This window comes from Oreochromis aureus, linkage group 4 (genome assembly GCF_013358895.1).
Source record: "Oreochromis aureus strain Israel breed Guangdong linkage group 4, ZZ_aureus, whole genome shotgun sequence".
Classification (NCBI taxonomy): domain Eukaryota; kingdom Metazoa; phylum Chordata; class Actinopteri; order Cichliformes; family Cichlidae; genus Oreochromis; species Oreochromis aureus.
Window position 1 is genome coordinate 37,101,840 of NC_052945.1, and position 202,984 is coordinate 37,304,823.

Here is a 202,984-nt window from a genome sequence, read left to right on the forward strand (position 1 = left end):
GGTGTGATGGACCGTCTATAACCTCAAACATTGAGTTTCCTTGGCTGTGTTTGGGATCGCTGACTTGATGACACGTTCACTGTCATTTCGCCTTCATCGTCCTGGTCGATGGCAGCAGGTGTTTATCAAGAATGTCTCGTAGCATCTTTCCTTCAGTTATATGAAGCACAGCATGGCTGAATGCTAAAACCCAGCTCCATACCGTGCTGTTCCTACCCCCAAACTGCACTGTTGGCATGGTGTTTTGCTGTGCCTTTGACCTCCACACAGTCTGCAGCATCCAAAGAGTTTGGTTATGTTGTCATGTGATCAGGCTCCCAGTATTTCACAGGCTGGTCAGCAAACTGTAAGTGTGCTCCATCAGTTATGGAGTGTTGTGTGGTGAGCTCGTCTCTCTGCAGCTGGGGAGTGGCTGATGGTGGTCAGTTCATGGTGAAACAACACTGCCAAAGGTCTGTGGTCATTCATGTTTACCCATCAGCAGAGGCTTCTTGTATGACACCCTTTAGTTGGGACTGAACCAGCTGATAAACAATGCTGACACTGATTTTATGCGACACCTTTCTATCCTACCTGAGCACTCAAAGCGCTTTATACAACCTGCCTCATTCACACAAACACTTCTCAATGCTTTTCCTACACAAGTCATGCACATACATACTGAGGCATCAGGGACTAACTCAGGCATCAAGCATGTGGGTGAGGACGAGTGTTTATTATACTCGAGTATTAAAGTAGATATTCTCTGACAGCATTTTAACACATGACTCACCATATGCACATCTGAGCTCTGAGCAGTCCCCCCAGAGCCGCTCCTGTATGCACCACATATGTAAGAACAAAGTGTGGGCCGAAATGTTTCATTTCCCATATACAGAGTTTGTCGTCTGAATGCAGACCAGAACGTGGCATCGATCCGAATGAGCTGCACGTGTTTTCACTGGGAACCTTATAATCAACACTACTTTGAACTTTTAAACAGAGAATGGTTAAACATGCCGTGTTTGTATGTAATGAGAATCCAGAGTGCTGTAAAATGTAAAGGACTATGTTTGGGCGGTAAACACCTGAACATGGAAGCAAAACTGAATTGTGTGGTGAGATTGTCTACAAAGATGCTGGGAGAGCGCCACAACTCGGAGAAGTTAAATGTACAGTTTATGAATTTTATTTTAAAAAAAGAAAAAGAGTGGCAGCCAGAAACAATACAAAAGAAAACTCAAAATGTGATAAATCAGAACGGTCTCTGCAGAGAGCCAACACAGCTGTTACCATCGACAGACACACTGTTCTGAAGCTGAGGAAGGTGGAACGTTCCACTGAAGGGGTGTGGCCTAAAAGTCCAGTAAGAATCAGTCCAGCAACCGTCTACAAACTTATGCTCATCTTACTGAGCGAGTGCTGAATTACAAACAGCGTCCTTTCCAACGCCATGGTTACCGTTCGAATGAAGGGACAGGCTGAGTTTGCGTCTGTATTAACTTCTCCCATGCAAAATAAACAGAACCCCAAAGAAGAACCCAACAAGGTGTTGGGACAAACTTCCGTATGCTAACATACATTTTGTTGAGTGTATATGACACAATGAAGCACCACGCCAATGCACTTTGAACTGAAAGCCACAAAAACAATTTAAATACTGTTAATGTTTGAACAAGAAATGTCTTTAAAATGTTGCTGCGGGGGAGCGTCAGACTATCGCTCAGACTCCCAAACTGTATATCTGTCCTCTACTAATGACAAAAACTGGAACGGAGGGAAAGGCTTCTAACGCATCCTGTACTCCAACGTCTTTGACATCTCACATAGCTGGCCCCTGAAGTCCACGTCTATGGTGAAGTCCAGGTCCCTCTGCAGAGACAGCAGGTCAGGTTACACAAAGACAACGTGCACAGAAAGGACTTCAAATGGAATCAAAGCAAAGAGCGGCTGAACTGTGCTTACATTGTTCTTGACATTTGGCTTCATGCTGACGGTGCCAATGATTTCCTCTCCAGTCTTCACAGTCAGGTAATCATCCAGGTAGAAGACTGTCTGCTTCCAGTGGGTGTAAGGAGACTCTGGGCCTGGGGGAGACAGAGTGTTGGTAATCTACAGAAGCCTTTATTTTAACCTGCCCCCGTGTGTCAGAGTTCAGATGACTGGCTCCAATCAGCTGACCACCTCTTGCCTGTTCACCTGTAGACATGTGTCACATTCTGTAAAGCTAATGCATTTGCTTGGTTCTTTATTCTGGCTGCAGGCTGAGGTGCGAGGTTCTCATTTCTCCTCCTGGTGATTCGTCGCTGTATAAATAAAACTGAATTTGTCAAAGCAGACACTGGTGTCAGCTCACAGTGGTGAACAATCTGTACAATAGCAACAACACGTAAGTCGTGTCTCGGCCTCTGGCTGACGTAACATGAATTGGGATGTTGTTCAGTACATGGTTCAAGTACATGAATCCTAAGAACACCCACAGCATGAATCCTGCCCTAACAACACTAAATTCATTCAGGTATGAAAACTGCTTTTATCCAGGGCTGTAGAAAGCATTCATATTGGGACACCTATAGTGTAAAGACAGCAGGGAGGGACACTGACTGGTAGAGAAGCCGATCCTCTTATGGCAGCGGGTGAACTCGATGTTGAAGTAGGTAACCAACGCGTGGATGTAGTCATTCCTCTTCACCTGGAGGCAGAATGGGGACGTGAACGTCAAGTCTTCGGCCTTCACTGTGTAGATGTCCACCTCCTAGACAAAAAAGACAAGATGCCTTCAGACCAAATGTTTCAGACCAGCTTCAGCCACCCCCTCTGCCTGTGTCCCACATCCATTCAAGGAGCAGAGAATGATCCACCTACCCTGACGAGACAGGAGTTGCTGACCAGCTGCTTGGGGTCCACCACATCGACCAGGGGCTCCTTGATTGCCACCTCCTTGATGCAGGACATATCAAAACCGTACACGTTCTCCCACCCTGACAGAGACAAAACCAGGTACAGCTACAATGATCCAAAGTGTCCTTTCTGACAGACTCGTTACCGCTCAGAGGTGTCCCCTCCTGACGTGCTCAAACATCTCACCGTCTGTCATAAAACATGTACAGCGTTGTGTGAAAGTCTCGGCTCACCTCGTCGTGTTGACATTTTGCTAATGACGAGCAGAGAAAATAACCATGCTGACACTGAATGCTTACAAACACTTCAGCACACGCTGAACTCGTCACCATTAGAAGCTTTTATTACAGAGTGGATCAAAACTGATGGTGATTTTCATAATTACATCATATGTGACCAGTGAAGCATAAAAGGAGCCTGTGCAGTGTTTTACAGATGGTTACACTCTCACTGTTGTATCTCTGACTTGCTCTATACATGCTGATGACAGTTTGAACCAAAAATGTCAAACTAGGCTCTGTCAGTCCATGAAACCTGTTCTTGCTGTGACCGTTCATGATGGCAGGCTGACGAGGGCGCAGCGCTCTGTTGGGCGTTAACGAGTAATAACTTCATGAGTTTCTTCAGATTTAACCATTAGACAAAGTTACTTCCAACCATCTCACAGACATGATATTCAGCTACTTTCATTCACCGTTTAGTCCCACTCAGTCCACAGCAGTCTGACTCCTTGGAATGGCTGGTGTGGTCGTCTCTTGACACGATCGGCCGAGTTCAGTTTGTGTGGCAAACATGTCTGCTTTGTGTTCATATGGGTGTGTGTGTGTCCTCATTGGGATGTGTGTTGGTGTGTGTGACTCAAGCCTTACGTTTGTATTGTTGACAGTGTGTTTCACCCATTTTAGTGCTCAGATTAATCAAAATCATGGAAAGTACAGTAGAATTGGTAAAAAAGTAATCCATTACTTGTGAGTAACAGACCCAACAGTTATCACACCAGAGAGGGGAAACGCCTCCACCACAAACAAACATTTGACCTCACAGCAGGTCATGACTGCAGCACATCAAAGCCAATCAGAACCCACAGAGTGAATCACTGAGTGAGCGCAATGATGGACAGTTCCCATCCCTAATAAGGACACATGCTGTGACAGGGTTGGTTCCCTTTGGATCCAGTTTGATTTGGTAAACACAAATCCAGATACGTCCAACCGGACTTTGTGTGATGACACAAAAACACACTCGTTTCCTTCACAACGATGTAACCTTACATGTTGGTCACAACTGTTTGAGACATTTTACTATACCCACTTACCGAATTATCAGAGCTTCCTCACCAGAATCGATGACACCAACTATAAACATTTGTCGACTTAGAATACGACGCATCCACAGTAAAATTCTAAAACCACCTAAATGTATTTTCTAAAACTACAGGAAGCTATGGGGATGGAATCACCTGACCTGGACTCAATACCAACGAAGAAGAACATGGGGCGAACGGCAGGATGGAAGAAAATGGGAACGTAGATTAGAATAAATGTGAAAGCATTTCCCAGAAACAGACTGTGCAGAGTGGAGCTTCTCTCCAACACATAGTAAACCTCCAACCCAACGCACACGTTTTCTGGATCTTTGTTCCAATTTGCTCTGGGACAACCGGGTGATATTGACAATGACCTGCATACAGGAAACACTCAGATTTCCATTCAGTCACTCGGACCACTCACAGTGTATTTTGTAGTCCTTATACTGTCGGTCTTCGATGGCGGTGACGTAAAGGGTTGCTCTGTCTGGAAAAATGAGGCCATCTGGTTTCTGTTATTGTATAAAGAGGGACAAATACACAGTTTTCAGAGAAAAGATCAACAAAGTCAGTATGTTCACGCCAAGTGGAGCAATAAATGAGTAGCTTAAAAACTCACAACAACAACTATTAAAGTGCATTTATAGACATTTATGTGGGGAGAAAAAGGATCCATCGTATTACTGAGACTAATTTAACCAAGTTTGAGTGGGGAAAAAAAAAAAAAAAAACACCTGATAGATGCAGCAACATCCTGACTGAGTGTGACACTGAAGAACTGACAACGCATTTATTACCTCTGGACGACTGTAATTCATCATTATTATTATTCACCTCCATAGAGCACTTTGCGCTCAGACTGTTGGAATATTAGTGGTTCCTAGGGGGCTTCCCATGATGCATTTCTTCACTCCTTTTCATTTGCCATGTGTTCTTTGCATTTATAAAGTTACTACTGAGCTCTCTTGTCCCGTTTCCACGCCAATATTGCACCATTTCATAATGTTAACATACACTGGGCCATGAAAGGCTGTGGGAACGGTTTACGTCTCTCATTTAAAAAGTTTACAAAGTTAAAGTAATCGTCACGCTCCCTCACACATCTCCAACAAAACTAAGGCTGACACATCCCCACAGCTTAGCCTGGCCCGACTCAAATCCATGTATCTACAGATTTAAGGAGCATCCCAGCGGTGCGATAGGAACAAAGGTTTGAGTGCACACATAGATGTAATGCAAAGCAGCGAGACATTACCACAGCCAACACTGACTGCACGGTTTACACAAACAGGGACATGCTGTCGCAGCCATCATAGAAAAACCCAACTCACAAGCACACTCACCCTCATATAAGGTGGTACATTAGAACGTATCAAATTTACGTTTTATAGTACAAACGCCCACAGGACTGAAACAGGATTCACGTGTTTGACAGGAGCTCTACTGCTCAAATAAACAGAAGAGCATATGCATACTCACCAGCCATTTGTCCCTGGCATAAATAACTGTATTAAGCATGGACTCATAGAAGAGACAGTAGCCCATCCACTCTGATATGATGATGTCTACTCCATCCACAGGCAGCTCCACCTCTTCCACCTTTCCTTTAATGATGGTCACAACTGGAGACACAAGTAGAGCTCAGTATGCATTTTTAAATATGATCACATGACTGAAATCATGTTGGCTTCTATTTACTCACCATCATCAAGGTTGTTGGCCTTGACAATTTTCACAGCATAGTCAGAGATGCTGCTGCACTCGATCTATGGAGATCAAATACAACAAACAGACACATCAACTATATCAAGGGACCATCGCTAGCTGTGAGTGATGTCATTACCATTGATTGGTGAATAAAACACCTACCCCTATAACCTTCTTGGCTCCAGCTTTGGCGGCAAACATGCAAAGGATACCCGTCCCACTGCCCACATCAAGCACCACCTTGTCCTTAAAAAGGTGCTTGTTGTGGAACATGGAATTGCGGTACGTGAGAGTGCGAACTTCATCCTTCAGCATCTCCTACAGCACAAAAGCAGGATTCATGAATACACACACAAGTTTCCTTGAGTTACTGCTCTAAACACACAGATTACAAACCAGAAAAATACCTCATGAATTCCAAAGTGGGCGTATGAGTCAAAGTAGTAGTCCTTAGATGTCATGTCCTCAGCTGCAGGCTTGGCTGAGCTCTCCCCCTGGGAAACCTCACAGAAGACCAAGATCGTCTCAATTAAACATCATCTTTGCTAAACTCAGACAACCAGCAGCTTTGTTGGCTTCAAACAATTAAATGTATTAATATAGCAACTCTGTTCCAGCCTTACAGGCCACACCGTCTTTCCACACACACCTGTATCATGTGTTTAACCTCTTTGAATTTTCCAGGGAAACTGCTGAGTTCACTGAACAGCTGATAAGCAGCCAGTGTAAGAGTTTCTTGTTCGTTTCCCATCTTTTAACTGTAAGTAAATGAGGACTGCAGAGGAGGAGGAGGGTCTCCCCACCAGGCCGAAGTCCAGGCTGTGTCCCTCTGTTTTCCCTCCCTAGTTCCCACAACAGTATTTTAGGGCACATTAAGATGTGATGTAACCCACAGTTATACTGGGGCCGACCACTTCTTTTCCCCAAACACACCCTACCAGTTAGAACAGGTATAGGCATCATACCACAACCGTAAGCATCAATCATCTCTTGCAGGGGGGAAACCCATAACAGGGCTGAAGGCGGCAACAGCCGAATCAGTGATGTCCTATTGTGTACTCCGACAAGATGGCGCTCCACGTGCTTTAGACACGGGAACTGAAAAGACTTTGGTTCCCAGTCCGGCTTCACGGACAGAGTTAGACGGGTTAGAGTTTTTAAAACAGGCTCCACGCTGGGCCGATACACGTGGCCCACTTTAACGTGAACTCCGGCCGCACAAAATATGGTGGCACATGGCTGAGAAGTCGCGCGCTCCTGGCCTTCCTCGATAACACTGGGTTTCCACGTGCACACCAACTACCTCATCTGTAGTTATCGGCTCGGGCTCAGTACAGCTAGCACGTTTGTTCACCTCTATGAGAGGCAGAACACCTAAAGCTGCCTACAACGTAGTTCTTTATCACCCTGAGGATGCGCTACTAACGCGGCTAGTTCAGCGCTGCTGCTGTCGCCTGTAAACTACATTAAAGGGAAAAGATTATCGCAGAAATCACGTGACATCTGTTAAAGAACAAGTTTATGAATAAACTGTAAGAAAATACCACGAAAGAGTTCAACTCTGTAGCACAATTAGCTAACGAGTTCAGAAGCTAACACGGTAGCACCCATGCGGTCCACGACAGGTTCGCTCCATCGCCAACAGCCGGCTGACGCATTAGCTAAAAGGACGACTCTGTTCTTTAACCTTCCAGCATCAAACAGCCGTGGGGATCAGCCGCAGTACGTGCTTGGTGAAGTGTCGGAGTGGCCTTTCTCGGTCACATATATGTTAGATGAATGAGCGCCAACGGTGCTAAGGCTCTATTAGCCTTAGCCAAGTTAAAATGGATGCATCACTAGCTGGTAGGCATGTGCTAAGTAAAGCTAAAAACATAACCGTGTACGCAATGTCGCACGACTTCATAAAATGACCGCGTGTCGTTGCCAAAGATAAATATAAGTGAGGCTTATTTTCACACTATAAGACCTTACCTCCATCCCTTCTGCTGGCGCCGCCATTTCGATCATCTACCCAGAGTAGCTGCTTGGGTCTGTAAGCGTCTCCCTTTGTCCCGCCCACGACGGCCAACGTTTATCTCTGATTGGTGCAGACGACAGGCCCTGCCTCCAAATTAATCCGGTTGTTAAGTGATGACGTAAAACCCTGCTTCCGGGTCCACACTGAACCGCCGTCCATTAAGACTGTTGTGTTTTTAACGTGTTTGAATACTTCCGATCTTTTTATGTCCCTAAAAATAGTCCGTGATCACTTGGTAACCTTCACTGAGGCATGTGGCATGACACTTAACATGAATAAATGTGAACTGATGCCAGTGAATGAATGGAAACAATCCTGTATGTGTGGCATCCTTGTTGGAGGATTTCACCCATCATGGTAAAGCACCGCGGTCAAGCCAGCCGCTTCTTATCCGCCGCATAAATTTTCTTGCGCTTCTACACCAGCCTTTACGGCAGCGCCTTTTCTCGTTATTTCCCGATCAAAAGCATAGGCCCACGCACACGTGCGCACGCGCGCACACAAATTGCAATGGGACAGCCCAATACAGCCATCGGGACAGTCTGGTTGTATATTCAAAAATTCATTAAAAATCATTCTTGACAGTTGATGTCCAACTTTCAACACAGTCCTCCTCTGGGACACCTACTGCCCCTCTGGGCTAGGTTTCATCCAGATTTACTGTAATATTCCTCAGAAATTAAATGACATTTATGTTCAATACAATACACTCAATACACTACAATTATGTAATGTTTAAAAAATTAATTACAAATCATCCTTAATAGTTGATGTCCAATTTTCAACACAATCCTCCTCTAGGCCACCTACTGTACCTCTGGACCACGTTACATCTCAATCCGCTGTAATATTTATCAAAAATTGAAAGAACAATTATATGTCAAGGCTTTCTATGTGCCTTTCAAAGTGACACTAAATAACAGAACTCAGGCACATCAGGGAATAATCCAAAAGATGGTTTTATTAAACTAAAACAACATACAAAATATCCCTAACCCATACTACATAACCTAAAAAGAAACATAGTGGAAACAAAGGGACACTTAGAAGCACAAGAAAACAATAATATACTGAAAGGGCAAGAGACACAGCCCAGACATAATCCACAACTAAAACGCCAAAAGAACAAGTCATCCCACATAGCAGACGGGTCAAGCCCTGTTTATGTGATGGCATGCCACATCTGGCCCGATTGTGGTTTGGTTGATGTGGCCCTGGCTCATAGAAAACAGGTCTGGCCCAGATCTGGCATCAAGCTGGCACTTCTGACTGACTGGTGTCATGGCAGGGTGTATGTCAACCAGATGTGGGCCAGGTCTGGCAATGATGGCACTATTTATGTTCCTATTTTCCTGTTTTAGTTAGAAGACCCAAATGCCATGTTGCAATACTATACTGCTATGGTAGCCAACGTTTCAAATGCAGGTTTGACAGGTTTGTGAGTGTACACTTTATCCAAAACCTAGTGAGGGTTTACTCATCTTTGCCAGTGGCTGGCTGTAGCTCAGGAGGTAGAGCAGGTTGCCTATTGGTCGGAAGGTTCGATCCCTGGCTCCTCCAGTCTGCATGTCAAGTGTATGAATGTAGTTAGGAAGCACTCAGTTTATACAAAGTGTGTGATTGGGTGAATGTGGCATGTTGTATAGAGCACTTTGAGTAATCTGGGAGAGTAGAAAAGCGCTGTGTAAGAATCAGTCCGTTCACTGTCTGAACAGTTTCTTCATGTTACTTTTGCACTATTATGTTCCGGCACGTGTTGTTATTACATGGCTTGATTAAGGTACACATTAGGCTGACATCTGGGGCCAGAGCTGAAACTGTTCTGGGCCAGCACAGGGCCAGCAGGGTGTCTGCAACTGGCCTTGTGCTGGCCCATGTGTGGGCCACCTCTGGTAAACCAGATCTGGGCCACCAAAAGGCCGTCATTCTTTGCAGTATGTGGGCCATGTGTAAGCACATTGTGTGGGACAGATCCAGGCCATACCAATTTTGCTATGTGGGATGAATTATGTAAAAATGGAAACATCATAAAACTGAAAATGAACATTAAGTAAAATGTACTGAAATGAACATCAGTATGGCCATCATTATTTAATTGGAAAGTCTAAAGTTCTATGGCTTTGAACAGCCAGAGAACGCAATGCCCAGCTTAGTGCGACTAAAGGTAACTTCTTTTAACATTCTGTCATTCTGCTTCTATATCAAAAATCCACTAAAACTAGTGTAAGAGTAGTCATTTGAAAAAAAATGACTAGTTTTAGGGGGCTCTATCCGCCTTGGTGCAGCTGCCGTACCATACCATGATGCAGTAGGTTAGCAGGCTCTCAATGGACGAGCGGTAGAAGGTCAGCAGCAGGTTGGAGTTCAGCTTGTACTTCCTGAGGACTCTCAGGAAGTGCAGTCGCTGTTGGGCCTTCTTGACGTCTGCTGAGATGTTGTCTGTCCAGGAGATGTCAGCAGAGATGAGGATGAGATCTTACAGTCTGGGGCCGGTTTGTGAGAAAGTCCTTTATCCAGGCACATGTGAGAGGAGGGAGGCCAAGAGTGTCCAGCTTGGTGATGAGGATGTCCGGGATGATTGAAGGCTGAGCTGTAGTCCACGAAGGGCATTCGGACGTAGCTCTGCCGCTGCTCTAGCTGAGCAGCGTGGAGGGCTGTGGCGAGGGCGTCTTCTGTAGATCTGTTTGCGTGGTATGCAAACTGGTGGGGGTCAAATTCTGGGGGGAGGTAATCCTTGATGTGCTGAAGGACTAGTCTCTCAAAGCATTTCATGATTACCGGTGTGAGGGCCACAGGGCGGTAATCATTCAGGCTGGAGATGGGAGACTTCTTCGGCACTGGGATGATTGTGGCTGATTTTAGACAGGATGGGATGGCTGCCTGATCCAGTGAGAGGTTGAAGATGAGGGTGAAGATGAGGGTGAGCTGGTGGGCATACGCTCTTAGCACCTTGCCAGGTACTCCGTCTGGACCGGCCGCCTTCCTGGGGTTCACTGCTAGGAGCACATGTCTGACATCGTGCTCCGTTACAGTGAGTGGAGCGGTGCAGGAACCAGGTGAGGATGAGGATGGGAGCAGGGCTGAGGCAGATGAATGCTGCTGTTGTGGTGTTTCAAAGCGGGCGAAGAAGCTGTTTATTTCCTCTGCCAGCTGCACACTCAGGTTTTCTGTTTTTCGCAGTGCTGCCTCTGTGGTTTATGATGTCTTGTATTCCTGGCACACACCTCTCGTGTGTTGTTGCTGGACAGGTGGGACTCGATGCTTCCTTTATGGTCTGTGTTGGCTTTTTAATCCCCTTTTCAGGTCAGCTCGAGCAGCCCTGTACAGAGCTCTGTCACCTGACCTGAAGGCGGCGTCACGGGCTTTGAGGAGTGAGCGGACCTCGCTGGTCATCCAGGGTTTTTGGTTTGGGAAAACCCGAATGCTTTTGTCCACAGTCACATTTGCAATACAGAACTTGATGTAGTCCAGAACTGATCCTGTGAAAGTTTCTAATGCAATATATTATACTTTACCAATGTAACACACAATGCAGGTATCTCTCAGAATTTATTTTTATGTTATCAAAAATGTATTAAAAGTACAAGCATGAAAAAGTACAAGAATGCAATAAAAAATATAACCAAACAAGCTTAATTTACAGTTTGAAATACAGAACATAATGAAAAGATAGAATTAACTACCTATTAATCCCCATATCCAAGTATCAAAAAGAGTAAAAACAAATTACATTCTTTCCTCGGTTTCTATTAATAAGACTTAAATTTACATGAAATTATTGAACATTATATACATTATTCATAAGGAGACAAAGAATTCAGAAACAAGTGAGAGAGTGCAGTGAGTCATGTTTATTCCTGTTCAATACGTGTCTGACACAAGTGGATGAGTTAAAAAGTCTGACAGCAGCAGGAAGGAAAAACCTAGTGTGTCATTCCCTCAGAGAGCAGGGTTGAAGGAATTTGTTGCTGAAAATGCTCTTCGCTTTGTCTAGTGTGTTATGGAGGGGATGAGAGTTGTTGTCCTTGATTGCTAACAGTCTGTCACTGACTACCTCCTCCAGGCTGACAAGCATAACATAAACAACAGACTATACATTCCTGATGACCTTCAGTCTGTTTACATCTTTTTCTATTATGCCTGTATCCCAGCTTGAAGAGTCCTGGACCCTTTTTCTAGTCAGTGGGTGTGTGGGCAGACAACTCTGGCTTGTCACCCAGTTGGATTTCCTGGTATTTGTAAGATGGCACTATCTACAAATCAGGAAACATCAACTGTGATATTAAAAAATGACATGATGACATAGTCCTTGGTCAGTTTACCGAGCATTTCTCAGTTTTGTTCTTTATAGTTCTGACCATCATATCATTGTTTGTGAGTCCTGGATTATTTGATGATATGTTTACATTATGTATTCTTTTGTTTTCAGTTCCATATTACTTTTTAGTGTAGTTCTTCTTCAGTTTCCACAAGTGGATGGAACACTTGTGAAAATACTCTAGTGTTAAAGCCAGTCTTGTCTTCATGTCTGTTTATGGTTTTGTCTGTGTCAAGCTCGTGTGTCTTAATCTGTGTTTTAGTTTGCTGGCCTCTTGTCTCTTTCTTGTGTTGAGTCTCACTTCCACTGTCTTCTTATTCCCAATGTATCCCTGCTAGAATAATGTACTTCTCCCGGTCTGAAGTACATTATTCTATTCTATTCTATTCTATTCTATTCTATTCTATTCTATTCTATTCTATTTATACAGCGCCAAATCAAAACAACAGTCACCTCAAGGCACTTTATATTGTAAGGTAGCTCTTACAATAATAAATACAGAGAAAAACCCAACAATCATATGACCCCCTATGAGCAAGCACTTTGGCGACAGTGGGAAGGAAAAACTCCCTTTTAACAGGGTAAGAGAAAGAAGACAGGATAAAGACATGCTGTGGAAGAGAGACAGAGATTACTAACAAGTATGATTCAATGCAGAGAGGTCTGTTAACACATAGTGAGTGAGAAAGGTGACTGAAGAAGAAACACCCAGTGCATCATGGGAATCCCTCAGCAGCCTACGTCTATTACAGCAAAACTAAGGGAGGATTCAGGGTCACCTGATCCAGCCCTAACCCTGTGGAACTCCATAATTGACCTTAGTGTGTGAAGAGGACTCTCCATTTACATGTACAAATTGGAGTCTATTAGATAGATATGATACAAACCACTGCAGTGCAGTACCTGTAATACCTACAGCATGTTCTAATCGCTCTAATAGGATATTATGGTCAACAGTATCGAACGCAGCACTGAGGTCTAGCAGGACAAGCACAGAGATGAGTCCACTGTCAGAGGCCATAAGAAGATCATTTGTAACCTCCACTAAAGCTGTTTCTGTGCTGTGATGAGCTCTGAAACCTGACTGAAACTCTTCAAATAAGCCATTCCTCTGCAGATGATCTGTTAGCTGTTTGACAACTACTCTTTCAAGGATGTTTGATATGAAAGGAAGGTTGGAGATTGGCCTGTAATTAGCTAAGACAGCTGGGTCTAGAGATGGCTTTTTAAGTAAAGGTTTAACTACAGCCAGCTTGAAGGCCTGTGGTACATAGCCGATTATTAGAGATAGGTTGATCATATTTAAGATCGAAGCATTAATTAATGGCAGGACTTCTTTGAGCAGTTTTGTAGGAATGGGGTCTAAAAGACACGTTGATGGTTTGGAGGAAGTAATTATTGAAGTTAACTCAGAAAGATCAATTGGAGAAAAAGAGTCTAACTTAACATCAATGGTACTAAAAGTAGCTGTAGATAATATTACATCTGTGGGATGATAATTGGTAATTTTTTCTCTAATGATAAAAATTTTATTTGTGAAGAAGTTCATGAAGTCATTACTAGTTAACGTTAAAGGGATGGTTGGCTCAGTAGAGCTCTGACTGTTTGTCAGCCTGGCTACAGTGCTGAAGAGAAACCTGGGGTTGTTCTTATTTTCTTCAATCAGTGACGAATAGTAAGATGTTCTGGCTTTATGGAGGGCTTTCTTATAAAGCAGCAAACTATTTCTCCAGGCTAAATGATGATCCTCTAAATTTGTGACACGCCATTTCCTCTCCAGCTTACGAGTTATCTGCTTTAGGCTACGTGTTTGAGAATTATACCACGGAGTCAGGTACTTCGGATTTGAGGCCTTAGTTTTCACCGGAGCTACAGTATCCAGAGTCATATGTGGTAAAGAGGCAAAATCAATTCACCTATATATTGTGTATTGTGCCTTAATCAAGTGTTCCCTGGTGTCTCCCAGTTGCAGTGTGTGTTACTGTCAATAGAAAATTGTACTTAGTAGTCAGTATAATCTTTTAATGATATACGTTTGCATATGGTAGAATAGTGCATGTTGACCTTTTGATGACTTAGGCTGTTGGGTGGTGATGATGGGTTTAGATTTTATTATTGTCATTTGTATTAAGAAATATTTAACCATATATGCTTAGAGGTGTATAATCAATTGTGTAGTGATAGGATGTGTGATCTTTAATAGTCTGCAAAGACTTCGTGTGCATTCCAGAGTGTTCTGGCTTTCACACCCACATCCTGGGAGCATGGGAGAGGTCGTACCTTCTCTTATTGTTTTATGATAGGATAAACGTATCTATGTCTGTTTTAGGCTAAGTGCCTTTGGTTTAGATGAACTGTTGGACTTCCAGACCAGCAGGTTTAGGGAAGTCTTTATGGGATCACTCTGACCCCCCCCCCTCCACACACACACACACTGTGTGATCTTTAATAGTCTGTATATAAATAAAGACCAGGGCAGTGGCAGGGTGCGAGTCCCTGAGTCCCAGGTGCTCTGTGGCTGCCCTTGCTGCAAGTGAAACTGTGTGTTTCTCCTCTCTGATTCGAAGCTCAAGAAGTGTCTTAGAATACATCTCTTGACAGTTACTACCAGGAAGTTTGGTAGTTCATGAAATAGAAGAGCTTCTGTTCCTGTAATATTGAATGCTGTTTTAAAAGGTGTCCAAAAACAGAAAATAAAGTATTTCAAAAGACAAGGAGTATATCATAACGAATATATAATTTGAATTTATACAATTTAATTCATTCTGGTGTTAGCAAATAAATGTTATGTATCTAGCATCAAATCACAACGGCAGTCGCCTAAAGACACTTTATGTTGCTGAGTAAAAACACAACAATAATACAAAGAAAACAACAACAATTTAATTACCCAATATAAGCTAACATTTAGTGAGAGTGGGAAGGAAAAACTCCATTTGAAGAGGTAGAAACATCTGGCAGAAACAGGCTCAAGGAGAGACAGCTATCTACTATGACTGGCTGAGGTTGGTGAAAAGGAGACAGGACAACATATACACTGTGCAAGAGATACATACTAACTAATGATTAAATGCAGAGAGGTGTATAAACACAGAATGAGTGAAGAAGGAAAAAATTCATACATCATGGGAAGCCCGCAAGAGCCTAGGCTTATTGCAGCACAAATAAGGGAAGATTCAGGGTCACCTGATCCACTCTAACTGTATTATTTGTCAAAACTGAAGGTTTTAATGCTAATCTCAAAAGCTGGGACGGGTGTTTGTCAACTGAATTAATACTGGGAGCTGCATCCACGGAAGAGAGGCCTGAAGACTCTTATTTCCGTTCAACCTTATAATTCTATAGGAACCACAAGTACACCTGATATTCCAAAATTAAAATCTGGATTTCAAAGCGAGGCAGTGAAGACAAGCAAATATGGCTGAAATATGCTGTCTCTTTATAGTCCCTGTCATGACTCTCTCAGCAGCACTTTTGATCCATCAATATTAAACAATTATTGATGCAGCGGATTGAGATGAAACTTGGCCCAGAGGTACAGTAGGTGTCCCAGAGCAAGTCTCTGTTGAAAGTTGAACATTAACTATTAAGGATGATTTTTTAATGAATTTTTGATTATAATGCAACCAGACTGTCCAATGCAATCGCGCACGTGTACGTGTGCGCAGGTCAATGCCTGCGATCGGTAAGGAAGGAGAAAAGGCGCTGCCGTAAAGGCTGGTGTAGAAGCGCAAGAAAATGTATGTGGTGGATAAGAAGCGGCTGGCTTGACTGCGGCTCACAAATGACGGCTCACTTGACCGCGGTTGAAAAGCCAAAAAAGCTTTGAGCAGCTGGTTACAGAGGGATCTGTCTGAGAGGTAAAGCTGTGTTCACCAGGTCAGAATTGTCCCGTCTTGCCTATGCTGCCCAGTCTTCATATGTTGAGTCATTAATCTGAGGACAGAATGATACTTGACTTCTTATGGAAACAAAACACATGAGCTGCAAAAGCCTGTTGTTTCCTTAGCTTGACTCTCTCTTCTTGGAAGGCTTTCTGACCTTAATATGAGTCAGTGTTTCTGCTGCTGAAAACAGATGTGATGATGGTGTAGATGTTAATAATTAATATTAATAATAATTCAGCGTCCAACCTAACAACCCTCAGCTTAGTGGTTCAGAGTGGGCCCATGTGCATTTCTACTGGCTTTTATTTCTATATTTGAAAGAATAATACAATATCTGATATTATTGTCACGAAAGCCTTGAAATAAATATGGTCTAGTATACCCAACGCCCCCTTTAGACATGGAAACAAAGAAATTGTGTCGAGAATGTTTTAGAGTGATTTGAAGTACTTGATGAATCATTTTTGTATTTAATTCAAGAGAAGCTTCTTCAACATAAATCCCAGCCAAAGATGATGAAGGGCAGAAGAACATGGAGCAGGCGATTGGTGGTCTTCTTCTCTGACATGAGGTGAATGTGCTCTCATCTGTGAAGACGGCGGGATGCCGGTGGCAGACAAGCCAGTTCAGTATTCTTTGGGCAATGTCAGATAATCTGCATGGTTCTGTACTGTGAGAAGAAGTAGTTCCACTAAAGGACTGCCAATGTTTGTTCTGTTCCTACTTGCACAGAGACACTGAGGCCCAGCTGATGCCTTTCTACAGCCCTGTCTTGTCCTACTTTCTTCTGTAACAGCCTATCCCCTGGTATTTCTACCACAGTATTGAAGCTGTGCTTGGAGACACACACTTCTTCCAGCTGCACCTATGGACATGCCATGGACTGTGGGCTGCTTCTGCACTGTTTCACAGTAACCCTAAACTGTACCTAGACTGAAACATTGCTGTCGACATGTGTCCAAATATCTTTAGGTGTCTGCAGGAACAGGGAAACTTCCTATCTTCAGTGTAACTCGGTGGTTTCATTGACAGGTTTTTAAACTTTGAATTCTGTTGGGTTTTATGGCTCATTAAAAGCCGTTTGAACAGAGCACTGTTTCTTTTTCATAACACATTGTTAAAGGTTTTCTGTTGTGGTCTGTTTGTCAACAGAATGAAATTTTGAGGTACAGGAAGTAAGTGTGTCCTGACTGTTTAAGAGTTGTCATTGTCAATCAAATGACTCTGATCAAATTTCTGCACGAGAGCACATGTGGGGTTGATGAAAACTAGGGAAGTGCGTGACTAGTCGAATAATCAAGGTCGCTGTCACTAAGTGGTTTAGAGCACTTCGCTCTCGCACTGCAGGCCTACTTGTTGTTCCTAGAGTATTTAAAAGTAGAATGGGAGGCAGAGCCTTCAGTTTTCAGGCCCCTCTTCTGTGGAACCAGCTTCCAGTTTGGATTCGGGAGACAGACACTATCTCTACTTTTAAGATTAGGCTTAAACTTTCCTTTTTGCTAAAGCATATAGTTAGGGCTGGACCAGGTGACCCTGAATCCTCCCTTAGTTATGCTGCAATGAGGCTGCAATAAAAAAAATCCTGTTTTCCTTCTCTCACCCCAACCAATCACAGCAGATGGCCCCGCCCCTCCCTGAGCCTGGTTCTGCCGGAGGTTTCTTCCTGTCAAAAGGGAGTTTTTCCTTCCCACTGTCACCAAAGTGCTTGCTCATAGGGGGTCATATGATTGTTGGATTTTTCTCTGTATGTATCATTGTAGGGTCTACCTTACAATGTAAAGCGCCTTGAGGCGACTGTTGTTGTGATTTTTAGCTGTATAAATAAAATTGAATTGAATTGGTATAGAATAGAACAGCCTTTATTGTCATTGTACAGGGTACAACGAAATTGGAGTGCAACTCCCTTGGTGCAAAAATACAATAATAACTAGAAAGTGCATTTTCTGAAGAAACTGCAGTGTGAATGCTTGATTCTGAATGTATGCACTGAAATGAATTAATTGCTGAATTTAAGTTAAAAATTTTGAATGAGATGAAAAAAAAACTGAATTTTTAACCTGAAAACAAAAGTGCTGAACTGGGAAAAGCTGACGTTCGCGCAGAAGAAGTTGGGAAATAGCTGAAAATGTTTTAAATGTAAAATAGAAAAACCTACAAAATGAGAAAAGATTATTTAGAGTCAGAAAACATCTGAATGAATATTAAAAGTTCATATTCTTTGAATCACTGAATGACTAAAATGTGATCCCTCCACTTGAATCCACACAGTTTAAAAAGTTTAAATGTCTGAGCTTTGAAAGACACGGTGTTGGAATGAGAAGAACGGTGGTGACATTTTGAGGGTAAAATGATGGCTGTAGAGCAAACACTGTGGACACAGCAGCAGTTGAAAGAGAAGTGTTTAAGATGAATCTTGGCACAGTGAGAGACAGAACTCGTTAGGCAGGCAGGTGTGAGCCTGGTTGCTATAGTGACTGCACCCAGTTGGTCCATACACACGCACACAGACGTGCACCTCACTTTTGCTCCTTAAAATGAACAGAAAAGTCAGTCCGAAACAAATCGTTCCCAAAAGAAAACGATAACTTGTATTGACAAAATTCTTTCACCGTGAGCGTCAGCAATGTCCAGTCTACCAAATTCTCAGTTTTCATGCCTATGAACTTTATTATATGGACGTGGTGACAATGTAAAGACAGCCTGCTCTTCTGATTTTCAAAGGAACTTTCTGAGCCATTTTAACATTGGAGTCTATGGAGGAGTTGGAGGGAGGAGGCTGTGCATTGGTGACATTTATGAAAGAACCATAACACCTAGTACAATAGTAAACACATTGGATGAAAGAGGACAGCGATGGCTACGTTTTGAGGTAAAATAAGACCGGTAGAGCAAACGCCGCGGACACAGCAGCAGTTTTAAAAAGATTTTAAGATTAATTTTTTTGCTCCTCTCACTCTAGCAGTTGAGCTGTCTCACTCTAGCCCCAACATTCCGTCCCATACACACCCATTATAAACTCTGAAACGGCTGAAAAAAACATCATGAAACTTAAACTGGAACTGAAGAAAAGTATAATAGATATTGAAAAGATAAATACAAGTTGAATAGTTGAATGTCTTGTCTTCGTTTTAAAGTTTGAATGGTGGCTCTACGTCAATGTATGTGGAAGTAGATACAGTTTAAAAATGAGTAAGTTGAATGAGGATTTGAAGGGTCTCCCCATTGAAATACATGGGAAATTTTTGTTGAAAAAAGTTGAATAATTTTAAAAATACTAGAAAGTGCATTTTCTGAAGAAACTGCAGTGTGAATGCTTGAATCTGAATGTATGCACTGAAATGAATTAATTGCTGAATTTTAAGTTAAAAATGTTGAATGAGATGAAAAATGCAGAAATCTGCACCTGAAAACAAAAAAGCTGAACTGCTAAAAGCTGACAAGCACAGAGAAGAAGTTGGAAAATAGCTGAAAATGTTTTAAATGTAAATTAGAAAAACCTAAGTAATGAGAAAAGAAAATTTAGAGTCAGAAAACATCTGAATGAATATTAAAAGTTCATATTCTTTGAATCACTGAATGACTCAAATCTGATCCTTCCACTTGGATCCACACAGTTTAAAACCTTTACATCTCTGAGCTTTGAAAGATGCAGTGTTGGAAAGAGAACAACGATGGCGACGTTTTGAGGGTAAAATGATGGCTGTAGAGCAAACACTATGGACACAGCAGTAGTTGAAAGAGAAGTGTTTAAGATGAATCTTGGCACAGTGAGAGACAGAACTCGTTAGGCAGGCAGGTGTGAGCCTGGTTGCTATAGTGACTGCACCCAGTGGCTCCATACACACGCACACAGACATGCACCTCACTTTTGCTGCTTAAAATGAACAGAAAAGTCAGGCCCAAACAAATCCTTCCCAAATGAAAAGTATAGGTCGTATTGACAAAATTCTTTCACCGTGAGCGACAGCAATGTCTAGTCTACTGAATTCTCAGTTTTCATGCTTGTAGAGTTTAATATATGGACGTGGTGACAGTGGAAAGACAGCCTGTACTTCTGATTTTCAAACGAACCTTCTGAGCCATTTTAACATTGGAGTCTATGGAGGAGTTGGAGGGAGGAGGCTGTGCTTTGGTGACATTTATGAAAGAACCATAACACTTAGTACAATAGTAAACACACTGGATGAAAGAGGACAGCGATGGCTACGTTTTGAGGGTAAAATCAGACTAGTGGAGCAAACGCTGCGGACACAGCAGCAGTTTTAAAAAATATTTTAAGATTAATTTTTTTGCTCCTCTCACTCTAGCAGTTGAGCTGTCTCACTCTAGCCCCAACATTCCGTCCCATACACACCCATTATAAACTCTGAAACGGCTGAAAAACATCATGAAACTTAAACTGGAACTGAAGAAAAAGTATAACAGATATTGAAAAGATAAATACAAGTTGAATAGTTGAATGTCTTGTCTTCGTTTTAAAGTTTGAATGGTGGCTCTATGTCAACGTATGTTGAAGTAGATACAGTTTGAAAATGAGTAAGTTGAATGAGGATTTGAAGGGTCTCCCCATTGAAATACATGGGAAATTTTGTTGAAAAAGTTAAATAAAATTAAAAATATACATGTTAAAAATGAGAAAAATAGAAGCAGTCATGTCCTAAAGAAGAGGAATCTAACAGTGTTTGAATGGTTTTTCTAAGTTGAACGGTTTTGAAGGAGTAGGAGTACAAAAAACGTACGGAATCTATAATAATAATAAAATAGAATAAAGATTACAACAACAATACTGTGAATGCTTTTACAAGCATTCACACTAATAAATGTTATAAATGAGAAAAGTAGAAGCAGTCATGTCCAAAAGAAGAGGAATCTAACGGTGTTTGAATGGTTTTTCTAAGTTGAGCGGTTTTGAAGGAGTTAGATGCCAAAAAACGTACGGAATGTTGTTAAGATAATAATAATAAAGATTTGAAGAACAATACTGTGAATGCTTTTACAAGCATTCACACTAAATATAAATGTAAAATATAAAAGGTGCAATAAAACAAACAATAGTAAGTACAATATATACAGGATAGCAGCATTAATATAATGACAGTATGAATAGCAGCATAATACAATGACAGTGACAGTATGGAGTAGCTAAGCAGTTTCAATTGTTTTTGTGCTTATTTACTACGGTGACAGCTCTGGGAAAGAAGCTATCCCTGAATCTGTTTGTCCTGGTTTTATGTGACCTGTACCGTCGGCCTGACGGTAATAGTTCAAACAGTTGATTGCTGGGGTGAGAATGGTCCTTGATGATATTGCCAGCTCTGCTGAGGTACCGAGAGTTTGCAATGACCTCCAGGCTGGGCAGAGAGCAGCCAGTGATCTTCTGGGCTGTGTTGATGACCCTCTGCAGTACTTTCCTGTCTGCAGCTGAGCACCCTGCATACCATGTTGTTATGCCGCACGTTAGGATGCTCTCTATGGTGGCTCTGTAGAATGTCACCAGCAGCCTCTCCTCCAGGTTGTTCCTCCTGAGCACTCTCAGAAAGTGGAGACGCTGCTGGGCCTTTTTACCACCGCAGTGGTATTTGCAGTCCAGGAGAGATCATCAGAGATCTGCGCCCAGAAACCTCATGGAGTGTACCCTCTCCACACAGCTCCCGTGAATGTACAGTGGGGCCGGGTCTGCTCTGCCCTTCCTGAAGTCCAAGATAAGTTCTTTAGTTTTCGTGGTGTTCAGTTGGAGGTTATTAACTGAACACCACTCAGTCAGTCTGTTGACCTCATCTCTGTAGTCCGACTCATCCCCCCTTGAGATGAGTCCAACCACGGTGGTGTCATCCGCAAACTTTATGATGGTGTTTGAGAGATGGGTAGGGGAGCAGTCGGATGTGTAGAGTGTAAACAGGAGGGGACTCAGAACACATCCTTGTGGAGACCCGGTGCTGAGTGTGATGGTGCTGGACAGGTGTGGGCCGAGTCTGACAGACTGTGGTCTATTTGTCAGGAAGTCCTTGATCCAGAGGCAGATGGGGGTGGAGAGTCCCAGGTGAGACAGTTTCTGGACCAGGATCTCTGGGATGATATGATTGAATGCTGAGCTGAAGTCCAGAAAGAGCATTCTCACATAGCTTCCTCGGTGCTCCAGATGACTCAGCGCAGTGTGGAGCGCTATGGTGATAGCGTCCTCGGTGGATCGATTGGTCCTGTAGGCAAATTGGTGGGGGTCCAAAGTGGGAGGCAGACTGGCCCTGATGTGCTGACAGACCAGTCTCTCAAAGCACTTCATCACTACAGGCATAAGTGCAACAGGCCTGTAATCATTTGGGCTGACCACAGCTGTCTTTTTGGCGATGGGGATGATGGTGGAGGTTTTGAGGCAGGGTGGGACGGTGTTTAATGACAAGGAAAGGTTGAAGATTTTAGTGAAGACTCCGGTCAGTTCGTCAGCACATGCTCTGAGAACCTTTCCATGTATTCCATCAGGACCTGCCGCCTTCCTGGGATTCACTGACCTTAGAGCACACCTCACTTGATGCTCCCTAAGTGTTAGTGTGCCGGTGCTGGGGGCGGGTGGAAGTGGTGTGACAGCTGAGGGCCTGGTCGTCTCAAAGCGGGCGAAGAAACGATTTAGATCCTCAGCCAGCGAGGCATCAATCCTAGATGTCGCCTGGTTATTGCTTCTGTAGTTGGTAATGTGATTGATCCCCTGCCACATTTTTCTGGGGTCGTTGTCAGCAAAGTGATCTTCAATCCTCCTCCTATAGGCAGCCTTAGCTTTCCTGATGCCTCTACTCAGGTCTGCCCTGGCCGCCCTGTACGCAGCCCTACAGTATCAGACATACTAGTGGTTTAATCTAATGATTAACATTTTAATTGATGCTCAGTGCTGCATGTTGCATCTCCAAAAGTTGAATCTGTTCATCTGGATGTAGCGTTTGGTGGGAGAAACGTTTCGTCACTCATGCATGTTGCATCCTAAATGTTATGGAGCCATCTGCTGCCAGCTGCCACAGAACTACACCATCGTTGTAGATCAGTGTCCTAATGCTGTTAATCTAAGACCTGATCTTTTTGGTAGGCATGTTATTGGTTTCAAATGCCTTTGTTTAGACACTTTTTGACCCTGTCCATTAAACGGTCCTAAGATGGATTATCTGAGTGCCCCAAATAACTGAACATGCGGGTAAACAGACACATTGCACGCGGACCAATGAATACCTGCGCAGGTGAAATTGCATGTCATTTGCATTTGATGTTTTCAGTTCTTACATAATTATTTAAAACAATAACGTCTGTTATTGTTAAATCCTCACTGCACAGTCTTGCACAAACTGTAAATACCAAAAATGATTCTCTTAATATTTAATACTTTAGTATTTTATTATTTTTTTTATTTTATTATATGTTCTTTCTTAATATACCTGTACACATGTACATGTTCATGTAAAGCTGAGGAACACGAGCATTACAGGTAAATGTTGCTACACTGTTTATCTGTATATGACAATAAAACTATTGTCGACTGGACACTACAGCTTAGCACTGTTAACACGAAAGCCAACTTTTAGCATACTTTCATCGGGCCGGCTTCCCTGCCGCTCAGTCGTAGCCTGTTTTCCATACAAATGGCTTCATGGCAGAGGTGCACTGTGTTGGTGCAGCGGCAGCCACATATCGCCGCAAGTTGTCCAATCAGCAATAGGGTCCACTCGAACGACGAAAAGGAGCGTAGGCGTTCACGGGTGTGCTGCGCGGTCACGTTATTCTGCTGTCACGAGCCTGATCCGAGCCGTACAGTGGAGGCTAAAGAATTGGAGCGGACATCAGTTATACAGGACGTAATATTTTTAACCAAATTTAGTGCGCGAATAGAGAGCTCAAAGAAGTCTTACCGCTGGTTGGTATTTGAGACGCTCTACTGAGTTATTCCGATCAACCGGTGATGTACTCCAGTATTTGAATGATATTGCTAGTCAGCTAGCTAGCTAGCTAGCTGTTAAGCTAGCTTTACGTTGCGTGACTCGAAGTAATTGAAGAATATACTCTCGGACAGCATTCTTACTAACACGTCTGAGTGCATTTATCTTTAAGACATTTATCAGTAGCCGTTTTTATCTTTAGCACATTTTTGTGGTATGAGTTATACGTAATTTCTAATCCAAGGTAGATGAGGATTGAATGAAATAACGTTAGCTTGCCATAGCCAAGGAAACAAGCCAGCTAACAGGGATAACGTTAACTTATCCCGCTGCTTGCTGATAGACTGCCATCCAGCGGATCTAGTAAATGCTACCTGAGTTACCCACCTAAAAGCATCGACCGAACTTGGTAGGCAGCAGTCAGTCACAAAGTTGCAGAGAGGCAAACGGCTACTACCAAACGTCAAGTTTGCCATCGTCGACTCCAGTCCGCTGTGAAACGGTGACCGGCGTCAGTGTTTTTCGGAGAAGGCCAGAGTGAGGACAGAAACCTGCAGACATGCCGGCTGTGTCGAAAGGAGATGGAATGCGCGGATTGGCCGTTTTCATTTCGGACATTAGAAACTGTGAGTTACCTTTCTTTATGCTACTTCATCATATGTGTTATTATTTCATTGTGTCATCAAAGTTGACATGGCTAATCTCATACATCATGCAGTGTTGTCATGTGGTATCCTCGACGCAGAAAGCTCTATCTACTTTTTTAAAAATCAGTTTCGTAACGTTTAGTGGAACAATCAATATGATTTCTCACGTATTGACAGTAATGTGACTGTGGTGAAGTCACCTGCAGGAACAGAATAAAGGATGTTAGGCTTGGAGTAGCAGCTCTGATCAAACGTTTCCTGTTGTATAGTTGTACATGTTGGAAAGCTCGGCGACGAAAGTTCAATTCGCATTTGAAAATTTAGTGTCGTGTCAGGACGCTCCACATGTCTGACAGGCAAGGAAGACTGAAGCTTAAACGAAAACCAGTGGTTGGTATTTAAAACAACAACAGTAGTATCAGTGATTACAAGTATAAATAAATAATAATAAATAATACTATTACGTGTAACAAAATGCTACATATTTCCAGCAATTCACTGCAAAGGTTTGTATAAATGTCTTTTTTTTTTGTCAGTTTCCCAGTAATATTTATTCCAGTGATGACGAGAATGCCAGTTTTCACTGTTACTGAGTAGTAACAAGAATTTAGGAAGTAGTTTCCATCTCCTCTTTCCTTTTTGCCGTGATTACACATTTCAGTGTTTGTCACTGCAAACCTAACAGCTACTCCGGGCTTACATTGACAGGCAGTAATGGCTACTTCATGGTGGAATATTTGATACCTCCAGCTTTCATCAGAATCTGAAGTACACTGTATTTTTCTGCCTTTGGGCACGTTTGAAGAAAAATTCAGCAGAAAATAAAAATGTGTGACCTACAACTAGTGTAAATGTTCAAGGTGACGAATATTGCAAACATTTGCAGTGTCGTCTAGATGACTTGTTTTCAAACGTGCTGTGTCAGTAGGGCACCAAAGGGCAGGCAGACCTCTCCAAACACATGTGATTTGTAGCCTTGGGAAATAGACTTGATTACATGTTATCAAATACTCATTTGAAATAAATAGTAATAACATGACAGGTTGTATTGGAATGTTATTGACAAAAGCTTGTGAGAATGAATTTGAGTCTTGTTATGTCGGCAACAAACTTATGTAAATCAGACAGTGAACTGGTTGATTTGAGTCTTTTTATTTCATTTTAAGCACTTTGAGGTATTGCATGAGGTGTATCTGTGCTAACGGAAGCCTGTTAGAAACAGTTGTCTGCTGCCTGTCCAGTTGGGGAGTGTACCACTTTTTGGACAGATGGTAGTTAGAAAGCTTTAACTCATCAGCCATGCTGGTTGGTAGCTGTCTATCACTGTTTGAGCAGGAAGGCGGGCTGCAGGGTGACAGCCCATGATTAAATCCCATTCATTTATCATGATCATCATTGCTTTTCATGGTAAAAATGTTTTTTAGTGACAAGCTCTTTGCCTTCTGCTGTTCCAGTGTTGCTTATCATTATACCTGTTTAAGCAGAAAGTAGATCTGTCTTTAATTGTAATGTTACTTGTTCAGACTAAACACAAATTAGGTCAATAATTGGCAAATGCAGGCACGTGGTCAGGCAGTGGTTTAGGGAGAGCTTGTTGTGGCAGAACATGCATTTTCAGTATCGTGTGATCATGTTCGATTAATTATGGCCAGCCAAAATCATGATCAAGACCCTATTGTGACTGTTCTGTTTAATGAGGCCTAAGCACTTAAAGTTCAGTTCAATTTTATGAACATGACATCAATTGAAAACAATAGTTGCTTCATATTGTAAAGTAAAGGTGGCATGGAGATTTTGCCATGAAACAGGAAGTTGTGAAATCTGGTAGTGTAATGTCCCGAGATGGGCCATAGCCTGAACCCAGCTGAAGTCAGCTATTTGGCAACATTTTGAGGCTTTGTATTTGAGGAAACTCCTCGTAGGGATCTTACTGAATCAATTCCTTGGTCAGTCTAAAGTGCGATTTTAAAATGGTATATTTTTTTCTGCAGGAACATCCTAAAGCCTTCCAGTTCATTTATTTAAGCTCACAGTAGAGCGGGACTAAATATTGATACATAAATGTGTCATCTTCCTTTTGTGATACTTTATCAACACACCATTGTCAAATATCAGTGGTGACCAAGCCTGAATGTTCATCCAATATGCAGGCTCTCTAATTTACCTCACTCATTCCCAACCTGTTTGACTTCATGGGGACACTCGTCCAAACAGTCGAATGTCAACAAGCGTTCATTCATTTGCTGGGGTGCAGAAAATTGAATAAATGATGGATAGTGAGAGCAAGTCAGAGTATTATTCTGTTGAATCGACACTAACAAACACACTCCAGTATTTATTTCAGTTTTTTAATGTATTTATTTAAAAACATGCTAGCAGGTGCACAGCGGTGCTGTTGGTAGCACTGAGTCCTTGGTTCCAATCCAGTCTGCGCTCTTTCAGGGTGGATACATCCCAAAGCACAACAACAGTCGCCTCGGGGCGCTTAATATTGTAAGGTAGACCCAACAATAATACAACCATGTTGTTGGTGTGTCTGCATGGGTTTGCTGTGTGCAGGCGCAGGGCTTCCTCCCACAGTCCACAAGCATGCATGGAGAGACTGATTGGTCGTTTGTCTCTCTGAGCCTTGGGACAGATTGGCAGCCATGCCCAAGGTATACCCCGCTTCTCACTCCATGACAGCTGGGACAGATTCCTGATGTATACATAGAACAGCAACAATGGGAATAATGACACAGTTAATTTAACAGTGTGTTTCTCTATCATACAGATTGAATGGAGTAAAATAATTTTTGCTTTCCGTCTTCCCCTTCAAATATGTAACATTGATTTTGATGCACTGACTGTCTTGCAGTTAGAGCTGAGCGATAAAATGATAAAAATCTTGCAGAAACATAGTTGCTCCACAGTTTCTCCATAGTGGCTCCACAGTTGTAAAAAACATGGTCATTATAAAGTCGGTAGAGCTCATTCCATCTGTGTTTTGACAGAAAACATGAAAGGCCAATAACAGTTGCACAGGTCGCAGGTCTGATTCATACAGACGGCTAACTGCCAACTCCATTTAGGCAGTACTGCCCGTCGTGGACCCTCTGTTGCCCTTGGAGAATAAGTGGTTGTCAGTTTTACTCTTGTTCTGCTTTGTATACATTGTAAAGTTTCTTGAATTTATGGTGAAGATGTACACAAAGGCTTTCACACTTTCGATTTTTGGGTTTGTTTCCCAACAATTGGAAATTGTTTGTTTTTATACCAAAAAATAGTTTGCGGCGCTCAGCTGTGAAAGGCTGGATATTGTGGACACCCACCTTTGAGGGGACATTTTAGTGTCAAGGTCAGGAGTCAAGTTTTCTTCAAATCTTCTGAGCATAATAAGATGAGAACAGTGTTGCCTAAGAGTTACATCTGCTGGGAGGTGGAGGGCTTTTTTGTTTGTTTTTTCCCCTTCAGGCTGCAGTGGCTTGAACACAGACCACATAGGTTTTGTGGAAGTTGGACAATAGAAAAGTTGGAGCTATCGGACAACCAAACTTTGGTCTTTATAGAGGATTACATTGGTTCCCATGTTGTGGGGATAACCTAGACTTGGTCACAAACATTGACAGAGTCCTTGCAAGGCTTCATAAATCCATGTCCACCCTCACCAGATCACCAAAGCTGTTGCAGTTCACCAAAATCAGATGGACCCTACACTCCCTACACTAATGCATGATGAACCACCTGTTGGAATTCCTTATATGAGGAATTTCTTAAGCAGACCGTGTGTATAGTCCTAGCAGGGGACATGTGGCAGCTGACGGCAGCTACAGAGATACAATCTAAGAAACAGAATTGTTTTCCAGATGCACTCCGTGCTGAGAAGCACACAACTCTCTCCTCCGTCTTACCATTGATGTCAGAAATACAAGTACAAATACAAGTCCTGCACAGATTTAGGGTTCAGTCAAAGAATATGAAACAGGAGTGCAGCTCCTGTGTAACACTGCATATACATAGAGTTGGCAGTTCGTCTTGAAGGTTGCCGGTTCGAGCCCCGGCTTTGACAGTCTTGGTCGTCGTGTCTTTGGGCAAGACACTTCACCCGTTGCCTACCGGTGGTGGTCAGAGGGCCCGGTGGCGCCACTGTCCGGCAGCCTCGCCTCTGTCAGTGCGCCCCAGGGTGGCTGTGGCTACAATGTAGCTTGCCATCACCAGTGTGTGAATGTGTGTGTGAATGGGTGAATGACTGAATGTAGTGTAAATCGCTTTGGGGTCCTTATACAAATGCAGGCCATTTAGATTAAAGGCATAACAAGAGTTTGGTTGCATTGGCTGATGTCCTGGAGTAAGCATGGCATAGTTGACGATGATGATGATGATGGAGGTGTATGACCTGCCAATAGGGACAGATGCTTAAGCCAAGTTAGGCCATCAACAATGTCAAAGACTGATTTGAAGCATAAAGCGTAATGTGACTGCACATTTGTAGAGATGCTAGTTTATCTCTTCCTGGTATTTTTCCCTGGTTTTTTTTTTTTTTTTTTTTTTTTTTTTTTTTTTTTTTTTTTGGTCAGTGAAATGCAATTCATTTTCACAAGGGGCCACATGACACACTGTGAATGTTGTGGGGACTTTGTGGTGTCCACACCTGCCTGCTTGAACATCTACAACAGACTGTAATGCTGGGCCCTAGGAAGCACAGCCTGTGAGGCTGGAGGAGTTATCATCACTGACTGTAATGACATGGTTATCAAGCAGAATGTTGAAAGAGAACTGGGACGTTTATATTGCTGTGGATAAAAATGTAAAGTTTATGTAGTTGAAGCTAACGTGGATCTAAATGAGCTGAGAGAGAATTTTTCATTTTATAGCTAAAGCTGTAAAGAAGCTGGAGTTTGTAGCTGCTGTTGTTCCTCATAAATCTGTGGAGCTCTCTTTTTCTGCTAGTGTGAATAAAATGTAAAAACGGGTGGACTTGTTGGTGAATTCAAGTATGTGGTCACCATCAATTTCACTCAGTCCCTCATTGCTGATGCATGTGCTCATAGATTTGTCATTCTCATCTCTCACTGATTAAAACTGGAACTATATTTCTGAGAAATTACAGGAATTGTACTGTTATCCAAACATTTTGTCAAATAGTTTCAGTCAAAGAAAAATGAAAACGGTCTCACGATTAGCTGCTGTTGGTTTTCTCGATCTTAAAGTTGCCTTCAGTAGCCAGATCTGTCCAAATCTGAATGCTGATGCTATATGAGTGTTTTTGTTTTTTTAACCCTATCAGGTAAGAGCAAGGAGGCTGAGATCAAACGGATTAATAAAGAGCTGGCCAACATCCGCTCCAAGTTCAAAGGGGACAAAGCTTTGGATGGCTACAGCAAGAAGAAGTATGTCTGCAAGCTGCTCTTTATCTTTCTGCTTGGCCATGACATTGACTTTGGACACATGGAGGCTGTCAACCTGCTGAGCTCCAACAAGTACACAGAGAAACAGATTGTAAGTCTTTCACAGCATTGCAGCATTACGTTTTATAGTCTTATTCTTTAAATGCATGTCATTCCAAGTTGACAGTGTGTGAGATGCATGCAAGTGTTGCACTACTAGCATTTGTATGAAGCTGTGTGTGCGTGCGCTATAAAAGCCCTTTGAGTGCTACGTAGCAGTATAAAAGTGCTACATAAACATGGACTGCATTTCCACTTTGCACATGTCCACTAAACACTGTGACCAAGTGTTCACAGCCGGCTTACTTTTGGTTCAGTGTACAGGAGTGATTCCAACACTCGATCCCTGACCTGTTGAGGCACACCAGATATAAGACGTGAGAGTGTTGACAGAGCACCATTTCCCTGTTTTGTTGAATAAAAACTGAATGAGATTATTTTGGGACGTAGCTAACTCCTTTAGTTCACGTTGCTACCGGCTGTGTTTCGTCGTTCCACACTGCCACACGCTTTTCCATATTTATACTTAGGGCTGTTCGATATAACGATATATATCGGATGACGATATAAAAACGTCTATCGTTTCATTTTACGCTATCGTTTGTTTCGTGGTGTCGCAAAATAAACTGTTTACGGCAATATTTTTTCATCGTTTTGATGGTCACTGTAGTGGCTATATTAATTTCCTAAAGTTCTCTCTTTCACTTATATTTTATATAACCAGACTACGGACGGACAAGCGCCTGTTTTTATGCGTTGTGGTTAGCAACAACGATGGTAACAGCATCGCGGGTCCGCTTGTTTATGTTCCACGTAAACCTTTCACAATAAAGCTCAAGATCCTGTTGAGACTTTTCAAAATAAACTGAATCACGTGAAAGAGCAGATTATTTACGGATGAGAAGCAAAAAAGAGCCGCCAGGTGCTAAAAAATAAACCTTAGCCTCAAACGTTAGAACAGGCTTTTCCCCGCAGCACGCCGTGTAATAAATACAAAGAAAACGGCGGCCGTTACAACTTATGTCTAAAAATGTATCGTTTCATGCATTGGTTAAAACACTGGACTCCAGCTACATGACGCGCAGCTGGAAACACTTCACGCAAGACGAGCTGCCTGAGATTCACAGAATTTACAGAAAATGTTACATTTTTGTGATTTATATCGTTATCGGATGATAGATGTCTTAATATCGGGATATGAGATTTTGGTCATATCGCACAGCCCTATTTATACTTACATTTTAGGAAAAAACATGAAGCCCTGTGTGGATTCATGTATTCTTTGAAATGCTATTTGAAAAAACTGAAGTAAATGTTTGCAGAACAAATCCTTCTGCTGCTGAGACCTTTTCATTTCCTGACTGTGGGGTGTGGAGAGTTTCCTCAGGAACAGGAAATGTTTAGTTAGCAGAATAAGGATGAATCAGGATCCATATGGTTTGAGACGTGACGGCTGCTACTGACTCAACATGACCACTAATAAGCTCCAGATCTTCAGTACACCCTGAAAATGGGGGACTATGTTTAAAAATGGTCCTCAGGAGTGAATGCAACATTTGGGTTAAAATTCCTGGATGTTAACAGTGAAAGTCATTTTGCTTTTTTTTTAATGGTAAAATCCACTGTGGAGGTGTGCAGTGGGAAAAGTCTAAAAACGGTCAGTGTTGCTGACTGTGAAGCCCTCCCTTTGAATGTTATCTACTTTGATATTTCTATGGCAGTATTTTGTGTCCGAGCTGGGAACTTTGATTTCTACCAAGTTTACAAGCAAGTCTGTAAACTTGTAGCATTTCCTGTGGTTTGGTTTGTTTCACACAGAGAAAGTCCAGTCTTGTAGCGTACACCTGGGGTTGGTTCACACAATAAACAAACAAACGGCTCTGGGGTTCCTTTGGAACCGTACTGAGACCACCTTCTTCAAAGGGTCTTGGTGCAGTTGTTAAACAGACACTGCAGGTGTGAGAACACACGCAGCACACGTGCAGTGACTGCTGTTGCTGAGTGGGTAGCTTTCCTAATGAATTTTAAGGTGAACCGTTTCTTTACATGGTTTAAAGATTTGATCAATGAAGCCTGAATCCAGATGTTTCTATTAAAAGAGAGACCTCTGTAGACACAATACAGCAGCTACTGAGTGTGTAACAGGTGTCAGCTGGTTAGTTTTGTCACAGCTCGTTAGTTTCACATGACACCTGATACTCTGTTAACCTGTGAGTGTGCTAGCATCATAACACAACGGGGGTGACACAGCAGCTAGTGTAAAGTGCTGACAAATACAGAGCACACCGCTGTGGGACGCTGTGTTTAAATGCCACTCATTGTTACTATCGATGTTTATTTGTCCAGGGCTACCTGTTCATCTCAGTACTGGTGAATAGCAATAGCGAGCTAATCCGTCTGATCAACAATGCCATCAAGAATGACCTGTCCAGCCGCAACCCCACCTTCATGTGCCTGGCGCTTCACTGTATTGCGAACGTGGGAAGCCGTGAGATGGCTGAAGCCTTTGCTAGCGAGATCCCTCGGATACTGGTTGCAGGGTAAGTGTCTTTGATGTTTCACTGTTGCTGGGTTGTTTTTTGTAATCGTTTTAGATGAACTGCTGTTAACTGTGGATACTGTGAATGTGATGCAACGCAGTGATACGATGGACAGTGTGAAACAGTCAGCCGCCCTTTGTCTGCTGCGGCTCTATAAGACTTCTCCTGACTTGGTGCTGATGGGTGAATGGACGTCCCGTGTGGTGCACTTACTCAACGACCAACACATGGTAAGAGCACAACCCCAGATACAAGGAGTATACAGATGTGTGAGAATCTGAACCACTGACCAACCTCATTCAGCAACAGGACCCTTCATGCTGTGGAGGACTTAGCATTTAGCACCCTAGGTTATGTAAATCCTAATCTTACAGCCCAGCTGAGCACCTGTGGACATGTCATTGGTTAGGTTCATTTCACTTTTACATTGTGCTTAATCTCAAAAACAGCACTTTATAACGTGAGTCCCTACAGTAATGTAGAGAAACCCCTCCAACAATCAGACATCCCCCCTATGGGAAAGCACTTGGTGACAGCGGGAAGGAAAAACTCCCTTTGAACAGGAAGAAAGGTCCGGCTTAACCAGGCTCAGGGAGTGACAGCCATCTGCTGTGGTAACATGAGGAGGATAGGACAAAGACACGCTGTGGAAGAGAGCCAGAGATGAATAAGAACTAAAATAAAGCCCAATACAGTCAGAGCATGGGCTGTCTTTGTTTTGGTTCCAGAGCTTAAAGGCTTTAAAACATGTTTAGTGCCATCTTGTGCCAGTACAGAGCGTGACTTCATCAGGTTGGTTGATGCTAATATAGACTTAGATTTGTTTGTTAGCTAACTAGTGACAGAACCATAACTCAGTGGGATATAAGGAGACTAAAACCAAAATCAGTCTAAGCGATCACTTTTATAGTAACCCAAGCACACCCAAACAGTTGGTGTTTTGGGAGGTCTTACTCCATCACCCCATCACACACATAAACCTACTTTCCCTGCAGATGTGCTGATGGCATTCGCTAAGAATCATAGTTGTGTTTGTGATGTGATGTGCTTGGGAAAAGAAAGATTGTTTTGTTGCATAAGATAGAGCTGATCGCAGCAGCCGATTATGCCGCTCCGTACATCTGGCCACACCAGAAAAATCTGTTTCTGACTCCATCCTCTCGGTCCGGTGAAGCACCTGTCACCTGACTCAAACAGGCTCTCCTCCACACTCTTCTCATTCATAAAGAGCTTCACAAAAATGAACATCACAGCTGTTTCAGTGCCACTAGCCAAACAACACAAAAAGGCTCCTTAAGAAACAGAGTGGACGGTACATCCTTGCTAACATAAAACTGATTGTTTCATCCAGGAGCAGCCCAAAAGTGATCCTCTCAGACTGGTTTTTACTTTTAGTCTTCCACTGAGTTATGGTCCTGTCACTAACCCGTATCTGTTAAATGCAGCTTCACAGACAGAGTGACATCTGTGAGAGCAGGGCTCCACTTTAAGTCTTTCCTCTTTGATAAAGCTTATAGTTCCAGCTGGATCCTGAGTCCTCCCTTAGTTATGTTGCAGGAGGCCTGAGGTGATGGGTTGCATGTTTCGAGCATTTCTTCTTCACTCTCTGTCGTTATACACACTCATTGTTAAACTCCCCTGTAGTTTTCCTTCTGGCCAGTTTCTTTCCCCTCACCCCCGACCGTCAGGGTGGATGGCTGTCCCTCACGGAGCCTGGCTCTGTTGGAGGGTTCTGTCTGTTAAAAGGGAGTTTGTCCTTCCCACTCTCGCCAAGTGCTTTTTCACAGGGGGCTGTGTGATTGTTGGCGTTTCCTTCTGATATTGTAGCTTTTTTATCTTCTTATATGAACTTTGTTGAGGCAACTGTTGTTGAAACTTGCCACAATATAAATTGAACTGAATTAGTGATAGGCACCAAAGTAGCGGTGGCATTTGTTTTTACCTGGACGTTTTAACTGTAAAATAATGAGAACAATGTCTAAATTAACCCTGTAACAGTCCTGCACATTGTTTTCACATGATTAAATGTTCTGCCTGCATTTGCCTGTTTTTCAAACGAGCCCCTCAAACATGTTTTGATGTACTATTTGTCTCCGCTGTGATGAATCAGTACGGTTGCTAATTTTCTTGTTGTGGGTGGGGTTAGGGTGTAGTGACAGCAGCCATCTCCCTCATCACCTGCCTGAGCCAGAAGAATCCAGACGAGTTTAAGACGTGCGTTTCCCTCGCCGTCTCCCGCCTCAGCAGGGTGAGTGTCAGAAACAACTGCATGTAAAATGTTCATGTTTGTAACTATCACTGTTGATGCTGCTCATTCGTAGCGTCTCAGTGTTAGCTCAGGATTCCCAGATGTACCGAGTCAGTCACGTGTTGAAGCTGAATAGATCCTGCAGGGTTGGACCCGCTGGCTGGCCATTACATTTAAGCACTGGGGTGTGCCGCTTTTTCTTTCTACTATGTGCAAAGAAAAAGGGAGCCTCCTAGATAAATACACAGACAGACGGGCAGGTCCATCTATGGCCTCCTCCAGAGTAAATCCACATGGATATCTGGGATATTTAATACTGATGAACACCGGCCACAGCGTTTGGTGAATAAGGGGGGTAAAAAACACACACTGTTTTTTTTTATTCCTCATTTATTCCTGTTTGTTATTCAAATATGCCGTGTACACTTAGCAGAAAGGCACCATCCATCTGCAGAGGTGAGTGAACCAGCAGCTTCTCAATGGTGTTGCACAGCAGATCAAAATCAGACAGTGCTGCATTCATAAATCCCTCAGATCCCAACTCGTGGTTAGTTTGTCACGCGTTAACACAGAGAGGCAGACAACCACTCACACCGGACATTGGCACAAATTTACAATCAACACTTAACCAAACATCCTTGTGTTTGGACTGTGGGGGGAGCCAGAGTGCTTGGAGGGAACCTGCACACTCCACACAGACAGGCCAGCCAGTGAGGGTTCTGCTGTTACAGGGCACGACGTTTTACTGTAAGGTTGAGAGCAGGCTTCCACACAGATGCTCTGCAGACAGTTTCACCTCAATGATAAATACTGTTTATTCTCCAGATCGTTTCGTCAGCCTCCACCGATCTGCAGGATTACACGTACTATTTTGTGCCGGCACCCTGGCTTTCGTGCAAGCTGTTGCGCTTGCTGCAGTGTTACCCTCCACCAGAAGATGGCGCTGTCAAGGGCCGTCTGGTAGAGTGTCTGGAGACCATTCTTAATAAGGCCCAGGAGCCACCAAAGTCAAAGAAGGTGCAGCACTCAAATGCTAAAAATGCCATCCTGTTTGAGGCTATTTCACTTATCATCCACTACGACAGGTGAGTATCCTCTGTAGCATCCTGTAGCATCACTCTGGTTTAAAGAACGCACGCTAACTCATGCCACACATTTAATCTAAGTGCAGTCGGCTGTCTGCCTGTGCTGTTCATGCTGTAATCACACTGTAAATAAGTGTGTAATTACTGATGTGTGTGCGCGTGCAGTCTACCTGTGTGTGTTTGTAAACATGTTCTGGTGTAAGTGACTCGAGTTCTGACAGGTGAGTCAGCAAAGCTCATCATTGATAACAGTTTCCTGTGGCACCGATCAGTGTTGCCTCTTAAACACCCAGCACAGAATGTGAGCTGTAACACTAATGTAACACTCCACACTTGACTTGGACCAAAGATTTTTTTAATGTGGGAAAAACGGCCGTCATTCTGTTGTAACAATTTTATTCTTATGAAATGAAAGAGCTAGTTTTGCACGAGGAATGAGGAGTCTACATAGTTAATCTCACCTAAACACAGAACATCTCCTCAGCACATTTACAGCCTGCGAAAACCATCTGCAAACTCCAAAACAGGAGAAAAAGAATCCTCTAAATTTGACTTGCATGGATGAACTCTGAAATTGTTCTGTGCATATCTCACTGATCACACTTTGGGCCATGTGGCTCTCAAGTAGAGTTATTATTTATGTATTGTTCATTAAGGGGAGTACTTTTACTAATAGATCTATAGTGATATTTTTAGTAAGAATAATAGTATGACTACTTTATGAATTCAAAGAGAATCCATACCATTAAAGAACATGATAAAGGTAATATATACACAGCCTGAAAGCCAGTGAACAGTGAGGAAATGGCATGGCATACTAGTCCTTTTTTACATGTTACATGGTAATGTGTTTGGCCCCATGTGCTTACATGCATGCCTAGCAACGATGGGGCATGCTCCTAACGAGACAACAGGTGGTGACCTGGGGGATCTCCTCCCAGGTGGGTGTGCACAGGGTCTGCTAGAACAGGGGTGTGAGATGTAAGCCCGGGGGTCCGACTCAGCCCACAGACTCCAGCCCAGACTGCTGGACTGCTCTGGGCAGAAACGTGAGACTTTAAAATGTGTTTTTCTTAACCTTTCCTACTCCAGTAACCAAACTACACCAAAGTAATTCATTAATAGATAAACACTTAAATGACAGTTTTCAGTGTATTATAGAAAAGCCCCAGAATGTTTCAGTTCTCATCCAAGCAGCTTCTTCACTTCAGAAAACAAAACATTTAATCGACAGTGAACAAATGTTAACATTTGATTTCTTCTCATTTAAACCCTGCTGACAGATTTCTTTCATTTACTACAGAAGAATGGCATACTCTTAGACTGCCCTTCTTCTTCTCACAGTAAGATCGCTGGGATTAAACATGTACATGAACCTCTGTACAGTAATGGTCTGGTCCTCTGTATGTGTGATGTGAAACAGGTTTAAAGCCCCACGTTCTGATTAAAAGTCTTCCTTTATGGTATATTCATAGATGTTTTATTTTATTCTGCGCAGTCATTTAACAACGTTACCATACATAGAAGTTAAAGATGATGCCTGTGCTGAGTGAAAACCATCAGTTCTCTATAGTCTACAGCAGTGGTCTTTAATGCACCACGCACCCGTTTATTTCCACGGACCGGCCTTTAAGGTGGATAAATACAACAAAATAAAATGATACGACCAAGATAAAAACTGTGGGATTTTGTAAATAATAAACTAATTATCTGAGTAATTGTGTAACTTTATTAGCAGCTTCCTCCTGAAATACGCCAACAACACTGAGAGTAACATCCTCCTCTCTGCTCCTCAGTGCTCTCTGGTTGCTATGGTAATGCGTAAATATTTGTTTCAAAATAAGACGCACAACTACAACATGTGAAAGACCGAGGGAAACCGAGTTAACGATAAAAACCCTGAAAACCATGAATTTCACACCCGAGCCTCGACTCTTGCGGCCCGGTACCAAACAACTCACGGACCGGTCCACGGCCCAGGGGTTGGGCACCGCTGGTCTATAGTACATTAGAAGCAGCAGCGTGGTCGTCGAGTCGTCACCTTAAAAACAAAACAGACACAAACCATGACTCTGTGCTAACTGGCTGCTCATAACTGTACCGGGCTGTCAGTGAAGGGAGTTTTTCTGTCTCTTACTCAGTGAGCCAAACCTCCTGGTACGAGCCTGCAACCAGCTGGGTCAGTTCTTGCAGCACAGAGAGACTAACCTGCGCTACCTGGCTTTGGAGAGCATGTGTACTCTGGCCAGCTCTGAGTTTTCCCACGAAGCTGTCAAGACACACATCGAGACCGTTATCAATGCCCTCAAGGTGACGCCTCACATTTAAGAATGAATGCTTACCTTCACAAAGACGCACACCATAACCCCTGCACTGGTCCGTTGGCGCTCAGTGTTCCTCTTCTTACTGTTTGTCCGTGCTTCTGCAGACTGAGAGGGACGTGAGTGTGCGACAGCGAGCGGCTGATCTGTTGTATGCCATGTGTGATCGCAGCAACGCCAAACAGATCGTAGCTGAGATGCTCAGCTACTTGGAAACAGCAGATTACTCCATCAGAGAGGAAATGGTAGGTGTGAGTCACTGTGCAAGCAAATGTTGTTTATGCTAGGCCTGGGGTAACACTTAGCGCCATTAAAGAAAACGCGTGTTGAGTGGTGATTCCTGATCAACTCTGTCAGCTTTGTACAGATGAACCGTTTTGATTGTGCCGTTTCATTCAGGTGCTTAAAGTGGCCATACTGGCAGAGAAATATGCCGTGGACTACTCCTGGTATGTAGACACTATCCTCAACCTCATTCGCATTGCTGGGGACTACGTCAGCGAGGAGGTGTGGTATCGCGTCATTCAGATTGTCATCAACCGAGACGATGTGCAAGGCTACGCTGCCAAAACGGTCTTTGAGGTACTGCTTCATGAACTCTCGAAATGTTGTGGAGGTGAATAGAGATGGCTTGTAATTGTAAGATGGTTAGGAAGTGTGTTTTATTGGGACGGGTCTTCTGCAGCCCGATGTTTCAAAAAAGTGTGCAAAGTGTTTCACTAAGAAGATTGTTTTCCTTCTTTACATTCAAACATATTGTTTTTGGACATTAGTCTCACACTGTGGTTTGGCTGTGATACTTCAATATATGACTAATATAGCTGCTCGGGAGCACACACACCATGGTTTGAGTGTGTTTACCTTTGGTTAATTGATTCATATATGTGATAGTAGTGTTTTTTAACCTGTCTGCAACAGCAGTGGTGTTCCCCAAGAGTCTGAATGCCAACAGAGATGTGAGCAAAAACAAACGTGGCCTAAAACAGAAAAATACTTTCATCCTGAAGATGGTCGTTTCAGGAAAACCACTAAACGGAGTCCTTGTGTGTTCCAGGCTTTGCAAGCCCCTGCCTGTCATGAGAACATGGTGAAAGTAGGAGGCTACATTCTTGGAGAGTTTGGGAACCTGATTGCTGGTGACCCACGCTCCAGGTAAGATGGTTTTAGTCTGATAAGGTAACAAGTCGACAGTCGAAATGATGAATAATAAGCCCGTCTTCCTGTCATCTAGCCCCCTGGTCCAGTTCAACCTTCTTCATTCCAAGTTCCACCTGTGCTCTGTGCCCACTCGTGCACTGCTGCTGTCAGCCTACATCAAGTTTATCAACCTGTTCCCAGAGACCAAGGCCACCATCCAAGAGGTGCTGCGCTGTGACAGCCAAATCCGCAACTCTGATGTGGAACTGCAACAGCGTGCTGTCGAATATCTCAAGCTTTCTTCGATTGCTAGCACCGATGTCTTGGTTAGTTCTCACCAATGATAAAACAAGATTATGTTAATGGTCAGGGCTGTTTTGTTAAGGTAACCCACAACATGCTTTTCTCCTTTCCTTCAGGCCACCGTCTTAGAGGAGATGCCTCCCTTTCCAGAGAGAGAGTCTTCCATTCTGGCTAAGCTGAAGAAGAAGAAGGGCCCAGGAGCCGTCTCTGTGACAGAGCTGGATGATGGCAAACGAGAGGCTGGGGAGTTGAATGGAGGGGGCGACCGGGGCCCAGACACAGCAGCCATGGCTGCATCCAATGCTGTAAGCACACTTTCTCTACTCTTTATTTGCAAAACTCTCAGCTTTTCTTATGTTTTCCATTTAATACAATTTTCCTGGTTTCCAGTCCACCCCGTCACCATCAGCAGACCTGCTGGGAATTCGCTCTGCAGCTCCTGTCGGTGCTGCTCAGACCAATGCTGGCAGCCTACTCGTGGACGTGTTCTCTGATTCAGGGCCTGCTGCACCTTCTGCTGCTGTGAATGATGACGGCTTTCTGAGGTGAAAGTTCATGTCTTGATGAACTCTTGAACTAAGTTTTTAGTCAAGTCCAGTATGGGTGGCTGTACAGAAACAGTGAGCCTGCAGAGCTGTGTGAAAAAGAAATGAGACTAAAACCAGCTGCTCAAAGTCAGCACCCTGTGAACTAAGAATAATCATCAGCTTTGGTCGTTAGGACTAACATTACAAACACTCATGTGTGGTGATTTGATTGTGGGACGTCACAATAACAGCTCAAAGTAACATCTGTTTTCATACAATTTCATTTGTGTGTAGTAGTTAACAAGACATAAGATAGAAACAGCTGAGACTGCACTGATCAGACAAAGATGCATGTTTGCATGCATCGTAGTGCAGGGCTGAGGATCAGCGCGGAACAAAGTTAGCTGCAGCTAGAAAGCAGGTTGGTTCTGTGCATGACATGAATGTACCTGGAAGTTAAAAATGAGAGTTGACTAAAGTGCAGCAGAGCTGAAAGGAATCGATCCAAACAGTAACAACACTGTAAGACTGACTCATACTGGACTGGTCTCAAACATCACTGGCAGACTTTGCCGCGTGCTGTTCTCTTTCTTTACTGTGGTGAATGTAAGATGGTTGTGGAGCTGTGTTTGTGCTTTTCAACTACTATGCAGGTAGTTCCAGTCTGTTCATGTTGTCACTGATCACTGTCTTACTTTGCTCTATCTTTGTCTTACATGGACCTGCCAACCTGAAGTCATTCGTAGTGGGATGTTGTATCTGATGGTGCAGTCCTGATTTTTCTTTGAGAGCCACTGTTGATGTTAATGATTGGTATAGCATGCGATAAAAGCACATGCACTAAAGGTAAAGAGGCCTGGAGGAGTTGGCGGGCAGGTTTCCTCAAAGAGTACAGAGTAAATATGTACTGTTTCAGGTTTGACTCTCAAAGAAAAGTTCTTTATTTGAATTTGACTGCTCAGGCCATAACATGTATTGTGCTGTGAAATACTATGATTACTTGTTGTGTTGCTAACTGTTAAACACACCAGCAGTGTCAGCAGGTATATTGGTGTCATAAGGCTGAACTGTAGCGTGCGACTAAGGCAGTGGGTTTTTATTTTGAATGTATAGCAAACAAACTATAGGAGATAAAAGAAAGTCATACCCTTAACAAATGCAAAGACCTGAAAGATGCATTTAGACCTTTAGCTGGTCCACGTTGACGAAGTCTTGTCAGAAACGGTTTCAGTGAGAGGGTGGCTGGACCTTTGAGGATTCACAAAGAAGTCATCCCACTCAATTATTAGCAGTGTGTACTCAGCCACCTACAACATTTCCAAGCACCTCACCACCATCCCAGCTCCCATGGTGAGGAACACATCCCATTACATCAAAAACTTTACTGACTTCACCAATAAGGTCCAAAAACTGGGGCTCCATCAAATCAAAGAAGATGGATAAGAAACAAGGTCCGACATCACCGAGGGAGAAATGGAAGGACAACAGAACAACATTGTCATGTAGCAGGTTTAGCAGCATCCCAGTACACTTCAAACTCAGCCACACCCTCAGACAACACAAACACCTCGCAAACACAAGCTACGCAACATGGTGCAGCGCACGAGGAGTACCACAAACGCATGGCACACCATAGAAGAGCCACCTGGACAGGACGAGGCTCAGCTGTACATCGGCATCTAAGGGTCAAAGGTCACTCTTCCAAGGGTGCCAGGGTTCACATTCTGAGAAAGCAGATGGTTTAAAAGAGGCCATGCATGTCCACTGTGAACGCCCGTCTTTGAACAGAGGGCGGGGCTTACGACACCAGCCGTCTGCCATCTATAATCCAGTTCTGAGATCCCTTCCAGGCGCCTCAACTCCCACACACCATCTTGCGTCACGTGATCTCAATAGGGCACATGATAGTGTGAGCCAGGGTCTCATAATGGTTTCACCTGAAACCTCTGGTGATAATAAGCCATGCCTTTGTTCTTTGGCTCATGTGAATGCAGCACGTGATCGATAGTGGGTCGACCCACTATCTTTAAGAAACTTAGAGAAGTCCAGTCACTGCTTGGATCACAGCGTTTCTGTCCTTCCAAGCAGTCTGAACACTGATCTGTGGAAAACGGAGATGATAGACTTGGTATGAGCTTCAAGGTTGGCAGGTCTGCTTTTTTTAATCTTGCTATGTATGTGACTGTCTTTCGTCTTTTTCTCTTTCCCTTCTCTCCATTCCCCTGTGTTTGTGTGTGTGTCTGTGTATGTTTGTGCGGTTACACATCTGTGTGTTTTGATATGGATGCGTGTCTTTCTCCTGTCCTTCACCATGATTGACACTGACAGAGATCTGGAACAGCCCACTGAGACCTCCGATTCCCTATTGGTGGAGGGTTCTGGTGACTCGGAGTAAGGGACCAGTAGTAACCTACAAAATTAGAACTGGCTAAAAAGATGCAACTCAGGGTTTTGTTTTTTCATTGAAAATGTCTTTAACATGTATATTACTGAGTAGGTGACTTGTTACACGTAAGTCAAGAAGTAGCTTAGTCAAACTTTCTGTTTTGAGTCCAAGGTTTTCTGCTCTCAGCCACATCGTCTCAGTTTGTAGCAGCAGCAGGGAGCTGTTTACAGGAGAGGTACTCTGTAAACCCTCTGTACTGCTTCATAGAGGGTACTTTAAACAGTGCCAAAGGGCGCATTTAATTAGGTAGTGGCTCATGTAAAAATGTGGGTGATCAATATAACACTGTCCACACAGAAGGAGTAGTGAGAGCGTCACGTTCACAGTTCTGTAGCTCGTACAACAAACTGCCCTTTTTTTCTGGGCTTTCTTCCTTTATTATATCCTTTTGTAATAAACAAGACAGCAAAAACACTCGTTCATTTATCAGTTTGTCCAGATAAAGTGCTTCTTGCTGGTGTCTGGCTACTGCTCGTGCCATCAAGCTTTACTTTACCTGAGTTATTGCTCTGCTTCTCCTGTCAGTTGCATCACAGTAATATAACAGAGTGCTACAGATAAATGAAGTCTGTTAATCTATAAAAGATGATTTTGTTATTATATTTATTATTAATATTATTTTCAACCTGTAGGTTGAAAATATCTAATAGCCCTTTTCTGTACTCGGCTCAACTCAACTTGGTTTTTAGGGTTTTCCGTTAGGTGGTGGTACCAGGGATTACCAGCCCCTTTTCCATTAGTACCTACTCGGATCGACTCAGCACGGTTTGCAGGGTTTTCAATTAGGTCACCGTACCTGGTACCAGGTACTACTTTAGTACCTGGTCGATGAGTCATAAGAGCGTTGCTTTCAGAAAAAATCAAAACGGCTACAAAAACAACACCGTGTTCCCTGAGTGTGACGAAAAGCTGCAGACTGAGCAGCAGGTATGTATTCGCTTTGACGTCCACCTTTGTTGCATATTATGTTGTGGGACGCGCAGACACGTTATAAGCACGCAGACAAGGTACTACTGGGTTGTAATGGAAAACCAGTTGAGTTGTGTTGATCCAACTGGCCACTAAGTGGCATTGCACAACGAGTCATAAGAGAGAGAGAGACTATGAAAAACAAAACTGCCATTTTTTTAACCCAACAATGACACAAAACGGTGCTCCCTGAGCATACACCAACAGCAGGTACACCATCGCTTTGCGTCCTCCATTGTTAGTTGGTACTAACCTAAGTTAGTTGGTACTCGATTGTAATGGAAAATGACTGAAGCCGAGTAGATTAGAGTTGCATCGCGCCGAGCCCAGTAGGTACCAGTGGAAAAGAGCTATAAATATATTTGACATTAGTTTGTTTCGATGGGTTTGAGCGCATTCATTCTTTCAGACACCAGTTTGTTTTTCAGTGGAGCAGAAGCTTCACTGATGTCTTAGTCAAATGCATTGTGTCTCCATTGATCCACAGTATCTCATACTTTGCTTTTGTTGATGCACCTTATTGGTAATAACCTTTAACACCCCCCCCCCCCAGAATTTTTGTGCACATAAAATGGGTGAATGGAAACGGCTCTCCTGGCTGGTAGTAGTTCCTAATGCTTGTAGAACATTGAACAGACTGTGTAGATGATAATTACATGGAAAAATACAACTGTAAAAACATGGAAACACTGTCTAGCAACAAATATTGTGCGCACATTAAAACTATATTTTATGTGCACAACATGCATGTGTTTAGTGCTGATGTTGACCTAGTTTGCTTTAAAGTTACTTACTTCTTTAGCGTTAGCAGTGGGACCGTGTGTTAAGCAGTCAGTATAAAGCTATTAGATTTCTTTCACCCTGTGTGAGTGTTGTACCACAGATACACATACAGAGTGCATGGCCAACTTTGCACAGAGTAAGTAGCTGACGTCTTTCACTGTGTATATCATTCACCTGTAAAGTGCTTGTACTAACCAGCTCTGCATTTTACTTTTTATCTTGTTACCAATTTTCATCACACCGTTCCTGTTTACTGTGTTGAATGAGTTGCTGTCATTTCCCATTTCCATTCTTACCCATTCATTCCTTATTTGTCCTGTTGCCTATCTGCTTCCATCCCTGCTTTGTTCTGTGGGCTGTCCCTGCATCCTTGCCCTGTCCTGTGGCCTCCCAGCTCTGCTCCTCCCTCTGAGGATCCTGCTCCTCCTCTGTCTGAGGCAGATGAACTTCTTAACAAGTAAGCTTCTTCTGTGTCTAAACATTGTCATGTTTTCACTAAGCTGTAGCTCGGCATAAAATTGGTTGATTCCTTGTCAAAAAAAAGAGTCCTCACACTTAATTAAATATCAGCTCTACATAGTTCTGCTGTTTTTAAAAAAGCATGTATATTAGAGGCCTTATTCATACCACTTTCCAATGTGGATTCTGTACTTTTAAATACAGAGTGTTAAGGAAACTGATTATGTCATTCATACAGCCCCATTTGTGTAGTGATCCAGTTCCAATATTTAAAATAACAGTTTAATTTTATTCCCCTTTGTGTGTCAGGGAAACCTGTAAAAGATCTTTTGGTTATTTATGTAATTTTTTGAACATTTTTAGCCAGCTGTGGCCCAACACATAACTATCAGACACTGGCGGTTGGTAACTGTTTGGTTAATATATATGTGGTTCCCTGTCAGGCGATTCACTTGGCACAGTGCATATAGTATGGGATATCCTCTAATGCCTGTAATGACGTATGTGTGGCTCTGCCTGCACGTATATCACTATCAGAGTCGTCGGTTCTTAGGCTGTTCTCACTGAGGAGCAGAACCCCTCTGCTGAGCTAGCTAGCTACTGTTAGTCATCTCTGCTGTCGTCTCACACAGTTGGTGTGCACGAATACTAGAGATATTCCTGGTGACTCATTTCTTTGTTGACTAAACGAAGGAAAAAAGTTTGACCGACTCGTCTAAAACTAAGAACAGTCCAATATTACGTTGAATTTGAGAACCGTTTAATGGACAATGTCAAAAACTTTGAAACCATTAATCACATTCTTCAGTAACTGGTAATACGCTCAGCTGTGTGCAGGGGCAGCAGCCTAAGAAAGGTAGCTCAGACCTCCCTCTCTCCAGCCACCTCCTCTGGGTTAACATGAATCGTTTCCCAGAGCAGCCCATAGATGTCATTTCTCCAGTGTGTACTGGGTCTACACTGGGACCTCCTCGCGGTAGGACATCCCCGGCCAGGAGGTGACAGCCTTAGCTGGTGCCTTTCAGTGTGAAGGAGTAACGGCTCTTCTCTGAAGCCTTCTCAAACAACTGAAATCCCCCCTTATCACTAAGGGAGAGACGGTCCTCCCTTTGGAGAAAGTTGTGAGCTCATTCTAGTAGTGTTAACATAAAGATCAGACCCATATAAACAGATTTATGGGGTTTCTCTACAACGCTGCTCCATCTGGTGCCAGGTGGCTGCATAACATTACAATTAGAAGACTGGTACTGACTAGTTACAGCAGCGAAGATTAGTTGACTAGTGCGTACATCCCTAATGACTACCAAGCCGGAGTGAGCAGAGCAGAAATCTTCTGTTCGCCCCTGTCCTCAGAGGTGGGGTTTCTCTTTGGATGGCGTGCCCCTTCTGCCTGGTGGTTGTCTACGCTAGGAGACAGTGGACTGGGCCTTAAGCCTTAATCACAAGCTCCGGCGCTCGACCCTAGAAAGATGTTTGTGGAGACAGTGCTGGGAAAGACTGCTGTCGCACAGCATGACCCTCTCCTCTCCCAGTGTAAACCAAACTAAACTAAGCAGGTGATGCATTTCCTGCAGACACACTGGGTTCTGCAGGTCAGCCGGCTGGTTGCTCACCTGCCTCAGCTTGTGCCTCCTCTCTGTGGGTGGTGTGAACTGTTAGTACAGGTTACCGATTGCAGTTCTAGGCCAGCGTCGCTTTGCTGTCGCAGAATTGTAAACATTGCTGGAAGCAGCACCATTTCTTCCACATGATATTGAGGAAGGAACTAACCACTGGCTCAGAAAAAGCAGTATGGGTAATCCCCGCTTTGGAGAGTTTTGAATGTGTATCTGCTGATGTACAGCATGTTGACACTCTAATGCAGTTTTACCGGGGCATTGCTTTACAACAACCAGTCTTACAGAGACTTCCACCGGCACTTTCTGAGGTTTGAGTTTGCCTATGAATATCTGTTGTGGTTCAGGCTGTTCCTCCCACCTTTACAAATGTCCCAAGGCAGTGTTAGCTCCCCTCAGAGAGGGGTGTCCTTATCGTAGCCTATCCAGACAATTGAGCTCTGACAGCGGGCTCCAGAGAGAAGGCGGCAATGCAACTATTGGGGGTTCAGTCACACATTCAGGTACTGGGTTTCTCAGAGCCAACTTTAAAAGAACTCGCTAACCGTGATTCAGTAGATCTGTTTCCTTGGTTTGGAAATATGCTTGCTTTCCAGGCGTGCAAGTCTGAGCACGGAGTGCTGCATTTCATCGTCGCCTCACTCAGTTAAGCTGAGGTGCTGACTGCGTTTGCAAACGATGTTATGATTGTTGGGCCGCTTTCACTGTTAAAGATGAGAATTTGAGGGCCCAGCATGTCTTAGACAGGGTGGGAAATTCAACAGTGGTCTCTTAGAGGCAGGGTGGGACATGTTCCCTTCTCCTGTGTTGAAGGGGTCTCACTCTCTGCTGCTATAGTGCAGTGTTCATCTTCTTTGTCCAACAGCCACCCATGCTTCCTGGTGAGGGAATGGAGGGCACACCCTTTGGTAGTGGCCCAAATGTGGGATCTGCTGTCCATCAGGGGAACATTCACTGTCTGATGTTGCTTGTGACTCCCTTTTGAAACCAGTGGATCAAGTTTCTTAGAGGAGTCGAGGTATCATCAGCCCTAACACAGGCCATGATCTCCCACAGTATATGTGCTGTACTTGTGTTCACTGAAGGAGAGGAACGAAGTTAGAACTGATCATTGCGCCAACAGCACCTGTCTGTTCTGCTTATCTATTTGACTTGTACATTAAAGCATGAACAGTGGCTAACAGATCAGTGCAGCCACAGAGGTGATTCATTTACTTGCTAAATATCTAAATTAGGATACAGTACTGTGCAAAAGTCTTGAACCAACCCCAGTTCTTTATAGTGTTTGTTTGTTTGGGTTTTTTTTCACTAATAGTGTTTCCGGACTTTCTAAAGGCCTGTGTAAGTTTGTCTTTGGACATTCGCAGCATTCCTTTCCACTCCTTGCATCTAACATTTTCACAGGAAAATATCGTTTTTGCTTCTTTAACATTAACTCATGATTGATGTCGTGTACACGTAACTTAAGTTTTATCTTGTTGCAGTATGTTGCCTATGAAAAATGCCAAAGATAGCAGTTTGGCAGGCATAAAATAGTATTTTTACACCAACAAGTTACACAAGTACTGGACTGAATGTCAGTAGCAGCAGGAAGTTTTTGGTTCAAATCGTCCTCAGTATATACGGAGGTTCTCGGGAGAGACATGGAAAAGAGTGTCTACTTTAAAATAGTGGAGGCTCCAACGGTTTGGGGCTGCAGGGCTGTTGGGCGTGTTGTTGCTGAAAAGTACCATCAGTAGATCTCTTTCCTCGGTCTGGAAATATGTTTGCTTTGCAGTAAATTGTTGCACCTATTTACAATTTTAAATAAGAAAGTTGGAGGCTTTTGCACAATACTGTATAACTGATGATGTAACTAGGAACAGTTTTGTCAATTAGCTGCAGTGATGATTTGTTCTTGTCATTTCACTGTTTGTCTTCTCCCTCTCAGGTTTGTGTGCAAAAACAATGGAGTTTTGTTTGAGAATCAGCTGCTGCAGATCGGCATCAAGTCAGAGTATCGTCAGAATCTGGGTGAGTATTACATTGGGTTTTTCTGCTTACTTCATATACCTTTTCCTAACAATACATTTGTGATTAAGCAAGTAACTCATTATATTTTAATGGCTATATTGCGGTGTAGTTCTCACCCCTCAGCTGTGTCATCACCCTGCTGGGGAGGCAGGCCGGCGGCTGGCCTGGAAACCCAAATTTGTGAATGCAGTAACTCTGGAACAAAGCGATGTAGCATTGCCAAATAGATACCATACGTACGTTTGCTAAAACCTTGGGACGAGTGTGAATCTCACTGATCTCAACCTCAAACTCAAAGGCAGAGATTTTCAAATGTATACCACAGGTGCCTCTGCTGTAGGAGGCTGCCAGTATTTTACAGTTTGAGATTGGAGATTATATACTGCACGGACAAAAGTGCTGGGCCACACCTCTTCATTCACGAAGGGTTTCAGTCTCAGTGCCACACATGTATGAGATCAATTCAGTCTGCCTTTACCAACATCTATGAATTTGAATTACTGCTGCAGCGAGCTAGATTGGGAGTAGGAGTTTTTCCTTCCTAGATCTTGCACGATCAGGAGCCACAGGATCTCATCCACAAAGTGGAAGACCAGGGTCACAGGGTGCAGAGCTGTGTTGTGCACAAATGTTTTCAACCTTCTGCAGAAATCCAAACCTCCTCTGGCATTAAGATGGCACAAACATGGCATTGTTTGCTGAATGTCCCAGGAGAAGAAGGTGTTTGAGAGTCTGAAGCTGTGGCGTCTAAATGACCAGGGGCACCGTCTGGAAGGCAGCAGTCAAACAGGTGGTGGTGGGATGCAAGGGGTCTCCTGTGATGACGCTGGTTTTCCTGAGACAGGAGGAGCTAGCAATGGCCTCCAGGGGTGGCAGATGGAGGCCAATGACGTGGCCTTCCTGTTCTCAGTAGTGGCCCCTGCATACCAAACACCCAGGCAGTAGGAGAGCATGTTCTCTACTGAGGACTGGTAGAAGGCCAGCAGCAGCTTCTGGTCCAGGTTGTTCTTCCTTAGGACAGGGAGGAAGTGCAGCCACTGCTGGGCCCTGTTTACTAGGGTGTTGGTGTTGTGGGTCCAGCTGTGAGTTTAGCAGAAACCTGAAGGTGGAGACAGACTGCAGCAGACTCATTTATCATGAGAGGGGAGAAACTTGTCTGTGCCTCCTTGAAGTCCACGATAAGTTTTTATTTTTTCTTCAGTTTCAGGTGATTTGCTGAGCGCAGGCTGTATGCTGTCTTATCTCCATCAGAGATGAGCCTGACCACAGTGGTGTCCTCTGGGCTCAACCTTCTTTATTTGCCGTTTGTGCATTAACCCTTTAAAGCCGGTCGGCGCGGGCACGCTCCGTTTTGCGTAACTATTTTTAAATCCCCGTAGAACCGGAACCACGTAAGCTAGCGCAATAATTTTTTTTGCATATGAAACCGGAGGAGTTGTACTTGCATCTCATGCCATCAGCTTGTCCTAGGTCACGGTTTCCTTCCACATATAGCTTTGCAAAAATTGCATAAAAACCACTTGCAGCAACAAAAACATAATATTCCAGAAACACACTTTGCCGATCCAATCAGCTGTTCATAACACTTCCTACATTGAAATAGACGTCAGCGCGAACTATCGCATGTCCGCCACTGCCTGCCCAAAACCGGAAGTGACGTCATTTTCGCGGAAAATGTAGTTTTTACTTGTAGGCCTTATAAGCCTGTACTGGTGTTTTTAAAAGTCATGTTTTACTTTATGCTTTTCTGAATACTTTCTGGGATGCTTAGAACTCAAATTGCACTGCTTTAAATAGTTTTTGATGCACATGCTGTTTTCTCTGCAAAAGTAGAAATAAATGTAAAAAACCCAAAAACAATTTTCAATTTTTTTTTTTGTAGTTTATTGCAATTTTTTGCAATTGATGTAGTTACTATGGACTTAATGCATACATATTATTAAAATTTGGGCTATAACAGTTGTATTGATGTATAGCAACTTGAAATGCTCCCAAAAATGGCACTACAGCATGTAAACATATAAAGTAAGCTCTGGCGGACTTGGTTCTATGGTAGGTCTTAAAGGGCTTTAAACCAGCAGCGGCATTGGAAGTGCAGAGCTCTCTCGGTCATAGGAAGCATGCTTGACAATGATGGTTGGGTGGGTTGGTGTACAGCAGGGGGCTGAGTACGCAACCCTGTAGGGATTCAGTGGTGAGGTGATCTGAGGGTGGTTCAGTTCTCTGGGGTTATGGTGTTCAATGCTGGCTCAGCGCTCTGTAAAGGCTGATGCTAATGTGAATTCCACACCAGTAGATGTTATGATGAAGATGCATGTACTGATTTATATACTGCATGCGAGGTTACCTTTTTGACATCGAAAAGAAGACATCCCGTCTTATTGATCAAGTTTCCCACCTTTGCTGCTCCATGAAAACCAGTTTCCCACCTTGTTGAGGGCAGTAAGAGTTATTCATTTCAGTTATTGCCCATCGAGTGGGCCTGGCCTGCTGTATTTGATACTATATTTATTTTGCGTAGGCCACAACCCAAGTCAATAATTGAAACCACCTTAAAACAATGTGTGTATCTTTCTCAGGGAGAATGTACCTCTTCTATGGTAACAAGACCTCAGTGCAGTTTGCCAGCTTCACCACCACAGTCAGCTGTCCTGGGGAACTGCAGTCTCATATCCTTTGAACAGTTACGCAGTCGTAGTTGTAGAAACATCCAAAGCTCCCAGGCTCGATGTATCATTCAGTCACTGTTGATGAATCTGTGTATTACCTCTGTGTGACCGTCCTGTTTGCAGTAGTAGTGAAAAATCACTGAAACTGAACACACTTGTCTCTGTTTACTTTGCTATAGTAATGGAAGTTGATAACATAGCATGAGGCTACAGCGACTCTGTACACCAGTGTGTGCACTGCACAGAGTTGCAGGTCTGTTTGTATGGTTCTTGACAACTAAACACAGCTGAATGTTCAGAGCAAACCAGTGGAACCACTGGTAGAGGGAGGAGCCCAGATCCAACAAGTCCTCAACATCGAGTGTATAACTGACTTCTCTGATGCCCCACTGCTCAACATCAAGTTCAGGTAGGTTTGTGTATCAGTCCCAACCAGTGAGGAGCTGGATCACATCCCTCCTCCTACGTCGATGTTCTGTTTCCTGTGGTCAGTCACAGGGTGTTTGTACACATTTCGTTAAAGTGAATAATAACAACCAACACTTGTGGCGGTTTTGTTAACAACACTGAAATAGTTGTGACCATCTAGTTTCCCAAAAATCTCCAGTAATAAATCGTACCCACTGAAGCTGGAGCCTGTGGGTGTGTGTGTGTGGGTGTGGGTGTGGTTAGCAGATATGGAGGAGCTCTGCAGAACCTGACTCTCAAGCTGCCTGTCACCATCAACAAGTTCTTCCAGCCTACTGAAATGTCCTCTAGTGACTTCTTCCAGCGCTGGAAACAGCTGAGCCAGTAAGTGTGTTTGGGCAGAGCAGAGCCAGCACGTGATGTTCGCACACTTGTGTGTACACGTTCTACATGCCTTTGTATTTGACTGTGTGGCTCCCAGTTTCCTGTTTCTTCCATCAGCCTTATTGTACCTGTGACTGGTGGGTACTACACCCTGAGATCCTGTTGCTGCGTCACCTTTCCACTGGTGATGCTTTTGTTTGTAATGCAACAACAGGAAATACAGTTTGTCACCTCAACGTGGAGTTGCTCGCTGGTGCTGTTAATCAGTTGGCACAGCTGGGGTCATGTGACTGTAGACATATGGGAACCAGCTTTAAGCCCGTGTGTCATAAGGGAATTTTCCCCCTGAAAATTTCATGAGAAGCTAAGCACTGGAGTGTTTGGTGGTTCAGGCTTTAAAGGGTTAAAGGAGTGAGGGAATTTCTAAAGAGTAACCGCTACACTGACGCTCCCCTGGGGCTGCACCTCTCCCATCACGTGTAACTGTAGAGACGTCTCTCCTTAGGCCTCAGCAAGAAGCACAAAAGATTTTCAAGGCAAACCACAGCATGGACACTGAAGTACTTAAGGCCAAGGTAGGACCATATTTGATGTGTTTGTCAAGGAAAATACTAAAACTGCTCTTGTCTCATGATTGCTCCCCACTTTCCAGTTATTTATTTGTAATAAATGTTTGGAATCATGTATGATTTTCGTTCCACTTCTCACGTGTACACCACTTTGTATTGGTCTTTCACCTGGAATTCCAATAAAATTGATTCATGTTTGTGGCTGTAAAGTGACAAAATGTGGAAAAGTTCAAGGGGCCGAATACTTTTGCAAGCCACTGTAGCTATTCTTACTTTTCGGGTGTGAAACAGGCCTTTATGATGGTCTCGGTTGATGACCAAGGCTTCATAGACTTTTGCTAGTGCCATATTGTCTTGTTCCTTTCTGTGATTCTTTGTGTGTGCTAATGTTTGTGTGTAGCTTCTGGGACTGGGAACAGCCCTGCTGGACAACATTGATCCCAACCCAGAGAATTATGTGTGTGCTGGAGTGATCCAGACCAAGAGCCAGCAAATTGGCTGCCTGCTGAGACTGGAACCGAACGCACAGGCACAGGTACAGGAGGGTCCCCGAGTCTTGTCTAAGTGTAAAGCACTGATGGCTACGACTCTTGGGTCCGTCACTTGTTTCCCTGTTGTTTGCTCACTCTGTCTCTTCCTGTGTGCAGATGTACCGTCTGACTCTGCGCTGCAGCAAAGACACTGTGTCAAAGCGTCTCTGTGAGCTGCTGGCCCAACAGTTCTAGAGTCCACGCCTCCATGTGACCAGTACTCCTACCATCCCCACCAGCGACCTCTCCCTCAGACCCTCCTACTGCACCTGTCCTCCTTCCTCCAACAGAGAATCAGAGTAAAAAAACCAAGAGTGTAACCTACATAAGGGAAAAGCAGCTGCTGCTAGCAGCAGCAATATTAATGTCATTCTTCCTGTTCCACATTCTGATTCTAGTTCATCTTCTACTTGTTTATTAACATAATGCTACATTATTGTTTTTGTTGGTTTACCTGTGTAGCTGGAGTGTGTGTGTGTGTGTGTGTGTGTGTGTGTGTGTGTGTGTGTGTGTGAGAGACCAGGAGAGAGAGTGCATGTGTCCCATGGTTGTGCCTGGGGTCTCATTCTGCTCCATACAGACTGTGTGAAGTAGTAATGCTGTGTATTCTGTGTGTGAGACAGTGATTCATTTATAGGACATTCCTTTAAGACCCTGCTAAATGCTCACCTGCCAACCTCTGCTTGAGTTTTTGGGATTGGACCTGGCAGTGAGCTGGTCTAGCATTCCCACTGAAGAAGCACTTGAAGTATTGGGGATGGTCTTTGAGGCACAGGCTCCTCCCCTCTGATTCCCCCTCTGACACCACCAGCCATTTGTTTCATACACATAATGCTCTCATTGAACTTATGTGTAGGTAAATGAATTTAATGCTTTCCAGACATTCCCATCAGCTTGTTTAGACTGGTACTGATCATTTCATCCAACGTGAACAAGTACTACGATAGCACAGAGTGAAGACTGTGCAGATAATCGGTGAAGAGACCAGCAGCGACCCCATCCATCTCCTTGAACGTGGTTCAGGTGCTTCTGATTGAAAGCTTGGGGAGGCCACCAACCTGCCAGGCATACAGTTTTCATTTGACTCCTGTACGATTGGAAGCTTGTTTTTTAAAATCACGCCCCCACAGATGAGACGAATTCTTTTTCACAAGGTATTTGAACACCACGCTTTAGTTTTCCAAGACAGAGAACTGGCTAACTGTTTCCCCACTGCTGAAGAAGCGCAGTGCAAAGGTGGGCTTGTGGATAAGACCAGTCCAAACAAGGACTATGGTTTGGGCTGCTGCACCCGTGTCGCTTTGGCTTTCTTTTGTTTTGTTCTCCAAAGATATGCACAGCCTTAATTGGGATTAAAGTAAAGCATAAATGGATGCATCATATTTACGTCATGGATCCCAAAGTTTGTGCTGGGACAGAGAAGCTCTCTACACATGTAGCAACATCCCAACTGGGACACAGATTTCAGTCTGGTCAGCTTAACCTTATAGAATAAATCTGGTGTTTACATAAACAGCTGATATTTAGAAGTTGCTCATATCCAGCTTCGGAATTCCGAAATTTATCCACAACTCGTCCCGGCTATCGTGTCATAATCAAGCACTGATGTTCCCGGAGTACAGAATGTTAGACACCCAGATGTCCAACACAACTGCTGTGTGTGTGTGTGTGTGTGTGTGTGTGTGTGTGTGTGTGTGTGTGTGTGTGTGTGTGTGTGTGTGTGTGTGTGTGTGTGTGTGTGTGTGTGTGTGTGTGTGTGTGTGTGTGTGTGTGTGTGTGTGTGTGTGTGTGTGTGTGTGTGTGTGTGTGTGTGTGTGTGTGTGTGTGTGTGTGTGTGTGTGTAACCAGTTAAGAATAAGGAGCCTAAAGACATTTCTAATACATGGTCACATAATCTTCTGTGGCTGCACAGCAATCACAGGACATAGAACTTTGTAGTGGAAAATGTAGTGATTTTGTCATTCTGTGAGTGTGTGTACATGAGTTTGTGTGCGTGTCTATGCAGTATCCACTAGCTAATGCAGCCTCATATATTGGTGTTAAGAACCTGTCCAATACCTGTGTTAGATTACAAGATTTACTCTGTAATGAAAAAATGTGAAGTAAAATTATGCCATATATATCCAAACTGATGCTTCCTGTCTCCTCACACTGATACATTCTTCCTATATGAATGGCACTCAGCATATTTAGACATTATTGAAAGGAACCCAGGCACAGGGAGCCACAAGCCAGTGCACTGCTAGTGTCAGCACATGCCCGGATAAATGGGGAGGGTCCTAACGTAACATGCAGATCAGCGCTGGTGGTGCTTCTGTTTCTTTAAAACGCCTGAATGCTCTCTAACATTCACACTCTGCGTCAGAAAGCAACCTGGGCTTCAGAATGGAGTGGGATTAAAGTGATTATGAGATAACCTGCCTGACCTACAGCCAATCAACAGTCACCTGTGGTGCTGCTGGCCAACCGAGTGCACAGACATGCAGAGATGGGACAAAGAGTGTTTGCAAAGGAAAATACTGACAGTTGTATGTGAGACTGGACACTGAGGCGGGAGAAAAGAGCGGATCTTTATACACTAATTGTAGACATGATGGAAATGTGTGTTAAGAAAATGGAAGGATTACTTCATCTTAATGCATGCTCCTTCATCCAGGTAAGTAAATTCCCAACAGTTGATTCTGGCTGGGAGCTCAGTTCCTTGATCTTTAACATGCAGAGGAACTGAGCTCACATTGTTCCTTCAGTGCTGCTGGTTTCAGTCATTGTGCAAATGTCCTGTGTATAAGGTTGGAAACCTGCAGTCAGCTGAGACCGAAGAAGTCACCTGGATGATGACGTGATCTCCCGCTGAAAACGTCCAGAAGAACAGAATCAACTTTTGGGGATTACTTCCATCGTCTTCCTCCATTCATGAGGAGCAGCTCATGACTGGAAGTCCAGAGGATAAGTAAGGAAGAAGTCAGGGTGGAAAGGCAACTGGTCCAAATCCATATGGAGGTAAAGGGATTTGAGCGAGAAGGCAGTGGGCTTTGTAGCCAGACTGGTCATCCCTGAGACTGAAACGATGCCCAAGCGATGGAGAAGGAACCAAGGCCATGGCATTTGTGTCATTGTCTCATTAGTCCTCGGAATGTTTTCCCCAAATTCTTGGGGATCAAGATATTTATTCATTTTATTTTTTGGCAAATGTGAGAGAAGCTTTTGCATCCTTTTTGGTCAGCAGTGATTTTCACCTTGGACCTCTCCCGTCGATGGTAGACAGTTCCACAAGTCACCAGTAAGTGAAGAATGTACGCCACTGCTATTCTGCATAGGTGTCAATCCCCTCATCACAGAATCACAGTCACGTTTATTGGCCAGGTATATGTGCAAACACAAGGAATTTGGTACCGGTCGATGGTGTTTCTCAAGCACAACAATATAAAACGCAACAATATGTAAATACTGTAAATACACACACATAAATACAGGATTACAATGAAATGAATATCACAAAGTGTGCATAAGGTGCAGTTGCAGTCTAGCAGTGTGACAGTTCAACTGTTTAGGAGGGAGATGGCGAGGGGAAAGAAACTGTTCTGTGTCGGGTGGTCCTGGTCTGCAGGCTTTACACTGTCTGTCAGAGGTCAGCAGGTCAAAGAGTCTGTGTACAGGGTGTGAGGGGTCTGTGATTTTCCCTGCCCGTTTCCTGGTTACTGAGAGGTCCCCACAAAGAGCTGATATACCTACAGATGTAGGAGTGGAAAAATCACCAGCCACTCTGTACATGTTTGACATCAAGCTCATTAACACCAGTAACTTACTGATCTACCTACCCAGGGTCTATGTGTAGAAATCCTTCAGACCGGACATGTTCGGCAAAGCAAGGAAATGGGATCCAGGCTGGAGGATTAGAGTTGCCAGAAGGAAAAGTAGGTGGATATACAGGACAGCTACAAGTACTCGAGTATCTCGCAGGGCAACGGTTATCACGATGAAGATGATGTACCACTGACAGACGGAGGAAGTGCCTGACATCAAGAAATCTTATCAGTAGCTAGAAAAGGTAGACCTACAGGACAGCACGGGCACATCAGCAGGATCTAAGTTTCAGGCTGGTTGTGCAAAGGATGCTCCAGAGACGGTTCATTGTAGTAATAGGATGCAAGCTGGGATACCTTTCACAACTTGAGGAGATCTTAAGTCTTAGTAGTAATTGGAGCCTCAAACTGGAGATATTCAGGGCACAGAGTACAGACCAGGAACGGCTAAGATGCTGTGCAGAACCATCAAATGCTGCTAATCAATCCGCATGGTTTAAATTAGCATAGAAAGGCCTGTAAACGTAGAAAAAGGCAGGTTAACACCAGAGGGAGAAAAGCAGTTAACCAGCCGAGGCTTGCCTGTTCACATGCTGCTATCAGCCATCAAAACCTTTCAGTCTCACATGTGCAGTAAGATGTGTTGCACTGTCAGGTATCAGAATACTTTATCCATCCCCAGGGGAATTATGTGGGTTTGGGTTGCTCCAGTACAGTAACATGAACAAAAACAGGTAGGAGGTTAAAGCAGCTACTGCAGTAAATAAACAGGCCAGATGTGACTGGAGTGACTGGCATATGGCTGCAGCTCTCACACTGGGGTCTGTGCTGTTGATCAGGAGCATAACTGCTGCTGAGACGGCCCCACGGCCAGCTGCGTCTGCGCGTGTGAAAGTGCGGCGGCGCAGTGATTGGCTGAAAATGACATCATCCAGTCCAGATCTATTGTTGGAAAGTTGATGAGCTCATCGTTGAGAATCCAGTGTGAGAAACACCGTGAAGAGGAAGGACCACCTCGCTGCAGCGCTGGACAGTGTTGTTGTCTGTCTCAGAGTTCCTGCAGCTGACACAAGAAGCGGACTCAGTAAGTACAGCTCGGATGCACCGTCGAGCAAAAGAGGAAACGCACACCGTGTTTGAATGTTTGTCTTCTAAGAACTTGTCACAGGACGTTTCACCCAGAGTATTTCTTTTCTACGTGTGCCGCCTGTGGTGCTGCAGGTATGGTCTTGTCTCGGGATAGAGAGGTGGAGCGGCCCCCGCTGTCCGTCATCCTACCGCAGCTCTACCTCGGAGCAGAGAGCGACGTGACGCAGGTAGGAAGAGGACCAGTGATGTCGCTATCAAAGACATGATAATAACAGTTCCGGCTCCTGTCTCACACAACACAGCAGCACATGCATGGCTTATGTGGACGAGCTAAACGACTACAAATGTGAACATTAAATAACATGAAACACTTACAGCTGCACATGCTTACGTAAATCTGTTGCCTTTACTGAGCAACATATGCAATGTTATTATATTACCTTATTTTTAAACAACTCAAATATTTCACAAATTATGTGTGAAATATTTCTCTTAAGCACTTTGAGTGATTCTTTAATTTGTAACAAATTAAAAAAAAAATTGTGAAGTATAAAGTTAAAAGTGCTCTAAACAATTACCAACATAATTATTCAATGTTATTGGTGCATTAATATGTACACAGAGACTGATCACAGTTTATATGTGAAGCAGAGCACAGACAGGCAAGTGCATTTCCCTCTGAACTGTGTGTGCGTGTGTGTGCACGTGTGTGTAGGACCAGCTGGCCTCGCTGGGTATCTCCTACGTGCTGAGTGTGAGCCGCTGTAGCCCCCAGCCCTCCTTCCTGCCTGGTTCCAGGTATCTTCGCATTCCTATTGATGACTCTTTGTGGGATAACCTGCTGCCCTGGATCCCACAGGCTCTGCATTTCATTGGTAAGGCCTCGCTCTCACATTACAGCAATAGAACATATCAGATCAATGACTTTTTACCAAGTTTTTTACCTCAGATTTCTAATGCACATAATCATTAAACACCTACCATCTTGTCATCATTGTGTCTGAACAATGCTTTACTTCTGTGACAGTGCAAGAAGTTTGCATTCAAGTCTCTATGCAGTCGATTGAGTTAGCAGTGGCAATATGATAGAAGCTGCAGGCTATGCCAAGTAATTGGATCAAACAGGACATTAATTCAGAACCCTGAGGCACAAGTCATGCTGTTGTTTTTTAGATTTATTTTCAATTTTTAAATATTTATTATTGAATTTTTGTAAAAGCTTTTAAAAATGTAATTCGCAGTGTGGCTAGCCTTAGCCAATACAACACTTGCTCTGTCTGTGTACAGCTCGGCTGACTGTCACTATGCACTGTGTGTTCAGATGTAGCCATGTCGTCGGGGGCTTCGGTGCTGGTGCACTGTGCAGCAGGAATTTCCCGCTCCCCAGCCCTGGCTGTTGCTTATGTCATGTACAGTCTGGAAATGGATCTTGACCATGCTTACAGGTATAGCTAGCAGCACAAATTCATCCTGCAGATGGAACTGAGCTCGGCTTTGTCAAATAACATAAAAACACTGAAGAAGCCTATTGATTTCTTTTTTTAAAGCTGAGCATGAGTTATTTAACTTGGAGCTATCAGAGGTTTTCTTGGACTTTCACCACTCCAGTGAAATGCAGTTAACTCTGCTTATGAGTTCAAGTATTTGTGGTCTTGACAGTTGGAGACTTCGACCCATTAAAAAGTTTTCATTTCTCTAAACAGTCCACAGCACATAGCACTACAACAGTCAATAACTCCAAAGAACAATGGATGCACACCTTTCTAAAGGAACCAGCATACATAAATCATGTTTTAGTACTTCTCCTATTAAAGACCCATATTTCGATATACATAAGAGGATCCAGATATTCCTGCCTTAACAAAGTATTTATAGGTAATTGTTGGAAATGTTTATCTTGCAATCTGCAGTTGTTTAGAGACCTTCCCAGGTGTGTAAATCTGCACTTTTCTTGCTTTAATCTTGACAGATCTCCTTGGACTTTATCCCATTGCTCTGAGTATCAATCCATTTAGGCTTGTCAGAGGAAACTAGCAGATGTAGTCAGTCCTGATCAATAACAAGAAGGCTTTGTGAAGTTACAAGACATTATAGCACCTTGAACACTTGCTAAACATTTAAGTTAGCGTATGTATACCTTTGACTCTATATAAGCATTACCGAGACATACATTCAGTACACTCAAATGAGCATCTATTTAACTGTTATTCCTGTTTATTGTCATACAATCTATAATACTGAGGTAACTGTCACTGTAGCTCATTGCAGAATACTACCTAGACTCAGTGTGACGTGTGAAATACTAGCAACAATAACCCACATCCTTTCTGTCCCCTTATAAGGTTTGTGAAAGAGCGCCGGCCCTCCATTTCCCCAAACTTCAACTTCCTGGGTCAGCTGCAGCACTTGCAGGGTGCTCTGAGCCAAAAGTCACATGGCCACGACCTCCTCATCTCGCAGCTGGCCAGTTGTCTGCCATCTGTTAACGACAGTGTGAACCTGTCTCACAGCAGTCAGAACAGTAACTGTCAAGCTAAGAGCGTCACTGCAGACTCAGCTCACCACAAAGACAAAGCACAGCAGAGACGCTCGCTGTCAGAGAGCACTGAAAACAAGCAGCAGCAACTGCCGACTCTTCATTTGCCTTCCCATTGTAACCAGCAGCCTGTCCAGAAACCATCGGAAGTTTCAGCTTCCAGTCCCTGTGAGCCCATCAACCCAACGCTAAAGGCCACCCAACTACAACTCCCATCAGGCTCTGCTTCTCTCTTAGAGAAACGTAAAAGCCTTACCCTCTCTTTGACCCCTTTGGGAATATGCCCTTCCTCCACAGCAAACGAGAGCCAACAAGAAAAAATGGTCGAGAGCAGGAAGATTGCCGAGAGCGCCGAGGTAAAGAGTTACCCTGGCTCCTACAGGCAGGCAGAGGCTATCCATAGGAAGCAGCGTCTCCCTCTCAGCCAGCACAGCAGAGCTGAGGTCAAGGAAAAGGGCCTGCTCTCACCTTTCAGCGTCACTCTCAACAAGCTGCTGGATTGGGGGGAAAGGATACTGCTGGGAGGTGTTTTTGTCCACCCTGTGCAGATGGGACAGCCCGCGCTACCTTACAGGTGCTGAGGGTACAAGGAAGCAGGTGGTAGGTGGCGTCTGTGCATGTTTGTCAGAAGAACGTGTAATGAAAGAACCTTCTTTGTCTTCTATTTATTTATTTGTTGCAGAGTTGAATCTATGAAAATGGCCTGAAAAGACAAAGCACCCCGTTTATCACATTATGTTTATCATTATGACAGCGATCCCCGTTTCTGTCATTTTTAAATGTAGTTGTTTAAAAAGCTTTTGCCACAATGGTTTGTAATGTATTTACTGATGAATAAAGATGACATTTTAACCATATGTGACTGTTTGTTTCTCAGTGTCAAGGGACTTGCGAGCCTCTTCACCTCAGTATACAACACAAGCATGCAGTGCCTCGAGTGCTACAGTGAGCCAAGACTTTGTCTCACTGACTGTGAAAAGGAGATGTAGCGTTTGTTAAATAAGTATTTGGACACATTCTTGTCAAAGCAGATCCTACCACAGTGGATTTAAAAACAATTATATGAATAAAGGGCAGATGTTCAGCTTGCATTTAAGGGCTTTAACAAAAGTATAGTGTGAACAGGAACTGCATCCATTTAAGTTCCCATTTTGAGAGGCTCACAAATAACTGGGCAAACTAACATAATGGAAATCCGTTTCCTGCCAGGCCTTTACCTCGTGTGCATCTCACTTCTTAAATGTTGTCTTGGCCGTATGCCCTGTTGGGCTGACACAACATATCCTATTTAGTTGTCTTGCTGCTTTGCGGTATGCTTTAGGCCGTTTTCATTGCGAAGCTGTGCAGCAGTATTAGTACACTTCACTGCGTGTTTACTTTGCCTTAGCAAACGTCGGGATTTCTGAAGCTTAAGTATTCCATACTGGAATTTCAGATGTGTTTAACTGTGTTATTAAACCAGTTTGGTTCCGTTTCAAAGAGCGAATAACATCTTGTAAAAAGTTTCACATCCGTTTAATCAATGCCGTAAGTTCTCACGGTGTACGGGCACATCCGTTAGGTAGAAATGATGATGTCACGGATGCTCCGGTGACCGAATAAGGAAGCTGACACCCGAAAGATTAGTTTCAGATTAGTTTTTAATTTGAAGCAGACGAAGGCTGCCGTGTGTTTGCAGAGTCCTCGCAGCGTGGGGAAAGTCACCACCGCCTATGACATCAGTGTGATGTAGTTGCTGCTGTAGTTTCTTGAGGAAAGAGAAAAGAGGAAGCAGTTCCGCCCAGAAGCTGACTGGAGGCCGACGAGAAAAGAGCCGAAAGAAGAAAAGAAAAGGAGACGGCGATTGCTACAGTCCCGCTTTAAGGCCGAACTCAAAGCAAAACCCCGTCGGTGCGTGTTATTTTGGTGCGTGGACAGTGGAACTCCGTCAGGACTTTGGTTTACAGGTGTGGCCCTGAGTCCGTCGTTCGCACACCAAAGTTTTGAAAACCGTCCATGTTGGTGTCTCATTACAGTTAGCAGGCTTACTGCGAGACCTGGATCTAGCGCGCCTGTGAGGTCCTGTGGCTGCTGTGCGCTCGGAGAGTCTTTGGTCCGGACTAAAGAGCTGAAAATGAGTGGAGAAGAGGAAAGATTCAAACTGGTGGTTGTGGGGGGAGGAGGAGTGGGAAAGAGCGCCCTTACCATCCAGTTCATCCAGGTACTGACTCTACAACACGTGTAGAACATACTGTGGACCTGTCTGTAGGTTAATGCGTCGATCCACTGGTGGTCGATCCACTGGTGGGTCGTTATTGAGCGGTTATTTCCACAAACTCAACCTTGTCAAGGTTCAACAAGTGACCTGCATTTGGAACAGATGACCTGTTAGTGGTTAATGGTTTACCACTAATGTCTTATTCAGCTATTGAGCAGCAGTTAAACAACTAAAGCAAACCAAAAACACTAGTAGTCATAGACTTCTCCCCTCGAGCTAAAGTCATTCATTCTCATTGTAAGTTAGAATCACAACAAAAGCAATCAAAACTTTAATTATGCATCTCAAACCACCTTGGCCCAGCTGGTCATATAATATTGAACTTGTATATCTATACTTGATCGTGCTTGACTTTGCTACAACAGTGTTTAGCCTCGTGTTGGTAAACTGTTATACAGAGGGAGGTAACTAAAGGATGTAGATAGTATGTTGTTAGACATGTGTAACTTTCCTGGATATAAATGACACGTTACTATTAGATGACGGCTGGGGAACATCGTGATGTCAGAACCTCCAGGGACGAAGTTGAGCCTGAGGGCCAAGTTTAGGTTGCTCAGCTCCTGATCATATAGGAGGAGTTGGTGGACAAAGAAACAGGGATTTTGTGCATTACAGTAAAATAGGGATTCTCTATGAAAACACAGTATAATATGACGAGATTTCTATTTGAAATATTTTTAAATAGAAATACTTAAACTCTAAACATGTTAAAAGTGCACTTCAGTAAATTAGTTATCTTCCACCCCTGGTTCTGTTAATGTGTTGCTGGGAATTGTTCAGTTCTCTGCTGCATGCACTGGAACCAGTGCTGAGAGGGTTATAGAGAACTGAGTTGGTGCTTCTGCTTCCACACTATATGGTAAGAGTTTCTTCATTACCTTGGGCCAGCTTTTGTTGCATTATATTCTGTTTAACACAAAAAGGTCTTCATTAAACTGGCTGCCTAATGAACGGTTCAGGCTGTAGTACAGTAGTACAGTCATTACTGTAGCAGAACTGTAGCAGTAAATAGTGGATTATAGAGTACACTGAAGGAGAAGTACTAAAGTTGTTACATATTCATTCTAAACTTAATAATTCTCTAGGCACTTTTCATCATTTTTGCTGCATCACTTTTGTTCTCACCATTTGTAAATAATATTAATAAATGCCTATCAGGCACTGGCCTTGGTTATGAGAGGTGTAAAACAAGCCACTCTGCTAAGCTGCTAAGCACAGTCTAGTATTGATGTTACTAACTTGGAGCGTGTCCCACAGTCGTACTTTGTGTCCGACTACGACCCCACCATTGAAGACTCCTACACCAAGATCTGTACCGTGGATGGAAAGGAGACCCGGCTTGACAGTAAGACATTACACTGGAGATATATCTGTCCTAATTCACACAGAGTGTCAGAGTAATTGCAGGGTTTGGAAAAAGCTTTGTTGAAAACAAAGGGTGTGTTACATTGTGATGGGATATGATACAGGCAGTGTCTTTGCTCTCAGGATGTTTCATTTCCCTTGTTAGGACTTGTTAGTGGGCTGGTGCTGTCAGGATAGTGTGCTGGGCCACACTGTTCTTTCACCACTTATTTGTGAGTCTCAGACACAGCAGAGGTGCTGTTTGTAAGACTTTTCCTTACTGTTCCCTTCACAAACATCACACTTACCCTAATTGATACAGTTTAGTGATTTTTTTTTTTTTGGTTAATGCAACAGTAGAGAATCGGTTTTAGTGAAACCACTAAGAAAAACACTTGTGTTTCCTTAGTGGGTGATTTTTATGACACAGAACAAGTGAAAATTCAGCTTAATGTTACAGATTTTCTGTTAGCAGTACGAGTTACCATGCATACACTATATTTCTAAAAGGTTGATTCTGTTCATCTGGACGTTTTCAGTGGGAGAAACGTTTCGTCCCTCATCCAGGTGTTTATAAGGTTGGAAACCTGCCGTCAGCTGAGACTGAAGACGTCACCTGGATGATGACGAAACGTTTCTCACACTGAAAACATCCACATGAACAGAATCAACCTTTTGGGACTTGTTTACCTGGATGATTGAGCATGCATCAGGACATGTTTACACTATATTGCCAAAATTTTTCGCTAGTCTGTCTACACATGTGTACGAAGTTGGGTGACATCCTATTCCTAATCCATGGGTTTAATATGATGTCAGCTCACCGTTAGCAGCTATAACAGCTTCAACTCTTCTGGGAAGGTTTTCCACGAGGGTTAGGAGTGTGTTTATGGGAATCTTTGACCGTTGTTCCTGAAGCACATTTGTGAGGTCAGACACTGATGTTGGATGTTGGCTCACAGTCTCTGCTAATTCATCCCAAAGGTGTTCTGTGGCATTGAGGTCAGGACTCTTTGCAGGCCAGTCACGTTCTTCCATCCGTGTAATGCAGTTAGTTGCTTTGTGACTGGTGCGTAGTCATCTTGGAATGGGGAGGGGCCATTGTCACCTGTTCCCACAAAGTTGCGAGCATGAAGTTGTCCAAAATGTTTTGGTATGCTGAAGCATAAAGAGTTCCTTTCACTGGAACTAAGGGGCTGAGCCCAACTTCTAAAGACAACCCTAAACTATAGTCCACCAAACTTTGCATGTGGCACAATGCAGTCAGATAAGTAATGCTCTCCTGGTAACCACTAAACCCAGACTTATTCATACGTTTGTCAGATTAGTCATTCTAGAGAACATGTCTCCACTGCTCTACAGTCCAGTAGTGACGTGCTTTAATACCACTGCATCTGAGATTTTGTAATGTGCTTGGTGATGTAAGGCTTGGATGCAGCTGCTCACCCATTCCATGAAGCTCTGTATGTGCTGTTCTTGAGCTAATCTGAAGGCCACATGAAGTTTGGAGGTCTGTAGCAGTTGACTGGAGAAAGTTGCCAACCCCTATGGGCCTCATCTGCTGACCCTGCTCTGGCTTACCACTTTGTGACTGAGTTGCTGTTGTTCTCAATTGCTCGCACTTTACTATATGTGATGGACCGAGCAGTGATGAACATCAGCACAGGTTGTTCAACCCCAAAACAAACTTGGTCAAATTATACAGAAAAATCTAAATCTTAGGCCCACAAAACAGGTCAAAATAACAGAACGCCACTCAAACACTGACAGCAAACAACACGACTAACTCAAACAAACTAACCTACCTAAATGAGACAAAGGGGAAACTTAAATAGTGGCTGATCAGCCCACAAAAACGCAAAAAAGGGGTAGAACACAAAAATACCCAACTGAAACTAACATAACAAATCCCATTTCCCCCCCATGATCCAGAGTTGTGGTGGTATGACCCAATTTGCAGGTCTCCATATAGGCTTGCTCCGCCCCTTATCCACCTATTAGCTCATCAACCAAGGGACTGGGAGCAGCTGTCACTGAGGTAACTGAGAAAACAAGGAAAGATTAAATCATAAAGACAACAGTGTAAACTAAAATGTGCACACTTATTTTAGAATACAGTGTTATGTATGTAAATTACTTCTAAATACAAACCAACTCTTTATTATCCTGTAAATTAAATGCTATATTTAAAGAAAGAAAAATGTAAGTGTAGTGTTATGTGTCAGCCTCTACACTGATGTTTGGTAGATATTACCACGTGTGGCTGTAACTGCAGCCATCACACTATAATACCACTAACGGTCACTGTAGAATATTTAGCAGCGAGGAAATTTCACCACTGCACTTCAGTTCTGTTCAATTCAATGTCTTTTATATAGCGCCAGTTATATATATATATACACAACAGTTGCTTCAAAGTGCTTAAATCATGGTGCTGCAACTCACTGAACTCCTGAGAGCGACCCATTCTTTCACAAAGTGTTTGTAGAAGTGCTCAGCATGTTGGGTTTTATACACCTGTGGCTGTAGAAGTGATTGTACCAATGATTTGGATGGGTGGGTGAATACTTTTGACAATAATACAGTGTATGTCTGTGTCTGTGAATACTATGTATGTTTTGTATTTATGTGTATATGTAATCATGTCTCTGTATGCGTCAGTCTTGGATACAGCAGGTCAGGAGGAGTTTGGTGCGATGAGGGAGCAGTACATGCGGTCTGGAGAAGGCTTTTTACTGGTGTTTGCACTCAATGACCGCGGCAGGTACGGTGTGTGTGTGTGTGTGTGTGTGTGTGATGTTTGTTTGTATGTCTCTTGTACAGAGTGCTATAAAGTTATATTGTAAAGGTATGTACACACTGCAAGCACGACGTAGTGATGTGGCAGCTAGAGACCATAGGAAGCAAGAGACTGAAGTGACTACGAGTCAGCGTTAAGAATAGAATAGCCTTTTATCGTCATTGTACATGTACAACCCTGCCGGGTGCACGCACCTGCCGGGTGCACGCACCTGCCGGGTTCACAAAAAAAAATGGTAAAGATATCAGGAATAAAGCGCAAACAAAAGACGTATATACAGTCTAGAGAAATATATACCTAACAATAGAAAGGCACACATTGGAGAGCAAAGTGTTTGGAGGTAGCACAAAGGAAAGACTTGGTCTGCATAGAGTCTGTCTGTGGTTGGCCTGAAAGACGAGGGTAACTGAGACCATGGCTCAGATTGGTGAGGTGGGTGGGCAGGGGGGATTGTGGGGGGATAGTGTTTGTTAACATGGCCCAGGGTACGCAGCTGTTAGTGAGTCTGGGGGTGTGGGACCTGATTAACCTCAGGCACAGATGATCTGTGTCTCCTGAAGAACATTGAGTTCTTTTGTTTTAAGAGGCAGCAGCGGGACAAGTTCTCTACGTCCGGCCTGTCCACTTTCTGCCGTGACCAAGCAAAGTTCCCACTTGTGGGACTAATAAAAGTTTATTTTATCTTGTCATCGGCCTACTTTACGATGATGTTGGTTGGGTGGGTTGGTGTGCAGCCGTATGTGTACAGGGTGTAAAGTAGGGGGGTGAGAATGCAGCCCTATGGGTATCCGGTGCTGAGTGACAGTCGAGGGAAAAGGTGGGGCCGAGTCAGACTGCTTGAGGCCAGTTTGTGAGGAAGTCCAGGAGCAGGTGGCAGGGGGGATCTAAAGGTGGTCCAGTGGTGAGGATGTCTGGGATTATTAGAGTACCACTGAATACCATCGATTGAGATGTGACCTGGTAGTAAATATCTTAGAGGCTCAACTGGAACCTGGAATCTCTTCAAACAACCAGCCATCATCTTCAAAGTGATGGGCGATGAGCAAACCGGTGCCTGTGTAGATGCAGTTTTATTCCTAGTAATATTGCCTTAGAGAAGAATGTATAACATGACAAGTACAGCTCTGTGAAACCCCAGGGCCAATTCTTGTGTACAGAAAAATCCTGGTTCCAATTAGTAAGTTGTTCCCGGGCTAGGGTCTTAATTTTGCTTCATCTTTTTTCTTCTGTTTTGGGTGCTTTTCCTCCCAGCAACTCTTATGGTCCAGCTTTTGGTTTCTAATGTATTACTGTTGCCATTCTCAGGAAGAGGAGAGAACCACAGCTTTAGAGTGCGATGCAAAAGCCACATTTTATTCATCTGAAACTCAATTATGGACAAGAAGGACACAAAGTTAAAACACATTTTTGTAATAATCTGATCCTGTGTTATCTTAACATTTACTCTGGGAGTGTTGTCTCTCAGTGCACCTGCACACTACACTGCAGTACAGGGGGGCTGTGGTTCGGGGCGTAGAGTCCTCCAGCCTGCATGTCAAAGTATCTTTGAGCAAGATGGTGACCACAGTGCGTCACAGTGTGTGTGAATGTTATATGGATGACACTTGTAGAAAGTGCATCAAGTACTTAATTAGAAGAGAAAAGCTGTGTATCTGTAAGTCCAATACGTTAGAAGAAACTCAGTCACTGTACCCTCTGCTGGTTGGTAATGAAACTTTATCAGCTTCAGCCGAGGGTTGAACCAGGAACAAACCTCATTACCACCACTGCTGCACTATCTTCTAGGCCTCCGCTTCCTTGCTTGGAATCACCTACAAACATAACCAAATAAACTAAAGAAAAACCATGTCATTACCTGGTAGATGGTAATACTGGAACTAATTCTCAGTGTGTTCATCATCAGACTTCAGAATCATCAGAATCAGCATACTTGATTAATCCCGAGGGAAATTATGTGGGTTGCGGTTGTACAGTAACATTAACAAAAATGGACTAGACTATTTAACAATACAATATGTTAATATATAAGGAAGACTTTGTCTGGAACTATTAAAATGGATGAGAAGGGCTATTTTAATCTGTAGACTTCTTTATACTGTGACTGGTAATTGTTTCTGTCCTTCCAACTATCAGCTATCATGAAGTCCAGAAGTTCCACACCCAGATCCTGAGAGTGAAAGACAGAGATGATTTTCCCATGGTGCTGGTTGGAAACAAGGCAGACCTGGAACAGCAAAGAGTGGTAACTAACAACAATACACTTCTATAATGTCATTTTTCTTCCATTCCAGATCATTGTTCCAGATCTACTGCAGAAGGAAAGTTCTGGAATCTCAACAGTTTAGGCGATATCTGCAGTTTTATAAACAACTTTTCTGGCTTAGTCTCATATATTCCACAAATTATTATACAAGGAGAAGCAGCTCCTGTAACTCAGGAGCTTGAGGCATCCACTTATCAAATATCCAAGCTTCCAATCCGATTCCTGTAATCTGAAAGTTAAAGTGTGCCTGTGAAAGATGAACCTGTACCCCAAATTACTAAAAAATAATATAGAGGAAAATTGGGAAATATAGATGCCAATCTATTTACTCTATTAATAATTGGACCACTGGTTCTGACACAGGTCCCGAAAGGACTGGAAAACCACAGCTCAACAGGGTAGCAGCCCAAAGCTCACCATAACATCCTCCTCTGTTACAGTAAACTCTGCATGTCCTTGAAAATACTTTGAACTGGTAAAAATTGGATTCATCACTCTACCAGAGCTGTTGCTGCTGATTTACAGTCCGGGTCCTGCCTGTTTCCCTGTTTCCGCTCCTTAAGAATGGCTTCTTGACTTCCACTGGGACCTGATTAGGCTTCCACGAACAGTGGCTGGATCAACTCAAGGGCTAGGCGCCGTGTCTGGACTTTAATGTTTTTTTTTTTTTTGTCTTTCAGATATGTTCAGATACTTCAAATAGGTGTATCTACTAAAAATCTCAGAAGAATCTCAGTGACTTTGACCTCAGTGTCCCCAGTGTTTTTGGGGTTTTTGTTGTCTTGTTCCACAGGATTTTTAAGCCTTGTACTTGTTGAGATTACTTACCTTCATTTTTTTCAGGACAAAGTGACAAGTTTTCTACATATTTTTACAGGATGACAAGAACAGCACTGGATCTTGGACTTGATGTTGTTTATTGTGTCTGCAGATACCCAAGGAGGACGCACAGGCGTTTGCCAGAGAGAATAGGATCCACTACATGGAGGCTTCGGCGAAGAATCGCTACAATGTTGATGAAGCCTTCTTGGAGCTTGTGCATATTATTAGGTACAGTCCTTATTTATATGAGTTTGTTTTAGTTTACTTCCCTGCTGGGACTAGCAGAGGCAGCCGGGCAAACTGCACTTTAACATTTCTCAACAGCACACACTGTAATTTTATTTCTTTTTTGTTATTTTTGGCTGCTGTTCCCACTAGGAAGTGTTAGCTGTTATGGTCCACCTTTTGGTTTGTAACAAATGTCTGAAGCTTCAGTGTCCTGAAAAAAAAAAAAAAAGGATATCAGTCTATCAATCTGTCTGACTTTCAGACAAGACAAGTGTAGAGGCTAAGCCTGAGCTGTTGGATGGCTGTGGTGCCGCTGTCAGTCCAATAACTCCAGCCGTACTTGTGTGTTTAACACCATTATTGCCTTCTATCGGTTGCATTTGTTCAACGGTCTTTTATCATAAATCACAACAGCGCAACGCTCACAAACTGTTTGCTCCTTCCGACCAGCAACACCTGACGTACCATAAAAACATACATACTGTAAAAACATAAAGTGGCCCCTAGTGGCACACATAAGGTAACAACACAAAAAATGCTCCAGAAGTTGATTCTGTTCATCTGGACGTTTTCAGTGGGAGAAACGTTTCATCCAAGTGACTTCTTCAGTCTCAGCTGACTGCAGGTTTCCCCAGTCTTATAAACAGTACATCTGCATAATGACTGAAACCAGCCCAGAGTTGGGGAATGGCTGCAATCACAGCTACAGTCAGCCTAGACTGAAGAAGTCACTTGGATGAAACGTTTCTCCCACTGAAAACGTCCAGATGAACAGAATCAACTTTGGGGGATTTACTTACCTGGATGATTGAGCATGCATCAAGAACACAAAAATGGCTCCTACACCAAGAATGGCACCATGTACTGATTTCAGCAATGATTCAGACTTATGAAAACATACAGTTAATGCAAAACTTTTTTAAAACACATTTTAAACCATTTCATGCTTTGTTATCTTAAAATTTGTACAGTTATTGCAATTGAATTGAATGCTATTTGATTTGAAGTGTAGTGAAGTGTTCATTGACTGACAGAAAAAGAGAGACTACTCAAAAACTGTAAACTGTAGACTTTTACTCAAGTAAAAAATATGATTCCATCTCATCTCAAAATGTAAAAGCGTAACAATTAGGCAGGTAAATGTAGAATAAGAAGACTGTAGATTAAAACAGTTGCCGTCCAAATACTTTGTGGAACATTAACCTGCAAAAATAATATAACCAACTAAATTGAAGATTTAAGTGTTTAACAATAAAGATGGCTAACAAGGTAAAATAAAACCCTTTCCCCATAGAATTTGAGAGCTTTTTCAAAGTGGTAATAAATCAGAATAAAAGGGATTGCAAGTCAGTTTTCCTCAAGGATCTCCTCCATCCTGACATGGCTGATGCTTGTCAGTAGCATCAGCTCAGTGGTAGATAAGATTTGCCCCAGGTTTCTGCATATTGTGGGACTGTCTTGATTGACAAGCCCCTGCCCTACTGCTGGCAGTAAGTCAAACTCGTTCTCTTGTTTTTACACAAGTGAGGGAAAGACGGAGTGGGAGACTGACTGATTGCTGCAGACTGGTGGATGAGGTGTGTTTTGGGCATATCCTACCAGGAGGAGGTCCTGGTGCAGACCATTGACATGTCTTTGCTGGCTTTAGAACACGTCAGTGTCCCCCACAGAAGGGGGACGGGGTGTCAAAGCTGTCTCCTGTGACCCAGAAGCAGTAAGAAGCAGAAAATGGACTGATAGCATTTTAGTTATCTGTATGATAATAGCATATTTAAATGATTTGCTTTGTTTCTATTTTGTTTTTACACTACATACCCACTTTTTTTAGAAACGGCAAAACAAAAGAAGCTTGTTTATTCTTATGTGGGGGACACTAACACAAAACAATCCAATGTTTGGTTGGGTAGGTTTTTGTTCATTCAGCAGTGAGCTGCTGTACTCATAACAGATCCTAGTGTTAGGATGAATGCTGGATCATAGGAGAGACATAAGTTCTGAGCTCCATGAAAAACGACTGTACTCTTTCTCAGTATTCTTAATGTCCAGCTAGTAAAAATAAGAAACCAGTATTGAGTTCTCATTTACTCTTACAAAAGATTTATCACATCTGAGATCAGATGCATACAATGGTTACCAGGCCATAGTGAAGTGCCCCCTTCCTGATTTCTTACTTTTATTTTATTATTTTGGGTTTTTTGTGTGTTTGTCACTCTGAAATGTACATCTCACATTTGCTAAAAACGTCTTTTGGGGAAAAACAAATCATTGGGAAAATATTCTGTGCATTGATGAGACAAAACTGGAGATTTTTTGAAGTTTGAGTCCTGTTACAGCTGGCGTAAAGCGAAAAAAGCATTTCAGATAAAGATCATCATACCAACAGTTAAATGTGCTGGTGTGACTTGCCGTCACTGATGGAAACATGAATTGTGCTCTCCACCATAAAATCCTGGAGGACAATGTCCGGCCATCAGAAAATGATTCTACAAAGAAGAATAGAATAAACCTTTATTATCCCACGGATGAGAAATTTCAGTGTTACAGAACTCTTACAGCAAGGGAAAATAAAATATAAAAATAAGACATAAGGTGGTCCTATAAACATAAGCAACTGAAGTTCATATAGACAGGTAACAATGTATAGAAAAATTGTACGGAGATATGTATAAAATGTACAGTAAACAAACAAGCTGCTGAGTAAGCTGACCAAAAGAATGTTAAACTGTGTAACAGAGTCTGACAGCTGCTGGTAAGAATGACCTGTGGCAGTGCTCCTTCCAGCACTGTGGCTGTAAAAGTCCACTGCTGAACGAGCTGCTCAGTGTTCAGTCTCATGCAGGGGGTGGGAGGTGTTGTCCATGATGGATGTTAGCTTAGACAACATCCTCTCCTCCACAACCTGCTCGATGGACTTCAGCAGACAGTCCAGGACAGAGCTGGCCCTCCTGACCAGTTTGAGTTTCCCCCCCGTCCCTCTCTGCCATTCCACCACTCCAGCAGACCACAGCATAGAAAATAGCAGACGCCACCACAGTGTCATAAAACGTCCTTAGGAGTGTCCTGTTCACCCCGAAGGATCTCAGCCGCTGTAGCAGGTGGAGGCGACTTTAGACCCTTTTTGTAAAGTGCATTTGTGTTTGTGGACCAGTCCAGTTTGTTATTGAGGTGAACACCCAGGTATTTGTGCTCCTCCACCGTTTCAATGTCCAAACCCTGGATGTTCACTGGTGTAATAGGGGGTGGCTTCTTGCTGAAGTCAATCACCAGCTCCTTCGTCTTGCTGGCATTGATGTGAAAATGGTTCTGTTTGCACCAGCTGACGAAGTCATTGATGACCCCCCTGTATTCCGGTTCGTTTCCCTCCAACATCCGACCCACAATGGCGGTGTCGTCTGAGAACTTCTGGAGATGGCAAGTGTCTGTGTTATAACTGAAGTCTGCAGTGTAGAGGGTGAAGAGGACCGGTGCCAGCACAGTTCCCTGTGGGGCCCCCGTACTGCAGACCAGCGTATCAGTACCACTTATAAGTGGTACTGATAAATACTTACATAGATGCTGTAGGAAGTAGTGGTCACTCTTATTACAGCAGTGTTTCACAATCACTGTGCCGCGGCACATAGAGTACTAATCAGGTGGAACCAGATAATCTTCCACGGCACACCAAAGCGACCGGTGTGACTAACGGGCAGAACAATGACATTCTCTACCACTAGAGGGCAGTACAACTACCTGCTCTAATGAAATGGGTTGCCAGCTGGCAGTAAAACAGAAGACGACGAGGAAGAAATGACATAATAGTCATGCTGTGAGTGAGACGACGCAGCGCGTAACAGCAATAAATAAATGTTTAAAAATAAAAAGTGTTCAGTCTGACCTGGTCCTGGAGAAAACTCTGACCCAGGTGAAGGCCCGAGCATGAGTAGTGGTTAGAAGGAAGCAACAAAGGTAAACTGGGGACAAACTGAGCCAGTTCTGCTATATCTGGTGGAAGACTTATCAGTATGCTTTTGGTGACATTTCTGTTTGATGGTGTGCCGTGGGATTTTTCTAAAGTGAAATATGGACCGTGGCTCCAAAAGGCTGGGAAACACTGTATTACAGCACTGTTGCCAACTACGATTTAGTATTCATATTTTGTCACTAGGCAAATTTTGGTATGGTATTTTATAATCAAAGGTAACAAATTGTGTCAAAACCCATGACAAGAGATACATGGTTGGATTTCGTGACCAAGAAATTACATTATTCAAGCCAGCATCAGTCAATATATGTTCGATACTGTGTCGCCTCTGTGAATAGGAGCAAAATGTGAAGATAATTAATCCCTTTGTATCTGTTCTCCTGCTTTACAGACGATTTCAGGAGATGGAGAGTCCTCCTCCAACACATCACACAGGGAACGAGAAAAGACGTGGCTGTCCCTGTGTCATCCTTTAAGCACTATTATTATGAATACCAAAGCCTCATTCCTCTGCAGAAAGGTGTTTTTTGTGTGTACATATGAGTGTGTATGTGTCTTTGAAAGAGAGCGCAAGAGAGAAGGTGCATCAGTTTCTTTCCAGATGATTACATTTGCACTTTTGTTAAAAGCAACATTTAATTTGGTTTAATTTTTTTAAATTTTAAGTAGAGTATTGAAAGGAAGAGGTGTGAGCAGCAGCAGGGTGGCACTTGTGACGCAGATTAATAATAATGTTACAACACAAATCATAATTTGTGTCCACAAATAGAAATATCACCCAAAAATGTAGTGTATAATTAACTTTTCAGTGCTTTTAAGGATGCTGTTTTAAACAAGTACAGATATCAGCATCTGCAACACCACGGCAATTGTAACTGTCTGAAGAAATGACATTAAATGTGCTATGTGCAAAAATTATCATGTCATAAATGGACAAGTGCTGATTGTCCCCTTAGCATAGCTTTGTATATTAAGTCGTAAGGTCCAAAGCAATGCCATTTTCCATGCCCTCCTGCAAGGGGCAGGAGAGCTCCAAAGAAGTATTATTATTGTTCAAGACAAAAAGAAGATTGATAGCAGAAGGTACAGTCAGTCTTAAAAGATGTACAATATTGAATAAATCCATGAATAACAGATGTCATTTAAGATCCTGATCAAATAATAGTATTGGCCATGTGTTGTGTGATGGCTGTATCGCTGCATCGTGGTACTATATACTATATATTTGGGGGATTTTGTACTTTTTTTTTTTTTCCGTATTTCTCTACTTTATCACTGTAATTGTGAAAATGGGGTATAAGCGCTTTGAGTGCGCCAGTATAGTAGAAAAGTGCTAGAGAAGAACCTGTCCGTATACTGGAAGAGTCTAGTCACAACATCGTAGGTCTCCAGGTGGCAAGAAGCGTGATGTCCTAAGAACAGCTAACATACTGAACAGAACCCTTAAAATATATTGAAATAAGTCACTTTTATAAACTATTAAAACATTTATCTGAACTTTATTTTTCTTTTGTCTTTTCTCATAAATGTCTCATTATAAACTTTGTGTCACCTTTTACTTTCAGTCTATGAATTTCAGAGAATTTACACCACCATCTATGTGCTGTTGTGTCTGTGTGCTGACACAACAGTAGCAGTATCTCTGTCAAGGTTCTCAGTCATCCAGGTCATCGTAGTCTAAGGAGCTTGGAAAGAAAAGCGTCCGGACTCCTTTAAGTTGCTTGAAAATGTTTAACCTCTCAGCAGAGAAGCTTCTTCAGTTCTAGGGTCAAATGGTGGAGAGTCCCAGATTCAAGCTCTGTGGGAGCAACCCACCGAGAGGGACAATGGACCCCCTAATGATCCTCTAACTAATCACATGAGCCAAGGTGTGAAAACGGGTGTAGGTCACAATCAGCCAAGGTTTCGGGTGAGTTCATTGTGAAACCTAGCCCCACCCTATCATGTGATTTCCTGATGATCCAGGATGTGAGTGGGCGTTAAGGCGTCTGGGAAGGGATCTCAAAACTATACTAATAATAGATGGCAGACAGTTGGTGTCGTAAGCCACCGCCTCTGAGAGCCTTTCTGTCACGGGTTGCCCTTGAGGATCCACACGCAGGACTCCTGAGTTGTGAGTTAACAATGAAAGTTTATTTACAACATTCATTTGCACTTGGGGGGATAGTGCTATACACAAGACGTGAGGAGGACTGGAACGATAGGGTTTCACTTGTGAGACATGAAAAACATTATGAATGTGCATAGTCCTGGGGAGCTTGAGACGTACTGAGACTGGGTTGACAAGGGAGTCTATTTCAAACGGTCCGATAAAGGATAAAGGTGGGGGAGAGCTTTTGCGACTCGGATCTGAGTAGCACGAATCTAGTTGAGAGCCAAACCTTTTGTCCAGGAGTGTATGCCGGGGCTGGGGTCCTGTGGCGATCCGCTAGCCATTTGTTTGCTGCTGAACAGAGGGCACAAAGTGCTCACCTTCGAAAGCTGGGAACAGGAGGGGTTGATACCCCAGGGAGGCCTCTAAAGGAGAAACTCCAGTCGCCGACGAGGTGAAGCTGTTATGAGCGTACTCTACCCATGTCAGCTGCTTACTCCAAGTGGTCTGGTGAGTGGACGCCGCGGAACTCAAAGCAGCGGAGGGCTGCTTTGAGTTCTTGATTGGCTTGCTCTGCCTGGCTGTTAGTCTGTGGGTGAAAACCTGACGAGAGACTGATCTGGGCTCCTAGGGTGGTGCAGAACTCCCTCCAAACTTGTGAGGTGAACTGTGGACCCCTGCCGAAGACTATTTCAGCTGAGATCCCGTGGAGACGAAACACATGGGTTGTCAGGAGCCGGGCAGTTTCCAGGGCGGTAGGGAGCTACAAAGTGGGCGGCTTTAGAGAAGTGATCGATTATAGTAAGAATGACCGTGTTACCTGATGAAGGCGGAAGACCAGTGACGAAGTCGACCACAATGTGAGACCACGGGCGGCTTGGCGTAGGTAGGGGATGAAGGAGACCGGTGGCAGGCTTGTTGACTGTCTTATTCTGGGCGCAGGTTGGGCAGGCGGCAATGTATTCCCGGGCGTCTTTGGCAAGAGTTGGCCACCAGGCGAACCGCTGAATGAAGGTGATAGTGCAATGAATGCCTGGGTCCACTGCAGTACCCGTGACCGAACAGACGTGGGAACAAAGAGTAATCCAGGGGGCCCGTATTAGGAGAGTACGGTATTCTGCTGTTTCAGCTCCTGTGACTGAGAGACTGATTTATATTTCTCAGGAGAGGAAGTGCCCATGGTTCAACGGTAAAACTGGTATAGGTATTGCCGAATGGGTGGAAGAGGTGCAGGCCTTTTTGAGGGTATGACATCTTTCACCAGCCGACAAAGCCCTTTTCATCTATGATCATCTAGAAGGCGAGCCCAGAGAAGAGATTAAATATCGGCTTCCAGAGGAGAAAGACGATCCTGAAAAGATTTTGACTATTTTACAGGAACTGTTTGGGTGTACTAAGTCATATGTCTCTCTGCAGGAAGAGTTCTTTTCAAGACGACAGCAGGAGGGAGAAACATTGCAAGAGTTTTCGCATGCTCTTATGTGCCTCATGGATAGAGTTGTGAAACAGTCCCCTCATGTTCTGCTGAACAAAGATGTGTTGCTTAGAGACCAATTTGTTGAAAATGTGCTTGATTGTTTCTTACGCAGAGAATTAAAACAGTATGTCCGCGGCTACCCTACTGCCACCTTGATGGATGTTTGTCGTGAGACTATATTATGGGAGTGTGGAGGTATGCCGGGGGCGGGAGGGATAGAAGTTACTCGGTTCCCCTGGTGCTAGGCTTTCAGCACACTGTCCAGGAGGTCCCTTTTAGAGGTAGTCCGGCAGGTATTGCACCCTATGAATCTGAAATACAGGAGTTAAAAGAGATTCTTAAAAGTCAGCAAGAGCAGTTGAATCAGCTCGCAAGGAGTCTTGCTGCTTTGAATAGTGCTTCCAAACCATATCCTGCCTCACGTAACAAGGCTGTCATTTGCAGACGGTGCCAGAAGGTTGGGCATTTTGCCAGAGAGTGCCCTGGTGAGCCCACACTCATGCCTGTGCAGTCAGCTGGTACAGCAGCGCAAGCCAGTTTAAGTAATGTTGTTTGTTCTTCCATGCAGGGAAACTTCCACTCCCTGAACCATTGAGCCGAGGTTCAGGTGGGGGCATCCTAGGCTCAGAATCTGTACTACCTGACCCGTTGCCGCCGGTTATTGGTAGGAAACCAGTAACCCCCGCTGTTAAAGCCATTACTTCGGTCTTCCCTGGGTATGCATTGTCTGACCTTCGTATGTTGCAGGAGACTGACCCCATGATCCGGGAGTTTCTGCAATTTTGGAGGCGGACGCGGGGCCCTGATGCCAAGGAGCGTGGTCGCACTTCAAGGCTGGCCCTCGGGTTGGTCAGGCAATGGAGTAGGTTAGTGGAGCGGGATGGCGTGTTATATCGGAAGGTCTGTCATCCAAGGAGAGGAGAGACACTGCAGGTATTGCTGCCCAAGTCCCTTCAGGGTCAGGTTTTGCAGCAAGTGCGCCAGGAGCATGGTTATCAGGGTGTTCGGAGCACAGTAGATGTGGTTTCTCAATGGTGCTACTGGGTAGGGATGTACCCAGTAGGAGACATCCAACGGTGGTGCCAGAAGTGTGAGCCATGCCAGTTGGCTAAAGATGCACAAACCCATCTTAATGTGTGTGGGGGGCCATTTGCCTGCATCCCAACTGAAGCAAATCCCTGTAGCTGATTGGCGTAAGACGCGCCACGACCAGCAAGCAAAGGATGCTCCCCTGCGGGAAGGTCAGCTGGTTTATCTGAAGAAAGTTGGGCTCAGAGGTCGTGATAAAATTAAGGGTGCTTCGAGTTCAGTGGTGTATAAAGTGCTTAAGGTCCCTGACCAAAATGGGTCCGTGTACACTACTGCCCCTGTAGAGGAACCTATGCAAGGTGGCGAGTGGTTTTTATTGGTTTCTGAACCTACTCCTGCCCCAAGCAATTGCCACCCAAGACCAGAGACTCCTAGCCCTCGTAGACCAGACGAGCTAGAACCCTAAACGTCCCCTGTGGTGTCGGCTTGCACTGATCAGCTGGCAGTTATGGCTGGTGTTCACAATAATATAGCCCCTTTACGTAGGACTACCCGTGGTAATGCTGGGAGACTCGAATCTGCATCATTTGCCCCAGGTAGCAGGAAGTAGAGTAATAGGGGCTGTGAACTCCCAGGCACCTGTGCCTAATACAGTTACCCTGTTTAGACCTTGGCAGTGAGTGTCAATCATCGGGACGACGATTCAAATCCCGGGGGTAGATTGTAGTGAAGTAGATTCTGGGGTAGGATTTTACGTGATGTCCACGAATGCACCACTAACATCCACACCTTCCCAGCTGACAATTAGTGGGCTTATAAGAAACAGCTGCGCTTCACTACCAGACGGAGGCATTTGGCAGTCTTGTCCATCCAAGGTGGCTGAGAGCATTAGGCAGCTAGACACTGCAGATCTCTCCAGGAAAGCTACTCATTTTAGTATTGCCCTTTAGAGAGTGGTAAGTGGGACTCTTGCGTTTATCATAATGTGGCATATAGTAGGGTGGACCTTGACGACTCAACCCTGCTACCTTAGGTACCTTTCTGATTTTACAATTTTATGCTTTTAGTAGTTTTTCTTAATAAATTTTGATTTGTCTGTGGGCTTTGGTAGCCAGTGTAACACTTACATTAGCTAGAGAAATCTTTCCTGGGGTATAACTCCCTCCCCCAGGTGGTGTTGTCAACATCTTAGTTACCGTCCCCAGTTATCCCTCATTCGCGCCACCACAGTAGGTATTGTTGTCACTGAGGAGAGTAGTGATCTTTGTGTGGTAATCTGTTGTGTTGAGAACAACAGTGCATCTTTCCTTGCCAGCTGGTAATGGTAAGGTGGTCTTTGCTCAGGGAAGCGACGGCCTTCTTCTCTTGTATTGTGAGGTTACATGGAGGGACTTCAGCACTGGAGAGGGTGGCTGAAACTTTCATCCTGATTTGCTCTGCTTCAGTTTGTGATCATTTATTAATCCTTATGGCGGTTTCTGTGGCTGTGATGAGGTCCACTGTGGGCAACTGTTGAGGAGAAATGGCAAAATTAAGTCCTTTGGCTAACACTTTCTTTTCAGGTTCGGTGAGATTCCTGAAGAGGATCATTAGGGGGTCCTTTGTCCCTCTTGGGGGGGACACTCCCATAGGGCTTAAATTTGGGACTCTCCACCATTTGACCCTAGAACTGAAGAAGCTTCTCGGATGAGAGGTGAAACGTCTTCAAGCAACTTAAAGAAGTCCAGACGCTTTTCTTTCCAAGCTCCTTAGACAACAGTAGCAGTAGTGTCAGTGTCTAGTTCAAAAGCTCATATAAGTACTTTACAAAGATGCCACTGACCATTCTAATTCAAGTAATGATAATTATATTTAAAATGTGATTTATTAGAAATTTAAATCTTTTTCTTTTTTAAGTTTATAAATGTAAACATTTTAAACCAAAGCCCTGTTTCATGCTGTGACGTCCCTGTGTTTACTTCTAAATTATAGTTGGCAGGTGAGGCACTCTCAGCCCACTTAGTCACAGTCTTGAGTTTTGGCTCACCATGGACTTGGCTCTACTTACCGACCACTCAGAATGCCACATTCACTCTTTATACACACATATATAGCACTTTATTCTATACACTTAAGAGCTGCCTTTGCATCTACGCTCATGACCATTATTGTGTAAGCCCATGTTTCATGTGCAGCAATGAAACATGGGCTTACACATGGGCTGGCAATAGCTCAGGAGGTAGAGCAGGTCACCTACTGATGGGAAGGTTGGAGGTTCAATCCCAGGCTCCTCCAGTCTGCATGCCAAGTGTCCTTGGGCAAGATACTAACCCCAAGTTGCTCTCAGATGCATCCATTGGAGTATGAATGTGTGTGAGTGTAGTTAGAAAGCACTCAGTATAGAGGTAGTGCTTGTGAGAATGGGTGTGACTGGGTGAATGTGGCATGTTGTATAGAGCGCTTTGAGTACTCCGGGAGAGTAGAAAAGCGCTATATAAGAATCAGTCCATTTACCATTTACTTTGTAGCTTTTAAATGTGCCGTCCATTTGGATGCGATTGCCAAAGTCAAGTTCACTCATAAAATGTGTCCGTCATAATAACGTTACAGGCTATGCTAGGCTTTGGCCCACATCAGTCTAAAATTGTATGTAACCATGAATAACGTGTTTTGGAAACTAACTGCACAACATGCAGCACTATTAGTTATGTCAGAGTAGCATTTCTAATTTTGATTGAAACTGTCAGAGAAAACAGCAGCCTCGAGCAAGCCAGGATATTAGTTTACAGAGGCTGTTAGAATTATGTCTAACGTTAAAATGTTGGTCACATGATAATTTCATCCTAATGGCACTGACATAGGGTTAATTTTTGAGACGAAATATCATGAGGTAGTCATGATTTTGCAAATATTCCACCTTGTAGTGCAGTTTGCACAAATTGTTTTAAAAATGCACTCACCCTACAAACATTACTGATGAGTCAAGATCTGCACAAATTGACAGAAACACTGAAGCAGCTACATGTTTTATTCTTATTGTCATGTATGTCCTATTTGTCAGGTGACAGAAGAACCAACACAAAGCTCAGAGAGAAATGGTGACACAAGATCACAGGTGAAATTGGATGATGACTTGTTGGTTCATTACTCTATTCGAAGCACATGTGTGACTGCATGTATTTGGAATGTCTCACTGTTATTTATCAGGTGACAGAGGCAGCTCTGCCATGTTGTAGCTCGGACAGAGGTGAAGAGGCAAGGTCACAGGTGACTGACTGATGATTTGGTGCTATAGATTAACTAGTATTGTCATGACAGTTGTTAGGCTCCTGATGTAAATTGATTCATTAGTGTCTATTTGGAATTCCCTACCTCCTGATTTAAGAAATATCTCTACCTTCTCTCTCTTTAAGTCCCAACTCAAAACCCACTTGTTCAAAATAGCTTATCCCACATAACCTCTCCATTTGGCTATTTTAAATTTGTTTATGTTTTATGATTGTGTAAACTCTTTGCTTTCATGTTGCTTTTTACTCTACTGTGTACAGTGACCTTGAGTGTTTTAAAAGGCGCTTTCAAATAAAATGTATTATTATTATTATTATTTGACAAAGAATCTGAATTGACAAGTCTCACTTTTTATATGGCACGAATCAATGTGTTATTTTATCAGGTGGTAATATGTCCTAGTACAGTCAGAGGGGAAGAGCCAGGGTCAAAGGGGAGGCACATCAAGCACATAATAATAATTTTAATCTGAGGATAAAACACATGTACAGTGGCTATAAAAAAATCTACACACCCATGTTCAAATGCCAGGTTTTTGTCATGTAAAAAAATGACAGCAAGTTAAATAGTTCCAAAACTTCTTCCACCTTTATGTGACAATGCACCTGAAAAACAAACAGAAACCTTTAAAGGGGGGAGAAAAAAAAAATAAAAAACTTAAAATAACCTGGTTGCACAAATATGCACACCCTTAAACTAATACTTTTTTGCGGCACCTTTGCCTTTTATCACACTAATTAGTCTTTTTGGGTAGCAACCTATCAGCGTGGCACATCTTGATGTGGCAATATTTGCCTACTCTTCTTTGCAAAAAAAACCCTCCAAATCGGACAGATTGCGAGGACATCTCCTGTGCACAGCCCTCTGCAGATCACCCAACAGATGTTGGATGGGATTCATGTCTGGTCTCTTCCAAAACCTCAGTCTTATTCTGGTGAAGCCATTCTGTTGTTGTTCTGGATGTGTGCTTTGGGTCATTGCTGTGCTGAAAGATCAAGTTCCTCCTTATCATCTGCTTTCTAACAGAAGGCCGAAGGTTTTGTGCCAACACTGATTGGTATCCGGTTGTTCAGTGATGACGTGACGAATCCTACTTCCGGGCCTAAAGTAGTCTGCGTTTAATATGGCTTTTGTGTTGTTAACATGTTTAATGTTTTGTATTTTCTTCTGTTTAATCTCAAAAAGCTCCTAAAACAGTCAGTGATCACTGTTGACCTCCCTCGGCTTTTATTACTGCTAATCATTTATTTAAGCTCAGTTTTTAAAACCTTACGATATAACTACAGCACAGCCCATGCAGCAGTATATGAATGACTAACCTCGTATTGTGGATGGATTATCTCACTTGTTCTCCTGGCTGAAGTTTAGTCCTTTTACAGCATCCTGCCATGCGATTACATTTGTTCCTGACCACCGAGAACACTCACGTTAACTTTTATCGAGTGGAAAAAATGTTAGCTTGTTTATGTTATGCTAACATAGCTGTGTCACTAGCGGTCACGTAGCACATCATTATATACCAGCTAGCCAAACTTCAGTAACCTTACAAACGTCACTGCTGTTTAGTTTTCTGTCTTCATTTATGTTGGAAGTGATAGCAGAGCTGTACATTTGAATTTGTTTCCAAAATCCCGCAGTCAGGACATGCTATATTGTATTTAGATAGCAGGAAGTTAGCTCGCTAGCTTCTAACTTCTAACGCCATTAAATGTCATAAATTCCATTTTCATGGATGCCTGGATGTTAAACTCAATTGTTACACATACTGTAATAGGCCACATTAAAGGTGGAGAAAGTTGTGAAATTATTTGACTTGCTGTCATTTTTTTAAATGACAAAAAACTGGCATTTGAACATGTGTGTCGACTTTTTATATCCACTGTAATCTATCTACAGTAAGTGGTTCTCTGTTCTCATGAAGTTACATAAGCTATGTATTGTCATATGACCAGTGTTACAGTATAGCTAATTGTATGATGTGGTCTATTTCTAAGGAAACCAGTACACCTGTAGCAAGCGACAGGGAGAGCAACAGGGACAGCGGCAGGGAGAGTGGCAGTGAAGGTCACAACAATGAAGAACAGAGTACAAGTGAAGATATTTCGGACAATAAGCCAAACCAGCCTAACCCTAAATGCATCCCAGTTCAAACATTGTCCAGTAGGGTCCTGCATTTTCAAGAGAGGTGGTACAAAGAGTATCCACGGCTTCATTATAGCCATGCAGTGAAGGGAATTCTTTGTTTTTATATTGCACAAACTATCCAGTCTCTATCTGTCCTGCAGTTCTCTATCATTATAGATGGTACTCAAGATATCACAGGAAGAGAGCAAGAGTCCATATGTTTTAGAAATGTGGATGAGGACCTGGTTCCACATGAAGTTTTTGTAGGTTTATATGAGGTTTCAGGAACTACTGGAGTGGAGATAGCTAGAACAGCTGTGGATGTGCTTTTGAGGCTGAATTTGCCGATGTCACGTTTAAGAGGTCAGACCTATGATGGTGCTGCGAACATGCCAGGAGTTTATTCAGGTGCTCAGGCAGAAGTGAAGAAACAACAGCCACTGGCATTGTACGTGCATTGTGGGCCTCACTGCCTGAATTTAATTACACAGGCTGCATGTCAGGCTAGTTCTGTAATACGTGATGCTTTAGAGTGGGTACATGATCTGGGGTCATTATGCAAACAGTCTGGAAGATTCAAAGCTATGTTTTCAGCAGTTGCAGCAGATTCAGAGGGACCATCAGTATCACTCAGACCTCTCTGCCCAACCAGGTGGACTGTAAGGGGAACTGCTATCAAAGCAGTGCTGTCTCAGTATGACAGTATTTTGACTAGTTTAGAGGAGATGGCAGCAGCTGGATCTAGCACAAGTGCTAGGGCAAATGGATTGCATGAGAGGTTTGAAAAGGGCAAAACAGTGCTTGGACTTCTTATGGCATTGGAAGTTACTGAGGAGCTAGAATGTCTGAACTAGAGATGGCACGATACCACTTTTTTATGTCCGATACCGATACCGATATTATAAATTTGGATATCTGCCGATACCGATATTAATCCGATATAATGTGTTTTTTTTAATCAATAAAACTGTTTTTTTTAATATCTTGCTGCATTTTGTATAAGTTCATACTCAAGTTTAAATAAACAACAACACTAAAGCTATTCTGTTATACCTGTATGTAAAAAATACACTGCACCCAAAATATTTCATAGTTCAGCAATACTGATCAATCCAATAAGCTTAAACCTACTCCATCCTCCCTATTCTGGTATTTTAAAGAGTACTTAGCAGAAATATTAAGCAACCTAACTAATAGGGTTGCAAACTCCCAACAAAAAAAATATAGGGAACCACCGCCCACCCTCCATTTCATGATGCTTAATCGACATAATCAACTTTAATTTGATGCAGTGTGGAAAAAAAGGCACAGAAATAAATTATTTTTCAAGAATAATTAAATAGATTCAACATCTTTCTACTACAGAATTGCAGAATTCACAGATGGTATCTTCCCAAAGGAAAAAGTACTATAGCTTACTGGGGTATATTAGACATTTAACAGTTACTATATACAGTAATGGACTTCTATACATTTTACATCAGATTAAAACTTTGGGTGTAAGATTCAGATAATTATTTATTACAAGCTCGACATTTTAAATGAGAATAAGAAAGAAAAGTATGTCTTTGTGCCCCTTTTCCTTTTAATGCCCTATCGGCCCCCTGGCTAAACTTTGCTAGATCCGCCCCTGCACAGTTACCAGCCGTCAGCTACGTGAAAACGATCCTGGTGTGGAAAGTAATATTAAATAAATTCTAACAACAGCTTATCAAGGTTAAACTCGCTGCTGTTGTTCAGCTGCTGTTTTCCTCCTTGTGGTGCAAAGTGGGCCAAAAACAAACAAGAGAGACGGACTCGCGACAGAAAAGCCGATCAGCTGATCATTAAGGAGTTTCATGAAGTAGCGGCAGGAGAGGGAGAGAGCGAGAGGCAGTCGCTCCATATATCGGTTGTTAAGCTTAACGCAGGTACGCTTTACAAACATTCAGAGATGAACTTACACACGTGCTTTACTTCTCTCTGGGATAACTTCCTCGGAGATGAAATGCTGGTTTGCTAGTGAGGCTACAAATACACACAGCCGCTCTATCACGTGAGGCATACTGCTCCGACCTGCTACGGTTATGAGCCGAGTTACGCTGTGTTGCAAGTTTTGAGAGGTGCTTTTTTGATATTTAATGGATCGGATTACATTTTTTATTTCTCGCCGATATCCGATCCAGTAATTTACGTCAGTATCGGACCGATACCGATACCTAATATCGGATCGGTCCATCTCTAGTCTGAACAAGTCCCTGCAAAAACGGACTGCAACCATTGCAGGAATGAGATGCTCAATAGAGTGTGTCAGATCCACTCTACAGTTCAAAAGAAATGAAGAAAGATTCCATCAGACGTTTGACAAAGCAGCAAAAATGGTGGACTCCCTTGGTATTGAGCCCATTCAGATTCCTCACCAGAGACGGCCACCAAAACGATATGCTGGCGGGGCTAGCCAGCACACTCCCAAGTCACCTGAAGAGCATTACAGAGCAGAGTTTTACAAAGTGCTGGATAGTGTTGATGTTCAGTTTCAGGAGAGGTTCAACCAGCCAGATCTAGGTGTCTTACAGAAACTGGAGGAAATTCTGCTCACTGGAGAGGTGGATGGCATTATCGTGATCGTTACCCAGAAATTAACAGACAGTCTAAAGGTTCAGCTAGCCATGTTCAGATCCAAATATACCTTTACATCTAGTACAGAAGTGTCTACTATCATTAGGGGAATGCCGGTGGAGGTGAGGGGTCTGTTTGATCAAGTTGAAAGCCTTGTCAGGCTGCTTTTAGTCATCCCAGTATCCTCGGCTGAGGCTGAAAGAAGCTTCAGTGCCCTCAGAAGACTTAAAAACAGGGCAAGGTCAACAATGACTCAAATGAGATTAAACAATGCTGCTGTATGTCATGTCCACCAGGAGAGACTGGACAGTATAGATGTACAACAAATATGCCAGCAGTTTATCTCAGTTAACGAGAGGAGAAGGCATGTGTTTGTCTCCTTCACATAGTGGACATTGAGTTGTTGTGTGGGGCACCAGTAGACCATGTCTGGGTTCGGTGGTTGAATTATCCATCCCCACCAATGCCACAACCAAATCTACGCCCTTGATCTGGACTCTTTGTTGAGTTTCGTGATATAAATCTGTGGTCCTCAACACCCGGGCCATGGACCGGTCCGTGAGTCGTTTGGTACCGGGCTGCGAGAGTTAAGGCTCGGGTGTGAAATTCATGGTTTTCAGGGTTTTTATCGTTAACTCGGTTGCCCTGCGTCTAGGGATGGGTATTGATAAGATTTTAACGATTCCGATCCCATTTTCGATTCTGTTTAACGATTCGATTCTTTATCGATTCTCTTATTGATTCTTGTTTTTAAAAAGGAGAACACTAAGGTCGATTAGCTTAGAACTGTTTTATATCTTCTCTTTGAACAAGATAGAAATTTAGGAGTAACATGGCCTTACAAACCCAACAGTGAGATCTTAAGAGATCCACAGCCTACGGCTCTTCAATGGGATGTCACAGGGTCCCCAGGAAAAAAAATTGTAAATGTAAAATAAATATTCTTAACATAACATAAATTATTCTGTAGCATTAACAAAGTATAACATAAATTATTCTGTAGCAATTACACAAGAATATCCAGTAATGTCCCTGCCTACAATTAAACACATTCACTTACCATCTGCTGTGGCAAATGGCTGCAAGGTTTTGACCACAAACTAGTCACTGCTTGGTGACATGCGGGCCTGAAAAGAGACGCTACCGGTAGACTGCAGCGACAACTGCCAGCGAGCGCCAGCCAGACTCTGTCTGTCCGTCTCATCATGGTCACCTAAATGCACAATGGCAGGTTTTGTAATAAAGCAGATCGCGCTAACATAATATGCACTGTTAGTTGATTATTTACCTGCGGCATTAACGGAGAGGGCGTTAAACGTTACCGCTGCTGCTGCTGGGTTGAGATTCACGAGTCCGGAGCGGAATTAAAGACATTCATTTAAATTCATCGCGTGTTTTGTGAGCAAATGCTTTTGCATATTCGTAGTGTTTCCTCCCTTAATGAAATATCTAGTATAAACAAACTTTTAAGCGTTTGAGCCGCTTAGGCGCCGTGTTTCCTGCCAGGTACGCTCCGACGCTCCGCAACGTGGTGACGTCATTCGGGGCGACTGGAATCGATAAGGGAATCGTTTGGAAAAATGGCAAACGATTCCAAGGAATTGAAACAGTGGGAACCGGTTCTCAACAAGAACCGGTTTTCGATACCCATCCCTACCTGCGTCTTTCACGTGTTGTAGTTGTGCGTCTTATTTTGAAAGAAATATTTATGCGTTACCATAGCGACCAGAGAGCACTGAGGAGCAGAGAGGAGGATGTTACTCTCAGTGTTGTCGGCGTATTTCAACCGCGGTCAAGTGAGCCGTCATTTGTGAGCCGCGGTCAAGCCAGCCGCTTCTTCTCCGCCGCATAAATTTCCTTGCGCTTTTACACCAGTCTTTACAGTAGCGCCTTTTCGCTTTATATCCCGATTGAAAGCCTAGACCCGCGCGCGCGCACACAAATTGCAATGGAATTCAATTCAATTCAATTTTATTTATATAGCGCCAAATCACAACAAATGTCGCCTCAAGGCGCTTTATATTGTACAATAGATCGCACAATAATAAATACAGAGAAAAACCCAACAATCATATGACCCCCTATGAGCAAGCACTTTGGCGACAGTGGGAAGGAAAAACTCCCTTTTAACAGGAAGAAACCTCCGGCAGAACCAGGCTCAGGGAGGGGCGGGGCCATCTGCTGCGACCGGTTGGGGTGAAAGCCCCAATACAACCAAAGTGACAGTCTGGTTGCATATTCAAAAATTCATTAAAAATCAGCCTTAGTAGTTGATGTCCAACTTTCAACACATCCCTCCTCTGGGACACCTACTGTACCTCTGTGCCACGTTTCAGCCAGATTTACTGTAGAATTCCTCAGATATTAAAGCAAACTTGTATTCAATGCAATACAGTCAATACAATAGAATTATGTCAATTTCAAAAATTCATTAAAAATCATCCTTAGTAGTTGAGGTCCCACTTTCAACACATCCCTCCTCTGGGACACCTACTGTACCTCTGTGCCAAGTTTCAGACAGATTCACTGTAATATTCCTCAGAAATTACAGGAAACTTGTATCCAATGCAATACAGTTAATAAACTATAATTATGTCATTTTCAAAACTTCATTAAAAATCAGCCTTAGTAGTTGATGTCCAACTTTCAACATTCTTCCTCTGGGCGACCTACTGTACCTCTGGGCCAAGTTACATCTCAATCCACTGTAATCTTTATCAAAAATTGAAAGAACAATTATATGTCAAGGCTGACTGTGTGCCTTTCAAAGTGACACTAAATAACAGAACTCAGGCACATCAGGGAATAGTCCAAAAAGCGGTTTTATTAAACAAAAACAACATACAAAATATCCCTAACCCATAATACATAACCTAAAAAGAAACATAGTGGAAACAAGGGGACACTTAGAAGCACAAGAAAACAATATTATACTGAAAGGGCAAGAGACACAGCCCAGACATAATCCACAACTAAAACGCCAAAAGAACAAGTCATCCCACATAGCAGACAGGTCTTGCCTGGATCTGGTGTCAAGCCGGCACTGCTGGCTGACTTCTGGCATGGTAAGTGGTATGTCATCCAGATATGGGCCAGGCCTGCCGTAGATGGCCCTGTTTATGTGATGGCATGCCACATCTGGCCCGATTGTGGTTTGGTTTATGTGGCCCAGGCTCATAGAAAACAGGTCTTCCCTGGATCCGGCATCAAGCTGGCACTTCTGACTGACTGGCGTCATGGCAGGGTGTATGTCAACCACATGTGGGCCGGGTCTGGCAATGATGGCACTATTTATGTTCCTATTTTCCTGTTTTAGTTAGAAGACACAAATGCCATGTTGCAATACTATACTGCTATGGTAGCCAACGTTTCACATGCAGGTTTGTCAAGTTTGTGAGTGTACACTTTATCCAAAACATAGTGAGGGTTTACTCATGTTTACCACCTGGTAGCTGTAGCTCAGGAGGTAGGGCAGGTCACTTACTCATCAGAAGGTTAGTGGTTCAATCCCTGGCTCCTCCAGTCTGCGTGTCAAGAGTGTGAATGTAGTTAGGAAACACTCAGTTTAGAGAAATTGGGTGAATGTGACATGTTGTATAGAGCACTTTGAGTAATATGGGAGAGTAAAAAAGCGGTATATATGAATCAGTCCATTCACTCTCTGAACAGAGTTTCTTCATGTTACTTTTGCACTATTATGTTCCAGCACATGTTGTTATTACATGGCTTGATTAAGGTACACATTAGGCTGACATCTGGGGCCAGAGCTGAAACTGTTCTGGGCCAGCACAGGGCCAGCAGGGTGTCTGCAGCTGGCCCATGTGTGGGCCACCTCTGGTAAACCAGATCTGGGCCACCAAAAGGCCGTCATTCTTTGCAGTATGCGGGCCATGTGTAAGCACATTGTGTGGGACAGATCCAGGCCATACCAATTTTGCTATGTGGGAGGAATTATGTAAAAATAGAGACATCATAAAAATGAAAATGAACATAAAGTAAAATGTACTGAAAAGAACATCAGTATGGCCATCATTATTTGCTTGGAAAGTCTAAAGTTCCATGGCTTTGAACAGCCAGAGAACACAATGCCCAGCTTAGAGTGACTAAAAGTAACTTCTTTTAACATTCTGTCATTCTGCTTCTATATCAAAAATGCACTAAAAATAGTCATTTGAAAAAAAATATTCGCCATTTTTCATCAGTTTGGGTTCCTCTGTTTATAGCAATTTTTAGAATAGAATCGAATACCTTTGTCACTATACAGTTGTACAGTGAGATACAGAGCATCTCCTACTCAGTGCAAACATGCTGGTGGGCTGGCTCTATCCGCCTTAGTGCAGCTGCCGTACCATACTGTGATGCAATAACTTAGCAGGCTCTCAATGGGCGAGTGGTGGAAGGTCAGCAGAGGATGTCTGGGATGATTGCATTAAAGGCTGAGCTGTAGTCCACGAAGAGCATTCTGACGTAGCTCTGCCGCTGTTCTAGGTGACTCAGCGCCGAGTGGAGGGTGATGGCGTCTTCTGTGGATCTGTTTGCGTGGTATGCAAACTGGTGGGGGTCGAATTCTGGGGGGAGGTAATCCTTGGTGTGCTGAAGGACTAGTCTCTCAAAGCATTTCATGATTGTGAGGGCCACAGGGCGGTAATTCATTCAGGCTGGTGATGGGAGACTTCTTCGGCACTGGGATGATTGTGACTGATTTTAGACAGGATGGGATGGCTGCCTGATCCAGTGAGAGGTTGAAGATTCTGGTGAAGATGAGGGTGAGCTGGTGGGCACACGCTCTTAGCACTTTACCACGTATTCCGTCTGGACCGGCCGCCTTCCTGGGGTTCACTGCTAGGAGCACACATCTGACATCGTGCTCCGTTACAGTGAGTGGAGCAGTGCAGGAACCAGGTGAGGATGAGGATGGGAGCAGGGCTGAGGCAGATGAATGCTGCTGTTGTGGTGTTTCAAAGCGGGCGAAGAAGCGGTTTATTTCCTCTGCCAGCTGCACACTCAGGTTTTCTGTTTTCGCAGTGCTGCCTCTGTGGTTTATGATGTCTATTATTCCCTGCCACACCTCTCGTGTGATGTTGCTGGACAGGTGGGACCCCTTTTCAGGTCAGTTCGAGCAGACCTGTACAGAGCTCTGTCAATAGATATAAAGTTGGCATCACGGGCTTTGAGGAGTGAGTGCACCTCGCTGGTCATCCAGGGTTTTTGGTTTGGGAAAACCTGAATGCTTTTGTCCACAGTCACATTTGCAATACAGAACTTGATATAGTCCAGAACTGATCCTGTGAAAGTTTCTAATGCAATATATTATACTTTACCAATGTAACACACAATGCAGGTATCTCTCAGAATTTATTTTTATGTTATCAAAAATGTATTAAAAGTACAAGCATGAAAAATTACAAGAATGGAATAAAAAATATAACCAAACAAGCTTAATTTACAGTTTGAAATACAGAAAATAATGAAAAGATATAAATAACTACCTATTAATCCCCATATCCAAGTATCAAGAAGTGTAAAAACAAATTACATTCTTTCCTCGGTTTCTATTAATAAGACTTAAATTTACATGAAATTATTGAAAATTATATACATTATTCATAAGGAGACAAAGAATTCAGAAACAACACGGAGAATGTCTTGATGCATGCTCAATCATCCAGGTAATTAAATCCCTAAAGTTTGATTCTGTTCATCTGGACGTAGTGTTTTCAATGGGAGAAAAGTTTCGTCACTCATCCAAGTGACTTCTGCGGTCTCAGCTGACTGCAGGTTTCCCCTATCTTATAATAATAATGGATTGCATTTATATAGCGCTTTTCGAGACCCTCAAAGCGCTTTACAATTCCACTATTCATTCACACACGGGTGGAGGCAAGCTACAGTTGTAGCCACAGCTGCCCTGGGGCAGACTGACAGAAGCAAGGCTGCCATATCGCGCCATCGGCCCCTCTGGCCATCACCAGTAGGTGAAGTGTCTTGCCCAAGGACACAACGACCGAGACTGTGGGAGCCAGGGCTCGAACCGGCAACCTTCCAGTTACAAGACGAACTGCCAATTCTTGAGCCATGATCGCTCTATAAACAGTACGTTGCATTTTCAGTCATTGTGCAATGTACTGTTTAATAGAAAAAACTTTTTTGCCTTGACAACATACATTCGTCTTCATTTCAAATAAGTAGTTATTTTTCACACAGAGAGCAATACCATTCTCCAGCCTCTGCTGTCCAAAACTACTCTGTATTCATCTGGAGGCACTGTGTGTGAAACCACTTTAAATAGCTCTCATGCAGGAACAAAGCAATTGTATAAAATGAAGTGAGGGAATGGAGCTATAAATAGATTAATATAGAGATATGAAAATAAACTTATATATAGACATAGGAACACAAGTTTTAACCTTAATGTTTCTGGGATATAATAAACAATATAAGCATACAGGTGTCTAAGCAAACATTGTGGTATACAAACTGAGAGAGGGCAGTGAGTCATGTTTATTCCTGTTCAATATGTGTCTGACACAAGTGGATGAATTAAAAAGTCTGACAGCAGCAGCAACAACAGACTATACATTCCTGATGACCTTCAGTCTGTTTACATCTTTTTCTATTATGCCTGTATCCCAGCTTGAAGAGTCCTGGACCCTTTTTCTAGTCAGTGGGTGTGTGGGCAGACAACTCTGGCTTGTCACCCAGTTGGATTTCCTGGTATTTGTAAGATGGCACTATCTACAAATCAGGACACATTAACTATGATATTAAAAAATGACATGATGACATAGTCCTTGGTCAGTTTACCGAGCATTTCTCAGTTTTGTTCTTTATAGTTCTGACCATCATATCATTGTTTGTGAGTCCTGGATTATTTGATGATATGTTTACATTATGTATTCTTTTGTTTTCAGTTCCATATTACTTTTTAGTGTAGTTCTTCTTCAGTTTCCACAAGTGGATGGAACACTTGTGAAAATACTCTAGTGTTAAAGCCAGTCTTGTCTTCATGTCTGTTTATGGTTTTGTCTGTGTCAAGCTCGTGTGTCTTAGTCTGTGTTTTAGTTTGCTGGCCTCTTGTCTCTTTCTTGTGTTGAGTCTCACTTCCACTGTCTTCTTATTCCCAATGTATCCCTGCTGTGTTATGCAGCTGTCTCCAATTCCCCTAATCGCCATCCTATTTATACATTTTGCCAATCTCCCGGTCTGAAGTACATTATTCTATTCTATTCTATTCTATTCTATTCTATTCTATTCTATTCTATTCTATTCTATTTATACAGCGCCAAATCACAACAACAGTCACCTCAAGGCGCTTTATATTGTAAGTTCGATTTTACAATTATACATACAGAGAAAAACACAACAAACATATTATTCCATATAAGCAAGCACTTTAGCGACAGTGTTAAGGAAAAACTCCCTTTTAACAGGAAGAAACCTCCGGCAGAACCAGGCTCAGGGAGGGGCGGCCATCTGCTGCAACCAGTTGGGGTGAGAGAAGGAAGACAGGATAAAGACATGCTGTGGAAGAGAGACAGAGATTAATAACAAGTATGATTCAGTGCAGAGAGGTCTATTAACACATAGTGAGTGAGAAAGGTGACTGGAAAGGAAAAACTCAATGCATCATGGGAATCCCCGGCAGCCTACGTCTATTGCAGCATAACTAAGGGAGGATTCAGGGTCACCTGGTCCAGCCCTAACTATATGCTTTAGCAAAAAGGAAAGTTTGAAGCCTAATCTTGAAAGTAGAGATAGTGTCTGTCTCCTGAATCCAAACTGGAAGCTGGTTCCACAGAAGAGGGGCCTGAAAACTGAAGGCTCTGCCTCCCATTCTACTTTTAAATACTCTAGGAACAACAAGTAGGCCTGCAGTGTGAAAGCGAAGTGCGCTAATAGGGTGATATGGTACTACAAGGTCATTAAGATAGGATGGGGCCTGATTATTTAAGACCTTGTATTTTGAATTCAATTCTGGATTTAACAAGAAGCCAATGAACTGAAGCCATTATAGGAGAAATCTGCTCTCTCTTTCTAGTCCCTGTCAGGACTCTTGCTGCAGCATTTTGGATCAGCTGAAGGCTTTTCAGGGAGTTTTTAGGACATCCTGATAATAATGAATTACAGTAGTCCAGCCTGGAAGTAATAAATGCATGAACTAGTTTTTCAGCATCACTCTGAGACAGGATATTTCTAATTTTAGAGATGTTGCACAAATGGAAGAAAGCAGTGTTACATATTTGTTTAATATGTGCGTTGAAGGACATGTCCTGGTCAAAAATGACTCCAAGGTTCCTCACAGCATCACTGGAGGCCAAGGTAATGCCATCCAGAGTAAGAATCTGCTTAGATACCATATTTCTAAGATTTTCAGGGCCGAGTACAATAACCTCAGTTTGATCTGAATTAAGAAGCAGAAAGTTAGCGGCCATCCAGGTCTTTATGTCTTTAAGACATTCCTGCAGTTTAACTAATTGGTGTGTGTTACCTGGCTTCATGGATAGATAGAGCTGCGTGTCATCTGCATAGCAGTGAAAATTTATGCTATGTCTTCTAATGATGCTGCCTAAGGGAAGCATGTATAATGTAAATAGAATTGGTCCTAGCACTGAACCCTGTGGAACTCCATAACTGACCTTAGTGTGTGAAGAGGACTCTCCATTTACATGAACAAATTGGAGTCTATTAGATAGATATGATACAAACCACTGCAGCGCAGTACCTGTAATACCTACAGCATGCTTTGCAGCCATCTTTTACGGTGTGGTCTGCTGGGGCAGCAGCATCTCTGCTGGGGACAGGAAGAGACTGAACAGGCTGATCCGCAGGCCAGCTCTGTTCTAGGATGCCCTCTGGACCCAGTGGAGGTGGTGAGTGTCAGGAGAATGGTGGCTAAGCTTTCATCCCTCCCACCCCATGCAGGAAACTCTAACAGCACTGAACAGCTCCTTCAGTAGCTGCGGCACCCACTGTGTGGGACAGAGAGATTTTGCAGGTCTTTCCTCCCTACTGCTGTCAGACTCCACAACAAAGACTTCAACTGATCAAAAACACACAAACGAGTTATCTGCTTTAGGCTACGTGTGTGAGAATTATACCACGGGGTCAGGTACTTCTGATTTGAGGCCTTATTTTTCACAGGAGCTACAGTATCCAGTGTCATATGTGGTGAAGAGGCAAAATCAATTCACCTATATATTTTGTATTGTGCCTTAATTAAGTGTTCCCTGGTGTTTCCAAGTTGCAGTGTGTGTTACTACCAGTAAGTTTGGTAGTTCATGAAATAGAAGAGCTTCTGTTCATGTAATATTGAATGTTGTTTTAAAAGGTGTCCAAAAACAGAAAATAAAGTATTTCAAAAGACAAGGAGTATATCATAACGAATATATAATTTGAATTTATACAATTTAATTAATTCCGGTGTTAGCAGTTAAATGTTATGTATTTAGTACCAAATCACAACGGCAGTCACCTAAAGAGACTTTATGTTGCTGGGTAAAAACACAACAATAATACAAAGAAAACAACAACAATTTAATGACCCCATATGAGCTAACATTTAGTGAGAGTGGGAAGGAAAAACTCCATTTGAAGAGATATAAACATCTGGCAGAAACAGGCTCAAGGAGAGACAGCTATCTACTATGACTGGCTGAGGTTGGTGAAAAGGAGACAGGACAACATATACACTGTGCAAGAGATACATACTAACTAATGATTAAATGCAGAGAGGTGTATAAACACAGAATGAGTGAAGAAGGAAAAAATTCATACATCATGGGAAGCCCGCAAGAGCCTAGGCTTATTGCAGCACAAATAAGCACCCCAAGAGCATCTGGCTGCAGCCACTGTGGAGCTCCACAGTAACCGGATACACGTGACCTCCACAGTCGCCGGAAACACGTAACTTCAGTTAAATCGACTTTGACAGCGAAAACTAAATTGCGTTTTTGCTACTATTGATGCTGCTGAGAAATAAAAATGGTTTTAAGTGGGGTTTTTTTTTTTTAACACTCTGGGTTTGTTCAAAAAAATTCACCATCCCCTAAATTGTTCGTGGCCAAAAGTGTACAGTGGTCCCTCGCTATAACGCGGCGCACCTTTCGCCACACTCGCTGTTTCGCTGATTTTTTTTTATTTTATTTTTTTTACAGCACATCGTGTTGTGCGTTCTGATTGCTGTAGACCATTGTCAATCAATCTAGTCCAGTGTCTCCTGTACAGGAGCGGTCCCTAATAGGAGTCCTTTGGTACCGTTCTGCGAGAGTTGAGGCTCCGGTGTGAAATGTATGGTTGTAGTTGTGTGTCTTATTTTGAAAGAACTATTTACGCGTTACCATAGCGACAAGAGAGCGTTAAGAAGCAGAGATGTCACTGTGATTGTTGTTGGCGCACAGCTCAAGTCACGTTTATTATTATATTTACAAAATACCACAGTTTCTTTTTTATTCTTTTGTTGTATTTATCCGCGACACCTTAAAGGTCGTTCCCTGAAAATATTGTCTGACATTAAAGTGGTCCGTGGTGCAAAAAAGGCTGGGGACTGCTGCTGTACAGTACAGAATGCGTTTAGCTTGTCGAATTTACATAAATCTTCTAGCAGTGTAACTCTGAAGTGCTGTACTGTATGTTTGTAGGTTTTCTCCCAAACAAACACAACAATGCCGACGATACGTTTTGCACCGCCAAAGGCACCTTTTGGTTTCATTCCATAATACTGGACTTATGTTTCTACGAAGGTTTGAACTCTAAGAGTGTTTAAACAAAAGAGAAAAGTGTGACCATGTTCATGCCTGTCTGAGAAAAGTGTATAAAGCATGTGGTGAGGGGTTTTACAGTCTTAACATCTATAATAATTGTAAAAAATAAAGTTGACTACTTCATGGATTTCACCTACCGCGGGTTATTTTTAGAACGTAACTCCTGCGATAAACGAGGGACCGCTGTATTATTAATAGTAGAGTCTGGGACATCTAATTGATTAACATCAACATTGATTATTATGCACTGTTATTTTTGTTCAAGGAGAGCAAAAAATATAAAACTCTCTCTCAGCTTGTTTGTTGCCAAAAATGGCCACTTTTTGTGTATGTTCACAAAATGCTATAAAATGTATATTTCTTAAAACATTTATCTACTTTTACCGACGTGACTCTTTAAAATAGCACCAGTCCTTTTCATCAAAATCAAAATTGTATCTAAATTTTTTACTCTTTATAGCCAGTTAGGTTATATATTACCATTAACTTTTCAGATAAAACGGTGATAAAGTCCTAATGTTTTCATGAAACTTCCTTTTTTTCCCCATCGGGGAAAAGGCTGTCTTGCAATTGCTGAGGTCACTAGTGTGTGCCCCATTTCTTCCAGGATCACTCTCTTTATAGGTTTTAGTGGACTCCTAGTACTGTGAAGTGGTTTCATGGGACAAAGGCTTGTATTCCAAGATCTGGGAGATTGTAGAAATGAGCAGTGATGCCCTTCCTACCATCTTTCCAGAAAAATAAGTGATCTGGAAGCTGTTAGGCTTACTTACAGCAACAGCACTTTCTGCACCTGCATAAACTCCAGGACACATTTACTAACAGTGTTTGTTGCTGTATGTGCTGCAGCTTTGAATCTTTTATTAATATATATTTTGTTAATATTTTGGCTATGGTGTCTTGTTATGAAATGTACAAGAGTAAAAGTGTTTTTAGCATGTGCTTCAAAGCTAAGTTTGACTGGGAAACTCAAATCTCAATAGCCAGTATCAACAAAAATTCACTGCAGCCTGTGTAATATTTGATGCGTCATAATTTATTTCAGTTTATCTTGCAAATACATATTTGCATTGCAATGTCATGCACAAACACACACAAGTATTAGATCCTTAAGATCAAACCTATGTCATTCTTTTGGTCCACTGCAGTGTAGTCGTCAAAAAAAAAAAAAAAAGAGAAGTCAAGTGGCCACAAATGGCCAGGATAGAGCCCAGAGGGTTGATGCGTAAAATGTATAAAAATATTATTGATTACAGGGTAATATATTAATGTTAATATCAACAATAAGCTTTTTACTCTGAAGTTACAAGTATAAACAATGCTGTTGCATTTACACTTAATTTTTTTACTATAAGTATGGACATGGAAACAAGTGAATATTTAATAATAAGTTTAACTGGAATTCTGTACACTGAAAAACAAACAACACCACATAAAAAACACAAACAAACAGCCAGTGACTTCATCTGTCCATTAAATGTCAAACATCGCATTGACCCGTAGTCCCTGCTCATCAGCACAAGCTTTTAAAAAGAGCTCCATGTCCTCTGCAAACTGAAAAACAAAGAGGAAAAAGTCCCTCTACACAAAAACACTGCAGATGACAGGCCAGGCAAACATCTATTGATCTGTTTGAATGCCTCCTCATCATGTGAGCCTTGAAGTTTTTTTTAAGAAGACTAAGACCACAGTGAGGGCGTTTCATTTTCAAGGACTTTCCACAAGCCACAGTTTCATTTAGCACAGAGGGTCGAGCACATGAATGTTCTACTGAAGATTCAGAAAATGGTTTAGATACTGGAGACAAGACATCGAGAGGGAGATGGGGCTCCACGGAGAGTTCAGTGGGGAGCAGTCCTGAATGCTGACATGAGAAAAATTGCCTTGCCATATCCCCACGCTGTATTACTGTCATGTTACAGACAGGGCAGTGAAAGTGCACCGGTATATCATTTTGTCTGTAAGAGAGAGAAAAAAACAAAACAAACAACAACATGTAATTTAAAGGTGCAATCAGTTTATCTAACAATCGGATTGTACATATTAACAAAAATATCCAAGCCATCCTCAATAATGAAAGCAAAATGGTGTGGAGCACAAGAGCTGTCAGGAAATGTGGTGAACAGGAAAAAAAAAATATTTAAGGAAAACACGCTTTTTTCTCTGGCTGATGAATGCACTGAACTGTACAATGTGAAAAGCAACTTTTAAGTCAACAAAGAGACTGCAGAAGTGCTGAAATGAAGAGCATATTTATAACTTTAACTATGAGGTATATTTAATACCAACATACCTTTGAAAGGCAAAGCATTTTTAATGTGTCCATTTATATACTCCTCAATCTTTGCCTTGACAGTAGGGCTGAAAGTGGGGCACAGAGGGCAGTGAAAGAGTCTTCTGCAACATGTTGTGCATTCCTGTAATTCTGGCTTGGAGGCAGAACTCCAAATTGATATGAGCATCTAAAACAAATAGAAAATCAAATAAACACCATATACACATTTAAGTTCAGGTTTTAGCAGAAATAAGACATTACAGTTAGCATGTAAGAGATTTGTGGAGAAAATTCTTTACAAAAACATAATTTACAAGACACTTTTATTTGTGGCATACGTATCTATTGACATATAACAGACAATTTAACAAAGGCTAACTAAAATCTGGGCAATAAAAAAGCAGAACAGAATGGAATAGAGAATATTAGTATTTATACATATATAAACCTCTTTGTGACGACCTTTACAATGTTTTTGCAGGTGGAATGAAAGACATGAATAAAGTGCAATATGCAGTAAATGGAACAATGTGCATTGATGTTACAGATAGTGAAAAGTAGTTCAATAACAAGCAAAAAATAAATACGTTTGAAACTGACCACTAAATGCTAACCAGAGGTGTCAAAAGTACACACATTCCTTACTAAAGTTTAGATACTTCAGAGGTATGACCGTTTTTGTAACGCTAACAAAGTGCCAACGTAATCAGTGTAAGCAAACTAGATGATTCCTAAAATTATATAATTATTAACGGCAAATTTATACATGAAAGACTCTGTCCCAACCTTTACGATCCACTTGCAAGATTTCCACAGTCGATGATCCACGCAGGAACGTATTTCTGCCTACTGTGGAGGTCACGTGTTTCCGGTTACTGTGGAGGTCACGTGTTTCCGGTTACTGTGGAGCTCCACAGTGGCTGCAGCCAGACCCTTCTCAAGGGAAAATTCAGGGTCACCTGATCCACTCTAACTGTATTATTTGTCAAAACTGAAGGTTTTAATGCTAATCTCAAAAGCTGGGACGGGTGTTTGTCAACTGAATTAATATAGAATAGAATAGAATTCAACTTTATTGTCATTGCACATGTCACAGGTACAAGGCAACGAAATGCAGTTTGCATCCATCCAGAAGTGCTTTAGCCATGATATAGATATATTACAATATATATTAGCAATAATATAGATATGTAAGTATATTACAGAAATGGGTCTATTATGGTATGTTATAATGCACACGGTATGAAGTATGTTATGAATATACTATAACTATAAGTATGTACAGGCTGTAGTGAGTAAAAGCTATGTACAGGCTATGAACAGGATATAAATATGAAAAACTATACAGAAATATGAGATATACAGTTATACAGAAATGTGAACTATGCAGGTTATAAACAGTTGTAGAATTAAAAATTATTGTATTGTACAGAATGATGGGAGCTGCATCCACAGAAGAGAGGCCTGAGAGATGAAGACTCTGATTCCCGTTCAACCTTATAATTCTATAGGAACCACAAGTACACCTGATATTCCAAAATTAAAATCTGGATTTCAAAGCAAGTCAGTGAAGACAAGCAAATATGGCTGAAATATGCTGTCTCTTTATAGTCCCTGTCATGACTCTCTCAGCAGCACTTTTGATCCATCAATATTAAACAATTATTGATGGAGCGGATTGAGATGAAACCTGGCACAGAGGTACAGTAGGTGTCCCAGAGGAAGAATGTGTTGAAAGTTGAACCTCAACTACTCAGGATGATTTTTAATGAATTTTTGAAAATTACCTAATTGTAGTGTATTGACTTTATTGCATTGAATACAAGTTTGCTTTAATATCTGAGGAATTCTACAGTAAATCTGGCTGAAACTTGGCACAGAGGTACAGTAGGTGTCCCAGAGGAGGGATGTGTTGAAAGTTGGACATCAACTACTAAGGCTGATTTTTAATGAATTTTTGAATATGCAACCAGACTGTCACTTTGGTTGTATTGGGCTGTTCCATTGCAATTTGTGTGCACGCGTGCACGTGTGAGTGTTCGCGCGCGTGCACGTGCCTGCGGGTCTAGGCTTTCAATAGGGATATAAAGCGAAAATGCGCTACTGTAAAGACTGGTGTAAAAGCGCAAGGAAATTTATGCGGCGGAGAAGAAGCGGCTGGCTTGACCGCGGCTCACAAATGACGGCTCACTTGACCGCGGTGTATTACCGGAGGAAGCTGCTAAAGAAGTTTCACAATTATACAGTGAATTAGTTTATTATGATATTTACAAAATCCCACAGTTTTTATCTTGGTCGTATCATTTTATTTTGTTGTATTTATCCGCCTTAAAGGCCGGTCCGTGAAAATATTGCCTGACATTATTTGGTATTTAAAATATTTATGGTATTTAATTGTTAATTAATCTAGACAGGTGACGTCACCCTATGGTTTTTGCCGTGGCGTTTTGAAGCTGATGTTACAAGCGATGGCTGTGGAGCTGCATGTTGTTGGTTAACGATTTGATAGGTGATCAGTGATGTAAAATATGGACAAACAAGACGTGTTTCTATAGACGAACACAGGGGTTTACTCGTTCAGAGTCCACGCAGACGTGATTATCCGTCCTCAGTTTGTTTAAATAATCCACGTGAGAACAATAAATGTATAATTTCCTGCCGTAACGTACAACCACTAGTGTTTCACTGTTTCAGTAAAACTTCACGCGGAGTCGTGTGGATCCGCGCTCCCTGCCCCGTGCGCGCTCCCGACGCAGGGAATACCTAGCTTGGCACTGCAGTCCTAGATATTTGTCATTAAGGTTAAAGGCTGTTTCTACACTCGCTTCTATAGTTACAAGGCAGCTGTTTGTCTATTGGACATGCTCCGTTTCCCCAGGTTGGACATAGACAGCATATTGTGAGTAAACAGTGAAACAGGTTTGTGGAGGGAGGTTCCTCCCTTCAGGTGCAATGCTGTCCGACAGGTTTATTATTTCCCGATTGTTTCGGCGCAATAAAGTGCGCAAGGAAGTGGAGTAACTATTAGCTCTGTGTTTGGTGAAACCAAGAGAAATACGTTTGTTTTTCTTCAAGAAAGCTTGGACAGATGGAACAAACTGGAGCCAAATGGAGCAGCTGTGTTGGACAGGTCAGTGTTGGAGGATCATCTTCAGCATACTCGGGCTTCTAACTACAAGTGTTTTCACAGGTGCTCTTGCACTTTTTCTGTGTAGTTTTGTGCTTCGATAGCCGCGTTATTATTGCTGTGGATGAATGGACTGTCCCTCGTACAGATGGCCCACTGCTCCGTCACGTACAGACACCAACCAGGTAACCCACACCTGTCTCTTGTCACTTCATAAAAATTTGCTTTGTAATTTGTGGTAATGTGAGGTGCCAAGCTTCAGTTACACAAACGTGCCTTGCAACAACAGGATGACTAGAGGAAAACCAAACTATTCTTCTCTGATATAGAATCTGAGGAGTTTATTGGCATTAAACATCAGATGTTGAGTGAAAATAGAAGCAGCTCCTTGGTAGCAGAATTTAGAATAAATAACAATAAAAACAAATTCTATATAGCACCACTGCCTTTCCTATGAAGGAGTGTTAGTGCCACATTAAGAAAAAAGTAAAACAAAACATTATTGTGAGAAAGTCAAACTTTTGAAATGTGAAGATTACAGTTGCTTCAAGACAAATGGCCATGGCTGCTACACCATCTACAAAATGCCTTGTGTAGATGAGCTGGCGAAATTGTACTTCAGAATCAGTTTTTGTTACAAGGAAGTGATTCCTCTTTTAGCACGTAAACACTGTGGTGATGAGCAGGGGCGCCATGAGGAGGAGAAAGGTAATCACTCCTAATGCTCCATCCTACCTCTCTGTGTGACTCACATTAGGTTTATCTTTCTAGTACGCTGGGCGTTCACAACTCACTTGGATTGTTTGTGATACAGATTCAAAAAAGTACTGGAAACATTAGCATCACACAGTTGCTCAGCCACATATCCACAATACAAATGTCTCATTCCCCCACATCGCTAAGATGCTCCACTGGAGTGAGATGTGGTGACTGTGGTGGTCAGCACGAATCTCCAGGTAGGCTGTGCGTGAAACTAAACTAAACGTTGGTCAGCTGGAACTAACAGTCCAACAGCACCGAGCACCACAGGAAGCAGAATCCTGAAAGGATGGATCTGTGCTTTCACGGTCTTAATACCGCGCTACCATCTGAATGTGGCAGCAGAAATCAAGACTTATCAGAGCAGGTGGCATTTTCTAATCTTCTGTGGTCTAATTTCGGTGAGCGTATGTGTGAATTATAACTTCATCAGATCAGAAGTTCCAGAAATACTCAGCAACAACAACATTAATAATAAAACAATAATTACAATTATAATTAATAATATACATTTTTAGAAGTTGTGTGGTTTTCTAATGATAGGGGAGACTGCTAACACATTGGTTGAAAATTTCCCGTTGGCATTAATGTAGGTCCATGATGGACCTGCATGAGGTCCACAGAAAATTAGGATTCAAACGTAAATAATCCAGTTTTGTCCAGTTTCAGCCACCAAACACTCTCAGCTTTCTGATTTTTGTTTCTGTTTGTTTTTTGTGATTTTGTGTGAAATCATAATACATCGTTGTTGTTGACGGCTATTTTTTAACATTTACATATGTGTGTGCAAGAAAATGCCACTTCACTGTATTGGAACCGATTATCAGAGATGTGAATTTGGGAGCCCCTGAAATGCACTTATCAGTACTTGTTTACTGAAGTCAGAGGTAAAATTGTGTGCTTTGTTTGTGGAGAGCACAAGAGTTTTTAAGGATTACAATTTGAATCACCATTACTAGAGTAAGCACGCACAGGAATAGAAGAACTTGACTAACGAAGAGCAGAAATGGAAATCTGAGCTTGAAAGCAACAAGGACTTTTTGCCAAGTGTTACTCACCCAGGGATGGAGCAGTCAAAACCAGCTTTGTGATTTTAAACAAAATCACAGAAAAACCGCAGTATAAAGTTCCCTGAGTAAATTTGAGAATGCGTCCCTCTCCACGTGAGCCATAAAAAGAGTTTTCAGAGATACTATGGGAAATCTGGAGCTTAGACAACAGACTAGCGAGTTTGACTTATGACATCTGTGTCACTGACATCTGCGTGCTTTGATACGTGGGGTGATGCGGAAAAACCTGCGGATGTTGCAGCCGATGGTCAGTTGAGTTAGGATCACTGCTGGATTTTTATTCTTCTTTCAAACGGGAGAACTTTCCACATTTAAGCTCAGAAAGTGTTGGTCCTCTTTGCATCTTTGTCTTTTTTTGTGAATGAACATTCTCAGTGATGAAAAGTAACAAATCCAGATACACATCCTCTCTGTGAGGATCACCTGTCCTTCTCATCTCAAACATTGAATCTGATTTTAATGCACTTGTTCACGCACTCAAAAAATGCAGATAAAAGTATCACTTTGTTTAAAGTTAAGTCTTAGATAGTTTGTAAATAAAAAAATGGAAATGCTGACCATTCTCTAATTGTAACATCTACTCTTATCAATAGCACTTATTGGTGTGGTCCTCCATTATAGTTCCATTTTCCCATGTGGCATTTGGGAAAATTGCCCTATTCTGCCATAAATAGGTGAGTTGACCCTACCTTTGCCAGCAAAATGCCTCACTGCTACCAAAGAGGTAAAAATCAACGGGCTGTGTTGTTTCTGTTTTTTTTAAGATTCGGTAATGTCGTGCGAGTTATTTTTTTGATTATCAGTGACAATGAACTACACCCTGTAGGAGATCCAGTGTTGGTGGATGAGACAGAAGCTGCATCCTTCCTGTCCCGTTCACTGCTTTATAACAACTGGGACTTTGAGCTGGTTGTGCCTGGTGATCTGGAGAGGGAGTGCATGGAAGAGATTTGCAACTACGAGGAAGCCAGAGAGATTTTTGAGGACGATGCAAAGACGGTGACTCTTCTTTGACTGTAGAACCCTTTTTTAAATCTGGAATGAAAAATTTAACAAGTATTTACACTTTTATCACCTAAATATACATGTTTTGTATTTTAATATTTAAAATATAACAAATTTTGATTCAATTAAATTTTATTTATATAGCGCCAAATCACAACAAAAGTCGCCTCATTTTGCTTAGTATTTGAGGAATTTGACTTAACTTATTCAAGGTAACCTCTTCATTTAATCTTCATTTGCTTCCATTTCTAGAAAGATTTTTGGAAAACGTATACCAATCAAGGTAATACTTTACCATTACTATGCAACCTTTTCATGAGCTCATTTGGGAGAATGCAGTGTTTCATATTGTTCAAATGTGATAATAATGATGAATGTATTTTTTGTAGTAGTTGGGGTTAGAGTTTCTTTTTTCCATATTGCTATTTTTTGTTGATTGTGTGTTTCAATGTATATTTTCCAATTTTGGTATATTATCTACGTCTTCAAACCTACAACAGTACCATGACTATAACATAACATGAGAAACATTTTTTGAGTGGGGTAATGATGTTTGTCTTTGAAGGAAATACAAACAGACTGGACGTGTCAGGTCTGGTGGCAGGGATCCTGGCTGTACTAGTGTCTGCTGTAATTGCCACGGTGCTGGGAGTGTACTGCTACAAAGCCAAGAAAAAGGGTGCACGGAGGTCTGGCCGGTAAGTTTACTGTGATGTGGATCATTTGGTAACAGAGAAATGTGGAACAAAGTGCTCCATCAAGGCTTTGATCAAACCACAACATATTTAAACTGTTGCCTTATTAATGTTCATTGAATAGTCATATCCATTGGCCTCAGTGACACCCTAACCAACACCAGTAACATTTCCCAGTAAGGTCTTTTAAAAACCAATAGACCATTAAAAAAAAATGCAAAGTAGACAGTAGACAAAGGCAGTGTTAATCTCTTAATCTTAATCCAGAGTTTGCAATTTTTAATTATTTACTGTTATTTTTCCCTTTAAGGTCCAGGGGATGTGGGAAAGTAACACAAAGTGTCCGGGTTGAAAAAAGGAGACATGAAGGCAAAATTGTTTATTAAAGTTTATTAATATTTTTATTAGTAATTAAACTAAAAGAGACAGACAAACCACTATCACCTTAAAAAATGGAACAACAAAACCCAGGAATTGCTCACGAAAAATTCAAGCAAGTCAAAAAAGTTTAAATGACAAAAATATACAGCACTCACATTCATAGTATGGATGCATCAGAGAGCAACTTGGGGTAAGTATCTTGTCCACGGATATGTGGCTATATGTAGACCAGCGAAACCAGGGATTGAACCACCGACCTTCTGATTACTAAATGAGCTGTTCTACCTCCTGAGCCACAGTCACCCCATCAAGGCTCACCGGCACTAGAACTCTCCTATTTTGGGACCTAAGTGATTTTGCTTTAATGCTGAGTAGAGTCAGCTGTACCAGAAGCAGAATACTTTATTAATCACTAAGGAAATGATGTAGGTTACAGTTGCTCCAAGACAGTAACAGTAACAGACAAAACCATTTAAACAATACAATATGTTACAGATTTTACAAATTTAAGAAATGGCACTAATATATGCAAATCACTCAGGTTTACATATCAAGGATTAGGAATAGGCAGCACCTAAGGCAGGGCACATGCTTAGTTTCTGACCTCACAAATGTGCTTCAGGAAAAATGGTCAAAACTTCCCATAAACACACTCCTGAACCTTCTCTGGAAAACCTTCCCAGAAGAGTTGAAGCTGTTATAGCTGCTAACAGTGGGCCAACATCATATTCAACCCATGGATTAGAAATGGGATATCAGCCCAGTTTATATGACCAAATACAGGCAGATGACCAAATACTTTTGGCAGTATAGTGTATAAACATTTTCAAGTTTTTATTTTCATTTATTAGCATTACAGCAACTAAAGGGGTTTAAAATTGGTGTGTTGTGCTGTGTGCTGTTCCAGACCCCCAGTACAAATTGCAGTAGATGGGCATACATCAGCTCCGGAGATGGTGCCCCTTGGTGGGATCACTGCACCAGGTCTGCCTAGCTACAACGATGCACTGAATCACAGTGGGCAGCACGATGCTCCACCACCACCATATTCAGGGTAAGTGGAAGGCAAAGCGTGCACACACGAGGAACACTGGAAAGACTGACCACCAAGAGTTCCAAGACATTCTGGCGAGAGAAGGACGACACGTGTTGTGTATTTATACACGGGAAGGTGACTAATTTAGGGCTGGACCAGGTGACCCTGAATCCTCCCTTAGTTATGCTGCAATAGACGTAGGCTGCCGGGGATTCCCATGATGCATTGAGTTTTCCTTTCCAGTCACCTTTCTCACTCACTATGTGTTAATAGACCTCTGCATCGAATCATATCTGTTATTAATCTCTGTCTCTCTTCCACAGCATGTCTTTATCCTGTTTTCCTTCTCTCACCAACCAATCACAGCAGATGGCCCCGCCCCTCCCTGAGCCTGGTTCTGCCGGAGGTTTCTTCCTGTTAAAAGGGAGTTTTTCCTTCCCGCTGTCGCCAAAGTGCTTGCTCATAGGGGGTCATATGATTGTTGGGTTTTTCTCTGTATTTATTATTGTACGATCGACTGTGCAATATAAAGCGCCTTGAGGCGACTTTTGTTGTGATTTGGCGCTATATAAATAAAACTGAATTGAATTGATTTGAAAAAGGTGCAACAAATTCAACACAAGTGAAACTGACTGGGTAAAGACACAATTACAAAGAAGGGAAAGCAAGCGGGCTGCAGATGAGTGCTTGATTTAACTGTCAAATGTACTCATGTTTACAATTATGGGATTAGTATGAAATATTTGTATGCCATATAGATATTGGCACTTAGTGTACCAGGCAATGTCTAAACAAGTTTGGTCCATTTGTCTAGAAGAAGAAGAACATGGAACTATCCATAGATGTGCTACAATGATTATAGTATGAAAATCAATGAATATCATGATGCGAGAAAGTCTATATGAATGGTGTAAGGTTTGGTTTGCAAGTGTATGGTATGTGTTGTATGTGCACATCAAAAATGAAATTATACCTCAAACAAAACCTAATGGGTGCCACAGCATGAAGAAAGCAATCACACATCACAGTAGCAGATTTAAATAGCCCTGCACATTACAGGCCAGGTGTTCTGTATTTCCTGTAATCTCTCGCATCTCCACATGGAAAACTGCAGCAACACAGAAGAAAACAAAAAAAGTGTGTATGGAGGCTGTGAAAAAGGCCTGCACCATAACACCCCCCCACCATCATAAAGACAGGACCCCAAATCACAACAACAGTCTCCTCAAGGAGCTTTATATTGTACAGTAGACCCCACAATAATACATACAGAGAAAAACCCAGCAATCATATGACCCCCTATGAGCAAGCACTTTGGCGACAGTAGGAAGGAAAAACTCCCTTTTGACAGGGTGAGAGAAAGAAGACAGGATAAAGACATGCTGTGGAAGAGAGACAGAGATTAATAACAGATATGATTCGATGCAGAGAGGTCTGTTAACACATAGTGAGTGAGAAAGGTGACTGGAAAGGAAAAACTCAATGCATCATGGGAATCCCCGGCAGCCTACGTCTATTGCAGCATAACTAAGGGAGGATTCAGGGTCACCTGGTCCAGCCCTAACTATATGCTTTAGCAAAAAGGAAAGTTTGAAGCCTAATCTTGAAAGTAGAGATAGTGTCTGTCTCCTGAATCCAAACTGGAAGCTGGTTCCACAGAAGAGGGGCCTGAAAACTGAAGGCTCTGCCTCCCATTCTACTTTTAAATACTCTAGGAACAACAAGTAAGCCTGCAGTGTGAGAGCGAAGTGCTCTAATAGGGTGATATGGTACTACAAGGTCATTAAGATAAGATGGGGCCTGATTATTTAAGACCTTGTATGTGAGGAGCAGGATTTTGAATTCTGGATTTAACAGGAAGCCAATGAAGGAAGCCAAAACAGGAGAAATCTGCTCTCTCTTTCTAGTCCCTGTCAGGACTCTTGCTGCAGCATTTTGGATCAGCTGAAGGCTTTTCAGGAGTTTTAGGACATCCTGATAATAAAGAATTACAGTAGTCCAGCCTGGAAGTAATAAATGCATGAACTAGTTTTTCAGCGTCACTAAGAGACAGGATATTTCTAATTTTAGAGATGTTGCACAAATAGTTCAGTTTTCTTATTTGCTTTCAAACTAAAACGCTCAGCCACCTAATGTCACAGTGAACTGCACCCCCCTCTTTCTAAAAACCCATTCCTTTTTTCCTAGGAACAAAAACAGCTGGACCTTCATTGATCATGCTACTAAGAATATTCACAAAGTTTTTCTTCTTGTCTTTGACCACAGGGGTGCGCCGTCGGTATCTGCTGATCCAGGTGACAATGAATGAAAGCCCTGCAGGTCCCTGTGTGATACATTGAAACACTGATGGTTTTGGGAAAATGTCTGGTTGTTTTTTAAAATATACATATGTTTTTTAGGAGTGCAGTTCAAAGACAGTCCCAAAGTGGACAGTACCTAATCATTTGTCACTAGTCTGATCACTTAAGACTTCGTTTTTGTGCTGTGTATTTGCGTTCTTCAAGAAAAACCAAGATGCATTTTATATAATAAATTATGTAACAATTTCACATGCCTCCAGTCATTGCATAATTTGTTGCGACGACTTGCAAAACCAGCAAATAAGCATGCAAGTAGTAGATTAAATTAGAATCACGAGGAAGTCGGTGTATTCTTCTGGACATGTTTGCAACCTTTGTGTGTGTGTTGTTTGTCATAGAAAGGTAAAACTGCAGCACACTGCGAAGGCGTGCATGTGTGTAAGAGAGGGAAGGTGATGAACGCCAGCCAAGTCATTCTTCTTAAAAATGGCGTCACGTGAACAAAACGCGAACAGAGCTGTACTCCGGTGTGAGTAAGCAGCAGCTATCGGAGCCGGATCAGTGTGAATATAATTTCTCTTATTAAAGCTGCGACGTGGAGCATCTGTTCTGCGGCCCATCGACTTAACACGAGAGACAATAGCCAGTTAAATATATGGGGAGAGGAGAGGAGGGAGGGAGGAGGTGCTCCTGTCTGCTGCGGCTCCCCACACCCGATCCCCACTCCTCTCAGTCTACAGGCTTGTCAAGCAGAGAAATAAACAGAATCGGGCGCTGGAAGTGAAGATATTCCTCCCTCAGTTCCTCACCCTCACTATCTGTGCATCTTCATCCAGCTCTTTCTTTCATGGAGAGGAATTATCCCGCTTCGGGCTTCGGAGATCTGGGGACTGGGACGGGATGGAGTTACGCGAGATCGGCCAAAGCAAGGTAAGCTTCGGTGGCCGAAGCGTGGGGAGCGTTGTTTTCTGACTGCCGGTAAGCTTAAGTGGCTCTGACGGCGCCGTGAATTCAGCCCGGCTGCACGGCCACCAGTCTCAGGTACAGCCAGCCGTCATTTCATTCGGGGGAGGGGTACGGGGGGCGTCTCTAACTAAAATGCATGGAATGCGATGGAAGGTTAACAGTGATGCGAAGACGGACGGAGGACAGGGGTGAACCGAGGGTTGGTAGAGGACGGTGTCGTTAGTGAAAAACAAAACAGACCTCCCCCCCCCACACACACATGTATGAGTACATCAGTGTTACAGCATTGCATTGTCTCCGCTGCACACGAACAAAAGCATGACAGCTCTTACTCGCAGGTCGAAGCACAAGGTTGAATGCTACAGTCACCAGGCATAGTCCTCACATTAAAGCGGTGTCCTGCACAGATACCAGGCGGACCACAGAGTAGTAAAACGTGTATGCAAACTAAACACTGTGCTAAACACAGGCAGTAATGGGTGTATACATGAGCCTTTAATCAGTGAAACTAACGTACCTTACCGTTGCCAGTTAACTGTAAATGAGAAACTAATTCATTAACAATATCTGGAACTCAGTGAGGTTGTTTGACTACAACATCCAGGCTGGCAGCTGCTATTAAGCTGACACTATCCACTAGTCATTAGGGATCTTGAGCATTACCCAGTGTCTGACAGTACATTTCTCCGGAGCAGACAGCATGCAGCCTGTCCCCGTCATAGACAGATTAACAAACTGCCCAATAAGGCAGTGACTTCAATCTTAAATAAGAAACAAGCAAAGAAATTCCGCTGCAGGCAGTGATCAACTGATTCCTTATATGGCTGTGCTATTGTATAAAAAATTAGTCTTATTAAAGTTAGCAAGCTCCTGTTAGCCTAGCTGCACATTAGTGGTTGCCTTGGCAACAACAACAGTCTTAGAGCGCTTCTCAGTTAGCAATAGCGCTTATTAAGTATGATAGTATGACTGTGACGTGAATAGATTAGTCATAGATTTATAAAAAACATAGTAAAAACAGATAAGGCAAAAGACTGATTCTTATGCCATCATGTGTGTAATAGTTGTCTTTATATTTTAAATTTAATGACATAAAGTCAGAAGTAAAGTCTTGTTCACAGTCCATGTCCAGGTTCATGTAATAACGTACACAGCAGCCTTTTAGTGTCTCACAGTGTAAACATTACATCAGACAACACTTGTTCCCACTGTCTTTTCAGTGAATCCCTTCAGTGAAATTAAAAAAAAATCATTCTTCGTTGAAAAGCACTTATTCTTGATTACCCTGAGATGCTGTATTTGATTTATGAAACTCCTCTCTCAGTATTAGTCTCCTCCTGGGACTAGAGTGAGTGCCTGCCACTCATAATAACACATCCGTTGACTGGAGCTAATAGCATGATTAATGTTTCTTCACAAGTCTGTAAATGGACTGGTTCTTATATAGCGCTTTTCTACTCTGTCTGAGCACTCAATACAACTAATTCATTCACACAATCACTTTTTCTAACATTCCTACACATGGATGCATCACAGAGCAACATGGGGTTAGTATCTTGCCCAAGGATATTTGGCATACAGACTGGTGGAGCCCGGGATCAAACCCCCAACCTTCCAGTTAGGAGCTGACCTGCTCTACCACCTGAGCTACAGCCACCCCGCATGTCTGTGTCAGCCACCTTTGTCTTATTTAATGGCCAGCATTCCAAAAGCTCCCTTTTGTCTACATTGAGTTTAGCTTAATTCTCCTGAGACTACTTTTAAAAATAATGTGTATCAAATTAAGTAGTACACATTCACTAGAGACAGCAGCGTAACTCAAAGTGAATCTAGTCTCTAGACTATATAATTCCCATTAGGGCTGGGCCATATTATACCGTTCACGGTAATACCGGTACAATGTTAGGCAACGATAAGAAAATGAAATATCACGATAGACTATGGGTAAAACGCGCATGCGCAGTGCCTGTGTTTTCATACGCACATGGCCGATTGTTGAGTGAAACGGATGAACCAGAATTGGTTTGTAAAAATGGTGCAACTTCAGTGATGTGGAACTGGTTTGGTGTTTGTCTGTCAGATACACAACAAAGCAGATTTTTTTGTAGAACCAATGACTGTATAAAAGATGGACGATGCGACCCCGCCTCCTCCCATTGTGCAAAAATGAAGCCAAAATACCCCGCTTGTGGAGGCTGCCATCTTGCAAATTTGGAGCCAGAGTCTGCGCAGTAGTGACTTGAGGTGGAGCGACTGTGTAACGCTCCCGCCCACACACCCGCTGGACATGACCGCAAACACGCCCCCCTACACTTTTTACGTAGCCCGGCCGCTCGAGTTTTTTGCTGGTTTACCGCGACTGACGACTCGTTTAATTAAGGTAAATACAACCATGTCACTGTTATAAAAAAAGACACACAGCTTATCATCTTATAGTTCTAAAATCACTCTGTTGTTAATTCGTTAGCTAGATTAGCCGCTAGCATACGCACTGTGTTGGAGGCTTGTTGTTAGCTAGTTAGCGATGCTACACACCTGTTACTCTAAGTCTGTGTTATTGAAGGATTCAGCACTTCTTATGTTTGTTATCCATTTTTAGACAGCGATGAGATCAGCTGCACACTCTACAGAGGCCCAGAGTTACTGTTAATATCAAAAATATAATGCTGTCCTTTGAGATTTTAACATTTAAGACTGTGAGTGTAATGGATCTAAAACTGTTTAAATCTTCAGAGCCCTCTACAGCCTGGTAACATGGAAACTTTAAAAACATCAGCAGAACGTTTCAGTAGTGTAGTCTAATTTGTTCTTTTCATTTAATAATAGAGTCCACATTATATCAACAGCTACATTCACCCTGGAGAGAAACTAGTGAGGGAGACCATCAGGACCAAGCTGGGTTTCCTGGGTCCAGAGGTTTGGAGAAACTTCTTCCCTTTCTTTCATCACAGCTGTCCTGTGCCAGAAGTTCTGTTTACCGACTGAGAGAGACTTCATTTAAGAAACACCAGGAAGACTGAAGCTCATCGCATTGATCAAGCAGGACTCATGATCTTCAACAGCAGCTCCCTCACAGGGAAATCTTCAGCACTCCTCCGTAGGCCTGCCCCAGAAGATGGATAAACCCAGCATTTCATGAACACTGTGATGGAGACCTTTGGTTTGTGTAATGTTATAAATACTCGGAAACACACCGAAAAAGTGCAGCAGGGCCTCGGGTCCTTCTGTCAGGTAGTCCAGTTTACTGAAGAACACCTCAGACTGTTAAAACACTCGGTTGTGTTTTCGTAGCGTAAACGCTGGCCCTCCTCTCAGAGTCTACGCTCTATCTGCTATTCCCGAACAGAGATACGCAAGTTTCTCCGTGACTGCAGCTGCCAGTCAAAGCTGCTATGATGACGTTTCACCCCAATTTAACATCACCGCTGTAGGAATTAGAATCAAACTTATGGGAAAGGAGACCCCTTGGACATCAATCAGCATGATGAGAACTATTGATAACAAAAGAAAGAATCTTTGGAAAAAAATTATCTGAGGAGAATAAATTTATTTTAGTCTGACCCCAGTCCCATCCGCTAACATGGAGGAGGCGGGGTTTATGACCTATACTGCAGCCAGACACCAGGGGGCGATAGAGACGTTTTGGCTTCATTTTTGGGGAGCTGTCGCATCTTTTATACAGTCATTGTGTTGAACATGCAAGCGGGCCGTCGTTGTCACTACCCGATCCGTACCGGAAACCCGATCGGTACCCCGCATGCGCAAATGTTACGTCACTTCCTCTCTTTGCCAACATTGCGACATTCAATATATTTGAATGATACGGTTAGCGCCCAGTTAGCTCCTAGCATTTCTCAACAGCTGTGCCTCCTTTTCGACTACCGGGACATTTAAACAATGGATAATCCATATACAAACAAATTCCTGCTTTTCTCCTCAACAGAAAGCGTTCCCCGATTGAACAACAGCGCTGTAAAATAAGAAGAATGGTGCCAAATTACAGAGTTAATAATACAGACTTTGTAATGTGTCATGTGAAGATTCATCAGCCAGATTAAGTGTTTATTGACAATTGACAGTGATAGCGGACATCATCATCACTATTCCAATCAATCCTCTCCACACAGGCAAGCATAAACACACTCGACTATCACTAAATCAAATTTAACACACGTTTGAAATGACGCTAATTCAGTTTACAATAGGGTGCGTTCACTCGGTCAGCAGGGGGCGGTATCCTCGAACACTGGGGAGTAAACTGCCATTAAACGAACAGAAGAAGAAGAAAACCCCTGCACATGCGCTGTACGGATCGGGTAGACCCGATTTGTATGGTCCGACTTTGCACATGCGCAGTAAGGATCGGGGAGTCCTAATTCATAACTATCTTTTTATTTTTTTGTTTTTGTCTACATTATATTAAATTTTTCATTATCGGAAACATTTTAAGAGACACTTATTATTCTTAACATCTTAACAGATACTCTGACCTTAACTATCGTAAAACGCTTCGACCGGAAGTAGACACCTTTCGCTCATGCGGGGTACCGATCGGGTTTCCGGTACGGATCGGGTAGTGACAGTCGTTATTGCCGTATTTGTTGGACTAAGGTGCTCGTAAATCTGGGAGTAATCTGGGTCCTAAACTCCGTCCGGTTCAGGTCCCAAATTCAAACGAACACTGCAGCATCACTGAGCGTTAAAAACTGTCTAAATTCTTTCATCTTTAATAAAACGATCAGCATTGCTGCTTTACCAGGTGTAACTATGAAGTTTAACATCCAGGCATCCATGAAAACAGAATTTATTACATTTAACGGAGTTAGAAGTTAGCAGGAAGTTAGCGGAAGTTAGCTCGCTAGTTTTGCTAGTTACCTAAGCATGATATAGCATGTTCTGACTGAGAGATTTCTGAAAAAATTCAAACGTACAGCTCTGCTATCACTTCCAACATAAATGAAGACAGGAAACTAAACAGCAGTGACGTTTGTAGGGTTACTGAAGTTGGGCTAGCTTGTATATAATGATGTGCTATGTGATCGCTAGCGACACAGCTATGTTAGCATAACATAAACAGTGAAGCTGAAGGATGAACGCTAACACTTTTCCACTCGATAAAAGTTAACGTGAAGATTCCTGATAGTTAGAGACAAATGCAATCGCATGGCAGGATGCTGTAAACGGACCAAACTTCAGTCAGGAGAACAGCTGAGATAATCCATCCACAATACGAGGTTAGTCATTAATATGTGTGAGAGAGAGAGATGAGAGATAGCCTTTATTTGTCAGTTGCAGGTCTTTTGCCCGCAACCGAGATGACAGACCTTGCCGACCGTACATACAATACACAAACATCACATTGGGGAGACAGGTCAGGCTAGGTAGCGAGGAAAAAAACATCGAAATGTGTAACACAAAAGGATAATACAGGAATGCACAGATATCAACACACCATAGCACAATAAACACAGACAAGCAACATGGGAAAGAGTTCCAGTGTGTACATATGATCTGGGACCGCTGCAATCTTTCGACTGCGCCCAACTGACCCGATGTCCACATCAGAGGGAGGTAGCGTTGGAGGTGGCGTTGGATCCGGGTAGGGAGGGTGATGCGTCGGTGAGTGCTTATCAGTATCAGTATATGTATGTGTGTATGTGTCCAGAGTTCAGCTGAGAAAGTGTCCTTCGCCCTGCCAGGCTAAGTAAACAGTCTTCCAGCCAACCCAGGTGGCCTTGCATGGAATGGGAAGGAACAGACTAAACACAGTCGTTATCAGGGTGTTTTGTTCAGCTCCGGCCTTGCAGCTGGCGCCAAAGGGGTATCCGCATAAGTGATGTTATTTTTTTACTTTAGTGCGAACAGCTCATATGAATTTCAAAGCAGTTCTACAGTCCAACATTGGTCTCTCAATCTCCCATTGGAGAGCTGCGAGCTTCGCCATACTTGCGTTCTGTGATGTTGTCACTTCTTGTGCTCAAGGAGCCAATGTCTGAGAACTCACGGCAGTGTGCCTCCCCGAGATGTCATCCAATTTTGTGCCCAGAGATGTTATTCCAGGCTAGCCCTTCCAAGATGTATCCAGTCTGCAGTCAGAGATCTTATTCTGAGTATTCACAGCAGCCGTAGCCTCTCCAAGATCTTATCCGTGCTGACTCAATGAGCCCATTTTGAGAAACTCACGCCTCTCCCATCGTTCCAATCCCAGCGGGCAGCCTTGTGGGGGTTTGAACAGCTGGTTCCGCTTTCTTAATTCTTCGATAAGTCAGGGCCAAGCCAGCTCCGATCAGCCAGAACCCTGTTACTATGGTTCCGAATAGGTAGATATCTTCACCACTCAGGCTCACCCAAGCCCAAACTTCTTGTTGAGAAAGGGGTGTCAATTGCATTTAGGGACCAGTTGATCCAATCCATAATTCCTCTTTTAGGTTTTAGAGAACAGACTGTGAGAGAATGTTCCAGGGAAAATACAAAGAAAAACACGAGACTAGACAAGGACATAAGCAGGGAAGATAAGGGAGAGGAGAAAAAGTGCGCCCGCCTCCTCCGAGAGAAAAAATTAAAAAAAATTGAAATACATTTCAAAATATATTTATAATATATTTTTAAATATATTTTAACGCATATATTTTTTGGCCATTTTTTTATATTTTGAAATATATTTTGAAATATGTTTCAAAATGATTTAAAATCATTCAAAAATATATATATATTTAACCCTTCATATATTTCTAAGAAAACGCATGTAACAGCTGAAAGAAATCTTTATTTGATGTCTAAAACATACATATAGCATATCAATCAATCAAGGAACATACATTTTATAATTTTATTCTCATTACATACTTAAACATTCTAAAAGAAACACACACACACACACACATATGTATATATTTATACAGGGAGTGCAGAATTATTAGGCAAATGAGTATTTTGTCCACATCATCCTCTTCATGCATGTTGTCTTACTCCAAGCTGTATAGGCTCGAAAGCCTACTACCAATTAAGCATATTAGGTGATGTGCATCTCTGTAAAGAGAAGGGGTGTGGTCTAATGACATCAACACCCTATATCAGGTGTGCATAATTATTAGGCAACTTCCTTTCCTTTGGCAAATGGGTCAAAAGAAGGACTTGACAGGCTCAGAAAAGTCAAAAATAGTGAGATATCTTGCAGAGGGATGCAGCAGTCTTAAAATTGCAAAGCTTCTGAAGCGTGATCATCGAACAATCAAGCGTTTCATTCAAAATAGTCAACAGGGTCGCAAGAAGCGTGTGGAAAACCAAGGCGCAAAATAACTGCCCATGAACTGAGAAAAGTCAAGCGTGCAGCTGCCAAGATGCCACTTGCCACCAGTTTGGCCATATTTCAGAGCTGCAACATCACTGGAGTGCCCAAAAGCACAAGGTGTGCAATACTCAGAGACATGGCCAAGGTAAGAAAGGCTGAAAGACGACCACCACTGAACAAGACACACAAGCTGAAACGTCAAGACTGGGCCAAGAAATATCTCAAGACTGATTTTTCTAAGGTTTTATGGACTGATGAAATGAGAGTGAGTCTTGATGGGCCAGATGGATGGGCCCGTGGCTGGATTGGTAAAGGGCAGAGAGCTCCAGTCCGACTCAGACGCCAGCAAGGTGGAGGTGGAGTACTGGTTTGGGCTGGTATCATCAAAGATGAGCTTGTGGGGCCTTTTCGGGTTGAGGATGGAGTCAAGCTCAACTCCCAGTCCTACTGCCAGTTTCTGGAAGACACCTTCTTCAAGCAGTGGTACAGGAAGAAGTCTGCATCCTTCAAGAAAAACATGATTTTCATGCAGGACAATGCTCCATCACACGCGTCCAAGTACTCCACAGCGTGGCTGGCAAGAAAGGGTATAAAAGAAGAAAAACTAATGACATGGCCTCCTTGTTCACCTGATCTGAACCCCATTGAGAACCTGTGGTCCATCATCAAATGTGAGATTTACAAGGAGGGAAAACAGTACACCTCTCTGAACAGTGTCTGGGAGGCTGTGGTTGCTGCTGCACGCAATGTTGATGGTGAACAGATCAAAACACTGACAGAATCCATGGATGGCAGGCTTTTGAGTGTCCTTGCAAAGAAAGGTGGCTATATTGGTCGCTGATTTGTTTTTGTTTTGTTTTGAATGTCAGAAATGTATATTTGTGAATGTGGAGATGTTATATTGGTTTCACTGGTAAAATAAATAATTGAAATGGGTATATATTTGTTTTTGTTAAGTTGCCTAATAATTATGCACAGTAATAGTCACCTGCACACACAGATATCCCCTAAAATAGCTCAAACTAAAAACAAACTAAAAACTACTTCCAAAAACATTCAGCTTTGATATTAATGAGTTTTTGGGTTCATTGAGAACATGGTTGTTGTTCAATAATAAAATTATTCCTCAAAAATACAACTTGCCTAATAATTCTGCACTCCCTGTATGTGTGTGTATATACATATAAAAAAAAAACACCCAGCACGCCCCTGCGGGCGGTTTATCCTTCAAGCTCGGGTCCTCTACCAGAGGCCTGGGAGCTTGAGGGTCCCATGCAGTATCTTAGCTGTTCCCAGGACTGCGCTCTTCTGGACAGAGATCTCCGATGTTGTTCCGGGATCTGCTGGAGCCACTCGCCTAGCTTGGGAGTCACCGCACCTAGTGCTCCGATTACACACGGGACCACCGTTACCTTCACCCTCCACATCCTCTCGAGCTCTTCTCTGAGCCCTTGGTATTTCTGCAGCTTCTCGTGTTCCTTCTTCCTGATATTGCTGTCATTCGGAACCGCTACATCGATCACTATGGCCGTCTTCTTCTGTTTGTCTACCACCACTATGTCCGGTTGGTTAGCCACCATCATTTTGTCCGTCTGTATCTGGAAGTCCCACAGGATCTTAGCTCGGTCATTCTCCACCACCCTTGGGGGCGTCTCCCATTTTGACCTCGGAACTTCCAGGCCATATTCGGCATAGATGGTTCTGTATACTATGCCGGCCACTTGGTTATGGCGTTCCATGTATGCCCTGCCTGCTAGCATCTTGCACCCTGCTGTTATGTGCTGGATTGTCTCAGGGGCATCTTTACACAGCCTGCACCTGGGGTCTTGCCTGGTGTGATAGACCCCAGCCTCTATGGATCTTGTACTCAGAGCTTGTTCTTGTGCTGCCATGATTAGTGCCTCTGTGCTGTCTTTCAGTCCAGCTTTGTCCAGCCACTGGTAGGATTTCTGGATATCAGCCACCTCCTCTATCTGCCGGTGGTACATACCGTGCAGGGGCCTGTCCTGTCATGCTCCTGGGCCATGTTGGCCCAGCATTCTTGGTTCTCGTGTATTTTTGTATTTCTTTATTTAGGCCATGGTTCCTGGGTTGCTCTGTTAAGTTGTTTCTTATTTGATTTCCCCTTGTGACTTTTACCCCCTGTGTGCCCCTCTGTGTATCTGTGAGCCCTCGTCTCCCCTCCTTGTGTTTTATTCCATGTTTTCCCCAGCCCGTTATGTCTGTGCTCTCCCCGTGCTCTCTCTCCTCCTGTCTGAACCTCTGTACTTCCTGTTTTACTTTGACAGTCTCCCGTCAGTGTTGCGTTTTCTCCTGCCTTGTCTTGTTATGATTATCAGTGTCACCTGTGTTCCTCGTGTGCTCCCACTTCCCTCGTTAACCCTCTGTGTATTTAGGTCTGCGTCTCCCTCAGTTCTGTGTCGTGTTCTCCCTCATGGCTGTGTTTCCCTGTGTGTCTCTAGTTATCCATGTCCCAGTTTAGGTTTGTTATATTTTTTCGTACTAGCCTGCAATAAAGCAGTGTTTTGAGTTCACGTTTGTCTCGGTGAGTTTTGCGTTTGGGTCCTTCTCCTGCCTTTACACAGCTGAAACATGACATGTCCTTCCATGATGGTTCCTCGTCTCCCTCCTCTTTCTTGGGTTTCTCCTGCCTGAGGTATTCACTGAGCACTCGGTCAGTTGGAGCCATCTTCCCAATGTATTCTTGGATGTTCGTTGTCTCATCCTGGACTGTGGTGCTGACACTCACCAGTCCCGGCCCCTTCCTTCCGCTTAGCGTACAGCCTCAGGGTGCTGGACTTGGGGTGAAACCCTCCATGCATGGTAAGGAGCTTTCTTGTCTTTATGTCAGTGGCTTCTATCTCCTCCTTTGGCCAACTTATTATACCAGCTGGGTACATGATCACGGGCAGGGCGTAGGTGTTGATAGCCCGGATCTTGTTCTTATCATTCAGCTGACTCCTCAGGACTTGCCTGACCCTCTGCAGGTACATGGTGGTTGCAGCTTTCCTAGCTGCCTCTTCATGGTTCCCATTTGCCGGCGGGATCCCCAGGTACTTGTAACTGTCCTCTATGTCTGCAATGTTGCCTTCTGGTAGCTCGATCCCCTCAGTTCTGACTACCTTTCCTCTCTTTGTTATCATCCGACTACACTTCTCCAGCCCGAATGACATCCTGATGTCATTGCTGTATATCCTGGTATTGTGGATCAGTGAATTGATGTCTCGTTCAGTCTTGGCATACAGCTTGATGTCATCCATGTACAGGAGGTGGCTGACAACTGCTCCGTTCTGTAGTCGGTATCCGTAGCCAGTCTTGTTAATGATCTCACTGAGGGGGTTCAGGCCTATGCAGAACAGCAGTGGGGACAGAGCATCTCCTTGGTAGATCCCGCACTTGATGGTGACTTGTGCTATGGGCTTGGAGTTCGCCTCTAGTGTTGTACGCCACATCCCCATTGAGTTCCTGATGAAGGCTCTTAGGGTCCTGTTGATCTTGTACAGTTCTAGGCATTCCAGTATCCAGCTGTGCGGCATTGAGTCATAGGCCTTCTTGTAATCAATCCAGGCAGTGCACAGGTTGGTCAGTCTGGTCTTGCAGTCTCGGCTGACTGTTCTGTCTACCAGTAGCTGGTGTTTTGCGCCTCTGGTATTCTTGCCAATCCCTTTCTGTGCCCCGCTCATGTATTGACCCATGTGCCTGTTCATCTTAGCCGATATGATGCCTGACAGGAGCTTCCATGTAGTACTGAGGCAGGTTATTGGTCGGTAGTTGGATGGGACCGGTCCCTTCTTGGGGTCCTTGGGGATCAGGACCGTCCGACCTTCGGTTAGCCATTCCAGGTGTCTCTCATCAACTAGTAGCTGGTTCATTTGTGCTGCCAGACGCTCGTGGAGTGCAGTCAGCTTCTTCAGCCAGTAAGGGTGAACCATATCAGGGCCTGGTGGTGTCCAACTCTTCATACTAGAGACCCTTGCTTGGATGTCTGCCACTGTGATTGTTACTGGACCCTGTTCAGGGAGGTTGCTATGGTCTGCCCTCAGATCCACTAGCCACTGAGCATTGCTGTTATGGGTTGCGTCCTTCTCCCATATGCTCTTCCAGTATTGCTCCGTCTCCAGCCTTGGTGGTGCTGTTCTCTCATTGTTCCCTTGCCACTGAGAGTCCACCTTTGCTGGTTCTGTGGAGAACAGCTGGTTTATTCTCCTGCCTTCTATCTCTGTAGCTCAGGTGGTAGAGCAGGTCACCTACTGATCGGAAGGTTGGTGGTTCGATTCCTGGCTTCCCCTAGTCTGCATGCCAAATATCCTTGGGCAAGATACTAACCCCAAATTGCTCTCCGATGCATCCATCGGAGTATGAATGTGTGTGAATGTTAGCTAAAAGAAGCACTTAGACAAATGTGTTTGTGTGAATGGGTGAATGCACAAGTTGTGTAAAGCGCTTTGAGTGCTCAGAAGAGTAGAAAAGCGCTATATAAGAACCAGTCCATTTACCATTTACCATCTCTCTGGTGTACCTCTTCAAGCGGTTGGCCAAGGCTGTGAGTCGTTGCTTGGCAGTTTCCAAGGCCTCAGGTATGGACAGCTTGCTGTACTTCTTAAGCACCTTCTTCATTGTGCCTTTCTGCAACTCTTCTGCAACTTTCTGCTGACCTCCCTCCGTGCTACCTTGATTTTAGCCTCTAGCCTCCTTCTCCATGGAGGGTACTGCCCCTTGTGGCTGTTCAACTTGTAGCCAAGCATCTCACTGATCATTGCTGCCGTATTGTAGATCAGCTTGTTAGTCTCGGTAATCGTGGCTGTAGGTATCATCCGTAGTGCTGCATTAACATCATCTAGCAGACCTTCTGAGGGTACTTCACGTAATCTTGGTAACTGCCACGGGGATCTAGGTTTCAAGCTTGGCCATGATCCTATCTTTCAGGTCAGTTCCTCTCGCACTCAACGATCCTTCTCCTATTGCACTTGGGGCTTGGTACCCAATCTCGGTGGGGTGATGATATCTCCCCTGACCTGGCGCCCTGGCTCCCCTTGCCGTAGCATTTATATATATATATATATATATATATATATATATATATATATATATATATATGTGTGTGTGTGTGTGTGTGTGTTTCTTTGTATAAACATAAATCAGCATACTTAAAATTAAATTTTTTTGTCTTTTCCAGCAGTCTCAGTTCCCCCAGCTTTGAATTCACTGCAATCCCCAAAGCCCCTCTGGACACATTGGGAAACCTCTTCCTTACCGCCACTGTAACAAACAAAAGTCACAGTTCTATTACTTTTATCAGAGTTAAAATAAAAATATGATTTATGTTAGCTGGCTTCATTTAGCAAACAGATATTTCTGTTTATATAGATACAGATATTAATACAGATATATTTTACGCATAATTTTACCTCTTTTCTTTCCCTCGATGGAAAGTCTATCCAGTTCAAATTACAGTAATACTAACACCCCTTTTGGTCATCTCTCCTTACCCTCCAGCATTCATAAAGCTGACCTTCTTTGTCTGAGATCAACCACTACAATGCATCATCACCTATATGTACAATTTTTTTTAATGGTAAATGGCCTGTATTTGTATAGCGCTGTAATGGTTGCAAAGTAAGTTGCTTGTGCAGTATGCAATTTTAGATACACAGAAAGTCTTCACTTACTATATATGGCTGTCATAGTGTCCTTATCAAGGGCAGTTCTTCGCTCTGTGCCGATGTCCGTTTTGCTCTGTCCTCCTATAAAAAGCATGAACATTTGAGTGTCTGACTAGTTTTAGATTTCCAAAAATCTGATATTTGTTCAACTAAACATTTGAACTACAATGATATGCTATGGAGAGCTACTTTTATGGGTACTTTTTGGTAAAGAAACTGGTGACAGAGAAGTAGGCTTTTTAAAATACTATTAGCTAACCATTTGAACTGACTTTCAAAGCTGTTTACCTTTTAAATTGCTGTGCTCAAAACCTGAACCTGAAAACAACAAAAACAAACAAACAAACAAAAAACAGAACAATATATAAGAATCTGGTAGGGTAATAAACCTCTTCTGAAGCAATATAGTTCATTTTGGGTGAAAAACAAAACATTCCTCTAAAATATATATACTGACATCAGCAATCAACATCATGATTGTAATTATTTCCCTCCTAGTCCATCTACTGCTCTGTGCATGTGTCAAGCACTACAACTGTATCTATGCATATAAATTCACCATATATATACTGCAAAAATGTCTTGTTATGGTCAAGAAAGGCCAACAAACAAAGGCATTCAATCAGAGGTGAGAAATTAATCGGGAATATCAATTATAGGTGAACTATTCTTTATCTACTAGCAATCAAGCTTATTTAACTAAGAAGCTTGAGATATTTGAATGTAAAATAAAATAAATAAATAATAATAAAAATAATATGATGTAATAAAAATGCACAACTTACATTAAGGACATCTGCATTTGTATCCACAGGCTAAAAGTAAAACAGTAAATGTGTTAGTAATAGTACAGGTATTTGTAACAAAAAAAAGAAAGATAAAAAAAAGGCAGTAACTGTGACTCTTCTAGTCGGATGCTAAATGCATAGATTTAAATTTACAGTATAATACTGCATGTACAGGTAACTGTGGTGTGAACTCTCCAAAAGTTGAATCTGTTCATCTGGACGTAGCGTTTTGTGGGAGAAACATTTCGTCACTCATCCAAGTGACTTCTTCAGTCTCAGCTGACTGCAGGTTTCCCCAAACCTTATAAACAGTACATTTGCAGAATGACTGAAACCAGCCCACTGAAGGAACAATGGGCTGTGAGGTCAGTTCCTTAATCATAATTATGCAAATTCCCATGACCATTGATCAACAATCACTGACCAAAACCCACTGATCAAAGAACACTGATCAATGGCCATGAGTACCATTCACAGAGAGTTGGGGAATGGCTGCAATCACAGCATTGTAAGATGGCGGAGAGAAGAGAAGATCCAGGAGAGAAGGACAACCGCTGCCCAGGCGAAAACCTGTAGTGATCCCATATGTGTCAGGAGTATCGGAGCAGTTGAGACGCATTTTTTCTAAACACCGGGTCTCTGTGGCTTTTAAACCCCAAAATACGCTGTGCCAAAAACTGGTCCACCCCAAGGATCGGGTCCCCCGACACAAACAGAGTAACATAGTGTACGCTGTTAAGTGCCAGGAGGATTGCCAGGATTTATACATCGGGGAAACCAAACAACCTCTAGCGAAGCGGATGGCACAACACAGGAGAGCAACCTCATCAGGCCAGGACTCTGCAGTCTATTTACACCTACAGGCCAGTGGACACTCTTTCAACGATGAGGATGTACACATCCTGGACAGGGAGGAACGCTGGTTTGAGCGCGGAGTCAAGGAGGCCATTTAAGTGAAAAGGGAAAGACCATCTCTGAATCGAGGAGGGGGCCTAAGGGTACATCTTTCGCCATCTTACAATGCTGTGATTGCAGCCATTCCCCAACTCTCTGTGAATGGTACTCATGTTCTTTGATCAGTGGGTTTTGGTCAGTGATTGTTGATCAATGGTCATGGGAATTTGCATAATTATTGTTAGCAGAGCTGCTCTGTGCAGCGTTATGGCATAATATTTTTGAGGGAGAATAAAAAGTCAACACACATATCTTATTTCTGACGGAGGACTCTTCCACTACACTTCTCCAGTCCATTCACAAAGTCGTAGCATGGTGAGACATGGATAGGAAGTGGGCGGAGCCTTTTACCGTCATTTTATTGTGACGCAAAGTACAAACACCTGTGGACACACAATCCAACACCCCCACTTGTACACAGGTTGGGAAAAACAGTCCTCGAAAAAAACATCTTACATTCCAAACACAAATACAGAGAATTTGTCTAACTTAGACTTTGAAACTGGTTTCGTCATCATATCTGCTACCATTGACTCAGTTGGACAGTAATCAATGAGCACTTTCCTTTCATGTACAGCTGACCTTATAAAATGATATTTCACATCAATGTGTTTACATCTTTGTCTGTTCACTGGATTTTTTGACAAAGCGATTGTTCCCTGATTGTCCTCCAATATCATAGGTATTTCATACTCAAACTCATCAAGATCTTGAATCAAATAAGTCAAATACATACACTCCTGAATTGTTGCTGCTAATGCCATGTATTCGGCTTCACAAGTTGATAGTGCTGTAGTTGTCTGCTTTTTGGTTTTCCATGATATCAAAGGACCATTTTCATTTAGGCTTACACAATAACCTGTCATACTGCGTCTATCAGAAACATCGGATGCCCAGTCTGCATCACTGTATGCTTGTAGACCTAGTTTTCCACTTGAACATTTCCTAAAACACAGTTCTTTTCCTCGACTACCTTTTAGATACCTCAGAACATGTTTCACTGCTGTCCAATCATCAACAGTTGGCGCATTGAAGTGTTGTGACAGTTTGCTGACAACATAGCTTAAATCAGGTCGCGTACAATAGCTCAGATAAATAAGACATCCTACCGCTTCACGATATCTCCTTTTGTTTGACTAAAACCTTTAGCCACAAATCGAGCTTTATATCTGTCAGATCCGTCTGAGTTCTTTTTAACGGCATAAACCCATTTACCCCCCACTGCTTTCTTACCCTCTGGTAAAGTGGTTAAAGTAAATGTGTCATTCTCCTTAAGGGATTGAATTTCTTCATTCATCGCTTTTTCCCATTCTTTTGACTCACTTGACACAATAGCTTCGCTAAATGATGTGGGTATTTCACACAACAATCTGTAGCAATAATCAACACCGGTTTGCATCTGTTCATTTTCACACTCTTTCACATCCATGATATAATCACTCAAATAATCAGGTCTCTTTCTGATTCTGGATGGATAACGTGTAGCTCCAGCATCTACTTTATCCTCAGTTTTAACCTCGGACTCAGTTTGCCTGCTTTCACTACCATCTGGAATGTCCTCATCCTTCGTCTGTTTGGGTTCACCATCTTTTCTGGATTCATAAACCTCATCTTCATACATCTGATCACTCTGTGTTTGTTGATCCATTGTCGCGGGATTTAGTATTTTTATCAATCTGTGCTTTTCAACCTTCCCGGTTTTTGGGAAATAGATCAAATATGCTGGACTATTTTTGTCATATCCCAAGAAAACACCTTTGTCGCATCTTGGATCCAGCTTTCCCCTATTTTGTTTATAAGCATAGCACAATGATCCGAATTTTTTCATTCTAGAAAGATCAGGTCTTTTTCCAGTTAACATCTTATACGCTGTCTGACCTGTGCGTTTGTTAAAACATCGGTTCCTAATCACTCCCGCGGTTTGTACTGCATATGGCCATAAAGACTTTGGCAATTCGCTCTCAACTAACATGCATCTCGCCATGTCAAAAAGTGTACGCCAGTTCCTCTCTGCTGTTCCGTTTTGATGAGGCGAATATGGCGCCGAAGTTTCCTGCCTAATGCCGTGTCTACTTAATAAATCTCTGAACTGTCTGCTTGTAAATTCAGTTCCATTATCAGAACGAATGCACTTGATTTTCCCATATGACGCCACATCTGCAATAAATCTTTCAGTTGCTTGAGTTGTATCACTTTTGTGTTTCAGATTATATACAAATGTTGCACCTGAATAATCATCAACAAACGACAAAACAAACTTAAACCCTTCTTTAGAGTTTGGCGAATCGGACCAGCTAAATCCGTATGTACCAACTCTAATGCTGCCCTGGCCTTTTCATCCGGTTCTCGGTTCCTAGTTTGAGTAAACTTCCCTTGTATACAGGCTTCACATTGCATATTTTTGTTGATTTTACCCTTAATTTCCATTCCATCAACGACATTTTGCAGATTTTGAACATCCTCATAATTACAGTGTCCTAGAATTTCATGCCACGTTTGCATATCAAAACATCCATTACATTTCTCTTCAAACTCTTGCACAGTGTTTATAAAGAACAGTCTCTCGTGTTCATATATAGGGAATTTTGTTCCATCAACATGTTTAAGAAAACTGTCCCCGTGTTTGAAAACCACAGTGGCTCCGTTACTAGTAGCTGCTTTTACTGACAAAATGTCCTGTGGAAACGATGGAATGTAGAGTGCTTGTTTCAGTGTTACCTTGTGGCTGCGTCCTTTACTGTCGATCATACTTATCTCAGCATCTCCTCGCCGCTTTGCAGCTCCTCTGCTCCGCCTTCCGTCAGCCAACTCTACACAATGCGCCTCGGGTCGAAATGTGTCATCAAAAGTCTTAAAACTCTCGATCTTCGTGAAGATGTGTGACGTCGCTCCCGTATCCACCAGTAGCTGGTTATTCAGCATCTCTTGGCCACCGTCCGGGACCCTCTGGGGTTTGGAGCCCGTCTTGAACGCGTAGTCCTTCTCCACGACCCCTCTCGCTTCATCCCGTCTTAGCTTCCTTCTACAGGTCGCATCTTTGTGTGTACTACTCCGGCAAAAACTGCACCATACTCTGGATCGGCACGTTCTGGCAGTGTGTCCCTTTAGTCCACATTTAAAACAGTCTCATTATTCTTTGATCTTCGGTCATCTGCTCGCCATGAAGTAGAATCCTGGTCTGATTGCACTTTTGTCCTCATTACGTTGTCATCAGTTACAGCCGCACGCATTCTCTCGGTTTCTTCATAACTTCTGAGTTTTACTTTAAACTCTGAAAATGTGATTTTTGCTTCACTCTGTGTAACGTGCACAATCAGGGGTTTAAACGTCTCTGGTAGACCTTTCATTATCATTGCGATCAGAAGTCCATCAGTTAGTGACTCACCCGCATTTTTTAACGCTGTGATAATTGCTTCTGCTCGGATAATATAGTCCGTCACACTTTCATTCTTTTCATTTGTGAGAGAAGTGAGTTCGGTGTACAGACTTATGATCCTTGGCTTGCCCACTCCTGCATAATGACCTCTCAAAATTTTTAGGGCTTTCCGTCCGTCATCAACTGCATCTCTCATAACTAACGATAAACTTTTGTCATCCAGAAATTGTATCAACTCTGCATATGCTTCTGCATTTTTGTCATCATCTTCACCATCGGCTTCTTCATCACCCTCAGCCTTTAAGATGACATCTTTCAAACCTTGTAGTCTGAGATGACCAAGGAACTTCCTTTCCCATATCTCCATATTTCCTTTCATCTCCATCAAATTGCAAACGGGAATATCGACTGCCCGACTCTGCCGTGCGTCTGCTCATGATGCACAAAAACGCTTACTCACTCATTCGTGCCAAACTTTTAACACCTGCCGGTAACTTGCGGTTTCAGGAAACGCTGCCCTTCCTTTGGCAGTTACAGGATCTCTTTGCTGCTGCACTGGGCCCATAACCTGTTAGCAGAGCTGCTCTGTGCAGCGTTATGGCATAATATTTTTGAGGGAGAATAAAAAGTCAACACACATATCTTATTTCTGACGGAGGACTCTTCCACTACACTTCTCCAGTCCATTCACAAAGTCGTTGCATGGTGAGACATGGATAGGAAGTGGGCGGAGCCTTTTACCGTCATTTTATTGTGACGCAAAGTACAAACACCTGTGGACACACAATCCAACAATTATGATTAAGGAACTGACCTCACAGCCCATTGTTCCCTCAGTGGGCTGGTTTCAGTCATTATGCAAATGTACTGTTTATAAGGTTTGGGGAAACCTGCAGTCAGCTGAGACTGAAGAAGTCACTTGGATGAGTGACGAAACGTTGCTCCCACAAAACGCTACGTCCAGATGAACAGATTCAACTTTTGGAGATTTACTTTCCTGGATGATTGAGAATGCATCAAGATGTGGTGTGAACTGTAACTGAATACTTACTTTAGGAGGATGGGGGAGGGCAGCATGAGGTTGAGACTTTGACATCTGTCAGAGAAAAATTCATGTATTACAAACAAGTCACTTAAAAATACATTAATGTGGCAGACTGTTCCCTGTTCAGATGCAGTGTATAAGTACAATCAGGGCTGTCACAACAATGGGGTGGGGCCAAGTGGCTGCAACCCTAGGTACAATCTACAAGTATATATAATTACATATAATATATGTCAATAAAGCAAAAATCTGTTTAGGTTAGGCACAGTGCTGACTGATGTTTGCTAGGTTTATATGATTGTAAACTGCACAAAAACAACAACAGCAACAACATTAATGATAATGACAAACAAAATTACTTAGATTTGTGTAAATTTCACATCAGGAAGATCTGCATGCGATTTCATGGGCTGAAATAAATAGGCAGAAACATTACTGCTAAACAACCAAAAAAAAAGTTTAAAAAGGCAAGGAAATGTGGAACATTGTAATTAGTGAATATTAATAAAGTGTAACTGTGCTTTGTTTCTAACCTTGGTAAGTAAGTGCTCTGTAGCCAGAAGGAGAGGTGGGATTTCTGTGAAAGTCAAATTAAATGTGAATAGGTTTTGATAGTTATTGTATATAACAAGTGTAAACAGTTTTATTTGTAATTTTTTTCCCTTTCTGAGAAGGCAGAATAATAAAAGGCTAAAGTATGTCACAATATAATTCATTAAGTTACATATTTTGATTACCAAATTACAAAAGCGTAGAGGTGCCACCCAGGCAAAAGAAAAATAGAGCTATATCACGTTATAACATGAAAAGTTTATTGTTCTAACATTATACTTTTCATGTTTGTATAATATAATATCACGTTATTACAATATACATAAATATCACGTTCGTGTACGAATGATAGTATATTGTTAGAACCATTGACTGTAGAAAACATGGACGACGCGACAGCTCCCCAAAAATGAAGCCAAAACGTCTCTATCGCCCCCTGGTGTCTGGCTGCAGTATAGGTCATAAACCCCGCCTCCTCCATGTTAGCGGATGGGACTGGGGTCAGACTAAAATAAATTTATTCTCCTCAGATAATTTTTTTCCAAAGATTCTTTTGTTATCAATAGTTCTCATCATGCTGATTGATGTCCAAGGGGTCTCCTTTCCCATAAGTTTGATTCTAATTCCTACAGCGGTGATGTTAAATTGGGGTGAAACGTCATCATAGCAGCTTTGACTGTCAGCTGCAGTCACGGAGAAACTTGCGTATCTGTGTTCGGGAATAGCAGATAGGGCGTAGGCTCTGAGAGGAGGGCCAGCGTTTACGCTACGAAAACACGACCGAGTGTTTTAACAGTCTGAGGTGTTCTTCAGTAAACTGGACTACCTGACAGAAGGACCCGAGGCCCCGCTGCACTTTTTCGGTAAGTTAATCGTGTTTGTAAGCTAATCCGTAACTACCGTCCTTAGCTAGCTCCTGAGACCTAGCTAGCTAAGATGAGCACTCGGCTATCGGGGTTCGTTCAGCTAATCTGTGCAGGTGAATGAATTTACTAAAGAAATCAAGAGAAACGCCCCGGGCTGCTCAGTCACTAATTACTGTTACTGTACTTTTATTATTATACTGTAAAAGCAACAGGCTGCACCCTGCTTCAGCTCCTGTGCAGAGCTGAATATTAAATATGTGCAAACAACAGCATGTTTTCAGTCTCTTGCCACATCTGTAAAGACAGTAACATCTTTTTAAAAGCTTGTACTTCAGTAACTCCTCATTAATCAGGAACTATGGATTAAAGTACTGTAGTGTACTGTAATACTGAAAAAATGTAAGAGAAGAACTTCAGATCCTGAGTGTGTGAGGACAGAAGAATCAGCTTTATTTCAATTTTGAGGGATAAAATTCATATTTGAGTTTGATGGTTCTGTTGTCTTTGTGATTACAGGGGCTGCCCTCAGATTCAGACCTCAGCACCACCCAGTGACAGCAGACAGATCATCCAACATGTTCACATGTTAACTGCAAAATGAACTGATGAAAACAGTACAAAGGTTAAAGTACCACATGTGCTGTAGTGAAAGCTGCAGGTTTATTGATAAAGTTAAAGACAAAAAAACAAAAGGATTAATCACTCATGTAACTGTGTCACTATATATCAGCATTAACAGGACCTCAGTTTGGTGTTTCACAAAGCTGCTGATCTCAGACCTGCACAGCTTCTGTTTTAAACACTTGATGTACTCAGCTGCATGAAGAGCATATGAGATTTTCTCTGGCACAATTAAATAAAACCTGATGAAGGTCAAAGGTCGTCACTTGTATGTCATCTGGAATTCTTTCACAGTTTTTTGCACATAGTGTGTTATTTACCATAAAGTGATTCAGAGTTATTCATCCCAGAGTAACCAGAGAGGATCATATATTTTTAAATATATAACTTTCTACAGGACTGAATATAATATCTTTATGTAAAAGTCTGGAGCCTCTGGGGAGTATCTGAGTATTTATAACATTACACAAAGCAAAGGTCTCCATCACAGTGTTCATGAAATGCTGGGTTTATCCATCTCCTGGATCGGGCCTACAGAGGAGTGCTGAAGATTTCCCTGTGAGGGAGCTGCTGGTGAAGATCATGAGTCCTGCTTGATCAATGCGATGAGCTTCAGTCTTCCTGGTGTTTCTTAAATGAAGCCTCTTTCAGTGGGTCAACAGAACTTCTGGCACAGGACATCTGTGATGAAAGAAAAGGAAGAAGTTTCTCCAAACCTCTGGACCCAGGAAACCCAGCTTGGTCCTGATGGTCTCCCTCACTAGTTTCTCCCCAGGGTGAATGTAGCTGTTGATATAATGTGGACTCTATTATTAAATGAAAAGAACAAATTAGACTACACTACTGAAACGTTCTGCTGATGTTTTTAAAGTCTCCATGTTACCAGGCTGTAGAGGGCTCTGAAGATTTAAACAGTTTTAGATCCATTACACTCACAGTCTTATGTTAAAATCTCAAAGGACAGCATTATATTTTTGATATTAACAGTAACTCTGGGCCTGTGCAGATGATCTCATCACTGTCTAAAAATGGATAAAAAAAAACATAAGTGTTGAAGACTATTAGAGTAACAGGTGTGTAGCATCGCTAACTAGCTAGCAACAAGCCTCCAACACAGTGCGTATGCTAGCGGCTAATCTAGCAAACGAATTAACAACAGAGTGATTTTAGAACTATAAGATGATAAGCTGTGTGTCTTTTTTTATAACAGTGACATGGTTGTATTTACCTTAATTAAACGAGTCGTCAGTCGTAAACCAGCAAAAGAACTCGAGCAGCCGGGCTACGTAAAAAGTGTAGGGGGGCGTGTTTGCGGTCATGTCCAGCGGGTGTGTGGGCGGGAGCGTTACACAGTCGCTCCACCTCAAGTCACTACTGCGCAGACTCTGGCTCCAAATTTGCAAGATGGCAGCCTCCACAAGCGGGGTATTTTGGCTTCATTTTTGCACAATGGGAGGAGGCGGAGTCGCGTCGTCCATGTTTTCTACAGTCAATGGTTAGAACGATAAACTTTTCACGTTATAACGTGATATACTTCTATTTTTCTTTTGCCTGGGTGGCAGCTCTACGCTTCCGTGCCAAATAAGCGAGAATAAAGTAATATTATATTTGAGAAAAGGCACCTGCTAGCTTGATGATGGAGGCTTCATAGACCGGCCACCCGCCTTTTGGCTCCTTGTCGCCACTCCACCAAATAAAGGTCCGTTTCCTCCATGCCGGCTAATTATTCATCCGCATTAAAATCTCGTATATGTTCAGTTGACTGAATTTTACATCTTCCATCCACTTAATTAACATAATTGGCTTGTTTCTTCCCGTCTCCTGTATCCGGCCGTTCCTCTCACTGTCGGAATTCGCACCTCAGAGACATCGTTATTTTTCAAAAAAAAGAAAGAAAGAAAGAAAGAAACAGCTTAACTTATAAACAGAGTTTTTGCACGTTCATTGCACATTTGTTGGAATATTTAAATATGTACTTTTTATTAATTACTTTTCATTTTATCTTTATTTTTAAAATCACCATGGCAATGCGCATGCGCATACTCTCCTGCATGCAAAGGGCTTTGGAGTTGACGTTACGCCGCAATGCATTGTGGGAGCGCAGCACCATATTGGCAGGCCACGAATCAAAACAAGATTGCTACGAACCATTCTGAAACGTAGCTCAAAAAAAAAGGACGGTATAGAGACAGATTGTGTCCAGATGCAAAGAGACGGTACTTGCAAAAAACAGCATGCATTGGAAATGTGGACCTGTATGAAATACGGCTGTGGAGTAGAAACCCTGAAGACCACACCGCTATATATTCTCGTACCTTGTCTGTGGAGTCAGCGCATACACGGCGCACCAATTTCGTCATTATAAATCTCTGGAGGCGCACATCTAATTCACTAATAGTGGCACAAGGACTGTTACAGATGAACCTGCATACTGGGTTTTGCTGGGTAATATGCCCAAGATACAGCCAGAGGTTGGCCATAAGATAGACTTCTTCTCTTCAGCTGCCCAAAAAAAGGCTCTCGATCAAAACATAAACAGACCATCCATATTGAAAGGTAAAAGGAGCCGTCCTCAAAAAAGAAAAGTTCCACCTGCTACTATGGAGGAGTTGTCTGAACTGATGGGAAAATATTTCTCCAAGCATAGTTCTGTTCTGAATAACCCATAATGTTTTAATTTAGGGGGGCATGTAAATAATTTGCATTTACTGAATATGTACTTACTAAGTACCACTGTTCAAAAAGTTGAATAAAGAAACAAACAAATGTTTGCCTTTTTTAAAAAAAAATTAAAAGCACTTTGTAGAACATCACATCAGTTACAATGTAGAATCAATGTCATGTATAGTTTACAAATGACAAAATGTTCACATAAAATCATGACAGCATTTAAATAATATCACCCACTACTAGCATTCTGTAATTTACTGTCTCTTTTGAAAACTTATCACTACATTTACAGCACAAGACTTTTAGGAATATTTAACAAGAGCTTTTTTCCCTGGTTTTACTACCACACTGGGGCACATGTTCACCAAAACGCAGCAAACCTTCACCATCTTATCCAGGAGGGTCACCTCTTCACCCTCACATGGAAGAAGTAATCTGATTGGCATGGTGGGATGTCGCATGTAGTTTGAAGCAGGGTTTTTGTAGTGCCCCATGTGTAGTGTTGGAACCCAGTCAGGATTTGTTTCTTTCATTTCACAGACTGGTTTGCTGCAATAATGCCAAATAATTAGCAACTCTATAAATAGAAGGTAGTTCTGCATGTTTGTTCTAATTTGCTATGCTATATGCTATAATCACCTCAGAGCGCATTGAAAATAAAACTAACAGGCTATAAAGAGTAATATGAACTTATTTAGAACTTAGCAGAATGAAAATACTGGAGCACACCAACAGATATCTGGGGATGGTAGAGAACTGAATATCAGCTCGTCTCACAGCTGCTATCCAGGCTAGACGCCTTCTTTTGGTAACATCCAACACATAAGCTCCGTCATAATGCTTCCAGGTGAGGAAACAATGAAAAGAGAGCCAGAGCCCTATTAACGTACGGATCTAGAAAGAAGACATTTTTAACTCTGAGGGAGATGGAGAATGAGCCTATTTCCAAAAAAAAGTGGTGTGTTCCTTTAAGTACTATATTGTATATATTGTCAAAAACTAAAGTGTACATAGCAGTTGTTGTATCTTGTTTACTGTATCACTGACAGATAATTTCAAAGTCAAGTGAACGCTAAATTATAGTGAGATATTTTGTAATGTGAAATACTGTAAGCAAATGAATAAACAACCTAATTCTTGCTAAACCTTTGACTCTGTTTTGTTTGAATCCAACTGTTTTTTGCAGATGTACATAAAACATGTTGTTACTTTTAGTATTATTATCATTATCATCATTATTGCACTAAATACATTTTAAATAAAGGATACTTTGATATACATTCTACTGTAAGGTTGGAAATGTATTTTCTTCACCCTAAAATATCTTTTGAAATGTATTTTGGTTTGAAACAAATATATTTTCAATTTCAAAAATGTTTTTTTTGAGCATCACAAATACAACATATATTTACCATATATTTGAAATATATTTTGGCCAGGAAAAATGTATTTTTTTTACCGTATGGGACACTGCAGTTTAATGTTGCAAAGCACCGTTTTTAACTTCAGTGGATATTATACATGGTTATGCTCAGGATATGTCAGCCCATTTCTACTGGAAATGCCTTTTGGTTAAACTTTCAGCAAGGAATTTGCATTTGCACTATTAAATTTTTATATAGCTGTAATGCACATAAAAAACAGCTGCTTGTTTAAGTGAAAATAAATGGATGGTTGTTTTTTTTTTGCTCTAGTAAAGTTGTGGAGTTGTATTTTGTCTCGCATCAATTATATCGTCACTTATATCATTATCGCAAATTTTCAAATATATATTGTGATAAATATTTTTGGCCATATCGCCCTGCTCTAATTCCCATACAAGTTTTTACAAGAATGTGCAGTCGTTTGAACTAAATCCACTCGTGCTGCTCCCATATTAATTAAGAAGGGAAGTAGAAGCCAGGTAATCAAATGCACCTGAATAACTGATCATAAGTAAATGCGACCATTTCTATAAACGTTTTGGTAGTTTTCTGGTCAGGAGCATTGAGGTGTGTAGTAGGATAATAACAAGGAGGAAAAACACTAGCAATAAACTTAAAGAAGCAACTGCATATCAATCTGGGAAGAATTTTAAGGTTGTTTCCAAACAATCAACAATGCAGTTAGACAAGTACTGTTCCCCTGGCAAACCCAGAGTCATCCATTGTATTACAAGTGCGATTCGTTACTTCAGAGAACATGAAGCTCCGTATGCACTGTTCTTGAGCTAATCTGAAGGCCACATGAAGTTTGGAGGTCTGTAGCATTGGACTGCAGAAAGTTGGTGACCTACATGCTACTGACCTCAGCATCTGTTGACCAAGCTCTGTGCTTTTACGTGAGTTTCTGTCATTCCCAATCGCTTTCACTTTATAATAACATAAAGTGGTGAGCAAGGTCCCAGATTCTTATGCTAGGGACGTGTACATATACAAACACCCGCAAAGGTCAATGAACTCAGGTAACGTTATAAAGAAGAGTGGGGCTAAATTCTTCCATGTTGTCAGAGACTGAGAGTCAGACAGAAAATTATTGTGAGATTATTTCTGCTAAAGGTGGTTATACAAGCTATTAAATCATGGTGTATACTTAGTTTTTCATATGACTGTATATTACACTATATGGGCACTAGTTTAAAGACCAAATTAATGACATTTGCTGAACCTAACCCTGGCTTTAATCCTTGCTAAAGACAGTATAATGAAAAGAAATTGTTCTTTTTGTCATCGTATAGAAAAAGTGAACATAGTTTGTGTGTGGATATATGTGTTAATTTGCCGTAGGTAGTTTTTTTTCTGTTTGTTTAGGCCTGCTGCCACTGCTGCTACTGTACGCCACTTGTCAAGTTTCTTAATTAAAGCACACACTAAACCCAGTGCTAAGATATGCCAGGTTTATGGCTTAGCTTTGGAAATACTAATACTGTGGGGATACTGTTCATTCTGTGCATCCCGATGTCACCCAATTTGTGCTACAGCGGATAATGAGCCAAACCTTAAAGACTGATCCGTATGTGTTGGTTTACAGTACACATCAACTTTTAAATGTCTCGCATTACTGATGCAATCTCACAGTCCAACAATGCTAGCCTGTCATTCTTCATATCCTCCCAGTAAACCTGATGTAGGGGGTGGGGGGGAGTGGGCACATTGTTTTTTTTCTTTTCTCAGACTTCAGAGAAAAGAAAAAAAAGACGTGCCCACTTTTTCTCCGCTGGCCCTAATCCTCTTCCGTACTGATGTGTTTGTCCACTGAGTTAATGTGATCTGTGAATCATATCTCTGTGTACATCTTGAGATATGATTTCACCCAGGTGTTATCTATATTCCTCCAGCACAAAGAAAAAGTAATATATTGTACATGGTTATGTGCCAAAAGCATTACCATAAGAGGATAGCATAACACAGAACTCATCACAAAGTTAATTTACACCTGTAGGTCAATGCTAATTACAATTTGCATATTAGCAATCCTAAATTACCAGTAAATAATGCTAGTTTTAGAAATCATGTAACTGCACCGTTTGTTGGAGAAACCTGAGAGAGACTCTAGAGGTCACTTGGTTGAGTGACGAAACATTTCTCCCAATGAAAATCCCACATACAGATGAATGGAATCAGGGCTAATACCAGAACGTTTCATGGTGGGAATTAATTAGATATGAATGTGACTGACATTTTACTATTCAGCTAATAGCACAGAAACACCATTACTGAAGGTTATGGATGATCTTCAACTGGCCTCTGACTGTGGACTCATCTCGTGTTTGTTCTGCTAGACCTCAGTGCAGCAGCGTTCAATACCACTGATCATTTTATTACATAGACTAGGATACTTATGTTTAATATATGGTATTAAAGGAAATGCACTGTACTGGCTGAAATTTTAAATCTCATATAGATTCCAATTTGTGCATAAAAATTAGAAGTCTTGGTTAGAAAGTTGGACATGGAGTTCCACAGGGTTGCATGCTAGGACCAAAATATTTTATGTTATACATGCCCCTATGAGGTAATATTATAAAACATTGCTAACATTGCTCTGCAGATGATATCCAGTTCTATTTATGATAGACTACACCAAGTAAAAACTGGAGATTCAATACATCGCTGCTCAAAGATGAAGACTATTAAATATTTTAAAAAAGAGTGGACTTCCTATTTAGACTTTAATGACACTCCCGGAACATCAGCTTCTGTTCTATGGGAAGCAGGGAAAGCTGTGATGAGAGGTAAAATAATTTCTTTCTCATCACACAGATAGATAGATATAATTTTATTTCGAACATGCAAATATAATTGAAATAACAACAGAAAAAAAACAAAAAAAACAAAACTTAAAAATCATCAAGTTTTCATGTATATATCTGTCTACAGAATGCGTGTGCTCAAAAAGGAGTAGGATGAAGTTTACACTTTTCTTGTTCCTACCCCCTTATTTCAAATTTCATTTCTTACAAATCCATATCCAGGATTCAACATTATTTGATCATATATGGTTGACTATGTACAAGTCTAACACATTGAACATACACAAATAAAAACCATTTTCAGCACGTAAACCAGAACAACAACAAACTACATTTTTACATAATCTCTGAGCTTGTTTTATATCTATGTGACAAACACCTTAATGAACACTTAAGGTTGGGTTACTCAGGCCTTGATCTATAAAAAAAAAATGAGGACACAATGAGACAACTCAGTCACTGAGAGGAAGATTTCCTATATTCATGCAATTTATTATTTTTGAACAATCGTGTGAATTTTTGTATTGATGTACTTGTCTTGATCTCACGTGTACAGGTGTTCCACACACTAACTCCTCTGACTGTAATGCTGTGATATTTTACATTTGTCCTTACTACTGGCTTGCTGAACATAAGGATTTCTCTCAGGTCAGGAGTATTTGGTCTTATTTGGAACAAGTTCTGAATGTTGTGGGGCAAAGATTTATTTGCTACTTTGTACATTGTTTGCACAGTTCTGAGGTCAACCAAATCTTTAAATTTGAGAATATTTAATTTGATAAAAAGTGGATTTGATGGTTCTCTTGAAGTAGCTTTATTTAATTCAATTCAATTCAATTCAATTTTATTTATATAGCACCAAATCACAACAAAAGTCGCCTCAAGGCGCTTTATATTGTACAGTCGATCGTACAATAATACATACAGAGAAAAACCCAGCAATCATATGACCCCCTATGAGCAAGCACTTTGGCGACAGTGGGAAGGAAAAACTCCCTTTTAACAGGAAGAAACCTCCGGCAGAACCAGGCTCAGGGAGGGGCGGGGCCATCTGCTGCGACCGGTTGGGGTGAAAGAAGGAAGACAGGATAAAGACATGCTGTGGAAGAGAGACAGAGATTAATAACAGATATGATTCGATGCAGAGAGGTCTGTTAGCACATAGTGAGTGAGAAAGGTGACTGGAAGGGAAAACTCAATGCATCATGGGAATCCCGGCAGCCTACGTCTATTGCAGCATAACTAAGAGAGGATTCAGGGTCACCTGGTCCAGCCCTAACTATATGCTTTAGCAAAAGGAAAGTTTGAAGCCTAATCTTGAAAGTAGAGATAGTGTCTGTCTCCTGAATCCAAACTGGAAGCTGGTTCCACAGAAGAGGGGCCTGAAAACTGAAGGCTCTGCCTCCCATTCTACTTTTAAATACTCTAGGAACAACAAGTAGGCCTGCAGTGCAAGAGCGAAGTGCTCTAATAGGGTGATATGGTACTACAAGGTCATTAAGATAAGATGGGGCCTGATTATTTAAGACCTTGTATGTGAGGAGCAGGATTTTGAATTCAATTCTGGATTTAACAGGAAGCCAAAACAGGAGAAATCTGCTCTCTCTTTCTAGTCCCTGTCAGGACTCTTGCTGCAGCATTTTGGATCAGCTGAAGGCTTTTCAGCGAGTTTTTAGGACATCCTGATAATAAAGAATTACAGTAGTCCAGCCTGGAAGTAATAAATGCATGAACTAGTTTTTCAGCGTCACTCTGAGACAGGATATTTCTAATTTTAGAGATGTTGCACAAATGGTTGCACAAATGGAAGAAAGCAGTGTTACATATTTGTTTAATATGTGCGTTGAAGGACATGTCCTGGTCAAAAATGACTCCAAGGTTCCTCACAGCATTACTGGAGGCCAAGGTAATGCCATCCAGAGTAAGAATCTGCTTAGATACCATATTTCTAAGATTTTCAGGGCCGAGTACAATAACCTCAGTTTGATCTGAATTAAGAAGCAGAAAGTTAGCGGCCATCCAGGTCTTTATGTCTTTAAGACATTCCTGCAGTTTAACTAATTGGTGTGTGTTACCTGGCTTCATGGATAGATAGAGCTGCGTGTCATCAGCATAGCAGTGAAAATTTATGCTATGTCTTCTAATGATGCTGCCTAGGGGAAGCATGTATAATGTAAACAGAATTGGTCCTAGCACTGAACCCTGTGGAACTCCATAACTGACCAATTATTGTAAATGTGAATGTTATCAGGAAATGATCAGACAGCAGAGGGTTTTCAGGAAACACTGTTAAATGTTCAGTTTCTATGCCATATGTTAAAACAAGATCTAGAGTGTGATTAAAGTGGTGGGTGGGTTCTTTTACATTTTGAGAGAAGCCAATTGAGTCTAATAACAGATTAAATGCCATGTTGAGGCTGTCATTTTTAGCATCTACATGGATGTTAAAATCACCCACAATAATTATTTTATCTGAGCTGAGCACTAAATCAGATAAAAAGTCTGAGAAATCAGAGAGAAACTCTGTGTAAGGCCCAGGTGGACGATAGATGATAACAAGTAAGACTGGTTTCTGAGTTTTACAGCTGGGGTCCAGAGTAAGGATCTTGTTAGACAGTGTTTCTAAGATTTTTACGCCCGTTACAATAACCTCAGTTTTATCTGAACTTAGAAGCAGAAATTAAAGCTCATTATGTGTCTAAGACATCCCGGCAGTTTAACCAATAAAAGTGGGTATCACCTGCATAGCAGTGAAAATGTACGCTATGTCTTTGTTAAGGGAAAATCCCAAACAGAAGTCTGCCAAGGTAAACAGAAACACAGTGAAACAAAATACTTAATCACATGTACATGGGTGAACGTCTCAAGTGAGAGTCACCCAGTGTACTTCTTTATTCGTGCATTTATAGTCACTGGCGCCCACACAACAGGGCGGCGTATTTTCGCTCTTCTCAGAAAAATGACTATACAACAGTATGTGGCTATCTTACTGGAACATTCCGTTCCGGAATGTTAGTGCATAGGGAGTGGAGATAAGAGTGGTTCAGGTGTATGTGTGTGTGTTAGAGATTCAGAAGGACGCAGCCCTTCTTCTTGTTAGAGAGCGCAGATAAAAGTGTCCAGCTCTCCTCTTCCTGCTTGTTCAGCTATTATCGCTGTGAGAAAGAATTTATAAAACAGTCTTGTAGTGGACAACAGTCTAAGTCATCAAAAGGTCAACATACAGTATTCTATCATATGCAAACTTATATCATTAAAAGCTTATACTGACTACTAAGTACAATTTTCCATTGACATTCCCTCCTGTTGTCAGTATAAGTTTCAAGTGAGATATCAGTATGTAACATCTTGTTGTACAGTTTCTATCACACCATCATTAATCACACAAAGTCTTCATGTTCCAACAGGTCGGGGTCATCATCATCATCATTTGTCACGGCTATGTATGCAGCAACAGTGGAAACAATTATACAGTTAATCATGAGTTTTAGACATGGCAGGATACATGTTACAAAAACACAAAATAAAAGTGAAAATACAAAAAGGGATAAATAGAATAAATAAGAATAAGAATACAAAGGAATTGCAAGTATTTCAAGTATTTCAAATATTGAAGTCTACTGCACCGTTGGTTTTTAACAAAAAGTATTGCACAGTGAAAAGGGAGTAGTAGTCTTTTTAGCAGTCACTTGTATTACTTACATAGTCCTGATTTTGGTCCTGCTGGATCTGTCTCAAGGCGTTCAGGGCATCAGTCATGTTTGATGAGTGTACATTGTCTGATGTGTGTATGTGTCATGTCTCACTCAATCAACAAGTGCACGTCTGTTCAGGTGTGTGTTTCTCTTCATTTTGAGTCAGTGTGTGTAGATGTGTATGTTTGTGTATGTTGGCGTGTTCATCACTTTCCTGTTCTGGTGTTTTGGGTAAACCACGGCCTGAAGCGTGCCCTGGGGTCCTTGCCCTCCTCCTTTTCAGTCCGGTTGCGACCATTGCTGCTGCTGCTCAAAGTTCAGTGTGTCCTGGTCCTGGCCCCAATTGGGGCAGTCCTTTCTCCAGTGTCCATGCTCACCGCAGGTAAAACCTGCATCTTCTTCTGTGTTTTGTCCATTCTGAGGTGCCTTTTGACCTCAGTTGCTCCTCCTGTCTCTGGCACGCCCTTTCTTCTGCTGCCCGATCATCCGGGTGGTAGTATGAAGTAGGCACGTTGTCCACACAGCCAGGCCATTCCCTGCACCCAGTAGGTGCCGTTGCTGGGCGCGGACGTGTTTACAGGTGCGCCCTCTCCGTTGGCAGCGGTTTGGTTACAGTTGGTGGTGTTGCCTAGGGTCTGTTACCGTTGTCTTGTCGGTAGCACATGGAGTGGTTCTTCCTGGGGTTTGGTCCAAGAACACTGGGAAGTGAATGGACGTGTTCCGATTCGTCACATTGAAGTTGATCCAGAAGAGCCGGTCACACGTTCCGTTGTCAAGTCCAGCGTTTTCGCGGTGATTACCTCGTATCGGGTGGTCCCTGGAAGATACTAAGAAGGTTAAGCGAATAGATGATAGAGCTTGTCTCATCAATGATGATTTTCTTATGCTGATAGCCAACGCCTGAAAAGCTGGCGGCACGTTTGGCTTGTGTTCTGTTCTTTATTGTCCTCGAAAAGTGCGAGGAGTCCTGCTAGGAGCAGGAGGACAGCTGCTAGGACGGCGAGTGTCTTCATGACAGCCAAACACACCTAGATCCTCGGGTGAGTAGACTACTGGCGAGAAGTAGAGGGCGGATATACCCAATCAGCCTCTCTTCACCAGGTAGATCACCAGAAGGTAGGGGTGCTGGAGTCTATGAGTCTGGGCTGTCACTCACTTTCTTGCAGTGACTTTGGTGAATCCAAGATGGTCTCTCTGCTATCTTACAGGCGGTTGGTGGTGATAAGCACTTGGTATGGGCCTTCCCAGCGGGGCGAGCTCCAATTCTTTCTCTGGAGAACTCGAATCAGGACCCAATCACCTGGCTTCAACCTGCAAGATACTGGAGAAGATTCAGAAGGCAGTTTATTGTTCAAAACAATATCTTTGTTTTCTAGTAGCTTCGACATCCATTCTGCTAGTGTGGTCTCTCTGATTGATTTATCTAAAGGTTCACTTGTGATTGGCAGTGGAAATAGTCTGCCATGAATGATTTCAAAAGGTGTGAGTTTCTGAGAACTTTGTGTCAGTCTCATCCACATTTTTACCAGGCCTATACACTCAGGCCATGGTCTCGCTGTTTCTTCCATACATTTTCTAAGTCTCTGTTTTATTGTGCCGTTAGTTCTTTCTGCTAGGCCGGCACTTTGAGGATGATAAGCACAGTGATATTTGATGTTAAACCCTAGTGCTTCAGAGACTTTGCTGATTACCTCATTGACAAAGTGTGTCCCATTATCTGATCTTATCAGAGTGGGGATGCCATATGTTGGAATGAAATGGTTACATAAGCATTTTGCTGAAGTTTCGAAATTTAGAGTGTAAAAGTGTTTTGGAGATTATATCTCCTATCCCTCCTGTTGACGCATGGAGAGTAACTCCATGTGTCACTAAGGCTGCGGTTTTGTGTAGAGATTTTGGAAGTATTGGTTTTCCTTCACAAATCATCAAGTCATCTCTTAGTTGCGCTCCGCATTTCAGCCATTTCTTTTGCTCAGCTGTGGGAGCTGCTTTTTGTTCATCCTTTGTCAGTTTTAGTTTGCATCACACTTCTGAGTTAAAAGAATGTGAAAATCATTAGATTTATTAGATAGGTTTGTATTATCCTATACTGCTGATTTACTGTGAGTGAGTTACACTGTTTCATGACATTTCATACTGCCGAGTTATGAAGAGAATATTGTATTCAGAGAGTAGGGGCCTCTCTCTTTTTTTTTTCTTTGTGATAGTAAAGAGAACAGAGCACATGCCACGGGAGCGTCACCCCCACCTTTGGTGGAAGCAGAAAAACAGGGAGCCAAGGTCATAACTCAGGCTCACAAAGAGTCAGAAAGAATGTGAATACTTAGTTTTTTGGCTGTGGCGCATTTTGTATGGCTTCTTTTCTTTGTTTAGTAGCTTTCTGCCTTCACCTGAGGGTGTGCCCTAAGCATGTGACTTCAGGTCTCCATAATTGGAGTTTATTTAAAGATAAATAAGATGATTTCATATATTGCTCGCAGATCATGCACTAGACGGTATGTTGCAGTATTAGCCTGCTTCAACACTTAAGCAAGACATCACTCTTTGTTTTATTATTATTATTATTATTATCCTGTCTCAAAACAGAAAATGAAATTGTAGTTGTTCTTGGCTGAGAAACACAAAACCTCTCTTTTTTTTCTTTTTTTTTTTTTTTCAAAACAAGAAACTAAGTTTTAATTTTTCAGCCTTGTCACATAAAACAAAACAGACAACCCAGCTCTCAGCTGGCTCTGGACTTAACATCATCAAGGACGCATGGTGAGAGCTACTTCAGAAGTTACAGTGCTCATTACTCAAGCAACATTTAAAAAAAAAAAAGGAACAAAAAAACAAAACTCAGCACACTGCACAGAGAACAACAACAAGACACAACTGAAGGTGTTGTTCTTGTTTGTTCTCCTTGAATTATAGAATAAAGTTATTACATCTGCATTAGTAAATCATATGCCTAATCATTATGTGTCACTGTGATCCACAAGTATGATCACAAATTTGTTTTCCAAACTTACTAAGCAAACAAACAAAAATAAAACAAATTGCCTATGGCATCATCAAGGCTTTGCGTTCATATTAATTGAGTGTAAGCTGCTTTCTTCATTGCAAGTATTTATTACAATATGGTTTAATTCATGCATCTTATCACTGAGTTCTAAATTCAACCTATCTCCTCACACACACACGGTTTCCTGTCACCGACAGGCACACATTTCCTGTTTCTGCAGACTCTGTCTTTCATTGTATTTATAGTCTAAAAACCCTCTTTAATTCTACTAAAAACAATCTAAATCCCTTGATCTAAAAACGATACACCTTTATTTCACACACACTTTTAAATTGAGCTCTTTCAGACATCAGGAATCATCACACACACTGCCTTTTCTCTCAAACTTCCACTTGTTCACTCACTCCACTATGGACCTTTGTAGTGTTATTATTACTTATGTTTTATTATTTTTGTACAAATCACACCCAATCACTCAAAACCTACTACTCACAGCATTCACACAGTTAAAATCACTCAAAATATGCTTCCATACGAGTATTTCAGACGTGCTTTTCAAGATATATAGAGGTCACTCACTGTACATCCACAGTAATGAATTCAAACTCTATTTATACAATTGTAGTGAGCAAAACCAGCATCTCCATGCGCGTCACCGCTCCTCATTAGCTTGGTAGTGTCCACATATTTAATTCAGCTTCTCAATCTTGTAGCTTTAGCTGTTGTATACAGGGTTTGGCTCATTAGTTGTTAGTATAGGTTTGCTCTTCATCTTAACAAAGTCTCATCTAAGATGACAGGTTTGCAAGCAGGTCAAGTGTCTCTATGCACCCGATTAGTGTAGTTATTTCCTTATTTTCTTCATCTCATATATCATTGTACTGAGTTTGAGCAAACCTTAAGCTTGAATCAGACTACTTTTAACAATCTTCCACCTCGCATCATAACTGACTGAGGTGCCTCTTCCTATTAATAGTATGTCATTATTAATGTTATCATTGTATTGTTTTTCCTTTTTTATAACAGCAACAGTATATTACAATACACTACTTTACTACTAATATACGATAGTATATTAGTTTATATTTTATTATGTATCCATCACGGGTCTGTGTGAACCTGCAGCTTCACACCTTCCCAAGCTGGAGACATTTTCCTTGGCTGAACAATGACACAGCCTTAATATGCCTTATGCATCTCTTTTTATTTGATATATTTTGTGTGAATTATCTGGTTTCACGCATTCTATTCATTCAGCTTGGTTGTCTTCCCAATTTTGTTTCATTGCTTTAATTTAAGTTAACCTTAATTTAACCTTTTGTTTATTCCACTTCATTCCTCTTTCCATGCTTTAAAATATTACAACTCTTGTGTATGCTTTGATTTCTTTTTAGCTTCCTTTTCAGTATTTATTTCTGCTTGGAGGGTTTCTTATCATTTAGTTAATGCATTTTCCCTCCCACGTGGGACATTTAGTTTTCTTAGGATTTCTCCATCTATATGCACTAATTTGTCCGGCGCCTGGATATTTCTTTTCTAGCCACTGCTCGTCAGCAGTGAGTTTTGTTGCTTTATTACCCATTATTAGTTTATGCTTCTTTTAGCGCTTAGTAATACACACACACCTGCGGCGCTTTCACTGGCACGAGAACAGAGAGAGGTAGCTGACACGCCCTTCTACTTTCAAGCTATTCTTGAAAGTGGTGTCACCTTTACGTGATGAAACACGACCTTCCTCTCAGTTCACCAGTACTTCAGCGACCAACAGTAAACAAATTAGTGGAATAGTTCAGCCTTCTTATTGTGCTGTAAAAATCAACTTATTCCACCAACAAAATGAACAATAAAGACAGACAATTACGCGCGTTCCCGGAGGCTACCAATCTGTTAAGACGAGCCTACTTTTACCCTTTCGGGGAGCTCTCAATCCCTCTGGACAAGCTCAATATTTATTTACTTTAACCCTTTCGGGGAGCTCTCAATCCGGACAAGCTACTTTAATAACCCTTAAGGGGAGCTCTCAATCCGGACAAGCTACTTTAATAACCCTTAAGGGGAGCTCTCAATCCCTCTGGACAAGCTACTTTAATAACCCTTTCGGGGAGCTCTCAATCCGGACAAGCTACTTTAACTTTTAGGTTTCGTTTTCGATTTCACGCAAACCTCTTTGTCTCAAAGTTATCTGTCTTACCTTAATGCTGGTTTCTTCAGATGCACCCGATCAGCCCCCGACGGTGCGGACCACTTATAAGACGTTGGCCAAGACCCGAATTCACGTCCTTGGGCTTTATCACGCACCTAGTGCGTGAGCTGTCGACAGACTTCAATGTGGGCTTCTCGCACCGACGGGATCTGGTGAGGTGCCTCTTGTGGGAGCTGCTTTAAATAGGCCGTCCCATCCGGCTCGAAGGACCAAGAAATGTTAAGGGAAAATCCCAAACAGAAGTCTGCCAAGGTAAACAGAAACACAGTGAGACAAAATACTTAATCACATGTACATGGGTGAACGTCTCAAGTGAGAGTCACCCAGTGTACTTCTTTATTCGTGCATTTATAGTCACTGGTGCCCACACAACAGGGCGGCGTATTTTCGCTCTTCTCAGAAAAATGACTATACAACAGTATGTGGCTATCTTACTGGAACATTCCGTTCCAGAATGTTAGTGCATAGGGAGTGGAGATAAGAGTGGTTCAGGTGTATGTGTGTGTGTTGTGAGATTCAGAAGGACGCAGCCCTTCTTCTTGTTAGAGAGCGCAGATAAAAGTGTCCAGCTCTCCTCTTCCTGCTTGTTCAGCTATTATCGCTGTGAGAAAGAATTTATAAAACAGTCTTGTAGTGGACAACAGTCTAAGTCATCAAAAGGTCAACATACAGTATTCTATCATATGCAAACTTATATCATTAAAAGCTTATACTGACTACTAAGTACAATTTTCCATTGACAGTCTTCTAAAGCACATATAATGTAAACAGAACTGGTCTTTGCACAGAAGCCTGTGGAGCTTCATAATTAACCTCAGTGTGTGAAGAGGACTCTCCATTTAATAATAGCTGTAATAAAATGTTATGGCCAACGGTGTTAAACGCTGCACTTAGCAGGGAAGATTTCAACATTTCAATATGCATGAAGGCTGAAAACTGATTAGATTAATGTCTGATGATCTTTTCTGTACTTCTTCAAGTTTGTAACACCAAACATATTAAAGGATGATATAAGGTTCACAGGAAGAGTTGAATTAGACACACATTTACTATTTTTCTTTGTACTCTTTCTTTCTTGACATGTTTAATATGATTACTGTCACAGGAGAAAATGAACCTTATGCAGTTTAAAAACTTTTTATTTAATCAAACTGTAATGTTGTTGAACTCTGACGGCCGTGTCTTTTAATCTTGTCAACAAATCCCTAATCATCTAAATGTGCCATTTATCATCTTGTAAAATGTTCCCTCTGCTTATGTTGCACGTCTCCCCTGACACTCTCTGCTTCACCTCTCCTGTGCAGATGGTCCAACCGCTGCCTCCTTAAACAGGTGTGTTTAAATCTCTTTACCTCTGTTGTGAACTTCACACAAAGTTTGTGGTAACAAAATCAAACTGAGGAGGATCTCGTTTGAAAAACACGCACTCACAAGACAAAATAAAAACAGACTGCACAAAGTAAAAGCAGAGCCCTCACAGCTGCTAGTACAAAACACAGTAACAACGTGCGTATTAGATACCCTCAGTCCCAAAAGCATAAATATGAAAAAATGGGATCACCAAGAATATCCTAAAAATGGCATTGAGGGGGGTGTTACAGTGAAAAAACAAAAAGCAGCCATATTTTCATCTGAAAATGTTGAATTTTAGTAAAAACAATGCTCTGTAGTTTGATACTGACGTTACAGACAAAGCGGATGTTTAAAGCCTTTGGACGCACATTTGAAATGCAGTCATTCTCCTCATCAGCTGGAAACATTAAAGCCGTAAAATGACTTTTTCGAACGGATAAAAACTATTGAACAAACAGCGATGTTGAGCCTGTTCCAAAGTTTGAATGTACACGTGTTGAAGGTGCGGGTCTTGTTGTATTATTAAATATACTTTTAATTTTTCGAGCCACAAAAACCAAAACTTTTAATTTTCTTCTGCTTGATTCTCGGCCTCGGATAGCTCTACTCATCATTGCTGAGTCAGTTGTCTGTTTGTGCTACTTTTTCAAGGAGCAGTGGATTATTGGTAAGGGTGACTTTATGTGTTTAGTTACTTAAGTGTGTAACTACTGTGGAAAGTTTTACCTTACATACATAGGGCTGACAGTACAGGTTCTGAGGTAACTGTTTACAAAATGTTATAATCTATTCAAAGGTTCTTTGCAATTTTACATTGATAAACATTATCCTTAACATATTTGGCCCACACTAAGTACTATGGCCATCACACTGTCATTTAGAATTGTTTAAATAACTCGTGTCTTAAGTCCTTCCATCACACAGAAAATAAAAAAACACATGGTTCACTTTTACATCACAAAATGTTCGAAATATAAGTCGTTCATAACAACCTGAAAGGTTGGGAGTTTAAAATGCAAACCAATGGAAGCAGCAGTAGAAAACTATAATGTCACAGAGCACACGGTGTCTATTATTGTGTAGACATTTATAAATAAGAGCTTAATTTCTTAAGAAATATGCAGGTGGAGTGGTCTTTATCAAAAGTGGAAGTTGCATCTGTGGCTAAACCACTGTACCCCCCCAAAAAACTTTAAAAATCTACTGTGTGTGAGGCTGTGTGAGTAAAGCTTGCCCTTCACACCCTCGTGTAACAAACCATCTGTTGGGGGTTGTGGATTTGACACCTCAGCATTGTGAAAGTGGGGAAACATGTTTGTGGCTGAGCATAAGAGTTCTGCTTACAACTTAGAATCTCACACTCACACACACACACACACACACACACACACACACACACACACACACACACACACACACACACACACACACACACACACACACACACACACACACACACACACAAAGAGAGAGAGCGGGGGAGATCATCAATACAAAGGATTGGAGCCGGTTTTGGATTTTCACTTGTTGTTGGCTTTAATATGAACAGTCACATAAAATTCACTCCAATTTTTTTGCCTTTGCTTCAGTTAGGATGTTTCTTTAAATCTACAACACCTTCCTTTTCAAAAAGTTTACTGACATAGTAAGGATGTAGCTAGGGAACTCAATAGCTTAGGGACAGTTTCTACAATAAAGAGGAATTCATCATCTGCAGTTCATCAAAAAGTGCCATATTAAAAACAATTCAGCAGATCCTCAGAGTGCGGATACAAACTGTTTTCAGCTGTAGAGGCTTGCATTAGAGTGCATTGGTGCTTGGGCATCTTTTATTCAGCACGGTTATACCATTGTGAAATTAGCTATATAAATATGCTCAAGAGTCTATCATATGTTTGACATGCAATTAAAAATTAAAAAATATAATTTTTAAATCGGTAACTTTGCAAATTTAGAGGAAATGTTTTTGGATAACAAATGTGTCACATTTTAAACAGGGTTTGAATAATCAGCGCTAACACACAGACATTTATGCGCTGGGTATAACAGACATGCTTACTGTGTGAAAGGCCCTCGGATTTCTTGGAGCAGAGAAACACGCTGTGTTGTTGCTTTTCTCTATTGTATAAGCAGCACCCGACTGTCAGAAACGCTGTGTGCGGGTAGCAAAGTCGGCTCCAACACACATCCAGGCATCCGTGTGAAAGAAAGGTGTCACTGCAGCTAGGCTCTCAGGATAGTCAGGCTTTTATTTATATTTGCATTCTGGTGCGTTAAAACTAGCAGCCTCTGTGTCCTGCTTGGATCCTCATTCCGAAAATTCAGATATTTAAATAAAATGGTGAATTGGCTAGTGATGAGGAGTCACTTAGATCCGTAAAATGAGATTTGATTAAATTAAACTCTTATGAACAGCTATGAATTCTACCTCTCTGCTGATGTGTTCCAAACGAACGATGTTTTCTACATGTCCAAACTGTGTGCTAACTACCTCACACCGCTGTGTCTGGGAAAAATAAAAAGTTAAAACGATGTACCTTGCGGCAGTTGTGAAGTGCTGAGGAAAATACTGTGTCTCTGATGGGGTGTTTTTATATAGGTGGATTTGGTTTCAGTTGGCCTCTGAGATGTAGAGATAAAAGAGTGGGATGAAAAGAAAAAAGGTTGAAAACCTTTGGAGGATCGGTTGGACGCGGTTTCAGTTGACCTCTGACATGATAAGATAAGATAAAGGAACTGTTTGTAATGAAAAAGGTGGAAACTATAGAGGTGCAGTTAGTCACTAGGAGGTGTAATTGTCTGCCTGTAGAGATAAAGGTGTGGGGGTGTAAGAAAAGGTGAAAAACCTTTGGAGGTTCAGTTGGACGCGGTTTCAGTTGACCTCTGACATGATAAGATAAGATAAAGGAACTGTTTGTAATGAAAAAAAGGTGGAAAACTATGGAACTACAGTTGGGATGTGCGTGTGCTGGGGTGTTCTTGATAAGGGTGGCTCTTTTTATTGTTTTATGACTTCTTCTGCTGACTATTGGGGCCTAACTGTAACCCCCTCTGTCTAACTGTTGCAGAGTTAAGAATATGTAGTTTTAGAAGTATCACAAGAAAAGTTTATTTCTAAAGGAATACCTGCTGTTTGTGGTATTCTGTTTAAAAACTATTAGCCTCTGTGTCTTTCAGAGCCCTAAAGAAAAGTAAAATGCTCCTAAAACAGTTAAATCATCTATGTGTAATCAACAAGTCTTACTGTTGCAGGGTGTTTGTGACTAGTAGATAATTATAGGACTAGTTGCATTAAAGGAACATTGTGGGGTTGATACAGTGCTAGTGTGACTATGTGGGAATACACGGTTTTTAGAAGTATCACTGTTTATTTCTAAAAGAATACATGTTGCTTGTTGTGCTCTGTTTAAAAACTATTAGCCTCTGTGTGTTTCAGAGCACTAAAGAAAAAGCAAAATACCCCTAAACTAGTTAAATCATCTATGTCTAAATAACAGAGCTCTGAGACCTATACAATCCTTTAAAAAGAGTTTAATTAAAACACATAATGGTTTCATTAAATAAAACACTATTAAACACATGTGAACTCATATGACCCCCGAACTCACATGCATGAGCAAAGCCACCTACTACAGAGGGTCACGCACAAAAATGCCGCAGGTATATTACTACTAATGTAGACCTCAAAATAATCTGCAAAGCTCTCTCAAAGAGATTAGAGAAAATAACCCCCCTTTTAATTCACCCTGACCAAACTGGTTTCATAAAAGGTAGGCACTCATCAACAAATACACGTAGATTACTTAATTTAATAGACTACTCATACAGTAAAAACATTGAAACCACAATATTATCTCTAGATGCAGAAAAGGCGTTTGACAGAGTTAACTGGAAATTTTTATTTGCAACTTTACACAAATTTGGTTTTGGAAACTCTTTCATAAACTGGCTAAGAATATTATACAATTCCCCAACAGCTTGTGTCAGAACAAATGACCAGACATCCTCCAGCTTCTGTCTCCTGAGGGGCACCAGGCAGGGATACCCACTCTTCCCTTCACTGTTTGCAATTTTTATCGAACCACTAGCAGCAGCAATTAGACAGGCTACAACAATTAAGGGCATAAAATGTAAGAATGTAGAACAAAAAATCAGTCTCTATGCGGATGATGTGTTGCTTTTTCTCCAAAACTCACAAACCAACCTTTCTGAGGTAATTACTCTAATAAACTGGTTTTCAAGAGTTTCAGATTATTCAGTACGATTATTAACGTGCCCACCCTCAAGGCCCTCGGGTCTTACCTCTCTGGGAACTCCCAGGCCCTCCAAAGGCCTATCTCCCCTCACCACACTCCCTGCCGGTAACTGATGCCCTCAGGCGTCGGTGCGTTGGTGGTTCTTGGTGTCCAGGGCTGGGCGCTCAGGTATGTACCAGCTCACTCCCGGTGACTACTTGGCGGGGCCTGGTGCTTGTTGCTTGGTCAGGCAACCATTCGAGACCGGTCTACATCCAACTTTAATTTATGAAACCTGATATCACAAATGAGTCCAACTACAGGCATTTCTTTAGGCATGGATGTCTTGTAATTTTCTTCTCATAAATCAGACAAACCCCTTTTCCAGCAGCGTAGCAATCAGAATAGTTGCCTGAAGCCCAAAAAATGCCAAACAGTTTACTTTCACAAGTGGAGCATTACGGGATTCACTATAATGGCCCACTTGATAGCCGCATTTTATTAGAACTTTATGGAAAAGACTGGGGGATGGAAAAGAAAAAAAAAAGAAAAAATGAAGTTAACAGAAAGTTTATGAATTCATAGTTGGTGGTAGTCGGCCATTTTCCTTGATTTGCAGTGTTCCGAGGAATGTTGGTGCCAGAATTCTCCTGAATTCTTCACAGAATTCTGCTGGAAGTCCATCTGGAGCCTTTTATTGGGCATGCTTTTCGGGGCTTCCTGGAGTTCACCTGACGTCACCAGTGAATCCAGTGCCAGTCCTTGCATGTCTGGTACTTTCGGGAGGGTTAAGGTATCAAGAAACCAATCAATTACCTCTTTTGCTGGGGTTATCTGTGGTGAATATAAAGTTTTGTAAAAGTCCCTGAAAGTGTTGTTTTCTCTTTCAGGATAATGTACTACATTCCAAGTTAAGTAGCACATATAGTTGTTTTTTGTTTATTTATTTTTAACATAAAAGCCAGAAATTGACCTGATTCTTTTATGTTGTTCAAAATATTGCAAGTAAAGTCTTTGTACTAAGAATTGAGTTTACCTACATATAAAACACTGTAGTTTTACATGACATTGATTATTTTCAAATTTTATTTTTGTTCTTTTTATGTAGTGATGTAGATAAAGTAACATATGACATCTCTTCTGTTCTGTGTCAAACTGACCCGCTGACTTAAAATCAAAACTACTGACTACAGAGGATTCGTAGTGAAAGTAAACTTTGTTCATATTGCAAATCTCTTTGATCAGAGACAGTGCTTAAATAGAGTGTGTGTGTCTGTGAGTCTTCACAGCACAGAAGTGATATGTCGTCACATAAACACTATGCAATGTTTAGAACCAGAAATTAATAGGTGGAAATAAACCAGGTGCATGTGTCTACATAGCGCATGAGCGACATGTCATCACAGAGTGTTTTGTGCAAATGAATTTTGCACATTTTACACAGGTCATGCTTGTCTTGACATCATCAGATGGCTTGCAGACCTCGTACCTCTTCCTCTTTCCCCCAGCAGCAACCTAGAAAGAAGAGGATTATGATTACTTCTTTTTTTTTGCTGATCCAAAGACACACACACACACACACTCTTACCTCATGCACTGGTGTACTAGGTAAAGTCCTCTCCTGGATCTCCCTCACTGCTGCTGCTGCAGCTGGGGTCCTTGGCATGTGCTGCCTCCGTTGTATATGCGGTACCACAAGCGCCTTCCCGAGCACGTCAAGGAAGACGCGCTTCAGCTTTGGCACGTTCCACTCAGGAAAGACCTCTGTCCAAATGACAAATGCGTTGTAGGCTGATACATCGATCATGTTGTAAAAGATGACCAGTGGCCATTGTTCAGTCATTCGCTTGGTGCTGTAGGACCCTGTGACTTGGTCCAAGTTGTCCACCCCCCCTTTGGTGGCATTGTAGTCACGATCATAGTTGGTTTCTGGTCCTCTCGTGTGCAGATTTCAGCATTTTTGTGCTAAGTGCTCATGAGCACAACATTTTTCCCCTTTTTGGGGCAATAAGACTCCAGGGCTGTAGTCTCTGTGAAGGCAGTATATTCTAATCAATACAATTTAAGCATTCACTGCACCTACAGTATCTACACCTGTGTGGCAAAGATACAGATAATGAAATTCAATAATTAATAAAATATACATGATGAAAAACAAAAGCTGAAATTGATTCAGTTTAGCACGTTTCTCTGTATGCTCTGTGCTTGTATCCAGCTCTTTCCACTTCTCCCCCAAAACATGCCTTCCTTCTAAAGTTGTCATTTCAAGAATGATTTTCTGTATTGAGTTGTGCATGACAAGCTCAAAAGCTGACTTGATGTCTGTCACACGAGTCACGGCCATCCTAGTGGGCCATGGCACTGTCGTTATTATGTTCTCTGCAGACAGTTTTGCCTGATGCATATTTGTGTCATGATAGCTGTGTCCAGGCAGGAATTGGACCCAAATGCAAGCTCAAATAAAACTTAAACTCAAACTGTAGCTTTATTTACTGAAGAAGGCAAAAACTGGGAAATTCTAACTCATGGAGAGACACGGGGAAAATCACACAGCTTGAGGGAGACACAGACATAAATACACAGAAGGATAACGAGGGACGTGGGAGCACACGGGGAACACAAGTGACACCAATAATCTTAACGAGACAGGGCAGGAGCAAACACAACGTGACTTACACTGACGGGAGACTATCAAAGTAAAACAGGAAGTACACAGAGACGCAGACTGGAGGGGAAGAGAAAACACAGGGAGAGCATAGACATAGCGGGCTGGGGAAAACACAACGAGGAGAAACGAGGCATGGGAACTCACAGATACACGGAGGGGGGATACAGGGGGTAAAGACACGAGGGGAAATCTAATAAGCAACATCTAAACAGAATAACCTAGGGACCCTTCGAATAAATAGTGGACCTAAAACATAATAACATCAAATGACAACAATAAAGGCAAACACAAAATACCAGGTACAAGTCCCAGGACCATGACAATCTGGGGATGAAGACCACTGCATTTCACAATTTTTTGATGTAAATGCCTTGCTTGGAGGAATATGAATAGCAGCTACCTCATATGGCTCATAATCAGAATCATCAGACTCAGAACTGACCTAAAGATGGTCTTCATCTTCAGACACACCCTCCTCTATTTCACTGTCTATTTTCACCGAGGTCACTTCTGAGTACCCTTATTAAGCCAAGCACAAAAGGTTTCATACTGAAAAAATACTTATGCCTAAAAAACTATTTTTTTTTAGATTTTTAAAAGGACATAACCTTGATTAATGCTGTTTCATAACAGGAGGGGTAAGCAATTGTGATTAAATCTCCAGATTTTGAATGATCTTATTACTAGTTTAAAGACACATGACCATGATCGCTGGCAGCTATAGGGTGTATTTCAGTGTTTGAAATGTCACTTAACAGTGAGCTGCTGTCTAGGAAATAATCCAGATGAGAGTAAGAGTGATGGACATGTGAAAGAAAGTATATTCCCTACGGGTGAGGTGAAGAGATGGCTGTGTGCTGCAAAGTCTTTAATTGCGCTGAGTTTCAGCTGTACTGAGTCTGTCCATTTCTTCATTTAATCCAAAATTGAGATCACCCCCATAAACAAGTGAGGAATGTCGGTGTTCAGAGAGTGCAGTTAAATGTGGAAGAATGAGGGATCATCAACATTTGGGCCATATATATTTACAATACGTAACTTTTTGTTATGTATAAATAATTTAATTATTAGAAAGTTACCCTTTTGGATAAATAATTGTGTTGAGAAATATGAAATTAACATTTTTTAATACTACTCCCCTTTCCCTAGAGTCATAGCAAGTTGCGAACACATTAGGAAACTCAGGTGTTTTAGGTTCATCTGTAGCTGTCACAGGTCTATGAAGCTCTTGTAATAAAAAAATGTCTGCCTGTAGTTTTTAAAGCTGGTTAAATATCTTTAACCTCCTCTCCCTGGAGCCAGCTTCACACATATTCCATGTAATAAACCTCAGTGTGCCCAGTGTTGTGTGTATGTAGCTAATGTTCAGATTATTCAAGACCCATATGTGGTGCTTGGTGTTGTCTGATTATATATGTGCACATTAAGTTATATGAGCGAGCATGTGTGTGCCTGTGTGTGAGTCCGTGTGTGCTGTGAGACTGTAGTGAATATGTTGATGCTGAGTGTGCATGTGCAAGCAGATGAAATAATCTCTGTGTAAAGATCAAGGGTGCAGAAGCAAAAAAAAAAAGAAAGAAAGAAAGAAAGAAAAACTAATTGAGAAAGGTTTGGGAGTGAGAGAGAGTGAAAAAGAAAAAGAGTAATGAACAGCCCATAATCTTAGTGGAAAGTTGTATGTGACCAAGTAGGAAAACAGCTTATTGGTGCAGTGAGAGAAGGCAGAAGAAACATGCAAAGGGGCAAGACGGAGGGATGAAAGAAACAAGAACATTGTAACTGCCACCGTTATGCTGCGGAGACTGATGGTGATATGACATCATGTTGAATTAAGGAACTGACAAGAATAGCCTAGATAGATAATAAGGGAAGAGGAGGAGAAATAAATGTAGTGGATTCTAATCTGGAGTGGCATTAATACAACCAGGGAGTGACACTGGAGTCGTGGTGGAGCTAGAGTTCTACGTGAATACATGGAACTGGTCCATGGTGATGACAGCATGGGAGCTCTTCTGACTGAGGCTTCATTGAACTGGGAATTCAATTTATTTATACAGCGCTAAATCACAACAACAGTCGCCTCAACGTGCTTTACATTATAAGGTAGACCCTACAATAATACATAGAGAAAAACCAACCATATGACCCCCTATGAGCAAACAACAGGACCTTGCATTGCTCCAGGATCTCTTTGGGGAACTGGTCATTTATGCTAAAGTCCGTTCCTTTTAGCTCCCTGCCGTGACTCTTCCTCTGCTTGAAGTGTTCTTATTTGGCCACGCGGTCTTTGGACTTCAGGCCTCCTAGCTCCCAGGCGATGGACCTGGTGGGAGGTGATGTTCTTCCATCTGAAAGCTTCAGGGGGTCTTGATGAAGGTTTTAATGGTAAATTCTGGTTCCTCCTCAGCAGACTCTATGATGCCTGAAAACACCAGGTTATGTCTCATACTATGGGCCTGGATATGTCTGTGAAGGTTCTCAGTCATCCAGGTCATCGTAGTCAAAGGAGTTTGCAAAGAAAAGCGTCTGGACTTCTTTAAGTTGCTTGAAGATGTTTCACCTCTCATCCGAGAAGTTTCTTCAGTTCTAAGGTCAAATGGCCGAGAGTCCCAGATTTAAACCCAGTGGGAGTATCCCCAAAGAGGGACAAAGGACCCCCTGGTGATCCTCTAATCACATGCGCCCAGGTGTGAAAGCGGGTGTGGGACCTAATCAGCCAGGGTTTCGGTGAGCCCATTGTGAAACCTGGCCCCACCTTGTCATGTGAATTCCTGAGGTCAGATGGCCCAGGATGTGAGTGGGCGTTAAGGCGTCTGGGAGGAACTCAAAACTGGATTATAGATGGCAGACAGTTGGTGTCGTAAACCACCGCCTCTGTTCAAAGATGGTCGCTCACAGTGGACATAGATGGCCTCTTTCACTCCTCTTTCAAACCATCTGTCCTCTCTGTCCAAAATGTGAACATTGGCATCCTCGAAAGAGTGTCCTTTATCCTTAAGATGCAGATGGACTGCTGAGTCTTGTCCTGTGGAGGTGGCTCTTCTATGTTGTGCCATGCGCTTGTGAAGTGGCTGTTTGGTCTCTGTCTGCCATCTATAATCCAGTTTTGAGTTCCCTCCCCAGACGCCTTAACGCCCACTCACACCCTGGGCCATCTGACCTCAGGAATTCACATGACAAGGTGGGGCCAGGTTTCACAATGGGCTCACCCAAACCCTGGCTGATTAGGTCCCACACCCGCCACACCTGGGCGCATGTGATTAGAGGATCACCAGGGGTCCTTTGTCCCTCCTTGGGGATACTCCCACTGGGTTTAAATCTGGGACTCGGCCATTTGACCTTAGAACTGAAGAAGCTTCTCGGATGAGAGGTGAAACGTCTTCAAGCAACTCAAAGAAGTCCAGACGCTTTTCTTTGCAAACTCCTTTGACTATGGGCCTGGAGTTAGAAGACATTTATGTTTTTATTTTCTTCACTGACCTGGGTGACATTCTTAGAGAACTGACCCTGTAGCGAGATCTGGTCAGCAGGAAGCAGCTGAATTCCAAAGATTCCCTTAGGGATTCCAATTCCCAGTGTAGAATTTCAACCAGAGACAACTTCGAGACGAAGCTGGAAAATCTCTTATCGCTTGAGTCCAGGATGTCGCCAATGTCTTTACCGGGTGGTGATGTTGTTTTGGGGGAGTCTTCTGGGCAGTTTCTCTTGCAACATGGCGTCTCGTTCTTGGAAAGAGGAACTCTGTGCCTTCTTCGTGACTATAACGTCGAAGCACTAGTTAGTGTATTCCTGGAGAGCATCCTAATTGTCCTCGCTGGCCTTCAGAAGGTTGGAAATGATTATGCAGACGTGTTATCCATCAATTGTTTGGTGTAATTTAAGCTTCAAAAATATTTGTTTAATTAGTAATAATAATGGATTGCATTTATATAGCGCTTTTCGAGACCCTCAAAGCGCTTTACAATTCCACTATTCATTCACTCACTGGTGGAGGCAAGCTACAGTTGTAGCCACAGCTGCCCTGGGGCAGACTGACAGAAGTGAGGCCGCCATATCGCACCATCGGCCCCTCTGGCTATCACAGGTAGGCGGTAGGTGAAGTGTCTTGCCCAAGGACACAACGACTGAGACGGTCCGAGCTGGGGCTCGAACCAGCAACCTTCCATTTACAAGACGAACTGCCATCTCTTGAGCCACGATCACTCCTATAATTCTGAGCCACCATTCATTTTTTTCCCCCACCAGGTCTCTGCTTACTCTGGATGGCATTATGTTGGGCTCCAGTAATACTTTGAGGAGTCTTCCTGGTTTATCTTGGTAATTCTTGTTCACTGTGTCTTATGTTTAGTTTTACTTCAGTGACACAAGGACACGTACACATACACAGTGTTGCAGAATTGGTGATTTTTCATTTAGTGCTTTCTTTAGTGAGATTATTGGTGCAGGTTTTCTGCTATCAAACTCCTGGGACGGCATTCCCTCCTGTCCCACTGACTTCCTGATAAAGAGAGTGTCTGATTGTCTGATCAGCACCAGCTGCCCTGCCAGCCTCCCCTCCCTAGCACTGCCCCCTGAACCCACTGCACCACCCCTCCGAGGAGATGAGCCACAGACCACTCCCTGCGACAAAACCTGGGGGGGCCATCCAGCCAAGCTTACTCGTCTTTCGATTGAAGTCAGTTGAGATCCTTGTCAGCTCCTTGGAACCAGGCATAAACTGTTGGTAGTACCTACCAACCCCAAGAACCATCTAACCTCTCTTTTGGGCTTGGGATGCAGGCAAGATGCAATTGCTGCTGTTTTATCAGTCCTCCCAATTGGTACCCTAGATATTGTAGATATAGATATAGTCTAGATATTGTAACTCACTCTGTCCAACCACACACTTCTTTGGGTTGGCTATGAGCCCTGTGTGTGTCAGAGACTCCAGAACCACGACCACTCGCTGCATATTTTCCGCCTGGGTGTCACTGTGGATGATGACATCATCCAAGTGGCAGCATCACATATGCAGCTTGGGGACACATCATCTGGTCCATGAAATGCTAGAAAGTGGCTGGAGCTCCGAGCAAACTGAACAGAAGTTTGAGAAATTGGGACAAACTGTACCAAGTGGAGAGTGGTGTTTTCTCCTTGAACTCTGGAGAGAAGGGAATCTGCCAGTAGTCCTTGGTTAAATCTAGCATCACGAAAACATCAGTAGTGCCTAACCGATCCAGGAGCTCGTCCACCTGGGGCATGGGATAAGCAACAAACTGTGGCAACTCATTCACCTTGTAGTAGTCAAGAGAGAACCTTATTGACCCATTGTCATGGTCTGCGGCAACAGATTTTGTGGAAGGCGAGCCATTTATTAGTGGCTGATGCAAGATATGAAAGAAAAGGCAGAAGAAAACCACTACTAAACTACCTACAACTAAAACTAGGAAAACAAAATACCTGAGACTAGGAACATAGAATATGAAAACCTGAACACAAAACCTGAACATGAAACCTGGAACAGGAAACGGGAAAAGCAGACAATCCGACAAGGGACAAAAGGGAATTAATACCACAAATACACATGAGGGAAAGTAGAGACACATGAGAACATATAGACATAATGAGTCAGGGGAAGCAAAACTGAAAACAGGATGAGAGACTGTCAAAATAAAACAAAGAAACACATGGGACTGCAGACTATGACTACACGGGATTCACCGACACAACTAACACACACACAGGGTGAGGGAGCGAGACACACAGAGACAAAGACAAAGGCACTAATAAGACAAGAGACCATAAACCAGAAATTACAAATAAAACATAAAATGAACTAAACTCAAGACTAAACTGTATAAAACTGAAATCATTACAACACAAAGAAAGAATGAAAGATAAAATAAACTCAGAATACTGGGTCTATGCACCAGCACTCTGATACCCATCTTTCTTCCATGCACTGTTTGACTCTTCTATTACTCCCATTTTCACCATCTCAGTCAATTATTTTGAAAAATTTTGAAAACGTACCATCACACCAGGACACGTTCAAAAATGGTACTCTGTGAGAGTGGAACAGCTGTGCAGGGGGGAGAACGCATCTACAAAATGCAATGCAGCAACATTCACTCTCTGGGCCTGTGTGAGCTGGCTATCACGACGGAAAAAGGTATGTATGGTGCAACTCATCTCTCTCCTTCACCAGGCTCACCAGGGAAGCAGTTTCATCCTCTCCTTGCTTTGAGGAGGTTGAGTTGATAAACCTGTGTGACTTCTCCCCTGTCTGACCCCACCACTTCATAGTCAACGTTCCCCACTCATCGTGTGACCATGAAGAGTCCTTGCCACTTGGGGAGTAACTTTGAGCTGTAAGAAGGAAGCAACACAAGCACTTTATCTCTGCAGCCTAGCCCCTCTGTTGTACAGGCTGGCACTCCAGGGCTTGGAGCAAAATATGTCATGATAACATAATGTAATATAGCTATATTTAATATAACTTTTTGGACTCTTAAAATATCTTTCAGCGACCCTCTTGGTCAGATCACGCTTAAAAACATTTGATGTTAGTAAGACTTTTATAGATCCTTTATCCAGTTAAAAGTCACTTTGCCAAAAGCTTATTTGGTTTCTACCTTATGACAAGAATGTTTGTGACTGAATATAACTTGACCATGTAAAATGTGTACTTTCATGACGGGCACATTTTACATATGTTTCAATGTATAGGCCAACAATTTATTTTTAGCAGCAACGAGTTATTTATAGCAGTTTAAATACGAGCAGTCACTTTTTGGCAAATACTGGAAATCACTTTTTGTCAGACAACTACTACTAGGAGTCATTGCCTCCACAATGGCTGGAATTAAATTGTAGGTGCACTTCTACTCAGCACAAGAAGGAGAGAGAGGAGGAACCGAGCAGGAAGCGTAACCTGCCTGGCTATATCTATATTGTCTTAGCCATCCTCTATTCATTTGTCCCTCATGATTGTGTGCCGCTATATTTTGTTTCCTCTGAGATTTGTAGTTTTTGTATTCCTTGCTCATGCTTTGCTACTGTATTGTATTTTTTAAAACACGTTCAGCATTAAAGTAGACTTTGAGTTTATCTTTTGTCTTCCAAGCCCTGCATTTGGGTCCAGATCCTGCCTGCCACACAATGGTACGATGACGGGTGTCCTCTGTTAAGAGTATTCAAGTACTAAGAGTGAGCTTGAGATGAAAACAGAAGTTTTCTGTGATCCAAGCTTTCTAATCTGTTAGTGAACTTTGTTTTTCCAAACCAGCTGTATTTTGTGTTCACAGCCTGGTGACTGTGAAAATGAGCTGGGTATCCAACATGAAAATTCAGGCTTTATTTTCTAATCCAGTCAGTGTTAATTCTGAGTTTTGTTGTTAAAAACTGTTTTCTGCCCCTGAGCTGGTGAAATCAGAGACTGTTACTCCAGGTCTTCCCCAGAGACTGTTGCTCTGTGTTGGGGTCTCAATAAAAACTGTACCTCAACTGGTATCTCCAGCGACCTCCAAGCAAGTTTACTCTGAGTCCTGTGTGTATCCCATTTGCTGGAGTTGGCTGCATGTCCTGCTCCAGCATCCTCAGAGTATCTTGAGTATCCTGCATCCTCAGAGTGTCCTGAGTATCCAGAGCCTACGTTGCCAGAACCTGTGGTTTCAACACTGCCAGAGCATGAGCCTGTGATTTCCACACCACAAAGCACAAGGATTTGCACCTCAACGACAGGCCATTTACCAAGATTCTGGAGGGGTTCTGCCTCCTCCATCATCACCACACTCCTTCCAAATCATCTGTTTCCTTGTCGCCATCATCAGCCCCCAGCTAAGCCACTGTGCCCCATCACCTCTGCTGATGTCAGTCCCTAGCCAAGCTCTTCTTTGACATAGTTCCTGGTCTCCAGAGGTCCTGGACCGGAGGGTCTCTTATGATGCAGTTGCTCGACCATCAGACGAGTTCCACCTCAGCCTCTGCTCTCTGGTCTATCTTCCTGAGGGGTCCCATCTTTGTTTCTGGCCTCTTTCACACTGGCCGCCAGCCAAGCCTTCTGAGGGGGTCCATCTTTGCTGTTGCCAGTGTCCTGTCTGGCTTTCACTTTCACTGGCCTCCTAAGCATCCCCTTCACTCCTGGGACACCCTGAGAGGATCCAGCTTCCTGCCAACCTCAGAATTCAGAAGTTTTTTGTAGTTACTTGAAAATATGTGTTCACAGTTGGATCAAAGTTTCTGTGCCTAGTGTTACCCTTTGGTTCTGAGGAAGTTTTAACATGCTCTTGAATGAAAGAGTACTGGCAAATGATGAGCTATTCCTGAAAGTCTAGTCATTCTTTTTAGATAGTCACCACTATCTACCTGTCACTGTCAAGATAGTGCAGATAGTTTGTCTACTTTACTTGAAGAACTTCTCAAAGGGAAGACTTTGCTGAACGGCAGTCTTCAGTAAGAACTCCCATCTGTGCCACACAAGTTGATGGCTGAAAAGTTTGCTACATGCGTGTTGTTTTGTAGTAGACTGGAAGGTATGGGAACAGTTAACTCACCCTTTTAATCTTATTTGCCTTTCTATTGTTTTGTATATATTCCTCTAGACTGTATATATTGCTTTTGTTTGGTATTTATTTTTGATGTCTTTTAAAAAAATGATTATTCCTGCACAGTTGGTGTGGAGCACCTATAATTTTGTTATACATGTACAATCACATTAAAGGGCTATTCTATTCTATTCTATTCTATTATTTGTTATCAGTGTGGATTTGCTGAGTGTGTAGTAGGACTCATGGGTGGGTAGGTAGGGATGGGATGAGAACAGTCTTTGTAAAAGTTAATTAAAAAAAAAACTTTCATACAGTGATTCTGAATACCTGGTTCATGCTTGAATTATAAGCTTGTAATTCCTTAATACCAGACTCTTTAAAAAGCCCCTCGAAAAGTATTTTGAAGAAGACACTTTGAAATGAAGAAATGTTATATTTTGAGAATATACTTTTTTTAATTTGCTACATTTAATCTTTCTGGCTATTTTATGAATTTTACTAATGTAACCAAATGTTTTGGTGTACAACAATAAAATCAAATTAAACTGTTAATACAGTTATAATTGTCATGTCATGAATATTATTGGGGTCTTTACTAAAACAACCAAACAAACAAACAGTAATTTCATTCACATTACTTGTTACTTTTCCTAAAAGTAATGCGGCATGTTACTTAATTTCTCACTGGAGAAAGTAGTGGATTTGTTACGTTACTTATTACATTACTTTCATGTTATTTTGTAAGATAACCTGCAGTGCATTATCACATAATAGACGTTTTTCACACTTTTTTTTTTTTATCGGAAGTTGCTCATAACAAGCAGAAGGACCTCCTGGAATGTAGTGATAAGTAGATAGTAGATTTCTTCTTTGCAGGTCAGAAGAAATGGCAGAGTGTAAATATCAAAGTTTTGCAGCATGCCAGGCTGTTCTTGTTGTACACAAAAACAGCCGTACTTATCTTTTCATTCATTCCTGGTTGGGACAGCCATTAAGAAGAAATAGACACAGGTGATCAGAAGAGAGGAGGTGCTGAATTTGCACTAATGCAACAGACATAAATGCAATAACTAATAAAGATTATGTCAGTGGCTGCACAATCAGTTGTCAAAAAAGCAGTGTTGTCCCAAGCCTTTTCCCTTAAAATAGTTCTACTCCACCACTGAAAAGCAGTCATTATATGAAATGACAAATAAACGTCAATCTGCTTCATCTTAGCCTGGTGAAGGTAGCGATATGGATGCTACTGCTGTGAAGCTGGATCATGACTGCGTGATGCACCCATCCGCTGGTAAGCTTTTGCTCATGGATATTAGATTGTTCAATGTCTATGGTAATGTTAGTTGACAACATCAAATATGTACTGTTAAAGAATTTACTGTTAAATGCCTCTCGGCCCAAACAACAACTCATCTGTTACATAACTTGTTCACAAAATTCACGCAGCAGTATCTGCAGTATGTTTGTAACTAGCCTGTTCAGAAGGTTCAATGTTAATTAGGTAATATGCATGCACTCACAGATTTCAATCACTCCACATACATATTTCAGTGACACTCACTTGTCAAGTACTGTAAATATGTTATGTTAGTACTATTGTAGGATCTTCATCTTACAATATAAAGTGCCTTGAAGCAACTGTTGGGATTTGGCGCTAGCTGAACCCCCCTCCTCCGAAACTGAATTGAATTGAATTATCAGTTTCATCAATTCACAGCATTGTAACAGCCGCTTTCTAGCTGTGGGGGATTCTGGGAGTGGAATCTGCAGGCATGTTGTTAACGAGATGTTTTGGTTATGATTGCTCTTCTGTGGTCTGTTCACGGGTAGTGGAAATACGCCAAGACTATTATTTTATTGTATTTAATTTCTTTATCTCTACAGGTGCCCTGGATGAGGCTGGGAGTCTAAGACCTGGAAACCAGGTTGGAAGACGTAGTTCTGCCATCTCCTGCTCTGTTCAGCCGATAGTATGCATGAGATGGACAAATAAAACTCTGCACTAAATTTCCATCCAAGTGTCTTTAGGATCTTTTGCACCATTTGCTTCTCAACTAGTGTACCGGACCAAAACAAAGAAGGTAGGTGAGAAAGCCTGCCTGACCCTAACCCTCCCCCATAGCATAACATTAACAGATGAGTTTCTGATATACTCCATGAAGGGTGCTGCCGATATTAAGGAGCAACTCCTTGCTTACATGTTTAAACTGTGCATTGCCACAGTCAGGAGAAATACCATCACCTGGGCCAATTATCTATTCATTGTGTTCATTCTCACTTCATATCTGGAGAAGCAGGGAAAAATTCTAGATGTACTGTGCCAATGTCAGGGTCATATTGGACTGCACAGAGATCACCCTGGAGACAGCCTCTTCCCTGACCTTACAGTGACAAGCATTCTCAAATTACAAAAACAGGACAACATTGAAAGGGCTGGTTGTAGTTTCTTTAGCAAATAACCACATGGGAAAAGGTGAGAGGTTATAAAGGCAAGAGCTTAGTTCAATTTAGTGCAAAGTACAAATGCAGGAGTGTGTTACAATAGTACAGGTCTAAGTTAGCCTTCGATTCAACAATAAATACTTCATCAAACCGCACTCTTTCTACAGTTAAGTTTGTTTTGGGTATCAGTGACAGGGTTGTGTCATACCAGTCCCATAATTGCCATTTTGGCCTGAACCTGCCAGTAGTTGTCAAGTAGAGGACCCAAATGCAAACTCTTGGAGACAGTATAAGCTTCACAAAAGACTAGCTAGGAAACACAGGGGAGAAAAAGGCTAATGATTCAACAAAAGACAAAGGCAGACTGACATAATATATACACAGGAGGGTGATTAGGTGAGTGAGACAACTGGGAAGCACAGCAAGGACAAATTAGACAAAACGACAGATGGGAAACTGAACATAAAGCACACATGACAAGAGACTATCAAAATAAAACATCAAGCAGAAACGCTGACAAGGTAACGGTGTGTTCACACCGAACGTGATAGACGCGTCAATATAGAAGCGCGATGACGCGCGATTGCGGGTCCCGCGAAAATTCTGAAGCAGATTTGCGTCGCGAAAACGCGTGTCACAGCAGCGCGTCTGGCGCGTTTGACTTGCGAATAAAACCACGCGCGACAGTTTTTGTGTTGCATTTTGTGCATACGCGCGTATCGCGTCTACCGCTCGAGTTGGAAAAATCTGAACTCCAGCGTCAATTCGCGCCGCGACAACCAATCAGGAGCATGGTGACGTGGCTGTAACCTAGGTCAAAGGGGCAGATCCAGCCAAAGCCCTTTGTACTTTATTCAATATGGAGGAAAGGCTAATCAACGCCCTAGCAAACCACCTGGAGCTGTACGACACCAGCTGCTTTGTGTACCGAGACAGGAATATAAAGAACCAAGCTTGGAGGAAGAAATGTGAAGAGATCGGGCAACCTGGTAAGTTCATTCATTTCTCTTTTGAAATTTTTCACTGACTGAAGCCGCACAAAAGCTAGCAAGCCACCGCTATTTTCCCACTGATGTACAAATACCGTTCTGGTTTTATGCATGTTGTCATATAGGAATATATTTTATTGTTTATTAATAAACAGCACACAGTGGTCCCGCTCATCCATCACTGCCTCGCTTTTTCACTGATTTTTTAATGCACCGTACAGCTTTCAACAATGCGCATTGCATTCTACAGCCTGATTGACAAATCTCCTCCGTGTCGTGTCTCCTGCACCAAATTTATCATGTTTGGTTTTTATAACCATCACGTCCAATAGAAAAAACAGCACAAAAACACCCATAACTATGACCCTCATTCGGAAATAGACACCTGCACCGGGAGGGAAAAAGGCGCACGAAAGTGGCAGGCAGATGAAGACAAAACGCGGCATAATAATACTTTTACGTTTTGCAATCTACAAAGGTTTGCACTTTGAGAATCAGCTTGTGAGAACTGTGACTAATGTTCATGTGTGTGGGGAAAAAAAAGTGTATAGAGTGCGTGGCGAGGGGCTAGTTATTCTGACAACCCCTGCTGCAATAAATGAGGGACCACTGTATATACTTTCTCTATGATTATTGTATTCAACCTGTTAACATTTAATATTGTCTTGACAGAACCAACTGAATCTGCAGCAGAGCATCCCCTGTTGCTTCTCCTTGCTCCCCAGTCCCTGAGCTCCTGCTGCTGCACCCACAGGTATGCAATTGTAGCATCAGATGTACAGCAGCACTGATAGCTTTTTACTCGGTGGGATTCCCTTGTGATCACCTTTACTAAATATCTACAACTAATCTGATTAGATCCTGTTTTTTTTTTTTTTTTCAATGTTGAAATTAAAATCTAGTAGCAGCCTTCTCATTTCTTTGTGTTTTGTGCTGTTTTACAGGCCCAGAGAGGAGGACAGCTCCGAGGCAGATGAGGGACTGGTCCCAGGACGGTCCATCGGCGGTGGAGCTGGCCATCCTGGTGTCCCTGAAGAGGCCACGCCAGTCTCCAATGGAGCATTTCCTCCTCAGCCTTGTTCCTGCTCTGGAGAGCAGCTGGGTTCTTTTTATTCCTGTCTCTCTGTAAATACTTATATTTTATATATTTATGTTCAATGTTTTTCTGTTTGTGAATTTTAATATTATTTCAAATAAATTTTTATAATGACTAATGTCTCAGTTCTACTACACAGCAAATGTTGGCACACGGCTTGACACATGTAGAATTTATTTCATATTATACTAATGACAAAATATACTAATACAGTGGGATGCAAAGGTTTGGGCAACCTTGTTAATAGCCATTATTTTCCTGTATAAATCGTGAAAAAAAAAAAAAAAATGTCAGTTAAATATATCATACAGGAGACACACACAGTGATATTTGAGAAGTGAAAAGAAGTTTTGTTGCCATGATGCCAGGTCTCTCTTGGAAATGAGATTTTAAATCTCAATGAGATTTTTACCTGAATAAATAAAGGACTAATAATAAAAAAAGTTTACTGGATTTACAAAAAGTGTGCAATAATTGTTTAAACAAAATCAAGCTGGTGCATAAATTTGGGCACCACAAAAAAAGAAATGGAATAAATATTTAGTGTATATCAATGTGTGTGTCTCCTATATGATATATGGGGTGCCTTTGTCTGGACGTGCTTCCCATCCAGAGCTCCACAGCAGAGAGGGAAGTTCCAGCGCTCCTGGAATCCCTCTGTGATGGACCGCCAGTCTCCAGGTGAAGGCACAGCCATGAAGTCGTCCACTAGACAGTCCCAGATGGCCGTCGCTACCTGGGGGGTGATCTGGCACACCATGGACACACCGACTCTGAAACTGAACGCGATGGTCCTGAAGGAGTCCCCGGTGGCAAGGAACCTGGACAAAACTGTTCAAAATTAGTATTATGTGTACTGCAGTTACAAAATACATTATTCAAATTCCAAAATACTTTTGTGATGTCAGATTTAAATTACAAAACAAATCTTACATAAAACATTTTGTAATTATAAGGATAATTACATAACATATATTAGATATAATATAAAACAGTTGGTTGTGTTTTGTTTTAACTTTACCATATCATAATTTGATTGGTAACAACTTTTACCACTACAGTGAGCCAATCACTTATAATTCCTAGACATGTCAATCAGGTAGGAATGAAGTAAGACATTAATAGAAATAAAGAGTTGTATGTTGACATGTAGCCCTTTCCTTGCTTAAATCATTGTTAATATTTTTGAAAAATTAACCTGTGATAAGACAGCTTATCAAGATAGAATATGCTAGATAGAACCATATAACTAAAGATGAACCAAACTGTTCACAATTTCATCTAGCTCTCAGTTTTAAGAAAGGCTGCTGACCCCTGTTATAGAGTCTGACAGCTGCGGGGATTATATACAAATATTCAACTATACCAGAATTAAACCAGGTCTAAATAAAAAAAAAGGAGTGTGTATCACTACAAAGATTACCAACAGTGGTCCTCATACCACAGTTTGATATCAGCAAACACCGAGAGCATACATTGATAGACACCACAGCCATGCTATCATTGCTAACACTGATAACAGCATAAATCGAACTAGAAAGCGAAAATTTCAGAAGAAATTTTATGTGTGCCTATGCCGCTGCTAATCAGTGTAGTTTGCCATTCATACGGCTACAGAGAGCAAAACTCAGCAGAGCAGCCATTCTCCACCATGAATTATGATAAAAAACAAACACCGCTCGCGCCTCACAGATGACAGCTTACAGTTTTGGGTAAAGATGAGGTGACTTCGTACAGCCCCGATTTGCAGACGCTGTGCACAGAGGTTCATGAGCAGAAGTCCCATTGTATCACGGCAGACCCCGACAATGTTTGCATGAACATGCTTTGAAGCATTACGTTATGGACCACTTTTCACACATGGTTGGTGTACCCACACAGGCAGCCGTAGCTTTTCAACTCATAGCCCAACACACACCCAAAAACAGCCAAGAGAGCACAGACTTTACACCCGTGGGTCCACCTCCCTGCAGCGGCACTGCAGACCACGCCCGACACACATCAAACACATAAAATAAATATGTATGCACTTTCGCATTCACTTTTTGTTTTTGTTATTTTTACATAGTGTTCTGAATGATGAACAATGGTCTACAGCCAATCTTGTGTATTATTATACAAACTTTGGTTGTAAGATTCAGATAACTATTTAATAAAAGCTAAATATTTTATACAGGGAGTGCAGAATTATTAGGCAAATCAGTATTTTGTCCACATCATCCTCTTCATGCATGTTGTCTTACTCCAAGCTGTATAGGCTCGAAAGCCTACTACCAATTAAGCATATTAGGTGATGTGCATCTCTGTAATGAGAGAAGGGTATGGTCTAATGACATCAACACCCTATATCAGGTGTGCATAATTATTAGGCAACTTCCTTTCCTTTGGCAAAATGGGTCAAAAGAAGGACTTGACAGGCTCAGAAAAGTCAAAAATAGTGAGATATCTTGCAGAGGCATGCAGCAGTCTTAAAATTGCAAAGCTTCTGAAGCGTGATCATCGAACAATCAAGCGTTTCATTCAAAATAGTCAACAGGGTCGCAAGAAGCGTGTGGAAAAACCAAGGCGCAAAATAACTGCCCATGAACTGAGAAAAGTCAAGCGTGCAGCTGCCAAGATGCCACTTGCCACCAGTTTGGCCATATTTCAGAGCTGCAACATCACTGGAGTGCCCAAAAGCACAAGGTGTGCAATACTCAGAGACATGGCCAAGGTAAGAAAGGCTGAAAGACGACCACCACTGAACAAGACACACAAGCTGAAACGTCAAGACTGGGCCAAGAAATATCTCAAGACTGATTTTTCTAAGGTTTTATGGACTGATGAAATGAGAGTGAGTCTTGATGGGCCAGATGGATGGGCCCGTGGCTGGATTGGTAAAGGGCAGAGAGCTCCAGTCCCACTCAGACGCCAGCAAGGTGGAGGTGGAGTACTGGTTTGGGCTGGTATCATCAAAGGTGAGCTTGTGGGGCCTTTTCGGGTTGAGGATGGCGTCAAGCTCAACTCCCAGTCCTACTGCAAGTTTCTGGAAGACACCTTCTTCAAGCAGTGGTACAGGAAAAAGTCTGCATCCTTCAAGAAAAACATGATTTTCATGCAGGACAATGCTCCATCACACGCGCGTCCAAGTACTCCACAGCGTGGCTGGCAAGAAAGGGTATAAAAGAAGAAAAACTAATGACATGGCCTCCTTGTTCACCTGATCTGAACCCCATTGAGAACCTGTGGTCCATCATCAAATGTGAGATTTACAAGGAGGGAAAACAGTACACCTCTCTGAACAGTGTCTGGGAGGCTGTGGTTGCTGCTGCACGCAATGTTGATGGTGAACAGATCAAAACACTGACAGAATCCATGGATGGCAGGCTTTTGAGTGTCCTTGCAAAGAAAGGTGGCTATATTGGTCGCTGATTTGTTTTGTTTTGTTTTTGAATGTCAGAAATGTATATTTGTGAATGTGGAGATGTTATATTGGTTTCACTGGTAAAATAAATAATTGAAATGGGTATATATTTGTTTTTTGTTAAGTTGCCTAATAATTATGCACAGTAATAGTCACCTGCACACACAGATATCCCCTAAAATAGCTAAAACTAAACACAAACTAAAACTACTTCCGAAAACATTCAGCTTTGATATTAATGTGTTTTTGGGTTCATTGAGAACATGGTTGTTGTTCAATAATAAAATTATTCCTCAAAAATACAACTTGCCTAATAATTCTGCACTCCCTGTATGAGAGTAACAAAGAAAAGTATATCTTTGTGTCCACCTTTCTCTGTTAATGCCCTACCTGGCCCCTGGCAAAAGCTTTGCTAGATCCGCCCCTGCACAGTTACCAGCTGTCAGCTAAATAAAAAAGGAGCTTGGTGTTTATTTCTCTCAGAAACAGTTCATAACTTCCTTCAACTCATTCATGTCACCTAAAAAAAGGTAAACCTGTTTCTCCATCACCAGTTCAGCTCTGATGATTCAGTAAGGTCATCTCCTGGTTTCGACCAGCCGCTTCTACAGCTGTGGCTCCAGCAAACATCAGCTGATACTAGAAATTAAAATCAAATGAATTCTAACAACAGCTGATCAAGCTTAAACGTGCTGCTGTTGTTTAGCGCGATAAACAAACAAGAGAGAAAAGCCGATCATTGATCAGTTTCATGACTGAAGTTTGAACAGGCGAGAGAATGACAGGGAGGCTGTCATAAACTCCATCGTGCTAGCTACCACGCAGTACGAGTTATTATAACTGATTGTAAAAAGTCAGCACAACAAAAATAAACTACACCTAAACTCGGTTTATATCTGACCCAAATAGAGTGCAGGTCATAACTTCTTACCTGAAATTCAGTTCACCTCACGCTCCGACCGGCAGCCGCCTGCTTCTCCTGCCTTCGGTTTCCCTGATCCACGATCTACCACCGGTCGATCGGCGGTCGCCTCGCCGCCTCGTTCCCGCATGTTCTTTCTGACACACACCGGTGGATAGCTGCCCTCGGTTGTAGCTCGCGTCAGCGACTCACCAAACAACTCAGTTATTTTTCCACATAGACCAGCATCTGGACAATCCACCGCCTTTCACTGTTTGTACCGTTACTAAAAAACCCCTCATCGGTTCATAAAAACGAAAAATAAGTCCAGCTATGACCCTGAGTCAAAAGACAGCCAGCTCGGGTTAGCTAGCTACCTGTCTAGCTCTTTGCAGGCACCGAAAACATCAGAGCTTATATGGGATGTCTTGGTAACACGAGCAGATATTTGAAGTTTACATCTGGCCAATCCACCACCTTTCACTGTTTATACCGTTACTAAAATGAATAAATAAATAAATCATCGGTCCATATAAACGAAAAATAAGTCCAGCTAAAACACATACTGTCGGCGAGCGACCGGGTGCTGATACGAGTTTCACCCGCCTCAATATAAGCCAAGCCTGGGTGCTTTTTTTTCACGAAGGGTCGCTAGCGGTGCTAGCTAACTATGCTAGCGGCACTAGCTAGCTAGCCGGCTATCAGCAACACATAAGAGAACTGCTGCTAAATAAACTACACCTAAACTCGGTTTATATCTGACCCAAATAGAGTGCAGGTCATAACTTCTTACCTGAAATTCAGTTCACCTCACGCTCCTGCCTTCGCTTTCCCTGATCCACGATTGACCTCCGCGTTAGCAAACACCGGTCGATCGGCGGTCGTGCATGTCCTTTCTGTCATACACGGTGGATAGCTGCCCACTGTTGTAGCTCGCGTTATAGCACCACCAAACAACTCAGTTATTTTTTCCACATCCAGCTGTAACTCCGATTCTGTGCGAGCATTTGCGAGAGACCGGGAGGTGAAACGACAGAGAGAGTCCCTCGCTATCCATTTGCAGCCAAGCGCGGCAGCTAGCTAGGTAGCCGGCTAGCTGTCAGGCAGGACCGACGTCGTCAGAGCACTGTCGCTAAATATGGGATGTCTTGATAAAACAAGCAGATATTTGAAGTTTACACACCTACATTCTCGCCTGAAAATATCTTAAAAGTTTATTTTGTGACCTAGAAACACGAATAAAAGACATATAAAACGAAGTGGTGGCCGCCATTGTTCACTCTGTAGAGGCGTGCTATGAATTGTGGGATATGGAGTTTTCAACACAAGGATAAATCTTTTCGGCTGTACTACTCCCGGTATACCACTAGAGAGAGCCAAGACACCACAAATGAAGTCTGTTTATTTGGCGCCAAAAGATGAATTGGCCTAAATTTGTACTAAAATATTAATATTTAAAAACTATAAAAGTCATAAACACCAAAAGTCACAACATAATAGTCCAGCTCCAGCCGCACAAAATGATCTAACATATGTAATCCTAATGTCAAAACTGTTTGGCAGAGGAGCGGGAAAATTTTCACTAAAATATTAATATTTTAAAAACTATAAAATTCATAAACACCAAAAGTCATAGCACACCATTCCAGATCCGGCCGCACAAAATGAGGTAACATATATGAAGCTTGTCTCAAAACTGCGGGGCGTGATACGTGCCGAAATTTAGGCGGAAGATGGAGAATAATAATAATAATAATAAGAATAATAAATCCGACGAATAGTAATATGTGTGCCTCTTGGCATAGGCACACATAATTAAATCGGGACTTGATGAGAACTGTCGAGTATCACTAGAAATATTATAAACAGTCGTCTCCATACCACAGTTTGCTATCAGTAAACACCGACGGCATTCACTGTTAGCATACCACAGCCATGTTAGCAGTGTATAAACGGATGGTTTAGCATATATTAGCACAGGTACCAATAAAGGACTACCGTATTAAACACTTTTACTAACCTCAGGCAGATGGACAGGCGCTCTGCAGGTGGGATTGAGCGCCTGTAGCTGGTGTCTAGGCGGGCGATGCTTGGACCAACGCGGGACAGCAGGTCCTCAAACTGGGCGAGTGAAAGACGGTGATATCGCTGAAATCGGCCGTCATCCAGGCGCAGCTCCTCGAGCAAGTGGTGAAACTCACCAAACTGCTCACGCCTCTGGAGGACCTGATGGACCCAGGTACGGCGAGGACGTCCTTTACGCCGCTGCTCTGCTCTCCACAGTAAATAGAGAAGGGAGACTCTCTCTTCAAATGCTAAATCGACAGCTGCCATCTAGCAAAGATACCGTCTGGCAGAACTTCCTTCCACATTCCTCCCACATTTCCGGTTCACGCACGTCAAAATATGCAATTTTGAGGCGCGATTGATTCGCATTGGACAGGCGTTGAGGTGCAAATGTGCACGCGTCAAATTAGGGGCATCTGGCGCGTTTTTGTTCGCGTCTATCGCGTTCGGTGTGAACACACCGTAAGAAACACAAGCTTGACACAGACAAAAGGTAAACAAAGACAGAGATGACGGACTTGGAAGATACGAAATGACAAAATACAGAGGTCACTGTGAGGGAGACGCTAAAGGGAACTAATAGACGTAAGACATTTAAAAACTAAACTAGACATGCATAATACAAAGCGAAAACAATATGGAATAAGTATAACTCATAAACACAGGGCAACCAAGGAATTGGGTATTTTTTATGCTGCACTTCACCTCAACAAGCTCAAACAGAGGCAACTGTAAAGGAATTTAACACGCTAAAGCTGGTGGGCCTGAATGTCACACCAGAAGGTTCTTTAATACAAGGGGGACAAGCGAATCCGAGCCCAGGGCAGAGACACTGAGCAAGTCTAATCAAACAAATTTATTCCCATCCATCCATTCACTTCCACTTATCCTTTTCAGGGTTGCGGGGGGCGCTGGAGCCTATCCCAGCTGTCATAGGGCGAGAGGCGGGGTACACCCTGGCCAGTCTGTCGCAGGGCCAACACACAGGGACAGACAACCATGCGCACTCACATTCACACCTAATGACAATTTGGATTATCCAATTAACCTATCCCCACAAGCTGCATGTCTTTGGACGGTGGGAGGAAGCCGGAGTACCCGGAAGGAACCCACGCAAACACGGGGAGAACATGCAAACTCCACACAGAAAGACCCTGGCCTGATGTTGGAATTGAACTCAGGACCTTCTTGCTGTGCGGCAACAGTGCTAACCACCGTGCCACCATGCTGCCCTCAATTTATTCCCATTTAAAAAAAATTACACAACAAAAAAATGTTCTTTTAAAACTAAAATCCAAAAAAACCCCTCAATAAAATTGTCCTAAAAAACCCCTGGCCTGGCTAATCTCCATAGCAGCCCTCCACACCAATAGGGCTGCACCCAGCGAATGACAAACAGTACTCACGGATGCAGGTACAGGTTTACCTCTGCCCTGGTGTCGATCATATGCGTTGTTTCCCACTGCTCACCGTTTCTGTGACCAGAAATAGATGGCTGTGCCGTGTTGATCAGCCCATTTCACGAAAGCATTTTCACCTGGTGATCAGGCAGCATGTCCTTCTCTCTCTCTCACCTGGGTTATACGTGCTCCTACTTTCTACAGTCTGGGCCCTCATCCCTTTTTGGTGCTCAGCCAGTTTTTTTAACTGGCCCTTTCAGCAGCTGATAGGCCACCTCAGGGTACACCCACACCTCAACAGGTGGCTGCTATTAACCAGTTTGTCTGTTGTCCAGCCAGTCCACAATGGAATAAAACACTACAAAACAAATATTAAAATTACAAATCAGGCCATCATTGTTTGATGGCCTGTGTTAAGGTGTTTAGATTGGGCCTGTGTGAGGAGGGGCAAGAGGGGTTTCAGTACTGAACCTATTGAAAAACAGATTGACTCTGTGCAGGCTGCCCTGTGCTACTGCTGACCTCTTTGATTGAGGCGGGTGATCAGCTGCATCCCTCTCCAGATTTCTTTGATGTTATTCAGCTGGAGTCTTCAGCTTCTCTCTGTATGTATTTTTACACCTTCTCAGCCCCTCATTCAGTTCGCACTGTATTTTTCTCAACTTGTCCTTGTTCCCAGACCTGAAGATCCTCCTCTTTTCATTCAGTAGGGCCTTCAGGTCACTGGTGATCCAGGCCTTGTTGTTGGGAAAACAGCATACAGACCAGATTGCGATGATGGTGTCTTGAAAGAAATTTATCGAGTCAGTGGTGCAGTCTGTGATGGTGTGATCCCCATGTGGATCACAGAGCACGTCTCAGTCTGTAGTCTCAAAGCAGTCCTGTAGGCCCTCACTAGCCTCTTGACTCCACCTCCTCACAGACTTGATGGCAACAGAAATTCTTTGAACTGCAGGAACATAAGCCCCTTTTCCATAAGGATCTACCTGGCACCAGGCACTCGGCCAGGGTCCCAAGTGATTCGAGCGGGTACTAAAATGCGACATCATCAGACTGTATGCCACCGACTGGCTGGTCAGTGGCATCACTCGATGAGTCATAAGAGCGTCTCGTTCAAGAAAATAAAAACTGCCATTTTTGAAACCCGACAACAAGGGAAATGTAAAGAAACAACAACGTGGTCCCCGAGTCTGACAAAAAGCCACAGACCATGTAGCAGGTATATTCTTGCCTCGCCCATCCACTTTTGTTGTAGCGTTCATGTTGCATATTAAATATGTGACGCTCAACTGGGTTGCTATGACAATGACTATGTACATTAGGTGGTACTCAATTGTAATGGAAAGCCAGTCGATCTAAGTCGAGTCGTGGTGAGCCATGGTGAGTCCATCCGAGTAAGAACTAATGAAAACGGGGCTATACAGAGGTGTTGACAGGACCAGGTTGTGATCTCATCTCCCTGGTGGGGAGAAGGGTGGTGCCTCTGTATGGATCCTGCATGTTTGCATATCCAAGGTCCAGATATTTACTTATAGTTATGACACATTAACAATTGTAGTTGCATGTCTTAGTGCTGTTGGTACATTGCACAACTTGGATCTCACACTTATCTTAGTTGTAGCTATGTGGCAGCATAGCTAGAATCAAACAACATTTATAAACTTAAAAAAAAAAATTGAAACGCAACAATGTGATAGTGACTGGATGCTATAATTTTACTTCAGCCACACATTCAGCTGTCACCCAAGTACAGACTGCAGGGCTGCTTAAACATAGGTAATGGAAACAACATCTTTATTTTTTAGGCAAAGCAGTGTGATCATGACTGGGTACACATCGGCCACACAAGAGTCACTGTGGCTCCCTCTGACCGGTGTCAGCGGAGAACAAAGACACTACAAGCTCCTGCACCTGCTGCTGTACTACTCCACGAAGTGTTGTAATGAAATGTGCCAAAATAAATCACATAAAATGACTTCACGTCTGATGGACTTTTATTTTTAACATTCATTGTACCGTTTAGTGAAGAGCATGTCCACAAGTGTTCCAGGAGGAAGGAAACTGAATTCCTCCAAAGGAAGGATAATTTTGGGTTTTATATAAAACTCTGGGTCAGGACCTAGACAAAGTCTCTTTTACACTGCTGGAATTGCAGCCATTGGAAAACAGAGCACACATCAGTATCTATCAGTGTCATGGTCCTGGGTCGGTGACCCAGTGTTTTGAGTTTTTGTATCATTATTGAACTTTGATGTTTGTAATTGTTTGTCTTTTCTAGTCTTTTGGTTTCTGTTCCTGTGTTCCATGGTTGCTGCCCCCCCAGTAAAGTCAGCGTCTGTTATGTTTCCTGTTTTACTTTAAAAGTCTGTCCTATGTAATTGCATTGAGTTTTGCTTCCCCTGTCTCGTCTTGTCAGTTACTCCCAGCTGTGTTCTCCTTCAGTGTCTCATTCCCCTCGTTATCCCTCTGTGTGTTTAAGCCCCGTGTTTCTCTTTGTCAGTGTTGCGTCGTCCGTTTTTCGCCCCTCAGGTCATGTCAAGTGTTTTTCAAGATTCGTTGCAGCTCATGTTCTTAGTGTTTATTTCAAGTCAAGGTTCGCTCATAGTTCTTTCATGCATCTGTACCGAATCTTGTTCATAGTGCTCATAGTCTCCCTAGTTTTCATAGTTAAGTCATACTGTTCTCTAGTTTAGGTTCTAGTTAAGTTTAGCCTCCGTCCCGGCCGTTTGTCATGTCATTGTTTCTGCCACAATAAAGGCTCGCTTTTCGTTTGAGATTCTGTTCCATCTCTTCATCTGTGTCCTCGCCTGGGTCCACCTCACTCTCTCCACCCGGTCTGCCAGGCAGACCGTGACAATCAGTCAATAAAAATAATTCACTGAAATCTGCCAACATACTAAAGTGCATTATATTTAATTTCTAAACATATCCAACTTAAACTTTCAGAGCGGTTTGTTTGTTCACTTTGAAATAAACAGCAACACAGAGAGTGCACTCAGCTGAAATTATTAACTTGAAATAAAATGCGTATTTTACCACTCTGTGCACTAAATCCCAAAATTAATGATCTTCTGCAGCATTAGCGTCTTGTCTTACAGCAACACTGTTGCATTTTCCTGTTACATTTTTATGTTCTTTGTAGACTTTTATATTTATTATTATTATCATCATCTGATAACATCTCAGACTGGAGTAGGTGGCACCTATAGAATCAGTTTGTGGAGAAGAAGAGTCAAATGATGCTCAACATGCACACAGAGCCTGATGCAGAAAACTCGGATTAACAGAGAAATCTGAGAAGTAACATTGAGATGCCTGCTATCCCTGAACAGGGTTTTAGGATTTCTCAAGCCAGTTAATGTCCCAAAAAAGCCAGTCTTAGGTTTGAACAATATAGCTTACACAGACTTATACATATGTCTTATACAAAAGTGTTTCTAGTATTACTGTGGCAGTGGCATGTACAAGCTCATTGGTTTTGTGATACTGCTTGTGTGGATGTTGACTAGAGCTTTTTGGAAACATCTCTTCAACCTCAGTGGGTATATCTGTGGTGGCTGTAGTAGCTCATTTTTGTGGTAAATAAGGCTGTTTAAGTTTTAAGTCAAACTCAGTAACCATGTGCTCCTCAGCCTCGTGTATGGGAGCCGCTCATACCACCCAGAGTCAGAACTACTCCACCGGCAAACCTATGGCACTCCACACCCACTTCAATGCTATGCAGGAAGTCATCACCCAGGGAGCTCAAGGCAGGGTGGAACTTGGGGTGGATGCACACTAGGTAAGGATTTGGTTGTGCATTGTAGAAATGCAAGTTTTATATATTATATTTGAGTGAACTATACAGTGTTATTTCTATCATCATATGAACAAAACTGTGAATAGAAATAACCCACACAAAAAGAAACGTGAAATAAATGTCTGAACTGGAAAGGGAGGGGAAGTAATTATAGGATATTGTAGGATCTTTACCTTATAATATAACATGCATTGAGGTGACCATTGGTGTGATTTTGCACTACATAAATAAAATTGAATTGAAAATTGAAATATATTGAACTGGCATACAAACCATAATGTACAAATGCAGTGTGGTTTATATAAATGTTAATTGCCCCTTGGGGATAAATAAAGTCTTTCTGCTTCTGATTCTGAAATAAATCTTGGTATTTGTTCCTTACATATAAGGAGCAAGGGAGTACAAAAGTACATGCCAAATGGAAAAGGAGAAATAAATCAAACTTTTTTCTTTCTTTGGAATAAAAAACAAAACTCAAGGGCAAAAGATGGAGACAGAGAAGTAGTATTATTTTCTAAAAGGTGACGAAAAGCAGGCTATGTATGGAAATACAAATTCATAACCATATCTTTGTAATGTTTCTCAGTTTTATTTTACAACAGCTAAGCTCCATGGCCTATGTTGTATAGCCCACAAAAATCAGTAATCAGTACACTGTTTTTGACATTTTTCGGTTTTAAATCTCGCTGCAATTAGACGTAAATTGTATCTCACAAACACTGTATGCTTGTGTCACAAACACAAGAAATTCAAATCAGTTTGGGTGTTTAAATAGTCTCCTCCTTGTATGCAACAAGGCCAGTTGCAGACACACTGCTGGCCCTGTGCTGGCCCAGAACAGTTTCAGCTCTGGCCCCAGATGTCAGCCTAATGTGTACCTTAATCAAGCCTTGTAATAACAACATGTGCTGGAACATAATAGTGCAAAAGTAACATGAAGAAACTCTGTTCAGACAGTGAATGGACTGATTCTTATATAGCGATTTGCTACTCTCCCAGATTACTCAAAGTGCTCTATACAACATGCTACATTCACCCACTTTGTCTAAACGGAGTGTTTCCTAACTACATTCACACTCTTGACATGCAGAGTGGAGGAGCCAGGGATTGAACCTCTAACCTTCCAATCAGTAGATGACCTGCTCTACCTCCTGAGCTACAGGTACCTGGTGGTAGACATGTGTAAACCCTCACTAGGTTTTGGATAAAGTGTACACTCACAAACCTGTCAAACCTGCATTTGAAACGTTGGCTACCATAGCAGTATAGTATTGCAACATGGCATTTGTGTCTTCTAACTAAAATAGGAGAAAAGGAACATAAATAGTGCCATCATTGCCAGACCTGGCCCACATCTGGTTGACATACACCCTGCCATGACACCAGTCAGTCAGAAGTGCCAGCTATGAGCCATGTTTTCTATGAGCCTGGGCCACATAAACCAAACCACAGTCGGACCAGATGTGGCATGCCATCACATAAACAGCGCCATCTACACCAGGCCTGGCCCATATCTGGATGACATGCCACTTACCATGCCAGAAGTCAGCCAGCAGTGCCGGCAATGTTTTTACGCCCAAACCTAGTTCGATCTTGTGCAATACATTAGTAGCTCAAAGTCTGAAGATTTTCTAAACTGTTTATATCATCTATGATATCAAGTAACTGAGGTTTGTATTTTGTTGCAAGATCTGTCAGGGCTGTTTGAGTCCAGTCTCCATCATGCCAGCCCCTCAGGTGCCGACCCCTCTGTCATGAATCTGATTTCAGCTCTGGATTCACGGCCTCCACAGCCCTCACCCTCTGCTTCCTCCCTCCTTTCTCAGTTCCGCACATCCTCTTGGCAGACTGGTGAGTGTTAGCCTGTTGTAGGAACAACATTTAAAAAATAATAACAAACTATTGTCAGTCCTAGTTCTTAACCTTAAAATAAAATGAAGTCAAATTTCAGTCCTAAAAGTATTTTCACTGATTCTATATGCAAAAAGAAAAATTTCTGTAGTCTCAAAATAAAAGTAAAAAAATTGACAATTTTTCAAAAATGAATAGTGACTTAGAGTGACCAACACTTTCTATGTAATATTGTGTCCTGTAGCCATGCATACACCGGCCCCAACGGACCTCTTTATTTCAGGGGCACTTCCAGGTTCAAGCTCCTTTCACTCCTCCTCAGCTCTTTCTGCATACCAGAATCCTAGCATTTTTTCTGGACGATCATTCACTCCCTCATTATCCCTGCAGGATACAACTACATTTAGCCAAACTTCTAACGGCTTGATATCCCCACATGATCCCTTGGTACACATTAAAAGATCCTCTCAATCCAGCTTGGGCTTTGATCACTTGCTGTCTTCCCAGAGCACTGCCTTCAAGGGCTCCCAGGAATCTGCAACTCCCCAGACCCAAGACCCTTCCACTTCCTCCAATTGCCACCTGTCCCCTCCCCAATTTAATCTGTTGCCCTCTCAGCTTCATAACTCATCCTCTCAACCATATAATGCCTCGATGTTGTCGTCGACGGCAGCCCTGCCACCTGCAATTCTTCCTGAGCCTCAGCCACTTCAACAGACAGCAATTTCCCGCCACAATAGTGTGATCAAACATTACCCTCTCTCATCTTCAGCCTACACCACAACCCTACAATCACAATCCTATGCCAGCTCTGGTGGTTCATCTGGCTACCACCAGCTAGTCAGCCATTATCAGCATGCTGGTGTGTCCTACAGTCCACTGGGGGAACGGAGCCTGTCCTCTGACCCCAAGACCTCACCAAGGATGGAATCCCAGATATATCAACCTGTCATCCAAACAGCTTATACCTCATCATTATCCACCTCCTCAACTCCCTCCTCATCTACAGCTACTACTAAAGGTGCCAAAAGTTCCTGCTCCACAAGTAACTATTCGTCTTCTTCCTGTACCCCACAAACTCCACCATCAACCTCCTCCACCTCCTCTTCATCCTCTTCTAGCTCAAAGACCAGTACTATTTCTCTGTCTGCTCCCTCTCTTCAGCAACCCACACCTCAGTCAGCACTAGTACCACCTCTTCTCCCAGTGGTGTCATCATCCCTTGTACAACAAGCAGCAGCCAATCAATGTCTGTCCACCTATGGCTCTCAATCTGTAACCAAACCTAGCACAAGCTTGCCAAACCACACCCCTCCCCAGCAACATATTCAGTCTTATTCCCTCAACCTGCCACCATCTACACACATGACTGTACATTATGATGGCTTCAACTCACCCCATGTCCGGGACTTGAGCACTGGAGCAAGGAGCAGTGGGGGGAAAGACTTCATGGGTGTAGGCTCTGGTGAACGCTCCTTCTCTGCAGAGATAATCATTCAAGACTCAAGTTTTGTCTCAACATCTCTCAGAAAACCACAAAGTCCATCCATAGACTATGGGAGTGGATCAGCCGGGAGTGGACCTGGGATTCACAGTGTATTAGGCTCTGCGGGAACTGGGAACGGGGCTGCTGGTAATGAAGGCAGTAATGCATATCACCTGACTGAGTCTAGTACATCACCCTCAACCAATTCTACGATCAGTTATTCAGGATTGCACTCTCCTGTAGCTGCCCGACCTGTACAGTCCCCTGGAGGCTCAGGGGCAAATAAATACTTGTCTTCGATCCCAGCTCCTACTTTTATGTCCTCACCACAAGGTTTCCCTGATAAGCGACAAGCTCGGAACCAGTTGTACCACTCATCACCCCCGAACACCAAAACAGAGGCCACAAACATGCTGGGAGCTGAGGAATCCCAAGATGAAGGAGACAGTGAAGATTTCCTTATCCATCACTTACTACATCCACAAAGCTCAAACCCCCATTTTTCCCAACATCACCCACATTCTGAGCAACTGTCTCAACCAATCCTTCATGGGGAAAGCAAGGGAACGACATATGATCTTAACAAGATATCAGAAGAGCGCTACCAGCTTCAGAGTGTCATTCGTACCAATAACATTACCAGCAATTCTGGTCTTGGAATGGCAATTAATGACACAGTGAGCTTAGACAGACCATTAGAAATATCACAGAAGAAACAACAGGCCAGGTCAGACTCGATCATATCAAAGTCAAATGCTTCAGGGGTGCGAAGAATATCTGATTCTCATTCTCATGCTATCCACTCGCATCATCAGCAAAATGAGTTAATGGGTTCTGCGGTCTATTATGGAAGAGGTGATCCCTACATACAGCACCCAAACTCCCAGCATCATCATAGCACTTCACATGTGTCCACACACTCTCAGCACTACACTCAACACTCTCGAATCTCCCAGCACTTTCTGCTCACTCAACATACACATCACTCTCAGCATTCTCAGCATATTCATCGCAATTCCCTCCCACAAAGTCACTCTCTTATAGAGATTAAGAAGCCTTCAGATGCAAATGACAATGCATACTACCCACCAGATGTACAGCAAACTCGACAAAGTCATGTCTCTGTCTCTCTGATGAATACATCACCAGACCATCCCAAGCAAACTCACATGTTACAGTCTGTCCCTTCTCACACTATCCAAAACAAGCTGGATTCCCAACAAGCCCCACAGCAGCAACAGAAGCACCAGCAGCAGCAGCAGCAGCAACACCAGCAAGCTATGATGGGTTCAGTTAGAAGAGCGGGGTCTGCTGGGTTGGAATCCCATGTACAGAACCGGTCCTCACAGATGCAACTTCAGCTCCAAACCCAGAGGCTAGATACCCACTACAGTGGAAGCCATCCAACATATCAAACAGGAGCCAGTCAGAGTTCATTATCTCCACTACAGATGCTAGATCAATCGCTTTCTCAGGCCAATGGTACAGATAGTGGACGATCTCTGGACAGAAGTGGAGCTGATATGAATAGTCACTTCCTTTCTGAACAAGATTTGGACTTATACACCCCTTCACACTTGAGCCATCTCAACCAACCTCAGACCCACCCCCACACCCATGCTCTGCAACACACTCAGCACACTCATCATCAACTGTCTGTTACCACTCAGATAACTAATTCACACTTGCAACAGATGACAATACATTTAGCAACACCTCAACAACAGCAATCCCAGGCCACAGATCCTCAAACACAACTCTCACATTCACAGTTAGAGCAGCTCAAACAGCATCAATTTGAGACAGTAAGCCAGACAGATAAAGTAGGACAGACTCAAGCTCAACTTCAGCAATGTGCACCTTTGACCTCAATCTGCTTTCCAGACTGTGTTTTTCTTGAGATGGAGGATATGTTTTGTTCATCTGTATACAAATCAGGCTATACTGGGGCAAGACACAGTGCTCAAGAAAACCTCAGCCGGGGTCATGGACCGATACAAGAGGATATGGAGGCTTTAAAATCAGGAGGTGCTGCAGAGGGCTATAATATAGTTGGTCATCACAGCAATCAAGGATTTGGACAGTACTGCCAAGGACTTTGCCAAGGAAATGGTGATCTGCACTTAGACCATGACTGTCTGAAGACTCATGAGCTTCCTTCCACTGTCAATACTGACCAGCTTGGCCTCATCCAATCCCAAACTCCCATTATGGGATTGAATTCAGCAGTTCAAGGGGATAGCTTAGTCAACAAGATGATAGCAACTGTGGGAGTGGGTGGAAATTCCAACAGTACTGGTGTAACCTCTCCTATCTTCTGTTCCTCTCGACCCAAAAAACTGCTGAGGACCAGCTCATTTCACTTGCTTAAACAGCGACGTGAGCCACAACCTCAAACAAAGAAAAACTATGCGCAGGAGTATGAATTTGGGGACGACGAAGATAAAGCTGACGTTCCAGCAGATATTTGCCTTAACAATCGCCGGCTTCCTGACTTGTTGCCTGACTTGGTGTCTAGTTGTAGAAAACCTGGTGGGGTTTCTGGGATAAGTGGACTAAGCCCACAAATAGGTGACATGGACTTTTGCCACCCCTCCAGCTACTCTTCTCTTGGACACGCTTCGCAACACCCCCCTAACGATGGTCCTAAGAAAAGGGGCAGGAAACCAACTAAACCAAAACGTGAAGGACCTCCTCGGCCACGAGGTCGCCCACGTATACGTCCTCTTCCAGAACCTCCTTACTGTAGGGGCCTGATGGGATCTGTGGCTGGAGAAAATAGGAGGGGGCGTGGCCGAGGTCGAGCGCGATGCAGACGGGAAGAAGGAAAAGTGCGCATGCATCGGGATATGAACAAAACTCAAAGCCTTTCATATAATCACCAGCAACAGTACCAACAGCAACAGTACAGCCAACAGCAGCACCTCCAACATCATCAACAACAAGATCACAGGCAGCAGGCAGACCTCCATCAAGTACCCCACCAGCAGCCCCAACAACATCACCACCATCACCAGCAAGAACATATTTCCTGTCCCCACCCTCAACTGCATCATCAGCAACAACAGCATACATCTCACCAGTCGCAGCAAGATCCGGTCAGAACTTTTAAGGTAATGCAGAAAATCTGGTATGTAAATCTGGAATCACATAGTGGCATGATCCTAAGCAGGGTAAAACTTGTCTTAGCTTGGAATCTTCTTAATACTTAATAACCTGTCTTTTTCTCAGATCAAACTGCACCTTGCCACTATGTCTCCACCAGAGTCCTTGTTGAGGACAGACTCGCTATCCAGCAGTAACCCTGTTCCCTCTGAGGGATCGGTGGGGTCAGCACCATCTCTGGGCTTGAGTCCTGGACCCAGTACCACTGTTGACTACAACAGAAATGAGGTGAATCAGACAAAAGACGAGATTATGATACATCAGCAGAGAGCTCAGGAGGTAAAGAAAATTAAGAAGAAAAGCGGCTTTTCATAAAAGCTGCAATAGAAATGTCTGATAAAAGTGTATTTTATCTGCTACACTATAACATTTTGGAGACAGATGTCTACAGGTGTCATTCTGCAAATTTGAATGGAAGTTCACAGTGTGAGGCATGGCCGAAGGTGAAAGCTTTCTCCCTTGTGTCAGATTATATTTTAAGAATGGGGGGAATTTTTTTTTATGGGAAAGCCAGATGACTAATTTTGTAAAGAAAAGAAATTACTGTTTAAGCAAAAAAAAAATAATTATCTGAACAGTGGATTTTGTTTTTAGTTAACAAGAAAAGAGGTTTTTTTTTAAAAAAAAATAGCTCAGAGACATAGGGAGAAAAAAATCTGCCACCCTCTGCTTTAAAAAAATAATGATATAACTAGTATGAACCTTTTGTAATTTAATTGGTTCATAAATACTTACTGATAGGTTTAGTAGAATAAACGGGTAGCAATATTTTTAAAGAAATGAAGTAGTGGGTAACTTTGAGGTGTTTTACAGAAATGAGACATTCATAATACTGTAAGTAATTTTAATTACTGTCTAACTTTCTCCATCTTATACTGTAAATGTGTATTTTTAGATACATGAGCCATATAAACGACCTTATGTTTGTACATTTTTATATATCAATTTGTTATTGAGTCATTTAATGTTTTCACAGCTTTATTTAATATTAATTCTCTTTGTGTGCTGATGGCTGTTTGACTATTCCACTATCCTTTTATAATACAGTAGATATGTTTTTATATATAAAAATATGATGAAGGCCTTTGACTGTCTAATGAGAGAGAGAGAGAGTGAGAACGATAGAGCAAAATTAAATTTTAAAAAATAAATATTGTTCAACTTCAGCTTTCAAAAACACTATAAGAAAACTACAAAAACCAAACTTATGTGAATGAAGAAAGACTCCAATAGAACAATTTGTTTTTTATTTACATAAAAAAACAAAACTGATTGCAAAATAATTAACATAATAATAAACAGTACTTTTTATAGTTCTCTTTATTTGTACAGTTATGTTATTTTCTGCTTCTTTGCTGTTCTTTTTTATAGCCATTATTTTCTTCTTTGTTTCTTTTTGTCATGAAAATGAATCTGAGGGATAAAATTCTCTGGCTCTTCTCAACAATGTTGCTCAATATTCTGCTAAAATGCATGGAAATCAAACACTACTTAAAATTACTGACAGTATAATTTCTTTCTTTATTCATATAAAAACTGGAATTGTAACTCTTTGCTCTAGTATGCCCATTAGTAAGTCTTTGCAGGTAAATTAAATGACCTACATTATGAAAAATAGATGTTTTTTTTTTAAAAAAAAAACACACATTAAAAACTACTTTAAGATGGGGGAATTAGACCTTCAGTTATGAGCCATGTTATAAAGTGAAGTTCAGAATAAACAATGAGCAGAAACAGATTTATCCTTGTAGTCATGTAATATCAGTTGAGGTGTTTAAGCACCATGTGCTGAGGTCTTGCATCTCAGTGTTGTCTGTGAATGTGTAGGAGAAACAACTGTCACCATGAGTGGATGCTGATTACTTTTACATGGAAATTTCAACTTTGGGTTTCATGCTAGGGTGAAAAGAAAGTTAGTTGCCATAGCAACGGGAAGATGCTCTGTATGTACAGTTAATGTTCTCAGTATGAAGGGACGCCTAAATTTTCCCCCAAGATGAAAGTCAGTAATTGCACATTTAAGCAAAAGTCTTATTATTTAGTAATTGTTGTTAGCACTGCATTCAAGTCAAAAAACAGACTAAGTGTTAAAGTGCTGACTTGGCGTCTGTAGGACTCCACCTTCAGAATGAGTGAAAGACAGCGACATTGCAGTACATTGTTTTTCTTGTGTTTTTTAATTTCTGGAGACAATAAGTATTGGTTCAACAACAATACTCATTATAGCTAAACTGAGTATCAGGTTTAACCTTTCCCTATCCTTTGTTATATATTTATTTATCCTTTGTCATTACATTTTTAACTGTAAAACAGCTGGTGGTGGATGGTTGGAAGAAAGAAATTGACAATTCACTGAATCCTGAAGCCTGGACTGCTATGCAGAAACTCTCAGATTTAGTAAGTTCCTTTACTCCATTGCATAAATGAGGAAAGCCAGGAGCTTCATATATAATTCATATATCAACTATTCAAATTCAAGCCTCTGGAAGAAGGATTTCTTCATAAATCAGGTAGCTATAGGCACTTAGACAATACCTGTGAAATAATGTGGCACTGATCCCTGGTATAGTCTGCAGTGGAACAAAAAAACAACAACATCAACACTATTTTGATTTGTGTAATTTGAAAAGAAAGTGGATAAGGCTGATTGACAGCCAGCTTTTTCTGGCTTTCAAAACCAAGAGGAGAGCGATGCCTGCCACCAGGGCAGCTGTTGCCACAGTTACGGCATTTTTCAGCACATGATGTTAGTGCCATCTGCTGTCTGTTAAGCTGTACTACCAAGATCTGTATTTATTGCTAAAGTGGAAAAATCCTTCACAGCTTTGTTCTTACAAACTTTATTGTAATGGAAATGTTAGATTGTTGATTATTCCACATGTAAAAAATTTTGCACAAAGGGTGTCTCTTTATTTGCTATAGCTGTATACACACTACATGGACAAACGTATTGGGTCAATACAATGATTTGAATTCAGGTGTTGTCAGTCACCTGGCCAGTCTGTTTCATTTGTGAAAGAATGAATTGTTCAAAAGAGTGCAGTGTGCTACTGTAATAGGATGCCACACCTGCAACAACTTAGCTTGTAAAATGTATTTCTTCTAGATATTTGATAAGCATGTAAAGTTGCAGAGTGGGTTCACTGTGTGCTGAAGGGCATATTGTGTAAAAGTCACTCAATGAGGCCAATGCAGCGCTGCCCATGAAAGTAAACTTTGACACAAAATACTCTGTTTTATCACATCATAACAAACTTGTAGGGTTTGGAATTTATAGATCAAATAACAAATCTGTCATTTAATTGGTGCCCTAAAATAAGATAAGATAACCTTTATTAGTCCCACATGTGGGAAATTTGTTGGGTCACAGCAGAAAGTGGACAGTGCAAAGTTACAGTAGCAAAAATTAAGAAGAACAATGGAATAGGATAAGATAATAAGAATAGTATACTACATACAACTGAATAAAATACTACGTTGTCAGAAAAAAAAAGAATCGCACTTAGTGTTATTTCACACGTGTGGATGTGTGTGTTTGGTCATCTGCAAAGTCTTTGTTCTGGAGTCTGACAGCAGTGGGGAGGAAAGATCTCTCAAGTTGAAAATGCAGCCACTTAGGTGGACAAATGATGTGTATGCAGTGACACATCAGTGTCCAGTGTGGTGGTTTATGTTCAAGTATACCATCAACACTGACACAAATACAAGAAAACAGCCTTTGAATAGATATCCACTGTAGTCTTTCTAAGTGAATGCTGGCAATTATTATATCATAACACCATCAGTTATTAGCTTCTGCTTTTTTACAGATTGACGAGAAGGTCTTTGACTTCAAACCAAGCTTTATGGCCTCTTTTCTGGATTTTCTGAAGACAGGTAAAAAACAGCCAGACCTTGAACCAAGACATGATGGAGGCAACCAAGAAACCTGTTCCTCTATGAGGGGAGGAATTAAATGCTTATCCTCACCATCTCCTCCCCTACCACCAACTTCTCCCCAGCAGCCTCCAGGACCGTTCAGCGATGGCAGCCAGGGTGAAGGGCCAGACCTAGCCCTCAGTAGCTGCCAAAGTTCCTGCAAACCTCTGGATGATGAACTGAAAAGAAACCTGGGGACTCTCCCCTCTTTCTCCTCTGATGAGGAGGATTCAGTAAGTAAGAACCAGGACTTGCAGAAGAGCATCTCATCTGCAATCTCTGCCCTCTATGACACTCCACACTCACTGGCTGCTGCAGTGGCTTCTGCAGTAGTCAAAGTACAACCCATGCTTTCTCCACCCACGCCACAGGAGCCGTCGCTCAGCCCGCCTCTCAAAACCATGTCTCCCCTCATTCCTAGTATGGAGAGCATAAAAGATGGGGCACTTGCACACACTCAGCATAACACACAAAATAAACAAAACACACGTGAGGAACAAAAAATGATCTCGATACTGTCGGACATGGAGTGGGTAGGATCTGAGCATGGAAAAGAAGAAGAAAACAGCAAGAAGGAGGAGGAAGGCGAGGAGATAGCAAACAAGGAAGAAAACATGAGGCATTCATACAATATGTTGCAGGGAGCAGCGGGAAAGCAGGAGAAGGAGGATACAGCGTCTGACACGCAGATTATGGAGGGCCCTAAATTTAAAGGCCATGATGGTATTTATATTTGTCTTACTTATTTCCTCTTTGACAGCTTCATTTTGTACTTACGTTCTGTGGTGTTCTTCTGTGAGATGGCCTCCATTTAACAAATGTGTAACTTCAGCTTGGTTATAGATGTGTCTGTCTCTGTTAAAACATTGTCTCCACTGTCAAATTTGTAAAAATGTGTTAAATTCTCTAGATGTACAGTGACTCTGTTTTAATTAAACTGACATTTGACCTCCCTGAATGACACGGTGGTCAAATGTAAAATTATTTTTGGATAACAAAGAGCCCAAAGAAGATGAGTTGTTATTGTTGTTTAGGCTATATGATGACATAAAAACTAACTTCATAATAACTTCAGTCACTAGTGACGTTGTCAAAGCTCTTAAAAAAAGGCTGACAGAAAATTATTTTGATTTAGCTCCCTTGTGGTAAAAAGTTTTGTCGTTTTATTTCAGGAAAAGGGGAGGAATAATTCCTCCTCCCAAATAGCACCACACTCTTCTGGTTACCACGGTGTTTATATAGAAAGACACTGTACCACAGAACTAAGGTTCATTTCAAAGTCTTTTCAAGTAAAATTATAAACTCAGCCTGTTCCTTTTCTTTCAGATTTACCATCAGGACGTGTGCCTGCTCCTGCACCTCCATCACCATTCATCTCCTCCTCACCGCTCACATACTCATCACCATCGCCTCTCCCTCCCCCGTCAATCTCTGTACCTTCTCCACCACCAATCCAACAGAATGAGGAAGAAGTCAGTCTAAATGATCTTTCTTCTGATCAGCATATGCAGCAATCCTCCTACCAGCAGGCTCCAACTGCAGCCTCCTCCCCACCCCCCGTCCACCTCCCCACCAGTCATCCCATCGTCACCCCTTTCCAACCTTCCCTTCGGCCAATCGATCCCCCCCCCATCCACCACACCTCCCCCATCATCTTCTGATCAGGACCAGGAACCTGAAGCTGGGTTGCCTTACTTCTTTTCCACTTTATCCTCCTCACCCTCTTCATTGTCCTCTCACCCACCATCACCTCCAACGCCAGAGGAGGCCCCACAATCCCAGCGTCTTACCTCCCTTCACCTGGCAAAGAAACAGGCTGATGCTGCCATCGCTGGGGAGAGTGAAGAAGAAGACAGTGAGAGTGGAGGTGAGGGAATCTTTCGTGAGCGGGATGAGTTTGTGGTGCGAACTGAGGACATTGGGACTCTTAAGGTGAGTCATGCCACAGGTCTCAGGAAGTATGTGTTCTGAATGGATAACTTACCAGCCATAATATACACTGACTGTCTGTCTGTGTCACTAGATGGCCTTGCAGACAGGCCGAGAGCCTCCACCTATCTGGAGGGTGCAAAAAGCTTTGCTCCAGAAATTCAGCCCAGAGATCAAAGATGGTCAAAGGCAGTTCTGTGCAACAAGTAATGTGAGTTTTTCAAAAAGACGTAGTGTATGTTTAAGGACATAAACTGTTGGTGGACAGCTCTGGGTTCAAAACAGTTCACCACAGACCTGGTATTGTTCCCAGGGCCGGGCTCTCTGATGCTTGACTTTTTTCTCTTTTCGGCCTATTAAAACGTAACATTAAAGCAGTTTTCTGTAGAATGGATCATATTATTCTTTGCAATATTAGAATTTTTACAAATATATCTCTTTATGACATATTAATGCTTGTCTGTTCTCTCAGTATTTGGGTTACTTTGGTGATGCCAAAGTGTACTACCAGCGTTTATATGTGAAGTTCTTGGAGAATGTCAACAAAAAAGATTACGTCAGAGTGTGTTCACGAAAGCCATGGCACAGAGCTGGCCTGATTCTGAGGTAAGGCCATGATGACAAATGTTTCTGATTTTCAGAGGAGGGGCATGACCAGAGAAAGACACTGAGTGGAAAGTGTAACCAGAATTGGCCTGCATCAAGGCTACCCAGGATTAGCAGGCCGAAACCTCTTCCTGTGAATTGATCATTATTCATTAATACATATAAGCCCCCCTCCCATTAAACTTGTTGATGAACTCTCAACACATACGTAGACTGCACCACATAAAAACAATTCAGTGACTAATTTCAAAATTTTAATTAATCTATGTTTCATGTGCCTATGCTTAAGACAAACACCAATTAAGTTAGTGTCTCTCCTCATGTCTACCGACTGACAGACGCCAGCCTCTACCTAAACAGCTGCTGACCATTCACAATCAGAGCCAACCTCGAATAGATAGTCGACACAAGGAGAGAAGGAATGAAAGAGAGCTAATGGAGCAGAGAGAAAGAGAAAGAAGAGAGAGAGAAACCAGGAAAAAAGTAGAAACGGAACATAAGGAAAGAGAAAGGAAAGAGGGGAGAGATCGCAAAGAACAGCAAAAAGAAGAGAGGCAGAAGAAAGAAAAAGATGGCAGAGAACAAAATGAGAGGGGTCACAGAGATGTGAAAATGGAATGGAAGAAGGAAAGTGAGAGTGAAAGAAGGGAAAAGGAGAAAAAAGAAAGGGAACTTAAAGAGAGGCAGCAAAGGAAAAAGGAACAAAGTGAGAAGGTAAAACAGGATAGGGAGCAGAGGGAAAGGATGAAACAAGAGAGAGAATGGAAAGAAAAGGAAAGATCACTGAGAGAACAAAGAGATAGGGATAGACAGGAGAGGGAATGGGGAGAGAGGCACAGAGGCCAGAAGGACAGAGAGCAGAGGGAGATGGAGACAGATAGTGAGCAAAAAGAAAAGGAGAAAGCTCAGGAAAAAGAAAAAAAGAAGAACATGGAGCAAGTCAACAGAGATTATACAATGGCATTAAAAGAAGAGAAGAACCGAGGAGACATAAAAATAGCATTTCAGGGAAGAGCCAATACTTCAAAGGACAAGGCTGAGCCTCCACCCAAGAAAAGGAAGAAATGGTTGAAGGCGGTGCTGTCCTCTTCATCTGAGTCTGACTACTTCTTACTCAGTGATGACGAAGGTCAGCTGTTCTTTGTGTGCATCATATGCACACATTTATTTTTAACCCATTACCATTGTCTTCAACCAATGATTACTGTGTCTGGGCCTCTGTGCAGCTTGTTTTGTGTTTTAGGGCCTGCGCGGGGTGGAGTAAACAGCCGAGCCATGAGGGACATGTTCAGGAGCTATGTGGAGATGTTGGTCAGCACAGCACTTGACCCTGATATGATTCAAGCCCTAGAGGACACAGATGGTGAGCACTCAGTTCAAACAACACTGTAGTCTTAAATCAGAGAAAAGCATTCTCCAAGAAAAGGGAGAATGCTTTTCTATCTATCTATCTATCATCATACTTGACATTTCTAGTACAACACTTATATTAATATAATGCTGAATGCAAGTATGATTCAAAAAGAATAATTAATATTTAACATCACTTCTTGTAATGATGTTAAAATCAGCCCAACTTTTATTTTCAAATGCAAAAAAGTATAACAGCCAACATACTGGACAGTTTTGCTGAACAACAAACAATTATATTACCCTCAGTGTTATAATCTTACAAGTTTTTCAGTTTTCAGTTTTATTTGTCATATGCAAGTTAGCACAGGGTCAACATCGCAATGAAATGTGTTTGACGAGCAGCGGTCTCTCAGCAGCATGATACAGTAGGAAAAAATATAATAAAATATAATATAATAAAATAAAATAACAGATAGAAAAATAGTAAAGAACAAAATATTAGAGAGACATGGTAAAAGAGAAAAGATGACTAAATATATATGTATCTATAAATATAAATATATGTACACTAGTGATTAAATAAGAAAATCTTGAAAAGAAATATGACGGAGGGCAGATGGGATATTGCACAGGAATGAGCAGCAGAAATTTACAGTATTGCACTTTTTAAATATAAATTACAATAACAATAAAGTGAAGTGACCAGTGCAGATTAATCAGAGTACTTGTGAAGCTGCAGGGTAGCTTCTGAGTGCTGTGTTGTGTGTGTTTAAGTGTTGTGGTTGAGGTGTCGTATGGCTTGATGGTAGAAACTGTTTTTAAGTCTTGTAGTCCGAGCAGACAGACTCCTGTAACGTCTGCCAGATGGTAACAAGGAGAACAGCTGATGTGCTGGGTGGCTGTGGTCCTTGATGATGCTGTGTGCTTTATGGAGGCATCGCTGGTGATAAATGTCCTGAATGGCAGGAAGCCTCGTGCCAGTGATGTGCTCTGCTGCTTTCACCACCCTCTGTAGTGATCTACGGCTGCTGGCAGAGCAGCTTCCGTACCAAACTGTGATGCAGCTCGTCAGCAAGCTCTCAATTGCACACCTGTAGAAATTTGAGATGATGCTGGCGTTCATGCCAAACCTCCTCAGCCTCCTCAGGAAGTAAAGCCGCTGGCGAGCTTTCCTGATAGCAGTGTCTGTGTGAAGGGTCCAGGAGAAGTCCTCAGTGATGTTGACTCCAAGGAACTTGAAGCTGCTGACCCTTCCGACCTTGACACCGTTGATGTGGATGGGCTGGTGTTCCCTGACTGGTCGTTTCCGGTAGTCCACTATCATTTCTCTAGTTTTGCTGATGTTGAGAGTCAGGTTATTTTCCAGGCACCACTCGTACAGTGCCATCACCTCCTCTCTATAGGCCGTCTCATCGTTGTCTGTGATGAGGCCTATGATGGTTGTGTCATCAGCAAACTTGATGATGATGTTGGACTCATGTTTAGCAACACAGTCGTGTGTGAACAGGGAATATAGGAGGGGGCTAAGCACACAACCCTGTGGTGTACCTGTGTTAAGGATGAGTGATGAGGAAGTGTGCTTACCAACTCTCACCACCTGGGGCCTGTTTGTGAGGAAGTTTAGAATCCATCTGCAGATCGGTGTTCCCAGCCCAAGGTCCACGAGCTTCGTGGCAAGTTTTGAGGGGATGATGGTGTTAAATGCCGAGCTGTAGTCGATGAAGAGCATTCTTGCATATGTATTCCCTTTCTCCAGGTGGGTGAGGGTGGTGTGTGTTGCCAGGGCGATGGCATCCTCTGTGGCTCTGTTTGTCCGATAGGCAAACTGAAGAGGGTCCAGTGTGTCAGGGAGGAGGAGCAGATGTGACCTTTGACCAGCCGCCCAGGCACTTCATGATGACGGATGTCAGTGCAACAGGACGGTAGTCATTCAGACAGGAGACCACTGATTTTTTGGGAACAGGAATGATGGTGGATGCTTTGAGGGACGTGGGGACCACTGACTGCCTCAGGGAGAGGTTGAAGATGTTGGTGAACACCTCTGCCAGCTCTGCCTGCACACACTCTGAGTAGCCGGCCTGGGATGCCGTCCGGTCCTGGAGCTTTGTGAGGATTGACCTTTTAAAGGTCCATCTCACAGCTTCTGTTTTCAGAGTTAAAGTTGCAGCCTCACTGTCCTCCTGAGGGTAGAGGATCTGCTCTCTGTTGTCTGCATCAAAACGAGCATAGAAGTTGTTAAGCTCGTCTGCGAGAGATGCAGTGGGCTGGACACTGACTGTGTTGACCTTCTTGTAGTCAGTGATGCAGCGCAGTCCATTCCACAGTCGCCTGGTGTCAAAGCTGTGGTAGCTGGACTCCATTTTGTCCCTGTAGTCCTTTCTGGCTTTTTTTTTATGGACTTACGGAGGTCATACCTGGCTGCTTTATATGCATCAGCATCCCCGGAGTTAAAGGCAGAGGTCCGCACTTTTAGCTTGGCGCGAACGTCTTTATTTACCCAGGGTTTCTGATTTGGGTATATGCGGACAGTGGTTTTTGTGATGATATCATCCATGCACTTTCCAATATATCCAATGACAGAGTCTGTGAGTTCATTGATGTTGCCATCAGCTGCATCCACAAATATCTGCCAGTCAGTTGTCTCAAAGCAGTCCTGCAGGACCTCCTCAGCCTCACTGTCCCATTTGTAAATAACCCTGGAAGCTGGTTTTTCCTGTTTTAGTCTTTGTCTGTATGCAGGCAGCAGCAGAATGGAACAATGGTCTGCCTTACCAAAAGCTGGGCGGGGGAGGGGTTTGTAGCACTCTTTGAATGGAGTGTAACAATGGTCCAGTGTTTGATCACCTCTTGTGGGGAAGGAGATGTGCTGATAGTATTTGGGGAGAACCTTCTTCATGTTGGCTCTGTTGAAGTCTCCCAGCACAATAAAGGCAGCTTCTGGATTTTTGTTCTCAAGTCCAGTGATGATGTCATACAGTTCGTCCATAGCCGTAGCTTTATCAGCGTGTGGTGGAATGTAAACAGCTGAGAGGAGAACTGAGCTGAACTCCCTCGGGAGGTAAAAAGGCCTGACTTTAATGGTCAGCAGCTCGAGGCTCTGAGAGCAGTAAGTTTTTAAGATACACACATCTCTAGCCCACAAGGAGTTAACCATAAAGCACACCCCTCCTCCCCTTTTCTTGCCTGAGTCCTTCGTTCGGTCTCCCCGGTAAACAGTGAATCCATCCGGCGTGATGGCGCAGTCGGGGACGCTGGGCTCTAGCCATGTCTCTGTGAAGGCCAGAACGCAGCAGTTCCTGATATCTTGTTGGTGTTTAATCCGCACGCAGCTCGTCAAGTTTGTTGTCCAGAGACTGGAGATTCGCGAGCAGGATGCTGGGGAGAGGTGGCTTGCTGTTTCTCTGTCGCGTTCGGCACAAAACTCCGGCGCGTTTCCCCCTCTTTGTTTTCCCTCGACGTCGCGCGAGTAAACAAAGGATCCCAGGCAGCAGAGCGTCCACGGAGTCGAAACCTGCTGTAAAGTCCGAACTGGCTGACGAACGTAGCTCCAGAAGCGTTTGTCTGTCATACCGAGTGTATGATCGCGCTGTGCGCACAGTAATAGAAAGCAGAACAAAATAAATAATAACATTTTTGCTGAGATGACTGGGAGCTCTCGTTGGTGCAGCCATCTTACGGCGCAACCGGAAGTGTTGGGTCTCAATGAAACAAAGTCTCAGATTTAATTATTCTGAAACTAAGTTTAGGCCTAACACAACGTTGTTTTGAAAGTTACATTACTGATATAATCAATATAAAATGTATTTATTGTCTCTAGTTTAAACGGCACATTTGTTTTGCATTCCAACACATGAGCTGGAATGTTGTAACATTTTAAGGATGCTTGTTTCCAGTCCAGGCATTACTGCCTGAATGACTGTCATGGATCGAGGTGATCCAAATGTAGGTGCAGAAGAAAGTCTTTAACTTCCCTTAAGTACAGTGGCAGTGGATGTGGGTTGGAGATGCAATGAGCTTGAACCTGCAGGCGACCATCTTCACTGACCACACCATGTGTGACGGAGGACTCATCTCTCCTGTTGTCCTGCAAGCAAACAATCATATTTTTTGGAACATGAACTTAATTGCTTTCTTAATCATTTTTTTCTGTATTTACTATAGAACAGACTCCAATTTAGACAATCTCAGGCTCCCTCCCCACCGGAGAGGTGACATTCTGTGTCCCACTTGTCAGTCTGGATAGCCCTGACCACCACCCAACATACAATAATGTCATGAAAGCATCATTTTTAAAAAGGCTATGTAAACATGGCCAATAACTTTCATTCTAATGATCTGCAAAATAATTTTGGCATAAAACAAATTTCACTGTTCAAAAACTTGCAGACTTCACGATATACAGTGTAGACAGTGTGGTCCCTCTAAACTAAGTCTATGCGATATGATCTTTGAATAAATGCAGACCAAACTGTCGTTGTTTGTTTACTTACACAGCATGTCTTGTAGAATTAACTGGAGTCATCAGCAACAGCAGACAGCAGTCATATCTCAAATCTAGTAACAAAAGACAGGAAAAGATCAGCAAAGGAACAACTTCCCCAAACCAAAGCACAAATGAAACAATAAGTAAAACAGGCTGATCTAAAGTATGATTAAAGTTCAGCCTGATTAATATAAATGTCACTGACAGTTGCTAATATATTGGAAAACCAAAATACTTCACACTCAGAATTAAAATAAATACAGGGGTTAAGAATATACAGTTCATATGTTATAAAGGTTTATATGGATTGGAAACAAGCCCCGCCCCCTAACAGCTGCAAATTCTGAAAAAGTTTGGTCTGGGCTTTTATCGAGTAGCTGCTCACTTTTCTGTTTCAAACAATCAACAGAAAATTTGAGAGATTTTCATATAACGTTTTTAAAGCTGTGGGGTTAATTTTTAAGTAGGGATGGGTATCGTTTAGATTTTATCCGATACCAGTGCCAAACCGGTACTTTTGAAATGGTGCCGGTGCTTAAACGGTGCTCAAACCGGTGCTTAAAGAATGGAGAACACAAACACAAACACAAACCAGGTGTTTCATTGGTTTCGAGGAGTTACCTCCTTTGCACAGTATCAGCTTAAAGCACTTGTTGCAGGCTGCTGAGTTTGCATCTTTTGCTGTGAAGTACATCCAGACTTTGACCTCTTCGCCTTGGGCATTTTTAATCTGTAGCTCTGCTCTAAAAGAACGGACGTACCTGGGCCCGCCTGCTATCCTTGGGAAGGTAAAATGATTGGCTAGAATCCAAAGTGTATGACATCTCAAGAAAAAAAAAAGCACAGAAATGTGCGCTGCTTTTCAGTCTGGTTACTACCGTTTATGTCAGAACCGGTGCCGGTGTTCCAGATCAACTGGCGTTTAGATCAACTGGCGTTGGTCGAACAGATGTGTGGCAGTCTTGCGTTTCAGGAGCTGCTACCGACAAAACAGCAAAAAAACGCCAAATATGTCATCCGTGACACTTGTGAGGTTATCTCAAACACACTCCGTCAGTCTTGATGCCGTTGAACAACAAAATGTTTAAAAATGTCGCGAGTTTACCTGGTGATAGCCTCATGCTCGACACGATCGCGAAAACAGCAAACAATTAACACCACGCCGATGTTGTTCACGGGACAGGAAGAGTAAACGATCGGGAGACTCTTGTCGTCGTTATCGTTCCACTCGCACGTCTTATTTCTCCGGTTTCAGCGTTTTATGCTCAAAACTACAGCGTGCAGTTTACTTTGTGTGCACTAACATGGACTCGAATCAACCAGCGCCACCTCTGGCCAAGTGCCACAGCCTACCTACAGCCAGATCAACTTGTGACACACATCTGCACCACGTTTGAATTCGTGTCATGCACAATACATGTGTACTTTTCAATTGTGTCTGTTTGTGCGTCATGCAAATAAACCTTTGAAATGAATGAAATCATACCATATATTTATTATTGGCCTACATTTGTACAAAATGCCAAATTATATACACAAAGTCATAGAAATCGCCACTCCAACTGGTCATCATGATTTTAATATTCTCTTTTTCCATAATAATGAAATACGCCTTGGACAAATATGACACATCAATAGTTCATTAGTGTTGTCACATCACATCCTGTAAGCATCTTCTGTCTGTGTCCTTTCTCTGGAAATGAATATCTCCAGCCAATATAGGCAATCCATCAACATGGCTGGAGAGTTGGTTGTTATATACAGTCTGTATAAGTGTGGTTAATCTAATGAACATTTGTAAGGAGATGGCAGTTACTGTGAATGTACAGCAGGTGATGATTAGTAATAAACAGTCAGACAATGACTCTGACAATCTCATTCAATCTTGCAGATTGAATGGACCTTCTGTGGAAAGTGGTACCACACAGTGTGTGTGGACTTCCCCTGTGCAGAAGGCGACTACAAATGTTGTGGGTGCTAAATAAACAGAAAAAATTGATCCCTGTTGTATTTGCTTACTGATTGTTTTTAGTGTTGACAATCCACATTGCTGGGATTGCATCTTTCAACATGTTTGTAGGTAGATTTGGATGTACCAGGGGTAAGTGCAGCCACTCAGCCTCTACTCAATGTGATCATAGCACCAGGTGCAGATGTGTCACAAGTTAATCTAGTAGTAGGCTCTGGCACTTGGCCACAGGTGGCAGCAGTGGACTGACCTCCATTTGAGACTGCTCCAGCTGCTATGTGATAGTGGATCTGCTACAAATTGAAGATCATATGCACGTTTTGGAAATTAAGCCTTATAGTATGTTGAAAAACAAAAAAATGACATTGATTTTGTTGCAGGTAAATGTAAATCCACTCAGAACTGTCAAGAAACTGCAATAAAACAATAGCAACTTTATTTTCCATTAGATAAACATGTAGAACACGGACATACAACAGTTAGACTTTCCATAACTATTTTTAGGAACAATTTGGTAAAGGTTTTTCGTTTTTAAAACACATTTCTTTTGAACTTGCCCAATGTTCTCAGTTTTTCAATGTTCAACATTTTCAATTTTGTCCACATGATGGACAGAATGTAACTGTGTGCTTTCTGCAGATGTACTTCTTGCATTTCTCACAAGATGTTCTCGTTTTAAAACAGGAATCTTCCTAACTTAGATTTAAAACAAAAGATTTCTACATCTCCTCCAGTCTCAAAAACACATGACAAACCAATCGACACACCTGAGTCACTGATTCTTAAATCCACTCACTCTCACTGGCTCTGTTTGTTACTAATCACTGTGTAACTGCTGTAAATTCACCGTAACTGGCATCACCTTACAAATGTTCATTAGATTAACCACACTTATACAGACTGTATATAACAACCAACTCTCCAGCCATGTTAATGGATTGCCTATATTGGCTGGAGATATTCATTTCCAGAGAAAGGACACAGACAGAAGATGCTTACAGGATGTGATGTGACAACACTAATGAACTATTGATGTGTCATATTTGTCCAAGGCGTATTTCATTGTTATGGAAAAAGAGAATATTAAAATCATGATGACCAGTTGGAGTGGCGATTTCTATGACTTTGTGTATATAATTTGGCATTTTGTACAAATGTAGGCCAAAAATAAATATATGGTATGATTTCATTCATTTCAAAGGTTTATTT

At 42.3% G+C, this 202,984-nt stretch overlaps 6 protein-coding genes and 2 long non-coding RNA genes across 14 annotated transcripts; 5 read left to right on the forward strand and 3 right to left on the reverse strand.

Moving 5' to 3' along the window:
* Positions 1–1,152: 1,152 nt before the first annotated feature.
* On the reverse strand, positions 1,153–8,008 carry prmt1 (protein arginine methyltransferase 1). Of its 2 annotated transcripts, none has more exons than XM_031755780.2 (10): positions 7,868–8,008; positions 6,301–6,396; positions 6,056–6,211; positions 5,889–5,952; positions 5,666–5,808; positions 4,611–4,698; positions 2,845–2,960; positions 2,584–2,734; positions 1,945–2,066; positions 1,153–1,851 (listed from the first exon to the last, which is right to left on the reverse strand). In XM_031755780.2, exons 1-10 carry the CDS (start codon positions 7,901–7,903, stop codon positions 1,768–1,770), a joined length of 1,056 nt encoding a protein of 351 aa, XP_031611640.1. In that variant the 5' UTR covers positions 7,904–8,008; the 3' UTR covers positions 1,153–1,767. The 2 variants fall into 2 exon arrangements, with proteins under 2 accessions (XP_031611640.1, XP_031611642.1); XM_031755782.2 differs by having other exon boundaries at positions 6,301–6,387; positions 7,868–7,980.
* Positions 8,009–23,897: 15,889 nt separating this feature from the next.
* Positions 23,898–54,819, forward strand: ap2a1 (adaptor related protein complex 2 subunit alpha 1). 4 transcript variants are annotated; one of them, XM_039611220.1, is made up of 21 exons: positions 23,898–24,657; positions 29,945–30,156; positions 32,451–32,644; positions 32,745–32,874; positions 34,791–34,892; positions 35,718–35,977; positions 38,119–38,287; positions 38,406–38,543; positions 38,698–38,880; positions 39,353–39,450; positions 39,530–39,761; positions 39,855–40,043; positions 40,129–40,283; positions 44,858–44,920; positions 48,469–48,551; positions 51,131–51,220; positions 51,506–51,629; positions 51,893–52,012; positions 52,518–52,587; positions 52,982–53,116; positions 53,229–54,819. In XM_039611220.1, the coding sequence occupies exons 1-21, from the start codon at positions 24,591–24,593 to the stop codon at positions 53,304–53,306; spliced, it is 2,892 nt and encodes a 963-aa protein (XP_039467154.1). In that variant the 5' UTR covers positions 23,898–24,590; the 3' UTR covers positions 53,307–54,819. The 4 variants fall into 4 exon arrangements, with proteins under 4 accessions (XP_039467154.1, XP_039467155.1, XP_031611650.2 ...); XM_031755790.2 differs by having other exon boundaries at positions 23,899–24,657; positions 51,896–52,012; XM_039611221.1 differs by lacking the exon at positions 44,858–44,920.
* A 3,031-nt stretch (positions 54,820–57,850) lies between these two features.
* si:ch211-195b15.8 (dual specificity protein phosphatase 16) lies at positions 57,851–61,396 on the forward strand. The gene is made up of 5 exons (XM_031755792.2): positions 57,851–57,998; positions 58,136–58,230; positions 58,719–58,878; positions 59,325–59,448; positions 60,346–61,396. Exons 2-5 carry the CDS (start codon positions 58,138–58,140, stop codon positions 61,118–61,120), a joined length of 1,152 nt encoding a protein of 383 aa, XP_031611652.2. The 5' UTR covers positions 57,851–57,998; positions 58,136–58,137; the 3' UTR covers positions 61,121–61,396.
* Positions 61,397–62,108: 712 nt separating this feature from the next.
* On the forward strand, positions 62,109–75,716 carry rras (RAS related). 3 transcript variants are annotated; one of them, XM_039611222.1, is made up of 7 exons: positions 62,109–62,444; positions 62,555–62,739; positions 64,054–64,141; positions 66,802–66,904; positions 69,074–69,182; positions 70,135–70,253; positions 74,606–75,716. In XM_039611222.1, exons 2-7 carry the CDS (start codon positions 62,653–62,655, stop codon positions 74,688–74,690), a joined length of 591 nt encoding a protein of 196 aa, XP_039467156.1. In that variant the 5' UTR covers positions 62,109–62,444; positions 62,555–62,652; the 3' UTR covers positions 74,691–75,716. The 3 variants fall into 3 exon arrangements, with proteins under 3 accessions (XP_039467156.1, XP_039467157.1, XP_039467158.1); XM_039611223.1 differs by having other exon boundaries at positions 62,109–62,429; XM_039611224.1 differs by lacking the exons at positions 62,109–62,444; positions 62,555–62,739; positions 64,054–64,141 and adding an exon at positions 66,129–66,178.
* Positions 75,717–98,576: 22,860 nt separating this feature from the next.
* LOC120440069 lies at positions 98,577–100,702 on the reverse strand. Its single transcript, XR_005612950.1, has 3 exons — positions 100,623–100,702; positions 99,855–100,023; positions 98,577–99,519 (listed from the first exon to the last, which is right to left on the reverse strand). It is a non-coding gene; the product is annotated as an uncharacterized LOC120440069 (long non-coding RNA).
* A 1,913-nt stretch (positions 100,703–102,615) lies between these two features.
* prrg2 (proline rich Gla (G-carboxyglutamic acid) 2) lies at positions 102,616–110,461 on the forward strand. The gene is made up of 8 exons (XM_031728401.2): positions 102,616–102,735; positions 102,912–102,966; positions 103,052–103,148; positions 105,619–105,791; positions 106,050–106,080; positions 106,363–106,495; positions 107,781–107,927; positions 110,175–110,461. Exons 1-8 carry the CDS (start codon positions 102,698–102,700, stop codon positions 110,215–110,217), a joined length of 717 nt encoding a protein of 238 aa, XP_031584261.2. The 5' UTR covers positions 102,616–102,697; the 3' UTR covers positions 110,218–110,461.
* A 497-nt stretch (positions 110,462–110,958) lies between these two features.
* Positions 110,959–195,537, forward strand: prr12b (proline rich 12b). The gene is given in 12 exon segments (XM_039611331.1): positions 110,959–111,139; positions 180,849–180,997; positions 182,705–182,866; positions 183,111–187,465; positions 187,584–187,745; positions 191,327–192,158; positions 192,762–192,985; positions 192,987–193,367; positions 193,459–193,575; positions 193,837–193,970; positions 194,309–195,099; positions 195,214–195,537. Coding segments are annotated over 12 exon segments (7,539 nt in total). The 5' UTR covers positions 110,959–111,056; the 3' UTR covers positions 195,363–195,537.
* LOC120439936 lies at positions 130,612–134,074 on the reverse strand. Its single transcript, XR_005612854.1, has 3 exons — positions 133,954–134,074; positions 130,826–130,869; positions 130,612–130,702 (listed from the first exon to the last, which is right to left on the reverse strand). It is a non-coding gene; the product is annotated as an uncharacterized LOC120439936 (long non-coding RNA).
* Positions 195,538–202,984: the final 7,447 nt, after the last annotated feature.

Bases quoted from the DNA above. Each gene is read 5' to 3' on its own strand.
- rras (XM_039611222.1), top strand. From the start codon at position 62,653: ATGAGTGGAGAAGAGGAAAGATTCAAACTGGTGGTTGTGGGGGGAGGA. The intron at 62,740-64,053 runs GTACTGACTCTA...CGTGTCCCACAG, and splicing joins TTACCATCCAGTTCATCCAG to TCGTACTTTGTGTCCGACTA. The intron at 70,254-74,605 runs GTACAGTCCTTA...CCTGCTTTACAG, and splicing joins GAGCTTGTGCATATTATTAG to ACGATTTCAGGAGATGGAGA.
- prrg2 (XM_031728401.2), top strand. From the start codon at position 102,698: ATGCTCCGTTTCCCCAGGTTGGACATAGACAGCATATT. The intron at 102,736-102,911 runs GTGAGTAAACAG...TTTTTCTTCAAG, and splicing joins TTGGACATAGACAGCATATT to AAAGCTTGGACAGATGGAAC. The intron at 106,081-106,362 runs GTAATACTTTAC...TTGTCTTTGAAG, and splicing joins GAAAACGTATACCAATCAAG to GAAATACAAACAGACTGGAC.
- prmt1 (XM_031755780.2), bottom strand. From the start codon at position 7,903: ATGATCGAAATGGCGGCGCCAGCAGAAGGGATGGAG. The intron at 5,953-6,055 runs GTAGGTGTTTTA...TGATCTCCATAG, and splicing joins GAGCCAAGAAGGTTATAGGG to ATCGAGTGCAGCAGCATCTC. The intron at 2,961-4,610 runs GTGAGTGGTCCG...TGTCTCTGTCAG, and splicing joins TAAGGACTACAAAATACACT to GGTGGGAGAACGTGTACGGT.
- ap2a1 (XM_039611220.1), top strand. From the start codon at position 24,591: ATGCCGGCTGTGTCGAAAGGAGATGGAATGCGCGGATTGGCCGTTTTC. The intron at 39,762-39,854 runs GTTAGTTCTCAC...CCTTTCCTTCAG, and splicing joins TTGCTAGCACCGATGTCTTG to GCCACCGTCTTAGAGGAGAT. The intron at 44,921-48,468 runs GTAAGCTTCTTC...TCTCCCTCTCAG, and splicing joins GCAGATGAACTTCTTAACAA to GTTTGTGTGCAAAAACAATG.
- si:ch211-195b15.8 (XM_031755792.2), top strand. From the start codon at position 58,138: ATGGTCTTGTCTCGGGATAGAGAGGTGGAGCGGCCCCCGCTGTCCGTC. The intron at 58,231-58,718 runs GTAGGAAGAGGA...ACGTGTGTGTAG, and splicing joins CAGAGAGCGACGTGACGCAG to GACCAGCTGGCCTCGCTGGG. The intron at 58,879-59,324 runs GTAAGGCCTCGC...CTGTGTGTTCAG, and splicing joins ACAGGCTCTGCATTTCATTG to ATGTAGCCATGTCGTCGGGG.